The sequence below is a fragment of the Carcharodon carcharias genome, chromosome 4 (genome assembly GCF_017639515.1).
Source record: "Carcharodon carcharias isolate sCarCar2 chromosome 4, sCarCar2.pri, whole genome shotgun sequence".
Taxonomy (NCBI): Eukaryota; Metazoa; Chordata; class Chondrichthyes; order Lamniformes; family Lamnidae; genus Carcharodon; species Carcharodon carcharias.
In genome coordinates this window covers 15,486,066-15,774,423 of record NC_054470.1, presented here as the reverse complement: position 1 = coordinate 15,774,423, position 288,358 = coordinate 15,486,066, and the positions used below count along the sequence as shown (strand labels likewise).

General features: G+C 44.4%; 1 protein-coding gene across 1 annotated transcript; it reads left to right on the top strand.

Annotated features, from left to right (window-relative positions):
* Positions 1-161,855: 161,855 nt before the first annotated feature.
* On the top strand, positions 161,856-288,087 carry LOC121277359 (centrosomal protein of 120 kDa). Its single transcript, XM_041186736.1, has 21 exons — positions 161,856-162,044; positions 168,321-168,477; positions 171,276-171,390; positions 173,482-173,623; positions 189,530-189,690; positions 190,273-190,470; positions 194,718-194,942; positions 197,059-197,281; positions 197,717-197,824; positions 203,754-203,928; positions 222,998-223,147; positions 225,597-225,779; positions 236,618-236,714; positions 242,378-242,539; positions 242,923-243,012; positions 248,621-248,713; positions 255,492-255,653; positions 260,291-260,413; positions 264,359-264,457; positions 282,535-282,680; positions 286,998-288,087. Exons 1-21 carry the CDS (start codon positions 161,993-161,995, stop codon positions 287,233-287,235), a joined length of 3,099 nt encoding a protein of 1,032 aa, XP_041042670.1. The 5' UTR covers positions 161,856-161,992; the 3' UTR covers positions 287,236-288,087.
* Positions 288,088-288,358: the final 271 nt, after the last annotated feature.

Sequence of the window (288,358 nt, the reverse complement as noted above, 5' to 3'; positions counted from 1 at the left end):
GAATGGACAGATCTGCAGAGAGAGGAGAGATTGAGAGAATGGACAGATCTGCAGGGAGGAGAGAATGAGGGAATGCACAGATCTGTAGAGAGAGAGAGAGTGAGGGAATGGACAGATCTGAGAAGAGGAGAGAGTAAGGGAATGGACAGATCTGCAGAGAGAGAGAGTGAGGGAATGGACAGTTCTGCAGAGAGTAGAGAATGAGGGAATGGACAGATCTGCAAAGAGACAGAGTGAGGGAATGGACTGATCTGCGGTGAGAGAGATTGAGGGAATGGACTGATCTGCAGAGAGGAGAGAGTGAGGGAATAGACAGATCTGCAGATAGATATAGTGAGGGAATGGACAGATCTGCAGAGAGAGAGAGTGAGGGAATGGACAGATCTGCAGAGAGAGGAGAGAGTGAGGGAATGGACAGATCTGAGGAGAGGAGAGAGTGAGGGAATGGACTGATCTGCAGAGAGAGGAGAGAGTGAGGGAATGGACAGATCTGCAGAGAGAGAGAGTGAGGGAATGGACAGATCTGCAGAGAGAGGAGAGAGTGAGGGAATGGACAGATCTGCAGGGAGGAGAGAGTGAGGGAATGGACAGATCTGTGGAGAGGGAGAGTGAGGGAATGGACAGATCTGCAGAGAGGAGAGAACGAGGGAATGGACAGATCTGCAAAGAGAGAGAGTGAGGGAATGGACAGATCTGCGGAGAGAGAGAGTGAGGGAATGGACTGATCTGCAGAGAGGAGAGAATGAGGGAATGGACAGATTTGCAGAGAGAGAGTGAGGTAACGGACAGATCTGCAAAGAGTAGAGAATGAGGGAATGGACAGATCTGCAGAGAGAGATAGTGAGGGAATGGACAGATCTGAGGAGAGGAGAGAACGAGGGAATGGACAGATCTGCAGAGAGAGAGAGTGAGGGAATGGACAGATCTGCAGAGAGTAGAGAATGAGGGAATGGACAGATCTGCAGAGAGAGATCGTGAGGGAATGGACAGATCTGAGGAGAGGAGAGAACGAGGGAATGGACAGATCTGCAGAGAGAGAGAGTGAGGGAATGGACAGATCTGCAGAGAGTAGAGAATGAGGGAATGGACAGATCTGCAGAGAGAGACAGTGAGGGAATGGACAGATCTGCAGAGAGAGAGAGTGAGGGAATGGACAGATCTGCAGAGAGAGATAGTGAGCGAATGGACAGTTCTGCAGAGAGAGAGAGTGAGGGAATGGACAGATCTGCAGAGAGAGATAGTAAGGGAATGGACAGATCTGAGGAGAGAGAGAGTGAGGGAATGGACTGATCTGCAGAGGGAGGAGAGATTGAGGGAATGGACAGATCTGCAGAGAGGAGAGAACAAGGGAATGGACAGATCTGCAGAGAGAGAGAGAGTGAGGGAATGGACTGATCTGCAGAGAGAGAGAGTGAGGGAATGGACAGATCTGCAGAGAGAGAGAGAGTGAGGGAATGGACTGATCTGCAGAGAGGAGAGAGAGTGAGGGAATGGACAGATCTGAGGAGCGGAGAGAGTGTCAAAATGGACTGATCTGCAGAGAGTAGAGAATACGGTAATGGACAGATCTACAAAGAGAGAGAGTTAGGGAATTGACTGATCTGCGGAGAGAAAGAGTGAGGGAATGGACTGATCTGCAGAGAGGAGAGAGTGAGGGAATGGACAGATCTTCAGAGAGAGATAGTGAAGGAATGGACTGATCTGCAGAGAGAGAGAGTGAGGGAATGGACAGATCTGAGGAGAGGAGAGAGTGAGGGAATGGACTGATCTGCAGAGAGAGAGAGTGAGGGAATGGACAGATCTGCAGAGAGAGGAGAGAGTGAGAGAATGGACAGATCTGCAGGGAGGAGAGAATGAGGGAATGGACAGATCTGCAGAGAGAGAGTGAGGGAATGGACAGATCTGAGAAGAGGAGAGATTAAGGGAATGGACAGATCTGCAGAGAGAGAGAGTGAGGGAATGGACAGTTCTGCAGAGAGTAGAGAATGAGGGAATGGACAGATCTGCAAAGAGACAGAGTGAGGGAATGGACTGATCTGCGGTGAGAGAGATTGAGGGAATGGACTGATCTGCAGAGAGGAGAGAGTGAGGGAATAGACAGATCTGCAGAGAGATATAGTGAGGGAATGGACAGATCTGCAGAGAGAGAGAGTGAGGGAATGGACAGATCTGCAGAGAGAGGAGAGAGTGAGGGAATGGACAGATCTGAGGAGAGGAGAGAGTGAGGGAATGGACTGATCTGCAGAGAGAGGAGAGAGTGAGGGAATGGACAGATCTGCAGAGAGAGAGAGTGAGGGAATGGACAGATCTGCAGAGAGAGGAGAGAGTGAGGGAATGGACAGATCTGCAGGGAGGAGAGAGTGAGGGAATGGACAGATCTGTGGAGAGGGAGAGTGAGGGAATGGACAGATCTGCAGAGAGGAGAGAACGAGGGAATGGACAGATCTGCAAAGAGAGAGAGTGAGGGAATGGACAGATCTGCGGAGAGAGAGAGTGAGGGAATGGACTGATCTGCAGAGAGGAGAGAATGAGGGAATGGACAGATTTGCAGAGAGAGAGTGAGGTAACGGACAGATCTGCAAAGAGTAGAGAATGAGGGAATGGACAGATCTGCAGAGAGAGATAGTGAGGGAATGGACAGATCTGAGGAGAGGAGAGAACGAGGGAATGGACAGATCTGCAGAGAGAGAGAGTGAGGGAATGGACAGTTCTGCAGAGAGTAGAGAATGAGGGAATGGACAGATCTGCAAAGAGAGATAGTGAGGGAATAGAGAGATCTGCAGAGAGAGGAGAGAATGAGGGAATGGACTGATCTGCAGAGAGGAGAGAGTGAGGGAATAGGCAGATCTGCAGAGAGATATAGTGAGGGAATGGACAGATCTGCAGAGAGAGAGAGTGAGGGAATGGACAGATCTGCAGAGAGAGGAGAGAGTGAGGGAATGGACAAATCTGAGGAGAGGAGAGAGTGAGGGAATGGACTGATATGCAGAGAGAGGAGAGAGTGAGTGAATGGACAGATCTGCAGAGAGAGAGAGTGAGGGAATGGACAGATCTGCAGAGAGAGGAGAGAGTGAGGGAATGGACAGATCTGCAGGGAGGAAAGAGTGAGGGAATGGACAGATCTGTGGAGAGGGAGAGTGAGGGAATGGACAGATCTGCAGAGAGGAGAGAACGAGGGAATGGACAGATCTGCAAAGAGAGAGAGTGAGGGAATGGACAGATCTGCGGAGAGAGAGAGTGAGGGAATGGACTGATCTGCAGAGAGGATAGAATGAGGGAATGGACAGATCTGCAGAGAGAGAGTGAGGGAACGGACAGATCTGCAAAGAGTAGAGAATGAGGGAATGGACCGATCTGCAGAGAGAGATAGTGAGGGAATGGACAGATCTGAGGAGAGGAGAGAACGAGGGAATGGACAGGTCTGCAGAGAGAGAGAGTGAGGGAATGGACTGATCTGCAAAGAGGAGAGAGTGAGGGAATGGACAGATCTGAGAGAGAGAGAGTGAGGGAATGGACAGATCTGCAGAGAGTAGAGAATGAGGGAATGGACAGATCTGCAGAGAGAGACAGTGAGGGAATGGACAGATCTGCAGAGAGAGAGAGTGAGGGAATGGACAGATCTGCAGAGAGAGATAGTGAGGGAATGGACAGATCTGCAGAGAGAGATAGTGAGGGAATGGACAGATCTGCATAGAGAGAGAGTGACGGAATTGGCAGATCTGCAGAGAGAGGGAGTGAGGGAATGGACTGATCTGCAGAGGGAGGAGAGATTGAGGGAATGGACAGATCTGCTGAGAGAGAGAGAGTGAGGGAATGGACTGATCTGCAGAGAGAGAGAGTGAGGGAATGGACAGATCTGCAGAGAGAGAGAGAGAGTGAGGGAATGGACTGATCTGCAGAGAGGAGAGAACGAGGGAATGGACAGATCTGAGGAGTGGAGAGAGTGTCGAAATGGACTGATCTCCAGAGAGGAGAGATAGTGAGGGAATGGGCAGATCTGCAGAGAGGAGAGAGTGAGGGAATGGACAGATCTGCAGAGAGGAGAGAACGAGGGAATGGACAGATCTGCAGAGAGAGTGAGTGAGGGAATGGACAGATCTGAGGAGAGGAGAGAGTGAGGGAAAGGACAGATCTGCAGAGAGTAGAGAACAAGGGAATGGACAGATCTGCAGAGAGTGAGAGATTGAGGGAATGGACAGATCTGAGGAGAGGAGAGAGTGAGGGAATGGACAGATCTGCATAGAGTAGAGAATGAGGGAATGGACAGATCTGCAGAGAGATAGTGAGGGAATGGACTGACCTGCAGAGTGGAGAGAATAGGGAATGGACAGATCTGCAAGGAGAGAGAGTTAGGGAATTGACTGATCTGCGGAGAGAAAGAGTGAGGGAATGGACTGATCTGCAGAGAGGAGAGAGTGAGGGAATGGACAGATCTTCAGAGAGAGATAGTGAAGGAATGGACTGATCTGTAGAGAGAGAGATGAGGGAATGGACAGATCTGAGGAGAGGAGAGAGTGAGGGAATGGACTGACCTGCAGAGAGAGAGAGTGAGGGAATGGACAGATCTGCAGAGAGAGGAGAGAGTGAGAGAATGGACAGATCTGCAGGGAGGAGAGAATGAGGGAATGGACAGATCTGAGAAGAGGAGAGAGTAAGGGAATGGACTGATCTGCGGTGAGAGAGATTGAGGGAATGGACTGATCTGCAGAGAGGAGAGAGTGAGGGAATAGACAGATCTGCAGAAAGATATGGTGAGGGAATGGACAGAACTGCAGAGAGAGAGAGTGAGGGAATGGACAGATCTGCAGAGAGAGGAGAGAGTGAGGGAATGGACACATCTGAGGAGAGGAGAGAGTGAGGGAATGGACTGATCTGCAGAGAGAGGAGAGAGTGAGGGAATGGACAGATCTGCAGAGAGAGAGAGTGAGGGAATGGACAGATCTGCAGAGAGAGGAGAGAGTGAGGGAATGGACAGATCTGCAGGGAGGAGAGAGTGAGGGAATGGACAGATCTGTGGAGAGGGAGAGTGAGGGAATGGACAGATCTGCAGAGAGGAGAGAACGAGGGAATGGACAGATCTGCAAAGAGAGAGAGTGAGGGAATGGACAGATCTGCGGAGAGAGAGAGTGAGGGAATGGACTGATCTGCAGAGAGGAGAGAATGAGGGAATGGACAGATCTGCAGAGAGAGAGAGTGAGGGAATGGACTGATCTGCAGAGAGGAGAGAATGAGGGAATGGACAGATTTGCAGAGAGAGAGTGAGGGAACGGACAGATCTGCAAAGAGTAGAGAATGAGGGAATGGACAGATCTGCAGAGAGAGATAGTGAGGGAATGGACAGATCTGAGGAGAGGAGAGAACGAGGGAATGGACAGATCTTTAGAGAGAGATAGTGAGGGAATGGACTGATCTGCAGAGAGAGAGAGTGAGGGAATGGACAGATCTGCAGAGAGAGGAGAGAGTGAGGGAATGGACAGACCTGAGGAGAGGAGAGAGTGATGGAATGGACTGATCTGCAGAGAGAGGAGAGAGTGAGGGAATAGACAGATCTGTGGAGAGGGAGAGTGGGAGAATGGACCGATCTGCAGAGAGGAGAGAGCGGGGGAATGGACAGATCTGCAAAGAGAGAGAGTGAGGGAATGGACTGATCTGCGGTGAGAGAGATTGAGGGAATGGACTGATCTGCAGAGAGGAGAGAGTGAGGGAATAGACAGATCTGCAGAGAGATATAGTGAGGGAATGGACAGATCTGCAGAGAGAGGAGAGAGTGAGGGAATGGACACATCTGAGGAGAGGAGAGAGTGAGGGAATGGACAGATCTGCAGAGAGAGGAGAGAGTGAGGGAATGGACAGATCTGCAGAGAGAGGAGAGAGTGAGGGAATGGACAGATCTGCAGGGAGGAGAGAGTGAGGGAATGGACAGATCTGTGGAGAGGGAGAGTGAGGGAATGGACAGATCTGCAGAGTGGAGAGAATGAGGGAATGGACAGATCTGCAGAGAGAGGAGAGTGTGAGGGAATGGACAGATCTGCAAAGAGAGAGAGTGAGGGAATGGACAGATCTGCAGAGAGAGAGTGAGGGAATGGACAGATCTGTGGAGAGGGAGAGTGAGGGAATGGACAGATCTGCAGAGAGGAGAGAACGAGGGAATGGACAGATCTGCAAAGCGAGAGAGTGAGGGAATGGACAGATCTGCGGAGAGAGAGAGTGAGGGAATGGATTGATCTGCAGAGAGGAGAGAATGAGGGAATGGACAGATCTGCAGAGAGAGAGAGTGAGGGAATGGACAGATCTGCAGAGAGAGGAGAGAGTGTGGGAATGGACAGATCTTCAGAGAGAGATAGTGAGGGAATGGACTGATCTGCAGAGAGAGAGAGTGAGGGAATGGACAGATCTGCAGAGAGAGGAGAGAGTGAGGGAATGGACAGACCTGAGGAGAGGAGAGAGTGATGGAATGGACTGATCTGCAGAGAGAGGAGAGAGTGAGGGAATAGACAGATCTGTGGAGAGGGAGAGTGGGAGAATGGACCGATCTGCAGAGAGGAGAGAGCGGGGGAATGGACAGATCTGCAAAGAGAGAGAGTGAGGGAATGGACAGATCTGCGGAGAGAGAGAGTGACGGAATGGACTGATCTGCAGAGAGGAGAGAATGAGGGAATGGACAGATCTGCAGAGCGAGAGAGTGAGGGAATGGACAGATCTGCAGAGAGAGGAGAGATTGAGGGAATGGACACATCTGAGGAGAGGAGAGAGTGAGGGAATGGACAGATCTGCAGAGAGAGGAGAGAGTGAGGGAATGGACAGATCTGCAGGGAGGAGAGAGTGAGGGAATGGACAGATCTGTGGAGAGGGAGAGTGAGGGAATGGACAGATCTGCAGAGTGGAGAGAATGAGCGAATGGACAGATCTGCAGAGAGAGAGAGTGAGGGAATGGACAGATCTGCAGAGAGAGGAGAGAGTGAGGGAATGGACAGATCTGCAAAGAGAGAGAGTGAGGGAATGGACAGATCTGCAGAGAGAGAGTGAGGGAATGGACAGATCTGTGGAGAGGGAGAGTGAGGGAATGGACAGATCTGCAGAGAGGAGAGAACGAGGGAATGGACAGATCTGCGGAGAGAGAGAGTGAGGGAATGGACTGATCTGCGGACAGAGAGATTGTGGGAATGGACTGATCTGCAGAGAGGAGAGAGTGAGGGAATGGACAGATCTGCAGAGAGAGATAGTGAGGGAATGGACTGATCTGCAGAGAGAGAGTGACAGAATGGACAGATCTGCAGAGAGAGGAGAGAGTGAGGGGATGGACAGACCTGAGGAGCGGAGAGAGTGAGGGAATGGACTGATCTGCAGAGAGAGGAGAGAGTGAGGGAATGGACAGATCTGTAGAGAGGAGAGAGTGAGTGAGTGGATAGATCTGCAGAGAGGAGAGAGTGAGGGAATGGACAGATCTGCAGAGAGGAGAGAACGAGGGAATGGACAGATATGCAAAGAGAGAGAGTGAGGGAATGGACTGATCTGCAAAGAGAGAGAGTGTGAGGGAATACACTGATCTGCAGAGAGTAGAGAGTGAGGGAATGGACAGATCTTCAGAGAGAGATAGTGAGGGAATGGACTGATCTGCAGAGAGAGAGAGTGAGGGAATGGACAGATCTGCAGAGAGAGGAGAGAGTGAGGTAATGGACAGACCTGAGGAGAGGAGAGAGTGATGGAATGGACTGATCTGCAGAGAGAGGAGAGAGTGAGGGAATAGACAGATCTGTGGAGAGGGAGAGTTTGAGAATGGACCGATCTGCTGAGAGGAGAGAGCGGGGGAATGGACAGATCTGCAAAGAGAGAGAGTGAGGGAATGGGCAGATCTGCAAAGAGGAGAGAATGAGGGAATGGACTGATCTGCAAAGAGAGAGAGTGAGGGAATGGACTGATCTGCGGAGAGAGAGAGTGAGGGAATGGACTGATCTGCGGACAGAGAGATTGTGGGAATGGACTGATCTGCAGAGAGGAGAGAGTGAGGGAATGGACAGATCTGCAGAGAGAGATAGTGAGGGAATGGACAGTTCTGCAGAGAGAGAGTGACGGAATGGACAGATCTGCAGAGAGAGGAGTGAGTGAGGAAATGGACAGACCTGAGGAGCGGAGAGAGTGAGGGAATGGACTGATCTGCAGAGAGAGGAGAGAGTGAGGGAATGGACAGATCTGCAGAGAGAGAGAGTGAGGGAATGGACAGATCAGCAAAGAGAGAGAGTGAGGGAATGGACAGATCTGCAGGGAGGAGAGAATGAGGGAATGGACAGATCTGTAGAGAGAGAGAGTAAGGGAATGGACAGATCTGAGAAGAGGTGAGAGTAAGTGAATGGACAGATCTGCAGAGAGAGAGAGTGAGGGAATGGACAGTTCTGCAGAGAGTAGAGAATGAGGGAATGGACAGATCTGCAAAGAGAGAGAGTGAGGGAATGGACTGATCTGTGGTGAGAGAGATTGAGGGAATGGACTGATCTGCAGAGAGGAGAGAGTGAGGGAATAGACAGATCTGCAGAGAGATATAGAGAGGGAATGGACAGATCTGCAGAGAGAGAGAGTGAGGGAATGGACAGATCTGCAGAGAGAGGAGAGAGTGAGGGAATGGACAGATCTGAGGAGAGGAGAGAGTGAGGGAACGGACTGATCTGCAGAGAGAGGAGAGAGTGAGGGAATGGACAGATCTGCAGAGAGAGAGAGTGAGGGAATGGACAGATCTGCAGAGAGAGGAGAGAGTGAGGGAATGACAGATCTGCAGGGAGGAGAGAGTGAGGGAATGGACAGATCTGTGGAGAGGAGAGAACGAGGGAATGGACAGATCTGCAAAGAGAGAGAGTGAGGGAATGGACAGATCTGCGGAGAGAGAGAGTGAGGGAATGGACTGATCTGCAGAGAGGAGAGAATGAGGGAATGGACAGATTTGCAGAGAGAGAGTGAGGGAACGGACAGATCTGCAAAGAGTAGAGAATGAGGGAATGGACAGATCTGCAGAGAGAGATAGTGAGGGAATGGACAGATCTGAGGAGAGGAGTGAACGAGGGAATGGACAGATCTGCAGAGAGAGAGAGTGAGGGAATGGACAGAACTGCAGAGAGTAGAGAACGAGGGAATGGACAGATCTGCAGAGAGAGAGTGACAGAATGGACAGATCTGCAGAGAGAGGAGAGAGTGAGGGGATGGACAGACCTGAGGAGCGGAGAGAGTGAGGGAATGGACTGATCTGCAGAGAGAGGAGAGAGTGAGGGAATGGACAGATCTGTAGAGAGGAGAGAGTGAGTGAGTGGATAGATCTGCAGAGAGGAGAGAGTGAGGGAATGGACAGATCTGCAGAGAGGAGAGAACGAGGGAATGGACAGATATGCAAAGAGAGAGAGTGAGGGAATGGACTGATCTGCAAAGAGAGAGAGTGTGAGGGAATACACTGATCTGCAGAGAGTAGAGAGTGAGGGAATGGACAGATCTTCAGAGAGAGATAGTGAGGGAATGGACTGATCTGCAGAGAGAGAGAGTGAGGGAATGGACAGATCTGCAGAGAGAGGAGAGAGTGAGGTAATGGACAGACCTGAGGAGAGGAGAGAGTGATGGAATGGACTGATCTGCAGAGAGAGGAGAGAGTGAGGGAATAGACAGATCTGTGGAGAGGGAGAGTTTGAGAATGGACCGATCTGCTGAGAGGAGAGAGCGGGGGAATGGACAGATCTGCAAAGAGAGAGAGTGAGGGAATGGGCAGATCTGCAAAGAGGAGAGAATGAGGGAATGGACTGATCTGCAAAGAGAGAGAGTGAGGGAATGGACTGATCTGCGGAGAGAGAGAGTGAGGGAATGGACTGATCTGCGGACAGAGAGATTGTGGGAATGGACTGATCTGCAGAGAGGAGAGAGTGAGGGAATGGACAGATCTGCAGAGAGAGATAGTGAGGGAATGGACAGTTCTGCAGAGAGAGAGTGACGGAATGGACAGATCTGCAGAGAGAGGAGTGAGTGAGGAAATGGACAGACCTGAGGAGCGGAGAGAGTGAGGGAATGGACTGATCTGCAGAGAGAGGAGAGAGTGAGGGAATGGACAGATCTGCAGAGAGAGAGAGTGAGGGAATGGACAGATCAGCAAAGAGAGAGAGTGAGGGAATGGACAGATCTGCAGGGAGGAGAGAATGAGGGAATGGACAGATCTGTAGAGAGAGAGAGTAAGGGAATGGACAGATCTGAGAAGAGGTGAGAGTAAGTGAATGGACAGATCTGCAGAGAGAGAGAGTGAGGGAATGGACAGTTCTGCAGAGAGTAGAGAATGAGGGAATGGACAGATCTGCAAAGAGAGAGAGTGAGGGAATGGACTGATCTGTGGTGAGAGAGATTGAGGGAATGGACTGATCTGCAGAGAGGAGAGAGTGAGGGAATAGACAGATCTGCAGAGAGATATAGTGAGGGAATGGACAGATCTGCAGAGAGAGAGAGTGAGGGAATGGACAGATCTGCAGAGAGAGGAGAGAGTGAGGGAATGGACAGATCTGAGGAGAGGAGAGAGTGAGGGAACGGACTGATCTGCAGAGAGAGGAGAGAGTGAGGGAATGGACAGATCTGCAGAGAGAGAGAGTGAGGGAATGGACAGATCTGCAGAGAGAGGAGAGAGTGAGGGAATGACAGATCTGCAGGGAGGAGAGAGTGAGGGAATGGACAGATCTGAGGAGAGGAGAGAACGAGGGAATGGACAGATCTGCAAAGAGAGAGAGTGAGGGAATGGACAGATCTGCGGAGAGAGAGAGTGAGGGAATGGACAGATCTGCAGAGAGGAGAGAATGAGGGAATGGACAGATTTGCAGAGAGAGAGTGAGGGAACGGACAGATCTGCAAAGAGTAGAGAATGAGGGAATGGACAGATCTGCAGAGAGAGATAGTGAGGGAATGGACAGATCTGAGGAGAGGAGTGAACGAGGGAATGGACAGATCTGCAGAGAGAGAGAGTGAGGGAATGGACAGAACTGCAGAGAGTAGAGAACGAGGGAATGGACAGATCTGCAGAGAGAGACAGTGAGGGAATGGACAGATCTGCAGAGAGAGAGAGTGAGGGAATGGACAGATCTGCAGAGAGAGATAGTGAGGGAATGGACAGTTCTGCAGAGAGAGATAGTGAGGGAATGGACAGATCTGCATAGAGAGAGAGTGACGGAATGGACAGATCTGCAGAGAGAGAGAGTGAGGGTATGGACAGATCTGCAGAGAGAGATAGTGAGGGAATGGACAGATCTGAGGAGAGAGAGAGTGAGGGAATGGACTGATCTGCAGAGGGAGGAGAGATTGAGGGAATGGACAGATCTGCAGAGAGGAGAGAACAAGGGATTGGACAGATCTGCAGAGAGAGAGAGATTGAGCGAATGGACTGATCTGCAGAGAGAGAGAGTGAGGGAATGGACAGATCTGAGGAGAGGAGAGAGTGAGGGAAATGACAGATCTGCAGAGAGGAGAGAGTGAGGGAATGGACAGATCTGCAGAGAGTAGAGAACGAGGGAATGGACAGATCTGCAGAGAATGAGAGAGTGAGGGAATGGACAGATCTGAGGAGAGGAGAGAGTGAGGAAATGGACAGATCTGCAGAGAGTAGAGAATGAGGGAATGGACAGATCTGCAGAGAGAGAGAGGGTGAGGGAATGGACTGATCTGCAGAGAGGAGAGAACGAGGGAATGGACAGATCTGCAGAGAGGAGAGAGAGTGAGGGAATGGACAGATCTGAGGAGTGGAGAGAGTGTCGAAATGGTCTGATCTGCAGAGAGGAGAGATAGTGAGGGAATGGACAGATCTGTAGAGAGGAGAGAGTGAGGGAATGGACAGATCTGCAGAGAGGAGAGAGTGAGGGAATGGACAGATCTGCAGAGAGGAGAGAACGAGGGAATGGACAGATCTGCAGAGAGAGTGAGTGAGGGAATGGACAGATCTGAGGAGAGGAGAGAGTGAGGGAATGGACAGATCTGCAGAGAGGAGAGAGTGAGGGAATGGACAGATCTGCAGAGAGTAGAGGACGAGGGAATGGACAGATCTGCAGAGAATGAGAGAGTGAGGGAATGGACAGATCTGAGGAGAGGAGAGAGTGAGGAAATGGACAGATCTGCAGAGAGTAGAGAATGAGGGAATGGACAGATCTGCAGAGAGATAGTGAGGGAATGGACTGACCTGCAGAGAGAGAGAGTGAGGGAATGGACTGATCTGCAGAGAGTGAGAGAATGAGGGAATGGACAGATCTGCAGAGAGAGAGAGAGAGTGAGGGAATGGACTGATCTGCAGAGAGGAGAGAACGAGGGAATGGACAGATCTGCAGAGAGGAGAGAGAGTGAGGGAATGGACAGATCTGCAGAGAGGAGAGATAGTGAGGGAATGGACAGATCTGAGGAGCAGAGAGAGTGCCGAAATGGACTGATCTGCAGAGAGGAGAGATAGTGAGGGAATGGACAGATCTGTAGAGAGGAGAGAGTGAGTGAGTGGACAGATCTGCAGAGAGGAGAAAGTGAGGGAATGGACAGATCTGCAGAGAGGAGAGAACGAGGGAATGGACAGATCTGCAAAGAGAGAGAGTGAGGGAATGGACTGATCTGCAAAGAGAGAGAGTTTGAGGGAATGGACTGATCTGCAGAGAGGAGAGAATGAGGGAATGGACAGATCTGCAAAGAGAGAGAGTGAGGGAATGGACTGATCTGCAGAGAGGAGAAAGTGAGGGAATGGACAGATCTGCAGAGAGGAGAGAACGAGGGAATGGACAGATCTGCAAAGAGAGAGAGTGAGGGAATGGACTGATCTGCAAAGAGAGAGAGTTTGAGGGAATGGACTGATCTGCAGAGAGGAGAGAATGAGGGAATGGACAGATCTGCAGAGAGAGGAGAGAGTGAGGGAATGGACAGATCTGCAAAGAGAGAGAGTGAGGGAATGGACAGATCTGCAGAGAGAGAGTGAGGGAATGGACAGATCTGTGGAGAGGGAGAGTGAGGGAATGGACAGATCTGCAGAGAGGAGAGAACGAGGGAATGGACAGATCTGCAAAGCGAGAGAGTGAGGGAATGGACAGATCTGCGGAGAGAGAGAGTGAGGGAATGGATTGATCTGCAGAGAGGAGAGAATGAGGGAATGGACAGATCTGCAGAGAGAGAGAGTGAGGGAATGGACAGATCTGCAGAGAGAGGAGAGAGTGAGGGAATGGACAGATCTGCAGGGAGGAGAGAGTTAGGGAATGGACAGATCTGTGGAGAGGGAGAGTGAGGGAATGGACAGATCTGCAGAGAGAGAGTGAGGGAATGGACAGAACTGAGGAGAGGAGAGAGTGAGGGAATGGATAGATCTGCAGAGAGGAGAGAACGAGGGAATGGACAGATCTGCAGAGAGAGAGAGTGAGGGAATGGACAGATCTGTAGAGAGAGAGAGTGAGGGAATGGACAGATCTGCAGAGAGAGAGAGTGAGGGAATGGACAGATCTGCAAAGAGGTGAGAATGAGGGAATGGACAGATCTGCAAAGAGAGATTGTGAGGGAATGGACTGATCTGCGGAGAGAGAGAGTGAGGGAATGGACCTATCTGCGGAGAGAGAGATTGAGGGAATGGACTGATCTGCAGTGAGGAGAGAGTGAGGGAATGGACAGATCTGCAGAGAGAGATAGTGAGGGAATGGACAGATCTGCAGAGAGAGAGTGAGGGAATGGACAGATCTGCAGAGAGAGGAGAGAGTGAGGGATTGGACAGACCTGAGGAGTGGAGAGAGTGAGGGAATGGACTGATCTGCAGAGAGAGGAGAGAGTGAGGGAATGGACAGATCTGCGGAGAGAGAGAGTGAGGGAATGGACTCATCTGCAGAGAGGAGAGAATGAGGGAATGGACAGATCTGCAGAGAGAGAGAGTGAGGGAATGGACAGATCTGCAGAGAGAGGAGAGATTGAGGGAATGGACAGATCTGAGGAGAGGAGAGAGTGAGGGAATGGACAGATCTGCAGAGAGAGGAGAGAGTGAGGGAATGGACAGATCTGCAGAGAGAGGAGAGAGTGAGGGAATGGACAGATCTGCAGGGAGGAGAGAGTGAGGGAATGGACAGATCTGTGGAGAGGGAGAATGAGGGAATGGACAGATCTGCAGAGAGGAGAGAATGAGGGAATGGACAGATCTGCAGAGAGAGAGAGTGAGGGAATGGACAGATCTGCAGAGAGAGGAGAGAGTGAGGGAATGAACAGATCTGCAGAGAGGGGAGAGAGTGAGGGAATGGACAGATCTGCAGGGAGGAGAGAGTGAGCGAATGGACAGATCTGTGGAGAGGGAGAGTGAGGGAATGGACAGATCTGCAGAGAGGAGAGAGTGAGGGAATGGACAGATCTGCAAAGAGAGATAGTGAGGGAATGGACAGATCTGCGGAGAGAGAGATTGAGGGAATGGACTGATCTGCAGAGAGGAGAGAATGAGGGAATGGACAGATCTGCAGAGAGAGAGTGAGGGAACGGACAGATCTGCAGAGAGAGATAGTGAGGGAATGGACAGATCTGCAGAGAGAGAGAGTGAGACAATGGACAGATCTGAGGAGAGGAGAGAGTGAGGGAATGGACACATCTGAAGAGAGAGAGAGTGAGGGAATGGACAGATCTGAGGAGAGGAGAGAGTGAGGGAATGGACTGATCTGCGGAGAGAAAGAGTGAGGGAATGGACTGATCTGCAGAGAGGAGAGAGTGAGGGAATGGACAGATCTTCAGAGAGAGATAGTGATGGAATGGACTCATCTGCTGAGAGAGAGAGTGAGGGAATGGACAGATCTGAGGAGAGGAGAGAGTGAGGGAATGGACAGATCTGCAGAGAGAGATAGTGAGGGAATGGAGAGATCTGAGGAGAGAGAGAGTGAGGGAATGGACTGATCTGCAGAGGGAGGAGAGAGTGAGGGAATGGACAGATCTGCAGAGAGGAGAGAACAAGGGAATGGACAGATCTGCAGAGAGAGAGAGAGTGAGGGAATGGACTGATCTGCAGAGAGAGAGAGAGTGAGGGAATGGACAGATCTGCAGAGAGAAGAGAACGAGGGAATGGACAGATCTGCAGAGAGGAGAGAGAGTGAGGGAATGGACAGATCTGAGGAGCGGTGAGAGTGTCAAAATGGACTGATCTGCAGAGAGTAGAGAATACGGGAATGGACAGATCTGCAAAAAGAGACAGTTAGGGAATTGACTGATCTGCGGAGAGAAAGAGTGAGGGAATGGACTGATCTGCAGAGAGGAGAGAGTGAGGGAATGGACAGATCTTCAGAGAGAGATAGTGAAGGAATGGACTGATCTGCAGAGAAAGAGAGTGAGGGAATGGACAGATCTGAGGAGAGGAGAGAGTGAGGGAATGGACTGATCTGCAGAGAGAGATAGTGAGGGAATGGACAGACCTGAGGAGAGGAAAGAGTGATGGAATGGACTGATCGGCAGAGAGAGGAGAGAGTGAGGGAATAGACAGATCTGTGGAGAGGGAGAGTTTGAGAATGGACCGATCTGCAGAGAGGAGAGAGCGGGGGAATGGACAGATCTGCAAAGAGAGAGAGTGAGGGAATGGACAGATTTGCAAAGAGGAGAGAATGAGGGAATGGACTGATCTGCAAAGAGAGAGAGTGAGGGAATGGACTGATCTGCGGAGAGAGAGAGTGAGGGAATGGACTATCTGCGGACAGAGAGATTGTGGGAATGGACTGATCTGCAGAGAGGAGAGAGTGAGGGAATGGACAGATCTGCAGAGAGAGAGTGACGGAATGGACAGATCTGCAGAGAGAGGAGAGAGTGAGGGAATGGACAGACCTGAGGAGCGGAGAGAGTGAGGGAATGGACTGATCTGCAGAGAGAGGAAAGAGTGAGGGAATGGACAGATCTGCAGAGAGAGAGCGTAAGGGAATGGACAGATCTGCAGAGAGAGAGAGTGAGGGAATGGACAGTTCTGCAGAGAGTAGAGAATGAGGGAATGGACAGATCTGCAAAGAGAGAGAGTGAGGGAATGGACTGATATGTGGTGAGAGAGATTGAGGGAATGGACTGATCTGCAGAGAGGAGAGAGTGAGGGAATAGACAGATCTGCAGAGAGATATAGTGAGGGAATGGACAGATCTGCAGAGAGAGAGAGTGAGGGAATGGACAGATCTGCAGAGAGAGGAGAGAGTGAGGGAATGGACAGATCTGAGGAGAGGAGAGCTTGAGGGAACGGACTGATCTGCAGAGAGAGGAGAGAGTGAGGGAATGGACAGATCTGCAGAGAGAGAGAGTGAGGGAATTGACAGATCTGCAGAGAGAGGAGAGAGTGAGGGAATGGACAGATCTGCAGGGAGGAGAGAGTGAGGGAATGGACAGATCTGTGGAGAGGGAGAGTGAGGGAATGGACAGATCTGCAGAGAGGAGAGAACGAGGGAAAGGACAGATCTGCAAAGAGAGAGAGTGAGGGAATGGACAGATCTGCGGAGAGAGAGAGTGAGGGAATGGACTGATCTGCAAAGAGTAGAGAATGAGGGAATGGACAGATCTGCAGAGAGAGATAGTGAGGGAATGGACAGATCTGAGGAGAGGAGTGAACGAGGGAATGGACAGATCTGCAGAGAGAGAGAGTGAGGTAATGGACAGATCTGCAGAGAGTAGAGAACGAGGGAATGGACAGATCTGCAGAGAGAGACAGTGAGGGAATGGACAGATCTGCAGAGAGAGAGAGTGAGGGAATGGACAGATCTGCAGAGAGAGATAGTGAGGGAATGGACAGTTCTGCAGAGAGAGATAGTGAGGGAATGGACAGATCTGCATAGAGAGAGAGTGACAGAATGGACAGATCTGCAGAGAGAGAGAGTGAAGGAATGGACAGATCTGCAGAGAGAGATAGTGAGGGAATGGACAGATCTGAGGAGAGAGAGAGTGAGGGAATGGACTGATCTGCAGAGGGAGGAGAGATTGAGGGAATGGACAGATCTGCAGAGAGGAGAGAACAAGGGAATGGACAGATCTGCAGAGAGAGAGAGAATGAGCGAATGGACGGATCTGCAGAGAGAGAGAGAGAGTGAGGGAATGGACTGATCTGCAGAGAGGAGAGAACGAGGGAATGGAGAGATCTGCAGAGAGGAGAGAGAGTGAGGGAATGGACAAATCTGTAGAGAGGAGAGAGTGAGGGAATGGACAGATCTGCAGAGAGGAGAGAGTGAGGGAATGGACAGATCTGCAGAGAGAGTGAGTGAGGGAATGGACAGATCTGAGGAGAGGAGAGAGTGAGGGAATGGTCAGATCTGCAGAGAGGAGAGAGTGAGGGAATGGACAGATCTGCAGAGAGTAGAGAACGAGGGAATGGACAGATCTGCAGAGAATGAGAGAGTGAGGGAATGGACTGATCTGCGGAGAGAGAGAGTGAGGGAATGGACTATCTGCGGACAGAGAGATTGTGGGAATGGACTGATCTGCAGAGAGGAGAGAGTGAGGGAATGGACAGATCTGCAGAGAGAGAGTGACGGAATGGACAGATCTGCAGAGAGAGGAGAGAGTGAGGGAATGGACAGACCTGAGGAGCGGAGAGAGTGAGGGAATGGACTGATCTGCAGAGAGAGGAAAGAGTGAGGGAATGGACAGATCTGCAGAGAGAGAGAGTAAGGGAATGGACAGATCTGCAGAGAGAGAGAGTGAGGGAATGGACAGTTCTGCAGAGAGTAGAGAATGAGGGAATGGACAGATCTGCAAAGAGAGAGAGTGAGGGAATGGACTGATCTGCGGTGAGAGAGATTGAGGGAATGGACTGATCTGCAGAGAGGAGAGAGTGAGGGAATAGACAGATCTGCAGAGAGATATAGTGAGGGAATGGACAGATCTGCAGAGAGAGAGAGTGAGGGAATGGACAGATCTGCAGAGAGAGGAGAGAGTGAGGGAATGGACAGATCTGAGGAGAGGAGAGAGTGAGGGAACGGACTGATCTGCAGAGAGAGGAGAGAGTGAGGGAATGGACAGATCTGCAGAGAGAGAGAGTGAGGGAATGGACAGATCTGCAGGGAGGAGAGAGTGAGGGAATGGACAGATCTGTGGAGAGGGAGAGTGATGGAATGGACAGATCTGCAGAGAGAGGAGAGAGTGAGGGAATGGACAGATCTGCAGGGAGGAGAGAGTGAGGGAATGGACAGATCTGTGGAGAGGGAGAGTGAGGGAATGGACAGATCTGCAGAGAGGAGAGAACGAGGGAATGGACAGATCTGCAAAGAGAGAGAGTGAGGGAATGGACAGATCTGCGGAGAGAGAGAGTGAGGGAATGGACTGATCTGCAGAGAGGAGAGAATGAGGGAATGGACAGATTTGCAGAGAGAGAGTGAGGGAACGGACAGATCTGCAAAGAGTAGAGAATGAGGGAATGGACAGATCTGCAGAGAGAGATAGTGAGGGAATGGACAGATCTGAGGAGAGGAGTGAACGAGGGAATGGACAGATCTGCAGAGAGAGAGAGTGAGGGAATGGACAGATCTGCAGAGAGTAGAGAACGAGGGAATGGACAGATCTGCAGAGAGAGACAGTGAGGGAATGGACAGATCTGCAGAGAGAGAGAGTGAGGGAATGGACAGATCTGCAGAGAGAGATAGTGAGGGAATTGACAGTTCTGCAGAGAGAGATAGTGAGGGAATGGACAGATCTGCATAGAGAGAGAGTGACAAATGGACAGATCTGCAGAGAGAGAGAGTGAGGGAATGGACAGATCTGCAGAGAGAGATAGTGAGGGAATGGACAGATCTGAGGAGAGAGAGAGTGAGGGAATGGACTGATCTGCAGACGGAGGAGAGATTGAGGGAATGGACAGATCTGCAGAGAGGAGAGAACAAGGGAATGGACAGATCTGCAGAGAGAGAGAGAGTGAGCGAATGGACTGATCTGCAGAGAGAGAGAGAGTGAGGGAATGGACAGATCTGCAGAGAGAGAGAGAGTGAGGGAATGGACTGATCTGCAGAGAGGAGGGAACGAGGGAATGGACAGATCTGCAGAGAGGAGAGAGAGTGAGGGAATGGACAGATCTGAGGAGTGGAGAGAGTCTCGAAATGGACTGATCTGCAGAGAGGAGAGATAGTGAGGGAATGGACAGATCTGTAGAGAGGAGAGAGTGAGGGAATGGACAGATCTGCAGAGAGGAGAGAGTGAGGGAATGGACAGATCTGCAGAGAGGAGAGAACGAGGGAATGGACAGATCTGCAGAGAGAGTGAGTGAGGGAATGGACAGATCTGAGGAGAGGAGAGAGTGAGGGAATGGACAGATCTGCAGAGAGGAGAGAGTGAGGGAATGGACAGATCTGCAGAGAGTAGAGAACGAGGGAATGGACAGATCTGCAGAGAATGAGAGAGTGAGGGAATGGACAGATCTGAGGAGAGGAGAGAGTGAGGAAATGGACAGATCTGCAGAGAGTAGAGAATGAGGGAATGGACAGATCTGCAGAGAGATAGTGAGGGAATGGACTGACCTGCAGAGAGAGAGAGTGAGGGAATGGACTGATCTGCAGAGAGTGAGAGAATGAGGGAATGGACAGATCTGCAGAGAGGAGAGAACGAGGGAATGGACAGATCTGCAGAGAGGAGAGAGAGTGAGGGAATGGACAGATCTGCAGAGAGGAGAGATAGTGAGGGAATGGACAGATCTGAGGAGCAGAGAGAGTGCCGAAATGGACTGATCTGCAGAGAGGAGAGAGTGAGGGAATGGACAGATCTGCAGAGAGGAGAGAACGAGGGAATGGACAGATCTGCAAAGAGAGAGAGTGAGGGAATGGACTGATCTGCAAAGAGAGAGAGTGTGAGGGAATGGACTGATCTGCAGAGAGGAGAGAGTGAGGGAATGGACAGATCTTCAGAGAGAGATAGTGAGGGAATGGACTGATCTGCAGAGAGAGAGAGTGAGGGAATGGACAGATCTGCAGAGAGAGGAGAGAGTGAGGGAATGGACAGACCTGAGGAGAGGAGAGAGTGATGGAATGGACTGATCTGCAGAGAGAGGGGAGAGTGAGGGAATAGACAGATCTGTGGAGAGGGAGAGTGGGAGAATGGACCTATCTGCAGAGAGGAGAGAGCGGGGGAATGGACAGATCTGCAAAGAGAGAGAGTGAGGGAATGGACAGATCTGTGGAGAGAGAGAGTGACGGAATGGACTGATCTGCAGAGAGGAGAGAATGAGGGAATGGACAGATCTGCAGAGCGAGAGAGTGAGGGAATAGACAGATCTGCAGAGAGAGGAGAGAGTGAGGGAATGGACACATCTGAGGAGAGGAGAGAGTGAGGGAATGGACAGATCTGCAGAGAGAGGAGAGAGTGAGGGAATGGACAGATCTGCAGAGAGAGGAGAGAGTGAGGGAATGGACAGATCTGCAGGGAGGAGAGAGTGAGGGAATGGACAGATCTGTGGAGAGGGAGAGTGAGGGAATGGACAGATCTGCAGAGAGGAGAGAATGAGGGAATGGACAGATCTGCAGAGAGAGAGAGTGAGGGAATGGACAGATCTGCAGAGAGAGGAGAGAGTGAGGGAATGGACAGATCTGCAAAGAGAGAGAGTGAGGGAATGGACAGATCTGCAGAGAGAGAGTGAGGGAATGGACAGATCTGTGGAGAGGGAGAGTGAGGGAATGGACAGATCTGCAGAGAGGAGAGAACGAGGGAATGGACAGATCTGCAGGGAGGAGAGAGTGAGGGAATGGACAGATCTGTGGAGAGGGAGAGTGAGGGAATGGACAGATCTGCAGAGAGGAGAGAATGAGGGAATGGACAGATCTGCAGAGAGAGTGAGTGAGGGAATGGACAGATCTGAGGAGAGGAGAGAGTGAGGGAATGGACAGATCTGCAGAGAGGAGAGAGTGAGGGAATGGACAGATCTGCAGAGAGTAGAGAACGAGGGAATGGACAGATCTGCAGAGAATGAGAGAGTGAGGGAATGGACAGATCTGAGGAGAGGAGAGAGTGAGGAAATGGACAGATCTGCAGAGAGTAGAGAATGAGGGAATGGACAGATCTGCAGAGAGATAGTGAGGGAATGGACTGACCTGCAGAGAGAGAGAGTGAGGGAATGGACTGATCTGCAGAGAGTGAGAGAACGAGGGAATGGACAGATCTGCAGAGAGAGAGAGTGAGGGAATGGACAGATCTGTAGAGAGAGAGAGTGAGGGAATGGACAGATCTGAGAAGTGGAGAGAGTGAGCGAATGGACAGATCTGCAGAGAGAGAGAGTGAGGGAATGGACAGATCTGCAAAGAGGTGAGAATGAGGGAATGGACAGATCTGCAAAGAGAGAGAGTGAGGGAATGGACTGATCTGCGGAGAGAGAGAGTGAGGGAATGGACCTATCTGCGGAGAGAGAGATTGAGGGAATGGACTGATCTGCAGTGAGGAGAGAGTGAGGGAATGGACCGATCTGCAGAGAGAGATAGTGAGGGAATGGACAGATCTGCAGAGAGAGAGTGTGGGAATGGACAGATCTGCAGAGAGAGGAGAGAGTGAGGGAATGGACAGACCTGAGGAGCGGAGAGAGTGAGGGAATGGACTGATCTGCAGAGAGAGGAGAGAGTGAGGGAATGGACAGATCTGCAGAGAGAGAGAGTGAGGGAATGGACAGATCTGTAAAGAGAGAGAGTGAGGGAATGGACAGATCTGCGGAGAGAGAGAGTGAGGGAATGGACTCATCTGCAGAGAGGAGAGAATGAGCGAATGGACAGATCTGCAGAGAGAGAGAGAGTGAGGGAATGGACAGATCTGCAGAGAGAGGAGAGAGTGAGGGAATGGACAGATCTGCAGGGAGGAGAGAGTGAGGGAATGGACAGATCTGTGGAGAGGGAGAGTGAGGGAATGGACAGATCTGCAGAGAGGAGAGAATGAGGGAATGGACAGATCTGCAGAGAGAGTGAGTGAGGGAATGGACAGATCTGAGGAGAGGAGAGAGTGAGGGAATGGACAGATCTGCAGAGAGGAGACAGTGAGGGAATGGACAGATCTGCAGAGAGTAGAGAACGAGGGAATGGACAGATCTGCAGAGAATGAGAGAGTGAGGGAATGGACAGATCTGAGGAGAGGAGAGAGTGAGGAAATGGACAGATCTGCAGAGAGTAGAGAATGAGGGAATGGACAGATCTGCAGAGAGATAGTGAGGGAATGGACTGACCTGCAGAGAGAGAGAGTGAGGGAATGGACTGATCTGCAGAGAGTGAGAGAATGAGGGAATAGACAGATCTGCAGAGAGAGAGAGAGAGTGAGGAAATGGACTGATCTGCAGAGAGGAGAGAACGAGGGAATGGACAGATCTGCAGAGAGGAGAGAGAGTGAGGGAATGGACAGATCTGCAGAGAGGAGAGATAGTGAGGGAATGGACAGATCTGAGGAGCAGAGAGAGTGCCGAAATGGACTGATCTGCAGAGAGGAGAGATAGTGAGGGAATGGACAGATCTGTAGAGAGGAGAGAGTGAGTGAGTGGACAGATCTGCAGAGAGGAGAGATTGAGGGAATGGACAGATCTGCAGAGAGGAGAGAACGAGGGAATGGACAGATCTGCAAAGAGAGAGAGTGAGGGAATGGACTGATCTGCAAAGAGAGAGAGTGTGAGGGAATGGACTGATCTGCAGAGAGGAGAGAGTGAGGGAATGGACAGATCTTCAGAGAGAGATAGTGAGGGAATGGACTGATCTGCAGAGAGAGAGAGTGAGGGAATGGACAGATCTGCAGAGAGAGGAGAGAGTGAGGGAATGGACAGACCTGAGGAGAGGAGAGAGTGATGGAATGGACTGATCTGCAGAGAGAGGAGAGAGTGAGGGAATAGACAGATCTGTGGAGAGGGAGAGTGGGAGAATGCACCTATCTGCAGAGAGGAGGGAGCGGGGGAATGGACAGATCTGCAAAGAGAGAGAGTGAGGGAATGGACAGATCTGCGGAGAGAGAGAGTGACGGAATGGACTGATCTGCAGAGAGGAGAGAATGAGGGAATGGACAGATCTGCAGAGCGAGAGAGTGAGGGAATGGACAGATCTGCAGAGAGAGGAGAGAGTGAGGGAATGGACACATCTGAGGAGAGGAGAGAGTGAGGGAATGGACAGATCTGCAGAGAGAGGAGAGAGTGAGGGAATGGACAGATCTGCAGAGAGAGGAGAGAGTGAGGGAATGGACAGATCTGCAGGGAGGAGAGAGTGAGGGAATGGACAGATCTGTGGAGAGGGAGAGTGAGGGACTGGACAGATCTGCAGAGAGGAGAGAATGAGGGAATGGACAGATCTGCAGAGAGAGAGAGTGAGGGAATGGACAGATCTGCAGAGAGAGGAGAGAGTGAGGGAATGGACAGATCTGCAAAGAGAGAGAGTGAGGGAATGGACAGATCTGCAGAGAGAGAGTGAGGGAATGGACAGATCTGTGGAGAGGGAGAGTGAGGGAATGGACAGATCTGCAGAGAGGAGAGAACGAGGGAATGGACAGATCTGCAAAGAGAGAGAGTGAGGGAATGGACAGATCTGCGGAGAGAGAGAGTGAGGGAATGGACTGATCTGCAGAGAGGAGAGAATGAGGGAATGGACAGATCTGCAGAGAGAGAGAGTGAGGGAATGGACAGATCTGCAGAGAGAGGAGAGAGTGAGGGAATGGACAGATCTGCAGGGAGGAGAGAGTGAGCGAATGGACAGATCTGTGGAGAGGGAGAGTGAGGGAATGGACAGATCTGCAGAGGGAGAGAGTGAGGGAATGGACAGATCTGAGGAGAGGAGAGAGTGAGGGAATGGATAGATCTGCAGAGAGGAGAGAACGAGGGAATGGACAGATCTGCAGAGAGAGAGAGTGAGGGAATGGACAGATCTGTAGAGAGAGAGAGTGAGGGAATGGACAGATCTGCAGAGAGAGGAGAGATTGAGGGAATGGACAGATCTGAGGAGAGGAGAGAGTGAGGGAATGGACAGATCTGCAGAGAGAGGAGAGAGTGAGGGAATGGACAGATCTGCAGAGAGAGGAGAGAGTGAGGGAATGGACAGATCTGCAGGGAGGAGAGAGTGAGGGAATGGACAGATCTGTGGAGAGGGAGAGTGAGGGAATGGACAGATCTGCAGAGAGGAGAGAATGAGGGAATGGACAGATCTGCAGAGAGAGAGTGAGAGAATGGACAGATCTGCAGAGAGAGGAGAGAGTGAGGGAATGGACAGATCTGCAGAGAGGGGAGAGAGTGAGGGAATGGACAGATCTGCAGGGAGGAGAGAGTGAGTGAATGGACAGATCTGTGGAGAGGGAGAGTGAGGGAATGGACAGATCTGCAGAGAGGAGAGAATGAGGGAATGGAGAGATCTGAGGGGAGAGAGAGTGAGGGAATGGACTGATCTGCAGAGGGAGGAGAGAGTGAGGGAATGGACAGATCTGCAGAGAGGAGAGAACAAGGGAATGGACAGATCTGCAGAGAGAGAGAGAGTGAGGGAATGGACTGATCTGCAGAGAGAGAGAGAGTGAGGGAATGGACAGATCTGCAGAGAGGAGAGAACGAGGGAATGGACTGATCTGCAGAGAGCAGAGAGAGTGAGGGAATGGACAGATCTGAGGAGCGGTGAGAGTGTCAAAATGGACTGATCTGCAGAGAGTAGAGAATACGGGAATGGACAGATCTGCAAAAAGAGACAGTTAGGGAATTGACTGATCTGCGGAGAGAAAGAGTGAGGGAATGGACTGATCTGCAGAGAGGAGAGAGTGAGGGAATGGACAGATCTTCAGAGAGAGATAGTGAAGGAATGGACTGATCTGCAGAGAGAGAGAGTGAGGGAATGGACAGATCTTAGGAGAGGAGAGAGTGAGGGAATGGACTGATCTGCACAGAGAGATAGTGAGGGAATGGACAGATCTGCTGAGAGAGGAGAGAGTGAGAGAATGGACAGATCTGCAGGGAGGAGAGAATGAGGGAATGGACAGATCTGTAGAGAGAGAGAGTGAGGGAATGGACAGATCTGAGAAGAGGAGAGAGTAAGGGAATGGACAGATCTGCAGAGAAAGAGAGTGAGGGAATGGACAGTTCTGCAGAGAGTAGAGAATGAGGGAATGGACAGATCTGCAAAGAGAGAGAGTGAGGGAATGGACTGATCTGCGGTGAGAGAGATTGAGGGAATGGACTGATCTGCAGAGAGGAGAGAGTGAGGGAATAGACAGATCTGCAGAGAGATATAGTGAGGGAATGGACAGATCTGCAGAGTGAGAGAGTGAGGGAATGGACAGATCTGCAGAGAGAGGTGAGAGTGAGGGAATGGACAGATCTGAGGAGGGGAGAGAGTGAGGGAATGGACAGATCTGCAGGGAGGAGAGAGTGAGCAAATGGACAGATCTGTGGAGAGGGAGAGTGAGGGAATGGACAGATCTGCAGAGAGGAGAGAATGAGGGAATGGACAGATCTGCAAAGAGAGATAGTGAGGGAATGGACAGATCTGCGGAGAGAGAGAGTGAGGGAATGGACTGATCTGCAGAGAGGAGAGAATGAGGGAATGGACAGATCTGCAGAGAGAGAGTGAGGGAACGGACAGATCTGCAGAGAGAGATAGTGAGGGAATGGACAGATCTGCAGAGAGAGAGAGTGAGACAATGGACAGATCTGAGGAGAGGAGAGAGTGAGGGAATGGACACATCTGAAGAGAGAGAGAGTGAGGGAATGGATAGATCTGAGGGGAGGAGAGAATGAGGGAATGGACAGATCTGCAAAGAGAGAGAGTGACGGAATGGACTGATCTGCGGAGAGAAAGAGTGAGGGAATGGACTGATCTGCAGAGAGGAGAGAGTGAGGGAATGGACAGATCTTCAGAGAGAGATAGTGATGGAATGGACTGATCTGCTGAGAGAGAGAGTGAGGGAATGGACAGATCTGAGGAGAGGAGAGAGTGAGGGAATGGACAGATCTGCAGAGAGAGATAGTGAGGCAATGGAGAGATCTGAGGAGAGAGAGAGTGAGGGAATGGACTGATCTGCAGAGGGAGGAGAGAGTGAGTGAATGGACAGATCTGCAGAGAGGAGAGAACAAGGGAATGGAGAGATCTGCAGAGAGAGTGAGAGTGAGAGAATGGACTGATCTGCAGAGAGAGAGAGAGTGAGGGAATGGACAGATCTGTAGATTGAGAGAGTGAGGGAATGGACAGTTCTGCAGAGAGTAGAGAATGAGGGAATGGACAGATCTGCAAAGAGAGAGAGTGAGGGAATGGACTGATCTGCGGTGAGAGAGATTGAGGGAATGGACTGATCTGCAGAGAGGAGAGAGTGAGGGAATAGACAGATCTGCAGAGAGATATAGTGAGGGAATGGACAGATCTGCAGAGAGAGAGAGTGAGGGAATGGACAGATCTGCAGAGAGAGGAGAGAGTGAGGGAATGGACAGATCTGAGGAGAGGAGAGAGTGAGGGAATGGACTGATCTGCAGAGAGAGGAGAGAGTGAGGGAATGGACAGATCTGCAGAGGGAGAGAGTGAGGGAATGGACAGATCTGCAGAGAGAGGAGAGAGTGAGGGAATGGACAGATCTGCAGAGAGGGGAGAATGAGGGAATGGAGAGATCTGAGGAGAGAGAGAGTGAGGGAATGGACTGATCTGCAGAGGGAGGAGAGAGTGAGGGAATGGACAGATCTGCAGAGAGGAGAGAACAAGGGAATGGACAGATCTGCAGAGAGGGAGAGAGTGAGGGAATGGACTGATCTGCAGAGAGGAGAGAACGAGGGAATGGACTGATCTGCAGAGAGCAGAGAGAGTGAGGGAATGGACAGATCTGAGGAGCGGTGAGAGTGTCAAAATGGACTGATCTGCAGAGAGTAGAGAATACGGGAATGGACAGATCTGCAAAAAGAGACAGTTAGGGAATTGACTGATCTGCGGAGAGAAAGAGTGAGGGAATGGACTGATCTGCAGAGAGGAGAGAGTGAGGGAATGGACAGATCTTCAGAGAGAGATAGTGAAGGAATGGACTGATCTGCAGAGAGAGAGAGTGAGGGAATGGACAGATCTTAGGAGAGGAGAGAGTGAGGGAATGGACTGATCTGCACAGAGAGATAGTGAGGGAATGGACAGATCTGCAGAGAGAGGAGAGAGTGAGAGAATGGACAGATCTGCAGGGAGGAGAGAATGAGGGAATGGACAGATCTGTAGAGAGAGAGAGTGAGGGAATGGACAGATCTGAGAAGAGGAGAGAGTAAGGGAATGGACAGATCTGCAGAGAAAGAGAGTGAGGGAATGGACAGTTCTGCAGAGAGTAGAGAATGAGGGAATGGACAGATCTGCAAAGAGAGAGAGTGAGGGAATGGACTGATCTGCGGTGAGAGAGATTGAGGGAATGGACTGATCTGCAGAGAGGAGAGAGTGAGGGAATAGACAGATCTGCAGAGAGATATAGTGAGGGAATGGACAGATCTGCAGAGTGAGAGAGTGAGGGAATGGACAGATCTGCAGAGAGAGGTGAGAGTGAGGGAATGGACAGATCTGAGGAGGGGAGAGAGTGAGGGAATGGACAGATCTGCAGGGAGGAGAGAGTGAGCAAATGGACAGATCTGTGGAGAGGGAGAGTGAGGGAATGGACAGATCTGCAGAGAGGAGAGAATGAGGGAATGGACAGATCTGCAAAGAGAGATAGTGAGGGAATGGACAGATCTGCGGAGAGAGAGAGTGAGGGAATGGACTGATCTGCAGAGAGGAGAGAATGAGGGAATGGACAGATCTGCAGAGAGAGAGTGAGGGAACGGACAGATCTGCAGAGAGAGATAGTGAGGGAATGGACAGAACTGCAGAGAGAGAGACTGAGACAATGGACAGATCTGAGGAGAGGAGAGAGTGAGGGAATGGACACATCTGAAGAGAGAGAGAGTGAGGGAATGGATAGATCTGAGGGGAGGAGAGAATGAGGGAATGGACAGATCTGCAAAGAGAGAGAGTGACGGAATGGACTGATCTGCGGAGAGAAAGAGTGAGGGAATGGACTGATCTGCAGAGAGGAGAGAGTGAGGGAATGGACAGATCTTCAGAGAGAGATAGTGATGGAATGGACTGATCTGCTGAGAGATAGAGTGAGGGAATGGACAGATCTGAGGAGAGGAGAGAGTGAGGGAATGGACAGATCTGCAGAGAGAGATAGTGAGGCAATGGAGAGATCTGAGGAGAGAGAGAGTGAGGGAATGGACTGATCTGCAGAGGGAGGAGAGAGTGAGTGAATGGACAGATCTGCAGAGAGGAGAGAACAAGGGAATGGAGAGATCTGCAGAGAGAGTGAGAGTGAGGGAATGGACTGATCTGCAGAGAGAGAGAGAGTGAGGGAATGGACAGATCTGTAGATTGAGAGAGTGAGGGAATGGACAGTTCTGCAGAGAGTAGAGAATGAGGGAATGGACAGATCTGCAAAGAGAGAGAGTGAGGGAATGGACTGATCTGCGGTGAGAGAGATTGAGGGAATGGACTGATCTGCAGAGAGGAGAGAGTGAGGGAATAGACAGATCTGCAGAGAGATATAGTGAGGGAATGGACAGATCTGCAGAGAGAGAGAGTGAGGGAATGGACAGATCTGCAGAGAGAGGAGAGAGTGAGGGAATGGACAGATCTGAGGAGAGGAGAGAGTGAGGGAATGGACTGATCTGCAGAGAGAGGAGAGAGTGAGGGAATGGACAGATCTGCAGAGGGAGAGAGTGAGGGAATGGACAGATCTGCAGAGAGAGGAGAGAGTGAGGGAATGGACAGATCTGCAGGGAGGAGAGAGTGAGGGAATGGACAGATCTGCAAAGAGAGGAGAGAGTGAGGGAATGGACAGATCTGTGGAGAGGGAGAGTGAGGGAATGGACAGATCTGCAGAGAGGAGAGAACGAGGGAACGGACAGATCTGCAAAGAGAGAGAGTGAGGGAATGGACAGATCTGCGGAGAGAGAGAGTGAGGGAATGGACTGATCTGCAGAGAGGAGAGAATGAGGGAATGGACAGATCTGCAGAGAGAGAGTGAGGGAACGGACAGATCTGCAAAGAGTAGAGAATGAGGGAATGGACAGATCTGCAGAGAGAGATAGTGAGGGAATGGACAGATCTGAGGAGAGGAGAGAACGAGGGAATGGACAGATCTGCAGAGAGAGAGAGTGAGGGAATGGACAGATCTGCAAAGAGGAGAGAGTGAGGGAATGGACAGATCTGCAGAGAGAGAGAGTGAGGGAATGGACAGATCTGCAGAGAGTACAGAATGAGGGAATGGACAGATGTGCAGAGAGAGACATTGAGGGAATGGACAGATCTGTAGAGAGAGAGAGTGAGGGAATCGACAGATCTGCAGAGAGAGATAGTGAGGGAATGGACAGATCTGCAGAGAGAGCTGGTGAGGGAATGGACAGATCTGCATAGAGAGAGAGTGACGGAATGGACAGATCTGCAGAGAGAGAGAGTGAGGGAATGGACAGATCTGCAGAGAGAGATAGTGAGGGAATGGACAGATCTGAGGAGAGAGAGAGTGAGGGAATGGACTGATCTGCAGAGGGAGGAGAGATTGAGGGAATGGACAGATCTGCAGAGAGGAGAGAACAAGGGAATGGACAGATCTGCAGAGAGAGAGAGAGTGAGGGAATGGACTGATCTGCAGAGAGAGAGTGAGGGAATGGACAGATCTGCAGAGAGAGAGAGAGAGAGTGAGGGAATGGACTGATCTGCAGAGAGGAGAGAACGAGGGAATGGACAGATCTGAGGAGTGGAGAGAGTGAGGGAATGGACAGATCTGCAGAGAGGAGAGAGTGAGGGAATGGACACATCTGCAGAGAGGAGAGAACGAGGGAATGGACAGATCTGCAGAGAGAGTGAGTGAGGGAATGGACAGATCTGAGGAGAGGAGAGAGTGAGGGAAAGGACAGATCTGCAGAGAGTAGAGAACGAGGGAATGGACAGATCTGCAGAGAGTGAGAGAGTGAGGGAATGGACAGATCTGAGGAGAGGAGAGAGTGAGGGAATGGACCGATCTGCAGAGAGTAGAGAATGAGGGAATGGACAGATCTGCAGAGAGATAGTTAGGGAATGGACTGACCTGCAGAGAGAGAGAGTGAGGGAATGGACTGATCTGCAGAGAGTGAGAGAATGAGGGAATGGACAGATCTGCAGAGAGAGAGCGAGAGAGAGGGAATGGACTGATCTGCAGAGAGGAGAGAACGAGGGAATGGACAGATCTGCGGAGAGGAGAGAGAGTGAGGGAATGGACAGATCTGCAGAGAGGAGAGATAGTGAGGGAATGGACAGATCTGAGGAGCAGAGAGAGTGCCGAAATGGACTGATCTGCAGAGAGGAGAGATAGTGAGGGAATGGACAGATCTGTAGAGAGGAGAGAGTGAGTGAGTGGACAGATCTGCAGAGAGGAGAGAGTGAGGGAATGGACAGATCTGCAGAGAGGAGAGAACGAGGGAATGGACAGATCTGCAAAGAGAGAGTGTGAGGGAATGGACTGATCTGCAGAGAGGAGAGAGTGAGGGAATGGACAGATCTTCAGAGAGAGATAGTGAGGGAATGGACTGATCTGCAGAGAGAGAGAGTGAGGGAATGGACAGATCTGAGGAGAGGAGAGAGTGAGGGAATGGACTGACCTGCAGAGAGAGAGAGTGAGGGAACGGACAGATCTGCAGAGAGAGGAGAGAGTGAGGGAATGGACAGATCTGCAGGGAGTAGAGAGTGAGGGAATGGACAGATCTGTGGAGAGAGAGAGTGAGGGAATGGACAGATCTGCAGAGAGGAGAGAACGAGGGAATGGACAGATCTGCAAAGAGAGAGTGAGGGAATGGACAGATCTGCGGAGAGAGGGAGTGAGGGAATGGACTGATCTGCAGAGAGGAGAGAATGAGGGAATGGTCAGATCTGCAGAGAGAGAGTGAGAGAATGGACAGATCTGCAAAGAGTAGAGAATGAGGGAATGGACAGATCTGCAGAGAGTGATAGTGAGGGAATGGACAGACCTACAGAGAGAGAGAGTGAGAGAATTGACAGATCTGAGGAGAGGAGAGAGTGATGGAATGGACAGGTCTGCAGAGAGAGAGAGACTGAGGGAATGGACAGATCTGAGGAGAGGAGAGACTGAGGGAATGGACAGATCTGCAGAGAGAGAGAGTGAGGGATTGGACAGATCTGAGGAGGGGAGAGAGTGAGGGAATGGACAGATCTGCAGAGAGAGATAGTGAGGGAATGGACAGATCTGCAGAGAGTAGAGAATGAGGGAATGGACAGATCTGCAGAGAGAGATAGTGAGGGAATGGACTGATCTGCGGAGAGATTGAGGGAATGGACTGATCTGCAGAGAGAAGAGAATGAGGGAATGGACAGAACTGCAGAGAGAGAGTGAGGGAATGGACAGGTCTGCAAAGAGTAGAGAATGAACGAATGGACAGATCTGCAGCAAGAGATAGTGAGGAAATGGACAGATCTGCAGAGAGAGGAGAGAGTGAGAGAATGGACAGATCTGCGGAGAGGAGAGAGTGAGGGACTGGACAGATCTGCAGAGAGAGAGAGTGAGGGAATGGACAGATCTGAGGAGAGGAGAGAGTGAGGGAATGGACAGATCTGCAGAGAGAGAGAGTGAGGGAATGGACAGATCTGCAGACAGAGAGAGTGAGGGAATGGACAGATCTGCAGAGAGCAGAGAACGAGGGAATGGACAGATCTGCAGAGAGAAGAGAGAGTGAGTGAATGGACCGATCTGAGAAGCGGAGAGAGTGTCGAAATGGACTGATCTGCAGAGAGGAGAGATAGTGAGGGAATGGACAGATCTGTAGAGAGGAGAGAGTGAGGGAATGGACAGATCTGCAGAAAGGAGAGAACGAGGGAATGGACTGATCTGCAGAGAGGAGAGAACGATAGAATGAACAGATCTGAGGAGAGGAGAGAGTGAGGGAATGGACAGATCTGCAGAGAGGAAAGGCAGTGAGGGAATGGACTGATCAGTTGATGAAGACAAGAACTTCAAAATTTCTGCATAGTATAGAGAGCCAAAGCAATTTGGCAAACACTGGAGTGATAAGGGAACTAGATTTAAAGTGAAGTAGGATATGTGTGGCAGAGCTTTGGATAAATTACAATTTGTGATGGACAGCAGCTGGGAGTTTGCCAAGGAGAATGTTGCATTACTCAAATCAGGAAGTGACAAAGGTATGGATAAACATTACACCAGCTTAGTAGTGAACTAAGAATGGATGCAAGCAATATTGTAAAGTGGAAATTGGTATCCTTGGGGTGGCTAGGATCTTGGCCTTAAGCTTAACAAGGCTTGTCAAACATGACACTGAGATTACTCACCATCAGGCTTAGCTTGAGAGTTGCCAGAGAGAGTTGAGTGCCAAGCTGTGAGTTTTTTGTGGAAAACTGAACCAGATGACTTCAGTCTTGCTGATGTGAAGTTCTTGTTCACCCACAGATTGATTTTGATTAAGCATTTGGAAAGCAACAATGGTGACCAAGAAGTGGTGGCAGAGAGGCAGTACTAGGCATCAACAAAGAATATCACGGTATCAGTGGATCTTTACAGTGCAGAAGGAGGCCATTCAACCTAATGAGTCTGCACTGGCTATCTGAAAGAGCATTCCAAATGGTCCCACTCCCCTGCCTTATCCCTGTAACCTTGCACATTGTCTCTTTTCAGGTAGCTATCCAATTCCCTTTTGAATATCTCAATCGAACCTGCCTCCACCACCCTTTCAGGAAGTTTATTCCAGGCTCCAACCACCCTCTTAGTGAAAAAAATTTCCTCACATCACATTTACTCCTTTTGCCAATTATTTTGAATCTGTGCCCTCTAGTTCTTGATGTTCTCTTTAGTGGGAACAGTTTCTCACTATTTACCCTGTCCATGCCCCTCAGGATCTTGACTGGCTCTATCAAGTCTCCTCTCAGCCTTCTTTTCTCCAAGGAAAACAGTCCTGACCTCTCCAATCTATCCTCACAGCTACCGCTCTTCATCTCGGGAATCATTCCTGTGAATCTCCTCTGTATTGTCTTCAATGCCTTCACATCCTTCCTCAAGTATGGCACCCAGAAGTGGAAGCAGTACTCCAGACGAGGCCTCACCAGTGTCTTATACAGGTACAACATGGCCTCCTTACTCTTGTACTCAATGCCCCTATTAATAAAGCCTAAGATACTATATGCTTTATTAACTGCTCTCTCAACATGCCCTGCTGTCTGCAATGACTATGTACATATACACCAAGATCACTCTGTTCCTGCACCTCCTTTAGAGGCTCTTTCTTTATTTTTCCTGCTAAAATGAATCACCTCACATTTTTCTGCATTGAACTTCATGTACCATTTGTCTGCCCAATCCACCAACATGTCTATGTCCTCTTGATGTTCAAGAGTATCCCCATCACTGTTGATAACATTTCCAATCTTCATATCTTCTGCAAATTTTGAAATCATGCCCTGCACACCACAGGCCAATATACAACAGGTAGAGCAAGGGTCCCAACACTGACCCCTGCGGAACTCCATTGCAAACATTCCTCCAATCTGAAAAACAACCATTTATCATTACTCTCCGTTTCCTATCACTCAGCCAATTTCTTACCCAAGTGCCTACTTTCCCTTTTATTCTATGACTTAGAATTTTGCTCACAAGTCTGTTGTGTGGCATTGTATCAAATGATGAAAATCCATATACACCACACCAACAGCATTTCCTTTATCACACTTCTTTGTTACCTCCTCAAAAAACTCCAGCAAGCAGATTAAACATGCTTTTCCCTTGATGAATCCATGCTGGCTTTTCTTAATTATCCTGCACTTGTCTAAGTGACTATTGATTTTATCCCATCCTATAATTTCCAGAAGTTTCCCTACCACTGAGGTCAAACTAACTGGCCTGTAGTTGGCAGCTTTATCCTTAAGCCCCTTTTCGAATAAGAGTGTAACATTCACAGTGCTCCAGTCCTCTGGCACCTTCCCTGTGTCCAAGGAAGACTGAAAGATTATCACTAGTGCCTATGCAATTTCCACTCTCACATCCCTCAGTACCCTTGGATGCATCTCATCTGGTCCTGGTATCCTATCTATTTTAAGTAAAGAAGGTCTTTCCAAGAACTCTTTCCTCTCAATTGCAAGTTCTTCCAGTTTACCAGTTACCTCCTCTCTCACCTCAGCCTGGGTAGCAAGTTCTTCCTTTGTAAAGACATTCAACACCTCTGCTATTTCTCCAGCCTCCACATGCAAGTCCCCTTCTTTGTCCCTAATTGGACCTACTCTTTCTTGTACCACCTTTTTATTATTTACATGCTTATAGAAGACCTTGGGATTCCCTTTACTGTTCACTGCCAGCCTCTTTTCATGCTCTCTCCATGCTTTTCTTATTAGTTGCTTCACTTCTGTCTGGTCCTTCTTTATTCAGTCTGATCCTCCATTGTACTTTTACCTGACATTTGTCGTATGTGCACTTATTCCTTTTCATCTTTACCTCTGTCTCTCTCATCATCCTGGGCGCTCTGGATTTACTTCTCCTACCTTTCCCCTTCAAGGGAATGTATCTTGACATTGCGGCAATATTTTTTCTTTGAAGGTGGCCCATTGTTCAGCCACTGTCTTTTCTGCCAACATTTGATCCCAACTCATTTGACTCAGCTGCATTCTCATCCCATACAAGTTGGCTTTCCCCCAATTAATTATCACTGCTCTGGGTTGTTCTCTGTCCTTTTCTATGATAAACTTAAACCTTATGATACAATGGTCAATACCCCCTAGAGGGTCTCCCACTGATATTTGGTCTCCCAAATATAAAAACAAAAAACTGCGGATGCTGGAAATCCAAAACAAAAACAGAATTACCTGGAAAAACTCAGCAGGTCTGGCAGCATCGGCGGAGAAGAAAAGAGTTGATGTTTCGAGTCCTCATGACCCTTCAACAGAACTAGGTGAATCCAAGGAAAGGGGTGAAATATTTCACCTCTTTCTTTGGATTCACCTAGTTCTGTTGAAGGATATTTGATCCACTTGGGCCAATTCATTCCCCAGAACCAGGTCCAAAAGTGCATGCCCTCTTGTTGAACTGAAAACATACTGCTGCAGAAAATTATCCTGAACACATTCCAGGAACTCTTGCCCCTCTTGCCCTCTTGTACTAATCTGATCCCAGTCTATATTTGGATAATTGAAGTCCCCCTTTATGATTATTCTATAACTCTTGCACCTCTACGTAATTTCTTTGCAAGTTTGTTTCTCCACATCCCTTCTACTAATTGGTGGTCTTCATAATCAATGTTATTGCACTTTTCCCATTCCTCACTATATGTGAAAGTTAAGAAGAAAACAAAACAAAAGACTTGCATTTATATTGTGTCTTTCATGACCTCAGGATGTCCCAAAGCACTTCACAGCCAATCAAGTAGTTCTGAAATGTAGTCACTGTTGTAATGTTGGAAATGTGAGACAAGTTAAACCAGTGTCTATGCATATCATCATCAGGAACAAATTGGAGACAAAGAAGATAATGAGAGCAAAGATAGATTGTGTACATAGACTGTATATTTCAATGTGTGGTATCTTTACATATTTTGGTTGGCCACGTAGTGTCTAATGAGCAGCCTGTATGATATTTTCACAATTGCTGCCCATTTGTGCAGCTTAGAGGGAACATTAAATGGATGCTTGGGGCATTCCAATTATAGAAATTACAGCATAGAAGGGAGTCATTAGTTAGGGAGTGCTGTACTGTCAGATGTGGAATAATTTAAATGAGACATTAAACCAAAGCCTATTGGCTGTCTCAGGTGAAAGTGAAAGATCCTATGGTACTATTTGAAGAGTCAGAGCATTCCCAGTGTCCTGGTCAATGTTTATCCCTCAGCCAACGTGGCAAAAACTGACAACTTGGCTATTTATTTCATTGTAAATTGTAGAATCTTGCTGGCATGTTTCTCTGCATTACAACAGTGATTGAACTTCCAAAGTACCTCATTGGCTGTAAAACAACTTTGGAATGCTTTGAAGTTGCGAAAGACTCTATATAGATGTAAGTTCTTGTTATTCAATTCATCATGCCTAAACAGAGCACCTCTACTGGACCTATCTGCTCTAATCTTATTTCCTTGCTCTTTTCCATAGACGGTTATATTCTTCATTTTCCAATACTCATTCATAAACTCCCTGTGGTACCACATTCAATCAGAGTGAAAAACTGTCTTTTAACTTCCCCCAAAGTTCTACTAATGATCATCCAGAATCTGTCCTCTTGTTGCTGATTTGTCAACCAGTGAAAACAATATTAGTCCTCCCAAGATCTTCCATCATTTTGAAAACCTTCTATTAGATTAGCCTTCATTTCCTATATTCCAATAAAAAATCTTGACTGTTCCTTCATTTCTATACCCGTGCATTCCTGATATTGTGCTTCTGAAACTTCATTGTACTCTTTCCATGGCTCTAATATCTTCCTAAAAACTGCACACAAGACTTCAACTGTGGCATAAACAACTAATGTACAAATTCAGCATCATTTCCTTGCCTAAAATAATCAATGACCTTATGGATAAAAACCCAGAACCCCATTTGTTTCTTCTGGGCCTTTTCTATGTGTGCCCATGCCTTTAAAGATCTGTACCTCTTCATCTCTTTGTTTCTCCAGCAAAAAAGGGACAAACAAAAACTATCACACTGAAGAATGAACAAGAACTCTTCCAGGCTAGAATGCCTGGAAGATAATTTGCAATTAATCAAAGCATAGAAATAAAAATAAATTTAAAGAAATACTGTAAACACTGAAAACCTGGAATTAAAACAGGAATGCTGGAAATTTTCAGCTGGTTTGTCAGTATCTGAAAAAAGAAGGCAGATTTTTGTTTAGGGAAGATATCTTTGTCAGAATTACATCAATAGCAAGGATAAGGACATCATTCTGACTGCAATATTATCATATTATATTATATATTTTGTACTAATCTTGAAATTAAATGCTATAAAATGCAACAGTCCAAACTGCGCTTATTTCATCGATACAATCACTGATTTAAGTTGTCCCTTTATGAAGCAAATGGTAAATTGAAATGGGGTGCAATTTGTTGCTCTTGATACTTAGCAGTAAGAATTTAGATTTCTGTTAAATATTCATTTGCTTTTGTAATGTGTATAATGGTGATGAACCGAGAGCATACAGAAGTTACTAGTAGCTCCATCACAAATGATTAATGTATTGCTATTGTTCAGAACTTTGAATTAATTAAGGAACGAGGGAGGCATGGATAGTTTTAGTTCCTGCAGCTGATCCATTATAAAATGAGAAAGTATTGTCCAAATAAAAATTGCTTCAGTGTACTCCCAACATACGGCACACAAACACAGACATCAACAGACACAACTATTATGAAGTACAATTAACTTCAGCATAATGGAAGCTTTATAGTGTGCAACATGGTTCAATTTACTAAATTATTTAAAATAACATAAATTATTTACAATTAATGTAACTCAATTATATTACTCTACATTAAATTCTTATATGTATGCTTTGTGCAGCTGCACTTAAAAATACTTCTCTGAGTAAGGGTTGCAATGTATAATACTAACTTTAATTGTTATAAGCTATTTGCAAATGCTATTGAATGTTTGTAGAATGTTGTTCATCCTGGCTATTGATCAAAGTGAATAAGAAGTAACAACTTATTTTGATCAAATTTGAACCTTCTCTGAAGAACATTGATAGCAGCAGGAAAGTCAACTAAGAAATCACAAAGTGCGTAATATAACATACAGTAAAAGGGCTAAAGCAGTTTCTGCTTTCTACATATGAAATGTAATCAGAATAAACAAATAAATCAGTAATATTTTTCAGTGTTTGGGATTTGTACTGTATGTAACAGCACTAAGATCTCATTATATTTTTATGAGATATGGATACATATATATATATATCATCATGGCTACTTCCTAAATTTTAAAACTGGACAATGACTTTTAAAATGACTGAAGCCTTGTCTGGTTGTGACCTTCGAGCAATAGGAGCTAATCTAGCAGTAACGAAGAAATTTATGCCTCGTTATCTCTGAAGAGAAGCTAATGACTCTGTGGACTGCAGAGACCAAATTGAGAGTGAATTATACAACAGCCATCTGCATTTCATAAGCCAGGCCAGGCCACCAAAGTTGCTTAGTCTGCTAGGACAAAGGATCTGCAACCTCTTTCAAATTCCTAATGGTTGGAACATTGACAACCCCCAGGAACACAGACAAAGGAATGTACACCCTTTGTCAAAGCCAAAGTAGAGAGGTGGGACTTATGTGTCATGCTCCACTAGCCGGAGGAACCTGTAATATTGCCTTGTGGAGCTGCAAAACAGTCTGCCATATTCCATCTACCAAGCAGCAGCACAGAAAAAGGGCTCTGTACAGGCTTGAATGCCTGTTCCCCCACCCCTCCTGTCACCGACCCCGCACCCCCCACCACCGCCCTGCATCTACACTGTTTCTACTGTGATTTTTGAACTTCTATACCATTGCCTACAAGACTAATTCATCACAGCACGCCTATCTCATCATGGAAATCATCTCTACTGGAAAAATGAATTAGTATCAGTTCAGCCTGCCAATGTCTGTGAAAGAATTCACCATTGGACTTTTGGTTCTGGACTTTGGACTCAATTATTCTTTGTTCTGTGGTCTTTGTCCTTTAAATTTTCTTGCTCTATCCTTCTTTTATTGTATGAATGCACTGGGGGCTACGCTGCGACACTCCCCTCCTGGGTTTTGAGTGTGTGCAAATAAAGTACCCTCTGAGTTTACCCTACCTCAAGTTTTTTGCGTGGTTATTAATAAAAATTGGATCACACCAAAATTGAGGGGTTGGCAAATACGCCACTGCTTATAAAGAGAGAAATCAAAATCAAAACACCTTTCTGTTTACGGATGGCGAGAAGAGAAATTGGGGCTGTTTAAATTAAAGCCCCTCCTGTCTGTGATGTGTATTACTGGATTATTTTGAGTTGCATGTCTAAGTATCATCACAAGTGCTTCTGGTGTTAGAACATGGAACAGTATACACTTTGTATCTTTTAACATTTTACTCTAAATAACTGTTCTCTGCTTCTGGAGTTACATAGAGCACACATATAATAATTTAATGTACAGTAATATAATAGAGTTACATTAATTGTAAGTAATTGATATTATCTCAAATAACTTCAGAATTTCAACAGTCAAAACACTCTAAAGGACACCACTATTATTATTTTCTGCCAAAAATAACATATTCAATTGTCTCAGGGTAATTGTACCAGCAATCTCAATGACATTTGGTTATTATGGAACTCCCTTTTGAATGAACAGTTTCAAACAATCCACTTAGTTGCAATCACTCAGATTGCTCAATACATAATATATTAAAATCTAAAATATAATAACGTCAGCCTAAAATTTCAACGTTCTTCAGGTTCCAATTTGAGTACAAAATAAATCTTAACCAAAAGCAGAAAATACTGATAACACTCAACAGTTCAAGCTGCACCTGTGGTGAGATGAGAAAAGTTAATGTTTCAGGAGTAACCCTTCATCAGAGCTGACAAACTGAGAAATGAACAGCATTTAAATAGAGTCAGAACAAAGCCAAGAGGGAAAGATGAATAGCATATGTGTGAGGGGGAAAATATGGGTGGAATAACCTGCAATGCACTTCAAAGAGAAACAGATGGGTACATGAATGAGATTACATAACAAAAGATGTATGTCATAAGGCAATGTGAAAACAAAACGTAATAAAGGAAATCAGCAGACACAGAACATGTGAATAGCTGAGGCAGTGATAAATAAGTTTGATATGAAAACTAAAATATGCAAAAACAGGGCAGGATCCAGCAATGCTTAGGGCAGAAAACAGATCAACATAAGGGCAAGGATTCTTACCAGTGTTCCAATGGGAACTTCCAATCCAAGTGCTAACCTGCCTTCCCCTGCTACCGAGCAGCCCCCTACCAGCAACCCCCTCCCCTCCATCGTCCACACAACAATTCCACAATGCCAGCATCTCCTGCAGTTAAAAAAAGGAGAGGCTGTAGTTAAGGCTGAATGTTCTTAATCAGTGGCCAAGTAATTGTATCTATTTTAATAGGGATAAAACAGTGCACAAAGCCGAATGTAGCAGGAGGTGATGCAACTCATCCTGAGCCAGATGTTCGCAAACCACTTGTTGGTTAAGACTGCTTGACAGACATCCAGGGCTGATGTCTGAAACTGTTGTTAGCTGCATTTGTATGCAAATTGTTTCAAGCTCCTTCGGCACATTGGCCTGTAAATGGACTGCAGCATCCATTGTGCAAGCTGCAGTCAGTTTCTTCAGATGCTCAGCAGCCAAAACCAGCTGTCCTTGAAGAGTTTTAACTGACATTAATTACCTTAGATCCTCCTTTTTTATTCTTTGATGGGATGTGGATGTCACCAGCAAGGCCAGCATTTGTTGCCCATCCCTAGTTGCCCTTGAGCTGAGTGTCTTGCTAGGCTTTGTCCGAAGGCAGTTAGGACTCAACACATTGCTGCAGATCTGGAGTCACATGTAGGCCAGACCAGATAAAGGTGGCAGATTTCCTTCTTTAAAGGGCATTAGTGAAGCAGATGGGTTTTAATGACAATCGACGATAGTTTCATGGTACCATTTCTGAGATGAGCTTTCAGTTTGTTTTTATTAATTAAATTTAAATTCCACCAGCTGCCATAAACCTGACTCCACAGAGCATTGGTCTTCTGGAATACTAGTTCAGCGTCATTACTGCCACATCTCCATCACTCCCGGCTCCACATTAAAACTGCAACCTGCTGTCTGTGTACTTGCCATTACCTCCACTCACCCACTCACTCAGCCCCGTTCCCAGGTCACTTGATTGAGCTCAACCTCTGACTCTATTGATGCCAGCCAGCTAATCTTGCTTCTCCCATCTATAACCGGTGAGCTGCCTTTGGGTTGTAAATGGTACAACTTTCCCTTAATCACAACTTCATTACTTCTAGACTAGAGTATTCCAATGCACTCTTGACAGATATCCCACATTCTACCCTCTGTAAATTTGAGGTCATCCAAAACTCTGCTGCCCACGTCTTAACTTGCAGCAAGTCCCACTCACCCATTACCCCTGTACTGTATGACCTACACCAGCTCCTGTTTAAGCAACACATCAATTTTAAAATTCTCATCCTCGTGTATAAATCTCTCCATGGTTGTGCCTCTCCATGTCTCAAGGTCATGGACGTATGCTCCATACAGCCCAACCTTAATTACTGATGCCTCAATATGAAGTCCCTGAGGCGAAAGGCCCAACAAGCACTAAGAGGATCAGCAAGAGATCAATATCCTGAAGGTGATGCGGAAGACACCCTTAGCTGGCTACAAGATACATTCATGGCACTTTCATATGGCTAATGTAACCACTTTACATCTTCCGCTCTTCGTGTGTGTGTGTGTGTGTGTGTGTGTGTGTGTGTGTGTGTGTGTGTGTGTGTGTGTGTGTGTGTGTGTGTGTGTGCTTTTTTCAACTATCTGATTGTGCGTTCTTTAATCCTGTGCTTCTCTTTGATTCTATCTGATTGGCAAGAATAGCAGGAAGGATGGTTGCTGGGATCCAATACAAGTTCCTTTAGATGAGGATGGCCATTGTCTCACAGCAGCTGAGTTTTGAACTGCATCTAGAATACACACCTCTTATGGTTCTATATGGGCTTACATCCTTTCAGTCACATATGCAGAGATCTAAGAAGTTTGGTGAGAGGGCCTAGATGTGCAGCTATCTTCAGACACATCATTACTCTCCACGCTGATTCATGTCATACTACTAAGACAGGACTCTGGTATATTGTGGTTGCTGAGGTACAGCAAAACAGATGTAATGGTAACAATGAGATTCATTAAGCCCTGTTGCATGGTTCTAACTGTTTATCGAATTTGTTGAAGACAATAGAGATAGCCCTCTCTGATCCAGAAAGCCAAACGAAAATGGCAACATTCTCAGTTTCCATAGAGGCACAGACTGGCCTTTTCTGCAAATGCTTTTGGAGCACCCACAATCTCCCTTTTGGGCTGCAGCTCTGTTAGATTGTTCACTAATGTACTGAAAATGCTGTTGGTGGACTCCTCCACCACTTCCTGCAGCACACTGCCTGATACAGACCCAACACTTGATGCTCTGCTAGCATCGTTCTTTTAAGATTAGGAACAGTGAGCTGTAGACCCACAGGCATGTCTGCTAAGAGGTGACCCATCCTGATCTCTTAACCATCAAAGCTCCTCATATGCTGCACCAGCTGCTTCTGCTCATTCATGCTCCATGTTTCACTCAAAACACTCCCTTCTGATTCAATCCGTAATTCATACCTCTGAGTCAGTGTTTAGAATGGAGGGATTAAGCGATGGTACATGTTGTTGGTGCTGGCAGGTTCGAGGCAGGAAAACCTGAGTCCTCTTTCTATAGCACATCTACAGATGGAAGAGAGGTTAGAATGGTTTCCTGTGGAGCAAAGCTCATATACCACTTTCAACAACAGCAACAACAGCTTCCATTTATATGGCACCTTTAACGTAGTAAAAGATCTGAAGGCACTTCACAGGACAAATTATCAGACAAGATCCACCAACAACCCACATAAGTAATTTTAGAACTGGTGCCATGGTAATTTTTAAGTAGCCTGTTTCAAAAGGAGAGAGAGGCCTAGAGATTATTAATCAGTTCCAGAGCCAGGATATAGAGAGTTGAACGGATTCTAGGCTGAACCTGCCGCACAAAACACTGCAATTTTATTTTACCCAGAGCTGGTGGTGGGGCAAAGGAAATTAGAGATGCTCAATGGATCAAAATTGGAGGAGTTCTTAGATGCTTGTAAGGCCAGAGGAGGTTGCAGTAATAGGAAGTGGTTAGGCCATGGAGGAATTTGAACACAAAGATGAGAATTTTAGTGAGCCAAAGTACATCAGCAAGCAGGGCAGGTAGTGAATGAAGCTTTGTGTGAGTTAGGGTATGGGCAACAGAGTTTTAGATTAGCTTAAGTTCAGGGAGCATGGAAGATGAAAATCTGGCCAGGAAAATATTAGAATAGTCAAGTCTGGAGCTAACAACGACATGGATAAAGTTTTTAGCAGTGGAAGGATGGGAGATGGATGTGAAAGTTGAGGGTTTTGGTGGCGGAGAGAATTTGGTTTGGAAACTCAGCTCAGGGTCAAATAAGGTGGCAGTGTTGCATACGGTGTAGTTCAACCTCAGACAGTAGCCAAGGAGGGTGATGAAATTGGTGCTTAGAGAATGGAGCTTTTGGCAGAGGCCGAAGATAATGTTTTCAGTCCTCCCAATGTTTAATCACATAAAATGTTTACTTATCCAATATTTGGGTTTCTGACAAACAACGTGGCAAATCAGGTGCAGTGGAAGGGTTGATAGAAGTGGTGTTGAGGAATAGGGTTGGGTGTCATCAGTGTCTTGTGGAGTGTAATGTATTTTCAGACAGTATTGTTGAAAGGCAGCATGTGGATGAGAAATAAGAGGGGCAGGATAGAGTCCCTGGGAGTAGCAAGGGAATGCCATGCTTTTGTTCAGTGACAGTTAATGTGGGGGACAGTAGAAAGAAAAGAAACAGAAATGAACATCATCACAATCCCACAGCTGCCACATACCCTCCTATTCCATCATTTCTGACATCTTCTTTGACCTTCCTTCCATGCTTCCTCTTTGTGGAGGGTGAGAGGGCAGAGGTTTACCATCATCACCTCTTGCTGGTCTTTCCCCTTTGAGAAAGAAAGAAGAAAGGATCAAATTACTTTTAATAAGCAGTTCCTTGCATGCAGCTATAATGGGTGTGGTGACATATGTCTGCAACAGGAAATTATATATTATGACCTCATTGGATGATGCCTCTCTCACACTGTCTTTATGTGGGCTGAAAACATGTGAGGAGACGAGTGAAGGAAAATTGGAAATGAAGGGCTAGGGGTGTTTAAGGTACCCTGCCACTTTATGGGTATTGATGGTAAGTATTTGAAGGTGAGTGTTACTTATAAGTTATTCTTAAAAATAATAGATTTCTCAGCATTATTGTCAGCCATTCACAGGTTTATTAAGCATATAATTATTATTGACAGTTATTAAATACAACATATAATATTTATGACCAGAACTTGTAAGTTTTACTTGGGAAATTGAAAACGTGTTACATTTCCTAGGTTGGTGTACTTGATGAGCCAGACCTTCAAATTTCAAAGTATATGACCCTTTTTTACAACTTGCACATGACGATTCACACGTTTCATAGTGTTACCTAATTCGCAGCTATATTTTTAACACTGGTTTGCTTGTCCTTGCAACTATAGATCTACACCCTAAATTGATTCGCACAGCCTGACTTACCAAATCTGCGGTCTTTTTTCAGGCTGATGCTTCTTCAGAGCCATCTTAACAAAAGGAGCTTTTCTGTCCACTTTAGAATTTATCAGCTGAAGCTCTCCATCTCTGCTACTAATTAGATTTTACTCTCAAAGCTGAAAATAAAGTGACCTTGTTTTATGACTATATTTTAATTCTAACAAAAACTCAATTAAAGCTAAAAGTTGATATTACTGCAATATAAATATTAACCCTTTCCATGCATTAAGTAGCTGAAGAACTTTAACAAATTGTGACGGGGTGACACACCTCTGCCTGACCTTGCGCAATAGCACCATGGCTGCATTGAGAAGCAGAAAGGCATCTTACTCTCTGGCTGAAATCAAAGATTTCTTTTGCAAAGAATTTTGTCTGGATGCAGGATAAAAAAATCAGAAACTGTGTGAAACTGCTCCAAGTCTTTAAATCCTTAAGCAACCAAGACACAATTTCCTGCAGCGCTTGGTTTATACTCCAGAACAATTAATGAGGTTTGTAATGAGGTAGATAAAGCATTAATCATAATTTACTAAAGCTCACTGGAAGTGACAATTTTACTAAAGGTGTAGTGGTACTAGACTAGTAATCCAAAGGCTTGGGCTAGCTCTCTGGGGACATGGGTGTAAATCCTACCATTGCAGCTGGTGGAATTTAAATTCAATTATTTAATACATCTGTAGTTAAAGCTAGTCTTAGTAATGACAACCATGAAACTATATGATAGTCCAGGTAAGGGACGGGTAAGGAACAAGGGCTCTTAATTACCCTCTGAAATGGCTTAGCAAGCCATTCTTTGTACCAAGAAATGACAGAAAAATCACAAAGGGGTGAAACCGGATGGACCATCTGACATAGGCCTAGGCGCCGGAAACAACAACGGCAAACCCTGGCCTGTCGATCCTGCAAAGTCCTCCTTACTAACATCTGGGAGTTTGTGCCAAAATTGGGAGACCGGTCCTAGAGACCAGTCAAGTAACAGCCAGAAAGAGTCATACTCAATGAAACATACCTTAGAGCTAATGTCCCAGACAGCTCCATTACCATTCCTGAGTATGTCCTGTCCCACCAGCAGGCCAGACCCAGTAGATGCAGTGGCACAGATGTATACAGTGAGAGTTGCCCTGGTATCCTCAACATTGACTCTGGACCCCAGGTCAAACATTGGCAAGGAAACTTCCTGTTGATTATATCATACAGTGACCCCCCCCCCCCCCCACCCCCCCCCCACTTCCCCCCTTCCCCCCACCCCCCCCACCTCCCATCTCCCTCCCACACCTCTCAGCTGATGAATAAGTACTCATTCATATTTAACACTATTTGGAAGAAGTACTGAGGGTTACAATGGCACCGAATGTATTCTCGTAAGAGAACTTCAATGCCTGTCGCCAAGACTGACTCGGTAGAACCACTACTGATCCAGCTGGCTGAAGTCTGTATGACATATCCGCCAGACTTGGCCTGCGACAAGTTGTGAGGGATCCAACAAGAGGGAAAAACCTACTGACCTTGTTATCACCAATCTACCTGTCACAAGTGCATTTGTCTTTAATGGTATTGATAGGAGTGACTACTGCACAGTCCCAGTGAAGACAAATACCTGTCAGCAAACTGAAGATACCATGCATCGTGTTGTGTGGCACTGCCACTGTGCTAAATGGGATAGATTCAGAACACAACTAGCAGTTTAAAACTTGGCACCCATGAGGCACTGTGGGCCATTGGCAGCAGCAAAATTGTAATCAACCTCAATCTGTAACCTCATGGTCTGGGATATCTCCCACTCTACCATTACCATTGAACCAGGGATAAACCCTTGTTCAATGAAGAGTGTAGGAGGCCATGCCAGGAGCAGCACCAAGCATACTTGAAATCAAATTGCCAATATGGTGAAGCTACATCACAGGACTACATGCATGCCAAACAACGGAAACAACCTGCAATAGATAGAGCTAAGCAATTTCACTATCAACAAATTAGTTCAAAGCTCCGTAGTCCTGCCACATCCAGTCATGAATGGTGGTGTACAATTAAACAAGCAACTGGAGGAGGAGGCTCCACAAATACCCCCATCCTTATTGATGGGGGAGTCCAGTAAAAGATAGGGCTGAAGCATTCACAACCATCTTCAGCCAGAATTGCCAAGTGGATATTCCATCTTGGACTCCTCCAGAGGTCCAACATCACAGATGCCAGTCTTCAGCCAATTTGATTCACTCCACATGATATAAGAAAATGGCTGAAGGCACTGGATACTGCAAAGGCTATGGGCCCTGACAACATCCTGGCTATAGTGCTAAAGACTTATGCTCCAGAACTAGCTACGCCTCTAGCCAAGCTATTCTAGTACTGCTCTAACACTGACATCTCCCTGACAATGTGGAAAATTGACCAGGCATATTCTGTCCACAAAAAACAGGACAAATCCAATCCAGCCAAATACTGTCCTATCCCTCTCCTCTCAATTATCAGCAAAAAGTTGGAAGATGTTGACAGTGCTGTCAAGGGGCACTTACACGGCAATAACCTACTCACTGATGCTTAGTTTGGGTTTTGCATGATTGCCCGGCTCCAAACCTCTGTGGTAATCTGATGTCTGATATACCTTTAGGAAGAAAGATATCATGAAAAATCACATGATCTTGGTATCCAATAGAAGAGTAGCGTGAGCTACCTTAGAAGTCAGTAGCCTATAGTTAGAGCCCGGAGTGTGGATACAGGTTTGAGTTGAAAGCACACAAGTGTAGCTGCTGAATACCTTTGTAAATAAACAGAATGTGTTCCACCTAAGTGTCTACTAACCTACTCTGTCTATTGTACGAACTCGGCCATCCCAAAACAGGTGTGCAAACTTTTCTATATACTAACAAACTGGTGACCTGGATCCAACAAACTGGCGACGAGGAAAAAGCAAGAGAAAAAGCGAGGAAAACAATGAAAATACAATAAACTGGCCTTGAGAACAAAACAAGTTAGCGAAAGAAATCAAGAGAAACAAAAACGGGCTGTACCTCGCACAGTAATTGTAAGTAGAATTTCTGTCCTAATCGTCAAAGCAATCCCGCTACAGAATGCTGCAATTTGGAAGAATTGATCCTTTTGATCCAGCTGCGGATGATTGATCTCATTATATTGAACGTCTCGTGTTCTTTTTCCAAGCAAATGATATTGTTATGGAAGAGAAGAGGCGAGCGATCCTCATATCCATGTGTGGGAGTAAAACCTATGGATTGATTCAAAGTCTGATGGCACCCGGTGCCCCTGATTTAAAAAGTTTTGAGGAACTGGTGGACCTCATAAAAGGTCATTACCAGCCAAAGCCCTTGGTAATGATGCAACGGTTCAAATTTAACTCAAGCAATAGAGCCTTGGGGGGAGACAATTGCTTGTCATGTGGCAAGTTTGAGTCAGTTAACAGAACATTGCGAGGTTTGGTACATCTTTAAATGGCATGCTCAGAGATCGTTTAGTGTATGGTATAAATGAGGACATCATTCAGAAGAGATTACCGTCTGAAACAAATTTTGATTTTAAGAAGGTGCTAGAGATAAAACTGTCCATGGAAAGCACAATAAGGGATTCAAAAGCCAGACAGGGAGCACAAAATGGTGTCATCATCCATGTTGGGCTGGAAACCCCAGCCAAAAAGGGCACAGAAATGCAAGACTCTGCCCAGAAGCAGGAAACAGTCCCTATTAGCAAACAAATAAAAAGAAATGACTTTTCAGTGAAAACGCGGAATAACTGTAACAGAGGTGGAAACAGACAACCTTATAATGATTGGCAGTTTAAAAAAAATCGAATGTTTTTATTGTCACCAACACATACACCTAGTGAGACAGTGCAAGGAAAGAATCAGGCAGACTTCCAAACAAAAGAAAAAAGCCCTGAGATCTACAATGTAGAAGAGCCTGAAGGAACAGGTTCAGATATTTATTTGTTGTATAACTTGAAGGTTGGGAAAACAGAACCAATATATGTAACAATGAAGGTAAATGACAGACCTATTAGAACGCAAGTGGACACAGGAGCTTCCACTACAGTGATTGGCGAACACACCTTCAAATATCTGAATTATGGTGAACATAAATTAGTTTTGGAAGAAACAGATGCCAAATTAAAAACCTACATGAAAGACATCGAAGTCAAAGGCATAAAACAGAGTTACTGATCATTATGGAAGCCAATCGGTAAAACTACCCTTGATGGTGGTAGCAGGCAAGGGGCCAAGTCTTCTTGGATGAAACTAGCCAAAGGAGATTATGTTAGAATAGGCTGAAATTTTCCAACTGAGAGCAAGTGGGTTGCCAGAACTACTTCAAAAATACGCCTCAGTCTTCAAGGACGAACTTGGGAAGATCCAGGGGCTGCCAGCAAACATTCATGTGGACCCAGAGGCAACCCTCTGGTTCGTGAAGGAAAGACCAGTGCCTTATACATTGCAGGGAAAAGTTGATACTGAACTGGACAGATTAGAGAAACTGGGAGCTAGACAACCTGTGCACTTCTCAGAATGGGTAGCACCATTGGTTCTTGTTCTTAAACCCGACCAAAGCATTCGAATTTATAGTGATTACAAATTGACCATTAATAAAGTGGCTAAGTTAGACAGACACCCTATACCAGAAATTGAAGACCTTTATGCTAAGCTGGCAGGTGGAACTGCCTACACGAAGCTTGATATTAATCATGCTTAACAACAATTATAGTTAGAGAAGGCTTTCAGGAAATTTGTCACAATTAAAACACACAAAGGATTGTACCAATATACCCGTTTGCCTTTCAGTGTCTCCTCAGCTTGCGCCATATTCCAGTGAACAATAGAAAGTTTACTGCAGGAACTGCCTCATGTAGCTTATTTAGATGATGTTCTGGTGACAGGGCTCACTGAAAAGGAACATTTGACAAAAAGTCTTAAAATGTTTCTTGCAGGTTGAAGTGCATTTTAAAAAAGAAAAACGCACACTCCAAGCGAAGGAGGTAATTTGTTTGGGTCACAGGGTAGATTCACAGGGTCTCCATCAGGTTGAAGAAAAAATGAGAGCCATTAGAGAGGTACCTGTGCCAAAGGATACCTCCAAGCTCAAATTATTCTTAGAGATGATCAATTACTATGAGGTTTCTTACCTAATTTGTCTACAGAACTGGCCCCTCCGTATTACCTACTCAAGAGAAACCAATGTTGGTCTTGGCAAACACCACAGAAAGAAGCTTTCAGAAGGATATAAAAATTGTTGCACTTGTCCAATCTGTTAGGACATTGTAACCAGAGGAAAGGATTGGTGTTGAAATGTGACGCATCTCCCTATGGAGTGGGAGCAGTACTCTCCCATCAAATGGAAGATGGCATGGAAAGGCCTATAGGATATGTATCAAGAATGCTCACCACAATGGAAAGGGATACTCACAGATAGAAAAAGAGGGCAAGTCATTCATCTTTGGTGTCAAGAAATTTCACCAGTACGTACATGGTTATCATTTTACTATCATTTCAGACCACAAGCAATTGCTAGGGGATTGTTCAGCGAGGACAAGGCTATACCACCCATAGCCTCAGCAAGAATACAAAGATGGGCATTGATCCTGGCAGCTTATGAGTATACTTTCATCCACAGGTCTGGAAATCAGATTGCAAATGCTGACGCATTTAGTTGTTTGTCCTTACAAGAAAAAGATGAGGATGTCCCAATTCCTCAAGAACTCATTTTATTATTGAACTTCTTAGATTCATCGCCAGTATGTGCTAGACTGGACAAGTCGTGACCCAGTCTTATCCAAAGTATGAGAGCATGGTTGGTCACAAGAGCAGGTATCTGACAAAATAAAACCATATTTTAACAGAAGGTACGAAATAAGCATCCAGATGGTATCTTACTGTGTGGAACTCGAGTGATTGTTCCTCCAAAAGGAAGAAAGCCATTGTTAATTGAACTACATAGTGTACATCTAGGCATTTCCTGAATGAAAACCATAATACGCTGCTATCTGTGGTGGCCTGGGATGGATGGAGAAATAGAGAGCTTAGTGAAGAATTGCATGCAGTGTCAGCAAGTGCAATAGTTACCTTCAACGGCTCCGTTACACCCTTGGGAGTGGCCAGGAAGGCCATAGGTATGACTACATATTGATTATATGGGACCTTTCATGGGAACAATGTTTTTGCTTATTGTTGATGTCCACTCAAAATGGATGGCCATATATGAGGTGAAGTCATCAATGTCTTCTGCTACAATTGAGAAGCTACGTCAAAGTTTTGCCATTCATGGACTACCAGAAGTGGTTATATCCAATAATGACATGGCATTTATGAGTGCTGAGTTTCAATGGTTTATCAGCCTCAATGGTATCACTCATGTAAAGACTTCGCTGTACCACCCTTCCTCAAATGGACTGGCTGAAAGGGCGGTTCAAACATTCAAGTCTGGCATGAAGAAATTAACTGGAGGTTTCACAGCAACCAAGCTTAGTTGCTTTCTTTTCTATTATAGGCCAATCCCTCACACAACAGTAGGTGTCACTCCTGCAGAATTATTGATGAAACACCGTCACAGGATGAAATTAAGCTTAATAATGCCGAATTTAGAGGAGAAGGTGGAAAGGATTCAGGGAAGTCAGAAAACTAGACATGACTGGCATAGTCGTGACAGGAAGTTTAACATAAGCAAGACAATATATGTGAAGAATTTTGGAGAAGGACCAAAGTGGTTATCGGCTGAAATAAGTGCAGTGACTGGACCTCTTTCTTACCACATGAAATTGGAAGATAAAGTCAAATGGAGACATGTGGATCATAAAAGAAGGCGAGAAACCATTCACCAAGAAGTGATTCCACTAGTGAACAGGACCGAGTCAACGTTTTCTACTGAGTACAGATGTGTCTGAAGTATCGGCTGTACCTGCAAGAGTTGAGGAAACAGATTTTCAGGTGACTGCTGAAGAACCTGATGTTCAGAAAACTCTAGAAAAGGAGGCTCCTGACAAAGTATCTGAAGCTGTAGAGCTGAGACATTCTACACATATAAGGAAACCCCCAGAAAGACTGAATTTGTAAATTACTTATCTTTGTAAATAATTTGATATTTGGAGAAAATTGTAATTTTAACTGTAAAATGTATTTCTGAATAAAGGGGGAGGGATGTGGAAATCAGATGTGTAATATACCTTTAAGAAGAATGTTATGATGGAAGATCACATGATCTTAGTATCCAATAGAGGAGTAGCGCAGGCTACCTCAGTAGTCAGTAGTCTATAGTTAGAGCCTGTAGTATGGAGACAGGGTTTGAGTTGAAAGCACACAATGTAGCTGCTGAATACCTTTGTAAATAAACAGAATGTGTTCCACCTAAGCAGTGTCTACTGACCTACTCTGTCTATTGTACGAACTCAGCCATCCCAATATAAGCAAACCCATAAGTCCCAACAAACTGATGACCAGGATCCAACAACCTCGTTACAGACTTGGTTCAAATATGGACAAAAGAGCAGAATTCCTGAGATGAGTTGGCAGTGACTACCCTTGACATCAAGGCAGCATTTATTTGAGTGTGGCATCAAAGATCCCAAGCAAAACTAAAATCAATAGAAATGAGGGGGAAAACTCTCCACTGGTTGGAGTCATACCCAGCATGAAGCAAGATGGTAGTGGTTTTTGGAGGCCAATCATCTCAGCCCCAAGACATTGCTGCAGGGTTTGTCAGGGTAGTGTCCTAGGCCCAACTATCTAGCTGCCTCTTCAATGACCTTCCCTCCATCATAAGGTCAGAGTGGAGATGTTCCCTGATGATTACAAAGTGTTCCATTCCATTCACAGCTCCTCTGATATTGAAGCAGTCTGTGTCCATACACAGCAAGACCTAGACAACATTCAGACTTGGGCTGATAAGTGGCAAGTAACATTCATGCGACACTAGTGCTAGGCAATGACCACCTCCAACAATATAGAATCTAACCATCTCCTCTTGATGTTGAACTGCATTACCATCCCTGAATCCCCCAACATCAACATCATGAGGATTATCGCTGACCAGAAACTTAACTGGACCAGCTATGGCTACAAGAGTAAGTCAGAGGCTCAGAATTCTGCATCGAGTACCTCACTTCCTGGCTCCCAAAAGCCTGTTCATCATCAACAAGGCACAAGTCAGGAATGTGATGGAATATTCTCCACTTGCCTGGATGAGTGCAGTTCCAACAACACTCAAGAAACTTGACACCATCCAGAACAGAGCAGTCATTTGACTGGCACCCCATGCACAACCTTAAACATTCACTCCCTCCACCACCGACACACAGTGGCAGCGTTATGTACTATTTACAAGATGCACTGCAGCAATTCACCAAGGCTCCTTTGACAGCACCTTCCAAGCCAGCGACTTCCACCACTTAGTAGGACAAGGGCAGCAGATACATGAGAAATCACCACCTGCAAGTTCCCCTCCAAGCCAGACACCTTTCTGACTCAGAACTATCTCTTCACTGTCACTAGGCCAACATCCTAGAGCTCCCTTCCTAAGGATTGTGGATATACCTATATCACATGGTTCAAGAAGATGCCTCAGCACCACCTTCTCAAGGGCAATTAGGGATGAGCAACAAATGCTGGCCTTGCCATCCATGAAAAGGATAATAAAAAGGACTGGAGAGTGTCAAATGTTGGGTCCGTTTTTAAAAGAGGTGAGAGGGCTAAGGCAAGTAACTACTGACTGATTAACCTCATGCTATAATAGGGAAACTGATAGACAGCATGATAATAAATAAATTAATGAACACTTAGAACAGAATGGACAAATCTGAAACAGTGAACCTGGATTTATAAAGAGAAGGCCTTGCGTAACTAATCAAATTCTTTAAGGAAATCATTTAATGTATAGACTAAGGGAATTCAGTGAATGTAGTACATTTGGGCTTTCAAACACATTTTAACAAAGTCCCAGTGATAGGCTTGTTGTGAAGATTAAAGCCCATGTTATTGGTGCTGAAGTGGTAGCTCCATGTAAAGAGATTTGGCTGGAGAGTTGGAGATGGTAAGAACAGAGGGTGTTTCTTGGATTGGTAAAATGTGTCTGATGGCATGCTCAGGAAATTTGTTGGGGCCTTTTTTGTTCTTCCAATGCAAAAATGATTTGGAAAAGAGCAGAGAAGGATTAGTATCAAAATTAGCTGACCATACCAAAGTTTGGGATGTGGCAAACTTAAACAAGAATTCAATAGACGGTTGGTGGGTATGGGCAGGCTGAAAAGGGAGTAAGTGACAATTGCAGTTCAGTGTAGATAAATGCAATAGTGTACATATAGGGAAAGTGAACAGAAAATATAAATACAACATAATTAGTAAAATTGTCAATGAACTAGAGGAACACAGAGATCTTGTGTGGAAATGCAGATATTTAAAAGCATGAATGCAGATGGAAAAGCCGTAAATGGACAAATGCTATTGAATACAAAGAAAGAAGGTCTGGCACGAGGAGGAGCAGGACAAGGAAGGAGTAAACAGAGCTACAGGAAGAGCAACCAGAAGGAGCTGTGCTCATAAAAATCCTTAACCTTACAAGAGGTTTTAAAGGCCTGGACAACATACTTGCAGCCCTCTGAGGAATAGTGCAGAAGTAGGTTGCCGTTCTCTATGTGACAAACTTAGATCAACTCCTACAAGTCTGACAACCAGCTGGCACAGCATTGCCTGTTGCAGTGAAGGACATGGCAGCTCTGAACCATTTTGCTTATGGCTCCTTCCAGGCTGCATAGGTTATATAAGTAACATCAGTCAACATGCAATTCATGCTTCCATTAAGCAGGTGACTTTTGGAATCAGTAGTGATAATGTTCCCCATGAAAAACTGGAAAAGTAGCAAGATAGGGATCTGGGGTTCACATGGATTACAGAATTCCCCAAGTGCAGGGCATCATTGACTGCACCCATTTTACCTCATGGCCTCCATCGGACAACCCCACTGCATTCCTGAATGGTAAGGGCTTCTGCTCCATTAATGTGTGACTGGTGCATGATCACCAGCGGCACATCAGGCAGGTTAGTCCTGCTTTTCTGAAAGTTACCATAAGACAGTTCAACAAACCCCAGCGCAATAAATGACTGCTTGGCGACAAGGATGACTTAGATCATGGCTCCTCCCTGTAAGCCATGCCGGGTAACCGAAAGGTACTATAATCAGATCAATGGGTCAAGTAGAGCCATCACTGAGCAGACCGCTGGAGACCCTAAAGAATGATTCCAATGCATTGACAGGTCTGGTGACTTCACATGGATTTCAAAAGGCTTAATAATTTTATGTTATTGTACAAATAATTAACACTAATTGTCACGCTATAATTATCACCCTAAAGCCTGTAGTAAGTGATTACTTACAAGTCCAGTGCTTCTATGGCATGCTGTCTCAGTGGTTGCAACATGGAAGATCGAAGGCTGTCGTTGCTTGGTTATCAACTTTTGAAATAATTGTGGTCAGCACCCTTTTGGGTCGTGGGCATAAGAGCAACTCAACAATTGTTGGGCTGGCTGCATTTATGGCACCAGTGCAGGCCTCGGTTGAGCAGATGGCAAGAATCCAGACATGTCATTCTGAGAGATGGCAACCTGTTAATAAAATTAATAAGCAGAACCTTAAAGGTAGTTAATTCCAGATTAATTGCGATGCTAGTGAGTATAGAGATAGGATGATTAATCAGATGAATATGTGGCTGTAGAGATGGTGCAGAAGGGAGAGCCAGGGCCTTAGATTCCTGGGACATTGGATTAGTTCTGGGGAGGTGGGATTTGTACAGGCTGGACAGGTTGCATCTCAATGGGACCAATGCCCTTGCAGGGTGGTTCATTGGTGCTACGGGAGAGGGTTTAAACTAATTTGGCAGGGGGTTGGGAACCAAGATGTAACATTGGAAAGGAGAAACAAGATGCACAAAGGATTGGGAATACATAAAGCTCTAGGGTAAGAAATAATAAGGTATTGCATGGGGTGCAGTGCATGCATGTAAACACAGAGAGCATTGTAAATAGGTTTGATGAACTGCAGGTGCAGATAGCTCCCTGGGAATGTAATGTGTGATAATGGAGGCCTGGCTCAAAAAATGGTGCATCTGAGTACTAAATAATCTTGGATACAGGTGTTCTGGAAAGATAGGGAAGGGAAGAAAGGAGGTAGAGAGTCAGTATTGATTAAGGAGAATATTTCTGTACTGGAGTGAGAAAGAGGATGTCCTAGAGGGGTCAAAGACAGTGTCTAGTTGGTTGGAGTCCAGAAATAATAGAATGCCATTAAACTACTGGATGTATTCTATAAGCCTGCAATGAGTGGGAAAGATACAGAGGAGCAAATTTGCAGGGAAATTAAAGAGATGTGCAAGGACAATAGGGTAGTGATAATGGGTGACTTAAACTATCCTAATAAAGATTGAGATGGTAATAGTGCTTTGGGCAGAGAGAGAAACAGATTCTGAAATTTGTCAGGTGAATTTATTTTGAGCAGTGTATTTCCAGCCAAATGAGGAAAGATGCATTGCTGGATCTGGTTTGAGGGTATGACTGGGTCAAGTGGATAAATTGGATGAAGTGTCAATAGTGGAACATTGAGGGAACAATGACCATTGTATCATATGGTTTAGATTAGCTTTGGATAAAGATAAGGAGCAACCTTGGATAAAAATACTTAATTGGAGGAGTGCCAATTTCAGTGGGTTGAGAATGGTTCTGTCCTGGGTAAGTTGGAATCAAAGATTGCCGGACAAAGTGATAATTGAATATGGGCACTGAAGGGGAACATGGTACGGGTACGGTTGAGGTACATTTCCTTTGGTGGGGGGGGCGGGGGTGGGGGGGTGTTGGGGGGAGTGGTGAGGGGGTCATGGAAAGACAGGGTAAACAAAGCCAGAGCTCCCTGGATGAAAAAGATAGAAAGTAAATGAAGCAGAAAAGAGAGCATGTGGCAGATGTCGAGTTGTTAATACAAGTGAGAATCAGGCTAGATATAGAAAGTTCAGAGGGGAAGTGAAAAAAGGAAATAACTGGGTCAAAGAAAGAGTTCTGAGAAGCTACTGGCAGCTGATGTAAATAGGAATCCATTAGATCTCTATAGGCATATAATTAGTAAAAGGTAGTAAGTGAAGGTGGGGGTGTAGGTATAATTAGGGACCAAAAAATAGGCCTTCACCTGGAAGCGGAGGGCACGTCTGAGGTACGATATAATCACTTTGCATCTGTTGTTACTGAGGAACTCAATGCTGCCAAAGCCATTGTTAAAGAGGAGGTGGTTGAGATACTAGATGAGCTGAAAATTGATAAAGAAGAGGTATGAGGTAGACTGGCTGAACTTAAAATTGATAAGTCACTGGGATGCATTTGAGCATATTTGAGGGAGTAAAGGTGGAAGTTGCAGATGTACTGGCCACAAACTTCCAATTCTCTTTAGATATTGGGGTGGTTCCAGAGGACTGGAGAATTGCAAATGTTGCATCCTTATTCAAAAAAGGGTGTAAGGAAATTCCCAACAGTTACAGCCCAGACATTTTAAACTTGGTGGTGGCAAAGCTTTTAGAAACAATAATCCGGGGCAAAATTAACAAACACTTAGGCAAGTATGGATTAATGACGGAAAGTCATGGTGGATTTGTTAACGGTTTAACTAACTAGATTGATCTTTTTTTGATAAGGTAACAGAAAGGTTGATGAAGGTGATGTGGTTCATGTGGTTTCTATGGACATCCAAAAGGTGTTTGATAAAGTGCCACATAATAGAATTTTCAGTAAAGTTGAAGCCCATGGAATAAAAGGGAGAGTGGCAGCATAAATCTGAAGTTGGCCAAGTGACATGAATCAGACTAATGGATTGGAGGGAGACATACAGTGGGGTTTTGCAGAGATCAGTACTAGGGCCATTGCTTTTATTGATCTGTGTCAATGACATAGACTTGGGTATACAGGGCAAACTTGGTGCTATTGTGAATTGTGAGAAGGATAGTGATAGACTTCAAGAAGATAGGCTGATGTAATAGGTAGACACATGGTAAATGCAATTTAAAGAAGAGAAGTGTTTTTTTAAATCATTCATGGGATGTGGGTGTTGCTGGCTAGGCCAACGTTTATTGCCCATCCTTATTGCTCTTGGGAAGGTGGTGGTGAGCTGCTTTCTTGAACTGCTGCAGTTCATGTGATGTAGGTACACCCACAGTGCTGTTAGGAAGGGAATTCCAGGATTTTGATGCAGTCACAGTGAAGGAACGGCGATATATTCCCAAGTCAGGATGATGAGTGGTTTGGAGGGGAACTTGCAGGTGGTGATGTGTCTTTTGCCCTTGTCCTTCTAGATGGGAATGGTCATGGGTTTGGAAGGTGCTGTCTAAGGTGCCTTGGTGAATTCCTGCAGTGCATCTTGTAGATGGTACACACTGCTGCTACTGTGCTGTCGATGGTGGAGGGAGTGAATGTTTGTGGATGAGGTGCCAATCAAGTGGGCTGCTTTGTCCTGCATGGTGTCAAGCTTCTTGTGTGTTGTTGGAGCCGCACCCATCCAGGCAAGCGTACAGTATTCATCACATGCCTGACCTGTGGATGATGCACAGGCTTTGGGGAGTCAGGAGATGAATTACTCACCACAGGATTCCTAGCCTCTGACCTGCTCTTGTAGCCACAGTATTTATATGGCTAGTTCAGTTCAGCTTCTGGTCAATGGTAACCCCCAGAATGTTGATAGTGAGGGTTTCAGCGACGGTAATGCCATTGAATGTCAAGGAACGATGATTAGATTCTGTCTTGTTGGAGATGGTCATTGCCTGATGCTTGTGTGCATGACTGTTAATTGTCAATTGTCAGTCCAAGCCTGGATATTGTCCAAATGTTGCTGCATTTGTACATGGACTGTTTCAGTATCTGAGGAGTCGCGAATGGTCCTGAGCATTGTGCAATCATCAGCGAACATCCCCACTTCTGACCTTATGATGGAAGGAAGGTCATGGATGAAGCGGCTGAAGATGGTTGGGCCAAGGACACTACCCTGAGGAACTCCTGCAGTGATGTTCTGGAACTGAGATGATTGACTTCCAACAACCTCAACCATCTTCCTTTGTGCTATGCATGACTCTAACCAGTGGAGAGTTTTCCTCTGATTCTGACTGAATCCAGTTTTTCTAGGGCGGAGGGATTGATACATTTTGGTACAAAGAATGAAAGGATACAATGCAAACTAAAGTGTACAAAACTAGAGGGTGCAGGAACAGAGCAATCTTGGGGTATATGTTCAGAAATTGTTGAAGGTGGCAGGGCAGTTTGAGAAAGTCATTAAACAGGCATTTGGGATCTTGTTTTGCAAATAGAGGCATAGAGTATAAAAGCAAGGTAGCTATAATGACCGTTTATAAAACACTGGTTCAGCCTCACCTGGAATATCATGTCCGATTCTAGGCACCACACTTTAGGAAGGTTTTAGAGAAGATGCAGAAAAGATTTACATGAATGATTCCAGGAATGAGGACTTCAGTTATGTGGATAGATTGGGGAAGCTGGAATTGGTCTCCTTAGAGAAGACAAGGTTGAGAAGAGATTTGATAGAGGTTTTCAAAATTATGAAGGGTCTAGACAATGTAGGTGGAGAGAATGGCTCCCATTTGGTGGAAGGGTTGAGAACCAGAGGACACAGATTTAAAGCGACTGGCAAAAGAACCAAAGGTTTAATGAAGAAAAAATGTTTTTGAGCAATGAGTGGTTAGGACCTGGAATGCACTGCCTGAGTGTGTGATGGAGGCAGATTCAATTGTGGCTTTCAAAAGAGAATTGGATAAGAAACTGAAGGGAAAATAATTACAGCGCTTTGGAAAAGGGCGAGTAAGTGGGACTAGCTACATTTCTTTTTCAGAGAGCTGGCATAGACTGAACAGGCTGAATGTCCTTTTGCGCTGTTAACCATTCTATGATTCTGTTCCATTCCTGTTATGTGGCTGCCCCTGCTATAAGACTGCAGTTCAGCACTCCCACTCATCTACGGAAGAGCGGATACTAGGAGGTCCACTGATTAAATACCTTGTCTATTCAGCCTGCCTGCAGTGGTCATGGGTTTGGAAGGTGCTGTCTAAGGCGCCTTGGTGAATTTCTACAGTGCATCTTGTAGATGGTACACACTGCTGCTACTGTGCGTTGATGGTGGAGGGAGTGAATGTTTGTGGATGTGAAGCCAATCAAGCGAGCTGCTTTGTCCTGCATGGCGTCAAGCTTCTTGAGTGTTGTGAGAGCTGTGCTCGTCCAGGCAAGTGGGGAGTATTCCATCACACTCTTGTAGATGGTGGACAGGCTTTGGGGAGTCAGGTTGTGAGCTACTCGTTGCACGATTCCAAGCCTCTGACCTGCTCTTGTAGCCACAGTATTTATTTGGCTAGTCCAGTTCAGTTTCTGGTCAATGGTAACCCCCAGGATGTTGATAGTGGGGAACTCAATGAGGGTAACAACATTGAACATCAAGGGGTGATGGTTGGATTCTCTCTTGTTGGAGATGGTCATTGCCTGACACTTGTATGACTCGAATGTTACTTGCCACTTGTCAGCCCAAGCCTGGATATTGTCCACTTCAAGCTGCATTTAGACATGGACTGCTTCATGCTAGATATACTATAGCAGAGTGTGTGAATTTCTATGCAGGTGCTTGGGAAGGTTCTTCCCTCAGCCTGTTGAATGCAAGGCCTCAGATGTCTAATAGTTCAGGAGGTAGGTTAGCATGCACATGGTCGCAAGATAAGCAGTGGCAAATGGTTGGCAATCATCTGTTGTAAATGGGCTCCAGCCTGGCCATCTCCAGTTGTGCATGCCTTCGCACTAGCTGTGTTGTTGAATTCCTCAATGGCAGAACAGGCAAAGGAAGACCATGCTTCTCACTGGCTGTGAAGCTGGAAGAAGGCTGCAGTGGCAAGGTATCCTGGTCATTGTGGTTTGACAATCACTAAAATCTGACCACCAACCCATCAAAATTGTGTGGGCAATGATGGTGCCCCTAGGTTCCCATGTTAAATGAGGTCACGTGAAGGCTTCTACCAGGATTCACCGGCCAAGTCCAATGGCAATGGAGGATTGGCAATGGACACAGGGCTGTTAACCTGCAATCCCCGTCAAGAATCTGCATACAGGTGACTGATACATGAAGGTCATTGGACACCCGTTTTGGGCAGCAGCATCGGTGACTGAGCAGTCCTCTTCAGGATACCTTCTCCTCACCCCAAATGGGGAGCAGGCTAGCATAGATGCCCTAAAAGTAAGTTGTCCCACTTTCTTCTGCCTGGGGAACCACATCCTGAGGAATCACCATCTTCGTGGTCAAAGAAAGAATATGATAAAATTTGCAACTTGGATTGTTAGAACACTCATGGATAATCTCAGGAGTGACCGTCCAGAAAGATGAACTATAATTTATCATATGAGCTAGCAAGACTCCAAGTTGACGTTGCTAGCCTCTGAGACCCACCTTCCGGGAAGGGGCAGCTGAAAGAACAAATAGGGGGATACAAACCATCGGGATACTGAAAATCAGGATCTGGTGCCTGGACCGGTCTGGTGGAGCCCTGGAATATAGTCCACAGAGGGTGTCACACATCATCGTCGTCTGCTGCACCCTTTACAATCTGGCGCTGCAATGGGGAGAGGAACTGGCTGAGGTGGAGATGGAGGAGCTGCATGTCTCCTCTGATGAGGAGGAGGTCAATGGGGATAAGGATGAGGAGGTCCTCAAAGGCGATGATGACGGGGATGAGGCCCTTCCATTGGCCAGACGAGGCAGGCATGCTTGGGAGGCCCTCATAGCTGCTAGATTTGTGGAGGATGATGACGACATGCAGTGACTTGTCCCCACAGATCCTCACATTGCATCCATGAACATTTGACTCCAGTCTGGCTTATTGCAATGCACATACCCTCTGTGATAATGCTGCTGTCATTGAGACACACTGGAGGCTCTAATCGTTACTTGATTGCAGGAGGATGATGACGATATGCAGTGAGGACCCTCCATAGATCCTCACATAACCTCTGAGAGTGTCTGGCTCCTGTCTGGCCGAGGGCAGCTCACTTGCGCTCTGTGATCAGGGTCATATCATAGAGATGCAGCCATGAAACTTTAAAAACATCTGATTCTTTGTCCACCTTAAGCACTTCAGGAGCACAATGCCACTGGTCACAGATGCTGAAGAGATGGGGGCCAGTCCCACCTTAAAAGTGCTGAGAGCACACAGAGAGAATGTCGGAACTCTGTGACACCTACCCACGACATTCTGGCAGCAAGGACAAGCACCATCGAGGTGCAGGCATCACTGTGTCCAGTGAGTGTGAGGCCGGACCATCACTGTGGTTTGAAGGCTGCACAGAGCACAGGGAAGAGGCCCTGGACTGAGACACCTGCTTTTATCTTGAGCAGAAAGGTTTCACACCAAGTGACATGACCGCTGCTCATCAGAACAAGGAGCTATAGCCAGGGAGACATTCTTGGGAGTTTATTGACAATAGTGAACAAAAGGTACAAGTGATTAACACCCGTGTCCAGGCTGTGCAAGTAATTCTTCTTAACTTTCCTGAGCCTGCTGCTACATCTTGATGCTCCTGGGACATCCACAGCAGATATGGAGGCAGCCTGCTGACTGCTATGCACAGTCTGTGATGAACTTGGGGGGCATCCTTTGGAGGGCTGAGACCTGGAGGGCCCCGGCCTGCTTTCATGGTCCTGATATATGGCAGTGGCACCCTCCTCAGCCTGTGGAGTTGGAGTTACTGAGGTCACGGGAAGAGGGGATTCGGATGGTCCAGATACTCCTGGAGTCACCTGAATGGATGGCCCCGGGAGATACACCTGCTGATCCTCCTCCCTATGAGGGCCCGGGGGCCCCTGGGTTATTCCTTGAGGAGAAGGGGTAGCTGGAGTGAGATCGAGCTGCCTGGCACTCCTCTCGCGTACACACTGTGGGAGACCAACTGTGACATTAGCGGTGGAGTTAAGCCCGTGGAGCAGTGCAGGAGCAATGTCCTGGACCAAGGTCTCCATGGCAGCTGCCATCTTGCCAGCGTTGACCTCGATGCATTGGCATGCTGGCGCTATCACCTCAGACAGAAGGTGGACAGACTCCTCCATCTTTGTCTACAACCTGAGGAGTGCAGTTGACATCCCTTCCTGATGTTCCCGAGCTTGCCTTTGCAGTTCCAGCAACTGTGCCATGACCAAGTCCAGAAGCTCATCATCTGACATGGAATCAGAAAATATCTGGCCTCCGGCATTTTACTCGTCCACTACCGCACTTAGTTCAAATCTTCTGCCCCTTTGAGTATGTTGAGCACTTCCCATACCTTGGTAGCCACCTCCCTCTCAAGGCCACTATTGGCAAGGGGATCAAACACTGCACCATCTGGTAAGTCCCTGCCGCTGCCTACTATGGATCAGAAAGTGTGTTGTGGTCACCAGATTGTGATCCCAAGGCTATTGTAATGCCAGGTCCTACCAAGGCGTGTGTCTTTCTCTGGTGGAAGGTGAGGCCTTGTGCTGTGGTGGGACTTCAGGGAGGGTGCCTCCGGATTCCTCTTCAGAGGTTTCTTTGGGACTTGATTGGAAGTCCTGGGTCATGGACTCCGTCGGCTGTTTCCCAGATGTGCCTGCGAAAGCAAGAAGAGATAATTAGTAACAAAAACAGAATTACCTGGAAAAACTCAGCAGGTCTGGCAGCATCGGCGGAGAAGAAAAGAGTTGACGTTTCGAGTCCTCATGACCCTTTGACAGAACTTGAGTTCGAGTCCAAGAAAGAGTTGAAATAGGATAATTAGTGCATGGCAGTGGCCTGTGAAACAGGACACATCACTCACAGCATGGTTGTCTGATGGATGTTGCACTGCCGGGCCTCACTTGGTAGAGCAGCGCTGACCTCACCGTCATCACATGACTTGTCCAAATTGTAGCCGGCCATCTGGATAGACTTGTTTTCAAAAGTCCGTGAGGACCGTGATGTTAGGCATTCCTTCACATGTCTGCGACCTCTCCCTCTTGTTCCAGCTTGTCCTGCATGAATAGAGATGGAGAAAGTGTAAGCAGGACACCTGCCAGGCCAGATGACAAGTATGCCTGGCCTCTGTGGGTGGTGAGTGGTCCCATGGACAGGATGAGGACAATGAAGGTGTGTGTGAGAGAGCGAATGGTGATGTTCCTTGAACCAGCAGTGAGTGAGGGCCCTGTGGATGTGTAATGGGTTTGTGAGTGTGCATTGAGGGTGCTGAAAAGAGTGAATTAACTTGGTGGAACAGATGATACCATTCATCCTGTAGTGGCACTGAGTGGCTGTCCTCTTTTGCAGGGCGTTGGTGCTGATCACTGCTGCCACTGCCTCCCGAGCTGGATTAGTGAGTTTGCTGCCTATCCTGCGGCCAGAGCGGGGTTAGAGGTCATCATGGTGGGCCTCCACTGCATCCAAAAGGTGCTCAAGGGACGCGTCATGGAACCTAGGGGCTGCAGTCTTTTTGCCTTTCAGGGCCATTGCAGCAGTTGTGGGCTGGAAGCACCGAGAGACATGCACGCAGCTGCAATTTAAATATGGCACCCAACATACTGAAGCGGTGAGATGATGGTGTGGCAGGCGAATGAGAGCCCACACGCAATGGAAACCTGGGAATGCATAATTATTGCGGCGGGTTTGGGATGAAATGTCGTGAAAAGCCACCAATGTGGCCGGTGGATAAAACATCATTTTACTCGTCCACTACCGCACTTAGTTCAAATCTTCTGCCCCTTGGAGTATGTTGAGCACTTCCCATACCTTGGTAGCCACCTCCCTCTCAAGGCCGCTATTGGCAAGGGGATCAAACACTGCACCAGCTATGCCAATGCAGCCTTCTCCAAACTACAGCAGTGAATGTTTGACAACAAAGATTTCTGTAAGTCAACAAAAGTCCGAGCATCTAGAGCAGCTCTGTCACCACACTCCCATACTGCACTGGCCATGAGTCTGAATTCTCATCCTCGAGGCAGGTAATGGGAACTCTGGAAAATTCCCAGTTTCGTGTGCCCGCCTTGGGAAAAGGTGGCTCTGCAGGCCAACAGCTGGGCTAGCCCGATCCCGGAAACACGCTGGAGGCAGAGGTGGGACCAATTTTGTAGGCACACTTTCCACAACTCAGTCTCTTTATATTGGGCCAAACCTGGAAGTTGCTCGGTGACAGGAAGGAAGTTGTGAAGGGGTCATAAGTTTGAGTGGGCGGAGACTTCATTGCGTTGTCTTGTGAATATAACTTTTCAACAAAGGTCAAAATGTTATTTCTACTTTAAGAGATGCCCCATTAACAGCCTTCTGTAGGAAACTTCAGTTGTGATAGTCTGCAAGGTCCTATAAGCACCAGACCACACCATGACAATCTGGGGAGCTCGCACACAAGCATAGTACACAGCCTACAAATGGACCCCCCAACAACCTAAGTATGTGCACTACACCAGCAGGTGTTTGCACATGGGTGTTGAACACTGTGGCTTTTTAAAAATATATTCAGTCATGAGATGTGGACAGCACTGGCTAGGCCAGCATTTATTGCCCCATCCCCAATTGCCCTTGTTCAGAGGGTATTTAAGAGCAAATCACATTGCCGTGGACCTGGAGTCACATGTAGGCCAGACCGGGTAAGGATGACAGATTTCCTTCCCTAAAGGATATTAGTGAACCAGATGTGTTTCTACAACAATCGATAATTGTTTCATGGTCATCATCAGACTTTTAATTCCAGAGTTTTATTGAATTCAAATTACACCAACTGTTGTGGTGGGGTTTGGACCCGAGTTCCTCAGAGCATTATCCTGGGTCTCTGGATTACTAGTCCAGCGACACTACCAATATGCCAAGAGTGGATCATGACGTTTCTATGTGCTTTATTCATTGTAATTGCAGAATGTCCCAGAGGAGCATGGATTAAACACAACTAGGTGCTGCGACTGGGACCTGGAGATCCTGGTGCAGGAGGTCAAAGGCCGGAGGATACCCTGTATCCAACAGGTCCAAGAAACCCTCCTGCAGTCACGAAGAAAGTGTGGTGGGCTATTGCTGCAGTGGCGACTGCATCAGGAGCATATGGTCGAACATGGATTCAGTGACACTTTTGCTTCCACAACCTGTTGCGCTTAAGCAAGTGTGCTTTTTGAGTGAAGCATACATTTGCCTCTGGTTTGAGTATCAGATGACAGAGACATCAGATGGGACACGGTTGTCACATATGTCACCATCAACAAGGATGTCCGAATGAAAATGAATCTTTTGTATATCCAAGAATAAATGGAGTGGCATCTGAATGTCCACTTTTATACCCAGCCACATAGATTATGTTCGTACATGGATGATCGATTCAATGTCCCTAAGCTTGTCTATATTGTTCACTCGCAGGAGAAGAGAGCACTAAATGCTAAGGTGATGGTCCGGACAGAGGGTGGGTGTGTGAACCTGAGGATGATTCATCTAGTGGAGGAAAGTGCCTTGCAGTTTGCCCATGTACCTTCCCAGGCCCACATGGGAGATGGCAAACTGCCTGCAGCAGAGCAAAGGAGTGTTAACGGTAGTTTCCAGCTTGGCTTTACTCATGGTAGTGCTGGTTGTTCAGCACGGGGAAGATAGATCAGGCATAATGGGCATTTGGCACATAGGAGAGCATGAAGTGGGCCAAGGCTTCAACGCATACGGTTGTTGAGAATGGTGTGTAACTGCACATGGGCCTACTGTGACCAAAACTTACACTATTTATCCGCAGTTGTATTTCACACTGATTCCATTGCCACACACCCACTCCCCAGAGCCAGATCATCTCTCTGACATCAGGAGGAGGGGGAAGAGATGTCCGAGGAAGCACCCTCCTATCTGACCAGCTCACACTCCACCAACATAGATACGAGCACTGTGGAGGGGTTTAGTGCGTGTTTGGAATCAGTTGCACATGGTGAAGGTCACCGCACCAGAGTGCAGGAGGAGATGCCAGGATCAGAGGCTGAGATTTTCCAGCCTCAACACTGCAGGTCCTGCCGTGGCGAATGTGGAGAACCAGCCAAAAGCCCATTGACTTCGCCAGCACTAGCGGGCAGGACAGGAAAATTCTGCCGAGAGACATCCCCGCACAGCCCCCCTCAGAGGAGGGGAAGGCAGCGATGAAGCTCCAGCTGGCACAGTGGTAGGGTCTCAGGAATTACCTTATGACGCACAGAACTTAAATGATCAGCAGCAGATGTGCGGACATCTGGCGGAATTCCCTGAGGCAACGCGAATTCATGCATTGCAAGTGAAGGGGTCCATCACACAATGAGCTCGACCTTGTCTTGGGGGCTTGACTGCAGGAGTTCCAACCATGAGAGACTACTCAGACTCATGGAGTCACATGCACATCACTCCCAGTGGATGCAAGGGCATCTTAATTCCTTTAATGGGAACAAGGTTCACTCAGCAGCTTGGAGCAGTCTGTCCAGAATAATGAATGCTGGCCTCCATGTAATGCATGAGGAGCTGCGTACCATAACAGGATGTCCTCATTGGTGGCACTACTGATGCTGAAAAGAATGACCTGGTGCCACCAGTGGATTTTAGTATCAGGCAGGATCATGACTGGAAGGGGCATGGCTAAGCTAGTGCTCCTCACTGCCCCACAATGAAACCTTGGGCCTACCTTGCTCAGGCTTCCATCCTCCCTAACTGTAATGCCTCTAAGTCCCTCTTTTTAACACTTGCCTTTGTATTGAAAACCATTGCCTCAAGTTCTTGGGTGCAGTTTTCTGCTTTGCCTGCCCAACTAATCCCTTCCTCTTTCCCACCAATTTCAGGTGGGAGTCGGTGTTCAAACATTTAAATAAAGCCTGGGAATTAAAATAGCCAAGGCTTCATGTTGGAATTAGCATGAGTGGTTCCTACTCAGCCTGCTCGGTATGCCACACTTATGTCTTGATTTTAGGGGCTTTACCTATTTTTCAGATAGCGTTTATAGGGTTAATATATTTTTTCAAATTGAACAGTAATAGCAGATTGTAAGGATTGTTACTCCATCTCTGATATCTTTTGAGATGGAGGCAAACACCAATCACCTTTCCTAATGTCCAGGAAGTGACCTGATAGCACAGTCTGACCACTTTCTTCTGCATCTGTGCGATCCAGGGAATTATGGGGCTTAGCATTGAGTCTAAGGCTGTTATGGGAATTGCTGTGAAAAGACAGTCATACAATGAGTACACAACAGTAGATTATTCCCAGTCATGACAGCAAATTACAGCACTTAGTCATTTCAGAAATTATGCATATGCCACATGACTAAAGCAAAATGGATCCTGTCTGCTTTCTGCATTCATCACTGTCACTGGGTCAAAATTATGGAACTCCATTACTACCTGCACCAGAAATATTGCAGCAGTTCATGAAGGTGACTCCCCACCACCTTCTCAAGGGCAATAAGGGATGGGCAGCAAATGCTGGCCTAGTCAGCAACGCCCACCATTCATGAAAGAATAAAAGAGAAAGGTAACAGAGGGGAATTGTACTTATTGTATACTCTGAGTTCAGAAAATAAAATGAGAAAATGGCAGAAATGTCCTAAACCTTTTTATTGTTGCAAATTTAGCATTTTGTTGATACTATCAGAGCAGTAATAAAGCCTGGCAGCATGGATGCTGTCACATAAGGCAAAGGAGAGGGCTGGCAGTATCAATTCAGCAAAGTCTTACAGTGCTAGAGAGAGAGGATGTCCTGGAGGGGTCAAGGACAGAATCTATTTGGTTAGAGTAAAGAAACAATAGAGGTGCCATTAAAATACTAGGCCATGAATTTTCAGCTCGGTGGTTAGGCCACCGACAGCGATCAGCCCCGACCACAATTTCACACTGGCTGGCCAATTAATGGCCAGCCAGCGTGAAACCTGCGCCGATATGATCAGCGCTGCCTGGGTTGGGGGCAGGAGGAGGCGAGCGCTGAAGTCAGCGCAGGCACAGGGGAGCGCTCATAGGAAGCTGCCTCAGGGAGATGAAGACTGCAAAAGTATCAAAGAAAGATTTTTTTTAAATGCCCACGTAACACAAGCAGTCGCGTGTGGATAGACATCATAAAAATTCAGTGCGTAGATTTTTATTTTTTTTAAATTTAATGACATAACCTCATCCCACCCCAGCTGAGGTTTCTTGAAAAATGCAAAGGCCGCCTGGTTGATTCGTCCACCTGCCAACCGTAATGTTGGCAAAAAATCCCAGTTAATTGCGCCGTTAACGGGCTTAATAGCCCTCTTACTTGTCGGTGGGCATGCTTCCAAGTTTAGCGCACGCCTGCCAACTGAAATATTGCACCAACGCGAGATGATATTGGGGTGCGCACCTGATATCATGGCACGCTATTTTACACTCGAACGTGTCTGGCATGCACCCGCACACCGTGTGAAAAGTTCTGCCCTGGGTGTATTCTATAGTCCACCGACTAGTGGAAAAGATGTAGAGGAGCAAATTCGCAAGGAAATTACAGGGAGCTGCAAGAAATATAAATGAGTGATAATGGGGTCTTCAAATATTCAGATTTAGAGTGGGATAACAATAGTTTAAAGGGCAGAGGAGGAAAATAATTTCTGAAGGGGTTAAGGAGAATTTACTTGACCATTATGTTTCTGATGAAAAGACCAAGGAGGGGTTGTGGCTGATCACTTCCCAACCTAAAAACCCATACTTACCTCACTCCAGTCTCCATTGCTTTTCTTTGTGGAGGTGTTTGTAGTCCCAGCAGCAACCACAACTGAGTTCTGGCACTGCTGGGACTGCTAGAGCTGCTGGCCAATCAGATTGGCTGGCAGCTGTCAAGGGTGGGACCTCTGCCACCCCCAGCATGTTATCACTGTGGACCAGGATTTTTAAAAGTCGGTTTGTTTGTTGTGGAAGGGGTGGTGGCGGAGGGGTGGGGGGGTGGGGGGGGGGATGTTGTTGAGCAATATGCCCACCCCTCACCCCGTAAAATCCAGCCTTATGACAATGGTTCCATTGATGAGAGACTTCAGTTAGGTGGATAGATGGAGATGCTGGGGTTGTTCCCCTTGGCAAAGAGGAGGTTGAGAGGTGACTTGATAGAGGTGCTCAGGATCGTGAGAGGTCTAGACAGTGTAGAAAGAGAGAATTATTCCCATTGGCAGAAGGATTAAGAACCAGAGACCACAAATTTGAGGTGATCTGCAAAAGAATCAAAGGTGGCATGAAGAAAAGCCATTTTACACAGGGAGTGGTTAGAGTCTGGAATGCAGTGCCTGAGAGTGTGGTGGAGGCAAATTAAATCGTGACTTTCAGAAGGGAATTAGATAAACACCTGAAGGGAAAAACCTTGCAGAGAGTTTTGGGGAAATGGCTTGGGAGAGGGGCAAGCTAAGTTGTTCTTGCAAAGAGCTAGCATGTATCGATAACCATTCTATGATCAATTCATTGTAGATATGTCAGAAGTGTTTATATTCTGAATGTATGCCTTTCACTTCATTCACAAAGTGTCACATGGTTCTGAAATATATTTCTAAAACAAACAATCAGCAGCTGTGCAAACAGACAGGTGAGTCAGCCTGGAGCATATTATATTTATATTTAAGTATGGGCACATGTTCTCTGACCGCTTGTCTTTTTAATTCTTGATAAATATACCGTTGGAGTGAATGCCACCAGACAAGAACATAGATTATCTATGTTAGCAGACAATTGTCTTTTACTTCTCTCCAAATTGTTTGTTGGCTTGTCTATCGTACCAAAAAAGACCAAACAAATGTAGCTTCTCTGATTGCTGACTGGGTAAATGTATCATGTCAAGTTGTACTGGCTAATCCAGTTCAAAATTACCCAGATTTAATCCTTGATACGTGCTGATTTAACTGAGGGCAGCAAGGAGAATACTGCCTCTGACTTCAATGCCCATGCGTTGGGACAGGAGGAAAAGCAGCCAGGGTAATTGCTATGCAGTGACGGCTGCTGGAGAGTGTGCCAGTGTGAAGATGCGAATGCTCTGTGAGGACACGATCAGACCAGTCTGGGATGTCCTGAACATCAAATCACCAATTGATAGTCAAACCTGGATTTTCAGTTCAAGTAGAACCCAAGCAGAGTAACGGTGGAGCAAAATTCATGTTTGCTAAACTCAAGTGGACTGACCCCACTGCAATTTTGAGGATCAGCTGAATATTATTTATACTGGCAAGTAACTCCATTGGGCGTACAAAGTTATATGTTCCTACAGGGTTTAAATGCATGCAGTGGCTTAAGAGGCCAGCACAGTAAAAATCCTCGTGGTAACATCGCTCCAACTGTTGACACCCAGGGATATAAGTGAAATCTGCAAAAGGATAAAAAGGCTGTCAGTTCGACAAGGAAGCAGTGTAAGTACTTTCCTATAAGGTTAGACTGAAGAGTGCTTCATTGTTTGGGTGGCAAGCTGCAAGAACCAAAGAGCAGCAGCAAAGTGACAACAGATGGCCTGAGCAGTGAGCGCTTTTGACTTCCTCAGGACATTTCAGGGAACTTCATAGCCATTGCACTTCTCTCTTCTTGTGAATTCATTATTGATCTGTACGCAGTGGCCAATTTTGCATGCTGCCAGGTCTCAAAGCAACATATCAGATAAATTACCAAATAATCTGTTTTGGGCTTGTTGGGGAAATATTGGACAATACAGCGGGATAAATTCAGGTCCTGTTGAATAATGCTATGGTATCTTTCACAGTCAGAGGAGTTATCTTGAGCAATGCTTCACCTCTCAGTACTACACTGAGGTGTTAGTCTGCATCGTGTGTTTGCATTCTAGAATCGGGATTGAAACCAAAGAATTTTGACCTGGAAGGAAGAGAGCTCACCTCTGTTCTGTTAAGGCAAACCACTCGGCAGGTCAGGCAGCCTCAAAGAAAAACAGAAGTAATGTTTTGGGTCCATGACCTTTGATCAGGATTGGAGCTTGATGATTAATGAGTTGCATAGGTTTGGTGCTATTTCTTTGCTACTGTACACTATTCAATATTCGTACAAACCATGATTCCAGACTGTACAATATTTTTTACAGTTTTGTCACCTTGTACGTTCACTTTTAAATATTTGTGTGTCTGAACCTTTAAGTCTCTCTGCTCTTTATTCCTTTTAAAAGTATGCCATTTAGTGCATGAGCTGGATTTCCCTCTTCTCTACAGGGTAGAAATCAGGTGTGATTTTCATCCACCCCTCTAACCCCACTCTTACACTGACCCATGTTTCTGGGTGAAGGGTTGTTTCTAATAAAGGGCCGGCTTCCAGCAGGATTCTTTTCCCAAGAAGGGAGCCCACTCCATGTTTCTATCTGTTTCAGATGAAGTTAAATTGTTTCATAGTTTGCCATTGTGAGATTTGAACTCTTGATCTTGGGGTTACAAACCCAGTACCATAACCACTTGGCTATTTAGGCCAAGCCAAAGAATTATTGCTGGGATTTTCAGTTTCAGGTCTGCAGCAACTTCCTGTAACTCTTTCAAGTACAAACCCATTTCCATCTGTTTCAGATGAAGTTACATTGTTTTCATAGTTTGCCATTGTGAGATTTGAACTCTTGAGCTTGGGGTTACAAACCCAGTACCATAACCACTTGGCTATTTAGGCCAAGCTTGGGAGCCCACTCCATAACTGACAGAACTCAGCACTGCCACAACGAGCATCCAAATTATGAGTCAGTGGGAATAATTGACATAATAAGTAATAGATGTTCAAAGCCAGTTCAGTTTTGTCACAGTAATGCAGCATTAACTGGCATCTGATTATACATTTACTGTTGAGGTCAGAGTCTGAGATTCATATAATTTGGTGAGATTAGTTTATTATTCCATTGATGGCTGACAAGTTAACCGCATAAAGGGCCTGTATTTTGAGTAGATTAATAGCTATGGGTTAAACATTAGTCCACAGCTGAAAAAAAAGAGGTCCACGGATGGTGAGATCCTAGAAGAAGATTGCTAATCAGGGGAGGGACAGCAACAGGAGGTAAAAGTGGAGGAGGAATTGGGGGCAAAGGGAGGTGATGCTACACAGAGAGGAGCCCTGGCTGCATGATGATGTAGGTGGTCTCCTCATGCCAGCCTCTGAGAAGAGGGCTTCCCTCCTCTCCCCCATGGGTGCCAGTTGTCCAACTCCTCTGTGACGTCTCACTTTCCTGTTGTGCATTGGCAGTCTTTGACACAAACTCTCTCCTTGAGGCCAATCTGCAGCCTCAGTGATAGCTGCCGCGAGTGTCTGAATGAGACCCACGCTTCATCTGAGCCGCCTCCATTCCTGCTCCCACTAGCTTTAATAGGAGAGGAAACCAGTCTCCACATCAATTAAGGGTTCACCATCAGGAAAATCTGAACTTTAGGCAGTTTCTTTTCAGAGATGGATTTCTGACACAAAAACCAGACCCGGTTCCTGTTTCCTGCTTCCACTGCTAAAAACTGCCTTCACATCTTCATCCGGGTTATTAGCTCAGTTTATAAGCTCAGGATACAGTCAGAACAAGTGTTAGCGAGGGCCTCTCAAAACCATGGGGTCCAAGCATAGGGTGGAATCGTCCGCTCCCATTGGCAGCAGGCTTCATGGCAGGCATGAGAGGACAATATGTCTGGGCCCTCTCCCTGACATGTTGGGTTTTTTTTCTGCCTGAAAGGATAAAAGAGAAAGAGATAAGGCACTGTTGTCCTCTGTGACAAATATCATCTTCCCCTATCCATTAGGAACTGCATGATTCAGTGTTGACAGGTCCTTAGCAGCATGATGGCTCTGAGCTATTCTGAGGGGACAGTAAGTGCCCTGGGACACCTCACCCATGTTCAGGAGCAGCATGCGCTCTGAGGCTCCTCAGCTGGTGTGTTTATTTTTATTCTTTGGCTGTGGGCATTGCTGACAAGGTCAGCGTTAGTTTCCCATCTCCAATTGCCCTTGAACTGAGTGGCTTTCTAGGCCATTCTGGAGGGCATTTAAGAGTCAACCACATTGCTGTAGTTCTGGAGTCACATGTCGGCCAGATGAGTTAAGGATGGCAGATTTCCTTCCCTGAAGGAAGTAGTGAACCAGATGCGTTTTTATAATAATCAACGAAAGTTTCATGGTCACCATTACTGTGACTAGCTTTTAATTCCAGATTTTATCAATCAAATTTAAATTCCACTAGTTTCCACGATGGGATTGTCCCCAGAACATTAGCCTGGGCTTCTGGATTACTAGCTCAGTGACATTACTTCTATGCCACTATCGCCACCCCCCCCTCCCTCCAGCATTCTGCTGGAGAGTGCAAGCCCTGAGACCTGTCCAGAGGGTTTGGGGTTGCATTCACCTTGCTTGAACATTTGAGGTTGTTGAAGTTTTTACAGCACTAGATTTAGATTCTTCTAGTTGTGCCTCTGTTGCTGACGGCAACAGCTATCTGCATCCAGGAATCTTTAATTTTCAGTTAGTGACCTCCTCCTACCACCCTTCAGGAAAAAAAACCTCCCTCCTCTTCCTCACGGCCTACAACATTGTATTATGAGTGACATTGATGAAGCAACGGTAGCGCTGCCTGGGTGCCTGACCTCTCATCCTGTTACATCTCACCTCCCTCAGGTGATGTGGAAAGGTTTTGGCTCAATAAGCAGATTTCTCCCCGAAGACAACAAGCAGCCTCAGTGATGGCTGCCATGGTAAGTCTAAATCGCTCCCCCATTTCATCTGACCTGCCTCCATTCTTGTTCCCAAAAGTACTAATTGGACAGGGAACCCATCTCCAAATCAATTAAGTGCTCACTCCTGTGAACATTTGTGATTTTAATCAGTTTCCCACTGGAGACCAGTTTGGGACTCAGAACAATCCCAACTCCTGTTTCACTCTTCCATGGGGAAAATTCAGCTCTGCTTGATTGATTCATAGCCCTCATGGACAATTGGGGACAAATAATAAATACTGCCCTTCTAATGTTGCTCTGAAATGCTGCTGGATTCTAATTCTGTGTTAATATTGTGTGAGGTAGTATTGTGCTTATGATACTGGATTTATAACCCAGAGACCTGGATGGATAACCCAATAAATGAAAATTCAAACCCATGCTGTAGCAATTTGAGAATTTGAATTAAATGATCGATGTGACTCCAGAACCACACTAGTGTGACTGACTATTAACTACCCTCAGTTGTATCAACTTATTGCGGAGAATACCAAACAGATTGCAATATGGCTCAAAAAGACATCCCGCCACAACCATCTTAGGAAAATTAGGGATGAATAATAAACGACAGGCTTGCCTATGGCACATACATCTTGAGAATAAATGAAAAATAAACTATTTTGCAGCTTCTCTTTGTTCATCAATATTTCTACAACAGACAATTTGGATACTGTAAATCTCATGTTTAAGTACTATATTTAAATTTTTTATACAACCCTCTCTAACCCTAACTAGTCTGATTTATTTCCTTGAAGTTAACTCTTGCTTTGCTGTTCTTGTTTCTGTGCTCTCTTTTGGTTACACATGAATAAAGGATTTCACCGCTCAGTCACTCGAAAAATAAGGGAAAAATTAAGTTTCATTTGTCATGCCCAGAAAGTTTACTACAGTTTCAAATCATTTTAAAGATGTCTGATGCTACCTTCTTAGAAGATAGCTATTCCTTTTACCAGAGAAGCATTAGAAACTGATTGTAGTCTTTCTAATATTATAGAAAAAAATTCTCTCTGTCTGACTCCTGAAAGCATTCAAGCAAAATTTCACAATATCCCCCAGCCTTATAACCCATGCAGTTCAACTCCACCCACTTGCATCCCTCAAATGTCAATTCCATGTCCTAGCAGCACTTGAACTCTTGTGTTCTATTTGTCTTTTCTTAATTGGTTCAGGGCTAATTGCTTCTGCTGGGAGTTTATTCTACATATTCTAGTTCTCTGAATCCCTATTCTCACTTGGAATGTGTTGGTTATGTAACCTAAGTAACCTACCTGCATCCACAATATTGATGCTTCTCAGCATCTCAAGTTTCTTGATTAAGTCCCCTCTCAACCTTCTGTCTCAAGTAAGAACAAGAGGGATGAGTAAGGTGACACAGGCTCAAATGAACACACAGTTTGACTTCCCTCCTTTCAAACTTCTTTATTGAAAACTAGACAAAATCACAAGGGGGCCAGGACAGGGTAGATACGGAAACACTGTTCCCATTGGTGGAAGGATCAAAAACAAAAGGATTTAAAGGTACTTGGCAAAAGAAGCAGCAGAGACATGAGCCAAAATGTTTTCACACAGTGAGTGGTTGGGATCTGGAATGTGCTGTCTGAGAGTGTGGTGGAGGCAGGTTCAATTGAGGTATTTAAGAGGAAATTGGAGTATTATCTGAAGAGAAGGAATAAGCAGGAGTGCGGGGAGAAGGCCGCGGAACAGGACTAGGTAAATTGCTCCTTCGGAGAGCCGGCACAGACACGGCGGAATGGATGGCCTCCTTCTGTGCTGTAACAATTCTGCGAAATAATCCTCTTTCTGTGAATTATAGAGGGCAGGACAAAAATTGGTTTCACACTGTCATGGAACACGTGTGCAACTGTCCACTCTGCCTATCAATGGTGGGCCCCATTTCTCTCCGCCAGATATTGGGAACTTTGTTGTAATACGTCTACCTGTCATTACAAGCCCTGCTTACTGGAATCATCCCCCCACACAGGCTCGTCCGAGCACGATGACACATTTCACAACAGAATTTATAAGGCGTGCAGTTATCGAGCAGCGCTGCAGTGGGAACTCGGAGGTGAGTGCACGGTAACATTGCACAGTACTCATGTGTGTCACCTGTTGGGCCTCAAGATTGAGGCACTGCGCATTCAGGCGAGGGTACAGGAAGTCACATTTTCCCGTTTGGCTGACAGTGAGGTGCCGAGCCAAGGGCTGCCCTGCGGTTGAGGTGAATTGGTGGGGTGGAGGGAGAAAGGGCAGCACTCTGGTTGATGGTAGTGCACAAACGCTTGCCGGTGGGGGGGGGGCAGTGTGAGGGTGGGCGAGGGAAGCAGCCACACATTAGGGAAGCCTTGTATAAAGTGACCATTCCTCTGCAACTGAGACGGTTCAGGCGCAGCCACATTGACATGCTTGGAGTCGGGCCTCTAGCTTATCTGCCCACACAAGTAACGCAGAGACCTGAAAGTGCCACCAAGTGCTCCAGAGCTTTTCACCCCATGGACACAGACTGCAAATTAATGAGCATTTTAGTGGACTGCAGAACAATTGGACGACTGGGTGCATCATACAATCTCCTTGTTAAATCTGGCCATGGAGCAGTCACTGGGGGAGGTGCTCTCAGCCCCTTGCAAAGTCATCATCTTGGTTTGGACCAGTCTCCCCCATGGTTCAAGCTAACAGGGCAGCCTTGCAGTGCGGGTTAGGAGAATGCCTGTGCCTGAGCTGAGAGCACAGCCTGCAGTCCAATGGGCAAAGCTGCTGTCAATCGGTCAGGTAGAGTGGGGCGGAGGAGGGTGGGGTTTCGGGCAGCCATGCAGCGCACTAAACTCTGGCCATCCAAGTAGCGGCCAGCACTCTCTGGGGTGTGTTAACGGGCCTTCAGATTTAACCAAGAGATGTCCTTAGTACACCCAGTTGTACTAGATTGTAATCCACATGTCTCTCTCTTTCATCCTGCAGAAGGAGTACATCAGGAGCGTGGAGCCTGATGACCTAGCTGTATGCCTCATGGCTTATAGAGAGCGGAGATGAGGGAAAACTGAACGACGGAGGTGCCTGGCTGGTCAGAGGGAGGAGCAGCACCCTTAGGAAGAAGGGGAGGCTGGGGCTCCTGCACACTCCGCTGAAGAGCCACAGCAAGCTGTTGTTGGTCGGCACCTAACTAGACCCAGGGTCTATAGACACCGCCTTTCATTTCTGCAGTTGACAGAGAACCAGTGTCACTGAAGACTGCCCATGCCCAGGGAACTGATTAGTCACATCTGCTTGCTGCTGCAGGATTTGCTGCCATGGGGACGTGGAGGGCATCCACTGCCAGTGGCTGTGAAAGTGACTGTGATGCTCAATTGTTATGCCAGTGGCTCCTTTCAGGGCTCCACAGGTGACCTCTATGGGCTATCGCAAGCCTCCATGCATAAATGCATCCAGGAGGTCATGGATGGCATCTTCGAGAAGGCACACAACTTCATGCATTTCGCTCAGGACCAGGAAAGCCTGGAAGCAAGAGCACTGGGATTTGCCCAGATCTCAGGTTCTCCGCAGTTGCAGGATGACATCAACTGCACTCACGTGACACTCAGATCTCCATGGCAACAAGCGGTCAACTATGTCAACCGCAAGGGCTTCCACTTGCTGAATGTTCAGCTGGTGTGTGACCACCACAAACACATCCTGCACGGTTCCCAGGGAATGTCCACAACTCCTACGTCCTTAGCCGGTCTCAGTTTCCTGATGTCGCCCAGGGTCCACAGAGGCAGCAGGATTGGCTTCTCGGGGACAAGGGCTACCCACAGAGTCTGTGGCTGATGACACCCGTGCGGCGACCTCAGGCTGCAGCAGAGAGAAGGGATAATGAGGCTCATGCTACAACTCGCAACTTGGCGGAGCAGACCATCGGGATACTGAAAATCAGGTTTTGGTGCCTGGACCGGTCTGGTGGAGCCCTGCAATACAGTCCGCAGAGGGTGTCACACATCGTCGTCGTCTGCTACACCCTTTACAACCTGATGCTGTAATGGGGAAAGGAGCTGGCTGAATAGGAGATGGAGGAACTGGACGTCTCCTCCGATGAGGAGGAAGTCAAGCGGGGTGAGGGTGAGGAGGTCCTTAAAGGGGAGGATGTTGGCGATGAGGCCATTGCACTGGCCAGACGATGCAAGCGCGTTCAGGAGGCCCTCATAGCTGCTGGATTCATGGAGGATGATGGTGACATGCAGTGAGGTGTCCCCATAAATCCTTGCATTTCATCTGTGAACGTTTGACTCCAGTCTGGCTGATGGCAGCATGAATACCCTCTGTGCTAATGCTCCTGTCATGGAGATGCAGCTGAGGCCCTAATAGTTGATAGATTCCAGGAGGATGATGACGACATGCAGTTAGGACACTCCATAGATCTTCACATAGCCTCTGTGAATGTCTGACTCCTGTCTGGCTGACGGCAGCTCGCTTGCACTCTGTGATCAGGATCATATCTTAGAGATACAGCCATGAAACTTTAAGTGCACCTGATCCTTTGTCAGCGCTCAGCACTTGTCCCCTTCAGGAGCACAGCGTCACCGGTCACAGATGCTGAAGAGATGGGGTCCAACCACACCTCAAAGATGCTGAGAGCACACAGAGAGAATGACGGAACTCTGTGATGCCTTCCCACAACATTCTGGCCGCAATGACAAGCACCATTGGGGTACAGGCATCAGTAATGTTTCCAGCGAGTGTGAAGTTGGATCATCACTATGGTCTGAAGGTTACACACTGCAAAGGGATGAGGCCCTGGACTGAGACACCTGTCTTTATCTTGTGCAGGAACCAAGGTTTCACATCTGAGTGACACGAATACTGCTCATCAGAACAAGGAGCCATAGGGAGGGAGACAGTCTTGGGCATTTATTTACAATAGTGAACATTATGCGCATATGATTGACACCTGCATCCAGGTTGTGCAATTATGTCTTCTTAACCTTCCTAACACTGAAGCTACGTCTTGGTGTTCCCCTGGCATCCACAGCAGAGGTGGAGGCAGCCTGTGACTGCTATGCCCTGTCTGTGATGACCTTGACGGGTGTTCCTTGGAGGGCTGAGACCTGGAAGACCCCAGCCTGCTGTTGAGATCCTGTTGTGTGGCGATGGCACCCTCCTCAGCCTGCCAAGCTGGGGCTGTTGGGGTCACAGGAAGAGGGGATTTGGATGGGCTGGACACTCCTGGGGTCACCTGAGTGGATGGCCCTGGGGTGTTGAGCTGCTGGTCCTCCTCCCTATGGGTACCAAATGGCCCATGGCTGACTCCTTCAGGAGAAGGGGAAGCTGGATTGAGATCAACCTGCCCCACACCCATTTTGTGTTGACACTGTTGGATGCCAACTATGTGTCAGTGATGGAGTTCAGTTCGCACAGCAGTACAGGACCAATGTCCTCGACCAAGGTCTCCATGGTGGCTGCCATCCTACCAGTGTTGACCTTGGTGCACTGGCATGCCGGCACTATCATCTCAGACTGAAGGAAGATGGACTCCTCAATTATGCCTTGCAATCTGAGGAGTGCAGCAGGCATCCCTTCCTGATGTTCGTGACCTTGTTTTTGCAGCTTCAGCAATGGAGGTATGACCGAATCCAGGGGCTCATCATCTGGCCCACACTCAGCAGTTTTATGGCCCCCAGCAGTTCTCTGAGTGCTGGAAATCTGAGACGATCTTGCCGTCGCCTCCTGTGGATCAGACAGTGTGATGTTCTCACTTTGGCTACTCTAGAACTAGGTCCCACTGAGGTGTGTGTCTATGCGCTGGTGGAGGGTTGTGGGTGAGTTCTGTGATGGGTCTTCAATTGGGGTTTCAGCAGATTCCTCTTCCTAGGTTTCTTTGGGGCTTGAGTCGAGGACCTGGGGTCATGGACTCTGTTGGCTGTTTCCCAGATGTGCCTGCGAAACCAAGGAGAAATAATTAGTACATGGCAGTGGCCTGTGAAACTGGAAACGTCACTCATAGGATGGTTGTTGGATGGAAGCTGCACTGCTGGATCCTCAGGGCGGAGTTTTCCATGCCCGCTGTTGTCGGGCATCATGGCGGGTGTGAACGGATGATACGTTGGGCAGGCCAAAAATCGGTTTCACGATGTCGTGAAACCAGTTTGCTCCGCCTGTCAATGGCAGATCGCATTTCCCACCACCACACCTCAGGAACTTCATTGTGTTACATCTGCATATCACTATAAGCCAACATCTCTGGAATCGTCTCCCCATGCTAGATCATCCAGGCAGGTCAGTATGATTACATGCCAACGTGTCTCACAACCAAACATAAACGACGTGCACTTGGCGAGATGCACTTTGCTTGGGTCTTTGAGGCTTGTTTGCCTACCTTGCTTCAGGCAGCACTCATGTTTATCAGTGCTAGGCTTCGCTGACTGCACCACATCACTTTTAGGGGTTGCTCACAGGCAGATCCCTACCTACCAGGCCAGCCATAAGGCGAGGGTGGCTTTTCAATGCCTGCAGGGCTAGGGTTTGCCTGGGGAAGGGGGAGAAGGTGCCTCAGGCAAGGGAAGAAGCTGCAGGGCGAGGCCATTGCTGGGGAGGGGATGACCCAGGGTGTAGTGGGGGCACATGTTAATCTGTGCAAGTGGCCTCAAGAGGGTGAGGGCTGAGGAGACAGTCTCCAGAGGAGATGAGTCCAGATGGAGATGTGAGGGTGTGTGAGAGAGAATGAGTGGTGATGTCCTTTGGGCTGGCAGTGAATGTGTGATGAGCTTGTGAGTGTATGAGTTTAGAGTGATGAGATGGTTGCCTTACCCTGTTTGCATGGATGAGATTGTTCATCCTCTTTCTGCACTGGATGGCCAACCTCTTCTGTGCAGTGTTGGCACTGACCACCACTGCCACTGCCTCCAAAGCCAGAATGGTGCCACTGAAGGGCCTCCTGCAGCCAGAGCGGGGGTAGAGGACATCACAGCGGGCCCCAACAGTGTCCAAAGGCGTCCCAGGGATGCATCACTGAACCGGGAGGTTGCAGTTTTCTTGCTTTTCGGGATCATGTCTTCTGTGCAGCAGTCCAAGGCTAGAAGCATTGAGGGGTGTGCACGCAGCTGCACTTTAAATACGGTACCCAGCATGAGGAAGTGGCAAGGTGATGATGTGGCGGGTGAATCGGAGGCCACCTGCCAGCAAAATGGCGTGTTTCCCAGGAATGCATGATTAATGAGGTGGGATTGGGATGATACAGTTCAAAACCCGCAATTGCAACCAGCGGGTAAAAAGTCCTTTCTCCTGCCTGCTACTGCACTTAGTGCAAATCTGGGAGGATTCCTCCCTCACTTGGTAGACCACCGCCGACCTCACCATCAGCACAGGAATGGTCCAGATCTTCACTGGCCAGCTAGATGACTCTGTTAGAACTTTGATGTTGGGCATTCCTCCACCAGTCTGTGATCACTCCCGCTTGTTGTGTGCCAGCTTGTCCTCCATGAATATAGATAGAGCGTAAGCAGTACACCTGCCAGGCCAGATGATAAGTATGCCTGGCATGTGTGGGTGGTGAGTGGTCCCATGGATGGGGTGAGGACAATTAAGGTGTGTGTGAGAAGGTGAATGCTGATCACCCCTTGAACTAGCAGTGAGTGAGATCCCTGTGGATGTGTGATGGGTTTGTGAGTGTGTGAGTTGAGAGTGACTAGAAGAGTGACTTACCCTGGCGGAACGGAGGAGATCATTCATCTTCTTGTGGCACTGGGTGGCTGTCCTCTTTTGCAGAGTGTTGGCGCTGACCACAGCTGCCACTGCCTCCCAAGCTGGATTGGTGATGTTGCTGCCCCTCCTGCAGCTAGACATCACAGCGGGCCTCCACAGCATACAAAAGTCATTCCAGAGGTGCATCACTGAATCAGGGAGCTGAAGTCTTCTTACATTTCGGGATTATGTCTTCTGTGCAGCAGTCCTGGGCTGGAAGCACCGAGAGGTGTGCATGCGACTGCACATTAAATATGGCATCCGACGTGAGGAAGTGGCAAGCTGACGGCTTGGTGGTTGAATGAGAGCCTGCTCGCCATTGAAACATCTTTTTTCCCAGGAATGTGTAATTAATAAGGGATGATACAGTGTGAAAAGCTGCCACTATGGCTGGTGGGTAAAATGTCCCTTTTTCAACTCTGGATCAGCTTGTTGAGCCTCAAATAGAGAAGATTTATTAAACATCTCTTTCGGATTATCTAAGTCTGTAAAGAAAGTTTCAGCTAGCCAAATATCTGTCTGTGATATCACTTTGATCTTTGATAATGGACTGCTTAGCCATTGCTCAGGTCATCACATATGTAGGAAAAATTACTGGAGCCTTTTTCTGTAACTGCTCCATCTCTTTAACCTCACTTTGGCTTCCTGTAATTATGGGAGAAGCTACTATTTCACTCCTGCTAAATCATTTTCCTGGAGTAAATCAACTCCATCTATGAGTAACTGCTGAACAACCCCTACTGTCACTGTCCCAGACAATGGGTCACATTCCAAGTGTACCCAGTACAAAGGTACGGGTATATACACCCCACTAATATCGTTACTAAAACTTTGGCTTTTAATGTGCTCTTTGGTGGAAAAATTATGCTTTTCTCCAGAAAAAGTGCTTGAGTGGCTCCTGTATCTCTAAGTATGATTATAGGTTTAACTATCTCATTGGAGGAATGGGGGGTTACTTTCCCCTCAACAAAAATTCTTTATAACTGTCATGTATTTCATTCCCCTCTCCTGAACTCACAGCAGTGTCCACACTCGGTTTCACAGTGGCAGTTGATGCTACAGCTTGATCTGTTGTGCTTTTAATCAGGGCTCCTTTTCCTGAATCACCCTTGTGTACCCCAATAAGTCCCATGGATTTCCCACGCAACTTCCAGCAATCAGCACAAACATGTCCCACCTTGTTACAATGGAAACAAGTAGGCCTTTAGATATCACTTCCACCCTCAGCACCTTCCTTTCTGGCCTGAGGAGGATTTCAGGGGTATTCTCAGTTGTCCCTTCTCTTCCCTGGCTACTTGCTTCTCTATCACCTTCCAAGCTCCTATCCTTCCTGGGTTTGTGGGGATGATGGAAAAGGGGTTTAGATTTATGCACTAGCTCATAATCATGACCCATCTCCTCTGCCTGTTGAGCTGTTTTAACCCTCTGGTCTTCAACATGGGTTATAACTTCTGGAGGAAATGAATTTTAAAATTCTTCCAAGAGAATTATTTCTCTAAGAGCTTCATACGTTGTCTCTACATTTAATGCCTGTATCCAACGATCAAAACTACTTTGCTTTACCATCTCAAACTCAATATAGGTCTGCCTAGGCTGTTTCTTTATATTCTGAAATTTCTGCCTGTAAGCCTCAGGGACTAAATCATATGCACTCAGACTAGCCTTTGTTACTGTATTATAATCCACTTACACCTCTTCTGAAAGAGAAGCATAAACCTCATGAGTTCTATCCACTAACCTACTCTGTAAGAGCAATGTCCAGATTTATTTTGCCCAATTCATTTGCTGAGCTACCTTTTCAAATGAAAAAGAATGCCTCTACATCCATTTCCTCACACTTTGGGACAGCTTGCACAAATTTTAAACATCTCCCAGCAAAGCTTTAGGTTGAAGGCTTTTTCATCATCAGAATCTTCCTCAGCATCTGAGGCCTCTTTTTAAAGTCCAGCCTTTTAAGCTGGTATTCCCTTTCTCATTCCTTCTCTCTTTCCTTTGTCTTTCTTTCTTTACCCTTCTCCCTTGCCTGAAATTCCTGTTCCAGCTTCCTAAATGCTCTTTCTCTTTCCTTTTCTACCTTTTCTCTTTCCTTCTCTGTTCCTTTTGTCGCTAGCCTTTTCAATTCCTATTATCTTTCTCTTTCCTTTTCTTTCATCTCCAATTCAAGCTTTTTCATTTGCAACTCAATTTTAGCTAATTCAATTGACTCACCCCCTAGAGAATGCGACCTCTCTAGTATCCCTTCCAGCTTCAAATGCTGAGCTATTATCTCAACTATGTCTGCTTTCCTCGCCCCTTTGGGTAATTATAAGTCCAGCTTATCCACCAATTCCATTAGCTTACTCTTGGTTAATTTCTGTCCCCAAGTTTTTCTTTATTTAGATAAATATTTTGAATGAAAAGCCTGTGGACAATAGTTCCCTAGTGCATTCGCCATGGCAACATCTCGATAAATCAGAGCTGGTTTGCTAAACAATCCCCTTTTCTCATGCTGTATAAATTGTCGTTTCCTTTGAAATTTGGAAGTCTTGTGTCGGTCCTGGTGAGTACAAGATAAAAAGCTTCAACAGCATGTCTCCTTTATCAACGATACTCAAGTTTTGTACTACTAAGTGACTATAGGTACAAAGCAATTAATGATAGGTTCAAGCTATAAGATCATTCTTGACGAATCTTGCTAATAGATATTTGTTGCTCAGCAAAATCTTCCATCTAGTAATCAGGCATATCTCATTTCTCTGGTTGCTGCTGACTTCCTCCTTCTCTCCGTTTCTTGCTATAATCTCTATTGGGGACAACAGTACAGGACACAGCAAGCTACAATAATCTTAAAACCTGCGCAGGGTCGAACATTAACACTTTTTTGTCCAGGTATTTGAATCACTGCTTGGGGATGCTATGCATGACCATGGTAGAAATGATGCTACATCATATCTCATTTCAGATTTTATCCTTGGTTTACTCGTGGTGCAAACACCATGACTGCAAATCATGTCATATGAGCTTACAAATATATGAATTAGGAGCAGAAGTAGGCTGTTTGGTCCGCTCGAGCCTGCTCCTCCATTCAATAAGATCGCGGCTGATCTGTTTGTGTTTTGAATTCTACGTTCCCATCTACTCCCGATAACCTTTGATTCCCTTGCCTAATAAGAATCTATCCACCTCTGCCTTAAAAATATTTAATGACTCCGCCTCTACCGCCTTCTGAGGCAGCGAGTTCCAAAGATGCAAACCCTTTGAAAGGAAAAATATTTCCTCGCCTCTGTCCTAAAGGACAAACCCTAATTTTAAAAAAAAGGTGCCCCTTTGTCCTGGACTCACCCACAGGATGAAACATCATTTCCATGTCCATCTTGTCAATACCATTCAGGATCTTATATACTTCAATCAAGTCACCGCTCACTTTTTTAAACTCCAGTGGTCTAAACTCCTTGATCTTAATAGCTTACTTAAGGTTGAAATAGGTGCAGATCCTGCGTAGATGCCTTAGTTTGTTTTTCATTCTTGGCTGAAATTGGTGTGTACTCAGGATTGTTCACGACTTTGGACGCAACTTGAACTGGCAGATGAAAGGCTACAGTCATGGAAATTTACTTACCTCCCATTCCACTACAAAATCAACTATCACAATTGTAACTGGGCCTGACTTATGTGTGAAAGATGCCCACCAGACAGGTATTAAATTGCAGATAGGGATCCCATGATGTGAATGTAAACCTGACACGAGTGACCACCTGCTTAAACGTTATGGGATTTTCCTCAGGAACTAACTGACCTAAATGGAAGGACAATTTAAAGGGTCACATACATGAAGGCGTTTGGATTATTGGATCCATGTGCTTTGTGGTCTGTGGATTGCCAAGGCATTTCAAGGCATGAAGATGGCTTGTTTATGACTTGTTTGCATTAAGTCTTTTCAGCATGGGTATTGGATGAAGCTGGGAGAAGAGGAGCAGCAACCTCAGCGACCAGGAGAACCTGTTAGAGTACAAGTAGAAAGCCATACCCCGCAAACAACATCTGTAGCCCAAGTGTCACTTTCCAGCAAGGCTGGAAAGCAACAAATTGTGAATTTGTGCATGAACATTCATTACCCTGTGTATACCAGTCAAATAACCTTAATAATTACACGTAGAATCTAGAATGATTACAGCACAAAAGGAAGCCATTCCACTGTGTTTGTCTTGGGTCTCAGGAACAGTAACTTCCACTCCCTTGCCTTTTCCTTGCAACACTTCAGTTATTTTTTCTCTTCAGGTAATCATCCAATTATTTTTTGAAAGCAATGATTGAATCTGCCTCCATCACAATTGCAGGCAGTGGACTCTTGATCATCACTCACTAGGTAAAGCAGTTTTGCCTCCTATTGCCTTTGGAATGATTCTGCCACTTGCTTATTTTCTGAACGTGATTTGCTTTGATCATAAATGCATTTTAGCCAAGTTAAAGGTGCTACATAAATGCAAGTTGTTGTTGTATTGATACTATAGCATGTGCACTGAAAAGGATTTGCTATTAAGTTCACATTGACTCCCCCAAAATCTGATCTTACTTCCTGAGTTTAAATGGCATGAAGTCTTTTATTGCATCATGACATGTGTGTGATGATGTCACAATGTATGTGCACAGTAATTCAGTCTTTACAGCTAAATTTACCTCCATAATTTCTTCATCCCACATTTACTTACTTCATATGTCCTTCTCCAAATTAATTATGTAATAGTCAGGAGGGAACCTGGCACCAACCACTGCCATGGCCCATATTGTGAATCAATCCCATTATTTACAATCTCATAGCAAACTTCTTATCTACCCATCTTGTCATATTGCCTTCTGTACCATGGCACTTAATCTTCATACACACTTTATCAAAAACCAAATAGATTATGTCCACTGGATCTCCATGATCCAGCAAATTGGATCAAGTCTGCTAACAACTTGCATTTATATAGTTTGCATTTAATTTAGTAAAGTTCCTGAAGACATTTTACAGGAGCATTTTTGACAATGTGTCACATAATGTTATATGAGCAGCGGTGACCAAAAGCTTGGTCAACTGGTTGGCTTGTGCGAGAAGGGGTAGAGAGGCAGAAAGCTTTACGGGGGAAATTCCAGAAACCTAGGCTCAGGCAGCTGAAGGCACAGCCACCAATGGTAGAGTGAAGAAAATCTGGGATGTGCAAGAAGCCAGAATTGGAGGAGTACAGGGTTTTTGGATGGCTATACAAATGAAGGAGGTTACAGGGGTAGGAGGGGATGCGGATGATAGTTTAAAATTCAAGTAAATTCAAAACAAATCTCACTTTTTCAAAGGCTTATCCCTGGTTGGTCAAGATTCTCAGGCCTCGAGGGAGGTGAAGAGAACTTCAGTTGGAAGGCAAGTACCTTTCAGAATTGCTTGTGGGTCAGGAGAAGCAGGAGTGCTAACTTCTTCCCTTCAGACCCTCTCCCACGGGCATAGGATTCCCCGATCCAAAGATTCTCTTCCCAGATTAGTGAATGGTCACAACCACCCCAACCAATTGTGGATCTGCTCCCCACTACAAAATCCAATGCCCTCCTGGGATCAGGGATGGAATCCCCCATAGAACATACCCCCATGCTCTCACTAACACACTATGCAGGTCCAGAGTTTCTTGATCTCAGAAATGTTACCATGGTACTTTTCATCATACTTCAGCAATGTGGAAATTGCCCAAGTATATCCTGTCTACAAAATTCAGGACAAATCCAATCTGGCCAACTGCCACTCCATCAGCCTAATCTCAATCATCAGCAAAGTGTTGGAGTATGTCACTGACAGAGCTACCAAGCAACACTTACACAGCAATGACCAGCTGTCTAATGCTCAGTTTGGGTTCTGCCAGGGCCACTAAGCTGCAGATCTCTTCACAGCCTTTGTTCAAACATGGATAAAAGAGCTGAACTCAAGGGATGAGGCGAGAGTGACAGATTTGGCAGCAAGGTAGCATTTGACTGTGTTTCTCAAGAAGCCCTTGCAAAACTGATGTCAATTGGAATTGGGGAAATCTCCCCACTAGTTGGAGTCATACCTAACACAAAGGAAAATGGTTATGGTTGTTGGAGGTCAATCATCTCAGTTCCAGAACATTCCTGAACGATTGTTTCAGCGCAGTGTCTTAATCCCATCTGCTTCATCAATGACCTTCCTTCCATCATAAGGCCAGAAGTAGGATGCTCGTTGATGACTGCACAGTGTTCATTACCATTTGTGACACCTCAGATGCTGAAGTAGTCTGTGTCCATATGCATCAAGATCTGGACAACATTCAGGCTTAGGCTGATAACTGGCAAGTAATACTCGTGACACACAAGTGCCAAGCAAAGCTGATCTTCAGCAAGAGATAATCTAACTATCTCCGCTTGACATTCAATGGCATTATTATCACTGAGTCCACCACCATCAACATCCTGAGGGTTATCAATGGACCAGCTTTATAAATACTGGGGCTACAAAAACATGTCAGAGGTTGGGAATTCTGTGGCGAATAACTCACCTCCTGACTCTTCAAAGACTGCCCACCATCTACAAAGCACAAGTCAAGAGTGTGATGGAATACTCTCCACTTGACTGGATAAGTGTAGCTCCAGCAATGCCCAAGAAGCTCAACACCATCTAAAAAACAGACTGTTTGATTTAAGCATTCAGCCCCTCCATCACTGATGCACAGTGGCAGCAGTGTGCATTGTATGCAAGAAGCACTGCAGCAACTCACCAAGATTCCTTTGACAGCACCTTCCAAACACTTGGGTCTGAATTTTACCCAATTAACGGGCAGCCAGCGTGAAACGTGCACTGAAAAGCTCAGCGCTGCTGGGGTGGGGGTGGGAAGAGGGCAGATGATGATGTCACCGTGGATGTGGGTGAGCGCTGCGAGAGAGTTCCCTGAAGTTAGACAGCTGCCTCGGGGAGCTGTAGACCTGCACATGGTGAAATAAAGGTTTAAAAAGCTGCAAAAAAACAATGTCCATGCATCACAATCAAGTACCTGAAAGCATACCTCGTAAAAATGCTGTCCATTAGATATTTATTTCATAATGGAGATTTGCCCCTGGATGAGGTGTGATGAAAAATGTAAAGGCTGCCTGGCCGATTCGCCCGTCCACCAACCGTAAGGTTGGAAAGCCACATAAAATCAGAGACAACTGCGCCGTTAATGGGCTTAATTGCCCGCTTAATTGTTGGTCATACTTCTGACTTTTGCGCGTGCCCGCTGAGCGAAATATCACACGAGGGCGTGATGACTTGGGACGCTCACCTGACATCATCCCGCACGACTTTACACGCGATCGGGTCGGGCGTGCTCCCACCTGCAGGATGTAAAATTCTGCCCTTGACATCTACCACCTAGAAAATTAAGGGCAGCAGACACATGAGAATACCACCACCTGCAAGTTCCTCTCCAAGTCACACACCCTCCTGACCTGGAATTATATCGCCGCTCCTTCACTGTTGCTGGGTTAAAATCCTGGAACTCCCTTCCTAACAGCACTGCGGGTGTACCTACACCAGATGAACTGCCACGGTTCAAGAAGGCAGCTCACCACCACCTTCTAAAGGGCAATTATGGACGGACAACAAATTCAGTCTTGCCAGTGGTGCTCGCATCCCATGAAAGAACAGAAAAAAATTGCTTCATTTTACACTGTTGCTTTACAACGTACATTAACAGCACTTCACTGTAAGCTCAGCAGAGAATTCCAGAGGGAAAATACACAACACAATGTCAATTATTTGCAAAGCTTCCAAATGCACATGCATATCCATGTTTTACTATGGCAATGGTAGTTATTAAATGTGTTAAACAAGAAACACCAGGCTCATGAGGACATTAGATGTTTGCTGCACAATAATAGGTTTCTATACTCATGAAAGTAAGTTGAGTACTGGGCTGGATAATTGAATGACAGATATTTTCTCTGAATTTTTTCATTCCAAGATATGTACTTTTTCCATCTACTTAAAGAAAAATGCTGCAAATAATAGTTGATGGCACATACAGACCACACATTAAATACTCATTGTGAGAAGAAGAAACTGGATATTCTGGGCTTAGAAGAACAAAGGGAATGGCTAATGGTGAAGTGATCATGGTACATATCATTCTTTGTTTTTCATTTTCTTCTTCTTACTGATTCATTCATCACCTTATGCGTAGGCGTACCATGCAGCACTGCAACATAACACACAAGAACATCTTGCCTTTCAGTTCTCTTTCAATGCTACCACAGTGAGTAGTTGAGAACAGCATAGGTGCATTTAGGTGGAAGCTAGTTAAGTTAAATGAGGATGAAAGGATGAATTGAAGAATATGCCGTAATTGAAATCAGATGTGAGGAGATATATGTGGAGCATATACACAAATATAGGCCATTTGGGTCAAATGGTTCGTTTCTGTGCTGTAAATTCTATGTAGCTCTACACAAAGGTCTCTTACTACTACTATACCAAAATATGTTTCTGATACTCGAACCAAATAGGAGAAGGCAGCAAAATACAGTGCCCAGCATCAATTTAGCCTCACAGCACCTTGTACCCACCCAGTAAGTGAATTGCTGGAGGAGGAACTTGAGGCACAAAGGACAAGTGAGAAGGAGCAAGGAAAATTGGAATTAGTGAAGCTGCTTGAAGACTCCTTCAGTTGTTGAGTCATGGCTTTGGACCACATATGGCTTGATTTCAAACACGGTTTTGCATAATTTGCATTACCTTTGATAACGTTGGGCCGAACTTTAAGAAGGTGTGCATTGTTCTATGAGTAAATGACACAGAAAACTTTCAAAATACACGTATTTGGTACTATTACAAATGAGAGATAGTTTAGGTAAGTTATATCTGTATGTCTGGGTGTTAGGAATGATTTATAGCTTTAAGTTTCAGTTTAATTTGTGATTCTGTATTGGTGTGTTAAGAATTTGAGTTTTGGTCTCATTTCAAAAGTTGCTACAAGTTTATGGGTTTGTTTGTATACCTGCTTTTTAATGAGGGTTTATGACTCTTGAAGTAGGAAAAACTATGTTGATGCTTAACAACAGGAAGCCCACACAGAAAGACAAGGGCCAGGATTTTCCCCTCGGCGATTTGGGGATGGGGCCTGCTCGCCGAGAGGAAAATGATGCAGGATGATGTCGGGAGGAATCCCCAATGTCATCCGGGCCATTTAAATGTTTAGGAAGGCTGGTGGACAGCGAAATCAGCTGTCCGCCCGCCGACCTGTCAATGGCCAATTGAGGTCATTGACAGAATAATTAAAGTAATTAAAGACCTGCCCGGCCAACCTTAAGGCTGGCGGGTAGGCCAGGAGCCCCAGTGGGCTGCAGATTATTCATGAAACTTCATCCACTGGCGGGATGAAGTTTCATGTCCGTTTTGTAAAAAAGTTATAAAGTTTATGTGTTTTTTATTAACATGTCCCATCTCGTGTGACATTGTCACAGGAGAGGGACATGTTAATAATTTTTTAATGTTTCAATTTTTACACTTAACTTATCTGTCATGGATCTCCCTGAGGCAGCACTTTGCCTCAGGGAGAAGTGCGTTCTTTCACGCGCATGCGCATAGCCCTTCCTGTTGGGAATGCCGCTGGGTAGGCCTTAATTGGCCCGCCCACTTAAAATGGCGGTGGGCCCCATTTCAGTGGCGGGGGTCGGCTGGCCACCTGCCGTCAAGGGGGTGGGGCCCGCACGCCATCCAAGGGCAAAATTCTGCCCAAGGAGAAACCGGCAGCAGTTTCTTTTAGTTCAGTTGAAGCCAGGAGCCAGGAGAGGATGGACACAGCAGAGGAAAGTGCAGAAAGACCAGGTTTCCCATAAGAACAGGAGAAGGTCCCAGAAACCAGGCAGCAGGTCCGAAAAGGGAAAAAAATGTCCCAAGAAGGTCTTCTAGTCAAAGGAACAACAGCAGTCTAGAATAGGTCCTGTTCAGTGGAAGTGAAAGTGAGGAGCAGAGAGGGAAGGCTCCAAGCTTAAAGGGAGAAAGCTGCAGGACGTAGACTTAACGCAAAATCAGCTTATGAGAAGCCAAAGGCCTGTAACTCTTTACTATGGGCATGTGAAGCAGTGGTGTCCTGTTGGCATGGTTGAGTATCTGAGAGAGAGTGCATGGAAGGTAAACTTGGATGCATGTGGCAGTCCAGGGGAGAGAGACGTCAGAAGGAGAGCTCAAAATCCTGGAAGTGGATCCATGTAGAAGGCATCTGAGAGAAAGTGTTGTTTGGGAGAAGATTCCAAAGCAGGTTCTTTGAGAATGGAGATTGGAAACCCTCGGGGGAAAGATGGAATTCAGTGACACCGGTTGGCTCACGGTGTGACAAGCGGCTGGGGGAAGTTGAGGGAGATCCATAGCATCTGTTTGGGATGGTATCTGTCACTTCATTGCAGAGTGTGGTGTGCCTGACCACAGGTCACCTATTGATTTACATTGACTGTGTACTTACTGTAAACATGAGAGTATAAGATAGCTTTTGTAACTTGAGATAAAAACAAAAAAACTGCGGATGCTGGAAATCCAAAACAAAAACAGAATTACCTGGAAAAACTCAGCAGGTCTGGCAGCATCGGCGGAGAAGAAAAGAGTTGATGTTTCGAGTCCTCATGACCCTTCGACAGAACTCCAAGTTCTGTCGAAGGGTCATGAGGACTCGAAACGTCAACTCTTTTCTTCTCCGCCGATGCTGCCAGACCTGCTGAGTTTTTCCAGGTAATTCTGTTTTTGTTTTGTAACTTGAGTTATCCTTACAAAAATGTATACATCTGTAAAGGTATAGTTGTGGGTAAAGGTGCATTGTAATATAATTAATCTTTTCTTGTTTCATAAGTGTTTTATTCTTTTGTCAAAAGTTCATCAGCTGACTCTTGTGACTCTGTTCAGTGGCCACTCTCCATGTTTCTAAACAAAAAATATAAGTTAGGATCTATCAAGCTGGGTTCCACTCTGGGATCTGGCTTGTCCTGTAGTAACATCAACTGGGACCATAACAGTACAACAACCAAGCAAACCCCTCTTCAAGAAACTGAATGCAACGTGGATGACTTTGGGACGCCTGTTCAATATGTGTACGGAATGAATGCAGCACTATGCAGGTGCAGAGGATGCACTATGCTCCTAAAGCCTCATAAAGTCCGATTTTAGACTTTAATGAGCAGCGTGCATGTCTGGTGCACAGGCTGATCACTAACCCATCACTACTGCATTATCTGCATTATGCACAACAGGCACACAACAGACCTTAGGCCTCAGCACCTGATAATATGGGCCTCCATACTTTCTGAATAGAATTAAAATTTGGGTCTCCAAGGTTGATCTGTGGCGGTTGAGATGAATTTGATTATCAATTCATCAACACCCTGGGGTGTTGGCATTGACCCAGAAACTGGACCAGTCATATAAATACTGTGGTTACAAGAGCTGGTCAGAGGATAGGAATCCTGCAACAAGTAACTCACCTCCTGACCCTCCAAAGCCTGTCCACATTCTACAGGGCACAAGTCAGGAGTGTGATGGAATACTCTCCCCTTTCCTGGATGAGTGCAGCTCCAACAACACTCAAGAAGCTGGACAACATCCAGGACAAAGCAGCCCGATGATTGGCACCCATCCACAAACATTCAACCCCTCCACCACCAATGCACAGTAGCAGCTGTGTGTACCGTCTACAAGATGCACTGCAGAAACTCACCAAGGCTCCTTAGACAGCACCTTCCAAACCCACGACCGCTACCATCTAGAAGGACAAGGGCTCCAGATATATGGGAACACCACCAACTGGAAGTTCCCCTCCAAGCCACTCACTATCCTGACTTGGAAATATATCTCCGTTCCTTCACTGTCACTGGGTCAAAATCTTGGAACTCCCTCCATAACATCATTGTGGGTGCACCTACACCACATGGACTGCAGCAATTCAAGAAGGCACCTCACCACTACCTTCTCAAGCGCAATTAGGGATGGGCAATAAATGCTGGCCTAGCCACCGAAGCCCACATCCATTGAATGAATAAAAATAAAATTCTTCTATGATTAAAAATTTGCTGGCCTAGAAATTCAATCGTGTTGTGTGCATTTTCTAGGTGTAAAACGGACACCTGAAGGATCCAATATATCAGTTGATGGTTCATCCTCTTAGGTTTAATTTCTGGGTAATAAGTTATGGGACTGCAGGTTGGACATGTATAGGGACAGAGTAACTTACCTCAACTTTCCAAGTTGAGGTAAGAAGTAAGATTCTTAAACTGATAACGCTGTTAAGGTTAGACATCTTTTTGGCATTGCAGTCAAACCCTTGGAGCTAAGCTCTTTACTTTGACTTCTCAGCAGCCTTCTCTCACTGGTGACGGAGATTGTTCCAAAAGGAGCAAGATCTCGCCCCTCCTGTCCACCACCTGAATCAGGGCCTCCATAGTGGTATTGGAGAACCTCGGGGCCTGATCTACAGTTCTTGTAGCATTTTCCTGTTCATGAGCATTCCCTGCTGTCGGTAGCTGGACTGCACCTTCCCTCTCAGAGCTGTTGGCTGCCTTTAAGTGGTGTCAGTGATGTGCGATTATTTGGCTCCCCAAATAAACATGCAGTCAATAAGCAGAACCGATAATGCTGGCTACACGCCTGACACATGATAATGAGTTGCCAGCAGGAATTTCCCATAGTCTCTACACCCATGTGAACAGGTGCATGTAAAGGGTGCCCCACCCGCTGTGTGCAAGTTTTTGGAGTATGAACAAATCTCTCGACCGCTATCTCTGTATCCTACATTATTTGGTTTTCAAGGATTTCCAATCTGTTCTAACATTCATTCAGATTTATACCTCCTCCTTTACAATCACTCATCATGAAGTCAGCTTCAGTTTCATGACCGCTGGCTCACCTCAGCCAAGCAAATAATCAATTACATTTCAGCACATATCTGGGAAAATTTGAATACATTTGGAAGAACACCACAACAGTAGACAATTTTCTTACAATGCAATCATTATTGATTCTGTGCAAGCCATGTGTTCCCATTTATCCAAGAATTAATAATAATTCTTCAGTTACTATATTAATTTACAGGCAAGTGTACTTATTACTATTTAAGTGTTTATAAAATTACTATAAACCAATAGACAGGATGGAAATGTACAGTGAAATTATGTGCACATTATACCTTCCAAGTTTATGAGGCAATAAATGACTTCCACACACTGAATAAACAAGGCATGGGCTGCCATTTATGGGCGTGCTCGAGCCATTTTCAATGCATACTTTCACTGCTTCAATGTGTATAGTTATTATACTAAATAATGATTTTGTTGTGTGCTACTCTGCGGTTTGTAGTATAAATTAGAAGTTAGCTTGACAAAAAAACAATATTTACCTCAGTCCCTTGATGATATTGAGTTTCCAAGTACAAGGGCTTATATTTCAGTGAGAGGACGATTGGAAGAACAATGATTAAATTATTACATCATGTGGTTGCATGGCAATTAGAACAGAAAGTTCTTTTTGAAAGGAAAATCTTTCTTTTATTCTTCTCCAAAGCAAGGATATGTATTTGGCAATCATGCACACTATTGCTTTCTTGTGCTTACCTAATGAACCCCAGACAGATAAGAGTTACTTTGTTTTTAATTGCTTTATATGTATTAGGTAATTTTATGTTTCCAGTTATCATTTAGTTTTCAAGCTTACGGTGCTAGAATATGGTTTTGATAAAATTATTGCTATGGTAAAATCAGTGCCATTCTAACATTCAGTGCTGTGGATTTCCACTCCTGGCTGTTATTCAGTGTGAATACTGAGTAAGGACAGGATTTGACTTAACTGTATTTTCCCTTGTGGTCAACCAGTTTGCTTAGGCTCACTGTTCAGGCTCACATGTGAAGAATAGATTTTGGTCAATGCAGAAGCAGGCTACTGCAACTTTGTACAATACACAAATTAGTCACTTCCACAAGGAGGAGTATTAGGAGAAAAATATCTTTATATACAATTTCTTGGGCTAAAAATTGCTCTGCACAGTTCTTCAGGCGCAGGGTTGCTCACGAACTGTCTGTGCCTGTTTCTGCGAAAGTAGGCGGCACTCAAATTTCACACTGCCTCTTGACTTAAATGATTGGAGGATACAGCCTAGCACGACCCACAGTGCAGGCTAGTTGCATGCATAACGGGATGGGGAACATGAGTGGGGTGAGGTTAGCATGTGATGCAACTAGCCTCCAGCTCTTAAAGGCAGTCTGTCCCACTTAGAGGGAAGCTGCACTGGATAAGAAAAGGCTGTTGCTGATTGACATTGGTGCAAATCTGAACAAGAAGTGTGGAACACCTGGACAGTGAGAGGGCTCCAAGGTTCACAAGTGCTCAGGACTCAAGCCTAACATTCAGATAAAGGCAAAATACTGCGGATGCTGGAAATCTGAAACAAAAACAAGAAGTGCTGGAAAAACTCAGCAGGTCTGACAGCATCTGTGGAGAGAAAGACAGAGTTAACATTTCGAGTCCCGTATGACTCTTCTTCTGCTCTGTTTTATACAATTCCAACATTATATCCTTACTTTTATATTCTATACCTCTGCCAATGAAGGAGAGCATTCCATATGCCTTCTTTACAACCTTGTCTAGTTGAACTGCTGCCTTCAGGGACCTGTATACTTGTACACCAAGATCTCTCACTTCATCTAACCCTCTTAGTATATTCCCATTTATCGTGTAATCCCTGTAACTGTTTGACCTCCCTAAATGTATGACCTCACACTTCTCTGTGTTAAAATCCATCTGCCACTTTACCGCCCACTCCACCAACCCATCTATATAGTTTTGGAGATCATGGCTATCCTCTCCAGCATTTACTGTAGAGCACTCCCCAAACAGTTGAGACAGCAGAGCCTTTGTTTCCAGAGGTTGAATGCCTGCTCGATGATGGTTGATAGCGCTTCGTGACTTTTATTGTACCTGTACTGTCTTTGACTAGTGGGATGGAAAGGAGAGGTTGCTCATCAGCCACTTGTAAAGGGATAGCTCTTGTCCCTGAACAGCCAACCTCTGGTTCATCACGGATGGATGAAGAGGGTGGGTAAGGTTTGACTGATGCAGGATGAATACATCGTGGTTACTGCCAGGAAACCAGGCGTTCACTGATACGATGTTCTTGCCATAGTCATTCATCAACTGCAATGTTTATGGAATGGAACCCTTTGTGGTTCCTGTACCTCTCCCTGTTGTCATGGGGGGCCCACAAAGCCACATGCATGCAGGTAATGCCACCTTGCGCCCTTGTTAATCCTGCTACTCAGGCAAAGGCAGCTGCCCAAATTTCACACTCATTTTCTCTCTATGTTGCAACTATTATCAGCACCTGTGATAACAGAGTCAAGTCTGTTGTCTGTATTGGTTCATTTTCTAATTTCTCATTGTTTCAGTTTTTAAGTCATAGTATTTTACTAATTCTGGCTATCTTCTTTTCTCATTGTGCTTTTAATAGTCACCAATCTATTAATACATTACTTTTCTCACCACTTCAACTTTCTCCCCACAATTCACTGAAAGGAAACCAACACAATCTTGGTATCCTAACTCACTCCACCATAGACTCCTAAAGCTAACAGTTGTCAAATCACAAATGCCCAAAAGGTTCAGAAAAGTTCTTACACTTAGCCAGAAACTTAGTTCCTACTATTTTTCCCATTCTTTCCAGCATGCCTCTGAATATCCTCGATGCTGGTTTCCCTCTCTCTTCCTGTACTTTGTGATCCACACCTGCCCACGTTTGGAGGCCTTGCGATGTGTCTTGATGCATCCTCTCAATAAGACTACATTTCCAGGAGCCACTGTGTGGCCAGAGCTCCAGTATTTACACAAAACAACCAAATGACTTGCTGTCCAATTATTACTTTGTTGGAATCGTTGCTGACATTATAAGAAATTATTCCTTCAAATGTCACCAACTTTTACCCACCTTGGCAAATTACTTACTTCATTTTGTGTTTCATAGTTGCTTGAAAATTGCAACAGGAAATTTATTTGTAGCAATGAGTCAGTTATGTGGATGGAAATTGCTTACCAAATGAAGTAATTATGGCAAAGTAGGTGTTCCATTCCTAGCCCACAGCGGACAAGTGAAGTGAATGACTGCACTGAATGCTGCAGAGTGAATAAAGCACAAAGATCACAGCCGCACAGGATATTTTGAGTACCTGTCCCGAGGGCAGTCTTGGCACTGCAAACAGGGCGAAAACAAGGCAGAAGGGATTCAAACAGGGAGTTGTCGGAGAGGTGAGCATACAGCTGCGAGGCAAAGACACACTCATGGAGAAGAAGGGAAGATTGCACATTGAAGGTTGAAAATACTTGGCCAAATTCTACACTTGTAGACCAAGTGGAGTGCAAGAGTCCTGGCATTGGCAGAATCTATTGTGAGGCCTCGGAATGATGGAAACATATGAATGTACCAGAGAGACGGGTCAGAATTTTATGCCTCTGCTCCAACCCAAGCCGAGGAGTGAGCTGGCAGGCAGAGAAAATAAAATAAGATGATGGTGGTTCTGTACCTGTGGCCTATCTGCCTCCACTGTGATTTTACCAGTCGAAGGGAGAGATGTTGAGCTGCCTACCCATGTTTAGGCCAATCAATGCACTTAAGTGGCCAATTAATGGGGTGAGCTTGCCAGTTGAATCCTGGCAGTCTGGCTACAGGCTGAGGGGTTGTAGGGAATCCCTGTACCCAATGGAGGCCCCCCCAATGGTGCACACTGCCCCTGCTTGTTCCCACACCAAACCACCCCCCCCAACTCCCGCCCATCACTGGGGCCTGCCTGACTGGCCCCTGTGAAACCACCCCACTCACCCTGGGAGCCGCTCCAGTGATGCTTCTCATGGTAGACTGGCTGCAGTCGCAGCAGTAGCCACCACTCTCATTCTTCTACCTGCATCTCTTGCTCAAAATGTTAAATCTGTATTCCCTAGTCCTTGGGCCAAACAGCGTTCCTTGTTCACCTTATTCAAACCTGTCATAATCTCCACTCAATCTCCTTTGCTCCAAGAAGAACAACCCCAGCTTCTCCAATCTAAACTTGTCACCAAATTTCTTATCCCTGCACCCTCGCGGTCCTCTGCACCATCTTGAGGAGCTTTATATCCTTCCTAAAGTGTGGTGACCTAAACTGGGCACAATACCCTAGTTGTGACCTAACAAGTGCTTTATAAAGGTCCAGCATAACTCCCATATGCACTCCATATCTCTATTAATGAAGCCGAAGGTCCCATATACTTGGCTAATTACTCTAATTATGTCCTGCCACCTTCAAAGATCAATGCACATGAAGCCCCCAGGTCCGTCTCTGTAACTGCACACCCCTTGGAACTATGCCACAAGAAATAAGGGCAGGTGTAGGCCTTTTGGCCACTCGCCTACTCCTCCATTCAATGAGATCATGGCTGATCTGACTGTGGCCTTAACTCCACTTTCTTTCTTTCCTGCACCACACCCACCCCCCCCACCCCCCCCCCCCCCCCCCCCCCCCCCCCCCCCCCCCCGCCGCAGCCCAGACTTCCTTGTAGGTCTATATTATCCCTCCCTTCTAAGTATGTCACCCTTAAACTTCACTGCATTAAATTCCATCTCTCACCTGACTGTCCACTCTGCTTGCCTATCTATGCCCTGTTGCAGTTGATTGATATCATTATGAATGTTTGCCATGCCTCCAATCGGCAAAGTTTGAAATTTTACTCTGTATGCCAACATGTAAGTTATTTACATATATCGAGAAACGCAATGGTCCTTGCACTGACCCTTAAGGAACAGTGCGGTCTACTGTCCTCCAATCTGAAAAACAACCAGTTACTGCAACTCGCTGTTTTCTGTCCTTAAGCCAATTTTTTATAAACCAAACTGACATTTACCCTCCTATTCCATGAGCTTCAATTTTGTTAACTGGCCTTTTATGTGGTACATTGTCAAATGTTTTCATATGATTCAGATAGACAACATCCATTGCATTCCCTTTATCAATCTTCTCTGTTACTTCATCAAAAAAAATCAATTAGAGTAGTTGAGCACAATTTGGCTTTTACAAATCCGTGCTGGCTCTCCTGGATTAACTCAAACTCCTCAGAGTGCCAGATGATTTTTTCCCTGACTATTTTTTTTCTAATACCTTACCAGCATTGTTGCTAAACTGATCAGCCTGTAGTTATGAGGAATGTCCTAACACCTGGGCAAGGGTGTCATATTTGCCACTCTCCAATCTTCTGGCATCTCCCTCATGTCTAGGGAAAATTGGAAGATTATGGCAAGTCCTTCCACTATCTCTATTCCCTCTTCCCTGAGCAACCTGGCATGCAAACCATCCAGACCAGGCGACTTATCCATTCTAAGCGTAGCAAACCTTTCCAGTACCTCTTGCCTATCGATTTTCACCCCATCTATTACTTCTACTGATATTCAGCAGCATCCTCTTCACTAAGTAACCACTGATATAAAGTCCTCATTAATTATTCTAGCCTTATACAACACATTGATCACAAATGAAATCTGACTGGTTTTGTTTTGCCATTTCTTATTTTTTTTTCTTTGTCTGGCAGATAGAATCCATTAATTTATTTCTCATACTTTGGCTTCTTGCCACTCAACACCCCTGCAGCTGCAATATTTTTTCTCTCTTATTTGTGTCTATGCTCAGTCTCTCCTCCCCATATATGCACTCAGTTTAGTTTTTCTCTTTTTTTAACCTCCTTCAAGCCTTCCCTATTATCTTCTTCATCTGATATTCTTCCTGCCTTTTTTCACCGGAAATCTCAGTTTTTCCTCAGGTTCACTATCTGAAATGACCTCCAGATTCTCAATGTCTGCCCTGAATGTCACTCCAGAATCTGAACCAACTACATTGATGCGGTACCTTTCTGATCCTTTGCTCCCTACCTCCTCCCGACACAGCAACACAGTATCCTTTAATTTGTCTCTCTTTCACCTATTAGCTCGCTTTATTCATTTTCCTCAGGAACCATAAGTTTGTATGTCAGTTGAATTTACAAATCTCTGAATGTTAGGCTCAGGGCCTAACCTATGTCAATGAAGACTGTTATGGTTTCCCAACAGATTGACAACAGCAACCTTATGGATTGATGCTCAGCCTTGAGAAAGTACAGGGAAAATTCACTGAACTGCTGAGAATGATGAAGTGAGTGGCCTGTCCATTGCTATCAAGAGGTGGCTCCCAGAGCCACACTGAGGACAACAAGCAGAGAACAGGTTTCTTTCACAAATATTTTGACCTCTCCCACCAAGACTCTGCACAGCCCATTCAATGGAACAACAGCAACCTTGCTTTTGGAGACATATCTATTTATTATCTCTCAAATGCCCATTTTCTCTGGGTGAGTGGTGTATAGGAATCTTACGGACGTTCATGAATTGCATTGTGGGGACAGTTTTAAAAGAATTACCCTCAAATGTAAATATGGGTCATAATTGGGGAGGTGATGGTGTCGTGGCATTGTCACTGGGCTAGTAATCCAGAGACCCATGGTAATGCTCTGGGGACCCAGGCTTAATCCCGCAACGGCAGATAGTGGAATTTGAATTCAATAAGAACTGTGATTATAATTAAAGAAAGTAGCATAGAAAGGGAGGAGGTTCTAAATTGTCTGGCAGGCTTAAAAGTAGATAAATCCCCAGGCCCAGATGAAATGTATCCCAGGTTTTGAGTGAGGCAAGGGAGGAGTTAGCAGGGGTGCTGGCAATAATTTTCAATACCCATCTGGCCACCAGAGAGGTGCCAGAGGACTGGAGGACAGCCAATGTGGTACCGTTATTCAAGAAGGGAGGAAGGGATAAACCAGGGAGCAACAAGCCAGTCTGTCTATCCTCAGTGGTGGGGAAGATGTTGGCAGCAATTCTGAGGGACAGAATGAATCTACACTTGGAGAGGCAGGGATTAATCAAGGACAGTCAGCGTGGTTTTGTTAAGGGGAGATCATGCCTGACCAATTTGATTGAATTTTTCGAAGTGGTGACCAGGTGTGTAGATGAGGGCAATGCATTTAACGTAGTCTACTTGGACTTCAGCAGGGCGTTTGATAAGGCCCCACATGAGAGACTGGTAACGAAGGTAGGAACCCATGGGAGCAAAGGCAATTTGGCAAATTGGATCCAGAATTGGCTGAGTGGCAGGAAGCAAAGGGTGATGGTTGAGGGGTGTTTTTGTGACTGGATGTCTGTATCCACTGGGGTTCCACAGGGATTGGTGTTGGGTCCCTTGCTGTTTGTGGTATATATAAATGATTTAGATTTGAATGTAGGAGGGTTGATCAGTAAGTTCGCGAATGACACAAAAATTGGTGGGGTGGTAAATAGTGAGGAGGATAGCCTTAGATTAGATGAGGATATAGACGGGCTGATCAGAGGCAAATAGAATTTAATCCAGATAAATGTGAGGTGATGCACTTGGGCAGAAGAAACAAGACACAAACAAGAATGAATGGTAGGATCCTGGGAAGTACCGAGGATCAGAAGGACCTTGGTGTGCATGCCCACTGGTCCCTTAAGGTACCGGGACAGGTAGATAAGGTGATTAAGAAGGTATATGGGACACTTGCCTTTATTAGCCAAGGCATAGAATATAACAGCAGGGAGGTTATGCTGGAAATGTATAAAACACTGGTTAGGCCACAGCTAGAGTATTGCATGCAGTTCTGGAATCTGCATTATAGGAAGGATGTGAATGCACTAGAGAGAGTGCAGAGGAGGTTTACCAGGATGTTGCCTGGGCTGGAGAGTTTTAGTTATGAGGAGAGATTGGATAGACTGGGGTTATTTTTCCTGGAGCAGAGGAGATTGAGGGAGGAATGATTGAGGTGCATAAAATTATGAGGGGCATGGATAGAGTATACAGGAAGGAACTTTTCCCTTTGGTGGAGGGATCAATAACCAGGGGGCATAGATTTAGGGTAAGGGGCAAGAGGTTTAGAGGGGATGTGAGGGAGAATTTTTTCACCCAGAGGGTGGTGGGAATCTGGAACTCACTGCCTGAAAGGGTGGTAGAGGTAGAAACCCTCATAACATTTAAGAAGTATTTGGATGTGCACTTGTGATGCCTTGGCAAACAAGGCTATGGGCCTAGTGCTGGAAAATGGGATTAGAATAGTTAGGTACTTGTTTGACCGGTGGGCCGAAGGGACTTTTTCTGTGATATAGACCTCTATGACTCTAAAAAAAATCTGCAATTTAAAAGTCAAATGATGACCATGGAATGATTGTTGTAAAAACCCAGCTGGTTCACCAATGTCCTTTAGGGAAGGAAATCTGACACCCTTACCTGGTCTGGCCTTCATATGACTCCAGACCCACAGCAATATGGTTGACTCTTAAATGCCCTCTGAACTGGCCTAACCAGCCACTCAGTTGTAACAAACTGCTACAAAGTAACAGAAAAGGAATGAAACCGGATGGACCACCTGGCATCGATTAAGGCAACAGAAATAACAACTGCAAACTCAGCGCTGGCGACCCTGCAAAGTCCTCCTAACTAATATCTGGAGCCTAATAGCAAAATTGTGAGAGCTATCTCTCACACACTAGTCAAGCAACAACCTGACATAGTCATCCTCATGGAATCATACCTTACGGATAATGTCCCAGACACCACCATCACCATCCCTGGGTATGTCCTGTTCCATCGGCAGGACAGGCCCAGCAGAGGGGGCAGCACAGTGGTGTAGAGTCAGGAGGGAGTTGCCCTGGGAGTCCTCAACATCGGCTCTGGACCCCATGAAGTCTCATGGCATCAGGTCAAACCTGGGCAAGGAAACCTCCTGCTGATTGCCACTTACTGCCCTCCCTCAGCTGATGAATCAGTGCTCTTCCATGTTGAACATCACTTGGAGGAGGCACTGAGGGTGGCAAGGGCACAGAATGTACTCTGGCTGGGGGACTTCAATATCTATCACCAAGAGTGACTCAGTAGCACCACTACTGACTGAGCTGTCCGAGTCCTCAATGACATAACTGCTAAACTGGGTCCACGGCAGCTGGTGAGGGAACCAACAAGAGAGAAAAACATACTTGACCTCATCCTCACCAATTTTTCTGCCGCAGATGCATCTGTCCATGACAGTATTGGCAGGAGTGACCACCGCACAGTCATTGTGGAGACGAAGTCCCTCTTTCACATTGAGGATACCCTCCATCTTGTTGTGTGGTACTACCACTGAGCTAAATGGGATATATTTCAAACAGCTCTAGCAACTCAAGACTGGGCTTCCATGAGGAGCTGTTGTCCATCAGCAGCAGCAGAATTGTACTCGAACACAATCTGTAACCGCATGGTCCAACATATCTCCAACTCTACCATTACCATCAAGCCATGGGATTAACCCTGGTTCAATGAAGAGTGCAGGAGGGCATGCCAGGAGCAGCACCAGGCATACCTGAAAATGAGATGTCAACCTGGTGAAGCTATAAGACAGGACTACTTGTGTGCCAAGCAGCATAAACAGCAAGTGATAGACAGGGCTAAGAGATCCCACAACCAACGGATCAGGTCTAAGCTCTGCAGTCCTGCCAAATCCAGTCATGAATGGTGGTGGACAGTTAAATAACAGTTGGAAGATGCTCCACAAATATCCCCATCCTCAATGATGGAGGAGCCCAGCACAGCAGTGCAAAATATAAGACTGAAATATTCGCAACAATCTTCAGCCAGAAGTGCCGAGTGGATGATCCATCTCGGCCTCCTCTAGAAGTCCCCAGCATTGTAGATGCCAATCTTTGGTCAATTTGATTCACTCCACGTGATATCAAGAAACAGTTGAAGGCACTGGGTAGTGCAAAGGCTATGGGGCCTGACAATATTCCGGCAATAGTACTGAAGACTTGTGCTCCAGAACTTGCCATGCACCTAGCCAAGCTGTTCCAGTACAGCTACAACACTGGCACCGACTCGGCTATGTGGAAAATTGCCCAGGAATGTCCTGTATATAAAAAGCAGGACGAATCCAACCCGGGCATTTACTGCCCCGTCAGTCTTCTCTTGATCATCAGTAAAGTAATGGAAGGGGTCATCAGCAGTGCTATCAAGCGGCACTTGCTTGGCAATAACCTGCTCACTGATGCCCTGTTTGGGTTACGCCAGGGCCACTCAGCTCCTCCCCTCATTATAGACTTGGTTCAAATATGGACAAAAGAGCTGAGCTCCCGAGGTGAGGTGAGAGTGACTGCCCTTGACATCAAGGCAGCATTTGACCCAGTGTGGCATCAAGGAGCCCTAGCAAAACAGGAGTCAATGGGAATCAGGGGGAAAACTCTCCACTGGTTGGAGTCATGCCGAGCACAAAGGAAGATGGTTGTGGTTGTTGGAGGTCAGTCATCTCATCTCCAGGACATCACTGCAGGAGTTCCTCAGGGTAATGTCCTAGGCCCAGCCATCTTCAGCTGCTTCATCAATGACCTTTTTTCCATCATAAGGTCAGAAATGACAATGTTCTCTGATGATTGCACAATGTTCAGCATCATTCATGACTCCTTAGATACTGAAGCAGTCCATGTCCAAATGTAGCAAGACCTGGACAATATCCAGGCTTGGGCTGATAAGTGGCAAGTAACATTCGCACCACACAAGTGTCAGGCAATGACAATCTCCAACAAGAGAGAATCCAATCATCTCCCCTTGATGTTAAATGGCATTACCATCACTGAGTCCCCCACTACCAACATCCTGGGGGTTACCATTGACCAGAAACTGAACTGGACTACCATATAAGTACAAGAGCAGGTCAGAGGCTAAGAATCCTGACGAATAACTCACCTCTTGATTCCCCAAATCACCATCTACAAGGCACAATTCAGGAACGTGCTGGAATGCTGCTCACTTGCCTGGATGAGTGCAGCTCCTCCACCACTGAAGAAGCCGGACACAGTCCAGGACAAAACAGCCCACTTGACTGGCACCACATCCATAAACATTCATTCCCTCCATCACCGATGCACAGTAGCAGCAGTGTGTACCATCTACAAGATGCACTGCAGGAACTCACCAAGGTTCCTTAGACAGCACTTTCCCCATGACCACTACCACCTGGAAAGACAAGGGCAGCAAATAGATGGGAACACCATCAATGAAAGTTCCCTCCAAGTCACTCACCATCCTGACTTGGAAATATATCGCCGTTTCTTCACTTCGCTGGGTCAAAATCCTGGAGCTCACTTCCTAAGAGCATTGTGGGTGTACCTACACCACACGGACTGCGGTAGTTGAAGAAGGCAGCTCACCACCACCTGCTCAAGGGCAACTATGGATGGGTAATAAATGCTGGCCCAGCCAACAAAGCCCACATCCTGTGAATGAATTAAATTAGATGCATCTGTCCATGACAGTATTGGTAGGAGTGACCACTGCACTGTGGAATGTGGAGACGAAGTCCTGCCTTCACATTGAGGATACCCTCCACCGTGTTTTGTGTCACTTCCACCATGCTAAATGGGATAGATTTTGAACAGATCTAGCAATTCAAGGCTGGGTATCCACGGGGCACTGTGGGCCATCAGCAGCAGCAGAACTGTATTCAAACACAATCTGTAACCCCATGGCCCTACATTTCTCCCAATCTATCTTTGCCATCAAGCCTTGGGATCAACATTGGTTCAATGAAAAGTGCAGGAAGGCTTGCCAGGAGCAGCACCAGGCACACCTAAAAATAAGATGTCAACCTGGTGAAGTTATAACACAGGGCTACTTGCATGCCAAACAGCATAAACAGCAAGTGATAGACAGAGCTAAGCAATCCCACAACCAATGGGTCAGATCTAAGCTGTGCAGTCCTGCCACATCCAGTCGTGAATGGTGGTGGACAGTTAAACAACTCAGTGGAGGAAGAGGCTCTACAAATATCCCCATCCTCAATGATGGAGGAGCCCAGCACAGCAGTGCAAAAGATAAGGCTGAAGCATTTGTAACAATCTTCACCCAGAAGTGCCGAGTGGATGATCCATCTTGGCCTCCTCCAGAGGTCCCCAGCACCGCAAATGCCAGTCTTCAGCCAATTCGATTCACTCCATGTGATATCAAGAAACGACTGAAGGCACTGGATACTGCAAAGGCTATGGCCCTGACAATATTCCAGCAATAGTTCTGAAGACTTGTGCCCCAGAACTTGCTGCACCCCTAGCCAAACTGTTCCAGTATGGCTACAACACTGGCATCTACCTGGCAATGTGGAAAATTGTCCAAGTGTATGCTGTACACAAAAAGCAGGACATCAGTCTACTCTCAATCATCAGTAAAGTAATGGGAGGGGTCATTAACAGTGCTAACAAATGGCTAACAAGTGCCCTCAGCCCAACCATCTTCAGCTGCTTCATCAATGACCTTCTTCCATCATAAGGTCAGAAGTGGGGATGTTCGCTGATAATTGGACAATATTCAGCACCATTCATGCTCCTCAGATGCTGAAGCAGTCCATGTCCAAATGCAGCAAGAACTGGACAATATCCACCTTGGGCTGACAAGTAACATTCACGCCACACAAGTGACAGGCAATGACCATCTCCAACAAGTGAGAATCCAACCATCGCCCCTTGTTGTTCAATGGCATTACCATCGCTGAATCCCTGTCCACCATCTAAAGGCACAAGTCAGGAGTGTGATGAATACTCCACAATTGCCTACCTAAGCGCAGCCCCCACAATATTCAAGAAGCTTGACACCATCCAGGACAAAGCAGCCTGCTTGATTGGCACCACATCCACAAACATTCAGTCCTTCCACCACCAATGCACAGTAGCAGCAGTGTGTCATCTATAAGATGTACTGCAGGAATTCACCAAATCTCCTTCAAAGGCATCTTCCAAACCCACAACTGCTACCACCTAGAAGGACAAAGGCAGCAGATACATGGGAACACAACTACCTGGAAGATCCCCTCCAAACCACACACCATCCTGATTTGGAAATATATCGCTGTTCCTTCACTGTCACTGGGTCAAAATCCTGGAACTCCCTTCCTAAGAGCACTGTGGGTGTACCTACACCACAGGGACTGCAGCGGTTCAAAAATGCAACTCACCACCACCTTCTCAAGGGCAACTAGGGATGGGCAATAAATACTGGCCCAGCCAGCGAAGCCACACCCCATGAATGAATTAAAAAAAAAAGTCTAATTTATGTTCAGTACCACCTGATTGAAAATTCCACACATCACACATCAGGTTTGCAGGGAGAATTGGAATACAGAGTACAGTCATTTGTCACAATTGCTGCCCCCCCATTGTAGACTATGGTTCTTAACTGCATCAGTGCTCTCGGTAGCAGTCTTATCTTGAGTCAAAAATCAAAACCTTTTCCAAGATTTAAGTGCATAATCTAAGCTTACTGATTGATGACTGCGCAAGGGAAATGACCAGAAATCTTCATAATGGAAGCAATTTCTAGCACTAATTAAAAGGCTCTTGCAATCAGGGGAAGTAAATCTGAAAGTCCTTTATTCTGCAATTTTTTGTGTGTTATGAACCTCAGAGGCTTCTGCTATTTCATTTCTTTCCAGATATGGATGCTTTAATTTTGTTCCTGCTGCTGAAAATTGCTGCTCTGTTTCACTTGCACTTTATTGTTTAAGATGTTGCTGCGGACCCACGATACTTGGTTGTCTTACTGGATATTCTACCATCCCAAAGGGCAAACTGCCTCCAAGCAGCACAACTAGTCGTGGCTGCTCATCTAGTCAATGCAAAGAAGGGCTGACCATAGAAACTGATTCGGCTTCTTGCCAACATTACTGGCAGAATGAAACGAAGTCCGTACCCGCCTGCTTTGCCATAAATGAAAATCAGACCCCCTTCAATCGAGAAAATAAATGTGGGTTCAGATGAATTAGAATTAATATATTTTGCAATTTGTCTTCTCTTGAAATTCATTGGAATTGTTGGTGGAGCAACTTAAATAAATGTGACCTGGATTTGGGAAACGGTGAGAAATAATCATCTGATACTTCGTAAACATGGCTACAAAAATTAACACCAACATATTCAGTGCAAAGTTACATGACGCTGCCTGAAATAGGTTTCTTGTCATTTCCTGTCATAACATGCTGATGATTATGATCTTAAAATATAACTTGAGAAAACAACTATGCAGGTTTGTCTCCTTTAAAATTCCTATTTCTTTCAATTATACTTTTTATCAGAAAATTTGAACAGAACATATAGTCTTTCATTTAATTATTTAAACATTTTAAATTTCTGAATGACAACATGTTTTTCCTGATTTGGCCGGAATCTTGTGAAGCTCCCGGGAGCAGGGGAGAGGCAGGTGAGGGCACTTATTGAATCGGAGGCAAATGACGGGGTGAAACTAGGGTATTCAGTTGGTGGTGGAGCAACTTAAATAAATGTGACCTGGGGCACATCAAGCTTCCCGACGACACACATCGGGAACCTCTTTTTAATAAATTAGCATCCATGCATGTTCATTAAAATGCAACCTCGCCTGAATTAAGTGTACCTTTTGAATTAAGTAAGCAGCAAATGAGAAACCTATGCCTTCAGATTCACAGCTGGTTAAAGGTGGCATGGAGCAGGTGAGGTAGTCTTCCTGGTTTTGAACAGGGTAGGAGCGGTTTTTTCTTGTGTCGGGGTTTGTTGAATTGGGGGTTTGTTGAATTGTGGAGAGGAAGCATTGATGCATTGAGATGGGGTGGCAATTGTGAAAGTGGAACAGGGCATGGCTGACCGAGAGAGGGACGGAGGGAGGTGACAGCCCTATGAACTCTTGTGGGATCAGAAGGAGGAAGCTGGACTATACAGGGAAGGTCAAAGTATAAAGACTGTAGGTCAAGCATTATTGTGGGGTGATCAAGGGTTATACATGTAAGGTTAATGGTGATGTCCTGAGAGTCAAGGATAACAGAGGGTAAAGATCAAGGATGATAGAGGTAGGGTTGAGGATGATGGATGGCTGGTTGAGGGTGAGTGGGGGTCAGTTGCAGTGTGCTGGTGAGGCTGAGCAATGACAACAGGGGGGAGAACTCGATGATCAATGATGGGGTGGGTCGAAGGCCACTGAAGCCAGGGTAAGGGCGATGAAGTGAGGGTTGAGGGTGATGGAGTGAAGGTCAAAGGTGAATGGGGGAAAGTGTAGGGTGATGGCTTCCAGTTCCAGGGTCACTGTGCAAGTGTCCACCAGAGACCTGAGAGCCTGGCAATCAGAGCTATGGGATTCTCTGCCATCGCCAGAGATAAGACAGGTATAAGGGACAAATGATGGCATACATTAGTGCTGAGAGCTACATGGGAATAGGCAGCAGGGCTTTCAAACTCTCAATGTGTGGCTAGTTTGTGATCTCCACAAATGAACCCTTCAAGTATGTACTTGCTTCCCCGGGATCTCTCATGACTTTTACATCTTCGGTCACTCTCAGGTACCACAGCTGTTCATTCCCCTTCAGCAACTGCAGGGATGACTCCTGGGTGACAGGACAATTCGAGAGGAGACCTGGCTCATGACACTTGAGAAGAACCCACAAAACCCAGAAGAGAAGAAATATAATGCCGCCCATGCCTCAACAAGAGCTACAATAGAACAAACCATCTTACTGCTAAAGATGAAGTTCCACTGTCTGGACTGCTCAGGTGGAGCAATGCCATATGTACCACAACCAGCCTCCAAGAATATTGTGGCCTGCTGCGCCCTGCACAGCCTCGTGCAGTAAAGGGATGAGGAATTTGCAGATGGGGAGATGGAGGGGCCAGATGTCTCCTCGGATGAGGAACAAGAGGAAGAAGCTGATGTTCATGAAGGAGTGGACAGTGCAGCCGGAGCTGCAGAGTGAAGGAGCGATGTATCAGACAGGCCTGTGACACCCTCATTGCATCCAGATTCCAGCCAGAATGAAGCCTCTGCAAGATCCCCTGACCTTCTCCTTCATAAAAGTTGCAGTTGAACTGCCAGCATAACTGGAACACTTCTTCCAGACCAACCAGCATTGCTGCAACCTCTGACACCTGGAAGGAAAAATGCTGCAGGCCATTGGCATGAGCAAGCCCAAATGCATCTTTTTTGTGGAAACCACATACACTTGTGATTAGGAAGAAAATCACACAGGGTGACAGACCCTCCAAAGGCTGGCAATGCCTTGCTAAGAGCTCCATGCATTCACCTGTACTATATGGAATGCAACAGCTTCTGATGAATGATAAGTGGGTGAGCACTACCTGCTAACTTGCCAGCAAGGCTTCAAACCACTGACCTTACAAAGGTTGCCCAAGATAAACACCTGCACATGTCAAGATGCTCAGAGATATCTTAACTGCCCTCTGCAATGGCCTAGCAAGCCACTTAGTTCAAATAGGGATGGGCAACAAATGCTGGCCTTGCCAGCAACGCCTACATCCTGTGAAAGAATAAAACTACTTCTGAGGTCACATGATAACTGGTGTTTTTATAGGCTCTCATTACCCATCATTATTCGCCCATGAAGTGCAAGGCCCTTAAAATGTACCCATCGGTTGGTGCAACTCCCAACAAAATAACCATTGAACATGCATGAGTAAAGTGCTCCAAAATATATATTTACACGAGTTATATCAATATAATGAAGAGACACCCACGACACCTTTGTGCCATTACAATTTTTAATCTTACGTGCTCTAACGCCTTGGTGCAACACCGACATCCACAGTGGAGGTGGAGGCAGCCTGCTGAATGCTATGCCTTGTTGGGTGAGATGACCTTGGCTGCTGTCTTCTGATGGTCCAAGGTCTGCCCTGAGGGATCTGACCTGCTGAGGGTCCCCTACACAAGTGCACATGCACCCTGTTTGGCCTCACCTGCTGGGGACGATGAGGTCACTGGCAGAGGAAAGGAGGAGTGGCAGCCCTTCCTTGGGGCACCTGGAGATGATGCCCCAGGGCAGCTTGCTGGCGCTCTTCCTGCTGGTGCATGATGGCATCTCCCTTACTCCAGGAGGACAAGGGCACCTGGAGAGAGAGCGAGGTGCCTTGTCCCTCTCTTGCATAGCCACCATGGAATAGAGCCCATTGCCAGAGTGACAGAATGCAGGTCCGAGCGCAAATCCAGCAGCCGCTGAGTGTTCTGCTGGATCTGGCTCACCATGGCCGTCAATAACCTTTCCATGGAGGAAGACAAGTGCTCACATGCCAGAGGCATGACAGAACCCAGAACTCAGACGGACTCCTCCAGCCTTCGGTCCAGTCTGTGCAGGGCCTCTGGCATCTCTGCTTGATGTTCCCCTGCCTGTCTTTGCATCTCTCTCAGGTTTCTTATGGTCGATTCCAGAGGCTTGTTATCAGCGTGAAGCTCAGCAATCCTCCGACTGTCAGGGGACCTCACCAGATTGTGACCCCGAGCCTAATCGCAAACATATATCCACTGAGGTAAATGTCTCTGTGCTGGTGGAGGGTGTGGGGGGAATGACGTGATGGTGCATCCTCTGAGTCTTCTATCGAATCATCCTTAAGGATTAGGTGGAGGTAGGGCTTGGGAAAGGCTACCTCTTTTTTTTTCGTCTAGCTGTGAGGATCTGCGGTGAGTACACCAAGAATTAGCTCACAGTTATGCACGGTCCCTTCTCCCATCCAAGTTTCAGGAATTACTCCTGTATGCTCAGTTGTCGAAACCAGACTGCAGGCATCTTCAGTCAAATGCTGTGAAATTCCAGCCTCTCCATTTACACGCAATCAACCTCATTCCTTCGCTGCCAGTTCCTCTTCTGCAGGGTCAAGGGTCTCAGATCGGGGGCACCTCTATCCGTTCTGGAGAATTACTTGAGGTTGTGAGTTCTTTTTTCCTGCAGGCGGGCAGATGGATTGTGTCATCCCAGTGGGTGTATAACTGCTTTGTGAGCATGCATACCCACGACAGTTCCTGTGCCCTCTATGTAAGTGCGCATGCATTGTCCTGGTACTGAAACTGGTACAACTTTCAGAGCATGAAGTGGCTTCCAGACATTCAGCCCATATGTTCCATCTGATGCTGAGGCCTGCATCCCAAACTCCTGTCTGGCATCCCTCTCCACTTACACATTTACGTACACATCGCAGTGACTACACTGTACCACTTGCTCTTGTGGAGCTCAGGAGATCATTCACCCTTTTCCTGTACCCGATCCAGTTTCTGTTGTGGACCCCACAGCTGCTAATCTCTGCTGCCACCTCTGTTTAGGCCGCCTTGGTCAGGCAGGAAGGCCTCCTGCTGCCATCCCTGGGAAACAGGGCCTTCTGCTGTTCCCAGGCAGCTTGGAGGAGAACCTGCAGGGAGGCATTGGTGAACCGTCGGGCCACTCGGTGTCTGTGCCCAGACATTTGCCTGCTTTTGTATGAGGTGACAGCAGGTGATTGGGATCAACAGGTGGAGATGGGCTGGCAGCAGCTCCAGGGATCCAAGAATGGCAGTTGGAGAGGGTATAGCAGCTGGTTCAGTTCACAAACCTTCTCTCAGGCCGTGAGGTTGATGCTCCTAGCTTGCAGGGAATGAATGCCTTTCCAGGAGCCCTTTAACTATAGCACCCAGATCCTCGATCAGGTATGGTAATGGGGGATGTCGACTTCCTGCCTATCCCCAACATATGATTGGCTGGGCTCATCATTTATGAATAGCTCATTGGCGGCCGCAGCATGGCCAGCTTACCACCTGTGAGTGGAAGTGCCATATATCTCTGGTCACCGCCATTGACACCCTCTCTGCTAAGGGAAGATTTTGTCCATTAGGACTGGAAATCCAACACAGATAAGGCAGCAGGTAACAACTTGCATCTGTGATGCTGATCCTGCTGGACTTGCAGGGAATCAGTGGGTGTCTGTCAGTGCATCTTGGGTGCATGTGGGAGTGAGGTGAGAATGCAGTACTGGTCAGCTACTTGCCAGAAGAACAGGGGGCTCCAACTGTATCTTCAGCAAAAAAGTGCAAAAGTGCTTGTATAAAAAGGCCTAATTTTAAGGGCTGAATTGGACTCTTCAAGGCCTTGATACTGGTCTGGCATATTCCTGTGAGTCCACCCCCTCTGATTTCACTGACACACTCCATTCCCTAGCTAAGAAGGCAAGTAGGCATTCTCTCCTTGAACCTGCAGCTGCCGACAAGTGGGATTGTGAAAAATTCTCACTCTGTAGAAGTAGTCTAATGTGTGTTCCTCTGATGGACAACTATGATCAGAATGTATGGAAAATTCAGGGTGTAAATCCATATGCTGCAGTTCCATGGCACAAAGCATTGAGGCACTAATGTACTGCATGGTTGTATTGTACAGCCTTAAAATTACAACAAAAACAATGAAATATTTCAGATGAAAAGATACTGTTGGTGTCAGTTCATGAAACAGCCAGTTTTTCTTCTTCTCCTCAATCCCTTGCACAAATTGGCCAGAAATTGCTGGCTGGTACTTGGTAGCATCCCATTGTGGAAGCTATTCTCATAGTTTAGAGAGAAATCTGCAATTTGCTGAAGGTAACTCAGATGATACCCACTTTGCTCTTCATCTGGTGTAACAACTAACCGCCAGAAGCTGCATTTTCAAGTGCATCAAGTGCACAAGACTTTGCCAATTGTGATATATAGAAGAATGAGACCTGTAAAAGAAAGGGACTTGTCATGCAAAACATATTCCATTGCTATACACGGCTCTTAGCCAAAAGCTGCTTAATTCATGTTATCTGTTAAGTCAAATTGTGCTGTTTTATTCAAATTGCTTAATTTATACAACTGGATAATGCAAATCACAGAATCATTGAATTGTTGCAGAACAGGAGGCCTCCGAGCTCAGGTATGCAGGTGACCTGAATGCACGTAAACTTGCGCAAAAAGACAGCGGGCATGCATCCCAACTTCATCGTGCATGAGTGCAGTGTTGAGGCCGCCACGTGCAGGAGTAGGAGCAGCGCCCACTGACAATTAAAGTGCCAATTAAGGATATTCAACAGCTTATTGACCACAATTTTATGTTGCCCTGGCGATTTTTAGTTCGTCTCGTTTTCATCGTTTCCTCATCCAAGAGCGGGACGAAATCTCCATTCGGACATAAAATAAAAAGAAATGTTTGGGGACAGCATTTTTTTATGAGGCACGCTTTCAGGTGCTTGATTGTGCTGCATGGACAATTTTTGCAACATGTTTGTGCTTTCTTTTATTATCTGGAGGTCTGCAGCTCCCTGAGGAATCAGTCTGCCTTCAGGGAGCTCAGTGGAAATGCTCACCAGCACCCGCGGTGACGTAGGCGCCTGCCCTCTTCCCACCCCCACCGCCAATGCTGAGTCTTTCTCAGGGCGCTTTATATGGCCAGCTGGCATGAAATTACGTTCGGGGGCCGATTGGGGGCGGGGTCCCCCTTCCCTTCCACTCCTGGGCCTGCCGATCGCATGTGCCTGATTAGCGCAAAATCCAGGCCCAAGTCTTCACCAGCTCTCCGAATGAGCAATTCATCCAGTGCCACTCCCCTGCCTTCTCCCCGTAACCCTGAACATTCTTCCTCTTCAGATAATAATCCAATTACCTCTTGAAAGCCTCCGTTGAGCTTGTCTCTACCACACTCGTTTCCAGTCCTAACCACTCACTGCGTGAGAAAGTTTCTCCTCATGTCAATGTTTTCGAGCAAAGGACAGCTCCAATTTCAAATGGTCATTAAGGGGAGCTGCCCATTGCAGCTCATCTATCCAGTAGACAGAAACATACCTTCACTGCAGTATCCAATTAACTCTAAGGTTTTAGCTGCTACTAATTTTCGTGGGGGAATTTTCTTTGTGGTTCGCATTCTTTGTGACTTTAATCTGCGATCATGCAGATTTTGGCTATTTGTATGCAGATCTCGACTGATGAAATTGAGAAATACATGGAAGGGCTGGGGGAGTAACCTGACAATTTCCCATCTGTTATATAAGTTTCTGTGAACTTAGCAACTAACAAAAGAATGGTGCATTCGAGCGTTTCTGAGGATGGTGAGGGGGAAATGCAATGTTGATCAGCACTTGGGTTTAGTCGCAAGTGAAGAGTTACATTTGCTGAAAATGTTAGCACATCCAGAAGGTGGTTTCAATCCACTGTCTTCTAAGTTTAACATGTGCTTAACTTGGGCTGGCTGCAACTAAGCCCCCTTGTGAGATCAAGTGTATAATCTGTTCTGACGGGGAAAGGTCACTGTCTAAGGCCTTTCTGCCATAGTGCACTGAGGGGCTGGGAATTGTTGAGAGCCCCTTGGGCTGTACAGCTCACAATGAATGTATGCACTGAATACTAATTGTATTATATTTGTGCTGAAGCACCTCAGAGTGCGACATGGTGTATGCTGATAGCTCCAATACCATTGCATTGTCTGAGTGTCTGTAATGACCATATTGAAATGATTGAAATATTTATTGATTGTACTGAAGCACCTCGTGATCCATGTGTAAAAGTTGAATCTGAGTGCACTTCTTGTGATGGCCATTCAGAAATGTTTTGTAATGTTCTTCCAGATATTTTATGAATAAAGTATATTTTTCAAAAAAAAAAGAATAATCTGTTTTGACAGTGTCCGCAGGGACGCGATGTACAAGCCTCTAGATAAAGGGGGGAAAAACATGTCCAACGTCGCCCTCATCCTGATGGCCACCTTTGTGTGCGGCTGCATCAAGCTGTGAGTAGATCCTCGGTACACAAGCACCAAGTGTCACTACGTATTGAGGTTCTACCTGTCCCCTGTGTTGTGAAGGATGGGTCTGGCCACGCTGCCGCGGAACGCTCCAAGTAGTTGGACCGTGCCGTACCACCTGTCCCTCGTGGAAAAATTTATGCAGAGAAACACCTTTGAGCACAATTCCATCAGGCAGAGGTTGGCATGTAATGTCTTAGAGGCCCTGCGGGGAAAGGAGATGGTGGATCCTGTCAGATTGTTCCCCGAGCAGACTGTCAAAGTCATTTGTCAGAATGCCTCATCGCCAGAACTTTCCAACAAGCACCAAGATGTAGCTTGGCTGGTGGTGAGAAAAGCCCCCCCCCCGTCAGATCCTTCCAACACGCCAGGAGTCTCACCACCTCTGAACGTTGCCCTTGAGGTGGCTGTGGTGGGGATGAGACCATTGTTCACCTCCTTGTGGATTGTGCCTTTGCAAAGAAGGTCTGGAGAGAGATGCAATGGTTTCTGTTGAGGTTCATCCCGAGCAGTTCAGTGACACAGGACTCTGTGCTCTACGGGCTGTTCCCAGGGACACACTGAGACAAACATTAACTGCAGCTGGAGGATCATCGGCTCAGTGAAAGACACTCTTGGGTCTGCCCGCAACTTGTTGGTCTTCCAGTGCAAAGAGTTGTCCCCGACCGAATGTTGCAGGCTGGCACATTCCAAGGTCCAGGACTATGTGCTGAGGGATGTGCTAAAGCTTGGGGCAGCCACCGCAAAGGTGCAATGGGGAAGGGTCACTGTCTAAGTCCTTTCAGGCATAGGGCACCGAGGGGCTGGGAAAGGTATAGACCCCTCGGGCTGTACGACTCACAATAAATGTATATAGTGAATACTAAATGTATTATAATTGTATTGAAGCACTTCAGAGTGCAACATGATGTATTTTGATAACTCCAATACCATTGCACTGTCTGACTGCCTGTGATGACCATATTGAAATGATTGTAATATTCATTGATTGTATTGAAGCACCTCGTGATCCATATGTAAAAGTTGAATCTGAGTGCACTTTTTGTGATGGCAATTTAGAAATGTTTTGTAATGTTCTTCCAGATATTTTATGAATAAAGTATTTTTTCAAGAAAAAGTATTATCTGTTCAGATGGTGGTCTGCACGCAATGTTCTAGAGGCCCTGAGGGAAAAGGGATGGTGGATCCTGTCAGATTGTTCCCCGAGCAGACTGTCAAAGTCATTTGGCAGAATGCCTCATCACCAGAACTTCCCAACATGCACCAAGATGTAGCTCGGCTGGTGGTGAGAAAGGCCCTCCCCGTCAGATCCTTCCTACACGCCAGGAGTGTCACCCCCTCTGCACGTTGCCCTCGAGGTGTCTGTGGTGGGGAAGAGACTTGTTCACCTCCTTGTGGAATGTGCCTTTGCAAGGAAGGTCGGGAGAGAGATGCAGTGGTTTCTGTTGAGGTTCACCCCGAGCCGTGCTGTGACACAGGACTCTATGCTCTACGGGCTGTTCCCAGGGACACACACCGAGACAAACATCAACTGCAAGTTGATGGAGGATCATCAGCTCAGTGAGAGACGCTCTTTGGTCTGCCCGAAACTTGTTGGGCTTCCAGTGCAAAGAGTTGTCCCCGACCGAGTGTTGCAGACTGGCACATTCCAAGGTCCAGGACTATGTGCTGAGGGACGCAGTAAAGCTTGGGGCAGCCACCGCAAAGGTGCAATGGGGAAGGGTCTCTGTCTAAGACCTTTCAGGCATAGGGCACCGAGGGGCTGGAAATTGTATAGACCCCTCGGCTGTATGACTCACACTGAATGTATACAGTGAATACTACATGTATCACAATTGTATTGAAGCACCTCATAGTGCAACATAATCTATGTAGACAACTTAAATACCATTGCACTGTCTGACTGACTGTAATGACCATGTTGAGTTGTCTGTAATATTCATTGATTGTATTGAATCATCTCATGATCTATGTGGAAAAGGTGAATCTGATTGCACTTTTTATAATGGCCATTTGGAAATGTTTTGTAATGTTCTTTCAGATACTTTATGAAAAAAATATAATTTTTGCAAAAAAAGCATACGCTAATTGTTCAATTGGGATATTTCTGCTCACTTTCATTTTGGCAGCTTATCCACAGGTTTTTTACGCTTTCTGAAACTTGTCAATAAAGCAAGGTGAGAACACAAAAACAAATCATGGGGTTGATGAAAAGTCATGCACATGTTCCATCAAAATCTCAATGCTCACAGTTGCCTCCTTACCTCGCTGTGGAGAAATATTTGTTCATGATACTTTTGCTAAGGGTTTACTTTCTACACTTTGGGGGTTTCAATGTCAGATCAGGATGATGCCACCTTGGCTGCCTTAGTTTGAACATCGGATGGTGAGCACCATCACCATCTGTAGCAGCAACAGGCTGCCACAGATATACCAGCAGCTGGACAAAACAGAAGGGACAGCAGCAGCATTAGACTGCTATTAATAGACCTACAGCTGCACTACAGTGAGGGAATGGCAGAGGGGGGAGAAGCAGGATGGTGTAGTTGCAGGAGGCACTAGCTATGAAACAACGTGTGCAGGACCTTGGCTTAGCTTCCTTGATGCTTCGAAACAGCTGTGCTTCCACTGCCTTAGATTGTTGCATCAGGTAATGGCAGACATTAGCAGACTCCGAGAAGAAACCTACTGGCTGCTTGATCTACCACTGCCCTTTCTGCCTCTGGATCGTTCCAGAACTCTGCTGTCGACGAATCCAGGATCTCCCAGTCGGTGGCGCAAAAATGCTTAAATCTGATGGGTTGTCAGGGCTGCCAATCATGCGAACTTTGTCTGGAATTAGAAGGCGCTTGGATCTGCATCTCTGCCTGCTTTCCCACAGGTGAGGATGTCAGTGACTGCAAAACATGGCAGTCCACGCAACTAGAATAACAAGGAGCAATCGTGAACCCGACTTCCACTCCATCAGTGTGCAGCTGGTGTGTAACTGCAAAAAGATATTTATCCAGATATGTGCAAGGTTCATGGAGAGCTGCTTTCATCCCTGTGGTATTCCAAACATTCTAATGTCTTTGGAAGCAGATTTAAAGGATGACTGCTAGAAAACAAGGGATACCCCTGTCAAACTTGGTTAATGACTCCCGTGTAAAAACTCGATCAATGCCTATGATTGCTACGATGAAAGCCAGATGACTACCAGATGAGTCATTTTGCAAGTGATTGACATGCTAGGGATATGCTTCAGCTCCCTGGAAAGATCTGGAGGCACACTTCAGTGCACACCAGAGTCTCCAGATTGATGGTGCAATATTGCGTAGCTGCAAGGCTTAGAGCTGCAGAGAGCACAGATTGTCCACAGCCAAATCCGAGGAGGAGGAAGAGTAGGAAGTTGAGAGGGAGGAAGGTGATGACGTCAGCGCAGCACCAGCTGCTCACATTGCTGCCCACATTGCCAGAGGTGCCCTTAGTTATTAGTTCATTTAGTTTGTTTTCACCATTGAATCAATATCAGAACCACATGCAATAACCACTCTTCCCTCACCCCAGCCCCTAATGCCACTGACTTAAAGCAGTCCTGCAAGCCATCAACCACTCCTTGCACACCCCTCCATTGGTCTATGTCAAGTCATGCCTTCCCATTCATCATCAAACAAGTGAAAAGACAAGTAGTCAGCCAGTAACCAACAATGCGCATCACAGGAAACTGGTGCAAAGTCACAGAAGTTAAGTGATTCTATTCAAGAACCAAAGACTCACAAAACAACATTTTCTCAATCACACATGTGCATATCCTTGGTGAACTACTCTTTACTGCTCCTGTGTAGAGCAACCCCTGTGGTTTCAGCAGAGTTAGGGGAAGGGCGCTCTGATCCCTGCTGTGATTGCTAATATACTCTTGGCTGACAACCTGTGGATTTTGGAGTTCATGAGGGTTTTGGCAAAGAGTACTGTACTTGCATACGTGCAGGGACAGACTTGGTAATCAGGAAAGGAGGTACTGGACTCAACATTGAGTTCAACAGCTTCAGACCATGAACTCTGTCCTCCATTTTGTATTCTTTATCCCCCAGGTGCCAGTCTGTAACTTGTTCTCATGTTTTGCTTTCAGATAGCGCGGGCCTTTATTTTGCTGCTACGGACAGGGGAGACAGGCGAACCTGAATTCCTTTATTTTCTCACCATCTATCTGTATACAGAGATGTTTTTAATTTCTGAATTAGGCTGTGGCATGTTTCCTCAGTTCGTACGGTCAAATTTTAAAGTGACTCGCAGCAAACGCTCCTTGGGGTTAAATTAGTCGTATAGTTTATTGGCATATGCAACCCTGGGGAATGGTTGCAACTCCGTACACACACGTAGGGCAGGATTGTCCTTTCCTCAGCTGTGGCCGGTGTGCCCAGGAGCGGCCTGTGAAATGGACCGCTGCCCGTGATTGGGCCCGACTGCAATTTCACACCGACTGGCCAATTGACGGGCGGCCAGCATGAACCACGTGCTGAGAACCTCAGCGCTGCGGAGGTGGAGGCAGGAAGAGCGCGAGCGCTAAAGTCTGCGCACGTGCGAGCGAGCACTGGAAGTCCCCCGAAGGCACAGAGCTGCCTCAAGGAGCTGAAGAACTTTACAATGAAAAATAAAGATTTCAGAACTAAGGGAAATATGTCTCAGTCACAAACAGGGACATATTGAAAATGATGTTTAAAATCTTTTATTTTTTTTAAACTTACTGTCGGAAACCTCATCCCGTCGGTGAATGAGGTTTCCTAAAAATTGCAAAGGCTGCCTGGCCTATTCGCCTGACCTATTCGCCTGACAACAAAGGTAAGGTTGGACAGGCAACAAAAAATTCAAATCAATTGCTAGTTTCATGGCCTTAACAGGCCTCTTAATTGTTGGCAGGCGCGCTGCTCACTCTCGTGTGCGTGCACCCGCCAACCAAAATATTGTGCAAGTCTGAAATGACGTCCGGATGCTCGCCCAACATCATCACACGCTAATTTACTCCCAATCGGGTCGGGTGCTCGCCCGTCCATGGGAGGTAAAATTCTGTCCACAAGCACACAGTAAGAAGATAGGAAAGAGGAGCTTTCACAACTATGGGTATCTTAAAAGAGAAAAGCACCACAGATATGGATATCAGTTCACATGATTGCCAGAGTACAGAAAGTCAGATCCCAGTGAGGCTTCATTTAAAGAGGAGCTACAGTTAGTTGAAACAGGTTTTGCAGAATTCCTTTAAAGTTGATGGGGACATAGCAAGATGAGGTTGGCATACAGAGACTTGTTCTGCTTGGCTGGTGATGGCAGGACTCTTCCAGAGAAACCAGCTTTGAGGAGGCTGTTCATCAGCCTGGAGTTCCACTTCGAGGTTTGCAGGCTGGAGTTTAAACAACTGACTCAGTTTTGAGTCTAGAAAGGTAATATTCTAACATTGCAAAGGCCAGGAACTTAGGTAATGTGATATGGACCATTAATGAGTCAGTTGCAAGTTAACAAGCAGTTTCTATGCCTCTGGTCAAAATCCATTGTTCACCTTAGGAGATGCAGGGTGGCTTTTGGCACCTCTGCAGGTATAATGAGCTTCACTGGCCCCCCCTTCGTTATACTCAAGGCTAGGGAGTCAGATTGTCTGCTGGTCCCTGGTTTTGTTCATTGTAATATGTCCTCATGATGAGAGGTGTAAGCTTCCACAGGGATGAGGGTTGAGCTTTTGTCCAGTAGCTGCTGTTGGAAATTCCCAGAAACTGTTGCCAGCTTATGAACTATGTGACCTGCAGCATCCATCTTTTGATTTAGCAAAGTTCATTTTTTAAATAAGCAAAAAGGTAAGGTTTGATTTAAACAGTTTATGATCTCTTTCATGTCTTAGGAACATGACATTGCTATTAACACCTACTGTGGATCAATGCTTTGTTCTTTTATCACTACCATTCCCATACTCTTTGTCTTTTGTTCCATGACATCTTTGTATTTCAATCTTTCCCAACCTCCAACCTAACTCCGACTTTCCCTTTTTGGTCCACATGACACTCTCCCAGTTTTCAACAGCATAAAACCCATCACAGTTCAGCCACTCTTCAGTTCAGACCAGAAACTGAACTGGACTAGCCATATAAATACTGTGGCTACAAGAGCAGGTCAGAGGCTAGGAATCCTGCAACGAGTAACTTACCTCCTGACTCCCCAAAGCCTGTCCACCATCTACAAGGCACAAGTCAGGAATGTGATGGAATACTCACCACTTGCTTAGATGAGTACAGCTCCCACAACACTCAAGGAGCTTGGCACCGTCCAGGACAAAGCAGCCCACATGATTGGCATCGCATCCACAAACATTCACTCCCTCCACCACTGATCCGCAGTAGCAGCTGTGTATGTGTCATCAGGAATTCACCAAAGTTCCTTAGACAGCACCTTCCAAACCCATGACCACTTCCATCTAGAAGGGCAAGGGCAGCAGATAGATGGGAACACCACCACCTGGAAGTTCCCCTCCAAGTCACTCACCATCCTGACTTGGAAATACATCAGTGTTCCTTCACTGTCGCTAGGTCAAAACCCTGGAACTCCCTTCCTAACAGCACTGTGGGTGTACCTACACCACATGGACTGCAGCAGTTCAAGAAGGCAGCTCACCACCACCTTCTCAAGGGATGGGCAATAAATGCTGGCCCAACCAGCGAAGCCCACATCCCATGAATGAATATATTAAAAAAAGTCATATTGGACTCAAAACGTTACGACGCTGCGAGATCTGCTGAGTGTTTCCAGCACTTTGTATTTTTATTTCGGGGGCAGCATGTGGGTACTGAGTGAGGGGTGGAAATGGGTGAGAAGCAAAAGTGCTTTGAGGGGAGTCCCAATTCCACATCCCTGTTCATCATCATCCATCTCAAGGGCTAGTCACACTTCACTGCTACCAATTAAATGGAGAAAGCTCTATTGCACCTCTGTAAGCGCAAGGCCAAGGTACTTGTCATCCTATATAAGGTACTATACATATTGTCATCCATAGTATGCACAGGCATGGTCAACGTGTGCATGGATTAATTTGATTGTCTCAGTTGATGTTCCATGGTCCTGGCCAACCTATGCAAGAAGGCACTGAGTGCCCTGCAGTATCAACCCATTCATGCTTGAAGTGGTCTCCTCCAATCTCTCTGCAATCCTGAAAATGTAAGGTTTATCAGCATAGAAACAGTGAACCATAGAATGCTTGGAGCATGGATCATTGGGTCATTGGGCGAAATCATCCCAGATTTGCGGTGGCAGTGTCAATTTACCTGTCAGTTGCAATGGTGGCTTTTCACGCTGTATCATGCTAAACCCGCCACATTAATTATGCATTCCTGGGAAACACGCTGTTTCCATGGCAGGCAGCTCTCATTTGCTTGCCACGCCATCACCTCAACACTTCATCCGGCCGGGCGCCATATTTAAAGTTCAGCCATATGCACACGTCTCAGTGCTTCCAGCCCAGGACTGTTGCAGGGAAGCTGTCCATGAAAGGCAAAAAGACTGCAGCCCCTAGGTTTAAAGACACATCACTGGAACACCTTTTGAACGCTGTGGAGGGCCGTTACCATGTCCTCTGGCCGCAGGATGGGCAGCGGCTTGACCGACCAGGCTTGGGAGGCGGTGGAGCAGTGATCAGCGCCAATGCCCTGCAAAAGAGGACAGCTACAGTGCCGCTACAGTGTGAATGGTCTCACCTGTTCTGCCAAGGTAGTTCACTCTTCTCATCATTCTCAACTCACACACTCACAAACCCATTACACATCCACAGAGATCTCACACCTCAAGGAACAACATCACCAACTCTCACACACACTCTCACATTTCCATTGGGCTCATGTCCTCACCCTCTCCGTGACTCCGCTCACCACAGAAACATTCCATACAGTGCCAAGTGCCCTGCTCACACTCTACCCATCTGTTTTCTTGCAGGGGAAGCCTGCTCACATCAGCAGGAAGAGGTCCCAGACATGGGGTGAAGTGGCCATTGCATTGACTGGTGAGGACATGGACCGTGCCTGCAGTGATGGCGAGATCAGTGGCAAACACCCTCGTGAGGACCCTGCACCACACCACTCTCAACGCAAATGTGAGTGCTCTTTCTCCTGCTTTTGACTCTGCTGCCATGCATTAGTTATCTCTACTTTGGCCCAGAGGGAGCTCTGCCAAGCGACCGACACCCTCAGCCAGCCTATCCCTCAGCTCCATCCACATCCTCACCTCTAGCCAGGATGTCACCTCCACCATTGAAGAGCTGGAATACCCGTCACAGTGCTTACCCACACCCTGCACCAGCACAGAGACACACACCTCAGTGGGACCTAGATCTAGAGCAGGTTCAGGTTCACAATCTGGTGGTCATCGCATGACGGCAGCAGGAGGCAGGTTTGTGCAAGCTCCCCGGCACTCAGAGGACTGCTGGGGTTCAGGCATCTGTGAGGCCTGAGTCTGATGACGAACGTTTAGATTTGGCCTTCCAACTCATTCTGGAGAGTCGGCAAAAGGTGTGGGAACATCCGCAGAGCTTTGGAAGCCCTCAACAGTGACATGCGAGTCGGAAGAGTGCATCTGTCTGCTCTTTGATGAAGTGCTGCCCACATGTGTGCATATGGAGGTCTCCATGGGGGGAGGGGGAATGGTCCAGCAGAACGCAGAGAGGTGTGCAGACCTGCGCTCCATCAAGGGAGCCATGGGTGAGTTCCTGCAGTGACAATATGAGAGGGAAATGGGGCACCTCAACATCCCTCCAGGTGCTCCTTCCCCTCAAGGAGTTAGGCCGGGGCCCCTGGGCACCTAAAGGGAGGAGGATCTCAGAGGTTGTCCTTTCCTTCTGAGTCTCCTTTGCCTGTGAGCCCCTTAACCTCATCCTCTTTCTCTGCAGAGGGAACAGCTGGCCAACAAGTGATTCTGGAGGGAGAAGTGTGTGTGGGACAGGGCCTTTCGGAGACTCGTGCAAGCTCTCTCCCACACACCCAGATCCTTCATGTCTCACAATCCTTTCAATGTCCTGAGCATTTTCAGTGCTGCCTGCTGGGGTTCACTTTCAGTTGTCCATCTGAGCTGACCTCCATCTCCGCCCACCCACTGATCACACTCCCATGCAGCACCTGATCTCGCCCACCACGACTCTTGTTTCACTTTCGATTTGGACAGCATGGTCTAGATTCAGTTTTTCGTCACCTCCCCTGTCTTTTCCCCTCCCCCAGTCACCCATTTCCTTTCCCCCATCACAATTTACCCCCCGGCATTCCATCTCCCCTCCATGAATTACTACCCACAACCCTATTCTTTCAAGGATCTTCAGGTTAATGTGCACGTTCCCTTCCTTCCTGAAAAGATGACCCCCATCCACATTAACCTCCCCAACCTCCTCCTTCCCACCCCCAAGGGATCACATCTGCCTCCAGTTCCCCACCAACCACCCCTGCCGTCCCTTCTACTGCTACCGTTGAACCCTCACTCTCCTACCCTACTGCCTCACTCTGCCCTCGGTCATTCTCACCATTCCCTCATACCACGCCCACCCTCAGTTTGCTCCCCAAGAGGCAGTCATGGACCCATCAGACCCCTTCCTTGCATGTTCCCCTGGACATCCCTCCCTCCAGACCACTTCCCCCCTTAGAATCCCCTCCCCCCTCCAGACCCCTTCCCCCCCAGAACTCCTCCCCCCCCATCCCTTTCCCCCACCTTAGTCCACCAACCCCCCAGACTCCCCCCTGCTTAGTCCCTCCCCTTTTCTGACTCCCTCAGGGACCCTTACTTCTTCCATAACCCTTAGTCCTTCTCCCCTTCCGACTCCTTCCTCCACCCTCACTTCTTCCTCCAGCTTTCCTCCTTCCCCTTTCCTGACTCCTTCCTGTACCCTCAATTCTTCTTCCGCCCATACCCCTCCCCTCTTCACCCTCCTTCCTCCCCGAGACTCCCTGCACTCCTTCCTCCCCCTGGACTCCTTCCCCTCTCTGCACTCCTTCCCCCCTCCAAACTCCTTCCCTTACACCTTCTGCCCCCCCTTACACCCACCTCCCAGTTGCCATCCTCTTCCCTGAAATCCCCACCTCCCCGTGTACTCCCTCCCCTCCCAACCTCACCCCTGACACCTTCATTCCCCCTCCCAACCTCACCCCATTGACATCTTCATTTCCCCCCACCTCACCTCACCCGCATGACACCTCATCCTCTCCCAGCCAATCCTAGACCTTCCTCTCCCACCTCCTCAACCACCATCCATTATGAGCATCAATGGTGACTTTCCAACCTTACAGCAGAGCCATGTCCATGAGAATCCACCTATCATGCCAGGTACATTTCATCACATCCCATTGCTGTCGAGCTCCAGCATCTTCTGCTCCTCAGATGTCTGCGATGTGAGCAAGGCCCTGGCAATGAGCCCCGCTTCTGCATGTCACAGTTCTCAAGACGTGTTCTGCCCCAGTGTGTTTTCCTGTCAATGTGGGTGGACAGGAAGGGATAAGGATGGCGGTCTGGCCTTATAATGATATGCTGATCTATTACGATGCTCCTGATGTCCCATGTCAGTTAACACAGCCTGCCATTGATGGGTTGAGCAGGCGATTGCAGACTGGTTTTCACGATGGCGTGAAACCGATTTTTGGCCTCGACAAATTGCCCACTCACACCACTGAACACATCCGACACCAGCGGGCACGGAAAATTCCAGCCATTGTGACTGTGTCAGCTCTCTGCCGGACCATCTCAGCTTGTCCACCTCCCCCACCTTTTCCCTGTAGCCTTGCTAATATCTTTTCTTCAGATAATTATCCAATTTATTTTTGAAATTTAACGATTAAATCAACCTGGAACACAATCTCAGCTGTGCATTCCAGAGTCTAACCACTTGCTTTGTAAAAATCTTCCTCAAGTTGCCTCCGGTTCTTTTGCCAATCACCTTAAATCGATGTCCTCTGGTTCTCGACACCTCTGTTGATGGGAACAGTTTCTCCCTATCAACTCTGTCCAGACCCCTCATGATTTTGAACATCTCTATCTCTCAACATTCTCCTCTCTAAGGAGTAATTTTTTTCTACACAGTCCTTAATATCTTCACTACCTTCCTAAAGTGTGATGTCAGAATTGGACATACTAATCCAGTTGAGGCTTAACTGTTTTATAAAGGTTCACCATATCTTCCTTACTTTTGTATTCTATGTATAAAGCCCAACACCAACCTGCTCTGCCACATTCAACAATTTATGCACATGTAGCCCCGAGTCCCTCTGCTCCTGCATCCCCTTTATCTTACATTGCCTTTGCTCATTGTTCCAACCAAAATGTATTATTTCACTTCTCTGCATTAAATTTCACCTGCCACAAGTCTGCCCATTACACCAACCTGTCTATGTTCTCTTGAAGTCTATCACCCTCCTCCCCACAGTTCACAATAAGTTTTGTGTCATCTGCAAATTTTGAAACTATGCCTGCATGCCAAAGTCTGGGTCATTAATATAGATCAAGAAAAGCAATGGTCCTAATAGCAATCTATGGAGGACCCCGTTAAATACTATTCTCTAGTCCGAAAAAAATATTGTTCATTCTGCTTCCTATCACTTACCCAACTTTATATCGATGCTGATATTGTCTCTTTTATTCCATGGGCTTCAACTTCACTGACAAACTTGTTATGTGGCACTTTATTAAAATGCTTTCTGGAAGTTCATGTACATCACATCAACTGCATTACCCTCATCAATCCTCTCTGTTACCTCATCAAAAAACTCAATCAAATTTGTGAAACATGATTAGCCCTTAAAAATCCACGCTGGCTTCCCTTGATGAATCCATATATCCAAGTGATAGCTAATTTTATCCCAGATTATCAATTTTAATAGCTTCCCCATCAGAGAGGTTAAATTAACTGGCCTGTCAGGCTTATCACTCATCCTTTCTGAACAAAGGTACAACATTTGCAATTCTCTAGTCCTCTGACATCGCCCCAGTAAATAAGGGTTGGAAGATAATGCCTAGTGCCTCAGCAATTTCCATTAGCATCCTCAGATGCATTTGATCTACTCCTGGTGACTTACTTTAAATACCATCCAAACTTTCCTATTTATCAATTGCACATTTTCTGGTAATCCTCAACAATTCTCCTTTTCATTTAGGGCCTCGAAGGTATAGCACCTGAGCCCAGCTGAGTAGAGTTTGGAGAGGGTTGCATTCTCCGACACAGTCTCTCCACTGCTGTCCCTGCCACCACCATTTTCTTTTGCTCAATTGTGAAGTGTGAGTTACCAAGTGAAATCTACCTGACAGATGCCACCAAGGGGCAAGTATCGGAGCTGCTGCAGAAGAAACATGAGTCCTGTGATGGTGAACCCTCAGAAGGAGGGTTCCTCTGAGGATTTATTGTTGACAAGGTCCATGGATTCCTGTTGCAAACATGAAGGACCTGGTGGAGAGAAAACTAGTACTGGTGAGGTAAGAATATTGCAACATGTCAATATGGAGATAGTCATGTTGAATTTGCTGCTAACATCATGTCAACATGACTGTGTTATATGACATGTGCATGTATTGTATTTGATTCTGACACCAGAGCCCCTCATTTCCAAGACATCAAGAAATCATTGATCACTGGCACTTACTCCTTGCCAGTTGTGAGACCTGTGGAAACCCACCTTTGATACTGTCCCTCTTCCTAACTTTCTGTGTTTTCTTTTGCAACGGAGGAAGGAGTAGACCTAGGAATCAGGATATGTGTTCACCCAATGAATGCAGTACATTTGCTTGGAGTAATTATCAGGGAATGACATCAAATTGTATAGGGCTGAACATGAGTGGCAGTGATGGATGGACAGATGGGGATGTGAGGAACTGTATAGGAAGAGAAAGATTGGTGTGTTTGCAATGTAAGTGAGTGCGAAGATTGATGTGATGAAGCAGGCATAACAAAGCGGAATGAAGGTATGTCCTGGCGCACACACCAGGATGTATGTGAATGTGCAACTGTATTCATTTTTCCTGACCTAGTTAGCTCATTAAAGTACTTCCTTCACAATCTAGGAGTGTGGCATAATGCTCTTGCTGCTGACCTACTGTGCCATGTTCAGCACACCTTCTTGGTAGCAGCCACAGGTTTCTTACTCCCTGGGGAAGAGTACTTCTCTGCACCTCCTCACTGAACTCAGCAGTACATTAAGAGGGAAGCAGCCTTTGAACATCCTGCATCCACTGTCAAAGTTCTTCCTCTTGTGCTTCCAACTCTCAGCTCCTCGAAATTCTTTCTTTGGATTCATCCTTTAAATCCCAAAGTTGGGATTGCATCATATAGGGTTGCACCACATCTGCTACCACACAACTGATGCTAAACCCAGACATAAAATGGTAATGCGCTGATTGGATTAAAGTGCCACAGACAGATGCACTGATTTGAAACGTCAACTGTATCCCTCTCCGCAGATGCTGTCAGACCTGCTGAGTTTTTCCAGGTATCCTTGGTTTTTGTTCTAGATACACTGAGGTTACTTGGAGGTTTCTCCCATGTGGCATCAGATCCCTACTCTCAACACACCTCGGAGTTAATATAGGGACCTACGTGTCAATCCTGAGGGAAATAAGCCAATCTTACTTTGCCCAATAGTAAAGCCTCTTTTTGAACAGCAACCATTATATTAAACAAGTTATTTGTACTTTTGGAAAAAGCATAAAGAAATACTTTTGCTGTGTTACACCTCATTCTTAAAAGTTTATATTTTGTTTTACTTTATTAAATCCATTCCTATTTTCCTGTCAGATATCATTTATTTTTAAAATAATATGATTTATTTTTAATTACCCCTTATTTTAGTTATTTTCTCACTCCGTTGTGTGAAAGAATGTGAAGAATTTTCCTTTGCCTAGAGGTAATAAACTGATACAGAGTGAAATGACTCACTGGATGGAGACTTCTGTTTAAGAATGCAGAAAGGACAAGGGAATTATACCATCCTTGTGGGTATCAGCTTCTTATAAATATTCATTGCTTTGTTCTCTGGTTCTTTAACTGGTGACTTCCATAATCAGTAACACATTTTAAAATCCAAATTAAGTGCTTGGAAGTTGTAGCACCAATTCATTTTTCAGCAATGGATTACCTAATGCTGCCAGTTCCTTCTTCCTTCCTTTTTAGATCTTAGTCATTATATTTCCTGTCACTGAGTGTCCCTTTGTTCCCAATAGCTACATCTCAGTCTCCTTCAAAGTTCATTGATACTAATTCAGTTCCAGTCATTCACTTCTTTAATGTTAATAAAATAATCAAAGCAGTCTAGTGGTTTCTACAAGCTGTATTTCCATAAGTTAACACAATGTTTCCAGAATACAATATTTCCATAAGCAAATACATTTATGATTAAGGAAATACTGTAGGATCTCAACTAATTCTAGCTTCTTTGGCCTTTTCACAGCATTTTTCTTGCCTGCTAAGATTTGCATTTCCTAATACATGATAATGTTTTCACTGTTTATTCAGGGTGGGTAGTATCATAAAGGAGCAATGTGGTAGTGGTGTCTTACAGATCATTCAGGGGGTCTGAGTTGCTGTGGCAACATGCACCTTTACATGTTGGCATCTGGAGTTATGGATTGTAATGGTAGAGGTTCCAACTTTCTTTCCACCACATGGCTGACCAGGAATCTCTTCCACCCTTACTACCTGCGATCAGTATATGTTGGAAGAATTTGCAGGTTGAATATCGGACTGTTTGGACATGTTATGAATGTACCTTCCTTGGGTTTCAAGTCCTGGGGTGGGACTCGAACCTGGAACCTCTCGCTCAGAGGCAGGGACCCTACCAAATGTGGAGTAAAGGGTTAATGTCAGAAGCACATGATGCTGATGTAATGATGATGCAACTACACATGATCAACAGAGATCTGGAGGGAAGGGAAGTTCCAACCTGGTGCAGATGTCCTAATATGAACATAGTAGCTATAAATAAAGAGTAATGGTTTTAACAAACTATAGTCTCAAGCAGCTTACTTTGGGAGAATAGACAAGCCTGAAAGAACCCCGTGCAGACCTCGAACACACAGCAAAACACCCACTGCACCAAAAGATCTTTCTAAGAAGCAATGTACAAGGTGACAAATCACTCCAACTCCAAACGAAGTTCAAGAGCACACAGATGTCACTGACTTGAGTTCATTACCTTGTTAAATCCTGCAGCCTGTTGCCTGTTAGCCAATCTTGCTCGATTTTAACTAGTAGATTAGAATATGGCTGGTACCTCTGCTTTTTGTTGTTAAGCTTGCATTGGAGTCCTACTGCCATTCATGAGACAGGTGTCTGCCTCTATCCGGAACCTTGGCCAGCTGGAAAGCGTGCATTGTTATTATACACTTGGTGCAAAGTGGCACCAGGCTGGTAATGGACCTGTCCTGTTGGGGGCAGGCATTTAAAATTTCCCTGTAGTCTCTATTGGTAAATACATAGGTAAATACACACCATCCAGTATCAATCAGCAATAGAAATTGAAGAATGACTGCAAGACCTGACATTTAAGCTTTTGGTCTCTTTGATATAGAAACAGTTTCTTTGAAGATCGTCTCTAACACACTACAGGATGCCTTTTAATTTTTTTCAGTAGTTTTTCCACCCACAGGCAGCCTGATTAACAGGTTGGAAACCTATTGAGCAGGGGAGCTGGAGCACAAGGTTGTGACTGAGCTAAGTGCAGGTAGATCTAGTGGGAGAATATCACAAAATGCTGGAAATACTCAGCAGGTTTGGCATCCATCTGTGGAGAAAGGAACAGAGTTAAGTGGCAGAATTTTCTGTTCTGGAGACTAAGTATGAGGTGGGTGGGTTAAGTGGCAGGTTTCCCACTGGGCAGTGGGGCGGGTTCTCGTGCCAGGTTGTACGCTTGGAATCCCACCCATTATGTGTGCATCGGCGAGCCGCTCTCCGAATCATATGACAGGGCAGACACTGACTTGTCCACCCTGCTATTACCTCATGGGGCCGAAGGTCCTGGCGCCATATTTAAATCCACCTGAACACACATTCACTCAATGCAGCCCATCTGTGCAGTGTGCACGTTCTGAGATGGCGCCCAGGATAAGAAGTCTTGTGTCCCAAGGTTTAGCCATGATTCCCTGATGTCTCTCCTCAATGCTGTGAAGTCTTTTGCTTGAGGCATGGAACCAGGAGGTCCACCAACCTCACCTTGCTGGCTTGGGAGTAAGTTGCCATGGAGGTCAATGCCATTGGGAAGCAAAACAGAAATGCCCTGCAATGCAGGAAGAGGATAAATGATCTAATCCATTCTGCCAGGGTAAGTCAACCTTTTGCTCACTCTAAACTCACACTTTCATAATGGCATCTGGCACTCAAAGGGTTACACTCCTCAGGGATCTCACACACTATTGGCAGAGGAGCCATCAGTATTGAATGTCTCACACACGCTTTAACATCACCACAATCTCATCTATCATCCTGCACAAACAACATCTTTAGCCCTTAGTGGGGAGAGCTCGGCATACATGCACGCTTCCCAGTCTCTGCTCCATTTCTTCTCATCACATTCCACCCATTTGACTCCATGCAGGCCCAGCTAGCCCACAACAGGAGGGAGTGATTCCAGACAGGAGGAGGATCAGTGGACACCGAGGATCTCACTCCCTTTGAGGGAGATGCTGCCGAGTTGGTAGAGGGGAACAGGGATCATTCCTGTGGTGAAGGCACGATTGGCCTCCCCCAGCAATCCTGTATGGATGAGCCCTCTGAGTTGATCACATCCTGACATTCACAGTGAGAGACATGCAATAGGATGACACCATCTGGAGAGACCACTAGTAAAATGTGACAGCCTCCACCCGGGCTTGGTGGGGGAGCAGAATGGGTGGGGGGGAGGGTGCTCCTGATCGGCAACCTATGGCCCACAGAGGATGCTTCCAATGGCAAGGGCTAGCCCCGCTGAAAGAAATCCCCTTGCACCGCTGGGACAGAGGAGCTGCCTGGCCTCGAACTAGCCAGCAGCTCTTGGAGGCAGAACATCCTGCCTGGAGGGGGAAGGAGTCACAATTCAGGAAACTAACTGCCTGAACAACATAAAATTAAGTGGTAGCTCCTAGGGCCAGCTTGGAAGGAAGAGGGCTTGCCCTGATTTTGCAGCTTGTTAGCACACCACCACCTCCACATAAAATCCCAGCCCCTGTGTCGAGCATTTGCTTCAACTTATTTCCATGCTTAGATGTTACGCTTGAAGCAATGCCTGTTTATGATTAGTAAGACATATATAATATAACATGTAACTTTCAGTTGTCTCAGTGCTAGGCGGCACTACTGCCCGACCAAACTCTATCTTCAATCTCCATTTTTCTTACTGTTAGATGGTGCTACTGCTTTTCACCTAGTCATTTCTGAACCTCCAGGTTTCAGTCAGTGTTTTAGTTTTTTCTAACATTTTCTATGCCAGTATTCTGTGCCAGGTGGCTCACCTCCTGATTCCACTAAGGTTTTTATGCCACCTGCAAAATTCAAGTCAGAAGTCTGATGGAATACTCTTCACAAGCCCCAGCGTAGGTGCAACCACACTATCCAATACAAAAGAGTCCTGCTTGATTGGCAACCCATTCACCAACCTAAACATTTACTTCCTCCATCGGTGTACCATGGCTACAGAGTGTACCACCTACAGGATACTTTGCTATAACTCAGCAAGGAGCTCTTCAGCAGCACCTCCCAAACTTGCAACCTTCATCTCCAAGAGGAACAAGGGCAGGAAGTGTCTGGAAATAACAGAATATCAAAAAAAAATAGACTTGCATTTCTATAATGACTTTCATGACCACAGGTCATCCCAAAGCACTTTACAGCCAATTAAATACTTTTCTTATGTGTTGTAATGTAGGAAACATGGCAAACTATTTTCACATAGCATGCTCCCACAAACAGCAATGTGATTATGTCACAATAAGGGGGAGCTGGTGATACAGTGGTCATGTCTTTGGCCTGGTAATCCAGAGGCCCAGGCTAATGGTCTGGGGACACCGGTTCAAGTCCCACCATGACAGCTGGTGGAATTTAAATTCAATTAGTAAATCAGGAATATAAAGCTAGTCTCTGTAATGGTGACCATCTGGTTCACTAATGTCCTTTAAGGAAGAAAACCTGCTGTCCTTGCCTGGTCTGGCCTATATATGACTCTAGACCCACAGCAATGTGGTTCACTCTTTACTGCCCCCTAGCAAGCCACTCAGTTCAAGGGCAATCGGGGTGGACAACAAATGCTGGTCTTGCCAGTGATGTTCACATCCCATGAAAGAATAAATAAATAATCTGTTCTTAATGATGTTAATTGAGAGATTCATATTGGCCAGGACACCAGGGGTAACTGCCCTGTTCCCCTTCAAAATAGTGCCACAGGATCTTTTACATCCACTTGGGAGAGCAGACAGAGCCTTGGGTTAACATCTCATCTGAAAGATGGAACCTCTGACAGTGCCGCACTCCAACAGCATTGCACTGGAATGTCAGCCTTGGTTTTGGTGCTCAAGTTCTGGAGCAGGACCTGGGCCTACAACCTACAGATTTAGAGTGCTATCAAAAGAGCTGCAGCTGCCGTTCTAGCTCCTCTCCAAGTCACGCCCTGTCCCAATTTGGACATATATCCACTCCTTTATCATTACTGGTCAAAATCCTTCATCATGCAAATACAGCAGATGAAGGAGAAGGTCCATCACCACCTTCTCAAGGGCAACTTGGAATGGTCAATAAATGTTGGCCTTGCCAACAATGGCTGTAATCCAATAACTTATTTAAAAATTCTTATTCCCACCCTCTACCTTTTTCTCATTGCTCTAGTTGTGCCTGACAACATGCCTGCATCCTCTCCTGCTTGTGGTCCATAAGCAGTCTCAGGTATATAACTGTGTTCCTCTTTGCCACACCTCCATCTATTTGTTTGTGGCAGTAATTGATTTCAAGTCACTGGCAAAATATCATTTCTAGATTTGCTCCTTGTAATGCTGCTGAACATGAAATGCATGCCTTCTGGTTTTGTTTGAGGAGGGTTGGGCATGATTAGAATTACCTATCCCTTGCATTGTTGCATCCATTTACAGAATATAATGCATCCCTAAATAATTCTGTAATTTTATTTGTGTAACACTGATTTGCTGGTAAATGTATCTCATGAAGAAATTTACATCTATACACACCTGCTGACTACAAAACCTTACCTTCTATTGTCATTCCTTTAATCATACATTTTTGTTAACTTTTGCTCCATTTTAAATGACTACATCCACATTTACAATGGACATTGTCTCTTTAAACTCATCACACTGTGATTGCACAATCTAGCTAAAACATGCTGCAGTATTATCTCAGTTCCATAAGTTGCTCTAAATGTTCCCTGAAATGTTTTAAATTGCAAATTTTTGACCATTTTTTTCTCTGTAACTGAAATTCCAAATTTCCACAATAGTCACTTAAACGATTTTTACAAAAATATTCAATGATGTAGTTCACAAAAGCATGTTTCTATTAAAGGTTGTCTTTTAGATCATAGGGGAGGTAGTGGTATAGTAGTATTGTCACTGGGCTGGTATTCTAGATACCCCAGGATAATGCTCTGGATACCCAGGTTTGAATCCCACTACAGCAGATGGCGAAATTTGAATTCAATAAAAATTATGGAATTAAAAGCCTGATGATGACCATGGAGTGGTTGTTCTAAAAACCCATCTGGCTCACTAATGTCTGCTGTCCTTGCCTGGTGTGACTCACAGTAATGCGGCTGACTTTTAACTGCCCTCTGAAATGGCCTAGCAAGGGCAATTAGGGATGGGCAATAAATGCTGGCCAGGCCAGCAATGCCCACATCCCATGTACAAATATATTTTAAAAATTGTCGTGAGGAAATGAAAGAAGAAAAAGACAGTGTGGAAAAGTTAGATAGGGTGAAACAGGAGAGAAGGATAGTAAACCAAAAGCAGAAAAGTAAGAGAAAAACAGTAATGCAGAAACAGATAGGGGAGACTATATTCTCTGTGTAACTATAACAAAATAAGCCATCTGACGAGTAGTACCGCCAGCAGAAATCACTGGTTCAAAATAAAGCAACTAAAATAACCCACTTGACCACTTAACATCTCCGGGTAAATAGAACTGTGACGGCAACTTGAAATTTTATCCAGTAAAATGCTTCACATGACTAACTGCTCACTGGGACTCCAGCTTTTCCTAATTAATATTATTCAGCTGTTTCATTACAATTCAAATTTTTCAGCAATCAACTTATTAAATTAGATTACTCCCTGCTTATTTATTAACTAGAAGACAAATAAATTAAATGCTATATTAAACTGAATGTAACGTACAAGCTTTAATCTACCTGACAAACAGAAACAGTCAGCTCATGGTAAAAAAAAAATTACTGGAGAGACAGTTAGAAAATGGGACACATGCAGTTTTAGATGGCTCTCTGTGGCCAGCTCCATGAGAAGTCAACTAGTGGAAATTACACAAGGCAATATCAGTGTATAAATGCTAAACACATTCCTATGAAATGATCTTTTTCACTATTTTGATTGAGGAATTAATTCATTTATACATTGTAAGCATATTAATACCTTCGTTAAAATTGTAGACAATCTAATTTCATACCAGCAGTCCAAGGGGTAATTTTGACCTTGTGCAAAAACATAAAACAGACAATCTCTCTCAAACCTTATTTCCGTTGCAGTATGAATTGAAATTCCTTCTACAATTACAGATAAGCTACAACTGTTGGAATGCTGACTCCAAGAGGCACCAACAGAACTTGCAGAAGCTAGACTAAGAACTCAGTTATATCATAGAAATGATCCGACCTTGTTAAATAGCATGAGACCAAGCTTTGAATTGTGCAGAGAACAGTTTGGCTGCATCTTTCTGGTCCAGGTTTCATCTGTGCTGGATTGGAAAACCTACTCTTTGTTATATAGGCTTATGTATATGAAGAATCGGCACTTGAGCCAGATGCTGGAGAGCAATATTTGACGATGGAATTATACGTTATCGACACCTTCAGGAGAGAAAGAAAGAAAAGACAGGAAATAAAAGGAAGAAACATTGGAAACAAAATGGGCTGGGTTTTCCCCTTTAGGTAGTATTTCTTAGACTCGTTCCATTGAGTTCATCATAGCTCATATCAATTTTTCTAGATTGGGGCTCATCAGAGCTGCCTGACATGCTCCCATTGGAGCTCCCGCTGTCAGAACTTCACCATTTCCAATGAGGAAACTCCTTCGCAGCTGCATCAGAATCACCGCAGCAACACCAGAAATTTCAATGAGGAAGGTCAGTTGAGACCTCCCACAGCAGAACAAGGGCCTGTGCTTCTATTTGAAATTTAACGTCATTCCCCAGCACCTATATCTACCTTCCACATGGCTGTTCTAGAAAGCACTAGTACGTGTGGTGGAGTACAGGGAAATCTGACAGCTCCCCATGGTGAGATGGTGCAGGGGCAATTAAACCCAATTCATGCAGCAAACATTACCACCTGGAATCAGGGTGGATCTTGGAGAATTCCCACTAACAGTCTAAAAGAAAAATGATCAATGACAAGGTGAAATGGCAAAACTTGTTGGAACATAAATAGAAGGAGTGGGGAATGCACGTTTAATATTCCCTGTACTTAGTTTCCAAAAGGAAAGTCAAAAGGAATATTATGTTGGAGCTGTAGCCTTGCACCTCCTAGTGTGTGACACAGGAATAACTTAAGGAGAAAGCAGAGGTCATCCACCTAACCTCTCAACTGCACATTGAGAACCAGGAGATTTGGTAGGAAAATATTTATACCTTTTAAAAACAATGCCAAAAAGTACAAGGACTCTGTATTGATTTCTTTAACCCTTAATTTGCATCTTGGAAAACCTGCTTGACTGACGCTCCAACATGTATTGGAAAATTATAGAGATAGAATAATAAGAGCTCAGTATGACTGCATAAGCGAAATATTACTGTGCTGTGTAGCTGGTACCCCTCTATGTCCCTTTAGTAAGTACCTGAGTTTAATGGATAATAGTGTTAGAAGGTAGTAATGTATGTTGTTCCAGGAACTGGTACACAAGTTCCAAATATAAATTCTTCCAGGAAAAGAAAATAATTTAAAACTTTTAAGCAAAATAACCCCATCCCTTTCTACATTTATCATACATTGTAAACAATAATGATTTTAGCATCTTAGAAATTATACATGCATTATAATTCAAAGTAGGAAAATGATTTTAAAAAGTATACTGCTGAAATTGTGCAGTAAATTGTTAAAATGTGGTTTTTAAATTCATTCACGACATGTGGGCTTTGCTGGCTGGGCCAACATTTATTGCCCATCCCTAGTTGCCCTTGAAAAGATGGTGGTGAGCTGCCTTCTTGTACCACTGCAGTGGTGTAGGTACACCCACAGTGCTGTTAGGGAATTCCAGGATTTTGACTCAATGACAGTTAAGGAACGAGGATATATTTCAAAGTCAGAATGGTGAGAGACTTGGAGGGGAACTTGCAGGTGGTGGTGTTCCCATCTATCTGCTGCCTGTCCTTCTAGGTGGTGGTGGTCGTGGGTTTGGAAGGTGCTGTCAAAGCAGCCTTGGTGAATTTCTGAAGTGCATCTTGGAGATGGTACACACTGCTGCCACTGTGCATCGGTGGTGGAGAGAGTGAATGTTTGTGGGTGTGGTGTCAATCAAGTGAGCTGCTTTGTCCTAGACGGTGTCAAGCTTCTTGAGTGTTGTGGGAGCTGCACTCATTCAAGCAAGTGGTGAGTAACCCATCACACTCCTGACTTGTGCCTTGTAGATGGACAGTTTTTGAGGAGCTTTTTTTATTATTAATTCACGGGATGTGGGCTTTGCTGGCTGGGCCAACATTTATTGCCCATCCCTAGTTGCCCTTGAGAAGGTGGTGGTGAGCCTCCTTTTTGAATCGCTGCAGGTACACCCACAGTGCTGTTAGGGAGGGAGTTCCAGGATTTTGAGCAGCTCACGGAAGACACATCTATGTTTGATACAGCGGTAAGTGCTCTTGAAAAGTAATTTGGGCCAAAGAAAAATGCGATGGTTGAATGATATACATTCCACCAGAGATGCCAGGGAAATAGCGAGTCTGTAAAATAATATGTAGCAGTCTTGTGGCAATTGACTTCTACATGAAAATTTGGCATACTAACTGACAAGCTAATTCACGAATAACCTTCAATTCCATGAATTAGAGAATATCTCCTCATGGTGGCTGATGATTTAACCTTGGAAAAAGTCACAACCTTGGCAGTCCAACTCGACTCAACCATGTTAGATTCAAAGAGGTTACACAGAAATGCAACTTCAGACTCAGGATTGCAGATACAGCTTGCCCAACCATCTCAAGTGCAAGGATACAGAGAAAGAGACCTCAGCATTCTCAACAACACCTGCCTTTATCACAGTCAGCTAACTTCCAAACTGTGTCTAAATTGTGAAACTGCTCATCAATACACAACGCCATGTTCAGCTGGAGGGGAAAAGTGTAACTTCTACTTAAAGTGGAACCACTTCGCAAAGGTGTGTAGATCAAAGAAGAGAACTCCATCGGTTTGACACTTGGAGGAGTCTCTTCCTGAGTATGGAGTACAGCTTGCATATACCATCATGAGCAGTAAAGCACTGGGTCATTTTAAAGATTGTTCAGTCAAAACCGTGGGCATCTCAGTGTTGATTTTCATCAATGTTGATGTGAAAGTATCTACGTGACAAACTCTACCATTGATATTTTTCACAACTTTCTCTCACTCTTGTGTCAGACACCCATCAAGCTTATGATGACTCAATTATTCCCATTTTGAGAAAGAACACAGTTTCAATACGCTACAAAAATGTCATCATAGACAGGTTCACTTTCTACATAGCTAAAGGCAGGAGCCTTATGGGGGTAAACCTTTTCAATAGGCTTGGATTCAAACTTGAAGACCCCACCTGAAGACATATTAATGTGTGATAATGCAGATTATACATGCCTGTATCCTTATTTACTGTATTTGGGGACATCAACTTTTTATAAATTTATATAAATGACTTAGATGAAGGGACCAAGGGGATGGTTGCTAAATTTGTTGACGGCACAAAGATAGGTAGGAAAGTAATTTGTGAAGAGGACATAAGGAAGTTAAAAAGTGACATGGATAGGTTGAATGAGTGGGCAAAGATCTGATAAATGGAATATAATGTGAGCAAATGTGAAGTTGTCCATTTTGGCAGGAAGAATTAAAAATAAGCATGTTATCAAAATGGTGAGAGGTTGCAGAGCTTGGAGATTCAGAGGGATCTGGGTGTCCTAGTGCATGAATCACAAAAGGCTAGTATGCAGGTACATCAAGTAATTAGGAAAGCTAACAGAATGTTATTGTTTATTGTGAGAGCAATTGATTACAAAATTAGGGAGATTATGCTTCAGTTATACGGGGCACTGGTGAGACCACATCTGGAGGACTCTGTACAGTATTGGTCTCCTTATTTAAGGAAGGATGTAAATGCATTAGAAACAATTCAGAGAAGGTTTACTGGACTAATACCTGGAATGGGTGGGTTGTCTTATGAGGAAAGCTTGGACAAGTAAGGCTTGTATCTGCTGGACTTTAGAAGACTAAGAGGTGACTTGATTGAAACCTTTAAGATCCTGAGAGGTCTTGATAGGTTGGATGTGGAGAGGCTGTTCCTACTTGAGGGAGAATCTAGAACTAGGGGTCACTGTTTAACAATAAGGGGTTGCTCATTTAAGACAGAGATGAGGAGAATTATTTTCTCTCGAGAGTCATGAGTCTTTGGAACTCTCTTCCTCAAAAGAAGCAGTCTTCGAATATTTTTAAGGCAGAGCTGGAAAGATTCTTGATTAGCAAGGGGTTATTGGGGGTAGGCAGGAAGGTGGATTGGAGGCTACAATCAGATCAGCCATGATCTTATTGAATGGGGGAGAAGGCTTGAGGGGCCAAGAAGCCTACTCCTCCTCCTAATGTGTAGACGGTCAACTAAGTTATTATTTCAGACAACTATCCACTTCCTGGAATGCAAGTACTATCTGTATCATTTCATGACTCCACAGACTTCATGAAGCTCAAAATATATTGGAACTCCTTTCAGATACCATGTGCAGAGCAAAGCTGATATCCTACCCCTTTTCTTACTCATTAAGGTGTGTTTGAGTACCGCAAAATGTCCAAAGGACTAAATTCAACACATAGCGCATTCCAGAAGATTGTTTTATTAGTCTTGTCAGACGTTGAGGGGATGCTTAAAATACTTGGTGATTGTAGTATAAGGGTCAGGCACATGTAGGGTTAATGTGAGACTGAGTACAGTATCATCCACACAGTGATGTAAGAGAACACATAACTCGCACCTAGGGGTCAGTCTATTGTTGGACAGAGCAGTGAGCACAAGCAGGCATGGAGATAGCTCTGAGTTTGAACCTTTTACCGTATATATGTACATAGTTCCTGTAGCTAATAAATAATACAGTCCAACCTACTTAAGACATCAAAGACTTCATGAAGAACTACCAAACAGTATCCAAAAACTCCACAACAATGATGTTGTTATCCATGGAAAAGACAAGGCAGAGCATGATCAGCAGTTATCAGCAGTGCTCACTCGACTTGCACAACACAATTTGACACTCAACAAAGACAAATGAACATTTACGGCATCTGAGATTGACTTTCTAGGGTACGGAGTGACAGCTGCTGGAGAGAAGCCTGCTCACAACGTCAAAGCCATTCATGTGCTTCCAACCCCACCTAATGTGAAAGAATTGCCAGCGTTCCTCGGTGCCACTAAAATTGATCACAAATGCATCCCTAAGTATGCAGAGGTCACAGGCCCTGTTCAGAAGCTATTGCTCAAAGATGCACAATGGAAATGGACAATTACACAGCAAACAGCATTTGATACATTAAAGATGAAGATAGCATTTCTGCCTGTCCTTGCACATTTCAAACCACATGCAGAAACGAAAGTCACAACAGATGTGTCAGGAAATGCAATTGGAGCTGGACTCTCACAGTACATTGAAGGAAGTGAATGACCAACTACTTATGCATCACCCCTGTTGTCTGAAACTGAACACAAATACTTTACTGGAGAGCGGGAAACAATTACCTGCATCTATGCTTGTAGACATTAGCAGATGTGTCTCTATGGCAGAAAGTTCACTCTCTGCACTTATCACTGATTACACTGTTCGCCACGTCAGGATCTCATCATCAATCTCCATCCATCTACAGATGGTTAGATTGCCTTCATCAGTATAACTTTGAGGTTGAGTTTCTTGTAGGTTCATGCAACTGAGTAGTTCACATGCTTGGGTGTACTAATATCACAGACTGTGTTAGCCATGGTGAAGCAACTTGCATGTTGAAGACTACATGATCACAGTGATTTTGCACATGAATGTGAATCTTGTTATGCAAGAGGAGTTGAATGCAGAATCGGCGACACACAGCATACTGCAGAGAGTGAGCCAGTTCCTAAAAATTGAGAGGTCTTGTGAATTAGAGGAAGAATTGATCCTGTACTGCAGAGTACACAATGAACTTGCATTGCCTGATGACTGTATTGCACTCAGAACTTGAGCAGTTAGCCCAAAAGCACTGCAGCAACACGAATTGCATCTTGCCCATGAAGGATGTCTGGGATCGTTCTTAAGATGAACCAGTGATCCCGTGAAGAAATCTGGTGGCCAGCAATAGGTCGCTGTATCGAAGAATTCATTAGAAACTGCGTAGATTGTACACTCAGTGAAAAATCTGTTAAACCATACATGGAATCATCCCAGGTTTGCACTAAGTGCGGTAGCAGGTGGCTAAAATGACATTTCATCCTCCGACCACGATGATGGGTTTTCATGTTGTATCATTCCAAGCCCGCCACATTATTTATGCATTCCTGGGAAACATGCAGTTTTGATGGCTTTGATCACCTCGCTGTTTCATCACGCCGTCCACACCACATTTCAGTGCTTCCAGCCCACGACTGCTGCAGGGAAGATGTCCATGAAAGGCAAAAGGTCTGCCGCCTCCAGATTTAATGACACGTCACTGGAACACCTTTTTCATCATGGAGGCTTGCCGGGATGTCCTCTACCACCGCTTTGGCCACAGGATGGGCAGCGGCATGACCAACCAAGCTTGGGAGGCGATGGCGATAGTGGTCAGTGCCAACACCCTTCAAAAGATGACAGCCACCCACTGCTGCAAGAAGATGAATGAGCTCCTCCATTCAGCCAGGGTAAGTCGCTTTTCTTATCACTCTCAATTCACATACTCACAAACCCATCACACATCCACAGGGATCTCACTTGCTGCCAGTTCAAGGGACATCACCATTCACTCTCTCACACTCACCGTCATTGTGCTCCTCCAGTCCATGGGACCACTCACCACCCATAGAGGCCAGGCATACTTATCTGGCCTGGCAGACATCCCGTTCACACTCTCTCCATCTCTTTCATGCAGGACAAGCTGGCACACAACAAGAGGGAGACACACCAGTCTAGTGATGGAATGCCTGAAATCAAGGTCCTCATGGATTTTGAAAACAGAGCCATCCAGCTGGCCAGTGAGGATCTGGACCGGTCCTGTGCTGACAGTGAGGTCAGCGCTGCTCTACCAAGTGAGGGTCCAGCATTGCAACATACATCAGACAACCATGCTGTGAGTGATGTGTCCTGTTTCACAGGCCACTGCCATGCATTAATTATCTTCCCTTGCTTCTGCAGGCACATCTGGGAAACAGCCGACGGAGTCCATGACCCAGGGCCTCCAATCAAGCCCCAAAGAAACCCGAAGGAATCTGAAGGCACCCTCCTTGAAGTCCCATCATAGCGCTCATCCACACCCTCCATCTGTGCAGAGACACACACCTTGGTGGGACCTAGCTTTAGAATAGCCTTGGGATCACAATCTAATGAGCATATCGCATTGTCTGATCCAGAGCAGGCGGAGGCAGGGACTTCCCTGGGTGTCTGGCACTCAGAGGGCTATTGAAGGCCAGAAATTTACTGAGTCTGAGTCAGATGATGAGCGTCTGGACTTGGTCGGGTTACAGTTGCCTGAGCTGCAAAGGCAAGCTGGGGAACATCAGGAAGGGATGTCCACTGTACTCCTCAGATTGTAAGGCACAATGGAGGAGTCCATCTGCCTTCAATCTGAGGTGATAGCACCAGCATGCCAATGCACCAAGGTCAACACTGGTTGGGTGGCAGCTGCCATGGAGACCTTGGTCCAGGATGTTGCTCCTGCACTGCAGCGCAGGTGCAACTCCATCGCTAATGCCATTGTTGGCCTCCAACAGTGTATATGTGAGAGGGGTGCCGGGCAGCTTGATCTCAATCCAGCTACCCCTTCTCCTCAAGGAGTCAGCCTGGGACCCTCAGACACCCATAGGGAGGAGGATCAGCAGATACACACCCTGGGGCCATCCATTCAATTGACTCAGGGAGTGTCTGGTCCATCCATCTCCCCTCTTCCTGTGACCTCAGCAGCTCCAACTCCAAAGGCCAAGAAGGATGCTCCTGCCACACAACAGAACCCTGAAAGCAGGCCGGAGCCCTCCAGTCTAGGCGCTCCAGAGGATGCCTGCCAAGTTCATCACAGACAAGGTGCTTCAGTCAGCAGGCTGCCTCCACCTCCGCTGTGGATGTCCAGGGAGCACCAAGACATAGCAGCAGGGTTAGGAAAGTTAAGAAGAATTGGTTGCACAACCTAGGCATGAGTGTTAATCACTTGTACATAATATTCACTCTTGTCAATAAACTCCCAAGAATGTCTCCCTGACTATGGCTCCTTGTTCTGATGAGCAGTGTTCATGTCACTCAGTTGTGAAACCTTTCTGCACAAGATAAAGGCGGGTGTCTCAGCCCATGGCCGGTTCCCTGTGCTCTGTGCAGCCTTCAGACCAAAGTGATGGTCCAGCCTCACACTCACTGGACACATTACTGACGTCTGCACCTCGATGGTGCTTGTCATTGCTGCCAGAATGTAGTGTGCAGGTGTCACAGAGTTCCATCATTCTCTCTGTGTGCTCTCAGCACCTTTAAGCAGAGGCTGGCCCTCATCTCTTCAACATTTGTGACCAGTGACGCTATGCTCCTGAAGGGGTCAGGTGCTGAAGGCAGACAAAGAATCAGATATTTCTAAACTTTCGTAGCTGCATCTCCATGATATGATTCTGATCACAGAGCACAAGCGAGTTGGCCTCAGCCAGACAGGAGTCAGACATTTTAGAGGCTTTGTGAAGATCTATGGAGTGTCCACGCTGCATGTCATCATCATCCTCCTGAAATTGAGCAACTATTAAGGCCTCCACTGTGTCTCCATGACAGGAGCCTTATCGCAGAGACTGTGCGCCCTGCCATAAGCCAGATTACAGTCGAACATTCACAGATGCAATGTGAGGATCTATGGGGTCTCCTCACTGCATGTCGTCTTCATCCTGTACAAATCTTGCAGCTATCAGGGCCTCCTGAGGTGCCTGCCTCATCTAGCCAGTGTGAGGCCCTCATCTCCGTCATCGTCGCCTTCAAGGACCTCTTCACCCTCATCCCCATCAGCGTCCTCCTCATCGGAGGAGGCCTCCAGCTCCGCCATCTCCTCCTCAGCCAGCTCCTCTCCCCATTGCAGCGCCAGGTTGTAAAGGGCGTAGCAGGCGATGAAGATGTGTGACACCCTCTGTGGACTGTATTGCAGGACTCCACCAGACTGGTCCAGGCGCCAGAGCCTCATCTTCAGCATTCTGATGGTTTGCTCCACCAAGGTGCGAGTTGCCGCATGAGCCTCATTATACTGTCACTCTGCTGCAGTCTGAGGCCACCGCATGGGTGTCATCAGCCACGGCCTCTGTGGGCAGCCCTTGTACCTGAGGAGCCAACCCTGCAGCTTCTGTGGGCCCTGGAATACGTCAGCGATCTGTTGCCAACTGAGGATGTAGGCATCGTGTACACTCCCTGGAAACTGTGAGCACACCTGCAGGATGTGTTTCTGGTGGTTGCACATCAGCTGCACATTCAGCAAATGGAATCCCTTGAGGTTGACATAGTTGACCATGTGTTGTGACGGAGTTCGGGCACTACATGAGTAGTGCAGTCGATGGCACCCTGCACCTGTGAGAAAACCGAGATCTGGGCAAATCCAATCACTCTTGCATCCTGGTTCAGGGCGAAATGCACCAAGTTGTGTGCCCTCGCAAAGATGGCATCTGTGACCTCATGGATGCATTTGTGGGTGGAGATTTGTGAGATCACCTGTGGAGCCGTGAAAGGAGCCACTGGCATAGAAATTGAGCGCTGCTATCACTTTCATGGCCACTGGCAGTGGATGCCCTCCATGTCCACGTGGCACCAATCCTGCAGCAGATGGCAAATGTGAGCAACCAGTTCCCTAAACATGTGCAGTCTTCAGCAACACTGGTTCTCAGTCATCTGCAGGAATGAAAGGCAATGTATATAGGCCTGGGTGTCATGAGGTGCCAACCAGTGATGGCTCGCTGTGGCACTTTGGCAGTGTGTGTGGGAGCCCCAGGTGCCCCTTCTTCCAGAGGGTGCTGCTCCTCCCTTTGCGTAGCCAGGAGACTCAGTCAATCTCTCCTCTGTCATCTTCGCTCTCTGTAGGCCATCAGGCATATAGCTAGTTCACCAGGCTTCATGCTCCTGATGTTCTCCTCCTGCAGGATGGAAGAGAGAGACATGTGGCTAGCATGCGTGTACTAGAAACCTGTCCTGGTTAAGTGTGAAGGCCTCTTAACACATCCCAGAGAGTGCTGGCCACCACTTAGATGGCCAGAGTTTAGTGCTCTGCATGGTTGCCCAAAACCCCATCCAGCTCCACCCCACTCCACCTGACCAATTGGCTGTAGCTTTGCCCACTGGACTGCAGGCTGTGCTCTCAGCTCAGGCGCAGGCATTCTCTTAACCCGCACTGCAAGGCTGCACTGTTAGCTTGAACCATGTGGGAGACTGGTCCAGACCGGAATGCTGACATTGCTAAGAGCTGTGAGCACCTCCACCAGTGACTGCTCCATGGCCAGATTTAGCAACATGATTGTACAACATGTGCACTCGTACAGCTGTTCTGCAGTCCTCAAAAATGCTCATGGCTTTGTAGTCTGTGCTGGGGTGGGATGAAAAGCTCTGGAGCACTGGGTGGCACTTTGATGCCTTTGCGTTGCTTGAGTGGATGGGCAGATAAGCTAGAGGCCCGACTCCAATCATATCAATGTGGCTGCATTTGAACTGTCTCAGCTGCAGAGGAATGGTCACCTTATACAGGTTTCCCTAATGTGTGGCTGCTTCCCTCACCCACCCTACCCACCACCCCAAATGCTTGTGCACTATATTCAACCGCGAGGCAGCCATTGAGCACCCCCCCAACAAGTCTCTTCAATTGCAGGGATGCCCTTGCCTGCAGCAACCCCCCCCCAACCCCACAAGTCACCGCAGCCCTTGACCCCTCCCTGCAAAGAGCCTCAAGGTTGAAGTCCAATAGGCAACCCTCGCGAGCGCTGCGCATCATTGCTGTGCACTCACCTCCAAGTTCCCCTTAAAGCACATCTCGCCAAGTACATGCCTTTTATATGCTGTTGTGAAACATATGGACATATGATACAGCTGTGGGGACTAGGCGGGTTGGGGGGGGGTGTTGGGTGGGGGGCAGAATGATTCCAGTGAGCTGGCCTAACAATGATGTATTACAATAAGGTTTCCGACATCCGATGCCAGGAAACATGGCCTGCTGTTGGAGGGCTGAGCAGATGATTGCAAACTGGTTTCACGCTGTTGTGAAACCGATCACACCATATTGTCCACTCACGCCACAGAACACACCTGACGGTGGCAGGCATGGAAACTCCCAGCCCACATCCTACACCTCTACAATCGACCCATGGCCAACAAACCATGCAAACAACTCCAAGCTAATATTTTTGGAGAAGTGCAAGTAGCCCAAAGGAATCAACATTTTTTTGTTTGTTGTTCATGATCTACATAACAAATGGCCAGAAATTGCTACAGCAAATTTTATAACCACCACTTTGATCATTGACATTCTGGAAAAGTTGCTTACAGAATGGAGTTTGCTGGAGACTATCGCCACAGAGCATGGATCACAATTTGTTTCCAGTCAGTTCACGGAGTTCCTAGCAAGCTACAGAATTCATCACCATCTGACATCGTGATATAACCCGCACTCGACTTTTGGCGTCAAATCATTCAACCGGGTGATAAAGGACAGCCTGAGAGCTAGCATGTCAGAGGGGGAAACAGTTGAACAATCCACTCAGATTCTACTTCGCACTTATCGATCCACCCCACACTCTCTGACCAGAAAGACACTGGCCAAGTTTATGACTGCATAACATTCACATGCCACTGACCATTCTTAAGCCATCACCACCATTCAACAAGAATGTTTGAGCGAGGGCAGAAGAAATTGCCTAGAGACAAGGTAAAGCAAGAGCATACTTCAACAAGCAAACAGCGCAAGGGAACCACAATTTGAAGTTGGGGATTGGGTTCACATCAAACAGCCAAATTGCAACAACAAACTCACACCATCCCTATCTGGACCAAAGCAGGCCAAGCTGTTGCTCCGTACCAAGATGACAACAAAAAGTGGAACATGAGATGTTTGATAACAAGCAGACTGGGATATTTCAAGGACAGTGATTCTGAAGATACATTTCCTTTGCTGATGAGTGACTCTGATGTTGATCATCTGCTTCATCAAGTTGATAATGTAGAACCACAACCTCAAGTTCATAGGCCCCAGCACAGTCATCAGGGACCTTTGTATCTCAAAGGTTATTTCTGTACTTAGAGAACACAGAAAAGTTGAACTTTAAGAAATTACTCAATGTATATATGTTTGTTGTTCAGGATGGTTTAATTTAAAATAAGGTCTTTAGTTTTACAAGAGGGAAAAGATGTAGTGTTCAATTGTTTTGTGTTTGATTATGTGAATCTGTTTACTATTGATGCTCAGTGTGCTTGATTGATTAAGCATGCGTGTGGTCTCAGGAAAAAGTGAACAAACTGTAGACGTTGCTAGAAGCTAGAACTGTAAGCATGGAGCAGACATTTTAAAGCACTGTGAAAAAATTCCTGTTCCACAGATAGAAACTGGTGTGTCATCTCTGCATAGCTCTGAGATATAAAATATAGAATAAGTATGCATTTGTTAAGGGCTAAACATGGCTAACTAACTTGCTTGAGTTTTTTGATGAGGAAACAGAGATGATTGTTGAGGGTAATGCAGTGAATATAGTGTGCATGGCCTTCTTCTAAAGACATTTGATAAAATGCTACATAATAGAAACGCCAACAAATTTGAAACCCATAAAATAAAAGAGAAATTGGAAGCATGGATACAAATTTGGCTGAGTGACAAGAAACAGAGAACAGTGGTGAAGGTTTTTTTTGGACTGGAGGAAGGTATACAGTGGGCTTCCTCAACAGTTGGTACTAAGACCACTCCTTTTCCTGATGTATACTAATGACCTAGACTTGGGTATACAGGGCACAATCTTAAAATTTGAAAATGACACACAAAAAAGGGGATGCAGGAGCAGAGGGACCTGTGTGTATGTGTACATAAATCAATGTAGGTGTCACGACAGGTTGAGAGATTTGTTAATAAAGCATACGGCATTCTGACCTTTAACAATATGGGCATAGAGTACAGTAGCAAGGAAGTTATATTAAACCTGTGTAAAACACTCGTTCGGCCTCAACAGAAGTATTGTGTCCAGTTTTGGGCACCAGACTTTAGGAAGGTTCAAAGGTGTTAGAGAAGTTGAAGAAAAGATCAAGAGACTGGTCCCAGGGATGAAGAATTTCAGTTACGTAGAAAGATTGGAGAGGTTGGGCCCATTCTCCTTGGAGAAGAGAACGTTGAGAGGAGATTTAATAGAGATATTCAAAATCATGAGGGGGTCGGGATAAAACCGATTGGGAGAAATTGTTGTCATTGGTGGAAGGATTGAAAACCAGAGGTCACAGATTTAAGATAATCGGCAGCAGAAGCAGTGGCAACATGAGGGAAATCTTTTTCACACAGCAAGTGGCTGGGATCTGGAAAACACTGCCTGAGAGTCTGGTGGAGGCAGGTTCATTTGGGGCAGGATTTTCCTGTCGGCGAGAAGGGGGTGGGGCCCGCTCGCCGATGCGTAAAATGACGCGCGGTGACGTTGGGAGGAACTCCTGATGTCACCGCGTCCCATTTAAATTTTCCAGTAGGCGGGGGCACAGCAGAATCAGCTGTGCGCCCACCAACCTGTCAATGGCCAATTGAGGCCATTGACAGAGTCATTTAACTAATTAAAGGACCTGCCCGTCCAACCTTAAGGTTGGTGGGCAGGCCAGGAGCCCGGCGGGAATTATAAAAAGCATCAAACCTCATCCTCGGGCGGGATGAGGTTTCATGTAGGTTTTAAGAAATTTCATTCAAGTTTTAAAAAAAATTACGGACATGTCCCAACTCATGTCACATGAGGGAACATGTCAGGATTTTTTTTTTCTCTATTTTTAATATTTGTGACAGAACAGCCAATCTCCCTGAGGCAGCACTTAGCCTCAGGGAGATGAGTGCACAGGGAGCGCATAGTGCTTCCATGTGGACATCACGCTGGGCGGACCTTAATTGGCCCGCTGATGTAAAATGGCACCGCACCCCCAATCGGGGGTGCCGATCGGAGGTGTGCCTGTGCATGCCCGCAATTCAACTTCACCCCCAACAGGGGGAAAATCCTGCCCTTGAGGTTCTTTTAAAAGGGAATTGGGTTATTATCTGAAAAGGAAAATTTGTAAGGCTACTGGGAAAAGGCAGGGGATGGAACTTGGTAAACTGTTCCTTCAGAGGGCCAGCACAGACACAAGGAGATGGTTGGGGGCGGTGTCCAGGTCTATCTCAAAAAAGGACTCTTGCAAGGAAGGCATTGAAAATGCGAAGTGCTGAACTTTAATCACTGTAATTCTGTCAAGACAGTGGGGAACTTTTAGCTAGCCAGGATACACCCAAAAAACTTCACTCTGGAGGACCAAATAACCCCATTTTCTGCTTGTTTTTACTATCCTGAAACATGTCAAAAGTTTTTGAGATGAAAGATCAAAAATATGATTACTTGTTCTACAACAATGACTTCAAGACATGCGAATCAAATTCCTTTCTTGGAATATACAGACAGGAGGTTTTTAAGGACTGGCTTTGTCAAGCCAGACACAGAGAGAAGTCATCTAAAAAACTGATGAAGGAGGAAATAAGGAATCTCTCTCTCTCTCTCTCTCTCTGAAGCTAAGAAAAACACTATCTCTTAACAGTCTAAAAATTATTCACAGAAATGGCGTGCTTCAATCGGAAAGAACATCAGGAGAAACCCATCGACTTCTGGAAAATGGATCATGGAATTAAAAGGAAGGGAATTGTCTCTAGCAAAGTGCAGCTACCTGGACTCCAATTCAACCCCAGGATTTTAAAGGGCAGCAGCTAACTTCTAATGGCAGCAAAGTTCAACAATCTATGCCTCAAAGACAAGCCAAGGACTTAATCATACATTCTTTTAACTTTTATCTGGATTCTAACTTTTCTTACTTCTGATATGTGTGTGTGTTGTCACAACATTTATTATTTTTTTCTTGGGTTTAGTATCTAATAAACTTGCTCTTTCTTTGACTCACAATAACCTTGTTTGATTGGTTGGTTATTAAAAAGTAAATACATTTGGATTCGAAAAGGCATCTGCAGGGAAAAAAAATTCTAAAAAAAAACTTTGTTGTGACAAACCAAGGAGGCTGAATAAAGCTTTGAGTGAAACATGCATTACATCAATTGCTCCTTACACCTGTGATCTGCACTCAGTTGGCAGAACTGGGTTGTCCTCTATCTTTCCTGTTCTGGGAAAGGATTTGAATTGCACAGTCCTCATGCAAAAAGCATTGGTAACCTTCTTCATAAATAGTGAGCAGTTGCTGGTCCTAGTGTCTCAGTATCAAATTTTGTTAGATAACTTTCCTGTGAAGTGCTTGGGAATGTTAAAGATATTATGTAAATATACATCATTGTTGCAACATGGCAAAGGTCACCTAATGGTGTTTGGAAGGATGCAAATGCAAATAAGTTCAAGACTGTGATGATCTTAACAGGTACAGATAATGCTGGTCTCTTGGGAGAAATGGGCTGCAGGTCTTCAATCTGTAATTGGCATATTTCCCCAATAACCTCCAGCTGGTTACGGAGGGAGGATACTGACAGTCTAAGTATCTAAGTAAGGTCTTCTTGTTCTGCAGCCTCAAGCTGAGTGGTTATGAATACACAGGGAAGGAGCACCTTAGTGAAGCCGGATTCTAAGTGCTTCTAATCTGGCCTTTCTGTGTCTTCTTCCTCTTCAGAGTATAAGTATACAGGTATCTTCATTGGGAAATCCATATGCCAGAGCAATTGAGTACTTTGAGAAGAGAGAACTGAGTGAAACCAGCATCTAAAGTCTTAACTGAACATCCAGAGTACTAAAAAGATCAATGTACAGGTAAAATAACACCAACCTTCTGGAGCGCACTCAAGTGGTCTCCTTAGTGTGTTATCTTTCTCGGGGATACCTTATTGTAGCTCCCACTGTCATTGATAAAGTGGCAATAGCTACCTGGGATGGGTTTGGAACAGGAATTGGGGAAAATATGTTGGAGCAGTTAGATGCAGTTAGATGGGGGAGGTGGTGGCATAGTGGTAATATCACTAGACTGGTAATCCAAAGACCCAGGATAATGCACTGGGGGCCTGGGTTTGAATCCCACTAATAAATTCAATAAAAATCTGGAATTAAGTCTAATAATGACCATGAAACCAATGTCATAAAAACCCATCTGATTCACTAATGTCAGTTGGGGCAGGAAATCTGCTGTCCTTCCTGGTCTGGCCTACTTGTAACTCCAGATTCACAATAATGTGGTTGACTCTTAAATGTCCTCTGAACAAGGGCAATTAGGGATGGGCAATAGATGCTGGCCTAGTCAGTATTGCCCACACCCTGTGAACGAGTAAAAAAAAATGCTTCCACCAACTGCATTTCCAGGAGGTTCCCAATGGCTCTTAAATGGAATCAATGTTTTTTTGAGAGACTATTTCAGTTTCAATTTTTTGGAATGGAATCTATTTTGTTACAGTTATCACAGTTATCACTCCAAAATCAGGCAGTGAGTCTCATCTTCATAACCTTCCATGGTGCAACTTGGATTGCTGCAGATTTATGCCACTTTAAATATAAGTGCAACACAGCAAAAGTAATGGTTATGTAAAGAGGTAGCCACAGGGAACAATTAGATGCTTTGCAAAAGAGCTGCGATCAACGGGTCATGTAATCCCCATGGATTTCACACTCGGCACACCTCGGATTAGTACACAACCTTCAACATGCAATCCAAACAACTAAAACAAGCTTTAAGTGGCAAAGCATGTTGGAAGGCCGAAGCTGCAAATTGATTCATCAATTACCAAGCGTGCAGCTCTGAAAATCGCAAGTCTAATCAAATGGAAAGAATTAAATATCCACGTGCAACATATAATTTCATGTATAAAACATTCAAATTTGTGACTGAATAATATTAAAAAATACAGGTTACTTATTTAATGGATGCTCATGAAAAAAAGCTTTAATTATTATTTTTTTAAAAAATGGCAGTGTTCTTATCAACAGGATTTGAAGGCTCAACAGAATGTAAATTACAATAATTAGCATAATTTATTAATATGTCTTACTAATAGCTTTATAATTACATTAAGTTTCATATTGTTGGAAGTTAAACCCAGTGAATTATAGGGGAAAGTCTATTTTGTAATTAACCTAATTTGCATTTGTACATTAGTTCTAATTAGTTTACTACATTTGGGTAATAATGGATGGCTGCTTGTCCTGTATTGGGGAATTCAGGATAGGCAGGTCACCTGAAGGGCAATTGTGGATGCAAACCTTTAAACTGTCTGCTGTTGCTCATGCAGCATTCTGTTTATTTCATTGTGATGTTCAACATCTTGTGAAAGAAAATATGCTGGTAACAACTGTGATCTTGAGTTCATGTGAAAGCTCTCTGTGACAATAAACTGAATGCCTGTAATTCTTTAATATAATAATTTTCTTGGTATATATACAATACAATCTTTTTGGAATACAATGTGTAAAATATTGCAATATGTTATTCTTTCCAAGTTCGAAAGCATTACTTGTCTGTATAAGATTTCAGGGTTCAGGGACCACTGACTAGTCAGAAGTAATTTTAAGATGGTTTATTAAGTTTATTAAGAAACAACAGTTTAGGTATCATAAAGTTATTAATTAGATAGAAAAAGTATACAACCCACAACAGCTTGTGACAACAGCAATCCGCCTCTAATCGAAACTCTTCCCTTGGTCTCTTGATCTCCCTCCTCTTCCTCTGGTCCATCTTCCATCTCAAGAAGGCAGCTGCCCAACGAGCACTGCCACCTCACCAGCACCTCAGCTGACACCACCAGAATGACACCAATACATATACCCTTTTTGGGGGGCTGATAGTTTACCCAGTGTCAATCGTCTACCTAACTATTCTGGCAAATTGACACAGCATAGGTACTCAAAACATCAGGGTGGCTACCACCTCCCCTGTGCTCGAGGTCAACTTTTTAGTTTACGTCTTGCTGAGGGCCATATCCTGGCCCTTTCTAAACACTTGCATTGAGAAGGGGGTGCACAAGATGCCATTCTACCAGCTTAGGCCTGTCAGCACAGCAGTCTGAACAAAGGCTGTTTAGAGGTCGAAGTGTTTAAAAATCCTCTTTCCAGAGAGAGGATAAATGCTGCTTAGCTAATCCCAAAAAATGCAGAAAATACCCACTTATTAAAGACGCCAATTTCTTACATTTGGCAGTCTTGAGTGATACAGAGGTGATGATAAAATGCTGTCAAGTTGATTGGGAAAAGCTCAAGTTACAGATGTGCAGTACTACTGTCTACAACTAGCTTTTCACTTCTCTGCTCAGTACCACATTCATAAATAGAACTTATATCTGGCAATATCTTGGCTTCAACTCAAAATTTAAGTTATCTTTACTGATCTTCCAAAACTATCATTAGTATATTTCATTTTACCAAAAAAAGATTGTTAGACTTCCCACAAACGTTTTTTTAATGTAGGTATTGGATTAATTTTCCTGCTTTTTTGCATTTTATGAATGTCCAATGATTTGGCTTGATACTTACAGCTGACAGGGTAGGCACACAGTCTGCTATGAAATGGCTGCAAATACCTCCTCTAGTACCAAGGGTGGTCCAGACAAAAGTTTTTATTCTGATTTTTTGCACTGAGTTCACTTTTGGTACCTCCCCACCTGATTGTCAAATTTGATTTTGTGTCTGTCCTCATTCCATGGCACTGGGCATTATCACAATAATATTCATTTGAATGAGGTACGAGATGGTCTCAGCACATGCCAACAGTTCTGCACCCAGCTACCCTTGGTCAATTGTATTTACACATTATTAGCTTCTTCAACATTCCATATTGGGGTAGGAGGAAAAAAGGGGAGAAAAATCAGTAAAGGTAAATAAACAAATTAGGTATACTGGTGAAAAGGAAAATAAGCAAAAGGAAAGATAGAAGTAACATTAAATCAATTTAAGTACATTTCACAGCTGAAGAATGCAAACAACATCTATTGCTTGGGGATCCATGTTGTAATTCTGCTATATGAGAAGGGCATGAAATGACAAAGGACAAAGGAGATGAACCGAAGGTAATTCAGGCAGATTGGGCAGAAAGGAAGCATGTGGTTTTCTGTAGGATCAAGGAAACAAATCCAGCCGCTAGTACGTTCAAAGGAGTAATATAGAAACTGCAACAATTAACTAGAATAAACAGAAGTAAATATGGTGGATAAATACAAAGAAAATATTGGAATGAAAATTAAGCTAGTGATTGCTTGGTATTTATAACTTGAGTGTTACTGAGAAAAGAGACATGCTGCCAAAGCTTTTCACCTTGCACTCATCAGGATAGATTCACAAGAATACCAAATCTCAAAGGGAAAAACAATTTATTTTTTTATTTGTTCATGGGATGTGGGCATCGCTGGCTGGACCAGCATTTCCCATCACTAATTGTCCTTGAAGACTGAATGGCTTGCTCAGCCATTTCAGAGGTCAGTTAAGAGTCAACCACATTGCTGTGGGTCTGGAGTCACATGTAGGCCAGACCAGGTGAGGATGGCAGGTTTCCTTCCCTAAAGGACATTAGTGAACCAGATGGATTTTATGACAATCAACTGCATGAGAAGAGACTGCTGTTTGGTTGACAAGTGGACTCTGGTAGAAGCAATGCCATGGAGAATGCATCAGGGAACAGTTAACTGCCAAGCTTTTTTTTAAAATCAAACCAGGCAAATTGAGCTGATTGGTCAAGACATTGCCATGGGGAATCAACCAGACTGTTGGGGGCTGTTCCCCCTAGTTTTTGTGTAGTTGAAAAAGGCGCAATGCGTGAAATGTTTTATCTGTTAAGAAAGGACAGGGCCCTGTCTGTGAATATAAGATGCTTCTAGCACATGTAAGTGAGCCAGATTGCCAGCCCAACTGATAATCTTAAATTGGTTGTTAGTGTACTTCTTACCACAATTGGGATTGTTTAGTAAGTGTTGTCCAATCAGAGAGTCACATCTAATGTTGGACACTATTGTTGTGGGATGTTGGTTACATCTCAGTTGGTTTGATGAAGTCTTTGTAATCTTTAGCAGGTTAACTGTAAGTCTTTATTAACTACTAGAACTATTTACAAATATACAGTTAAGGGCATAAGCTTGGAGCTGTCTCCATGCTTAGGTCTGCACGCACTTCTGTCCAACACCACATTGACCCTGGGTGTGGGTCATGTGCTCTCTTACATCACTGTGAATGGTACTGTACTCAGTCTCACACAAACCCTATATATATCAGCCCCTATATGAAAAGTATGTTCTGAGCTTTCAAGCTTGTGCTGCTTGAGTACAGTCAGTATTTGAACTGCTGCGAACAGCTGAAGGGACATGGTATTTGATACGATCCACCAGTCATTGGGTCATACAGCCTATATACCTGGCATCACACTGGCACTGAAATTTGTATGCCACGTTACTCATTTGTGTGGTAGACAGAATGTCTTTTTGGCTCACTGATAAACGTCTGTACTGGTAAATGTTTACCACCCATTTTGCAGAACTTGCTCATTCCAGCAAGCCTTTGTCTTGGCTAAATTAACTATCATGCCCCTCTCCATGCCCATACTACACAGTTCTTAGATATTTTCAGTCTAGGGCTCTTCTTTCACCCCAATGCTCCATCTTGTATCACCTGACAAATTCCGTACACAGGGCCACACCACAACCGGTCTACATACATTATTAAAAAAGAAATAAAGAAGCAGTTAGATAGTTAAAAAGAGATAGCACGTTAAAAGGTAAATAATACATTTGCTTACACAGAAAACTACCATAAGTAAAAATTTAATAGTATTGAGGATCTGAGACACCAGAATTAACATAGAAGCAAATATATAATGTAAGTTGGGAGATAGATTTGTAAATATATGAAAGTTTTAAAAATACAGTAGCTAATCAGAAATACTTATTGAACAAATTTCTCATTGCTTGCCTATTAATGATCATACATTTTGATTATAAAACCTGAAATGGGCTTTGAGTAATTAAAAAAAAATACAAGCTCTGAAATAACTGGAGCCAAAAGTCAGATTATTGCTGCAGTTGGAAGGGTGAGGACACAATAATGCTGGAATTCAGCCATCTTTACAGTCAGTAAATTGAACCATGGTGGATCTTCAATGCCAAGGAAGTGTGCGTGGGGTGTTCTCAGGCTAACCCAGGAATTCCAACCTTCGCATCTTTAAAAGGCATCAGCAGAACAAGCAGAGCAAGGGGAATGGAGTATAAAGTTAGGGAGGTCTTGCTACAGCTGCAAAGGGCATTGGTGAGGGCTCAACTAAGTACCGTGTACAGTTTTGGTCTCCAAACTTAAGGAAACACTTGCATTGGAAGCAATTCAGAGAAGGTTCACTAGTCTGATTCCTGGGGTGAAGGGTTTGTCTTCTGATGAAAGGCTGAGCAGGTTGGGCCTATACTCATTGGAGTTTGGAAGGATGAGAGGTGACCTTATTGAAATATATTAGATTCTGAGGGGGCTTGACAGGGCTAATGCTGAGAGGATGTTTCCACTCATGGGGGAATCGAGAACTGGCGGGCACAGTTTAAAAGTAAAGGGTGTTCCATTTAAGACGGAGATGAAAAGGAATTTGTTTTCTCAGAGGGTTGTTAGTCTTTGGAATTCTCTTCCACAGCCAGCATTGGAGGCTGGGTCATTTAATACATCCAAGGCTGAATTAGACAGATTTTTGATTGACAAGGGAGTTAAGGATTATGGGGCGCAGGCAGAAAAGTCGAGTTAAGGCCACAATCAGAAAGACCATGATCTTATTGAATGGCACAACAGGCTCGATAGGCTGCTTGGCCTACTCCTGCTACTTCTTATGATCCTGCCTGTTATGAGTTGATGTGTCCACCTGGGGGTCTTGAGGGGTGTAAAACCTTTACTAGGGTAAGGTATTCAATACCAAAGGGAATCAATTACCTTCCCACAAAAATGGCTTGCTCCATTGAAAGCAGGTAATATGAAGAATACGATTTTCGTTGGGTTCTTACTGGGTGTCTTCTTCATCATTGGATCATGGTGCCGCTCTGAAATTCCATCTGCTATGTTTGGGCGGATGCTGCTAAAGCACCCTTGCAGACACATCCGAGTCTATCTCTGGGATTTGTGATAGAGTCTTCCACTACCAGCATGGGTGGATGTGTTTTACTTGCTGAAGCGCCTTGACCTCTCGGAATTTTGGAGACATAGTTGTTTTTAACATAAGAAAATCAGTTGTTAGTGCTTGAGTTGGATCCATGTTTTGTGTTTGTTACCCGCAATTGGTTTCAGTGCTCCGGGGCTAGGAAAGGAAAAGTTAGTTTGGGTTCCCATTCCTGATCAGTATCCTGGATACCTTTTGGAAAAGGGGCCCTCATGGGCATCTACTGAGAGCAGGACCTTGCTTGGTCCATAGTCACAAAACAACCTGCCACCACTCCTTGACTGGGTGCAAACATTAAGAATTGTAGCTTGAATTAGGTCTGGAAGGTGGCTAGCACCCCTGTTGCAGTATTCCAGCAGGAAACACAAGACTTTTATTCAGGGATGTTTTGAGGACATGCATAAAGCATTTCTAATGTCTTCCTGGGGGTCTTTTGCCGTGATTAAGTTCCAAAGCTCCAAGGACTGTGTATTCCTTTAACTGCATCATCTTGTCCATCCCTGACTTCTTTTGCTCCACCATTGCTAGCTGGGCCTTCAGCCTTAACCTCTGGACTTCCCTCCCTACATCATATACTAAGACCCTCCTTAAAAACCGACCTTTTTGACCAAACTTTTGTCAACTGTCCTGATGTCTCCTTCATTGCTCAGGGTAACTTTTTTGCCTTGGGAGGTTTGACTATGTTAAAGGTTCTATATTATAACACTCGTACATTACAATGGTGACAAAACTTCAAAAGCACGTCACTGATTCTAAAGTGCTTTGTAATATCTGTGCCCTTTTGAGGTCAGGAGTGAGGCAAGGGAACTTGCTGCTGACCTGGAATAAATCTGTCCACAATGATCTAGTGATCTCGGGTGGGAATCTTCCCGTTCACCGCAGCAGTTTAAATCTGGCACCGAATCAAGGGGATGTCTTCACGTGCAGCAGCAATAATGACAGCAGATAGGCAACCATTCAAATTGACTTCACAGAATTCACACACAGCAAACAATGAAGTTAAAGAGCTTAATTTTCTTCACTCCTAATTTAAATGTTCAGATAAAATAAATTGTATTAAGATAGAAGCTAAAATTGACCTTTTAAGAAAGAATTTTTTAAAATATGTGGGATTTTTAGTCATTGTGGTCAAATTTTATGTTCCACAGATATAAAATTAGCTTTTCAGGGCCTGTGAGTGTGTAATTATAAACTTAGTACACCATTACACTTCATTGAACAAGGTGTAGCTTTTTCCAGGGATTTTTACGGCTGGGTTAACCAGGTTAGAATGCAAATCTTGGTCAATCCATGATTGCAGTGGAGATTGCAAACTGTGGGAACCTCACAGAACGTCATCTCAGCTCCAGGACATTACTGCAGGAGTGCCTCAGGCTAATGTCCTAGGTTCCACCAGCTCAGCTGCTTCATCAGTGACCTCCCCTCGATCATAAGGTCAGAGTGGGGATGTTTGTTGATGATTGAACAATGTTTGGTATGATTCATGACTCATCAGATACTGAAGCAATCCATGTCCATTTGCAGCAAGTCCTCGATAACAGTTAGGTTTGGGCTGATAAATGGCAAGTTACATTTGTGCCACACAAGTGCCAGGCAATGACTATCACCAACAAAAGAGAATCTAACCATCTCCCCTTGACATTCAATGATGTTATCATCGCTGAATCTGCCAACATCAATATCCTGGCTGGGGGTTTCGATGGTGGTGGTGGTTATCATTGAACAGAAACTGAACTGGGGCAGCCGTATAAATACTCCTGATCTAAGAGCAGGCTGGGAAATCTGCAGCATGTAACTCACCTCATGACTCCCCAAAGCCGGTCCACCATTCATAAGGCACAAGTCAGGAATGTGATGGAATACTCTCCACTTGCCTGGATGAGTGCAGCTCCGACAGCACCCAAGAAGCTTGACACCATCCAAGACAAAGCAACCCCCTTGATTGGCATTCCATCCACATTCATTCCCTCCACCACTGACACACAATGGCAGCAGCGTGTACCATCCACCAGATGTACTGCAGCAAGTTACTGAGCCTTCTTCGACAGCACCTTCCAAATCTGCAAACTATCACCTAGAAGAACAAGGGCAACAAATCTATGGGAACACCGCTACCTGCAATTTCTGACTTGGAACTATATTCCCACTGTCGCTGGTTCAAAATGTTGGAACTCCCTTCCTAACAGCACTCTGGGTGTACCTTCATCACATGGACAGCAGAGGTACAGGAAAGTGGCACACAACCACCTTTTCAAGGACAATTAGTGATGAGAAACAAATACTGGCCCTGCCAGGAAAATCCCACATTCCACATGAATGAATAAAAAAAAAATCCTGTGAGCGGCATAGAGCCAGAGAAAACAACTCCTGGATTGCTGCGCAAGTTAGCCCTATTTTAACCCAACACAAACAGGTGGGTTTTGAATGAGTTAAAATTATTTTCTGTGCATGTGCAGTCTCCTGAAGTTGCTGTTAGTTTTAGTGGAGTAAGAATGGTGAACAGAGGCTCAGATTTTCACTTTGGTTTACCCAATGGAGTGAGGATGGGAGTTGCGCTCTGGTGATCACAGTGGAGCGAGGAGGGGAGTTGCGCTCTGGTGATCACGTTGCGATGTGGACCTGGCCTCTTGTTGTTCCCTGGCGGTCCTGCAGGTGACGCTGTCGGGAACCTGTTGCTTCCGGTCCGCTGGCGGCGGCCGTTGCAACCGGAAGTTGATTTCTTTGAACGGGGCGGCGGTAAAAGATGATGGAGAAGCGGGGAGAAGCCGTTCAAAGAGCGGGGCTGAGGGGCAGGAGCAGGAGGAGGAGAGCGCGGAGCCGGGCCTGAGACACTCACTCAACCGCTAACATGGGCTCCAGGGCGGAGCAGCAGCTGCTGATTGTAGTTTCCGTCCTGGAAGGTAAACCCGACCCGAGAGAGAGAGAGGCAGAGACCCGGGCCCGGGACCTCCCCCACCCTCCCCTCCCCCATGATCAACCCGGGGGCCCCCCTCTCCCGCTGTCACCCCCGGGAACCCCCCCACCCCCCCCCCCCCATGATCAACCCGAACCCGGGGGCCCCCCCCTCTCCCGCTGTCACCCCCGGGAACCCCCTCCCCCTCCCCCATGATCAACCCGAACCCGGGGGCCCCCCCCTCTCCCGCTGTCACCCCCGGGACCCCCCCCACCCCCCCCCCCCATGATCAACCCGGGGGCCCCCCCTCTCCCGCTGTCACCCCCGGGACCCCCCCACCCCCCCCCCCATGATCAACCCGGGGGCCCCCCCTCTCCTGCTGTCACCCCCGGGACCCCCCCACCCCCCCCCCCCATGATCAACCCGGGGGCCCCCCTCTCCCGCTGTCACCCCCGGGACCCCCCCACCCCCCCCCCCCATGATCAACCCGGGGGCCCCCCTCTCCCGCTGTCACCCCCGGGACCCCCCCACCCCCCCCCCCCATGATCAACCCGGGGGCCCCCCCTCTCCCGCTGTCACCCCCGGGACCCCCCCACCCCCCCCCCCATGATCAACCCGGGGGCCCCCCCTCTCCCGCTGTCACCCCCGGGAACCCCCTCCCCCTCCCCCATGATCAACCCGGGGGCCCCCCTCTCCCGCTGTCACCCCCGGGACCCCCCCCCCCTCTCCCCCATGATCAACCCGGGGGCCCCCCCTCTCCCGCTGTCACCCCCGGGAGCCCCCTCCCCCTCCCCCTCCCCCATGATCAACCCGGGGGCCCCCCCTCTCCCGCTGTCACCCCCGGGACCCCCCCCCCCCCCCGCGCGATCACCCCGGGACCTCCCCCTCCCCCATGATCATCCCGGGACCAGGATCATTTCCCCCTCACCCCCCAGGAACTCTCCCACCCCTCCAATGATCACCCCGGGACCCCCCCTCCCCCCGGGACCAGGATCATTCCCCCCCCCCCCCCCCCCAAGATCACCCCGGGACTCCCCCCTCTCCCGCTGTCACCCCCGGGAGCCCCCCCCCCCCCCCCCCCCGCGATCACCCCCAGGATCTCCCCCCTCCCTCCCCCCGGGACCAGGATTCCCCTCCTCCCCCTCCCCCCCATGATCACCCCGGGATCTCCCCCCCCCCCCCCCCGGGACCAGGATCATCCCCCCCTCCCCCCGGGACCAGGATCATCCCCCCCTCCCCCCGGGACCAGGATCATCCCCCCCTCCCCCCCCCCCCCCGGGACCAGGATCATCCCCCCCTCCCCCCCCCCCCCGGGACCAGGATCAACCCCCCCCCCTCCCCCATGATCACCCCCCCCCTCCCCCATGATCACCCCGGGACCCACCCCCTCCTCCCGGGACCAGGATCATTCCCCCCCCCCCCCCCCCCCCCAAGATCACCCCGGGACTCCCCCCTCTCCCGCTGTCACCCCCGGGAGCCCCCCGGCCCCCCCCCCCCCCTGCGATCACCCCCAGGATCTCTCCGCCCCCCCCCCCCCCCCCCCTTCCCTCCCCCCGGGACCAGGATTCCCCTCCTCCCCCTCCCCCCCAAGATCACCCCGGGACTCCCCCCTCTCCCGCTGTCACCCCCGGGAGCCCCCCGGCCCCCCCCCCCCCCTGCGATCACCCCCAGGATCTCTCCCCCACCCCCCCCCCCCCCCCCTTCCCTCCCCCCGGGACCAGGATTCCCCTCCTCCCCCTCCCCCCCATGATCACCCCGGGACCTCCCCCCCTCCCCCATGATCACCCCGGGACCCACCCCCTCCTCCCGCGATCACCCCCGAGAACTCTCCCAACGCGATCACCCCCGGGATCCCTCTCCCCACCCGGGATCACCGCAACGCCCAGGCCCGGGATCGCCTGATCCCCGGGATCATTGTATCCCAGGACATGGGTCCACGCTGTGCGCAGCTACCCTGTGTGATCAGCCGAGTCTTGTAATGCGGTATTTCTTCAATCGGCCTCCCATGTATCCTCTCCCTGTCTGTCAGATGTAAATTATGGGAAGGTTTCTGCTTCTGTGCCATAGGACTTGGTTTGCAAGTGGACCTGCGACTCTTAACTTTGGCAGTGTTGACCGGTGATTAAAGACCTGAAGGGATTGCTTGTGAGAGAACAACGTGCTGTTAGTTTTCACTTTAGGTCAACAGGGCTTCGTGTTGAATTTGTGGATGTCGTGTACAGTACAGCCACATATTTGTGTCATTTTTTTAATTCCTTAGAATTCTGAAAATGTACTTCAGAGTAACGATCATTGCCATCTTCATGTGTGGTCCAGCAGTTTGGACTAAAAGCAAATTTTGAGAAACAGTAATGTTTTATTTCAATTTCCTACGAAAAGAACCAAGTAACACTGGGGTACAGTTGACAAAAATGATTGCGAGCATCCTTCCTTTAAATTCTATTCTGTACCTAAAATTACACTGACCTGTTGTGGTATATGACTGCCTCTCTCAAAATAACAAGCATTCTTAAAATATATTCTTTAATTTTCTGCTACTTTACCAGTTACACAATTAGTAGTAAACATTTTGAATGCTACCAGTGTTCCTCATCAAGTGGAGGTTTGAATGGGTACCTCAGCTGTGCAGTGATTGTTGTACATTGTGTTGGCCTATAAAATGGTAGGAGGTTATGTTACTTGTCGCGTGTTTTTTTTTGGTGTTTGGGGACAGGGTGTTGAGGAGGTTCAAGGGAAAGTTAAATCAGAATGTAAAGGAGAATATCGAGTGGCCCTACACTGTAAAGCCTGAAGTGGATTTGTGGGCTGGGTTGGAGGGGGGATGACTGAAGGAATTTGGAATCTTTCAGGTAGCTTTGCTGAATTAGACTGAATTTGACTGAAGCATTTCTGATCTTTGTGATGTAAGGTTACTGTTGCAAAATTGAGTGTTAATGATGCAGTAAACCAGTAAACGGGTATCTTTAAGGTGATACTTGTGCAGCACAAAAACATTTACTTTCATTTGAGGCAGCTTTAGGGGTTCGTCGTTGGCATAGTTACTTACAGACGATACAAACCATATTTATTTTTTACAAAGGCAACTATATGAGTTTCTTTGTTTAGCCACTTCATGTATTTGCTTCAACTTTGTGGGAGTTCTGTGGCTATAGACAAAGTTGAGCAATCCCACAACCAACGGATTAGATCGAAGCTCTGCAGTCCTACCACAACCAGTCCTGAATGGTGGTGGACAACTAGACAACTACTTTTAAATGGAGGCTCCACAAACATTCCCATCCTCATTGATTGGGGAGCCCAGCACATCAGTGTAAAAGATAACGTTGAAGCATTTGCACCAATTTTCAGCCAGAATTGCTGAGTCTTCTCCTGAGGTCCCCAGCATCACAGATGCCAGTCTTCAGCCAATTTGATTCACTCCATGTGCTATCAAGAAACAGTTGAAGGCACTAGATACTGCAAAGGCTATGAGTGCTGAAACATCCTGGCAATTATACTGAAGACTTGTTCTCCAGAACTAGCTGCGCTCATAGCCAAGCTGTTCCAGTATAGCTACAACACTGGCATCTATCCGACAGTGTGGAAAATTGCCCAGGTATGTCCTATCCACAAAAGCAGGACAAGTCCAATCCGCTTAATTAGCACTTGATCAGTCTACTCTCAATTATCAGCAAAGTGATGGAAGGCAGCACTGATATTGCTGTTAAGCGGCACTTTCGCAGCAATAGCCTGCTTACTGCTGCTCAGCTTGGGATCTACTGGAGCCACTCAGCTCCAGACCTCATTACAGCCTTGGTCCAAACATGGACAGAAGAACTGAATTCAAGCTGTGAGGTGGGAGTGACTGCCCTTGGCAGCAAGGCAGTATTTGACTGAGTGTGGCATCAAGGAGCCCGAACAAAATGGAAGTCAATGGGAATCAGGGAGAAAGCTGTCCACTGGTCAGAGTCACACCTTGCACAAAGGAAGATGGTTGTGATTGTTGGAAGCCAATCATCTCAGTCCTAGCACCCTGCTACAAGAGTTACGCCAAGACCTGTTGTGTCCTCAGCTCAACCAACTTTGGCTGCTTCACCTCCCCTCTATCATAATTTCAGAAGTGGAGATCTTCACAGATGATTGCATAGTGTCATTTGCATCTCCTTAGATACTGTAGCAGTCTGTGTCCACAGCAACAAGACCTGGATAATGTTCAGGCTTGGGCTGATTAGCAGCAAGTAACATTCACCCACAAAAGTAGCAGGCAATGACCATATCCAATAAGAGAAAATCTAATCATCTCCCTTTGACATTTCAGCATTGTTGAATCCTCTATAGTCAATATTCTGGAGTTACCATTGACCGGAAACTGAATTGGAAAAGCCACATAAGTACTGTCGTTACAAGAACAGGTCCGAGACTGGGAATTATTCATTTGGTAACTTTCCTTCTGACACTCCAAAGCTTGCCCACCATGTACAAGGCATAAGAAAAGGGTGGGATGGAATGTTCTCCACTTGCCTGGATGGTTGCAGATCCAACAGCAGCTACTTGACAACATCCAGGAAAAAACAACCTGCTTGACTGGCACCCCATTCACCACCTTAAACATTCACTCCCTCCAGCACTGGTGAACAGTGGCAGCAGTGTGTAGTATCTACAAGCTGCACTGCAGCAACTCACTAAGGCTCCTTCGACAGCACCTTCCAAACTTGTGACCTTTACCCCTAGAAGGACAAGGGCAGCAGATATATGGGAACACCGCCACCTGTAAGTTCCTGTCCAAGCCACACACCATCCTGACTTGGAAATATATTGTTCCTTCACAGTCATGGGACCAAAAGATCTGGAACACCCTCTCTCCCGAATAGCATTGTGGGTATACCCACACCAGATGGACTGCAGCTGTCCAAGAAGGTAGCTCATCACCACCTTGAGGGAAATTAGGGAATACGAACAAATGAATTAGGAGCAGGAGTAGGCCACTCAGCCCCTTGAGCCTGCGCCACCATTCAGTAAGATCCTGACTGTAACCTCAACTCCACATTTCCTCATACCTCCCATAACTTTTAACCCTCTTGCTTATCAAGAATCTATCTACCTTTGCCTTAAGAATATTCAAAGACTCTGCTTCCACTGCCTTTTCAGGATGAGAGCTCCAAAGACTCATGACCCTCCAAGAGAATGGCAATAAATACTGGCCTAGCCAGCGATGCTCACTTCCTGTGAACAAAAAAAATCTTCCCCCAGTTTTGATGTCAGATACAAGTCTATATGCAATGACAATGTTTCAATACTTTGCAAAAGTAGCTGATTCCCATTTGGGTCTGAACAGCAAATGTTGTTAGGTCATTACAGTCCAATCTAATCTTGTCATCAGATGTCCACACACACACTCCGCTGCACTGATAGCAATCAGAAGTGGGAAACTTTGTTGCTTTCCACACTTTGCTCCTTTTTTAGGCTGTGATATTATGAAGTTTCCTCCATCACTAATTGAGATATTGCCATGCCAAAATAAACCGGGAAATTAACCTATGATCTTCCTGTTTTGTAAGGCTCAGTAATATATTGCATTGTGCACTTGTCTAATGAGTACTTTTTCCTCTTGATGGAGACTATTTTTATTTGTTTGAAACTGGTGACTGCTGAAAAAGTCATTGAGAACTGATCTGCAGAAGTTACTGATACCAACATTGTCATAAAATCTAATAACGTGATAATGCAGTATTCCTGGCATTCCAGTGATACTGTTAATTTAGTTACAGTAACTTCAAACCAGTTCCCAGATGTTTTTGCGGACACTTCAAATGTTTTAAAAATCCAGAAGAAATGGGTTTAAAGGGTCATGGTTATAATTGTTTTGAGCTTGATGTGTGCACATCTATGTCATATAACTTCTTTAAATACAGTGGTAGGATTGGATTTTGCAGTGAGTTAGACAGACTTTTTCCTCTGGGACCTGGGCTCAAGTTGCTTGTCAGATAAGTCTCTTTGCTCTGCTGTTAGTCAAGACCTATTGAGGGATGAGTTTGGTCAGTTTAATCAGTTCCAAGTGAATATGGGTAGGCAGCTTAAAGTTGTTTCTAAATAGCACCTACAGCCGACAATAAATTGCAAATTGGGCATGGTGTTTAATCATTGCAATGCGTGACTCCGAAGAGATTCAATCATATGCGATCAAATTGCTAATTATATATTGAGTCCTCTGCTCCAAAAGGTTGAACACTGCTGCATTTGGTCTCTGAGTTAATTGTAAATCTAAAAATCTTTTAACGTTGGTCTTGTTGGCTGTCTGCATTAGGGCGACATTTTCCAAAACGTCATCGGCACAAAATTGTGGTAGAAGCTCGGTTTGATGGAGAGTTGCTGGCCACAGACCCAGTTGACCACAAAAGTCAGCCTGATTTTGTTACAGAACTTGCCTGGGAACTTGACAGAAGATCATTATATCAGCACAGGTATGGTATTAATAATTTGCTTTTATCTTAGTGTTAAATTGACTGCCACTTCTCTTCCAAGAATGCCTACCTTGAAGAAGTACTGCTCTTCTCTCTGACAGGATTTCCGTTTGTCCCTTTTGACCTGTTCACCTTCAATGCTTTCCATTTCTCTCCTGGTGTTTGGCAAGGCGTTTACTAAAACTCGCTTTTAGAGTCATATTTCCTTCCTCAGTGACTGTCTCTATCTCCAATTTACCCCACGTGGATTTCAACTGAAGTTCCATCCCTCATGTTTTGAACCCACCCAGGATTACAGGTATCTCCGGGACATACAACGCTCCCTGGTCTGCTGTTCTCCGCGCATCCTGAGATCCACACTCAGTGCCATGCGCCGCCATATGAACACATTCGAGCTGTCCTCCCAGCAGCACCGACTCACCCTATCTCTAAGCTGTCCTTGCCCCCAGTTTCATTTTATTCTTCGTCTCATTTGATGCCTTAACAAGAAACTTTGTCTCTTTCTTTCAGGTGCAAAGGAACGCAAGCTCCAACAACTCATCGACACCAACCCCCATCCAGGACCCTCCACCCCTGCTCGTCCCTCTGACCCCATCCCATCTTCTAATCCCAGCCCTTGCCGTGTATTCACCATATCCCCTGACCTTCCCCTCTCTGATGGTGAACGTTCAGTACTCAGCAAAGGACTCAGTTTCATACCCTGACACCCTCACCTCAATGATTTTCGGGTCGGCACAATGCTGAACTCTTCTTCCGCCGCCTTTGTCTGCATGCTCACTTCTTTAGGCAGGAGTCCTCCCCCTGTTCAACGGATCCTTTTACTTGCCTCCAATATTCTCCCTCCACCTGGACCCCTCCCTCTGGATTCTTACCTGCTCTTGATCTTTTCATTGAGAACTGTCGGCGTGACATCAGTCATCTCAATTTCTCTGCTCCTCTTACCCACCCTAACCTATCTCTTTTGAATTTGCCACACTCCGTTCTCTTAGGTCCAATCCTGACTTTGTCATTAAACCTGCTGACAAGGGTGGTGCTGTTGTTGCCTGGCGCACTGATCTCTACCTTGCAGAGGCTGAGCGTCAGCTCACAGACACTTTTTCCTACCTCCCTCTGGATCACGACCTCACCACTGAACATCAAGCCATTGTTTCCAGGACTGTCACTGACCTCCTCTCCTCTGGAGATCTCCAGAGCATCCAACCTTATAGTCTCCCAACCTCAGTCGGCCTGCTTCTACCTCCAACCCATGTCTTCCTTCTTCCTTAACCGAGGTTTTCCACCCACCGTGGTTGACAGGGCCCTCAACCATGTCTGGCCCATCTCCCGCGCATCCGCCCTCACACCTTCCTCTCCCTCTCAGAACCATGATAGGGTCCCCCTTGTCCTCACTTATCACCCCACCAGTCTCAGCATTCAAAGGATCATCCTCTGCCATTTCCGCCAACTCCAGCATGATGCCGCCACCAAACACATCTTCCCTTCACCCCCCCGTCGGCATTCTGTAGGGGCTCTTCCCTCCAGAACACCGTGGTCCACTCCTCCATCACCCCCTACACCTCAATCCCCTCCCACGGCACCTTCCCATGCAACTGCAGAAAGTGCAACACCTGCCCCTTTACTTCCCTACTCCTCACCGTCCAAGGGCCCAAACACTCCTTTCAAGTGAAGCAGCACTTCACTTGCACTCCCCTCAATTTAGTCTACTGCATTCGCTGCTGCCAATGCGGTCTCCTCTACATTGGAGAGACCAAACGCAAACTGGGTGACCGCTTTGTGGAACACCTTCGGCCTGTCTGCAAGCATGACCCAGATCTCCCTGTCGCTTGCCATTTTAACACACCACCCTGTTCTCATGCCCACATGTCCATCCTTGGCCTGTTACAATGTTCCAGTGAAGCTCAATGCAAACTGGAGGAACAGCACCTCATCTTCCGATTAAGCACTTTACAGCCTTCTGGACTTAATCTGAAGTTGTTGAACTCAATGTTATGAACTCTGTCCTCCATCCCCACCCCTTTTTTCTAATAATTTATATATTTTTTAAATATATTTTTCTTTTCCCACCTATTTCTATTATTATTTAAAAATTTATTTCCATCCATTGTTTTATCTTCACCTTTTAGCTTATTTCGATCCCTTCCCCCTACCCCACCCCAACTAAGGGCACCTGTCACTTGCTCGTCCTGCTTTCTACCCTTAATGTCACCATTAGCACATCCTTTAGCTAATATCACCACCGTCTACACCCCTTTGTCCTTTTGTCTATGACATCTTTGGCAATCTTCTTTGCCTCCACCTATCACTGGCCCTCTATCCAGCTACACCTGTCCCACCCCCCTCAAACGGCTTATATTTCACCTCATTTCTGTTTTTGTTTAGTTCTGATGAAGAGTCATACGGACTCGAAACGTTAACTCTGTCTTCCTCTCCACAGGTGCTGTCAGACCTGCTGAGTTTTTCCAGCCATTTTTGTTTTTGTTATAGTATTAATAAAATTGTTTTGGTAAGGGATGTTTAATAAAACAAACTCTTTAATTGAAATGAAAGTTAGGTTTCTCCATTGTTAGGCCTGTATTACTTTTATTTGAACTGTGCGAGATGAAAGAAGGTGATTGAACACACAATTCTTCCCATTGCTGAACGTTTATGCATTTCAGGGACTTTGGATGGTTTAGGTAGTATTCTATGTACTGATGAAAATGTATATGTATTAAACTGTGATACTGTCTATATTTCATTTATTTTAGCTTAAACAAACCATGAAGCTTGTCTAATAAAGGTGTATGTTTCCTTTGTAGATTACAACGCACACCCATCAAGCTATATTGTTATGCAATAGATTCTCTGTCATTAGCAAAGGAGTCTGTGGGCTATATAATTTTGGATTTGAGATCTGTTCAAGAGACTAAACAGGTGTGTTGGCTTGTGTTCTCTCAGTATTCAAGATGCAGAAGAAATGGTTCAAAGTGTGCTAAACATTTTAAATCACATGGGCTTTGTCATCTGGCATTTTTACTTGTTAATAGCAAAATACTGTGGACGCTGGAAATATGAAAAACTCAGCAGGTCTGGCAGCATCTGTGGAAAGGGAAACAGTTAGGTTTTTGAGCCCATATGACTGAAGAAGAGTCATAAGGACTCGAAACGATAACTGTTTCTCTCTCTACGGATGCTGCCAGACCTGGTGAGTTTTTCCAGCATTTTCTGCTTTTACTTGTTAACAATGGTGTTTTCCTCCAAATAAGTCATGAGGACAAAACTAAATATGTTGTACAAGAGGCATAAGAATATCGCTCACATTTTTTGCTTGTGAATGTAGAGTTGAAGTTCCAGTCTAGATTTTTTTTTAAATCAGTGGTGCCTGTCTTGAAGTAATATGGCCATGCCTCAGTTCAAGCACTAAATTAATTTCAGCTCTGGAATAATTAGAAAGCAACCTGTCAAATATTCATTCTGGAGACTGATATAATTGCACAAAAGGATAGGTTACAGAAATTTGGAAACGAACATACATTATGTGGATTGCCTAGAGAAGCTGGAATTGTTGTCCTTGGGGCAGAGAAAATTAATTGGAGATTTAATAGAGGTGTTCAAAATTACATGGAGTGCTGATAGTGTGAGCAGGAAGAAATTGTTTTGACTGACAGGAGGTACGGTAACCAGTGGGCACAGGTTTAAGTAATCAGTAAAAAGACCAGAGGGGGTATGTGGAGAATTTATTTTATGCAGTGTATTGTTATGATATAGAGTGCACTATCTGAGAGTGTGGTGGAAGGATATCCAATAGTAATTTTCAAAAGGGAATTGCTAAGTACTTGAAGAGGATAAATTGCAGAGTTGTGGTCAAAGAGCAGGGATGTGGGACTATTGGATAGCTCTTTGAAAGAGCTGGCATAGAGAGACAAGTGATTTTCTGTGCTGCATGATTCTACAAAAGACAAAAAGAGAACAAAGGGCAAGTAATTCTATTTTAAAAAAACAAACTATTTGCTACTCTATTTATAGAACTGACAAAAAGAGGTAACATTAAATATCAAATGCTTGTAATTGGAGTTAGCTGAGCGATGAGGTAAAGATTTTCATTTACTTGTAATTGATGACAGTATACATTTACCACTATTTAGCAGATTGTGTCTAGTTTTTATGTTGTCACTTCTAAAAATGCCTCCAAGAATTGAAATGTTTTAATGTTTTTATTCTGCAACTGCTTGTGTGCAACCAGGTTTTAAATTCCTATTTTTGATACCAGATTTATTGGGCTATGATTTCACCTTAAATTGTGGCTCTATCCATCATGCAGTACCCTACAAATATGACACTTCCATTAATCAAGTTCAAGCTTCAATTACATTTTTGAAATGCAGTGATTCTTTTCATCTAACCTTTGAATCTATAATAATGGTTAGGAGATTGGAAATGATAGTTTAGGAACATGCCCACTTGTGTCATGCCAATGATGTGTGTTTAGAAGAGTGTTCCAGCATAAAATGTTGCAAGTACTTTCCTTTAAAAATAATTACAACTGAGGGTACCTTCTTAAATTGGAAACTTTTTAAAAAGCTCACCATGGAGTAGCTGCCCTTGTTAATGGCAGTGCGATCTTTGTATTTCTATGCCAGATGTGGAAAAATATTTTATTACTACCTGTATCAAGACTGCTATTGTGTGATGGAATCTCATCTTTAATTACCTAACTTTGGATATGTAAGGATGATAGCAACTGTAGGAAGCCACTATTTTGAATTTTGAATTTTTTCATTTAAGTTGGTTACTAGATTTCTTCAGGTAAGCTTATCCTTAATTATTTTTGAAGCAGATGAGGCACCCATTTATTCTAATTAATAAATTAGGGCTTTTGTTTTTCTGGAAGTGGTGTTAGTATAAGTGATGAGATTTAAATGCAGCACTTAGTACTTTCATTGCCAGCAGCATCACTTGTTAAATGAGAAATGTTGCTCGCTTTTGCTGTTGCAAATTGTGATTGATTTGAAATTTTTATTATAGACACCCAAATGGTATCCCTTGCTCAGCAGCAAATACACAAAAAGTAAACCTGAGATCAGGATTGGCATTGTATTGGAGACCGATGTTAAACCGCAGGTGGAAAGTTTTAAAGCCAGGGAAGCACCACCAAGAGATGGAAGAAGTAAGTATATTTCTTACTACTGCATAATGTTATTCAACTGAACTTTCCTGTAACTATTTCAAAAAATAAGCATCATGTTAAGACTGTATAAAGAGTGAAACCATCCACAGAGCTCCAAAGCTTTTAATACACAAACCTTTGATCTGATTCCAGAGGGGAGTGCTCTGAGCTTTGACTTAATAAGCTAGATTCCTCACCCTGGAAAGATTAATCTAGCAACCAACCAAAGGAATATGAAACATAATGACATAAGCAAAGTAACTCACAATGTTACTATGAGGTGCATTGAGGGTTGAGAATGTAAATTTAAGACAGAAGCCAGGAAACATTTCTTTATGTGGAAGATTAGATGACAGATTATTGTGCTCTGGACATTAAAGGTGGAAAATGTACAGTGTCAGTTCACCAGGATAATACTAGGGAACGAGAGTCTACGGTTGTGAAAAACGATTTGAGCGAGTGGAGCTATTTCCGTTAAAACAGAAGGCTATGAGGAGATTTCATGGAGGTTTTTAAAATGATGAAGGTTTTATTGAAATTAATAGGAAAAACTTTCCTATGGTTGAGAAGTCAGTGATGAGGGCCAACTATTTAAAGTTGTCTGAATCCAAAAAGAAGATAGGAGGAATGGATACAAAATTGGCTGTGACAGGAAACGAGCAGAGGACTGGAGGAAGGTTTATAATGGGGTAACTTCGCCAAGCCAGTGAAGCATTATGAATTGTGAGGAGGATAGTGTTAAATTTCAGAAGAACCTAGACAGGCTGGTGGAATGAGCAGACAAATGACAGATGAAATTTAATGCAGAGAAATGTGAATTGATTCATTTTGGTTGGGAGAATGAGGAGAAACAACATAAAATAAAGGGTACAATTCTAAAGGGAGTGCAGGAGTAGAGGGACCTAGGTGTATATATGCACAAATCATGGAAGATGGCAGTACAGATTCAGAGAGCAGTTAAAGCATATAGGCTTTATAATTGGGGCATAGAATACAAAAACAAGGAGGTTATGATTATAAAAAAAAACTCGGTCGCAGCTGGAGTATTGTGCCAGTTCTGGGCATCATTCTTTAGGAAGGATGTGAGCGCATTAGAGTGGGTGCAGAAAAGATACATGAGAATGTTTCCAGGGATAGGGAACTTCAGTTACATAGATAGATTGGAAAAGCTGGGTGTTCTTGCAGAACAGAAGATTAAGAGAAGATTTGATAGAGTTGTTCAAAATCATGAGGGATCTGGACAGAATAGGTAGGGAGAAACTGTTACCATTGTTGGAAGGATCAAGGACTGAAGGACACCGATTTGAGATGGTGGGCAAAAGAAGCAACAGCGACACGAGGAAAAATGTTTTTCACCTAGCGAGTGGTTAGGATCTGGAATGCACTGCCTGAGAGTATGGTGGAGGCAGATTCAGTCGTGGATTTCAAAAGAGAATTGGATCATTATCTGAAAAGAAAACAATTTCAGAGCTATGGGGAAAAGGCAGGGTAGTGGGACTTGAACGGATGCTCTTGCAGAGAACCGGCACAGGCACAATGGGCCAAATGGCTTCTTCCTGTGTTGTAACCATTCAGTAGCAGAGGAAGGCAGGGCCATGGGGATAGAATTTGACAATGGGATGTGGTTTGGATTGGTCTGGCAAAGAGCCAGTGCAGGCATGATGCGTTGAATGGCTGCCTTTTGTGCTTCAAACTCTGATGGTTCTAATTCGATCAATACGTGAAACAAATTTTGAGGAATGATTGCAATCAGGATATTGGACTTAATTTGAAAAACAACTAGATTCAGTACTTGATCTTGGTAGAGTTGTTATTGTACAAAGATGGGATCAAACAGGCTGAAGAATTGTTTTAATTTGAATTAATATTGTGAAAAATATGGATAAAGAATTCTAACGTGGTTTGTCATGATTCTAAATTGGCACTTTTTGGCGTATTTCATTAAGTATAAATACAACTTTTGGGAGAGATATTTGTTCGCAGATGTTTTAAAACTAGGAGCTGCAAACCTTAGCTAAAATCAGAAGATAAATTTTAAACTTTTGTTGAGATATTATTTGGACATTTTTTTTGTATTTTTTCCATGTTTCAATGTTTTTATTGGTAAAGCTGTTGTCAAGTACCTTGGAACATTTTACTACGTTAAACTAAATGCAAGTTGTTTTAGTGTAAATCATTGGCATGAACTTATTAAGCTAGGTAGTACCAGAGAAATTTGTACTTATTCATTGCAGGTTTTCATTTTGAAATCAATTGTTTATGTATGAAAATGTTAATTTTTCCCATTCCATGTTTTTAAAACCCATTTTCAACTTGTTGGTGCATGTCCTTTCAAGTTGCAGGCATTTAATGGATTGTCAGCCCAAAGCTGCCAGACCTTCTGGTGAAGGGCTATACATCCAGCCTGAATGTTGGACTGCAGGGAGAGGCAATGGTGTATTGGTATTGTTGCTGGACTAGTAATCCAGAGACCCAGGGTAAATGCTCTGGGGACCCAGGTTCGAACCCCAGGTGGTGGAATTTGAATTCAATAAAAATCTGGAACCACAATGATGACTGTAAAAGCCCAGTAATGTCATCCTTACCTGGTCTTGCCTACATAGAAACATAGAAAGCAGGAGTAGGCCATTCAGCTCTTTGAGACATTCATTATGATCATGGCTGATCATCCAACTCAGTAGGCTGCTCCCGCTTTCTCCCCATATCTCTTTGATCCCTTTCATCCCAAGAGCTAGCTCTAACTCCTTCTTGAAAACATACAATGTTTTGGCCTCAACTACTTTCTGTGGTGGCGAATTCCACAGGCTCACCACTCTCTGGGTGAAGAAATTTCTCCTCATCTGAGTCCTAAATAGTCTACCCTGTATCCTCAGACTGTGACCCCTGGTTCTGGACTCCACCACCATCGGGAACATCCTTTCTGCATCTGCCCTGTCGAGTCCTGTTAGAATTTTATGTGTTTCTATGAGATTCCCCCCTCATTCTTCTGAACTCCAGCGAAAACAATCCTAACCGACTCAATCTCTCCTCATATATCAGTCCCGCCATCCCAGGAATCAATCTGGTAACCCTTCGCTGCACTCCCTCTATTGCAAGAACATCCTTCCTCAGATAAGGAGACCAAAACTGCGCACCATATTTCAGGTGTGGTCTCACCAAGGCCCTGTATAATTGCAGCAAGACATCTCTGCTCCTGTACTCGAACTCTCTGGCTATGAAGGCCAACATTCCATTTGCCTTCTTTACCGCCTGCTGCACCTGCATGCTTACCTTCAGCGACTGGTGTACGAGGATACCCAGGTCCCGTTGCACATTTCCCTCAATTTATAGCCGTTCAGATAATAATCTGCCTTCTTGTTTTTGCTATCAAAGTGTATAATCTCACATTTATCCACATTATACTGCACCTGCCATGCATTTGCCCACTCACACAGTTTGTTCAAATCACACTGAGGCATCTCTGCATCCTCCTCCCACCCAGCTTTGTGTCATCTGCAAATTTGGAGATATTACATTTAGTTCCCTCATCCAGTTATCGTGTTGGAGACATTACATTTAGTTCCCTCATACAGTTATCGTGTTGTGTGGTACTACCACCATGCTAAATGGGATAGAGGTGCTGCAGCAGCAGGATTATACTCAAACACAATCTGTAACCTCATGACTCTGCCATTATGATCAAGCCAGGAGATCAACTGAATGTGATGTGAAGAGTGCAGGAGGGCATGCAACAGCAGCACCAAGCATATCTAAAAATAAGGTGAAGCTAAAACACAGGACTACTTGCGTGCCAAACTGAATAAACAGCAAGTGATAGATAGAGCTAAATGATCCCACAATCAATGGATCAGATCTAAGTTCTGCAGTCCTGCCACATCGAGTCATGAATGTTGGTGGACAATTAAACAACGTACTGGAGGAGGAGGCTCCACAAATATCCCCATCCTTAATGATGGGGGAACCCAGCCCACCAGTGCAAAATTAGAAGCATTTACCACAAATCTTCATCCAGAAGTGCTGAGTTGGTGATCCATCTCTGCCTCCTCCTCTGGAGGTCCCCAGCACCACAGGTACCAGTCTTCAGCCAATTCGCTTCACTCCACGTAATATCAAGAAATGGCTGAAGGCATTGGATCGTGCAAAGGCTATGGGCGCTGATAATATTCTGGCATTAGTACTGAAGACTTGTGCTCGAGAACTTGCCGTGCCCCTAGCCAAGCTGTTCCAGTACAGCTACAACACTGGCATCTTCCCAGCTATGTGGAAAATTTCCCAGGTACGCCTTGTACACAAAAAGCAGGACAAATCCAACCCGGCCAATTACTGCCCCATCAGTCTACTCTCGATCATCAGAAAAGTAATGGAAGGGGCCATCAATAGTGCCATAAAGCGGCACTTGTTTATTAATAACCTGCTCACTGACGCCTAGTTTGTATTCCGCCATGGCCACTCAGCTCCTGACCTCATTACAGCCTTGGCTCAAACATGGATAAAATAGCTGAACTCCATATTTGAACCACGGCTGTAATGAGGTCAGGAGCTGAGTGGCACAGGTCAGGACTGTGATGGAATTTCCCACTTGCCTGGATGAGTGCAGCTCCCACACACTGAAGAAACTGAACACTGTCCAGGACAATGCAGTCCCCTTGATTGGCACCATATCTACAAACATTCACTCCCTCCACCACCGATGCACAGTAGCAGCAGTGCGTAACATCTACAAGATGCACTGCAGGAACTCACCGAGGCTCCTTGGACAGCATCTTCCAAACCCACGACCATCTAGAAGGACAAGGGCAGCAGATAGATGGGAACGCCACCGCCTGGAAGTACCCCTCCAAGTCACTCACCACCTGACTTGGAAATATATCGCCATTCCTTCACTATCACTGGGTCAAAATCCTGGAGCTCCCATCCTAATAGCACTGTGGGTGTACCTACACCACTTGGACTGCAGCAGTTCAAGAAGGCAGCTCACCATCACCTTCTCAAGGGCAACTAGGAATGGGCAATAAATACTGGCCCAGCCAGCATGAATAAAAACAAAGACTCATTAAGTTACTCCAACGTGGAGAGCATCCTGGATATGTCACACACACTTGTATTTACCAGTGTGTGTTCTGATTTGTTATTAACAGTTGGAATCATGGCTACTCTGTTTGCTCGGCCCATGCCTGCTAGAGCTCTGAGGCCAGTTGGTGTCTCAGTGCTAAATCTCGGCTGAGATTAGTTTACTTGGCAAGAGTGGGAATCTGATCGGAGACCTTCTGGTCATGTAATCTCATTCCACATCGTGATTTACCTGCTATTTTGGGGGAGATGGATGGAAACATTTGTGGCACATGAGGAGGCCATTTGGCCTATCACGTCCATATTGGCTGAAAAAATTATCCAGTCTAGCCTCTTCTTCCAGCCTTGGCCCATAACCCTATACATTTTGACACCTCAAGTATATATCTAAGTGTTTTTTAAATATTATGAGGGTTTCTGCAGCACATTTGGGTAGTGAGTTTCAGACTCCTGCCACCCTCTGAATGAAAATAGTTACTCCACTCCCCTCTCATCCTTCCACCAATTTCTTTAAATTTATGCCCCCTCCTTGACCTCTCTGATAATGGAAATCAGTCCTTCCTTTCCCACCCGATCTGAGCCCCTCAATTTTGTATACCTCACTTAGACCTCCCTTCAGCCTCCTTTATTTCAAAGAAAACAAACCCAGCCTATCCAATCTTTCTTCATAGCTAAAATTCTCTATTCCTGAAACCATTCTGTTGTATATCTTTTATACTCTCTGGTGTGATCACTTCCTTTCTGTAATTCAGTGACCAGAAACGTATGCAGTACTCTTGCTGTTGCTAGTGTTTTATACAGTTCTTGCATAACTTACCTGCTCTTATTGTCTTTGCCCTGTACAATAAAGAGAAGTATCTCATGTGTCTTATTAACTACCTTATCTACCTCTCCTGTTACCTTCCGGGATCTGTGAACATGCAATCTGAGCTCCCTTTTGTTCCTCTATACTTGTCAGAATCTGACTATTTATTGTGCATTCCTTTGTCTTCCCTGAATGCATTATCTTACATTTCTCTGGAATGAATTCCATTTGTCACTTAACAGCACCCCATTAACTACAACCCCACTCATCCATTGAAATTTTTGTGCCGTCAACAGTTTTCTTCCTCACTATCATTCACGTGGCCAATTTCCATTTCAGCTGCAAACTTTCTTATTCATACCCGCTATATTTAAATTTAAATCATTGCTATATCCCATGAATAGTAAGGGACCCAATACTAAGCCCCGTGGGACTCCACAGTAAACAGCCTTTCAGTCACAAAAGCACCCATTGACCATTGTCCTTTGCTTCCTGGCACTGAGCCAATTCTAGATCTAACTTGCCATTTTTCCTTGGATCTAATGAGCTTTTAATCATCTGACCAACCTGACATGTGGAGTCTTGTCAAAAGCCTTGCTAAACTCAATATAGGCTACATCAAACATGCTACCCTCATTGACTCTCCTTGTTATGTTACCTCTTCAAAGAATTCACTCAAGTTAGTCAGACACGACCTTCCCTTAACAAATCCATGCTGGCTGAACTTCATTAATCCATGCCTCTCTAAATGACGATTTGTACTGTCTCAGAATTTTTTCCACTAATTTTCCCAACACCGAGGTTAACTGACTGACCTGTAATTGGACTATCCTTTCCTCTCCTTTAAACAGTGGTACAACATTAACAGTCCTTCAACTTCATGCCTGTAGCCAGAGAGGATTGGAAAATAATTGTCAGAGCCTCTGCTATTTCTTCTCTGAGCAATCTGGGTTATATTTCATCTGAGCCTTGTGATTTATCCACTTTCAAGGATGTTAAACCCTCAATATTTCCTCTCTTACAATGTTTATCCCTTCCAATCATTCACACTCCTCCTTAACTGCAATGTCTGCTTCACCCTCCTTTGTGGAAGCAGATGCAATGCGTCCTTTAAGAACCATGCCCACACCATGTACCGCAGCACATAAGCTATCTTCTAATCAGCCCTACACTTGCCTTGGTTATTTTCTTGCTCTTCATGTATTTATGAAACATCTTTGTGTTTTCCTAGATTTTATGTGTCAACAGTTTTTCATACCCTCTCTTTGCTTTCATAATTTGCTTCTTAATTTCACTCCCAAACATCTGTGCTCCTTTAGATTTCAGCAGTATTGAGCTCTTAGCACCTGACACAAGCACTTCCTTTTTTTTTTAAACCTTATCCTACTTAATGCTTTTTGACATCCAGTGGGATCTTGATTTGGGAGTCCCACCCTTATCTTAGTGGGAACATATTTGTTCTGAACTCTGTCTCCTTGTTGAATGCCTCCCACTGCTCTGACACTGATTTACCTGTTACCAGTCCACTTGTGCTAAATCACATCTTACCTTTCTCTAATTTAACACTTTTAGTCTTGATCTACCTTCTTTTCTAGTACTATGCTAAATCTAACTGAATTATGATTATGACCACCAAAATGATCACACTGCCCAGCTTCATTTCCTAAAATTAAGTCCAGAACTGCCCCTTCTCTTGTTTGCCTTGCTATGTACTGGCTGAAACATGCTCTTCTGAAAGCATTTTAAAGATCTGTGCCTTCTACAGCTTTTATTTTGAATTTATCCCAGTTCATGTTAGGGTAGATGAAATCTATTATTGCCCTGTTGTTTCTGCACTGCTCTGCAATTTGCCTACTTTTTGCTTTTTTATCTCCTTTCTTCCCAAGGAACTGCTGTCCTCCTCAGCAGTGTTTAGAACAGAATACTGGTTAGAGAGTGAGATGCTTGCCTTGACTGTATGACAATCATCCATTTCCTCTCTGCACAGCTGCAGGAGTGACTATTTCCAGAATTGCGCTATTCACATAACTCTCAGCCTTATGGATGCACCGCAGTGTCGCCAGCTGCTGCTCAAGTTCTAAAACCTGGAGCCTGAACTCCTCAAGCTGGTGGCACTTCCTTCACACATAGTGATACAGGACATGGAAGTGTCCTGGAGTTTCCATATGGCGTAGAAACTGCATCCACCGGAACTGAGATCCCTTGCCATGCCACTATTTATTGGACTACTATCTAAACTTAACACAAATAAAACTCAGCCTGCTTAAAATTTACCAAAGTTAAAACTTGCCAAATTTAAAATCTTTTATTATACACTAACTACATTTTTATAGTTTAACCCACTCTCCTGACTTGGAGCAAAACAGATAATGGTAATACTCACCAAGCAATCATATATCTGTTTCCCGTTGGCATCATTTCTTGATTTTTTTCGCTGCCAAATATATGCTGCCACTGCTCCTTCTTAGGCTGCTGCTCAGGTCTGCACTCAGCAGAGAGTCTTGTCTCCCATTCTATCTATTGTTGCAGCCACCCCTTCTCATGTTGCTGCTTGTGTCTGGGCTCTGTGTTCCTTTCTAAAATATAACTTGTAAGTCGCAATAATTTTAAATGTATCCTTCTCAGGAAGAAAAGGTAATATTTTAAAAATGTAGCTTATCTCTCCTTCAGGTTTATTCAGTGTTCAAAGCCTTTTAGCATATTTAAAATAAATGTTTGCATAGAGATTGCCTTCACTGGTATGCTTAAATCAGAAAGGGACATTGTCTGTTTTGTTCAAATCCAAGCCAGCTCAGCTCACCGTCTATTATTTTTCTTACCTCTTGCTTCCTCTTCTTTTAAATCTTTCATGTTTATTAAAAAATGTTGCATTTATACTATATTCGAAGTTAAAGCGCAAATTTCTTATTAGGAACTCCTTAATGCACACCTGTATGATCCAAACGTTTGAAAGGTGGATTACCTGCATTCCATTTCATTGGAAAGAAGGCATTAGTTGGTCAGGATGCAGAGCTTTCATTAGGTGGTAGGGTCTGGAGGAATTTGTTTCTGTTTTTCACAGTCAAAACAAGTACCAAGTAAATTTATTATAACAAGCAGGAGAGATAAAGGGGAACCAGTAGATGTAATATTTCTGGATTTCCAAAAGGCATTTGATAAGGTACTGCACATAAGGCTACTTAATAAGATAAAAGCCTATGGTGTTAGGGGTAGTATATTAGCATCGATAGAGGATTAGCTAACTAATAGAAGACAGAGAGTTGGGATAAGGAGGGCATTTTCAGGATGGCAAGTAACTAGTGGAGTGTCACAGGGATCAGTGCTGGGCCCACAATTATTTACAATATATATTAATGACTTGGATAAGGGAAATGAATGTACTATCGCCAAGTTTGCAGATGACACAAAAATAGGTGGGAAGACAAGCAGTGAGGATGACGCAAAGAGTTTACAGAGGGATATAGACAGGTTAAATGAGTGGGCAAAAACTTGGCAGATGGAGTATAACATGGGAAAATGTGAGGTTATGCACTTTGGCAGGAATAATAGAGGAGCTGAATATTATTTAAATGGAGAAAGACTGCAGAAGGCTGCAGCACAGAGTGACTTGGGAGTCCTTGTGTGTGAATCCCAAAAAGCTAACATACACGTTCAGCAGGTAATAGGGAAGGCAAATGGAATGTTGGCCTTTATTTCAAAAGGAATGGAGTATAAAAATAGGGAAGTCTTGCTAAAACTATACAAGGCACTAGCAAGACCACACTTAGAATACTGTGAACAATTTTGGTCCCCTTATCTAAGGTTGTCTCCCTTTGTGGGAGAGTCTAGGGCCAGAGGGCATAACCTCAGAGCAAAGACACAGATGAGGAGGAATTTCTTCACTTGGAGTGTAGTGAATCTGTGGAATTTTTTTACCACAGAGGTCTACAGAGGATGGGTTGTTAAGTATAGTCAAGGCTGAGGTAGACAGATTTTTAATTAGTAAGGGAATCAAGGGTTATGGGGACAAAGCAGGAAAGTGGAGTTGAGGATTATCAGATCAGCCATGATATCATTGAATGGCGGAGCAGACTCGAAGGGCCAAATGTCCTGCTTCTGCTCCTATGTCCTTTGGGAGAGGAGAGATCCCTTTTTGTTGCATTTTTTGTAAGTTTTTTTTTTGTGGTCAGGGTGATAGGAATGCTTTATTTTAACAGATGGAAAAAGACTATTGACTTCAGTTGCCTGAAATGATTGATTATCCACAGCAGCTTTCCATATTAAATAGATTTAGATGCTAATCTTAGAAATCTTATTCTAATTCAATGGCTTTGGTGTTTTTCTGAGAATTTTATTTGTCTGTATGTAGGCTATAGGTGTAACAGTATAGGACAATAAATAGTTTGAGTTTAATAGTTGAAGTTTTTAAAATTTGTAGGGGAGGGGTTGGGTGCAAAATCATAAGTTATTACTTAGTTAATTAGTTATTTGTTGTATTGGAAGAATTAAATTGAAATTTCCACAAATCTATCTATCATTTAATGTCACTGGTTTTGAATGCAATGTTGTTTTGACTGGGAGCAGAGTTGAGAGCTCCACATCAACCAACTTGAAAGAAATATTCAGTCAGTAGTTATGACAAGTATAACATAATATTCCAAAGATAATTAATTTTACCATACTTGGAAGACCTCAAGGACATGGCACAAAAGTTGATGTATTATACTTCTCAGTGTCAGTGGATCACCTTCAAAATAACTGATAGCATCAACAGGATCTGATTTATCCTAACACTAATCAGATCCAGATTTCAGATTAAACATCCAGCAAGTATTTTTATTTACAAAAAGTATGATGTGTTCTGTTTTAAAGGATTAGCTAGAGTACTGAATATTTCACTTAGAGCTGGATTTTACGGCCCCCCCGTGGTGGGGAGGGCACATGAAATATGATGGGTGGCCAGCCCACCACCTTCCTGCCCACTCCCCAACGTGGTCCCCATAAGACAGTAGGCAGGCTGGTGCCAAAATCAGCAACCTGGCCACCGTTTAAATCAAAAATAATTAACGGGCAATTGAGTTTGTTAACAAGCCAATTGACCTGAATATTATGCTGCCCATGCCATAGTAGGCAGGTGAGCGGGAGTGGGAAGGCTGTTTATTTAACACGACGTGTTAAATGGTGAGGGGGTGGGGTACATCCTTCGGGGGTGCCTTATGCGCATCAGAGGCACCCCTTCAACAAGATAATCCTGCTCCCTTTTGTGCCTCCCTGCATGGCTTCCAAAACCAGTTGCTGCAACCATCTTGTCCCCTCACTAGGATGCCCAATATCTTCCCACCCTAAAAACCTGAGACTTGCCTTAGCCTGGGATCCATTGCTTTTCTTCCCAGAGTCTGCAGGGGAAGTGCCCACTAATGAATTCTGGTGCTGCGGCGACTGCTAGAGCTGCCAGCCAGTCAGATGTGTTAGCGGCTCTTGTGGGCAGAACTATCTCCCATTGAGAGGTGGAAGTCCCGCACTTTGCTTGTTTAGCCTGTCCCGGCATGTTTTTTAAAAATTCATTCACAGGATGTGGGCTTCGCTGGCTGGGCCAGCATTTATTGCACACCACTAATTGCCCTTGAAAAGGTGGTGGTGAGCTGTCTTCTTGAACCGCTGCAGTCCATGTGATGTAGGTACATCCACAGTGCTGTTAGGAAGAGATTCCCAGGATTTTGATCCAGCAACAGTGAAGCAATGGCGATATATTTCCAAGTCAGGATGGTGAGTGACTTGGAGGAGAACTTCCAGGTAGTCGTGTTCCCATCTGTCTGCTGCCCTTGTCCTTCTAGGTGGTAGTGGTCATGGGTTTGGAAGGTGCTGTCTAAGGAGTCTTGGTGAATTCCTGCAGTGCATCTTGTCGATAGTACACACTGCTGCTCCTATGTGTCGGTGGTGGAGGGAGTGAATATTTGTTTATGTGGTGCCAATCAAGTGGACTGCTTTGTCCTCAACGGTGTCCAGCTGTTTCATTGTTGTAGGAGCTGCACTCATCCAGACAAGTGGGGTGTATTCCATCACATTCCTGACTTGTGCCTTGTAGATGCTGGGCAGGCTTTGGGGAGTCAGGAGGTGAGTTATTCGTCGCAAGATTCCTAGCCTCTGACCTGCTTTTGTACCCACAGTATTTATATGGTGAGATCAGTTCAGTTTCTGGTCAAGGGTAGCCCCCAGGATGTTGATTGTGGGGGATTCGGTGATGGTAATGCCATCAAGGGGTGATGGTTGGATTCTCTCTTGTTGGAGATAGTCATTGCCTGACACTTGTGTGGCGTGAATGTTACTTGCCACTTGTCAGCAGAAGCATGGATATTGTCCAGGTCTTGCTGCATTTGGGCATAGACGGCTTCAGTATCTGAGGAGTCGTGAATGGTGTTCAACATTGCGCAATCGTCAGTGAACATCCCCACTTCCGACCTTATTTTGGAAGGAAGATCATTGATGAAGCAGCTGCAGATGGTTGGGCCTAGGACACTACCCTGAGGAACTCCTGCAGTGATGTCCTGGAGCTGAGATGACTGACCTCCAACAACCACAATCACCTTCCTTTGTGCTAGGTATGACTCCAACCAGTGGAGAGTTTCCCCTGATTTCCGTTGACTCCAGTTTTGCTAGGGCTCCTTGATGCCACACTCGGTCAAATGCCGCCTTGATGTCAAGGGCAGTCACTCCCACCTCACCTCCAGAGTTCAGTTCTTTTGTCCATTTTTGAACCAAGGCTGTAATGAGGTCAGGAGCTGAGCGGCTTTGAAGGAACCCAACCTGGACATCAATGAGCAGGTTATTGCCAAGCAAGTGCCACTTGATAGCACTATTGATGACCCGTTCCATTACTGATGATCGAGAGTACACTGATGGGGTAGTAATTGGCTGGGTTGGATTTGTCCTACTTCTTGTGTACAGGGCATAAGTGGGCAATTTACCGCAAAGCCGTGTAGATGCCAGTGTTGTAGCTGTACTGGAACATCTTGGCTAGGGGCCCGACGAGTTCTGGAGCACAAGTCTTCAGCACTATTGCCGGAATATTGTCAGGGCCCATAGCCTTTGTAGTATCCAGTGCCTTTAGCCGTTGCTTGATATCACATGGAGTGAATCAAATTGACTGAATATTGGCATCTGTGATGCTGGGGACCTCCGGTGGAGGCCGAGATGGATCATCCACTCAGCACTTCTGGCTGAACATTATTGCGAATGCGTCAGCCTTATCTTTTGCACTGCTGTGCTGGCTCCTCCATCATTGAGCATGGGGATATTTGTGGAGCCTCCTTCTCCAGTGAGTTGTTTAATTGTCCACCACCATTCGCGACTGGATGTGGCAGGACTGCAGAACTTATCTGATCTGATCCATTGGTTGTGGGATCGCTTAGCTCTATCACTTGCTGCTTATGCTGTTTGGCACGCAAGCTTCACCAGGTTGACACCCTCATTTTTAGGTATACCTGGTGCTGCTCCTGGCATGCCCTCCTGTACTCTTCATTGATCCCCTGGCTTGATTGTAATGGCAGAGTGGGGGATATGCCGGGCCATGAGGTTACAGATTGTGTTTGAGTACAATTCTGCTGCTGCTGATGGCCCACAGCTCCTCATGGATGCCCAATCTTCAGTTGATAGAACTGTTCGATATCTATCCCATTTAGCATGGCGGTAGTGCCAAACAACACAATGGAGGGTATCCTCAATGTGAAGGCAGGACTTCGTCTCCACAATGACCGTGTGATGGTCACTCCTACTGATACTGTCATGGACAGATGCATGTGTGTCAGACAGGTTGACGAGGATGAGGTCAAGTATGTTTTTCCCTCTTGTTGGTTCCCTCACCGCCTGCCCCAGACCCAGTCTCACAGCTGTGTTATTTAGGACTCGGCCAGCTCGATCAGTAGTGGTGCTACCTAGCCATTCTTGGTGATGGACAATGAAGTCCACCCAGAGAACATTCTGTGCCCTTGCCAAGTGATGTTCAACATGGAAGAGCACTGATTCATCAGCTGAGGGAGGATGGTAGGTGGTAATCAGCTGGAGGTTTCCTTGCCCATGTTTGACCTGATGCCATGAGACTTCATGGAGTCCGGAGTCGATGTTGAGGACTCCCAGGGCAACTCTCTGCCGACTGTATACCACTGTGCTGCTACCTCTGCTGGGTCTGTCTTGTTGGTGGTTCAGGACCTACCCAGGGATGGTGATGGTGGGGTCTGGGATATTATCTGTAAGGTATGATTCCGTGAGGATGACCATGTCAGGCTTTGCTTGACTAGTCTGTGAGACAGCTCTCCCAATTTTTGCACTAGCCCCCAGATGTTAGTGAGGAGGAATTTTTGGGTCGATACGGCTGCGATTGCTGTTGTCGTTTCCGGTCGATGGGTCGATGCTGGGTGGTCCATCCGGTTTTGTTCCTTTTTTGCCTCTTTGTAGAGGTTTGCTACAGCAGAGGGGCTTTAAGAGTCAACCACATTGCTATGGGTCTGGGGTCACATGTAGGTCAGACCAGGTAAGGACGACAGATTAGTGAACGAGATGGGTTTTTACAACAATCGACAATGGTCATCATTGGACTTTTAATTCCAGATTTTTATTGAATTCAAACTTCACCATCTGTCATGGCGGGATTCGAACCCAGGTCCCCAGAGCATTACCCTGGGTCTCTGGATTACTAATCCAGCGACTTCCACTATGCCATCACCTCCCCTTATTGCTGTGGAATGGCCTTTTTTTAAGTCACTTGGTTTGAAAGCGACTTTTGTAATGGCGGTGGGGGGAGGGGGGCGAGTGATAAGCACTTCCCTGCCCCCAGTAAAATTCAGCTCTTGGTTTTCTTTACTGCCTCTCTCATCGTCTTGCTTCATATACTTATTCTTTCTCTTCAAAACCAACAAAAGTATTCCCATAGCATTCTTCACCTTGGGTAAATGATGTTCAACATTAAGTATTATAAAATTCTTTCAAAAACTTCGACCAATCACAGCAAACAAATCACTTTATTTCAGTCATTTTAAAAGCTGTTTCAGCCAGAATAGTTTGAAATTATAGATGATGAATGAATCAGCCTAATATTTTAAGGAACTTTCTGAAGCTAACAACTTACAGTACTAGAGATAAATTTCTTTTGTTGAGCTAGAGAAATCGTAAGTTGTATGTTTCACATTTTTAACAATACATAAACTTGAATTTTGCTGACAACTATTTTAGAGGGAATAAATTCATTCTTGTTTGATTTTCATTGAACTGGGCAAATATACGAGAAGGGTTTATGTATCAAATTTACTTGTAACTTCTAACCTTTCATGTTAGTATGGTAGATAAAACATGATTAAATCTGTCTTTTTTTAGTAAGATAGCTAAGTTCTGAAAAATCAGCCATGAAATTAGCCTCAACTACACGGTCCTGTATAGAAAGACGAAAACTCTTTTTTGTGAATGTTGCTTGTTTACTTCACAGATTTTGATGAAATTGTAGTTAACTGAAATAATTAACCCTGTGATTAACCTATCAATTGTACTTCTCCTGTTTCTATTAAATTTGTAGTGATTTTTCTTACAAATCTTACTTTAGATTTTTGAGACTCCTAGTCAAAAAAAATTACAGCCTTCATTGCACTTACATCCCAAAAGACAATTCCATGTTCAATTTGAATTCTCCCCTGTCTAAGAGAAAAACACAAATTCTTGTACATGGTATCTACATGTCTCTGTAAAAATGCTGGAAATATAGAGCTGATTAATCTGTTTGTGTAGAAAGGACCAATTGTGAAGTTTTGGTTGTATTTCCTTAAGATTTTTTTAATCTTCAGAACTCAGTAACTTAAAGTATTCTAGATATAATATGAATAATGTAATTGTACTTGTAAAGGAACCACTTCTAACAATGTGAGGGCTTTCCTTCAAAACAAGAATAAAATGTTCATTTTATTTTCTTCAAAACCGATTTTGAACAAACCCAGTAGATTCAGAGTCATAACGCTGTAGCTGAAATGCAACAATTGAAATGCCTTCTAAACTATTCTCATAATTTATAGTGATAGAAACTTCGCCACATCCCTTTCTGGATCTGAACCCCAAGACTCTGACAGCAATTCTGAATGAGGAAGAAAGCTATTATCAAATTGGGCCTGCAGAATACTGCACTGACTTCTTTATGCTTTCTGTGACCATTGCATTTGCAACGCAGTTAGAACAGGTTGGTGAAATCACTAGTCTCAAGTTATAAGTTGTAATGTTAATCATGTAGCCATACTGTTGAAATATGTGCTTCATACTGCCTTTTACAGAATCTAAATAAGCTTCTTCGCATAAAAGTCTTGAGAATAGTTTAATTAAATCTCCCATCGCCTAGAACTTCACTCACTGCTGATATTTATATTTTTTTGATGCAAGTCAAATTTGTCATTCTGTTTAAAGACAACCAGAAAACTAGAGTGCCAAATAGAGTGAGTTGAGCCAGTTTGTCCTGTAATGTGAAAAAACTCCCAACTTATTCATTTTCTAAATGAATTGGGCTGGCTAACCACCAAACTGAAAGGAATTTCTTAATGAAGCTCACAGTGGAACCGTAAATGGGTTTTAAAATGATACTGTCCAGTGATGGATGTATTTGAAGGAGTTGCTGCTTATATCTGATTTTTACAGTTAAAATTTTGGTCTTGTCATTACTAAATGTTGCACCAAAGGTTTATTTGTAATTTTTCTCTTAATAATGTGGATAGTTGTATATATAAAAATTTTGACATTAATATGGAGTATAACTTTGTACTTTTCCCAGTTGATTCCTAGTGCAGTTAAGCTTCCAGAGGACAGACCTGAATTTTTCTTTTACTACACTTTGCTGGGAAACGATGTCACCAATGATCCTTTCAGTGACCTGATGAATCCTAATTTTGCACCTGAACGAGCTTCAGTGAGGATTCGTAGTAGACTAGAAATTCTCCGGCTATTCTTATCTTCGCAACCAAGTCTCCATGTAGGTTTAATATTATAGGATACACGTGTGTAGTTTGAAGTAACATAGGGAGCGGTAAGATGGCCACTCCAGAGCACAGTATTTCCCACTTCTGAGCAGACTGCTCCATTATCTATAAGATAAAAACAAAAAAACTGCGGATGCTGGAAATCCAAAACAAAAACAGAATTACCTGGAAAAACTCAGCAGGTCTGGCAGCATCGGCGGAGAAGAAAAGAGTTGACGTTTCGAGTCCTCATGACCAGTCAAGTTCTGTCGAAGGGTCATGAGGACTCGAAACGTCAACTCTTTTCTTCTCCGCCGATGCTGCCAGACCTGCTGAGTTTTTCCAGGTAATTCTGTTTTTGTTCTGCTCCATTATCTGTTTGGGGGCGTGTTGTTGTGATTGGTTCATTGTCTCTGTGGGGGTGTTTTGTTGTGAATTGACCTCGAAGGGCAAAAGCTAACAGAAGGTATATTTGCATCTAATCACATTAAACACAATGTTGAAAAAGTAAAATGATATTTAAAAAAGGGGGTGATTTCTTGGGGGTCTCAAACAATGTTTTTAAATAGTAATACTTTGTAGTTTATTAATCCTGCTATCTGGGTAAATTAATTTCATGTCCAGAGTAATGGGACTGACTTAAAAACATTGTCAAGTAAATTATTTACATCTCCATTGCAATGTGTTTATCTCCATCGTCTCAAGCTACTTTATCTGAACCTCTGGCCTTGTACTTACCAAGCCTACCACCTGAAAACACTATTTTTCTGATTGGTCTTTTGTGCAATTCCCCTACTTGTCATCAACCATTGATGGCAGAGACTTTAATTGAGACTAGCTCACCAGAATTCCCCCAATAAATCTCTGACATGGTATCTCCCACTCCCACTTCATTTTTAAAAGATCTGAAGACCTATCACCTATCAGTCATGCATATCTATCTTTCTGCCTATCTGTGAAGTGCTTTAGAACATCCATTGTTTTAACAAAGTTGTATAATTGTATGTTACTGCTGCTCATAATCTTGCCGTTCAACATACCAATGATTTAATTAATAAATCAGGAAGCACTACCTTGTGTTACAAAGAATTACCTTAAATTTATAGCATAGAAACAGGCCACTCGGCCTAACTCGACTGTGCCGGTGTGTAAGCTCCACATTAGTCTCCTCTCACTTTACTTTATGCAATTCCAACTGCTTATTCTATTCCTTTTTCATTCATGTAACTTCCCTTTAAAAGCATCTATGTTATTTGTTTCAACTATTCCTTGTGGCAGAAAAATTCACATTCTAACCACTCTTTGGGTAAAGCATTTTCTCTTGAATTTATACTGGGTTTATTAGTTTCTACCTTATATTGGTGACCCCTAGTTTTAACCACAGCCCCCTCCAACCCTGCACCACCCACAATAATTGGAAACATCTGCTCTATGTCTACCTCATCAAGCTGCTTCGTAATTTTAAAGACCCCTCTATCCTCTTTTTTAGAGAAATGAGTCCCAGCTGTTCAGTCTTTGCTGATGGCTATAATGTCTTAATTTTGGGGTTGTCTTTTTAAATCCCTTTCACAACTTCTCTAACGCTTTATATTGTTTTATGATAGTTGGAGATGAGAACTGTGCAGTTAAGTATAATCTAACCAAGTATTTATGTTCTACACAAGTTTAGAGTTTCTTGCTTTTCAATTCTATTCCCCTAGAAATGAACCTCAGTGCTTTATTTGCATTTTTATGCCCATGTTAACTTGCATTGCTACTTTTACTGAATTGTGAATGCGTGCCCTTAGACCTCTTTTCCCCTCCACCCCACTTTGGCTCTTATTTTTCAAGAATTCTGTGGCTTCCTTATTCATCCTACCAAAATGCAGCACCTTACATTTATCTATGTTGAAACTCATTAGCATATTCTACAAGTTCAGTGGTGTCATCTTGTATTGTTGAAATCACAAGTAAGTTGTAACTGGTTTTAAGAAAATGAGATGTTGCCTTAAACCACTGCTGTCCCTGTGGCAAAAGAGCTCCCATTGTGCTGTTAGCTAGGGTGTTCAGCAAAAATGAAGGAACAATGACATATTTCTTTTATATTTTGATGTATTTCTGGATGGTATCGTGCTTGAGAGTTTTTGGAGCTGCGCTAATCCAAGCAAGTGGAGAGGATTCCATCACGCTCCTGACTTGTGCTTTGTAGATGATGGACAGGCTTTGAGGAGTCAGAAGATGAGACATTTGCCTCAGAATATCCAGTGTCTGACACGCTCTTATAGCCTCGGTACATTATATGTTATTTTTATATGGCTGGTTCAGTTTAATTTCTGGTAATGGTAAGCCCCCAGGATGTTGATGGTGAGGGATTCAACGAAGACAATGCTGTTGAATGTCAAGGGAAGGTGTTTAGACACTCTTGTTGGACATTGTCACTCTTGGCACTTGTGTAGCATGAATATTACTTGCCACTTATGAGATAAAGCCTGAAGATCTTATCGCATAAGGTCACAGATTGCCTTATTATCTGAATAGAATGTGCCTATGCTTCCTGAAGTTCAGAAGAATGAGAATTGATCTCTTTGAAACACAAGATTCTGAAAGGGCTTAACAGGATAAATGCTGAGAGACTATTTCCCTTGGCTGGAGAAACTAGACCTAGGGGGCGCAGCCTCAGGTTAAGGGATCAGTCATTTGGGGCTGAGATGAGGAGAAATTCTTTACTGAGATAGTTGTGAACCTTTCAGACTTTTCTATCCCAGAGAACTGTGAATGTCCAGTTGTTGAGTATATTCGAGGCTTAGGTTGAAAGACTCTTGGAAACTAAAGGAATCAAGGGACATGGGGTGAAAAAATGGAATTAAGGTTGAAGGTAAGCGATGATCTTATTATGATGGGGGGACCTTGGGAGAAGGCCAAGATGGATCCTTCACTCAACACTTCTGATTGAAGATGGTTTCAAATACTTCGGCCTTGTCTTTTGCACTCGTGCTGGGCGGTACCATCATTGAGGATGGAGATGTTCAAAGTATCTCCTCTTACTGTTGGTTAAATTTCCATCAGGACAAGGACTGGATGTGATAGGTTACAGATCGTGTTGGAATGCATTTATACTGTTCTTGATGGTCCTGAGTGCTTCATTTTTGAGCTGTGCAATCAGTTCTATTCCATTTAGCACATTGGCATTGCCACACAGGTCGCTAGAGGGAGTCCACAGAATGAAGACTGGGCTACATGTATACAAGAGCTTTGCAGTTTGTTCCTCCTGCTGTCATTGACAGGTGCCCTCTGGGACAAGTAGTTTGGTGAAGATATGGTCAAGGACACATTTCTCTCACCACCTGCCAAGGGCCCAGCCGATAGCTTCGTCTTCAGGACTCAGCCAGCTTGATCAATAGGGGTACTACTGAACCAACCTTGGTGATGGACAGTCCCCCACCTCAAATACATTCTGTGCCCTTGTTGCCCTCAGTGGTTCTTACAAGTGGCTTTGAGCATGCAACTGAGGTAGGACTATAGGTGGTAATCAACAGCAGTTTCCTCGCACATAGTTCACTTGCTGCTATGAGACATCATGGGATCCAGGGTCACTCCTTCCTGGTTGTATACCCTTTGCCACCACTGTTTGGTGTTTCCTGTCAGTGGGACAAGGTATAGCCAGGTATGGAAATGGAGAAGTCCTGGAACATTTGTTGTAAGGTATGATTCAGTGAGTTTGACTATGACAGGCTGTTGCTTGACTCGTCTCTGGGACAGCTCTCTCAATTTTGGCACAAGGCCTCAGGTGATAGTGGAGAAGATTGACTGGGCTGAGTGTGCCTTTGTTGTGTCCAAACCTGATGCCTTTTTCAAAACTGTGGTCTGTCTGGTTTTATTATTTTTTGTGGTAGTTTGGTACAACTGAGTAGCTTGATGGGCCATTTCTGTGGGCAGCTAAGAATCAGGCACATTGCTGTGGTTCTGGCATGATATAGAAGAGAGACCTGGGGCAGGATTTTACACTGGTGGGATTTTACGCTCCTGTCAAAGTCAATGGACTTTTGAATGGCTTGCTGCATTTTACGGCCCCATCTCTGGTAAGGGTGGCAGCTTTTTTTCCCTTAAGGGCATTAGTGAACTTGATGGGTCTAAGCTGAAATATTAATATTTTAAACATGGAATTTTAAAATGTGTAATGTCCAGTAATGCTTATGTCTCTAGTTGCACCTAGACTTCTCTTAGTTGCATTTAGATCCACCATCCATTGACATTGGACTTTGTCTTTTCTTTTAAACTTCAGATTCATTTGTGCTGTGGAGATAGGTCACTGGGCAGTACAGAGATCTCATTTGCAGGATTATTAAAAGGAGACCAAGAAATAGATCAGCATCCCGTAGCAATTGAAGGAGCATTTCCTTTGGTGGCACCTAACAAAGCAAAGCAAAAGGTGCCTCCTCTGCCACTTGAGTTGTGCCCTACTGTGGGAGTGTCAGTAACTCTAAGGAAAGAAGGAATACATTCTCAGGTAATTATTGTCTGTTTTATTTCAGTGTAATTTATGATGCAATTTTCTCTCTTGTGTTTGTTTCCGGTCAAGTTTTAATTTTCTGTAAACCTGTAGGAATAGCAATAATTCTTTCTTTATGAATAATTGTGTGGGGAGAATTGGAGATATGGTTTGTAATTATATTTTTTAAAAAATGGTAGTCGGGATGAATAAAATTGTTACCAATGCACCCATCCATCTTTCTTAAAATATCAAAAGTCTTGCAGCTGCACACCCATTCTTTCAAGTTTTCTATTATAAATTCCTAATTCTACATTTACAATGAAAATTATCTTTGAAAACTCATCACAATGTAATTGTGCCCTCCTACCAATGGAGGTGCGGTAGTGCCACCACTAGCAGGAATGCATAATTACAGCGTGGCAGATTCACATCTTCAGTTTCCATTTTAAACATGTAACTGTGCGAATAGGAGTTTAGAATTGAAACACAAGAATAACAATACATTGTGCGACATTAACATTGAGACTGCAGTACACCTACACACTCCAGTCTGTTTATTTTACATCCTTGAATCCTGCTTCCTCTGAAGACTATGCTGGACTTGACTGAATGCCATTGGAGATAAATGAGTACCACATAAAAGGATTATTTCTAAATTATTTTGTATCACACTTCTTGCTTAAATATTTAGCTTTGCTCGTGTGATGAAACTCAGCTAATTGCCTTAACCTGAAGTTGGAGATCGGGAACTCCAACAAGCCTCAGGCCGTTTGTGCATGTGCTGGCCAGGAAATGGCTGCACCTGCATAGTTCGTTTATTTTACCGTCTTCAGGCCGGGAACCGGTCCTGTGAGCTTGTGCAGAAGCAAGGATGGTCAAGAGCTGCGAAAAGCAGATCAGATGACCTGAACCGGAGTACCATCACCAAGCCTGTCTCCCAGGGAGCAAGACATGGGAGGGGGATAGGGAGAGGTCTCAGAAGCAAGTCCCAGGTAAGGGACAAAGACAGTTATTGTGAATGGGCCCCATTAAGGTAAGCTAAAAGAAAGAAGCAGAGAAATAGGCTCCAAGTTAAAGAAAGAGCTGCAGTGAGCAGACTTGAAGCAAAGTGGGCTTGAGAGAAGCCCTGAAGGTCTGAGAAAGCAGCCAAAGTTGGTGACTCTGTACTGCAGGCCACAGGGGCAAAGATATCCCTTTGGAGCAGTGGTGTTCTGCTTGGCATGGCTGAAGGTCTGAAATTGTGCTTGGAAGGTGAAGCTTGAGTGTGGTTGGAGATCCACGGAAATGGAATCTAGAAAGGTGAGATTGAAACCCTGCAAGGTGGCCGTCTTTGAAGCCATCCAATTGGAAACGACTTTTGAAGATCTCACCTTGGAATTCTCTCCAAATGTGGAGATTGGAAACCCTTGTGAGAAAGATAAAGTTTTAGTGAGATTGGTTGGCTCACAATGTGACAAACGTCTGGGTGGATCATTGAGAAATCTGTGGAGTCTGTTTTGGCCGCATCTGTTCTGTTGTGTTGTGTGTCTGAGCACAGTTTGCCTGTTAATTCTCATGTACCTCATACTTACCCTGAAAGTTAGAGTATAAAATAGATATTGTCAATTGTTTTATCTTTCTTAACTTGTGTAGTTGAGTGCTTTCTCGTTTGTTCCAAACCCATGGAATCTTGTGGCTTTATTCACTTAGTAAGTGTCTTGACTCTCAACCTTTATCTTCTTTAAAAAAACGTTATTGGTTCCTAACTGCATCTCTCCCACATCCCGGGGTCTGGCCAAGGATCATAACACTAGAATTATCCAAAATATGGTTTGTTCAAAGCAATTGAATGCAGGGTAGATATTTGATGACTAGACAGTAATTGGGACTTGTTTTGAAGTTTAAAAAAGTTTGCCATGTAAATCCTTTGATGTGCTAAATAACTGATCAAAAATTGACACTCTTTGGAGGTGATGTTATTATAACTGTTATCTAATTAGCTAAATATTGAAGATGAATGTACTTTTACATGCTGAACCTTGAATCCTTATTTTATGTCTTAAGAGATTTTGTACATTATGATTATGAATCTATATGATTTTGATACTTGGAATTTGGCCTTTCTGCTGTTGACCAAACAACATTTTTAAAGCCATCTAGTCCAATTAAAATGGAACTTGACCCCAAGTCTCCAGTGAAGCAGAGAATAGTTTCTCCTCAAACTGTTAAGCCATCCATTCCTGAACAAAGGCCCAGGACTGTTGATGTCGAAAGCACGTCTCCTGAACGCAGCGATTCCCCTCCCAGCAAAGACCAGGCAACAGAAAATGAGATGAATAGCCTGCAGGAAGATGAGAATAAAAAGATCCAAAATGGTGAGTGAAACTTTGCACATCTTTTGGCGTATGGTGTATTTGTAATCCAAGATCTCCTTTGTTCCTCTACCCCACCTAGACTTGTACCTTCCAAGCAATAAGTGACCTCCCTATTCTTACTAAAATGGAGTGCTCATAGTTATCTATGCTGAACTTTGCCAATTATTTGTCCATTCTACAAGTTCATTAATATCCTCCTGTAATTTGTGGCATTGTCCTCAGTATTGACTAAACCTCCCCAAATTTGGTGTCATCTGTAAAGGTAGAATTTTTATTTTTGATTCCAAAGTCCAAATCATTGATGTTAAATCACCAAAGTTGGTAACTTGGCCTGTCCCAGTGTCCTAATTCGAGTTAATTATAGCTTGTCAGAAATTGCTAGTGCTATTTAGGGGGCAATTGAATTGATAATTGTTACATTTTTCTTTCTTGCAGTGATGCCTGATTCTGTTGAAGAAATAGGCAAACAACACTTAGAACAACAAGCTGGATCAACATTATATTCCAAGGCACATTCTTCTCAACCAGCTAAACCTTCCCAAGGTGAGGTTCACTTCATTTCTCTGATTTTTTTATACAAAGTTGCTCAAAAGATCTTGTTATTATAATGGCCTGGATTTTGTGGTAATAATGACCAAGATGTTGTCAGCATTCACAGACATTACTTCTTTCTGGAGTCTGCACAAGTGCAGTTAAAGTTGGAAATGCAGAATTTGTTAGTGATTTTCCACTTCCCCATAGGGTGCGCTGATGCAGCCCTCATGAAGCAATGAAGTAGAAATCACTGAACTAAAAGCCTTTTATGCTGTTAGTCTGTCTGTAAAAACACTTGAAAAAGGTTAATACTTGTTTAATAGGTGGAACTAAGTTTTTAACAGCGTTTTAAATTCATAATTATTGATAAATGGCCTCTGTCCCTGAAAAACTAATTTATATTTTTAGAAATGTCAAATTTCTCCATTATGATTTAAAAGAAATAATATTTTTAAGATAGGTTTTCTTCAGGAGTTTTATATTTCAGCTCCTTCCTTAGTCTCATAAGTATGCCTCAATCATTTATTTTGCGCTATGTCGAATTTTTAATTGAAAATGAAGAATCAGTGCATCTTACTCCTGTGAAAACACTTCATCGTGATTGGTTGCTTGTCCTGTTTCATGAGGTTACAGTTGCTGGATGCTTGAAGATCCCCTTGGCGCGGTGCCAGATGCAAACTAATACCTGGAAAGGTTAAATCCATGCCACAAAGATCACTAGATCTTTGTGGACAGCTTTTGAAAGGTTAAGGCTAAGCGTTGTCACTTTGCCGCTGACAACAAAATCTGGGCCAAAGTCACCATATATTAGCTTTGTGATAATGAAATTTGATGTGTATCAAAATCATTCAGGGCTCTTGCATCTGATTTGTCCTTGCTGGAAAATGTGGTTGTACTTCAGCATGTGTCTTGTCTTCTAATCTCCGATTTCTAATCTCAGTAACTATCTATCGCTGACAGCAGTCTTTTTCAAAAAGGAAGGCAAGTAATTGCTCTTGCTGACAGTGCATTTGGAAGAGGCATTGGAACAGAGAGGGCCACTTCCCTCTTAGGAATAGTGCAATAATGCATAATATAGGCTAAAAGGAGCAATTCTTTAAAAAAAAATTGTACTCTAGTACAATGAAAATGTTCATTGGTATCTGTATATGGCATAAGGCTATCTTTTTTTCTAATTTTCAAGTATTAGAAGTGTGAGGTGATTCGGTTTGGCAGTAAAGATATGGCGGGACAGTATAAAATAAAGAGAGAGCCTCTAAACGAGGTGCAGAAACAGAGGGATCTTGGTATATACGTACATAGGTCATTGAAGATGGCAGGGCATGTTGAGAGAGCAGTTAATAAAGCATATAGTATCTTAGGCTTTGTTAATAGGGGCATTAGATGCAAGAGTAAGGAGGTCATGTTGAACTTGAATAAGATACTAGTTAGGCCTCATCTGGAGTACTGCGTCCAATTCTGGGCGCCACACTTGAGGAAAGATGTGAAGGCGTTGGAGAGAGTACAGAGGAGATTCTCAAGAATGATTCCTGGGATGAAGAACTGTAGCTGTGAGGATAGATTGGAAAGATTGGGACTTTTTCCTAGGAGAAAAGAAGACTGAGAGGAGATTTGATAGAGGTATTCAAGATCCTGAGAGGTATGGACCGAGTAAATAGTGAGAAATTGATCCCACTCAAGACATCAAGAACTAGAGGGCGCAGATTCAAAATAATTCGCAAAAGGAGTAAGTGTAATGTGAGGAAAAAATTTTGCACCAGAGGGTGGTTGGAGTCTGGAACAAACTTCCTGAAAGGGTGGTGGAAGCAGGTTCGATTGAGGTATTGAAAAGGGAATTGGATTGCCACCTGAAAAGAGAGAATGTACAAGGTTATGGGATAAGGCAGGGGAATGCTCTTTCAGAGAACCAGTGTAGACCTGATGGGCCGAATGGCCTCCTACACTAAAGGTACTGTGATACTGTAATAACGATGTATAGCAGTTATTTTTCATTACTTGGTGCCAAGTTCTGTGTTTTCTTGAATAATTATTGTATCTAAACCTGCTTTGTGACGAACAAATTTTCTTTCATTTTTGTTGTATATACATAGTGTTATATATTTCTATATATATATACATATATATAAAAAATATAACACTAAATGTTCGATTTCATTCCAGTTCCAAGGTGTACAAGTAAGTTTAGTTGTATTACAACACACCTGCTAAATTTTGAACTGTAAACCCACATTGCCATGCCTTGCTGCAAATATATTTCTGGACAGTGAAACACAGAATAGGCCTTTCAGCAGTTGGAGAAAAGTCTGCTCATTGCCCTCTTGGCTGAAATGGAACTCTTTTGAGAAGGCAGCACTATATAATGCATTTTTTTAAAGACAGAATTATGTGACTCCTGTTTACAGTCTTATTTACTTGCCAAATACGTAATGAAATCTCAAATTACTCTGCTGAACATTCTTGGTGCATTATAATGTGAATAGCAGCAACATAAAACTAGGAAAATGAGCCTCTAGTCCCTAATTTTTCCTAGATTGAGCAATTATAGTCATGAAAATCTAATGGATTACTTGTCCATTATCCTCAAGATGTTGTATAAATCTAGTATGTGTCAAGCAATACTTTTGCAAGAACATGAGAAATAAGAGCATGAATAGACCATATGGCCCTTCGAGCTTCTCTGCCATTCAATACGATCATGCCTAATCTTGGCTTTCATCTCCACTTGTCTGCCTGTTCCTCATTTCCTTTGATTCCCTGAGAGATCAAAAATCTGTCTATCCCAGCTTCAAATGTGATGCAGCAGACACAATCTTCTGGGGCAGCGAGTTCCAAAGATTCACAACGCTTTGAGTGAATTAATTTCCCCTCATCTCAGCCCTAAATAATTGATCCCTTATCTGTGCCCCCGAGTTTTAGATTCCTCGATCAGCAGAAACAATCTCTGTGTCTACCCTATTATGTCCCTTCAGAATTTTGTAGGTTTCAATGAGATCGCCCGTCTTCTAAATCATTCTAAACTCCAGAGAAAATGGGCCCAATTTGCTCAGACTCTTGACCATAGGACAACCCCCTCATTCCAGAGACCGATTTAATGAACCTTCACTGTACTGCCTCCAATGCAAGCATATCTTAAACATGGAGACCAGAACAGCACACAGTACTCCAGATGTGGTCTCACTAAAACCCTGTTCAACGCTAGCAAGACTTCTTTATCCCTGTACTCCAGTCCCCTTGCAATAAAGACCAGCATGCCACCTTCCTTCCTAATTGCTTGCTGTAGCTGTATGTTAACTTTCTGTGTTCCATGTATGAGCACACCCAAATCTCTTTGAACGTTCACATTTACCAATTTCTTGCCTTTTAAAAAAAATAGCCCTTCTATTCGACCAAAGTGAACAACTTCACGCTTCCCCACATTATAATCCATCTACCATCTTGTCGCACACTCACTTAACCCCCCGTATCACTTTGCAGCCTCTGTGCCTTCTCCACAGCTTACCTTTTCACCTAGCTTTGTATTATCATTAAACCGACTTGTGTGAGTGTCATTTTGAATTAAGTGTTTTTAATTTTATTTCAATTATCAAATAAGATTTTAAATGCCATGTTCTTGAGTGAGGCTGTGTAAGGGGACAGGCATTTCCATGTATTCAATGTTTATGTCTTTTAAGTTAAAAAGGAAAGCTGACCCCCACTTAAACTGTTTTCAGTTGTGATGAACTTTAACTCTTTCATTGGCTTGTTAAGTTACCAGGTATTTGATTTAAGGATTTTCATGGATTCTTTTGTAATACACTAACAACTACTTGAATTTATATATCTCATTTCATGTTAAAAATTGTCCCAAAGTGCTTCATATGAGTGTTATAAAGCAAAATTTGACATTAAGCCACATAAGGCAGTATTAGGGCAGGTGGCCAAAAGCTTGGCCAAAGAGGGAGGTTTTAAGGAGCATCTTAAAGGAAGAAAGAGAAACAGAGTCTGAGAAGGTTAGGGCAGGGGTCCCAGAGCTCAGGAAAGAGATATCTGAAGACACAGTCAACAATGGTGGAACAATTAAAATCAGAGATGCTTGGTCCGAATTAGAGGAATGCAGCTATGTTGGACGGTTGTGAGGCTGGAGGAGATTACAGAAAAGGGAGGGGTGCAGCAATAGAGCCAAGGATGTGAAATTTAAAATTGAGGCATTTTGGCTCCCTCAATTCAATGTAGGTCAATGAACAAATGGGTGATGGATGAACAGATTTGGTGTGAGTAAGGACACCGAAAGCGGAGTTTTGGTTGTCCAAGTTTATGAGGGTAGAATCTGTGCGGCCAGGCACCAGTGTGTTTGAATTGTCAAGTCTAGAGGTAACAAAGGCATGAATGAGAGTTTCAGCAGCAGTTAAGCTGAGGTAGTGGGTTTTGAGGGAATAGGGGTGGGTGAATTGCACTGTTACATATGTGAAAGTGGTATTTGTAGTGATGGCATGGATATGTGATCATTAGCTCATCTCAGGGCCAAATATGACACCATGGTTGTGAAGTTGGTATCTCGGGAATGGAGTTTGTAGCAGGTACCAAAGACAATGGCTTTGGTCTTCCCAGTATTTAACAGGAGGAAATTTTTGCACATCTAGAAGTGTATGCCAGATAAGTTGCATGACAATTTAACAACATTGGTGGAGTCAGGAGAGGTGGTGGTGAGAAAGAGCTGAGTGTCGTCAGTATACATGTAGTAACTGACATGTTTTTTGGATATTGCGGCTGAGGGACAGCATGAAGATGAAAAATAGAGGAACAAGGATAGATTCCTGGTGAACACCGGAGGTAACAGAGCGGGAAGAGAAACCATTGCAAGTGATATTCTAGCTACGATTAGATAGATAAGAATGGAATCAAGTGAGTGCAGCCCCACTCAGCTGGACAGCAGTGGAGAGGCATTGAAGAAGGATTGTGTGGTCAGCTGTGTCAAAGGCTAAACACAGATTGAGAAGGACGAGATGGGATAGTTTACTGTTGTCACGATCACGTTGGATGTAATTTGTGATTTTGGTAAGAATTGTTTTGGCACTGTGACAGGAATGCAAATATGGAGTTCCAGGAAAGATGGGCACAGATTTGGAAGGTGGCAACACAGTCAAGGTCTTGGGAGAAGAAAGGGACTTTGAAGATGGGGCCACAGTTTCTACTCTGAAGAAGAGTCATGCTGACTCGAAACATTAACTTTGTTTCTCTCTTCACAGATGCTGTCAGACCTGCTGAGTTTTTCCAGCATTTTCTGTTTTTATTTAATGTTTTAAGTGATCCAGCTAAATCTTGTGGTGAATGGCGAAACCAGTTGCGTACCATATCCCTTCAAATCTGTGCCCTTGTACTGAAAGAGATGAGGGCCAGGGTGAGAGTGTGCAATGGTTTTATTGGGAACTCGGGTATCAAGGTGGAGGTGAGGGTGCGGTTGAGCAAATCAATAGCTGAATATATGTTGTGATGAGCAGAGTCTCAAAGGTAAGACAGTAATGGACAATATGTCGAATGTTAGCTGTAAAGCGTTGTATTGAAAGAAACTTGAAGCTGTCCATATAATGTCTCATGCCAAACCAAACAATTTTGAATGCATTTTACAGTGAAAGAAGTAGCATATCTAACTTGAATTTTCTGAAGCCAGGGTTGAGAAACCGTCTCCATCAGTTAACATACAGCTTGGACTTTGCACCCTGTAATGTTGCAACCTAGTTAAAAAGTGCCATTGATTCTACAAAGAACTTCATAAACTTTTAAGTTGCACTATGGTATTCAGCAAGCTTTACAGCGGTCATGTTGTGCCTGACACAAGTGTTTTGTTTGATCACGATGCTTTAATATAAGTTTTTAAAATATTGCATGTTACTGACAATTTTCACTGTACCAAGTGCAAACATTGAATGTTACAATTGTTGCATTTTTTGACTTCTCATAGTGCCGGCTTCTTCAATGGAATCACAATATGGTCCAGCTCCAGTTTCCAAATTATCTGATTCTGCATCAGCACCAAAGATCTCCATTCCGGCATCAGCACACCATTTCTGCTTTGCCCTGGACATAAGAAGTATTAGACAACTGACTGTCAGTTTTGCCATAAACTGCCTAGTACGGTAAGCATCTTTCTATTTATATTTGCGACTCATTGGCCTGAATTTTTTGCTTGTCAGGTACGTGCGATTGGCGGGCCCGGAAGCAGACGGAAATGGGCCCCCGATTGCGATCGGCCCCTGACCACGACTTCACGCCAGTTAGCAGCCAACCAGTGTGAAACGCACGCTGAGCTCAGCACTGCTGGTGGGGGCAGGAAGAAGATGGGCACTGATGTCACAGTGGATGCTGGTGAGCACATCCACTGAGTTCCCTGAAGGCAGACAGCTGCTTCAGGGAGCTGTAGACCACCACAGAATAAACAAAAACAACAAAAATGCTGCAAAATATGTCCATGCAGCAGAATCGAGCACCTGAAAGCATACCTTATTAAAAAACAGTCCCCAGATATCTCTTTGTATTGTATTTCCCCACGAAGATTTCATCCCGCCCTGAATTAAGGTTTGAGCAAGAATGTAAAGTCTGCCTGGCCGCTTGGCCTATCTGCCAACCGTAAAAGTGGACAGGCCATGAAAAATTGCTTTCAATTGCCTCCTTAATGGGTTTAACTGCCCATTTAATTGTCGGCGGGCGCGCACTGCTGTTAGAAGCCCACCCGCCGGCCTGAAGATTGCTTGTGTGTGGGATGATGTCGGGACACTCGCCTGATGTTATTTCGCACTATTTCACATCTATTCAGGTTGGCCACATGCCCGCAATGCGTAAACTTCTGCCCGTTATCTGTAATCTGTAAAGTGCAGAAACCCCAGTCATGGCAATGTAGATAACAATATTGTAACGTTGATTTGATTGCTGATTTACATCTGTTAACTTTGAATCTTTAACACAAATCACCTTTATTATCCACTTTGCTCATTATACTGTTGGCATATAGGCCTTCGTAGGTAGGTCTCAATATCGACATAAAAACTCTGTTTGATGCCCTCCACATTCAAAAGATTAGAAGCTGTCCAAAAAGGACTGGAAGTTGGAGAGATGAGAGGGTCATGTTACACTACTGCAAAGATCCATATCTGGGATGCAATAATAATTGTGGCCACTCAACTTTCTGATGAAGCTGTAGTTAATGTGCTTTATGAAAATGAATGTGACTGGCTTGGAGTATGATTTTTTATTATTCGTTCATGGGATGTGGGCATGACTGGCTCGGCCAGCATTTATTGCCCAACCCTAATTACCCTTGTTCAGAGAGCAATTAAGAGTCATCCACATTGCTGTGGGTCTGGAGTCACATGTAGGCCAGACCAGGTTAGGACAGCAGATTTCCTTCCCTAAAGGACATTAGTGAACCAAATGGGTATTTACCAACATTTGACAATAGTTTCATGGCCATCATCAGACTTTTAATTCCTGATTTTTATTGAATTCAAATTTCACCATCTGCCGTGGTGAATGTCCCCAGGTCCCCAGAGCATTATCCTGGGTCTCTGGAATACCAGTCCAATGACAATACCACTATGCCACCGCCTCCCTTATTGGTAGTTGCCAGGTCTCATACTGTTCCAGCCAACCCCGCCCACAAAAGGAGCCAAAAATATTTTTGTTAAATTTTTATCTATAAATAAATAATAACCTCCATGGATGCAGACATTAATTTCTGTATTCTAAATTATCAAATTCATCAAAAACAAAAGCCATTTATACAAATTTGTACAATTTTACTCAGCCTTTTCACAGTATGAAATGAAAACTACTTACCTGCAGAGCATGCACTGAACGTGTAATAAGATCCATAAATATCACCCTCCTCCTCATCCTCAGAACCAAATAGCATGTTTCAATCTGCTTCTTGAATGGCATCATCACATGGATCATCAACATCATCTTCATCAGAAATCACGTTGTTATTGACCGTATCATTCCACAAAAAATCATTTTCTGTGCCATCAATTGTTTTGAATATCCCACATGTCTTGAATGATTTGAGGCAGTCTCCGTTCTGATTTCATCCTAGGTCCCTACAACCCATTCACACAAGATTGCTAATGTTGGAGCCTCTATGCTGTCTCCCTTGGGGAATATCTGCTCTCTTCTGACCATCCAGTTATTCTATTTTTTTTTTCATGCTATCCTTGAAGGGCCTATTTAGAGAGAAATCCAATGGAAGAACAAGGCTGATTAGACCACTGGGAATCACTGCTGTTACGATCCCAGCTGATGTTAATACTGGACAAGTTAGATCCAAGAATGAAACTGGCTTAATAGATCCGAATTTCTACTATTTTTTAGAAACGTGATGGTAAGTTACTGAACAAATTCACAGGAGTCTGCTGATGAACTTTTAGCACACAAAAAAACATTTATTAAACAAGAAAAATGCACTATATTACACCAGACAGAAAGGTTGGAAAGATCTCAATACAAACATAAGAAAATGATTCAAATATACACTCTTCTTTCACCCTAGCTATATATTTACAGCCATATACAAATTAGGAAAGATAAAACAACTTAATGTATCTATCTTATTCTCTAATATTCAGAGCAGGAATGCGGTACATGTGCACCAAATGGCGAACTGTGGTCAGACACACCATACTCCAAAGTAAATGACAGATGTAACCAAAACAGATTCTATGGATTTCTCAACAACCTACCCAGACGCAAATCACACCATGAGCCAACCGATCTCTCAAACTCTGTATTTCTCACAAAAATTTCCAACCTCCACTTTCGAAGAACTGACCTTGGGATTCTCTCCAAAAGCCACTCCCATTCGGACAGCTTCATCAAGAATCCACCTCCAGGGCTTCAATCTTGACTTTTGAGATTCCTTTCCCCTGGATCTCCGAGTACACTCAAGGTTCATCTTCCAAGAACAATTTCAGATCTTCGGCTGTCCCAAGCAGAACACAACTGCTCCAAAGAGTACCTTTGTCCTTACAACCCGCAGCATGGAGTCACCAACCTTTGGCTGCCCTCTTGGATCTTCAGGGTTTCTATTGAGCCCACTTTATTTCAGGTCTGCTTCCAGCAGCTCTCTCTTTAATTTGGAGCCGATTGCTTTGCTCCTTTCTCTCAACTTTACTTAACAGGATCTGTTTCTGATTTCTGTCCTTGTTTCTACCTGGGATTGTCTTCTGGGACCCCTTTCAGTCCCCCATGTCCTCCCTGGGACACTTTCTCTGCAATGGCATGCCTCTTCAGGTCACCTGACCTGCAGTCTTGCACTGTTTTACTTTTCTTCATCTTTTTCTTCTGCGTATGTGCGCAGGGCCTGTTCCTGGTTGAAGAAGGTAAAAATGGATGAGCTGTGCATGTGCAGCTCTTTCTTGACTGGTGCATGCGGAGGAGACATAAAAACGGAAAAAGACTCTGACTGCGCATGTGCAGCTAGTTCCCTGCCAGCGCATGCGCAGAAGTCTTGACGCCCTCTGGAAACTGGAGTTCCCGAACTCTGGTTTTGATTTAAACTTAAGGTTAGCTTTTTTTTAACCTTCATCGCACTGCACTATCACTGTTTTGCAATCTAACTTGAGCAATGATATCATCATATCATCGACAAGATGTGATCTGAACATCACCCAAATAAGAAGACTTTTTTTTCTTTATGTAATCTTCCTGGTCAGAAACTCCAAACTTTCCCCAGGCATAATTTCAAGCCACCTTCATCCATTCATCCTTTATCGTGAACGTGGATGACTACTTCTTGTGAGAATTACAGTTTTGGGAGGTTTTTCTCTTGAATATCACCATTGGCTTAGAGTCTCGTCAAACATACACAATAGCATAACTGAATCTGTTCTCTTCATGGCCAGTTGGCTTCACTAACGCTATTTTTTTCTCCAACTTTGCTAACTGTTTGACTGGCTGGCGTGTCAATATTCATGAGCGTCTCATCCACACATTCCCAATACAGGCCAATCCATATCCATTCTTTTGTCAATGTTTGATTATAAGCCATTGAAATGTGATAAGCCTGTCATCAAGTTCTGCTGGGAGACGTTGTGAACTCTTGGTCTTTTGTTGCAGTACAAAATTGTTTCCCTTCATAAAATTGGTATGCCATCCAGGGCTGGCTTTGAAATCTGCAATGCATAAATTTCCTGCTTGTTTCAGGGTGAACATTCGGATAGATCTTTGAAAAACTGGGAGTTCATTCTGGCGATTTTCATTGTCGCATTTTGCAACTTCATCTTCCAGCTGTGATCACATGCTAGGTTTTTCTCTTTTTGCACATTTATTCTTAGTTATCTGGCTAAGCTCTGTTGAGAGTTTCCTCTAGTTTCCAATGGTCTTCTCCAAAATCTTAAATTCTCTAGCTGCTGCACAATTATTTGTCTGCTCTGCAATCTTAACAAATTTAACCTTGAACTGTGCTGTGCATCTACCATTCCTTCTTGATACCATGTTGCCATGTTAGAGGACAGGATTGGCAAGAATGCAACACGCACCAGTGAGTGGTAGCCTTGACATCATGTGTTGATGTGTTCAGACATAAGGAGCTGAACAGCCGGCTTCAATGCTGTGCTATTCCAGTAATTTTGCACCTGGGTGAGTTTGACTTCAGCGGTAAGCATGTATTAAGTACAAAGAGTTTGCATTTTTTGGCTAAGAGTTGGGAGTTGACTTATGTATGAGGTATATTGAAAAATGAATGTTTTTTTGACCAAAAATCAGAGACTCAACTTTTACGTGAGATCGACCATTACTCGAGTAGATACGGTAACAGTCACTTGAAATGTGGATTAATTAAAGAAAGCCAACACGGATTTGTTAAGGGTAAATTGTGTTTGACTAACTTGCTTGAGTTTTTTGATGAGATAATAGAGAAGGTAGATGCGGGTAATGCTGTTGATGTGATATACATAGACTTCCAAAAGGCATTTCATAAAGTGCCACAAAACAGACTTGAGCAAAGTTAGAACAGTGGCAACATGGATACTAAATTGGCTGAGTTTCAGAAAGCAGAGTAGCGGTGAACAGTTGTCTTTTTGGACTGGAGGAAGGCTTGTTGTGGAGTTCCCTGAGGCGGTTTTGGGATCCTTGCTTTCCCTGAAATATATTAATGACCTCGACCTTGATGTACAGGGCACAATTTTAAAATTTGCTGATGATATAAAACTTGGAAGCATTGTGAACGGTCGGTGAATGGCTTAGAACTTTGAAAGGACGCAGACAAGTTGGTGGAATGAACAGACAAATGGATGAAATTCAGTGCAGAGAAAAAAAGAACAGAAGAGTGGAATTAATTGGGACACTCTTTCAAAGACCTATCACCTGCCGATGGGCTGAATGTCCTTCCCCCTGTGCTGCATGATTCTAAGTTTCTGAGAAGCGTGAAATGATTCATTTTGGTAGGAAGAACGCAGAGACACAATATAAAATTAGGGAATAAACTCTAAAGGGGTTGCAGAAGCAGAAGGATCTGGGTGTATATGTGTATAAGTCATTGAAGGTGGTAGGACAGGTTGAGAGAGCGGTTAATAATGCATACAGCATCCTAGGTTTTATTATAGTGGCATAGAGTAAAAGAGCAAGGAAGTTATATTAAACTTGTATAAAACGCTAGTTTGGTCTCATTGCATCCAGTCCTTGAAAGATGTGAAGGCATTAGAGAGATTGCAGAAAAGATTCACAGGAGCGGTTCCAGGGATGAGGAATTTCAGTTATGGAGATAGATTGGAGAATTTGGAGAACTGTTTTCTTTGGTGGGGAGAAGGTTGAGAGGAGATTTGATAGAAGTATTCAAAATCATGAGGGGTCTGGACAAGTAGATTGGGAGAAACTGTTCTGACTGGTGGAAGGATCGAGAATGAGAGGGCACAGGTTGGAGGTAATTGGCAAAAGAAGCAATAGGGACATGCAGCGAGTGGTTAAGATCTGGAATGCACGGCCCGAGAGTATGGTGGAGTCATGTTCATTTGAGGCTTTCAAGAGGGATTTGGATTATTATCTGAAAAGGAAGAATGTGCAGGGTTATGGAAAAAGGCAGGGGAATGGCACTAAGTGCATTGCTCATTCAGAGAGTTGTCTCAGACATGACGGGCTGAATAGCCTCCTGTGATGTAACAATTCTGTGTAAAGTTCTAGAGTTGAGTAACTTCAGCTACGTGGATAGATCGGAGAAGCTGGGGCTGTTCTCCTTGAAGAAGAGAAGGTTAAGAGGAGATTTGATAGAGGTGTTCAAAATCACGAACTGGCTAGAGAGAGTAGAAGCTGTTCTCATTGGTGGAATGATTGAGAACCAAAGGATACCGATTAAGATAATTGGCAAAAAAAATAGTGGTGCTATGTGGAAAAACCTCTTCACGCAACAAGTAGTTAGGATCTGGAATGCACTGCCTAAGACGCAGGTTCAATCGTGCCTTTAAAAAGACAATTGGATCATTACCTGAAGAGAAAAAAAGTTGCAGGGCTATTGGGAAAAGGCAAGAGAGTGGCATTAGGTGAATTTCTCTTGCAAAGAGCTGGCACAGATAGGATAGACTGAATGGACTCATTCTGCACTGTGACCATCCTATGTTTCTATGTATCAAGGTGGGGAAAATTCTAAGTGTGGTCCTCAGTGATCAGATGACTATTTCTAACTTACATCAGAATTTAGACTCAGGCTTGATGTAAATTGGTCAAATTTGCATATGATACAATACTAGCATGCAGTGGAATTGAAGAAGGCAGATCAGGAATTGTCAATGACTTGGACAAATAAATGTAAGTGGGCAATATTGTAGGTAAAAATTAATACATATATGATGTCGTGCTCAAAGAAAGGAAAATGAGCAACCCGCATGGTCTACAAATGGCATTGTGAAAGCTGAGGTTGAGATAGACCTCAGAGTCTTTGACTTAACATGCCCATCCAATTAACAGCACGAAGAGAATGTTAACTGCATAGTCAAAACAGTAGAGTCCAATCAGAGAACGTTGAACAGAACTGTATACTGCACTGGTCAGTTCACACCTTGTCTGTGTCCCCTTCCTCCTCGACATGTTTGCAGCCTTTGACATGGTTGATCAGATCATCTTCCTCCAATGCTTTTCCACTGTCGTTCAGCTGATTGCATTCACCTGCTTCCATTCTTATCTATCTAATTGTAGCCAGAATATCACTTGCGATGGTTTCTTTTCTCACTCCTGCACTGTTACCCCTGGTGTCCTCAAAGGATCTATCCTTGGCCACCTCCTATTTCTCATCTACCTTGGCAATATTATCCAAATACACAGTGTTAGCTTTCACATGTACACTGATGATGCCTGGTTGTACCTCACTACCTCCCTCGATTCCCCCACTTGTTACCTGACACTCAGTACCAGATGAGCAGAGGTTTCTTCCAATTATAGATTGGGAAGACATTTTCTTTGGTGCCTGTTCCAAACTCCGTTCACTAGTTACTGACATCATTCCTCTTCCAGGCATTTGTCTGAGACAAAACCAGATAGCCTTTACCTACCTTTAACATTGCTGGACTTCACACCTGTCTTAGCTGATCTGCTGCTGAAACCCTCTTCCATGCCTTTGTTACTTCTGGACTTGATTATTCAAATATGCTCCTGGCTGGCCTCCTACTTTCTACCCTCTGTAAATTTAAGGCCATCCAAAACTTCGCAACCTGCACCCTTACCGCACCTAGTCCTCAACCCACACCCCTGTACTATCTGACCTACATTGGTTCCCCGTCAAGCAAAACCTTGATTTTAAAATGATCAAATTTGATTTCAAATCCTTCCAACGACTCCCCACTCCCAATCTCTGTTATCAACTCCAGCCCTACAACCTTCCAAGATATCTGTGCTCATCTAATTCTGGCCTCTTGAGCATCCCCAGTTTTAATTATTCCACTATTGGTGGCCATGCCTTTGGTTGTCTAGGCCCTAAGCCAGGGTAGGAAAACTATTCGGCTGGAGGGCCACATCTGGGTATGGAAATTGTATAGGGAGACTGGCCGTAAATGATTGAGAAAAGGACAATTATAATAAAAATAAAATTTGGTATAAGTAGCAAAAAACCTTTTATTATGATAATTATACCATCTTAAAATGCATTAAATATAAAATGAAACCAAACCTACCCCCTTTCCTTTCTCTTGCCCTCTTTGCTTAACATGAACAATGTAGTTTGTTACCCCTTTTCATAGCTTTACAATGGCATCAGAATCTGTTGTCATACTTTTTTCTCTCTCACCGATGTTGCCTGATCTGCTGTTTTACTTCAGATTTTCAGTATCTGCAGTATTTTGCTTTTGTCTTGCTAATTTAAATACTGCTTTTTTGTGATTCACAATATGGTATTGCAAGAACCACCAAGGGAAAAACAGTAAAGAAAGGAGAAAGAAAATATGGAGAAACCAAAAGGGATCTCAGAAAGTCGCCACATCTTGTGGGAAGTACAGTGATCTGTATCCTCTCTCGACCTCATTCCTAGAGCTGGGATTTAATAACCTGATGAAACACGTTCCTAATTTTCAATTTTCTTAATACACAAAACCCCAACCTAAAATCACAGAATCTTGACTTTGTATTACAATTGTCATCTTTCTAAAAATCTAAAATTTAGCTGCATCTCTGGCAGGAACAGAAAATACTGTCTCAACACTAATCTTTGGAAGTGCACAAATAACTAATATCTGAAATGCCCATTTCAAAATGTTAAATCAAGATTGCATGTGGACACCTTCAATCATACATATCTTGGGATTCATTGTAGGTAGCGGCATTTATGTTTAAATATTTCAATCCCATGACCATCAGAATTGTAGATGAGGTTTTTGCTGGTCTACAAATCTGCTACCCTCTAATTTTTTTTGCCAAATTACCATAAATTTGTGTCCTCTGTTTGCCAACCTTTCTGCCACCAGAAACAGCTTAACTTTATTTATCTAATCAATAGCATTCATAATTTTGAACAGCTTTGTGAAATATACCCTTAACTTTCTCTGCTCTAAGGAGAACAGCCCCAGATTTTCTCATCTCTATATTTAACCGAAGTTCCACTGTGGAACTTCATTATAAATGTCGCTAAACAAACTTATAATGTAAAACGCTGACAGGACGTACACACACATGCATGATTTTTTAATTGATTAGAGATTCTAGTGTGCAAAGACCCACTTCAGTGTAATACTATGCCAGTGGAGGTCCCAGGTTCAAATCCTAGTCTGCCAGCATCCGTGGCATTAGATCTCAACAAGAATAAACACCTTCAGTGAGGGAATGAGAAAAAATGGGGAAACAAAACTGTGATGAAACTGAAAAACTTACCTGAATCTGAAGTCAGAGGTCAAGAACTCTAGTTCCCGATGAGTCTTGGACCTTCTGCACATGCGCCAGCCGGGAAATGGCTGCACATGTGCAGTTCGTGCCTTTTACATTCTTCAGGCCGGGAACAAGCCCTGCATATCTATGCAGAAGAAAAGAAACAAAAAAATGAAACAGTGTTAAAACTGCAGGTCAGGTGACCTGAACCGGAGCCCCATTCCAGCAAAGTAATGCGAGCAGGACATGAGGAGGGGGACAGGGAGAGGTCCCAGAAGAAAGTCCCAGGCAGGGACAAAGACAGTTATCAGAAGCAGGTCTTGGAAGAAAGTTCCAGATAAGCTACAGATAAGTAAAGTTGAAGGAGAAGGGCGGACAGCTAGCTTCCTAGTTAAAGGAAGAGCTACAGGGAGACCTGAAGCAAAGTCGGCACGATTGAAGCCCTGAAGATCCGAGGAGGCAGCCGAAGGTTGGTGGCTCCTTGCTGCGGACTTTTTGGAGCAGTGGTGTTCTGCTTGCACGGCCGAGGATCTGAAATTGTGCTTGGAAGGTGAAGTTTGAGTGTAGTCGGGGATCCAAGGGAAAGGAATCTTGCAAGATGATTGAAACCCTGTGAGGTGGGCTGTTGTTGTAGCTGTCCATGTGGGAGCAGCGTTTGAAGGGAATTCCAAGATAAGTTCTTCAAATGTGGAGATTGAAAACCTTCATGAAAAGAGCAAAGTTTCAGTGAGACTGGATGGCTCACAATGTGACAAACATCTGGGTGGATTGTTGAGACACCCATGAAATCTGCTTTGGTCACATCTTTCATTTATTTTGGAGTGTGGTGTGTTTGACCACAGTTTGCCTGTTAATTCACATGTACCTCATACATATCCTGAATGTCAGAGTATAAGATAGTTATTGTAAATTGTTCATCTGTCTGTATTTTATGTGTCTAAAGATATTGCTGGGGTGAACGAACAGTGAATATTTGAATCATCTTCTAGTGTTCGTATTGAGATCTTTCCACCTTTTTGACTGGTGTAATATAGTTCATTTTTATTGTTTTAATAAATATTTTATTCTTTATGCCACAAGTTCAAGAGCAAACTCCTGTGAATTTGTTCAGTAACTTTTCTCCACGGTTTCGAAAAAAAATTTGGGATCTATTAAACCAGTTTCACTTTGGGATCTGTCTCGTCCAGTATTAACATCAGCTGGTATCGTAACAAAACCTATATTAGAATTGGCTTGACTTTTCATAAAAAGCATTAAAATCCAAGTATTAAATATGTTGAAATTTTGAAATTACATTGTATATACTTGCAAAATCAAAGTGCAAATAAAGACTGCACAAATCTAATAAATAACCTTAAATGTACACATGCCTTGTGCTGTTTTCACTGCTGCTCCACATGAGCTCACCCTTTTAACATGTCGGGAACATAGGAACAGGAGAAGGCCATTCAGCCCGTTGAGCCTGCTCCACCATTCAATACGATCATGGCTGATCGAACACTTCAATGTCTTTTACCTACACTATCCCCATAACCATTTACATTATTGTTAATCAGAAATCTATCAATCTGCACTTTAAGCACACTCAGTGACTGAGTTTCCACGGCCCTTTGGGGTTGAGAATTCCAAAGATTCACAATTCTCTGAGTAAAGAGATTTCTCCTCATCTCGGTTCTACATGGCTTCCCCCTTATTTTGAAATTGTGTCCCCTGGTTCTAGACTCCCCAGCCAGGGGAAACATCTGCATCTACCCTCTCTATTCCTTTAAGTATTTTGTAGGTTTTGATGAGATCATTCTCCCTGAGAAAAGCTCACCTCCAGACTCTGATCATTGGCCAGCTCCATCTTGCCTGAAAGTACTTGCCTCGGTCTTGAAGTGCATCATTGAAGCTCTCCATGATCTGCATTTAACCCTCTCAGCTCCTGATGCCAATCAACCAGGAGCAGTTCCACATGTGCACATTTGCCAATGCTGCAGCCATGCACTGGATTGGTAGCTCCCTGCCCTTATAGGCTGTCATTTATCTAGTTTTCTTATCTATTTTTATCTCCCTAAACTTCTCTGACTCTATCTCGCTTTCCTCTTTTAACACATTCCTTAAAAGCCACCTCTTTGACCAAGCTTTTGATCCTCAGCCCTCATATTGTTTTACCTGGCTCGATGTCTAATTTCATACACTCCTGTGGAACACCTTGAGAAGTTTTATTATGTCACGGGTGCTGTATAAATATAAGTTGTCACTTTTTTCAAATTGCATGGAAAGGACAAGGGGCAAATTTAGGACTAATCAATTAATGGTAGAGACCCATGGACAGAGAGGCTAAAAATCCAGGAACTGTTAAGAACCAATGAAATATTGTTTTTGTTAAGATCTGGTTAGGGACCAATAATGTTTAAAGTAGGCAAAGTTTAAGATTCAAGACATGTGCTAAGTGAATAAAGCCACAAGATTCCATGGGTTTTGAACAAACAAAAATAAATGCACAACAAATAAAAGGGCCAACCAAGACAGAGTCCAGGCATTTCTGAACAACTCACCCAGACGTCAGTAAACACCGAGTCAACCAATCTCACTGAAACTCTGTCTCTCTCACAAAGGAATCCAGTCTTCACCTCTGCAAGTTCTCTCTAAAAGTCGCTCCAAATTGGATGGCCTCATCAACGGCTCAATGGCAGCCCGCCTGGCAGGATTCAATCTTGTCTCCCGTGACAAGACTCCGTTACCCAGGATTCCTGAACCTGCATTCAGCACCAACTCAGAAACACAACTTCAACTGTTTGGCCACGACAAGCAGAACACTACTGTTCCACTACTACTACTACTACCTAACGGCCCGCAGCACAGAATCACCAAACTTCTGTTGCCTTTTTCGATTGCCAGTGCTTCTTCTGAACCCTTTCCACTTAAAGTCTGCTAATTGCAGCCATTTTTCTGCTTGAAGCCTCTTTCTCTGCACCTCTCTTTTTAACTGAACTGGGAGCTCTTCCTGTCCCTGTCCCTTGTCTGAGACACTTCTTTTGGGACCTCATCCTGCCCCCTCTCCCTGCCCCTGACCTGAGGCTTTGCCCTCAATGGAGTTCTGCTCCTGTCACATGACCCAGGTTTCCATGCCATTTTTCCTTATGCACAGGTGCACTGGACCCAAAGAACTTACACTGCAGAATTGCGCATGTGCAGCCTGCTCCTGGTCTGCGCATGCATGGAAACTCTGAGTTCTATCGGGACTTGGGAGTTTCCAACCTCTGCTCTCGACGGGAAGGTAAGTTGACTTTTGTAACAATAATTCAGTGGGTCCCTGGGATTAGAGGGCTGTCCTATGATGAGAGGCTGAGAAAATTATCTGGAGTTTAGAGGAATGAGAGGTGATCTCATTCAAACATTCAAGATTATGAAGGAACTTGACAGGGTAGATATTGTGAGATTGTTTCCCTTAGCTGAGGAAGCTAGGACAAAGGAACACAGTTTAAGGATAAGGGGCTGGTCATTTAGGACTGACATGAGGACAAATACCTTTGCTCAAAGCCTTGTGAAACTTTGGAATTCTCTATCCCATAGGGTTGTGGATACTCCATTGTTGACTATATTTAAGGCTGGGATAGACAATATTTTGATGTCTCAGGGAGTCAGAGGATATGGGGAGCGGCTAGGAAAGTGGAGTTGAAATTTAAAATCAGCCAGGGTCATATTGATTGGTGGAGCAGGCTCAATGGGGGCCATATGGTCTTCTCCTGGCCCTATTTCTTATTATTTTATGTTCTTATCTTCAGGACCATTCTGGATAGATGAACTAAGATCAGCCAAAAGCCCTTTATCATACTTAATTATTTTGTGAAAATGATGGAAATGGTCAGTGGATCAGGCAATCTAGATGAAGAGAACAAACAAAGTTTTGGGCTAGATGTGACCTTAAGTATTGCTCCTCTGTTCTCCCAACAATACTGGCTCGTCCACTATAGGGTATCCAGAGTTTGTAGCATTTGTATGCTTAGACTGTTGGTGGAATGCATGTGATTATAAGTGGCTGGAATGTACAACATTGGCAAGGGCCTTCTGTTTGATCCAAAAGTTTAGAAGCACTTGACTTAATTACTTCTTTCCTAAAACCAAAAACTTGAATTCCCTCTTGAAATTGAGTAAGACTCAATTTTGGGAGTAGTTCTTAATGTCAAGCTGATAACTATTTGGGATGACAATTACTGTTCTGTAAAACAATCTATTAATATTCAATTTATCTCCAACCTTTAGAATCTTGGTTTCCCCCCCCCCTCAGCTGCCTTTTTCTCCAGTACAAACTTTCCAATTATCTTTGTTACTCCTTTTAATTTAGGTGTCTCTATGTTTAATCGTCCTTCATGCTTTCCATCCAAAATCAACAGTGTCTGCACTGAATTGTAGTGACCAGAACATAGTTTTCCAGATGAAGCTAAACTCCAAAAAAGCTCAGATTAAAATCATAAACTGTTTTATTTATGTCTCTGGCTAAAGACCATTTGCCACCTTCACCGCTTTCACAATGAGCTGATGGTTGTTAAATTCCAGTTACATTCTTGATCTAATTTTTTTCATTCCACTCTACTTGGTTAAATGCTTAAACAGCTGATGGCTAAATTGCTTTACACCATACAGTATGCATATTTTAAGATTAAGTAACATGCTGGTCCAGATCTAAAACTGTTCTAGCACAAAAGCAAAATTCTGTGGATGTTGGCAATCTCAAATAAAAACAGAAAATGTTGGGAAAATTCAGCAGGCGAGGCAGCATCTGTGGCGAGAGTTAATGTTTGAGGTCAATAACCCATCATCAGAACTGGGAGAAGATGGAGATGTAATAGGTTTTCAGCACGTTCAGAGGTAGGAAAAGGGAAGAGGCAGGCAAGAACAGAAGGGAAGATCTGTGATAGCAGAGAAGGCAATAAATGTTAAGTGACAAAAGGGATGATGTTGAAAGTTAGGAGGAGATGGTTTTGGACAAGTACAGAGGCAAACCATAGGTCTAGAGGAGGCCTACATTGCGATAACAGAATCATTACCAACAGAAATATAAAAGTCACTGCAGATGTTGGAAATCTGAAGTTAAAACACAAAATTTTGGAATTACTCACGATTTCTTAACTGCTGAGTATTTCCAGCATTTTCAGTTTTTATTTCATTACCAACTGCTGCTGTTGACAAAAAATGGGAACTGTGGTTACCATCCAAAATTGTTGAACTCCATTAGTCCAGAAGGATGTAAATGCTTAATTAAAAGATGAGGGCAGAGAGGTCAGAGTGGGAGTATAGCATAAAATAAAATGACAGGCAACCAGGAAGTCTCATGTGTGGACTGAATGATGGAATTCCGCAAAGTAATCACCTAGTTTGCAATTGGTCTCCCCAGTGTTAAGACCTCATTGTGATCAGTGGCTGCAGTATACTAACTTGAAAAAAGCTACAAATAATTTGCTGTTTTTTTTATCAGAAAGGAGTATTTGGGGTCCAGAACAGTGGAAAGGGAAAAGGTTAAAAGGTAGGTGTTGTATTTCCAGTGTGCTGTGGGAAGGAGGCTGGGACGACTCTTTCCTGGAGTGAAAGGTTGAATAGTTAGGCCTATACCCATGAGAGATGATCTTATTGAAACATATAAGATCTTGAGGGGACTGGAGAAGGTGAATGCTGGGAGGGTGTTCCCACTTGTTGGGGAAACTAGAACTCGGGGACATAGTTTAAGAGTAAGAGGTTTCTCTTTTAAGACAAAGTTGGGAAATTTTTTTCTCTCGGAGGATTATTAGAGAATGGAAATCTCTTCCCCAGAAGGTAGCGGAGGCTGGGTCTTTAAATTTATTCAAGGCTGAGTTAGATAGATTTTTGTTAGACAAGTGAGTCAAGGGTTACGGAGTGCAGACAGGAAAGTGGAACTGAGACCACAACCAGATTAGCCATGATCTTATTGAATGGTGGAACAGACCTGAAGGGCCGAATGGCCTACACCTGCTCCTCTGTCCTTTCTTCCTATGGCTGTTGGAGGTGATTGAAGTTCACCATCCTGGAGGTTATGATTGACCAGAAACTGAACTGGACCAACTAGAGAACTACTGTGGCTATCACAGCAAGTCAGAGACTGGGAATTCTGAAGTGAGTATGTCACCTCCTGACTGCCCAAAGACTGTTCACCATCTGCAAGACTCGAGTCAGGGGAGTGATGGAATAACCTCCACTTGCCTGGATGAGTACAGCTCCAACATCACTCAAGAAGCTTGACATCATTCAGGACAAAGCAGCCTGCTTGATTGGCACCCTAAACATTCACCCTCTCCACCACTGATGCACAGTGGCAGCAGGGTGTACCATTTACAAGATGCACTGCAGCAGCTGACCAAGGCTCCACGACAGCACCTTCCAAACCCACGACCTCTACCACCTGGAAGGACAAGGGCAGCAGGGGCATAGGAATACCACCACCTTCAGGTTCCCCTCCAAGCCACACTCCATCCTAACTTGGAATTATCCTTCACTGCCACTGGGTCAAAATTCTGGAACATCCTTCCTAACAGCACTATGCGAGCACCCCCACCAGATGAATTGCAGTGATTCAAGAAAGCAGCTTACTACCACATTCCTAAAGACAGTTAAGGTTGGGCAACAAATGCTGGGCTTGCCAGTGACGCCCACACCTTTGGAAAATATTAAAAAAGAATGGATAAGGGTGCAGAGGGAATGGTCCCTTTGGAATGCTGAGAGGTTAAGATGTGTTTGAAGGTTTCAGGAATGGCAGAGGATGATCTACTGACTGGAGGCTGGTGGGTGAAAGGTGAAGACCAGGCAAACCCCCATCATGGTTCTGGGAGGGAGAAGGGGTAAGATCCCAAATGTGAGAAATGGAACAGACTGACTCGAGGGGCCCTGTTAACCAGGGGAGGGGGGTGGGGGGGGATTCCTCTTGAGGGCAAAAGAAAACATGTTGGAAGTGCTGGTATAGAATTCTGCATCATTAGAACATCTGCAATGGACAAACTGTGAGAAAGCAAGAAGTTCTTACAGGAAGAAAGGTGAAAGAAAATGTAGTCAAATAGCTGTAGGAATGGGTAGGATTATGGTTGAACAAAACCAAAGTACTGCAGATGCTGGAAATCTAAAATAAAAATAGAAAATGCGGAAAATCTCTGTTGGTCAGACTCCTGTGGAGTGAGAAACTATTAACATTTCAACTTAATGACCTTTTATCAGAACAGGAAAAAGTTAGATTTATAACAGGTTTTAAGCAAGTACAGAGGCAGAGAAGGGGGCAGGGGAAGAAAAAAATTGAAAGATTTTTGATAGGGGTGAAGGCAGGAGAGATTAAATGACAGAAGGGATGACACTGCAAGTTAAAAGGAGATGATAATGGGGCAAGTTCAAATACAAAAGATGGGTCTCGAGGATGGGTAAATGGAAAAAGCAGAATCATCACCAAGTGCTGTCGAAAAACAAAAAAAAAGGAGCAGAATTATAATCAGATGCAGTTGAGGTAAAAAGGTATGTGTTGTATTTTCTGTGCTTGCATAGGAAGAAGAGAGGATGTTGGGGGTGATTGAAGAGTGGATGAGGATTTTGCAGAAGGAACAGCCCTTTCGGAATGCTGAAAAAGTATATGTCAGGTGATGGCATTACTCTGCAGATAGCAGAAATGGCAGTGGATGATCTGTTGAATGTGGAGGCTGGTGAGGTGGATGGTGAGAACAGGAGAAACCAGATGGTGGTTCTGGGAAGGAGGGATAGGAGGGAGAACAGCACCGTAGGGAAATAGAACTGATGCGGTCGAGGGCCTGCCAACCTTGAGGAGAGGAATCATCAATTGAGGAAAAGAGTAGACATGTCGGAAGCACTGGTGAGGAATTCTGCGTCATCAGAATAGATGAGACTGGAATAGAATCCTGACAGGAAACAGGAAAAGAGAAAAAGTAGTCAAGGAAGCCGTGGGAGCCAGTAAACTTATGATGGGTATTAGTTGATAGTCTGTTTCCTGAAACAGAGGCAGAGGTTGAGGATGGGAAAAGAAATATTGGACTTGGAGTATGTGAAGACGAGGAAAAGTGTGGAATTAGAAGCAAAGTTGATGAAATATAACAGTCCAGGGCAGGAGCAGGAAGTGCACCATTACAGTCATCAATGTATCGGAAAGAGGTAAGGGTGAGGACCTGATGCTATGAAGAATGTTCCATACATTAAACAGAAAGGCAGACACTGATAGGATCAGTACAGATTATAGGGAACACCTTTTACTTTGGAGGGAGTTAGTGAAGTCAAAGGAGATGCTTTTCAATGAGCGAACAATTTCAGCCAGGTGGAAGAGGGGGTCATGAATGAGAACAGGTTGGGGCTTCATTCAAGGAAGAGGCAGAGACCTCTTAGATGGCTCTTAGTGGGGGATGGAGGTGTGGAGGGATTTGATGGTTAGGACCAGGAAACTTGGAACAGTTAACTGCTAGAGGGCATCGGAAGAGTCACAAATGTAGGTGAGATGAGACCGGCAAGGGGAGAAAATGTATTCAAGATAGGAAATCAGTTTTTTGGGGCAAGAAAAGGTTGGTAAGGAGGTAGCAGTAGGCTACCAACCATCTCTGAAGAAGAGTCATCTGGATTTGAAGCGTTAACTCTGTCTTTCTCTCCACATATGTTGTTAGACCTGCTCAGTTTCTTCAGCATTTCCTGTTTTTGTTGTAGCAGTAGGCTATATTGCATTGAGGGAGCATGAGGCTGGACCCCATGGTAGGCTGAGTTCCAGAGGAAACGTGATCAGTGACAGCCTCTAAAATGGCGGCTGGATGTTCAGTAGTGTGGCTGTGCACTCGAGGATGGTAGAAGGAGGTGTCAGCATTGGTGTTCAGCCTCCGCTTGGTAGAAATCAGTTCCCTTGAGCTGAGTGACCCTGAGCTTGTCATTTAATTCGCTGTCTCACTCTCACTCTGATCTCATTGTCCTCCTCTTTCAGTTAGGGACCTTTCGTCCTTCCAGATTTCATATTGAATTCAACAACTTCAGATCATGGCCACCTTTCTCACTTCTTTTTCAGACAGGAATGACTGCCTTTTACACCTTCCTTTTGTCCCTTTACTTGTCATAGTAACATATAAACTAGAAGCAACAGTAGGCCATTTGGCCCTTCAAGCCTGCTGCGCCATTCAATATGATCATGGCTGATCCTCTATCTCAACGCCATATTCCTGCTTTCTCTCCATACCCCTTGATGCCCCTAATATCCAAAAAATTATCAGTTTCTTTCTTGAATATATTCAGTGACCTGGTCTCCACAGCCTTCTGTGGTAGAGAATTCCACAGGTTGATCACCATCTGAGTGAAGAATTTTTTTCCTAATCTCATTCCTAAATCGCCTGCCCCGTATCCTGAGACTATGGCCCCTGGTTCTAGACTCCCCAAACAAGGGAAATATCCTTTCTGCATCTAGTCTCTCCAGCCTTGTTAGAATTTTATACGTTGTGATCAGATCCCCTCTCACCCTTCTAAACTCTAGTGAATATAGGCCCAGTCAAACTAATACCCCATCTCCTTTTGTCTTGCGGCATGAACCTTTTTGTCATTTAATTTCTCCTGCCTTCCATCCGGTCACAGACCTTCCCTTTTGTTCTCCCCATTCCTCTGTTTCACTGCCTCAGTATTTGCTTAAAACCTGTTCATTTCTCATGGTTTTCGGTTTTGACAAAAGGTCATTGAGCTGAAATGTAACTTGGTCTCTCTCTTCACAGATGCTCCCTGACCTGTTGAATTTTTCCAGCATTTTATGTTTTTGTATTAAACATGCTCGAGTTCAATTGAGAAATTTCTAATGCAAGACTGCTTATTTTCTAGTATGGTATCCTAACTAAATTGGACACTTTTTTGCTTTAACTTACCAATCAGGTACTCCTACCCATTTTTTGGTACTGCAGCCCCAATCATGACGAATCCTCCAGTGGAAGTGAAGAGAAACATGGAAGTGATCTTTCCTCAATCATATTGTGCCTTTGATTTTGCAGCACTACCTCATCAACTGCAAGATACCTTTTTCAGGTACCATTATCCAATAATATATTTTAATGTGTTTTATTGTACCTGCATAACAACAGCTGCAAATTATGTTCCCTTTACCAAATCAAAATATCTATTTCTTTTGAGTTTCCCGGCACACCTTTTTGTACTGGTTTAAAAAAAAGTTCAGATGAACAAAGCAGAAAAATTTAATAAACATCAATGACTGGATATGATTTTAGTTTTGAAAAATATTATTTACATCAAATAGTTTTGTTGGAATCCTGGAATGAAATGGTGTAGAATGAGGCTTTTTGGCTCTTTATGCCTTTGCTGGCTTTTTCAAAGAGCTACCCAATTACCCAATACATTCCCCATAGCTGATTTTTCCCCTTCAAGTATTTATATCACTTCACTTTTGAATGTTATTATTTAACCTTCCCTCATTTTCAGGCTGTACGTTTCAGATCATGAAAATTCACTACATATAGTTTCTCCATCTTGCCTCTGGTTATTTTGCCAATCGCCTGAAATCTTTGTCCTCAGGTTGTTAACCCTTATGTCGCTGGAAACAGTTTCCCCTTATTTACCCCTTCAAAACTTCTCATGATTTTGAACACCTCCTATGCTTGAAATAAAATAACTCCTGTTTCTTTAGTCTTTCCACTTAACTGAAGCCCCGAATCTTTGGCGCTATTTTAGTAAATCTCGGCACCTTCGCTAAGGCCTTGACATTCTTCATAAACTGTGCTTCCCAGAATTGGATACAGTGCTCCAGCTGGGCCTAAGTAGTGATATATAAAAGTTTAGGATAACTTCCTTGCTTTTATTCTCAATATCTTTATTTAGAAAGCCATTTCCAACGAGAGAGAATCTAACCATCGCACCTTGACATTCAATGGCATTATCATCACTGAAACACCCACTATCAACATCCTGGGGGGTTTACCATTGACTAGAAACTGAACAAGACTAGCCATATAAATACTATGTCTACAAGAGCAGGTCAGAGGCTAGGAATCCTGCAACAAGTAACTCACCTGAATCCCCAAAGCCTGTCCACCATCTGCAAGGCACAAGTCAGGAGTGTGATGGAATACTCCACACTTGCCTGGATGAGTGCAGCTCCGCCAACACTCAAAAAGCTTGACACTGTCCAAGACAAAGCAGCCCGCTTGATTGGTGCCACAAACATTCACTCCCTCCACCATCGATGCACTGTAGCTACAGTGTGTACCCTCTACAAGGTGCACTGCAGGAACTCTCCAAGGCTCCTTAGACAGGACCTTCCACCCACGACTACTACCATCTAGAAGGACAAGGGCAGCAGATAGATGGGAACACCATCACCTGTAAGTTCCCCTCCAAGTCATTTACCATCCTGACTTGGAAATATATCACCCTTCCTTCACTGTTGCTGGGTTCAAATCCCTTCCTAACAGCACTGTGGGTGTACCTACACCACATGAACTGCAGCGGTTCAAGAAGGCAATTCACCACGGCCTTCTCAAGGTCAACTAGAGATGGGCAATAAAATGCTGGCCCAACCAGTGAAGCCCACATCCCTTGAATGAATTTAAAAAACATGCCAAGAATACCATATGCCTTTTCCATTCTTCTCAACTTGTCTGGTCACCTTCTAAGATTTGTGAATGTACAGCCCTAGGTTTCTGTTCTTGTCTCTTTAAAATTATACCATTTAGTTGACAGTGCCTCTCCTGAATCTTCCTACAAAAATCATACCTCTCTACATTAAGTTTCATCTGCCATGTGACTGCCCATTTCAGCAGTCTTTGTCCTACTGATATCTGTTCCTATTCTCCTCACTAAGTTTTGTGTTGTTTGCAGACTTTGAAATTATGCCCTGCATACCCAAATCTAGCACATTAAAACATATCAAAGAGGGCAAAGACCCTGGGAGCACCACTATTTCTATTCTTCAGATATCAATTTTTAAAAAATATTAATTTCCTTTCCTCTCCTGTAGGTGTTAGCCCCTTATTGGGGCAGTTACATGTTTGCCACTGATCTTCTCATGCCAAGTGATCATTATGCATGAATCTTGACAGCGTTACTGGGCTGTTCACCTTTTGGGGCCATACCTGGTGCACTCCTGTTACTTCCCCACGCTTTCTGGCTTTCAGTCTTTTTCTGTCTCTAAAATAAGTAATTGAGTAGCAATCAGAAAAGAGAACACCGGGCACTATTTTAAGACAGTTGCTGAGGCCACTTCTGCTAGCACTATCCAAGATTGATTAACTCAGCAAATATCAAGGAGTGTACCTGACATTTCCTTTGCCTATGTAGCTTAGATACAAATTTGAGATTTATTTTTGTTGTCTTAAGACAAATTAATTTCAGATTCTAACTTTGTAATGTCAACTTTTGAACTCAGCCTTAAAGGAAGTGAGAAAATAAATAGAATAAAATGTAACAGTAAAATGTTGCATGTTATAGTTGCTGTATACTCAGATATGTTCATTTTTCTTAGGTTACCTTTGTTGGTTGAAGTATGGCACAAAGATAAAATGACCAAAGACTTGCTTTTGGGAGTAGCAAGATTGAAATTGTCAAATGTTCTGACAGCAGAAAAATCTCGCTTTTTGGGCCCATCAGGAGATCAGTGCTGGCGTCAGACCTACAGTGAGAGGATTCCAGTTGTAGCGGCACAAGGGCAAGTCTGATTATTAGCATAATATTCAAAATGAGTAACCCAAGTCATGATGCCTCATTCCCAAATCCTATATGCATGTAATATTGTATCTTAAGTTTTGAGTTAAATGTTATTTGCTTTGTGTGCTTGTTTTTCATGGATAAATGTAGTAATGTGAGTGTTTTTTTTAAACTGCTAAGATTCTCCAGCGTAATCTTGGCTGTGTACCAGGATGTGTACTATGATTTTTGTGCCATATTACTGAATGACACTGGACCACTACTTCGTTCTCCTATTAGCTACCAGAATATGTCTTCCATAAAGTGTACTATTTCATTTTTTAAATAGCTTTAATCTTCAACATAATTTGATTTTTGAATCTTGGTGCATTATTATTTGTCTTCCAGTAAACTCTTTTGAATTTTTCACGCCTTAGTATAGCTCTTAGTTTCCACTCTCTTGCATGGATTTACTTGCATGGGTTTACTTTTATCATATCTCCAGATCTTACTTCATTGACTCCCAGGAGACATAACTTGATGCATCATAAAGTTTTAAGAAGTGCACAATGCAAATGATTTATGGACTTTTAACAAATACTCTTCGCAATCTTAGGTTAAACTCCCAATTTGGACCTAAAAAGTAGAATAAAGACTTCATGTCACACAGGGAAGAGTTAAGTCTAAAAAGCATTTTAATTAGGAATTGAACAAATTCTGGTGTCTTATCCTATGCACTTTCTTAATAAATATTTAGCAAGCTGAGAAGTCTTTGGAGATAAAAGTATCAAAGTCATCGGCCCCTTAATCCTTAATGAAAGTATTTAATTTTAACTCATTCAGATTTTATGTTTAACTGTCCTAAGTCGTACTGATGTAGATTGATGGACTGGACTTACCAGTGCTGATACAATTTATGGCTGGATACAGATCCCATAGATGTTATTTTATTTCACTTTGTGCACTCACTTTCTGCATACCTTGTACTGTCAAATATCAAGGACCTACTCCTTGCCAGGTTGTTTGTTTTTGCCATATCAGTGCTGTAGAATTGATTATGTTCAAGCCATTACTAGAAAAGTATCATGCAAGAATCTCTGTCACTCACTGTGATTTAATGGGCAGGATTTTACCAGCCCATTACCGGTAGGAATGGAGGCGGGGCCCAGTAAAAAGGTAGAGAACTGCTTCAGGACGGCTCCTTGCTGCCGTCCTGCTGCTGGGGAAGTTTCCCAGCAGCAGGCAGGACTGTGGATCGGCTGGCCGCTCCACGCTTGGGGTCAGATGATTTGCCTAATTAAGGCCCTAATTATGAGTCAATATTGGGCTACCAAGCTGATCCTGCTGCCCTAAGTGCAGTCTCAGGACTCCCATTTGGTTCAGATGTCAGGTCCCAAAGCCCAGAGTTTTTTGTTTCTATTAGCATTGCATAAGGAGGCAGTGCTTTCCAATGATGCAGCTACAGTAGTCTGCAAATATCCTCAATACTGGTTGTAGCTTGCTGGCTTTTCAGAAAATCCCAATAGTAAAGGAAATGTATAATCACTTAACACTATTACAAAAATTGTACTAAGATAGCTTATTCTAAAATAGGAGGGAGTAAGCAGAAGACTTGGGCCTTCACAATCCTGACTGGGGAGCAGAGAAATTGGCCAAAGTTCCCACTTCTTTAAGGGGCTTTGTGGACACCAGACCAGGTCTGGGTGGCCTCTGTGGTCAAACATCCTACTGAAATTTGTATTTAACATATGCAGCATGGTTACTTGGCTGATGAGATGGAGGGTTGTTACAATCAGTGAAATAGGGTATCCCACTATTGGTTGTGTGCTGGTTAGAGGTAAGTCAAGGGAATAGATGAATGGATGGAAGAGAGAGAAACTTCACTTATCCTCATTATATGCTAACCATAAATACTGTGTTGTTAATTGGGCTAACTGCACAAAACCATCTTTAAGAGGTCCTTCTCTGAGGGAGTCACTGATTAAGTAACCTTTCCTACTTGGCTGTATTGTGACCGTGCCATAACCATAGTCTAATGTAAAAAAAACAGAGTTAACATTTCAGGTCACATTAGCTCTGTTTCTGTCTCCACAGATGCTGCCAGACCTGAGTATTTTCAGCATTTACTTCAGATTTCAAGCAGCCACAGTATTTTGCTTTTGACAGTCTAATTCAGTTCTGTTTTTTGTACCTGTCAGCAGTGTTTGAAAAAATTAATTTAGTCTGTTTAATGAATTTGGAAAAATTTGTATTTTACCTGATCTTCTGCTTGCTGAGGCAGGGATTGGGAGATGTAAAAGTATTTTAGGAGGGCAAGTTGGGCTGTAGTATTTTACACAGATGAAGAAAATCTGCTTTGCCATGAAATAAAAATAATCCCTTTGGACTGGGAATTTTGCTATGTAAACTTCAAGAGGGGAGAAATTTTAACCTGTTCTGGACTTAAGCACATTGATCTATTTACAAGCATACAAATTTAGGAGCAGGAGTAGGCCTTCGGCCCCTCGAGCTTGCTCCACCATTTGATAAGATCATGGCTGATCTGATTGTGGCCTTAACTCTACTTTCCTGACTCTCTCCATACCCTTTGACTCTTTTGTCAGTCAAGATTATATCTAACTCAGCTTTAAAAATATTCAATAACCCAGCCTCCATTGCTCTCTGGAGATGAGAATTCCACAGACGAACAACCCTCTGAGAGAAATTGTTTCTCCTCGTCTCTGTCTTAAATGGGAGACCCCTATTTCTAAACAGTGTCCCCTAATTCTGGTCTCTCTCATAAAGGAAAACATCCTTTCAGCATCCACCCTGTCAAGTCCCCTCAGGATCTTATATGTTTCAAAAGATCACCTCTCGTTCTTCTAAACTCCAAAGGATACAGGCTCAATCTGTACACCCTTTCCTCGTAAGATAACCCCTTCATCTGAGGAATAAATTGAGTGAACATTCTCCGAACTGCTTCTAATGCAATTATGTCCTTTGTTAAGTAAGGAGACCGAAGCTGTACATAGTACTCCATGATGCAATCTCAACAATGGCCTGTACAACTATAGCAAAAACTTCCCTACTTTTATAATCCATTGCCCTTGCGTTAAACAACAACATTCCATATGCCTTCCTAATCACTTGCTGCACCTGCATACTAGCATTTTGTGATTTATGTACGAGGCCCAACCATCTTCAGCTGCTTCATCAGTGACCTTCCCTCCATCGTAAGGTCAGACATGGGGATGTTCGCTGATGATTGCACAATGTTCAGCACCATTCGCGACTCCTCAGATACTGAAGCAGTCCATGCCCAAATGCAGCAAGACCTGGACGACATCCAGGCTTGGGCTGACAAGTGGCAAGTAACATTTGTGCCACACAAGTGTCAGGCAATGGCCATCTCTAACGAGAGAGAATCTATCCATCACCCCATGCCATTCAATGGCATTACCAACACTGAATCCTCCACTACCAACATCCTGGGGGTGTGGGGGTGTTTTGGGGGGGGTGGGGGGGTGGTGGTTTGGTGTGGTTTACCGTTGACAGAAACTGAAGTGGATGAGCCATATAAATACTGTGGCTACAAAAGCAGGTCAGAAGCTATGAATCCTGTGGTGAGTAACTCACCTCCTGACTCCCCAAAGTCTGTCCACAATCTACAAGGCACAAGTCAGGAGTGTGATGGAATACTCGCCACTTGCCTGGATGAGTGCAGCTCCAACAACACTCAAGAAGCTTGACAACATCCAGGATAAAGCAGCCTACTTGATTGGCACCCCATCCACAAACATTCACTCCTTCCACCCCACAACCAATGCACAGCAGCAATAGTGTGCACCATCTAGAAGATGCACTGCAGAAATCCACCAATGCTCCTTAGACAGCATTTTCCAAACCCACGACCACTACCATCTAGAAGGACAAGGGCAGCAAATATATGAGAACACCATTACCTGGGAGCTACCCTCCAAGGCACTCCCATCCTGACTTGGAACTATGTTGCCGTTCCTTAACTGTCGCTGGGTCAAAGTCCTGGAACTCCCTCCCTAACAGCACTGTGGGGGTAATTACACCACATGGATTGCAGCGGTTCGTAAAGGCAGCTCACCACCACCTTCTCAAGGGCAATTAGGGATGGGCAGTAAATGTTGGCCTAGCCAGCAAAGCCCACATCACTTGAATGAATAAAAAAAACCCCAAAACATCCAGAACCCTCTGTACTGCTTTTTTATTCTTTCTGCCAAACTGGACAAGTTCACATTTTCCTACATTATACTCCATCTGCCAATTTTTTGCCCACTCACGTAACCTTTCTAATCCCTTTGTAGACTCTCCATGTCTTCTTCACAATTTACTTTCCTACCTATCTCTGTGTCATCAACAAATTTAGCAACCATACATTCGGTCCCTTCATCCAAGTTATTGTTATAAATTGTAAATAGTTGAGGCCCCAGCACTGATCCCTGTGGCACCCTACCTGAAAATGACCCAGTGCTTCCTGTTAGCTAATTCTCTCCATGATATTATGTTACCCCCTCCTCTACATGAGCTCTTATTTTGTGTAGTGACTTTTGATATGGCATCTTATCATTTGATTCTGAAATGGAGTTGAAAATGGTGATGTCCAATTTGAAAAGTTAGCTTAATGTTAACTTTGAGGATGGTACGTGTATTTTGGGATTCCAGAATGAACTTGTGATTCAACATAATGGAATCAAGTACTTGCAAAAGGAGACAACTGCTGGCTTCATTCTGAGACAAATTTATTGCGTTTGATATGAATATATTTTCTCTTGGTATGCTGCCGAAGCCATGCATGCGTGACTTGCAAACTTAACCACAAACTTTTTGAAATACAAAAAGACTTGCAGAAGGACTTCTACTTTCCTGTGCACGGATAAGGTCCACAGTAAAGTGGAAAGAATTTGGTTAAACAGCATTATGAGAGAGGGATTTTTAAAAAAACTGGTGCGGTGAGACTTATCTCTATTGATATGCAATGTGGCATTCATGTTGTCAATACCTTTGCCCTTTCTGAAGGATACTCACAGGTACAGGATATCTGAGCAATGATATTCCCCTCATGTATAATTCAATAATAGGCATTCACCCTTGGGATCAAGATGGTTGTGTTACGACATGGCAGATGATTTGCACCAGGCAGATCAAATCCAAAAGGGAAACTTGGTCACGTTATCACATTGGTTTTGCAATTTGTGTTTATTACAAGAAAATGTGTGCACTGAATTCAGAAGTAATGAGTCCACCAAGACCTTTAGAGATTTTCTTTACAAAATTAAATGAAAATATTTATTAGCAAAACAGATTTCAAACACATACATAAGACTACAATTACTTGCTACTATAACAAATCCTAAAATTCCTAATTAACCTGACTGCCAGTTGCACTCCCTTTAAGGCAACCGTCCAAAATAGATTTTAGATTTAAAACGAAATCGGCAACACAGTACCCTACTTGACAGTAGAATTCCAAATAGCTTCCCCGCCTTCCGTTACTTTACATATCAGACTTGTGCACAAATGGAAGGCTGTTTCACACACTCCTGTTATATCTAATATGATCTTCCCCCTACATAGCCTTTGATTCTCTTTTATACATGTTTCTCTCTCCTTAATATGTAAATTCTATTGTTCCTTATGCCTTTGAAACTGTATCTTCCTCATACAATGAAAACTTTCATGTTGACAATATTGTCAGTAACCTTTGAGAAAAATAACATGCTCCTTAACCTTGCTTATCTGGCTAGTTGCAATAGACTAAGATCCCTTTGAAATCCAAATCTCCCTTCATTTATCTAAAAATGCAAATTCTCTTCACACCTTACATGCTCAGCCAGCATCCATGTTTACTCATTAGCATTTCTATACATAGCTTCTTTTGATGATTTTAAATTTGCAGTCTAGTTGACTCCAAATGTAATTAATTCACACAGACAGAACCACCTATACTTACATTCATAAACCTACTTTGCAATAACCCAAAAAAAATTATGGGTGGGATTTTCCCAGAATTGCACTAAGTGTGGTAGCAGACAGGTAAAATGGAGCCCTAGCCGCTGCCGAACATGGTGCGTTTTCACGTAGTATCGTCCTGAGCACGCCTCATTATTTATTCACTCCTGCGAAACATACCGTTTCCATAGAGAGCGGGCTCTTGCCCTCTATCACTCTACTGTTGCATCATGCTGGCTGCCATCTTTAAAAAGCAGCAAAGCACTCATTGCCACCAGCTCACCACCGCTGCCCGGGAGACATGGCCAGCAAAGGGAAAAAAGGCTGCAGCCCCCCGCTTCAACAACGGGTCCCTCGAGCGACTGCTGGAAGCCGTGGAAGCCTGCCGGGATGGGCTCTACCCCAGCTCTGGTCACAGGATAGGCAGCAAAGTCACCAACCTGGCTTGGGAGGTGCTGGCAATAGAGATCAGTGCAAATGCCCTACAGAGGAGGACAGGCACCCAGTGCCGCAAAAGGATGAATGATCACCTCCGTTCCACCAGGGTAAGTCACTCTTTTCATCACTCCCAACTCACACATTCACAAACCCATCACATATCCACAGGGCCCTCACTCACTGCCAGAGCAAGGGACATCACCATTCACTCTTTCACGCACATCGTCATTGTCCTCACCCTGTCCATGCGGCCACTCACCACCCACACGGGCCAGGTATACTTATCATCTGGCCCATCAAGTGTCCTGATATACTCTCCCCATCTCTATGCATGCAGGAGAAACTGGCACATAACAGGAGGGAAGGAGCAGACAGCTGGAGGGATGCCGGAGATCAAAGTTCTGATAGAATTTGAAAACAGAGCCATCTGGTTGGCCAACGATGACCGGGACTGGTCCTGTGCTGACGGTGATGTCGGTGCTGCTGTATCAAATGAGGATCCAGCAGTGCAACATTCATCAGGCAACCATACCGTGAGTGATGTGTCCTCTTTCACAGGCCACTGCCATGCACTGATTATCTCCCCTTGCTTTTGCAGGCGCATCTGCCAAACAGCCAACAGAGTCCATGACCCAGGGGCTCCAATCAAGCCCTGAAGAAACCTCTGAAGAGGAATCTGAAGGCACCCTCTCTGAAGGTCCGTCACAGCGCTCAACCAAGCCCTCCACCAGTGCAGAGACACACACCTCGGTGAGACCTAGCTTTAGAGTACCCTCAGGATCACAATCTGGTGAGCACATTGCACTTTCTGATCCGCAGCAGTCGGAGGCAGGGACTTCCCAGGCCCACGGCACTCAGGATTGCTGGAGGCCAGAACATTGCTGAATGCAAGTGAGATGACCTGCCTTTGGACTTGGTCATGTCACAGTTGCTGGAGCTGCAAAGGCAAGCGAGGGAACAATAGGAAGGGACATTGCAGCAGGGTTAGGAAAGTTAAGGAAAATTAGTTGCACAACCTGGGCACGGGTGTTAATCACTTGTACTTAAGGTTCACTGTTGCCAATAAACTCCCAAGAATGTCTCCCTGCCTGTGGCTCCTTGCTCTGATGAGCAGTGTTCTTGTCACTCAGATGTGAAACCTTTCTATACAAGATAAAAGGCAGATGTCTCAGCCTAGGACCTCTTCCGTGTGCTCTGTGTAACCTTCAGACTACAGTGACGGTCTAGCCTCACACTCCCTGGAAACATTACTGATGCCTGCACCTCAGCAGTGCAGGTCATTGCTACCAGAATATAGTGGGCAGGTGCTACAGAGTTCTCCCATTCTTTCTGTGTGCTCTTAGCACCTCTAAGGTGGGGCTGGCCCCCATCACACCAACATCTGTGACCAGCGATGCTGTGCACCAGCTCCTGAAGGGCTGAGGTGCTGAAGGCGGACCTAGCAGCAGATGCGTCTCAAGTTTTATGGCTGCATCTCTGAAATGGCCCTGACCACGGAGCGCAAGCAAACTGCCCTCGGCCAGACGAGAGTCAGACATTTTCAGAGGCTATGTGAAGATCTATGGAGTGCCCTCACTGCATGTTGTCGTCATCCTCCTGCGATCGAGCGACTATTAGGGCCTCCACTACCTCTCCATGACAAGAGCATTCTCACGTAGGGTATTGGCGCTGCCATAAGCCAGACTGGAGTCAAAAGTTCACAACTGTGATGTGAGGTCCTATGGGGACACCTCACTGCATGTTGTCAACATCCTCCACAAATCTGGCAGCTTTGAGAACGTCCCAAGCACGCCCACCTCATCTAGCCAGTGCGAGAGCCTCATCCCCGTCAGCGTCGTCCTCATTGGAGAAGATGTGTAGCTCCTCCATCTCCTCAATCAGCTCCACTCCCTGTTGCAGTGTCAGTTCATAATGGGTGTAGCAGACAACGATAAGGCATGACACCCTCTGCGAACTATATTGCAGGGCTCTATCAGACCGGTCAAGGCACCGGAACGGCATCTTCAGCATCCAGATGTTCTGCTCCACCAAGTTGTGAGCTGCTGCACGGGCTTCATTATAGGGTCGCTCTGCTGCAGCCTGAGGCCACCGCACGGGGGTCATCAGCCATGGCCTCTGTGGTCCTTGTCCCCAAAGAGCCAACCCTGCAGCCTCTGTGGACCCTGGAAGACTGCAGGGATCTGAGAGCAACTGAGGATGTCGGTGTTGTGCACACTCCCTGGAAACTGTGCGCATATCTGCAGGATGCATTTCTGATGGTCGCATAGCAGCAGCACATTCAGTGAGTAGAAGCCCTTACAGTTGATGAAGTCCACCAAGCGTAGCGAAGGAGACCTGAGCACCACATGAGTGCATTCGCACCCCGCACCTATGGGAATCCTGAGATCAGGGCGAATCCAATGGCCCTTGTATCCTGGCTGTCCCCGTCCCGGGTGAAATGCACAAAGTTGTGTGCCATGGAGAAGATGGCATCTGTGACCTCATGGATACATTTGTGGTGACGGATTGTGAAATCCCACAGAGGTCACCTGTGGAGCCCTGAAAGGAGCCACTGGCATAGAAATTGAGCACTGTGGTCACTTTCACAGCCACCAGCAGTGAATGCCCTCCTTGTCCCATTGGTGCGAAGTCCTGCAGTAAGTGACAGATGTGAGCCACCAGGTCCCTAGACATGCGCAGTCATCTGCGACACTGGTTCTCAGTCATCTGCAGGATTGGCAGGTGGTGTCTATCGGCCCTGGATGTTGCTTGGTGCCGACTAGCCATGGCTCGCTGTCGCTCCTGGACAGTGTGTGCCAGAGCCCCTGCTGCCTCTTCATGAGGTTGCTGCTCTTGCCTTTGCGCGGCCATGTGCCTCAGTCGCTCTCTCCTCCATCTTCTATAGCCTCTGTAGGCCATTGGGCATACCGCTAGGTCACCAGGATCCATGATCCTGATGTGGGCCTCCTGCAGCATTAAAGAGAGAGAGAGAGAGAGATGTGGTTATCATGGCTGCACTTAGCACCTTTCCTGGCCCTGTGTGACTGTCCCTTAACGCTTCCTGCGGAGTGCTGGTCACCCCTCGGATGGCCAGAGATGAGCGCGCTGCATGGCTGCCCTGTCAACCTGCAACATGGGGGACACTGGTCCAAACCAGGATGCTGAGATTGCAAGGGACTGTGAGTGCATCTATTAGTGACTGCTACATGGCCAGCATTGGTGAGGAGATTGTACGACATGTGCAGCCCAACTGCTCCGTGGTCCAATAAAGTGGTGGCGGACTTGAAATCTGTGCCGGGCGGGCGGGGATGCGGTGGGGTAAGGTATGGAGTGTTTGGTGGCTCTTTGATGCCATTGCGTTGCTTGCATGGGTGGGCAGTCCAGGAGCACAACCCCAATCGCATCACTGTGGCTGTGCCTGATCTGTCTCAGTTGCAGAGGCATGGTCAGTTTATACAGGTGTCCTTAATGCGTGGCCACTTCCCTCACTTACCCTGCCCCCCACCTCAATTGCCTGTGCGCGGAATGCAGCACCAGGGCAGGATTTGACACCCCCCTCAGCCCCCCATGACAACGGTTGTCTCTGAGGCTGGCCAGCACTTGCCCCGGACACCCTGCCAATGTGGACGGACAATACGGCCGGGTTCCAAGGCCCTGGCAGGATGGCCATTTAATTATATGCTGATGTATTACAATTAGTTCGCCATTGACCGATGGCCGGCTGTTGGCAGGCTGAGCGGACGATCGTGACCTGCCTTCACACCACCAGCGGGCTCAGAAAATTCTGCCATATGAAAATTATTATACTTTCATCGCAGTTGGGAAAAGCTTTTTACATATTCATCTTGTACGAGAAATAAATAGAAAAATATTGCTCTGTGCCTACTATTGGGAGAGCGGGGAGAAAGGAAACAATAGAGAAATAGTAGTTAAAATCTGGATATTGCTGACAAAGAAGAGTTTCATTGTGACAGGAGTGTTAATAACATTTTCACTGGATTAAAGGTTTAATTACATTATAAAGAGGGAGTTGATGCCGTTTGTGTAAACTTTGGGAATAATAGACGGAAACCAAAGTGGTAAAAATAGACTTCGGCAAGCAAAGAGGGTCAATTTTGGAGTATTTTGTTCTCCATTTATAATATCCTTTTAGTAATTAATTATCTTTTTCCTTTTCTTCTTGCTGAAGTTCTCTGCCTGAAGGCCGGTCCTTTGCAATTATTTGCCAACCATGGCAAAATGCCATGATTTTTTGCTACACTCAGTGCGAGGAGGCAAGCCCTGAGTCTACCTCAACCAGAATGGGGACTGAACCCTGTACTGTTGGCATTAGTCTGATCCACACATTAACCACTTAGTCAACTGAGCTAAGCGGCCCCCATCTCATTAATCATAACATTTTTGAATTTGACACTTGTGTACCCTGAAATTTTATTTTGCGAGGGTGGTTGCTTAATTAAAATTATTCCACTATTTTAACAGGCCAAACAACAAAATTGCTGAACTGTACTATTCCATGACTCTGGAGGATTATAATTTTGTAAAAACTCAACATGTCACAGTGTCTGATTCATCTCAGGTAAGTACATGGTATCCTTGCATAAATTCAAGCTTGGATTTTGTGATACTGATTGAGAAATGAATGTTGTGTTGTAAGTTTTGATCTGTGTTTACTTAAATACTGCTGTGTGCATATGATCAACTTAGCACATAAAGTGTAAAAATGTTTGACTGAAGTCTTAACTAAAATACTACTTAGACATTGTTAATGTCTGCAAGCTACACAAAACAAATTCAGTGTGGTCACTGCCTATGCATCTACCTTGCATTAAAAATATCCATTAAATTTGCAGGAGATGCAGTGTCAGGCCTTGGGAGTTCTCAGTATCTGTTTTCTAAACTGTTGCAAATTGCTGCATGCACACAAAGAGTGATAGGACATTTGAAAGGAGGTAAATGAGAGAAAGCTATTAAAGGAATCAAACTAGATTGCCTAAGTCGTGCACTAAAGATGTCTGACTCAAATATGGCAGCTAACTCATTGTAGAACTCTTTCACATTACTGCAGTATGATGCATATACATGCAAGGTTACTTCATATATGCAAGTATGAACTAGAATCTAAATTTGTGCATTTGTGGACTTGCTTTCCTGTAACAGCCAGTTCCATCTGAACTGCTGGGTAGTTTCACAAATTACAAAATGGGACTGGATTTTTTTATTTAAAAAAGGCTGATTCTCGTCGCTCACATTTTCACTAGTGAAAAAAAAACTAATATTTATGTTATGCTTTATCATGTCCTCAAGCTGTCCCAAATCATGGTCAATTAATTACTTTTCAAAAGCGTCGTTGGTCCTAAAGGCATACACACTAGGAGCTATTGTCAGTTTTAACTGTATCAGCAAAGCTTCTCTTACCATACTTATTTTGTTGCTGTAAAGCACATGGAAAACTGAACTAATATTAGGCTCTTGTAGTTCTACATTAGATTTTTTGCAAAACGTGTTGAAAAGAGGAAGCAGGGAAAGTTTTGGGAGATAGGCAGGGTGAGATAGACTCCCAACTACCAAATTTAAAAAGAAATCAAAAAGGCTAATGGAATTTTTAACCCTTATCTCAAAGAGGCTGGATTATAAAGGGAAGGAAGTTATGCCTCAATTGTATTTTATTTTATTCATTCATGTGATGTGGGCTTTGCTGGCTGGGCCAGCATTTATTGCCCATCTCTAGTTGCCTTTGAGAAGGTGGTGGTGAGCTGCCTTCTTGAATCGTTGCAGTCCATGTGGTGTCGGTACACCCACAGCGCTGTTAGGGAGGGAGTTCCAGGAGTTTGACCGAGTGAGTGAAGGCATGGCAATATAGTTCCAAGTCAGGATGGTGACTGACTTGAAGGGGAACTTGCAGGTGGTGGTGTTCTCATCTATCTGCTGTCCTTCTAGATGGTAGAGGTTGTGGGTTTGGAAGGTGCTGTCTAAGGAGCCTTGGTGAACTCCTGCAGTGCATCTTGTAGATGGTACACACTGCTGCTACTGTGCGTCGATGGTGGAGGGAGTGAATGATTGTGGATGTGGTGCCAATCAAGTGGGCTGCTTTGTCCTGGATGGTGTAAAGCTTCCTGAGTTTTGTTGGAGCTGCACTCATCCAAACAATTGGGGAGTATTCCATCCCATTCCTGACTTGTGCCTTGAAGATGGTGGACAGGCACTGGGGAGACAAGAGGTGAGTCACTCATCACAGGATTCCTAACCCCTAACCTGCTCTTGTAACCACAGTATTTATATGGCTAGTCCATTCAGTTCCTGGTCAATGGTAACCTCTAGGATGTTGATAGTGAGGAATTCGGTAATGGTAATGCCACTGAACGTCAAGGGGCAATGGTTAGATTCTCTCTGGTTGGAGATGGTTATTGCCTGACACTTGTGCGGCATGAATGTTACTTGCCACTTGTCAGCCCAAACCTGGATATTGTCCAGTTCTTGCCGCATGTGGACATGGACTACTTAAGTATCTGAGGAGTCACAAATGGTGCTGAACATTGTGCGATCATCAGCAAAATCACCACTTCTGACCTTATGATGGAAGGAAGGTCATTGATGAAGCAGCTGAAGATGGTTGGGCCGAGGACACTACCCTGAGGAACTCCTGCAGTCGAGTCCTGGAGCTGAGATGACTGACCTCCAACAACCACAACCATCTTCCTTTGTGCTAGGTATGACTCCAACTAGTGGAGAGTTTTCCCTCTGATTTCCATTGATTCCAGTTTTGCTAGGGCTCCTTGACGCCACACTTGGTCAAACGCGCCTTGATGTCAAGGGCAGACTCTCTCACCTCACCTCGGGATTTCAGCTCTTTTGTCCATGTTTGAACCAAGGCTGTGATGAGGTCAGGAGCTGAGTGGCCCTGGTGAACCTAAACTGGGTATCAGTGAGCAGGTGATTGTAAAGTAAGTGCCAGTTGATGACCCCTTCCATTACTTTACTGATGATCAAGAGTACACTGATAGGTTGGTAATTGGCTGAGTTTCTATGTGTCCTGCTTTTTGTGCACAGGACGTACCTGGGCAATTTTCCACATAGTCGGGTAGATGTCAGTGCTGTAGCTGTACTGGAGCAGCTTGGCTCAGGGTTCTGGAGTACAAGTCTTCAGCACTATTGCTGGAATATTGTCAGGGCTCACAGCCTTTGCACTACCCAGTGTCTTCAGCCATTTCTTGATATCATGTGGAGTGAATTAAATTGGTTGAAGACTGGCATCTGTGATGCGGGAGACCTCCAGAGGAGGCCCAGATGGATCATCCACGTGGCACTTGTGGCTGAAGATTGTACCAAATGCGTCAGCATTATCTTTTGCACTGGATTTGCTGTGCTCCCCCATCATTGAGCAGTGTGTTGTTTAATTGTTCACCACCTTTCACGACTGGATGTGGCAGGACGGCAGAGCTTAGATCTGGTCCGTTGGTTGTGGGGTCGCTTTGCTCTGTCTGTCACTTGCTGCTTATGCTGTTTAGCATGCAAGTAATCCTGTGTTGTAGCTTCACCAGGTTGACACCTCATTTTTAGGTATGCCTGATGTTGCTCCTGCTCCTGGCATGCCCTCCTGTGCCATTCATTGAACCAGGGTTGATCCCCTGGCTTGATGGTAATGATAGAGTGGGGGGTATGCTAGGAGATGAGGTTACAGATTGTGCTCGAGTATAATTCTGCTGTTGCTGATATCCCATAGCGCTCATGGATGCCCAGTCTTCAGTTGCTAGATCTGTTCGTAACCTCTCCCATTTGGCACGGTGGTCGTGCCACACAACATGATGGAGGGTATCCTCGATGTGAATGTGGGATTTTGTCTGCACAATGACTTGTGGTGGTCAATCCTACCAATACTGTCATGGACAGATGCATCTGTGGCAGGCAGGTTGGTGAGGATGAAGCCAAGTATGTTTTTCCCTCTTGTTGGTTCCCTCACTACCTGCCGCAGACCCGGTCTAGCAGCTGTGTCATTTAAGACTCGGCCAGCTCAGTCAGTAGTGGTGCTACCAAGCTACTCTTGGTAATGGACATTGAAGTCCCCCACCCAGAGTACATTCGGCACCCTTGGCAGCCTCAGTGCTTCCTCCAAGTGGTGCTGAACACAGAGGAGTACTAATTCATCAGCTGAGAGAGGTCAGTACGTGGTAATCAGCACCTTGCCCATGTTTGACCTGATGCCATGAGACTTCATTTGGTCCGTAGTCAATGTTGTGGTCTCACAGGGCAACTCTGTCATGACTGTATACTGCTGTGCCACCACCACTGCCGGCTCTGTCCTGCAGGTGGGACAAGACATATCCAGGGATGGTGATGGTGGTGTCTGGGACATTATCAGTAAGATATGATTCTTTGAGGATAATGATGTCAGGCTTGCTTGACTGGTCTATGAAACAGCTCTCCCAATTTTGACACTAGCCCCCAGATTTTAGTAAGGAGGACTTTGTAGGGCCGACAGGACTGAAGTTGTCATTTCCGGTGCCTAGGTTGATGCTGGGTGGTCTGTACAGTTTCATTTTTTGAGATATTGTAGCAGTTTGATACAACTGAGTTCCTTGCTAGGGCATTTAAGAGTGAACCACTGACAATTGCTGTGGGTGTGCAGTCACATGTAGGCCAGACCAGGTAAGGACGACAGATTTCCTTCCCTAAGGACATTAGTGAACCAGATGGGTTCTTAGAACAATCGACAATGGTCATGGTCATTATTAGACTTTTAATTCCAGATTTTTATTGAATTCAATTTCCACCACCTGCTGTGGCCGGATTCAAACTCAGGTCCCGAGAGCATTACCCTGGGTCTCTGGATTACCAGTCCAGCGACAATATCACTATGCTATCGCCTCCCCTCTAACCTCAGTTGTATAGCACCTTGGTCAGGCCCTATCTGGAGTACTATATTCATGTTTTGGCACAACGGCTCATGATAGATATTTTGACTCTGGAGAGGATGCAGCAAAGATTTTGCAGAATGATGTCTGGGCTTAGAGGGTTAAATTATGAGGTCAGGCTGCATAAACTAGGCTGGTATTCCCTTGAATTTCAATGACTGATGATGGTCTGATTGAAGTTTAAAATGTTCCAAGGTTTGATAGGCTAGATACAGCAAAACTCTTAACTGCTGAAATAAAAGCAAAATACTGTGGATGTTGAAGATCTGAAATAAAAATAAATGCTGGAAGAGCTCAGCAAGTCTGGCAGCAACTGTGAAGAAAGAAACAGAGTTAATGGTTTGAGTCCAATGTGACTCTTCTTCAGAACTAAATTGAAGTTCTGAAGAATTATTATATTGGACTTGAAATGTTAACTCTGTTTCTCCCTTCACAGGTGATGCTATACCTGATGAATTCTTCAGCACTTCCTGTTTTTAAAACTTTTAGCTGATTGGACATCAGGAAATCATGGGCCTAATCTTAAGATTAGAGCTTGGCCATTTAGGAGGGAAATCAGAAAGCACTTTCTTTTGTAGAAAGTGTAGCAGAAATCTGGACTGCTCTTCCTCAACAGGCTGTGACAATTTGATCTTTCAACACTCAGATCAATAGTTTTTTTGCTAATTAAGCTCATTCAAAATAATTTATCATCTCCGTTATATTAGAAACAATAATGATAATAATTGTAAAACCTGTTCTTTGAATCAAAGGGATTATCTATAACCATGGTGTAGCTATACCACTTGAACAGGTTTATTTGGAGCACAATGATGTTTTTCAGTTAAAATAACCATCTGAAACCTTAAAGTATAACACAATGATTAGCCATTTATCCCCACATCAAAAACACGACTCTTATTTTTCTTGATTTTTTTAGGTTTTTTTTCAGATTAAATGGATCCAACTGGGAAATATTGGGAGTTGCAAATAGGTGTTAAGAGCCACATGCAGCTCTGGAGCTGCAGATTGCAGACCCTTGCCCTAATTGAATGGTTGAACAGGTTGAACAGGCTGAATAGGCTGACTGGCCTACTGCTTCTACATTCACCAGCATTTGCTTAGAGTACAAATGTAAATAAATTCATAACAAAAAAAGAAACAAATACCTGGAAAAACTCAGCAGGTCTGGCAGCATCGGCGGAGAGGAGCTCTTCTCCGCCGATGCTGCCAGACCTGCTGAGTTTTTCCAGGTATTTCTGTTTCTGTTTTTGTTTTGGATTTCCAGCATCTGCGATTTTTGTTTTTATTAAATAAATTCATAAATGGTAAATATCTGTTTTTACTTTAGAATTCAAATATTGGACAGCAACAACAACCTGATCTTTCAGCTAAGCCTGTTCAGGCTTCAGGGCCGGGCCCTGATCCTGTGCCTCGTGAGACAATGGAATATAAAGCTGCATTAGAGCTGGAAATGTGGAAAGAAGTGCAAGAAGATTTGTTCCAGGACCAGGTACACCCTTTTTTACCTCAGCAACAAGAGACAAATGCAAATTTAAAGAGTAACTTGTTGCTAAAATAACATCTGTTGGCACATAGTATGGAAAAGCATATTTGGATCATTGACATAATTGGAGCCTACCTAATAGTACAGTATTGAAAGCAACTTCAATATACTTGAGCTTTGTATATTTTTAGTTACAACTTAAATATTATGTAACTCTAGGAGAGTTAAGCATTTCCCCATTTTTCTTTTTATTTTATTTCTCTCTCAGCAGGCTCCAAAGCAAACCTCCTGAATTAATTGTCTGAATAAATCTTGTGTTCCATGTGAATGCATATTTCATTGTGGTTTGTGTGTGAATGGCCAATGTGTTATTTATTTCTTGCCAATAGTTGAAGCAAAAAGAGCTGGCTCACATGCAGGCCCTTGCTGAGGAGTGGAAGAAGAGAGACAGAGAAAGGGAAGCACTTGTGAAGAAAAAGGTGAGGGGGAAGGAGAGAGAAATTGTATAATGCCAAGTAGCTGTAAGTGTTTTCAAGAACTTAAGGCTGGTTCCTTGGTCAATAACTGCTTTCCCTGCAGTGAGCATAATTCAGATAGCATAGTGCATTTTTACTCTCTGTGCCTCATATAATTCAAGTATTCTATATTTTACACAGTGCTTCAATTGTCAGCTCAGTGGCAAATGACTATTACAAAGCTTCCTTGGGGTTGGGAGTTTAAAGAAAGCTTTATAACCTTTTTTTACCCACCTTCCTTTTCATTCATTCAATAGTCCCAAACCTTAAAACTGTTCTCAATCTCCTGGCCACTCCTGACCATATTTCTTCTACACTACATGATGGAAAAAGATGTGAAACAAGACCTCTCTGTCTACTTTATACCATGACTCTATTTGAAAAAGAGGAGAGAAGTCTGTCAGTGCCCTGACCAATATTCCCTCTTCAACTAGCACCACAAAAAAAAATTACTTAATTTATCTCATCCTTTCAGTTTTTTATATGGTAGTTCAGGGTTGAAGGAAGGGGCAAATTGTCCAGGATGAATATGTGGTGCAGATGTTAAATATTTGCATTGTTGTTTATAAATTATGGCATCTTGGAAGTGAGAATATACGTCTTGAGAAGAATATGGAACAATTGGTAGAGATAACTGTCGAAACAGAATTGTTTCTCCAAAGAAAGCAACTCCAGCGAGATTCTGATTGTATGCTGTTTAAAGAAACCAGGGAAGACCTAGCATGCTCTAGCCATAATTTTCCACCATTCTTTAACATGCCAATTGCACAATGGAACTGAAGAGTAGGAAATGTAGCACCTTTGTTCAAGAAGGGAATAAAGAATAAGCCTGGTATTTATAGATTACGTTGTTCGAACGTTAGTTGTGGACAAACTCTCAGAATCCATAATTCAAGATAAATTTAGTGAGCATTTAAAAATGGAGTGGTTCACCAAGAACTGCCAGCACAGATTTATTGAAGGCAAGTTGTGCTTGACAAAATTGATAGATTTTTTGAAGAAGTGATTACTTGGATACAGGGGATAAACCTAGTGTTCATGGACCATTTTCAATGAGCAGTCTACTGCAGAGAAAATGACTGTAAGGATATGTGGTGAGAAGCTCATCTCGGGTTTAAATACACCATCAAGGTTGCAAACAGTCTGGCTCAGCTTCAGACAGAAGTGAGGGAGAAGGATGTTGTTGGTGTCTAGGGAATGGAATTTCTTGGCAGAGACCATGTGGTAGAGAGAGTGGGTTGCCACATAGATTGAGCTTTACTTGCCAGTCTGCCTTCATTACTCCTCTCCTCAAAAAAAAACTATCTTTGACCCCTCAGTCCTTGCAAACTACCAACCCATCTCCAATCTCCCTTTCCTCTCATGTCTTTGAACTATTATCATTTCCCAAATCTGTGCCCATCTTTCCCAGAACTCCATGTTTGGATCCCTCAAATCAGGTTTCTTATCAAATTCACAAATTACTTCCTATGTGGCTTTGCTAATGGTAAACAATCCCTCCTCATCATTCTTGACCTATCTGCAGCCTTTGACGTGGTAGATCACCCATATTTCTCCAGTGCCTCTTTATTGTCATCCAGTTGGGTGAGACTACACTCCCCTAGTTCCATTCTTATTTATCCAGTTGTAGCCAGAGAATCAGCTGCAATGACTTATGTTTCTGCTCTGGCCCAGTTACCTCTGGTGTCCCCCAAAATTTATCCTTGACTCCTTCCACTTTTCATCTGCATTCTGCCCCTGGCGACACGGTTTGAAAACACAATCAGTTCCCACATGTATGTCGCTGACACCCAGCTCCACCTCTGCACCATTTCCCTTGATCCCTCCACCGTCTCTAAATCACAAGACTGCTTGTCCATCATCTAATACTGGATGAGCAGAAATACCCTTCAGCAAAATATTGGGAATATCACTAAAGTCATTGTCTTTGGTCTCTGCCAAAAAACTCCGTTCCCTAGACACCAGCTTCATCCTTCTCCCTCACTACTGTCTGAAGCTGAGCCAGACTGTTTGCAACCTTGGTGTTGTATTTAAACTTGAGATGAGCTTCTCACCACATATCCTTACAATCATTAAGACCACCTATTTCCACCTCCCTAGCATTGGCTGACTCCACATTTGGCACATCTGCTGTTTAAAATCTCATCTAAGCCTTTATTACCTCTAGGCTTGACTATTCCAATACTCTCCTGTTCGGCCTCTCATCCCACCCTCTAAGCTTCAGCTCATCCAAAACTCTGCTGCCAATGCCATAAATTGTGCAAAGTCCCATTCAATCACGACCCTTACTCCCATTCAAGCACGACCCTTACTCCATTGTTCCTGGTTAAACAACATCTCAATTTCAAAATTCTTATCCTTGTTTTCGTATTCTTCCAACATCTTCCCTCTCCCTCACTGTTACCTCCTTCAGCACTACAGTCCTCAAATATCTGTGCTCCTTCAATTCAGGCCTCATAAGCATCCATGATTTTTATACTTTACCATAGGTGGCTTCAGCTATCTTCAGCTACCAAAGCCCTAAGGTCTGGAATTCCTTCCCTAAGCCTCTCTGTGCCTCTACTTCTCTTTCCTCCTTTAAGATACTCCTTAAAAACTTTCTTTTTGAGTAAACTTTTGTTCATCTACCCTAATATCTCCTTATGTGACAGAGTGCAGCGCCCCTGTGAAGTGCCTTGGGATGTTTTACTATGTTAAATGTGCTATATAAACAACATTGATGCTGTTGATGATAATGATGAAATTAGAGGAAATGATGTGTGCACAAGATGTGTTAGAAGTAGTATATCGCAGGGACAGGTGCCTGCTTTACTTTAGTGGTTGGTGTATTTAATTAATTTGGACTTGCATAAAGGAAACATCAGGTGGAATCGTCCCAGAATTGCACTAAGTGCGGTAGTGGGCGTGAGAAACGACGTTTTACCCGTGTGCCGCCATGGCAGGTTTTCATTCTGTATTGCCCACTTCCCTCCTCATTAATTATGCAGCCACAGGAAACAGGCTGCCTCACTGGTGGGTGGCCTCTGAATCACTCTCTATGCCGTTACCTCACTGTTTCCTGACTCCGGGTACCATATCTAAACTGCAGCCCCGCACACAGTTCTCAGTGCTTGCAGCCCAGGACTACAGTGAAGACATGACCCTGAAAGCTTAGCAGAGTTCAGTGACTTGTCGCTGGAATGCCTTTCGGAAGCCCTCCATGACGTCCTCCACCCCTGCTCTGGCCACAGGAGGTAAAGCAATCTCACCACTCTGGCTTGGGAGGTGGTGGCAGTGGTGGTCAATGCCAATGCTCCACAGAAGAGGTTGGCCATCCAGTGCAGAAAGAGAATGAATGATCTCATCCGTGCCGCCAACTAAGGCAACCATTTCATCACTCTAAACTCACACTCACAAGGCTATCACACATCCACTGGCATCTTGCTCACTGCCAGCTCAAGGAGCATCACCACTTATTCTCTCATACACACCCTCACATCTCCATCTGCCTCCTCAGCTCTCACCATCTTGAGGTCACTTGCACAGTTCAACATGTGCACCTACACATCCCCTGGTATACCAGCCTTCCCCAGTACAGCCCTTGCCCAGCAGCCTCTTCCCTTGCCTGAGGCCACTTCTTCCCCTTCCCCAAGCAAGCCCTAGCCCTGCAGCCATTGAAAAGCCACCCCGGCCTTATGGCTGGCCTGGCAGGTACAGACCTGCCGTGAGCCCCTCTAAAAGCAATGTGGTGCTGTCTGTGAAGCCTGGCATTAATGACCGAAAACAAGATGCTGCCTGAAACAAGGTAGGCAAACAAATCTCAAAATCGCAAGTGAAGTGCAGTTCATCAGATGCATGCAGCTTATGTACAGTTGTGAAACACATTGGTCTGATGTGCTTATAATGAGATGCTTAAGTATTGAAATTAGGTTCCTGATGTGCGGCGGCAAGAAACGCAACCCGCCATTGACAGGTTGAGCGGATGATTGCAAACTAGTTTTACGATGACATGAAACTGATTTTTGCGATCCCCGATAATTTCCATTCCTGTCTGCTATGATGCCCGCTGCAAACTGGAGTGGACAATTCCGCCCATAGTCTTTGAAATTTGTTGACAACAGAAAAAAGATTTCACCAATAATATAAAACCGGGAAGAGATGCGCAGTTTTGAAAAATGAACAAACAAATAGCAGTTGCAGTCTAATGTCAGCAAGTGTGAGGTTGTACATTTTGGGGAATAAGTCAGAAATGGGAGTCTAACCTCATGGAAAAAACACTAATAATGTGCAGGACCAGGGACAAAGGAGTTCAAATTCGTCAATCCCTGAAAGTTTTAACTGGAAAAAGTTTCAGTAAACAGTTGGAGCCCAGTGTTGTACATGAGTACTAGTTTGCACATGTTGCTGTCATCATCTCATATCAATGTGAGGTAAATTTTGCATTTCAATGCAGTGATACTAATGTTGGATTGACCAAGGGCTTTGCAACTAAATCAAAGTATCCATTTTTCCTCCACACTCAACTGAGCTGTGTTTCCATGATTTCCAATGCAGAAGAAACTCTGGCTGCTATTTGGAAGAATCTGACTAAGAGGGAATGCATAGTAGTGTCCTTAAAGGAAGACTGATGCTTTGAACTTCAGTGCAGTTTAGGCAGCAAAATACTTGGAATAATACATTTTAAGTTAATTCAACTCAGTGGTGTCCATTGTTTATCTCTCTGGCTTCATAATATGCTAAACACCTTAAACCTATTTAATATTGGTGTTTGGTCAGTTGAAGCAAAGCTGCCTTCCATTTTGTCTCTATTTGATTAGTTATATGACCTGCAATAACAATCATTTTAACTGGTTATCTCGGCTTGCGTGAGTAAAGTAGAAATAAAAACTACAAATGTTCAAAGTCTAAAATTCAAAACAAAATACTCTGGAAAAGCACTTAAGGCTGGGCAACATTTAAGACATGCTTACAATATTTATGTTTATGCTGGTGTTGACCTGAGCAGAGATCATTATTAATTATAGACAGAGATGTGGAGTTTTATGTGAGTCCAGAGCTCAGCTTTGGCCAGTACATTATAAATTTATTGAAATCCTCGACAGGGTGCACTTACACTTTAATTATTTTTAAATTGATCTTGCTGACCTTTATAAGATGCTTAGAAAGTATAATGGACCTTTTTAAAATATTCTAGACTCCTGAAATTTCTATCCAGCATTACAGGGAGATGGCATAAGTACATAATTATTGTAATTCAAATGCCTTGTAGCAAAAGGTGGTAAACAGGCTACAAGTCCTACTGATGAGAAAGCTAAAAGTACGAAGAAGTATTAAGATCAAACCTGTCCCTTTGTAACAGATCTCAACACACTCACTCACCTTTGTTTTGTTTGGATTATGACAAAGTATATTGCTTTCATAAAAAAAAAAGGTAGAATGAGGCTTTTATCATTTTTTCAGGATGGGATTCAAAGATGGAGAGCCACTTGTCCAGATATGCCTGACAGGATTTCATTAGTGTATTTTGTAAATTGCCTATACTATACTGGAAAGAAACTTCATGTTTTTGCATTTTTTTTGTCCTTGATGACAGGTGCTTGAATATGCTGTGCTTGAGGAACGACTACAAAAAACATTGGCAGATTTGGAAAAAAGAGAGCGGCAACTTGCTAATGGTGAAACAGAGGTAATTGTGTTTATTTTTTTATAATACTGGAGATGCAAAAAAATTTAACCTTTGTTTTAGTTGAAACCTTTTTGGCTGAACATTGGATGACCTTTTTACTTTAGATGCAATGTAAATTTGATGCTTCAAAAGAATTGAAAGAAAGCTTTTGTCCTTGGCAATTAGGCACTGCTGTCAAGATAGCTGTTATTGTACATTTCCTGTTCTCCTGTAGGTGGTGGTGGTGGGCCTTTTTGAATCACTGTAGTCCTTGCTGGTGTTGGGTAGCGAATTCCAGGATACTGAAGCAACAGTGAAGAAATAGCTTCTGTGCCCAAGTCAGGATAGTGCATGACTCACAGAAGGTCTTTGAGATTCCTACGATCGTGTGATTTTGCCCTTCTCCATAGGTAAGGGCATGGGATTGGGAGGTGTTGATGAAGTGAGCTTGATGAGGTGTTGCTACACATGCTGCAGATAGAGTATATTGCAGCCACAGTGTACTGATGATGAAAGAGATAATTACTGAGTTTAGTGATGGGGCACATCAAATGAGCTGCTCTATTCTGGGTGATATTGAACTTCCTGAGTTGTTACACCCAGGCCATACAGACAGTTGAGTGTTCCATCACATCCTTGGCTTGAGCCTGTTAGCTGGTGGTGGCTTTCATGGGTGAGGAGGTCAATCAATTGTCTCAGCCTTTGAACTCCTTGCATTGGTTGATCCAATCAAGCTCCTGGTCAGTGATGAGAAGATGTTGATGATGAAGGCTTGACGATAGTGGTGTCACATTACCAAATTTATATAATGCCTTTCATGTTCTCAATGTTCCAAAATGCTTCACAGCCAATGAATTATTTTTAAAGTCTGTCATTGTTATTTAGGCAGAAGTGGAAGCCAATTTGCACACAGCAAGTTGCCCAAATCTGCAATGAAATAATGACCTGTTAATGTTTTTGGTGTAGTTGATTTCGGCATAAATGTAGGCCAGGTGGGATACTGGGAACTCCCCTCCTCTTCAAATTTTGCTTAGGATATTTTGTGTCTCCTCGAATAGCAAACAAAATTTCCATTTAACATCTCTTATAGTTAAAAGCAAATCCTAATTAAGTTGAGCAGGTCTGTGCTATAATTAAAGATTATTTAGAATAAGATTGCTTTACTTTTCACATTCTCGTGCTACAGTTATTTAGTAAATCACTAGGTTTGGTTATGTGTTTGTGAGTCAATCCTGTATACTAGTAGTAAATGAATTTTTGAGGCGTGGCAAACTAATTTTGCACACAAGTGCATTGTGCAAAGTTTAAGACAGTTTTATTTTATTCATAGAAAATAGGAGTAGGAGTAGATCATTTGGCCCTTCGAGCCTTTTCTGCCATTCAGTATGATCACGGCTGATCTTCTATCTCAATGCCATACTCTCGCGCTCTCTCTATACCCCTTGGTGTCTTTAGAGTCTAGAAATCCAGTTATTTCCTTCTTAAATATATTCAGTGACTTGGCCTCCACAGCGTTCTGTGGTAGAGAATTCCACAGGTTCACCATCCTCTGAGTGACAACGTTTTTCCTCACCTTATTCCTAAGTGGCCTATCCCTGAGACTGCGACCCCTTGTTCTAGACCAGGGGTAATGTCACCCCTGCATCCAGTCTATCTAGCCCTGTTAGAATTTTATACGTTTCATTGAGATCCCCTCTCATCCTTCTAAACTCCAGTGAATACAGGCCTGGTCGACCCACTCTCTCCTCCTACGACAACCTTGCTATCCCAGGATTCGGTCTGGTGTTCCTTCGCTGCACTCCCTCTATGGCAAGTATATCCTTTCTTAGGTATGGAGACCAAAACTGTACGCACAACTCCAAGTGCCATCACACCAAGTACAGCTGCAGTAAGACATCCTTGCTCCTGTACTTCCTGTACTGAAGTCCTCTCGAAATGAAGGCCAACATACCTTTTGCCTTCTTAACTGCTTGCTGCACCTACATGCTTGCTTTCAGTGACTGGTGTTCAAGGACATCAGGTCCTTTTGTACAGCAACGTATCCCAATCCATCACCATTTAAATAATACTCTGCCATTCTGTTTTTCACACCAAAGTGAATAACTTCACATGTATCCACATTATACTGCATCTGCCATGTATTTGCCCACTCACTCAATTTGTCTAAATCACCTTGTAGCCTCTTAACATCCTCCTTACCACTCACATTCCCACCAAGTTTCATGTTGTCAGCTAACTTGGAAATATTACATTTCATCATCCAAATCATTGATATATATTGTGAATAGTTGGGGCCCAAGCACTGATCCCTGCGGTTCCCCACTAGTCACCACCTGCCACTCCAAAAAAGATCCATTTATTCCTATCCTGTCTTTCCTATCCACAAACCAATTCTCAATCCATGCCAATGTATTACCCCCAATCTAATATGCTTTAATTTTGTACACTAACCTCTTATATGGGACTTTATCAAGAGCTTTCTGAAAATCCAAATACACCACATTCACTGGTTCTCTCTTATCTATTCTGCTAGTTATGTCCTCAAAAAACTCCAGTGGGTTTGTCAAACATGATTTCCCTTTCATAAGCCCATGTTGACTTTGTCTGATCGCATTGATATTTTCTAAGTGTCCTGTTATCACACCCTTTATAATAGATTCGAGCATTTTCCCTACTACTGATGTTAGCCAACCGGACTGCAATTCACTGTTTTCTCCATCCCTCCTTTTTTGAATAGTGGGGGTTATGTTTGGCACCCTCCAATCTCCTGGGACTGTTCCAGAATCTACAGAATTTTGGACGATGACAACCAACGCATACACTATTTCCATGGCCACCTCCTCAGTACCCTGGGATGTAGATTATCAGGCCCTTGGAATTTATTGGCTTTCAGTCCCATTAATTTCTCCAGCACTATTTTTTTTACTAATACTAATTTCCTTCAATTCCTTCTTGCACTAGACACTTGGTTTCCTCACATTTCTGGGAAGTTAATTGTGTCTTTCTTCATGAAGACAGAACTAAAATAGTTGTTTAACTGCTCTGCCGTTTCTTCGTTGTCTATTATAAATTCTCCCGTTTCGGACTGTAAGGGACCTACATTTGTCTTCACTAATCTTTTTCTTTTTATATACTCACAGAAGCTTTTACAGTCTGCTTTTATGCTCCTTGCAAGTTTACTCATTCTCCCCTCCTATCAATCATTTGGTCCTCCTTTGCTGAATTCTAAACTACTTCCAATCCTCAGGCTTGCTACTTTTTCTAGCAACTTTATATGACTCCTCTTTAGATCTAATACTGTCCTTAATTTCTTTTGTTTGCCATGGTTGCACTGCTTTTCCTCTTGTGTTTTTGCACCAGAAAGGAATGTATAACTGTTGCAATGCATACACCTGTTCCTTAAATATTATCCATTGCCTATCCACCAACATGCCTTTTAATGAAGTTCCCCATCTATCTTAGCCAACTCATGCCTCATACCTTTGTAGTTTCCTTTGTTTAGATTTAGGACCCTAGTTTTGGATCTGACTACTTCAATTTCCATCCTAATGAAGAATTCTACCATGTTATGGTCACTGAACACTAAAGGACCCCGCAGAACAAGATTATTAATTAACCCTTCTCATTGCACAATACCAAATCTAGGATAGTCTATTCCATAGTTGGCTCCTCGATGTACTGGTCCAACAAAACCATCGCGTACTCACTCCAGGAATTCATTCACCACAGTATTATTGCTAATTTGGTTTGCCCAGTTTATATGTAGATTTAAGTCACCCATGATTACTGTAGCATCCTTGTTACATGCACCTGTAATTTCCTGTTTAATTCATCCAAAACGTAAAATAAGTAAAACGTAGAATCGGATATTCACATCACTGAACATACAAGTTCCTGCATTATGATTTAAATGATGGATGGGAATGCACAACAGGCCAGAATTAAGCGTGCAGATATTTTGGAGGGTTATGGGGTTGGAGAAGATAGGGAGGGGCAAGGCTGTGGAGGGATGAGAATTTTAAAATCAAGGCGTGGCTTGACCTGGAGCCAGTATAGGTCAGCAAACGTGGAGTGCTAAGGAAACGGGATTTACTATGAGTCAAGACACGGGCAGCAGAGTAGAATGTGGGAGTCCAGCCAGGAGTGCATTAGAATAGTCAAGTCTAGAGATCATAAAGGAATGGATGAGGATTTCAGCAGCATGCACTGAGATGGGAGTGAAGTTGAGCAATGTATGCAGGTTGAAAAGGAGCTCTTCGAGATGAATGTGAGGTTGGAAGCTCATCTCAGGATCACATGTGACACCAAGGTTGCGAACAGACTAGCTTAATCTCAGACTGCCAGACTTTGACCTTGGCAAGAACCAGTCTGGGATTTACCATCAAATCTATGCCTAAGAGATACTGATGCTCAAAATTGTCTTGGCGAATTGTCTCATAATAACCAATTCAGATTACGGTAATTTTCAAAATATAATAGACACCCAGATATAATATGCACTCCAATTTTCATGAATGAAGAGTCGAATTTGCCTCATCACCATTTATAATACGCGCCTAGACTTTTGCAATACTACATTCAAAATGAACCTTCATTGACGAATGTAGTGAGCAAATCCGACTAAGCTAAATGGCTCGATTTTAAAATTTCCATCCTTGTTGGTAAACCCCTGCATGGCCTCCCTATACCTAAACTCCTTCAGCCCTGCAACCCCCAGCTTCTCTGTAAGTCTCTAATTCTGGCCTTTTGCACATCCCAATTTCATTGCTTCACCGTTGACAGCTTTGCCTTCAGTTACGCAGGTCTTGAGATGTGGAATTCCTTCCTTAAACCTCCATTTTTCTCCTTCTTTAAGACTGTCCTTAAAACCAACCTCTTTGACCAAGCTTTTGATCCCAGTAGTAACACCCTCTTACATGACTCCATGTCAGATTTTTAAGGTGATGCTTTACTTGGGTAAAGACACTTTATAAATGCAAGATGTTGCATTTATACTCCCAAACTCCCATCAGCATACACAAAAACTACTGAGTGAATTAATTAATCTTTACTTCATAATTATTGAATAAATCAGGCAAGAAGATCACAAACTAACCAGGAATGTTTTGTTGGATTGAACCTTTATGAATTAATTAGCATTAGTTCTTTACTCGCCCACCATTCAGTTTAACTACTATTCCATTCTGTGGGCCCATTTAGAGCAATTTTAAAGCCATTTCTCCTACATGACATTGTTTTGTTTGGGAAGAAGAGAATAGAAACCAATAAATTTACAACATTTAGAATCGGGGATTGTAGGTTGAATCCCTTTGTGGTTTGTGGAGCCAGCTTACCGAACCAGCAGAATGATGCATGAATAAGTGGAAAATTGCCCAGATCTATGCTGCTCAGAAAATGCAGGACAAATCCAGTCCGGCCAATTGTCACTCATCAACCTACTCTCAATCTTCAAACTGATCGAAGGGATCATTGACTGTGATATCAGGCAGCACCAACTCACCAATAACCTCACTGATGCTCAGTTTGGGTACAGTACCACTCTGCTCCAGAGCGCTTTACAGCCTTGGCCCAAACAGGGACTAAGGAACTGAACTCCAGACATGAGAGTGACAGTCCGTGACATCAAGTAGCCCTAATAAAATTGAGTCAGTGGGAATCAGGAGGAAACTCTCCACTGGCTGGAGTCTCATCTCGTACAAAGGAAGATGGTTATGGCTGGTGGAGGTCAGTCATTTCAGCTTCAGGACATCACTGCAGGAGTTCCTCAAGGTGGTGCTCTTGGCCTAACCACCTTCAACTGCTTCATCAATGACCTTCCCTCCATCATAAGGTCATAAGTTGGGATGTATGATTGTACAATATTCAGCACCATTCGTGACTCTTCGGATACCGAAGCAGCGTATATAGCAAGACCTGGGCAACGTTTAGGCTTGGGATGATATGTGATAAACAACATTTAGATCACAGAAGTGCCAGGCAATGTCCAGCTCCTATAAGGTATGAACCACTTGCCATTAAGGTTGAACAGCATTACCATTATCAGATCCCCCACTGTCAACATCAGAGGGATCACTTGACTAGAAACTTAACTGGCCTCGCCTCATAAATACTATGTGTACAAAAGCCAATCAGGGTATTCTGTGGCAAGTTACTTATCTCCTGGATCCCTAAAATCTTTCCACCATCTACAAAACACAGGTCAGGACTATGATGGGATGCTGACTACTTGCTTGAATTGGTGCAGATGCAACAATACTCAAGCTCAACAACATCCAGTACAAAGCAGCCCACTTGATCAGCACCCCATCCACCTTAAACTTTTACTTCCTTCAACACCGATACATCATGGCTGGACTGTATACTATCTGCAAGATGAATTGCAGCAACTTGCCATGGCCTCTTCAACAGCACCTCCCAAACTCCTGACCTCTACCTCTGAGAAGGACGAGGGCAGCAGCAACAACAACACTTTTAAGTTCCCCTCCAAGTCATGTATCATGCTGACTTGGAAATATATTGCACTTCCTTCATCATCACTGGGTCAAAGTTCTGTCACTCTCTGCCTGACAGCGCTGTGGGAAGTACCTTGATTACAAGGACTGCAGCAGTTCAAGAAGATGACTTACCACCACCTTTTCAGGAACAGTTGAAATGGACAATAAATGCTGGCCTTTCAGTGTGCACATCCTGTAAATTAACAAAAATAGTTATTGTATCGTAAATCATTTATTGTTCAGTTTATCATCTCATATTTATCTGAGAGTTTTCAAAAAATTTTAAGAAGTTAACCTGTGTAAAGCTCCAGAGGCTGAGGAAAGAGCTACAAGAGGATCATGATCGGAGCTTGCGAGAAATGCAAGAGACCACAAGACGCTGTACTGAAGACTCTGTCCGTCAGGTGGAATTGGAAAAGTTAAAGTTTAACCAGTTGGAACAAGATAAGTTACACTTACAGCAGCAGGTAAGAAAAATGATTGATAATCAAAGAAAAAAGTACTTTTTGAAGGCGATGGTAGTTCTTTGTAATTGATTCATTCTTATTGTGCTTGTCCATCTTGTCAATTGAGCATACAATTTGAGTTTATCATATTTATAGGCATTACTTTTAGCAATGGTACCAAGATAAATATTCTTTCTGGCCTTTTGCACTTTTAAACTGAATCCACTATTACTCTTGTCTTCATTTATCCAGATCTCTCGAAAGGTTTCAGTTGCATATCAGCTGGTCTTGCAGCTTGATGTCAACAACATGGCGCCAGATGCCCAATGTCTGATCTTCCCTTGGCTTTTCCCATCTTCAATGCCCATTCAATGATGCATTAAAGTTTAGTATACAAGAGGGCATTCAGCATTCCCCCCAGATTGTAGGCTTATAGATGCATTCAAAAATATTGAGATTATTTTTATGTCAGTATCTGGCTTCAGTCAGTTTTACCCAATGTGGACATTAACAACTTTCATCCAATATAACAATGTTCTGGAAGCTCCATATCATCTTGGCTTAGAGGTATCACTGTTGACAGTTAGAAGGTCATGGATTCAACTCTCATTTCATGATTTGAACACACAACCCAAGCTCCTAGTTCATTGCAGTACTGAAGAAGTGTGAAATTGTCATGGTGCCAGCTTTCAGAATTTGCTTGAGACTCTGTGTGCCTGCTCAGGTGGAAATTTAAGATCTTATGTCACAATTACAAGAGCAAAGATGTTTTGATGTCCGAGTGTAGGATGAAAATTCTCTTCACCTTCATCTGAAGTTCTTAGAGCACTGTACAGACTCCATCCTGACCCAAGAGCTCTTTTTTAGTTCTTTTAGAGCATATGGGTGTCACTGGCTGGGCCAGCGTTTTCTGCCCATCCCTAATTCACCAAGGCTCCTTAGACAGCGCCTTCCAAACCCACAACCACTATCATCTGGAAGGACAGGGGCAGCAGATGGATGGGAACACCACCTGGAAGTTCCTCTCCAATTCACTCACCATCCTGACTTGGAAATATATCGCCATTCCTTCACTGTCACTGGGTCAAAATCCTGGAACTCCCTTCCTGACAGCATTGTGCATGACCACATGGCCTGCAGCAGTTCAAGGAGGGAGCTCACTACCGCCTTCACAAGGGCACCTAGGGGTGGGGAATAAATGCTGGCCTAGCCAGCGAATCCCACATCCCGTGAATGAATTGGGAAAAAATTGCCCCTCAGAAGGTGGTGGTGAGCTGCCTTCTTGAACCGCTGCAGTCCATGTGGTGTAGGTACACCCACAATGCTGTTAGGAAGGGAGTTCCAGGATTTTGACCCAGTGACAGTGAAGGAACAGCAATTTGGTTCCAAGTCAGGATGGTGTGTGGCTTGGAGAGGAAGTTGCAGACGGTGGTGTTCCCATGCACCTGCAACCCTTGTTCTTCTAGGCGGTAGAGGTTGCGGGTTTGGAAGGTGCTGATGAAGGAGCCTTGGTGAGTTGCTGCAGTGAATCTTGTTGATGGTACATACTGCTGCCACTGTACGTCAGTGGTGGAGGGAGTAAATGCTTAAGGTGGTGGATAGGGTGCCAGTCAAGCAGATGACTATGTCCTGGATAGGGTTGGGTTCTGAGTATTGTTGGAGCTGCACTCATCCAGGCAAGTGGAGGGTATTCCATCACACTCCTGACTTGTGCCTTGCAGATGGTGGACAGACTTTGGGGAGTCAGGAGGTGAGTTACTCACCATAGCATTTCCAGCCTCTGACCTGCACTTGTAGCCACAGTATTCATATGGCTGGTCCAGTTTGATTTCTGGACAATGATAACCCCCAGGATGTTGATAGTGGGGGATTCAGTGATGGTAATGCCATTGAATGTGAAGAGGAGATGGATAGATTCTCCCTTGTTGGAGATGGTCATTGCCTGGCACTGTATAGTGTGAATGTTACTTGCCACAGTACCATCTGGTTCACTAATGTCCTTTCGGAAAGGAAAGTTGCTGCCCTTAACTGTTCTGGCCTACATGTGACCTACAGGAAAGTGTTGATTCTTAAATGCACTCTGAAATGGCCTAGCAAGCCCCTCAGTTGTATTAAACCACTAGAAAGTCAAAAAGGAATGAAGTCAGATGGACCACTGGAGGAGGAGGCTGGATAAATATCCCAATCTTCAATGATGGTGGAGCCCAACACATCAGTGCAAAATACAAGCTGAAGCATTTAGCCAAGGTGGAAGATCCATTTGGTCTTCTCTGGAGCTCCCCAGCATCTCAGATCCCAATCTTCATCCAATTTGATTCACTCCATGTGACATCAAGAAACAGCTGAAGAGACTGGATGCTGCAAAGTCTGTGGGCTATGACAACATTCCGGCAGTGGTACAGAAGACTTGTGCTCCAGAACCAGCTGCACCTCAAGCCAAGCTGTTCCAGTACAGCTACAACACTGGCATCTACATGACAATGAGGAAAATTCCCCAAGTATGTTCTGTCCACAAAAAAACAGCTGTCCACAAAAAAACAGGACAAATCCAACTTGGCCAATTACCGCCCCTTGAGTCTACTCTCAATTATCAGCGAAGTGATGGAAAGTTTATTAACAGCACTATCAAGTGGCACTAACACAGCAATAATCTGCTCACTGATGCTCAGTTTGGGTTCTGCCATGGCCACTCAGCTCCTGACCACATATAGCCTTGGTCCAAACATGGACAAAAGAGCTGAACTCAAGAGGTGAGGTGGGAGGGACTGCCCTCTCAAGGGTCAGGGTATATTTAACAGAGTGTGGCATGAAGGAGCCCCAGCAAAATTGAAGTCAATGGGAATTAAGGGATGAACTTTCCATTGTTGGAATGATACCTAGCACAAAGGAAGATGGATGTGGTTGTTGGAGGTCAATCATCTCAGCCCTTGGACGTTGTTTCAGGAGTTCCTTAGGGTAGTGCCCTAGGCCCAACCATCTTCAGCTGCTTCATCAATGACCTCCCTGCATCATTAAATCAGAAGTGTGGATGTTTGCTGATGATTACATAATGTTCAGTACCACTCACAACTCCTGAGAAACTGAAGCAGTCGTGTCCATATGCAGCAAGACCTGGACAACATTCATGCTTGGGCTAATAAGTGACAATTAACATATGTGCTGCATAAGTGCCAGGCAATGACCGTCTCCAACAAGAGAGTCTAACCACCTCTCGATACTCAAAGGCATTACCATTGCTGAATCCCCCAGTAGCAACATCTTGGAGGTTATCATTGACCAGAAACTGAACTGGACCAGCCACATAAACACTGTGGCTATAAAGGCAGGTAAGAGGCTGGGAATTTTGCTGCAAGTAACTTACCTCCTGACCCTCTAAAGACAGTCAGATACAGGTCAGGAGTGTGATGGAATACTCTCCGCTTATCCGGATGAGTGGAGTTCCAACAACACTCAAGAAGCTCAATATCATCAAGCAGTCCACTTGATTGGCATCCCATCCACCACCTTAAACATTCACTCCCTCCACCGCTGATGCACAGTGGCAGCTGTGTGAACCATCTACAAGGCACACTCACACTCACCAAATCTCCCTTGACAGCACCTTCCAAAATCGGGACCTTTATCACCTAGAAGGACAAGGACTGCAGATGCATAGGAACACCATCAACCACAGTTCCCCTGCAAGTCCCCCAGCATTTTGATTTGGAACCATTTTGCTGTGGCCAAAATCCTGTATCTCCCTCCCAAACAGCACAGTGGGTGTACCTACACCACGTGGACTGCAGCAGTTGCAGAAGATGGCTGTCCACCACCTTCTCAAGGGCAATTAGGGATGGGCAACAATAGGCCAGTAATGCTCACCTCCTGTAAAAATATATTTAAAAAATTAAATAGAATCCTGCTGCATATATTTGGTTAACATGCTAACCATGAAACACTTTCAGAAGATCTATTGTTTAGGATTGTATTCAGATCCATTTCAATTGTGGCTTAATTTCTGATAGTTTTTTCAGCAGCTTAGATTTTTACCTCTCGACACCGTGCATTAATTTCAACTTCATTTTTATCTGCCATCAAGAGTTCAAAAACAGGTTATTTTTCTGGAATTGATTATGTATGTTATAAAGTCAGTGTTCAACGTTAAGTCATTAATCAATAAAATCCTCATGCTTTTCTTAAATTATTGTTCAACTGTTGGCTGAAGAATAGTAATAGTTTTTCATTTTCCTAGAAGAGTAACGTTTTAAATTCTGTGTTCACAGTATGTCAGCTAGTTCATTTGATTAAGCTGCACTTGGATATTGTACAGTATAAATGTTAAAAAAGGATGGTAATATTGTGTAAACTGACAAAGTGTTAACTGAATAGATGGATAAATAATGATCTGCTGTAGAAGAATTAGCCAGTTATGTGTTGCTGCTTTGTATCCTCGCGGGCACTGTCAGCAGGATGTAAACAATGAAATTATTCATCCAATTTTAAACCAGAGCTTGATCGGTTTTCAGATGACTTGCTGTTAGTCTGCATGTACTTCAGTTGTGTTAAAAGTCCATTTATTTTGAATGTGAATTTTTAGAGTGTCTGTTTAGTGTCTAAAGGATAAGCTGACTTCCTTTAGTTTCTTGAAAGTTTTTTTTCCTTTCATGAATTCTATCTAGCTTCATGAAGCAGAACAGAAATATAAACTACTTGAAAAAGAGTTCCATCAGTACAAGGAGCAGCAGAGCAGCAAACCTGAAATTCGCCTTCAGTCAGAGATCAATCTTTTAACTCTTGAAAAGGTAGAATGCATTTGGATGTCTACAGTATGTTATAGTTTTGTTCACAGACAGAAATGGGGAAATCTGTATAGCAAGCCCATATTTTTGTGCCTTTTTTAATGGGAGTGAATAACTTAAACTTCAAAAATGCCTCTTTTGGATGTTCTATTATACAAAATTGCTCCTGCAAAACGCCATTTTTGGTGAGACAAGCTGGATAGAAAAAATAACTGAAGCAGAAGCAAATGATTAGACATTTTTGTGGTTTCATTCGTAGTCATTAAATTTTATCTCCCTGGAGAATAAAATCCAGAAAAATTGATGTAAATTTTTGATAAAGAAAATCCTGTAGTGGGGGTAAATGTAAGGATGCTGATTTCACACTACTTTCAATACAATCTGTAGTGACCACTTTTAAGTAGCTATTTAATTACTTGAAGCTGGAGTCATGAAACTTTTTCTTTCTTTGAAATTATTACATTTCCATTCAGGTGGAGGTTATTCACAAGTGTCAGATTTGCAAAGCTGATTATGAAAGCAAACTGGTGTAGGCGTTTTCTTCCAAGTAGCATGCAATTTAATAGCGACTTAATGTGGTGTGTCAGATTTCTGTTTAAATTTAAACAATTTCCAGAATATATTTTTCTCTTGCACAACAGATCAGACCATTTTGTTGGTATCTCAGTGAGCTTTACAAAACATATTTTGCATCTACCTTTTGCTTGACGTATCTGTGGAGTAAGGCATCTTACTTGTTCATAATGAAATGAAGCAGCTGATTGTTCACTTATTAAAAAGTGTGAAATTCAAAAATGTAGTGTATTTCACTTAAAAAAAAATTCACATTCATATAGAAACATATCAGAATAGTTTCCATTCCACCACATCCTCTCCTACCATTTTAAGGATTTATAGCATGGACATGTCAATTTCCCAATCTGCCCTGTATCCTGCTCTCCTGTTTCTTCAGAAGAGACATCATTGATCCTTCTCCAGAGGTAATAACCTTTCTTCTCTCCAGCCTAGCTTTGCTCTCAGCCAATAGCTACAGTTGACTCAATCTTTTTGGGATGTTACTCATGTGAAATTCTTCTCCAATGCTGTTTGTTGTTTTGTCCCTCAATGTGATCATACTTCTGATAGCGAGAAGGCTGTACATTTTCTGCCACCTTCAGAGTGATGCAAAGTAGTCTCATACATATTGATGAAAATGTTCCGGTATGACTCTGGAAACAGATCCTGTTCCGACTGGGAAGCATATTAAGCCCAAGATGAAAGCTCACTCTAGCACCTTAGTTTACTTCCTCATTAGTTAAGACTCTCTGATCTACTCGAGGAAATGTTAGCACAATTCACATTTTGACTAGAATGGGCATGATAATTTAGAAAGAGAACAGCAATTCAGTGTAGCTGTAATAAAAACTGAAGACTGAACTCCAGGCTCCAAACTACCTATGAGAAATAGTGAGGGAAATCTGAGCAAATCGCAAGTATTTCCCTTCATGCTCTCCTTTAATTATGCACTGTATAGACTTACTGAAAACATGTTAATTTCTGCCAGTTATAAAATTTTGACCAAGGAATGAAAATTCCTTAGTTTTAGAAGGATATATTAAACTTCAATTTGTTAGATTTTGCTTTAGTATTTATATTTTGCTTTCTGAGACATCAGGTGGAATTTCCCATCCCCATTGGCGTCAGGCATCATAGCGGGTCTGAGCGGACAATATGGCAAGCAGGCCAAAAATCAGTTTTGCACCATCATAAGAACAGTTTGCAATCGTCCACTTCGCCCGTCAATGGCGGGCTGCATTTCCAGCCACCAGACATCGAAAACTCCCTTTAATACATTTGCATCTAATTGTAAGTCCTGCTCGCTGGAATCATCCCCCCCATGCTGGGATCACCCGGGCACATCAGCGTAACTGCACACTGATGTGTTTCACAACTGTAGATGAGCGACGTGCACCTGGCGGGCTGCACTTCGCTCGGGACTTCAAGGTTTGTTTGCCAACTTTCTTCGGGCAGCATTCATGATCATTAGCACCAGGCTTCGCAGGAGCACCACATCACTTTTAGGGGAACTCATGGGAAGGTTTCCACCTACCAGACCATCCATAAGGCAGGGGTGGCTTTTCAAAGGCTACTAGGCTAAGGTTTGCTTGTGGAAGGGAGAAAAGTGGCCCCAGGCAAGGGAAGAGGCTACAGGGTGTGGTCTGCACTGGGGAAAAGAGTATCCCAGGGCATATGTTGATGTGTATAAGTGGCCTCAAGATGGTGAGGGTTGAGCAGGCAGTCTCCAGAGGAGATGAGGCCAGATGGATATGTGAGAGTGTGTGTGAAAGAGTGAGTGGTGGTGCTCCTTGAGCTGGCAGTGAGTGAGATGTCAGTGAATGTGTGATAGCCATGTGAGTGTGTGAGTTTAGAGTGATGAGATGTTTGCCTTACCCTGGCAGCACAGATGAGATCATTCATCCTCTTTCTGCACTGGATGGCCAATCCCTTCTGTGCAGCATTGGCACTGACCACCTCTGGCACTGCCTCCCAAGCCAGAGTATTGAGACTGATGGCTCTCCTGTGGCCAGGGCGAGGGTAGAGGACATTGCGGTGGGCCTCTATGGTGTCCAGTAAGCGCCTCAGGAATGCATCACTGAATCAGGGGGCTGCACATTTCTTGGCTTTCGGAGCCATGTCTTCATTGATGCCATCCTGGGCTGCAAGTATGCTTGCAGCTGCAGTTTAAATATGGCGATCTGCATGAGGAAGCGGCAAGGTAACGGCGAGGTGGGCAAATCTGAGGCCGCCCGCCAGTAGACGGCATGTTTCCTGTGGCTGCATAATTAATGAGGCGGGAATGGGTCGATAAGGCACGAAAAGCCACCATTGCGGCTGGTGGGTGTAACGTCCTTTTTCCCGCCCGCTACCATACTTAATGCAAACCTGAGATGATTCCGCCCATAGCGTAATTGTGCTTCACATTATCCCAAGCGATATTATGATACTTCATCTTAAAGTTGACCACCACGCCTCCATTTTCAAGTTCCATGCATTCCCACAAAATGTTGCTATCCGTTATAACATAGAGATGAAGAAAACTAAGCGAATTTTTGCTTCATCAGAGCTCAACTTCTTTTATTCAATTTACTCCAGCAATCAATATCAGCCACGATAAATTTATGGCGGTGGGGAAGAGAAGGGTTGTTCAAACCTCCGAGGAGATATCTGAATTGTTTTCTATCTGCACATTTTAAATAACCTTGTATTTTGTAGGAAGGAATTGAATTGTTTTCTGATCTGATCTTTTATTGCTTCCATATTGTACCTATGATTGTGATTCTGATGACTTCCAATTAGTAGTGTCATATGCCAACTTTGTAACATGTAGTGTGTTAATACTTTGATATGCATTAAGCAATATATTTGTAAGTTTGATTTTATTCAATTTCAGAGCAAACTAATGAAAAGGAAGATAATCAGCCGCCTTTTGGCTTGAAAAAAAGGCTGTTCCCTGGATCTTAACCACATTTGCCCATCATTGATTTGTCCCACCTAACTTGATTTAAGTCCAGGAACTTGAGCCTTGATAAATTCAAAATTTTGCAATCCCCTTCCACTTTTTGCTGAAATTCCCACTTTAGCAGAAGCTCTTGAAATAAACTGTTACTCGCATAGAATGTTAACAGTTGGACCTTCTAAGTATAAACGCACCTGATTATATTATAGTTGCTTTACTGACTAAAATGTTTATTTCAGCTGTTTGAAGTTAACCAGAAATGAATTACTTCTGAAGTGGATGCTATGCAAAATAAGTTTAAAAAATATATTCACCTCACTTATGCCAGAATTCTGATTCTCCCAAAATATTTATGTGGAATATTAAGATCTCCTTCCTGAAGACTGAAATAGTTTTTGTAGTGCTATCATAGCATCAGCTTTATGATTCCAACCTTTAACCTTTTTTACTAGGTGGAATTCGAGAGGAAATTAGAATCAGCCATAAAATCCAAGCTGCATTATAAGCAGCAGTGGGGGCGAGCCTTGAAAGAGTTAGCACGACTAAAACAGGTAAAGTTACCTCTTTGTCCTTTCAAAGGTGACAAATGTAAATTGTAGCTTGAGCAATCACTTCAAAAATCCATGCTTCGAAGCACAAAGGATCTGTATGAATTGGGAAAATTGCTACCAAAATTGTTCTAATTGCTTTTGTAGCAGTATCATCCTAATTGATGCAATGATAACTTTTTAAAAATCTTTCTCTGTCTGTGTCTTTCTCTGTCACATACGCTATTTCTCTCGCGTGCACCCTCAACCTCCCTATTATGCTTATGCCCTCTCGTGGGCTGTGTCTCTCCATGCCCTTCATGCGCCTCCTCTCTCTTATGCCCTCTCACCCCTGTGCCTGCAAACAGTTGTACAAACAGTTCAGGTAAGTCGCTTTTCTTGATTGACATCTGCACTATTTTGAACTTTCGAACAAAGTAACATAATCTGTTTTTCTGTACCTAACAATTACATTGTAAAATGGCCAATCTATGTAGTTGAGAAATGCACCTTGTATAAGATTTAATTTTGAATTACTGCTGTAGGAAGTCATTGATGATGGCCATGAGGGTTTTGCCTTCACCTGGAGTATTCTTAATGTTAACAGAGCAGTGAGTAAGTATTCTGTAAAGACTGAAATGGATAAAAATGATTTACATTAACAACTTTTAGAAAAGTGGTGTTCATTTGTTATTTTAATGAAAGTTATAGATTTTAACCGCCAGCAAGACAGGGACCAATATCCCCTCAGGGGTATTGCTAGTACTCTGGGGGAGGATTCAAACTAGACTGGCAGGGGGATAGGAACCTGAGCGGGGAGACATGAAAGGGAAACAAAGATAGAAATGAAAGACAGAAAAGTAGAAAGCAAAAGTGGAAGGCAGAGGAAACAAGGGTGTGCAGCAAATAGGGCTGTAGTACAAAGAAATGTAAAAATGTTAAAAAGACAAGTCTATAGGCACTGTATCTGACTGTACAGAGCATTCACAATAAAGTAGACAAATGAACAGCGCAAAAAGAAGTAAACGGGTACAATATGATTGCGATTGTAGAGACCAAGCCTGAGAACTGAATATCCAAGAGTACTTGATATTTAGGAAGGACAGGCAAGAAGGAAAAGCAGGTGGGGTGGTGTTAAGGATGAAATCAGTACAATAGTGAGAGAGGATATTAGCTCAGAAAATCCGGATGTGGAGTTAGTCTGGGTGCAGCTAAGAATCAACAAGGGGTGGAAAACATTAGTGGGAGTTGTCTATAGGTCTCCAAATAGTGGTAAGGTAGGAGACGGCATTAAACAAGAAATTTGAGATACATGTTACAAGGGTGCTACATCATGGGTGACTTTAATCTACATACAGACTGGGCAGTGGCGTAGTGGTATTGTCGCTGGACTAGTAATCCACAGACCCAGGGTAATGCCCTGGGGACCCAGGTTTGAATCCCACCTTGGCAGATGGTGGAATTTAAATTCAATAAAAATCTGGAATTAAATGCCTATGATGACCATTGTCAATTGTTGTAAAATCCCATCTGCTTCACTTATGTCCTTTAGGGAAGGAAATCTGTCATCCTTACCTGGTTTGGCCGACATGTGACTCCAGACCCACAGCAGTGTGATTGACTCTTAAATGCCCTCTTAAATGGCCTAGCAAGCCACTCAGTGTAACAAACTGCTAGAAAGCCACAGAAAAGGAATGAAATTGGACGGACCACCCGGCATTGACCGAGGCACCGGAAACGACAACGGCAATCTCAGCACTGTCGACCCTACACATCCTCCTTACTAACATCTGGGGGCTAGTGCCAAAATTGGGAGAGCTGTCTCACTAATCAAACAACAGCCTAATTCTGACAGTCATTCTCATGGAATCATACCTTACATATAATGTCCTAGACTTCACCATCACCATCCTTGAGTATGTCCTGTCCCACTGGCAGACCCAGTAGCGGTGGCGGCACAGTAGTGTATAGTCAGGAGGGAGTTGCCCTGAAAGTCCCCAACATCGACTCTGGACTCCATGAAGTCTCTTGGCATCAGGTCAAACATGGGCAAGGAAACCTCCTGCTGATTACCATGTATTGTCCTCCCTCAGCTGATGAATCAGTGCTCCTCCATGTTGAACACCACTTGGAGGAAGCACTGAGGGTGGCAAGGACGCAGAATGTCCTCTGGGTGGGGGCCTTCAATGTCCATCACCAAGAGTGGCTGGGTAGCACTACTACTGACTGAGCTGTCCGAGTCCTAAATGACATGGCTGCTAGATTGGGTCTGCGGCTGGTGGTGAGGGAACCAAGAAGAGGGAGAAACACACTTGAACTCATCCTCACCAACCTGCCTGCTGCAGATGCATCTGTCCACGACAGTATTGGTAGCAGTGACCACTGCACAGATACCCTCCATCATGTTGTGTGGCACTACCACCGTACTAAATGGGATAGATTTCAAACAGATCTAGCAACTGAAGACTGGGCATCCATGAGGTGCTGTGAGCCATCAGCAGCAGCAGAATTGTACTCGAACACAATCTGTAACCTCATGGCCCGGCATATCCCCCACTCTACCATTATGATCAAGCCAGGGGATCCACCCTGGTTCAATGAAGAGTGCAGGAGGGCATGCCAGGAGCAGCACCAGGTATACCTAAAAATGAGGTGTCAATCTGGTGAAGCTATAAAATAGGACGACTTGCATGCTAAACAGCTTAAGCAGTAAGTGATAGACAGAGCTAAGCAATCCCACAACCAGAGGATCAGATCATATAAGCTCTGCAGTCTTGCCACATCCAGTTGCGAATGGTGGTGGGCAATTAAACAACTCAGTGGAGAAGGAGGCTCCACAAATATCCCCATGCTCAATGATGGAGGAGCTCAGCACAGCAGTGCAAAAGATAAGGCTGAAGCATTCACAACAATGTTCAGCCAGAAGTGCCGAGTGGATGATCCATCTCGGCCTCCACAGGAAGACCCCAGCATCATAGATGCCAGTCTTCAGCCAGTTTGATTCACTCCATGTGAAATCAAACAACGGCTAAAGGCACTGGATACTGCAAAGGCTTTGGGCCCTGGTAATAGTGCTCAAGACTTGTGCTCCAGAATTTGCCGTGCCCCTAGCCAAGATATTCCAGTACAGCTACAACACTGGCATCTACCTGGGTTTGTGGTAAATTGCCCACTTATGCCCTGTACACAAAAAGTAGGACAAATCCAACCCAGCCAATTACCACCCCATCAGCGTACTCTCGATCATCAGTAATGGAACGGGTCATCAATAGTGCTATCAAGTGGCACTTGCTTGGCAATAACCTGCTCATTGATGTTCCTTCAGAGCCACTCAGATCCTGACCTCATTACAGCCTTAGTTCAAACATGGACAAAAGAGCTGAACTTCGGAGGTGAGGTGGGAGTGACTGCCCTTGACATCAAGGTGACATTTGACCGAGTGTGGCATCAAGGAGCCCTAGCAAAACTGGAGTCAACGGAAATCAGGGGGAAACTCTCCACTGGTTGGAGTCATACCTAGCACAAAGGAAGGTGATTGCTGTTGTTGGAGGTCGGTCATCTCAGCTCCAGGACATCACTGCAGGAGTTCCTCCTGTAACCAGCCAACCATCTTCAGCTGCTTTATCAATGACCTTCCTTCCAACATAATGTCAGAAGTGAGGATGTTCGCTGATGATTGCACAATGTTGAACACCATTCGTGACGACTCAGACACGAAGCAGTCCATGTTCAAATGCAACAAGACCTGGACAATATCCAGGCTTGGGCTGACAAGTGGCATGTAATACTCACGCCACACAAGTGTCAGGCAATGACCATCTCCAACAAGAGAGAATTTAACCATCACCCCTTGATGTTCAATGGCATTACCATCACTGAATCCCCTACTATCAACATCCTGGGGGTTACCATTGACCAGAAACTGGACTGGACTAGCCATACAAATACTATGGCTACAAGAGCAGGTCAGACGCTATGAACTATGCGATGAATAACTCATCTCCTGACTCCCCAAAGCCTGTCCACCATCTATAAGGCACAAATCAGGAGTGTGATGGAATCCTCACCACTTGCCTGGATGGGTGCAGCTCCCACAACACTCAAGAAACTGGACATCATCCTGGGCAAAGCAGTCAGGTTGATTGGCACTACATCCACAAACATTTAGTCCCTCCACCACCGACGCACAGTAGTAGCAGGTGCACTGCAGGAATTCACCAAGGCTCCTTAGACAGCACCTTCTAAACCCATGACCACTACCACCCAGGAGGACAAGGGCAGCAGATAGATGGGAACACCACCACCTGGAGGTTCCCCTCCAAGTCATTCACCATGCTGAATTGGAAATATATTGCCTTTCCTTCACTGTCACTGGGTCAAAATCCTGGAGCTCCCTTCCTAACAGCACTGTGGGTGTACCTACATCACATGGACTGCAGCGGTTCAGGAAGGCAGCTCACTACCTCCTCCTCGAGGGCAACTGGGGATGGACAATAAATGTGGCTCAGCCAGCGAAGCCCAAATCCTGTGAATGAATAAAAAGAAGTAATAATACTGGTGGATGAATTCCTGGAGTGTGTACAAGAATTTTTTTAGACCAGTACATTGAGGAAGACACAAGTAACTTCCCAGTAATGCTAGGGAGCCAAAGGTCTAGTGAGAAGGAGGAATTGAAGGAAACTGGTGTAACTGAAAAAATAGTGCTTGAGAAATTAATGGAACTGAAAGCCGATGAATCCCCAGGGCCTGATAATCTACACCCCAGGGTACTAAACGATATGTCCATGGAAATGGTGGTTGCATTGGTTGTCGTCTTCCAAAATTCTGTAGATTCTGGAACAGTCCCGGCAGATTGGAGGGTGGCAGATGTAACCCCACTATTTAAAAAAGGAGGGTGGGAGAAAACAGGGAATGACAGTCCAGTTAGCTAACATCAGTAGTAATGAGTCAGTTAAAGCACGTGGGATTGGGGATAATATATTGGCATGGATTGAGAATTGATTAGCAGGCAGGAAACAGAGTAGGATAAATAAGTCTTTTTTAGAGTGGCAGGCGGTGACTAGTGGGGTACCGCAGGAATCAATCATGGGCTCCAGCTATTCACAATATATATATCAATGATTTGGTTGAGGGAATCAAATGTAATTTTTTCAAGTCTGCTGATGACACAAAACTTGGTGGGAGTGTGACTGGTGAGGGGGATGTTAAGAGGCTTCAAGGCAATTTAGACAAGTTGAGTGAGTAGGCAAATACATGGCAGATGCAGTATAACATGGATTAGTGTGAAATTATCCACTTTGGTGCGAATAACAGAATGACAGAGTATTATTTAAATGGCAAATGTTGATGTGCAAAGGGACCTGGGTGTCTTTATATACCAATCACTGAAAGCAAGCATGCAGGTACAGCAGGCAATTAAGAAGGCAAACGATATGTTGGCCTTCATTGCGAGAGGACTTGAGTACAGGAGTAAGGATGTCCTTCTGCAGCTGTACAGAGCCTTGGTGAGACCACACTTGGAATATTGTGTGAAGCTTTGGTCTCCTTACCTGAGTAAGGATATACTTGCCATAGAGGGATTGCAACGAAAGAACACCAGACTGATTCCTGGGATGGCAAAATTGTCATATGAGGAGAGAGTGGATCGACCAGGCCTGTATTCACTGGAGTTTAGAAGAATGAGAGGGATCTCATAGAAAGGTGTAAAATTTTGTCAGGGCAGGACAGACTGGAAGGAGGGATGATGTTTCCTCAGGCTAGGGGGTGGTACTAGAACAAGGGGTCATAGTCTCAGGATACAGGGTAGGCCATTTAGGACTGAGATGAGGTGGTGAACCTGTGGAATCCTCTACCACAGAAGGCTGTGGAGGCTAAGTCACTGAAAGTACTTAAGAAGGAAATAAATTTCTGGATTCTGAAGGCGTCAAAGGATATGGGGAGAGAACAGGAGTATGGCGTTACAATAGAGGACCCGCCATGATATTGAATGGCGGAACAGGCTTGAAGGGCCGAATGACCTACTCCTGCTCCTATTTTCTATCTTTCTATGCTTCTATGTAAGTGGCAACAGAAAGCATTTTTTTTGGTGAACTAATATATTGTGAGATCGTAGTTTTTTTCTTTAGCATATGTTTAGAACATATAGCTGGTGAGATATTCAAGAATGAGCAAGAATGGATGCCAATACATTTTGATGTTAAGAACAGTGAAGATATTTGAACATTTCAGTACAAGATAGAACTTATGTTTTCCTTTTTAAGTAAAAGATGTACTACTCTTATGGGTCAGTAGATTTACACTGCATAGCTGGTTTGAAGTGAGTTAGCCACCTCAGCTAAGGCGACAGTAGGCAAGTTACATTTTGCTTCACCACATGAGCATTAGGGGGTGAGAAATCATCTTAAATTTATCACTCCTTATAGTTGCATAGCGAGACCTATGGGTTGTCCATGCATGCGAGCATCAAAAGATGATCACATTGGTTCGGTTGTGATTTAAGTTCCCTCTTGGCTGAGTGGGCACCAACTTTAAGAGTCAAGCCTCTTGCATGTGCAACAAACTTGAACAAAGTACTAAAGGCTATGTGATAAATGCATGTCTTCAGTAAAGGAAGGGGGCAGGGGACAAAAGTTTGGCATGACAGGGTTACTGTTATGACTTGGCAGATGATGTGTGCCAGGCAGAACAAATCCACAAGGGAAACTTGGTCACACGGCTTTGCAATTTGTATTTATTACGAGAAGAAGTGTGCATTGAATTCAGAAGTAATGAATCCACTAAGACCTTTAGCGATTTAAAAAAATAAACAAAAATATTAATTATCAAAATAAAAGATTTCAAGCACATACATGAGACTACAATTACTTAATACTAAAACTCCTAAAATTCCTAATTAACCTGACCCTCAATTACACAACCCCTTTAAGGCAACAGGCCAAAATAGATTTTGGATTAAAAAAAAACAAGTTAACACAGTACCCATTTGACAGTGGAATTCCAAATGGCTTTCTCCAACATCAGGTACTGGACACAACAGACTTATGCACAAATGGCTGGAGGCTTCCTCAAGGCTGCCTCAGATACTCCTGTTAGATCTAACATGGCCTCACCCAATCTGGCCTTTCATTCTCTTTTATATCTGTTTCTCTCCTTAATATGTAAATTCCATTGTTCCGTATGTCTTTGAAAATGTACTTTCCCATAATATAAAAACTTTCATGTGGTCAATATTGTCAGTAACCTTTGGGAAAAACAAACACACTGTTTAGCCTTGCTTATCTGGCTAGTTGTAAACAGCCTAACATCCCTTTGAAATCCAAACAATCCCTTCACTTATCTAAAAATGCAAATTCCCATCACACCTTGCATGCTAAGACCCCATCCGTGTTTATTCATTAGCATTTCAAGTAAATTCTACACCTAGCTTCTTTTGATAAATTCAAGCTTGCAGTCTACCTGACTCCAAATGTAATTAAATCAAACAGGCAGAACCATCTACACTCACACCCATAAACCTACTTTACAACAAATCAGAAAATATTATGAAAATTATTATACTTTGGTAGCAGTCAGATGATAGTATGATGATAAGTGGGAATCCTTTAGTTTAAGTCAATAAATCTAAAAATCTAATGTGGCACACATTTGGTCCCCAAATAGTTTTTGTTGTCACTATTTCATCATGCTGTTCTGTCAACATTTACCATTATAAATAACGGTGACAGCATTTCCCCTTCAGTTTTGCTATTTCATTTGTTACTGTATTGTGGCCACTAGATGGCTCTGCAGAGCAAGATTCTGAAGTGTCTTTCCCAACATTGTCACCATCGTGTTCATAAAAAAAGAATTAACCACCCATGGTAACACTGCAGACAGTACATTAGTATACATTATATGAGCAGGTGTTTGACATTTTCTGGATAAAGATCCACAAACCCTGCATTTGTTTCCTCAGTTTCTTTGAATAAGTGGATTTATTCAGCTGCAGGCATCTCACTTGGCTCGTGCTCTCAAGAGTTTTATTGATCATATTTTAATATTTTAGAAAAACAGTGTCAAAACATGACTAGCCTTTTTGTCTCCCTACAAACCATTATGTTCTTACTGAATCATGGTAGGTCCGAAATCTCAGCCTGTGTCTTAGCTCCCAAATCTTTGTGGCATTCTGTCAAAATATTTCCATAAACTATTGCACGCAGAAGGAAATATCAAACTCCCTAATAAAATGTTAATGACAATATCCAGCTGCAGCCTACTTGAGATTGAATATGATTATCTTTGAGGTTTTTTGTACCAGACCATCAATGTGAAGGCATACTTGTTCTAGCTGCAAGTTTGAAATAACAGTTTGGACCACAAGTTACATTTTGTACTGGTTAAGTGGTCTGTGTCTGTTTTGTGTGTTAATATTGTTATTCCTGGAATGCATTTTAAAAAACGTTCACAAACAGCGATTTCTGAAAGGTAAAGATATTCCTCCCTGGCAACTGGAATACCTTGTCTGTCCTTAAGCGCCCCCCACTCCTCCCCAGCCCTTCAGCTTTTTCCACTCTAAATAATTAAACTGATTAATCTCTGAGAAATTTGGCCAAAGATCTGTTATAAATTTCACTAAAAATTACTTTCAGGCCTAGCTTTATGTAAAAACATTGTCTTGAAGTCATCCAGGCTGTCCTACCCGCTTGACAACTCTGGGTTATTTTCAGAAAACTACTCTTGAGTTTTTCAGTTTCTGCCAAAGGTTCTTGCTACAGCTTAGCAATTAGAATGCAGTGGCCAGTGTTTGACCATTGTTTAGTCTAATGGCCGCGTGTTTACGACTCCTCTTCAAATTTATGGGCAGCTTTTCCAAGTAAAGATGTTTATTTCCTTGCTAGAGAGACCTCTTAACATTGGCACCTGCGGGGGAGAATTTTATTTTTTGAATCTAGTGATATTTCTCTATTTTAAATGTTAATATTACTTAATTAAGTTAATGCATTCAATAACTTCAAAGCTTGGTGGTGGAACATTTCAATATTTAATTGATATCACTAAACAGATGCCTTCTAACATCAGTTACATAGCATTTTCATCACATTTTTGAAATGAAATAAATTTTGATTATAAAATTTGACCGTGCCTGTTGTTTCAAACGTCTTGGCTGTTTCCACATTGAGACCATGTGGTGGTCTTGAAGGAGTGTGAAATATGGTGCATATTCATGGTGATGCGTTTTGGTTGTAACCATATGTAAATAATTAATGGTATGGTTAACAACATTCTACTTAGGGTTTGCCACTATATGAAATTATTAAATCCACAATATTGAAAACTGTAGCCTAATAGTGTTTTTTTTAGTTGGAATCTTAGAAATGACAGCACAGAAATTACATCTTACTCATTTTGATAGGGAGCTGAACTCTAATGCCTCATTGCAAAGAAGAGCAGCATAAATGCTAACTGGAACCCCACTATAACACGGTCTGCAGGATCCTCATCATGAGTCCGCATTATAATGCTATCCTTTCAAAAGTGCCAAGCTAGAACTCCCAAGTAATCAAAGAAACAAAATTAAGACAATAAATTCGATAAATTAAATATTATATTTCTTCTGATAGGAGAAATGTGAATATACGTGTATAATCGGTCTTATTGAATGGAAGGATGTGCGCTGAAGAAATCAGTAATTTTTAACTCTTCCTATTTACCCCTCGCCTCTGTCTTTGCTAATGTAGGATGATCTGAAGTTCTGTCACACTTGCAGAGTTGATTTTTTGTTGGCTTTCAACCATCTTGGCGATCTGCAATTATTCTTGGTAGTGGGTGACAGTGTGTGATGATGGCAGTGGCGTGGTCTCTGTGTTGTCATCATCATTTTCAGCATGCTGGATGTCTTGACGGTTTGGACCTGTTAACCATCCAACATTTCAACATCTGACATTGTCTCATTGGTAGCTACTTGACGTTGATATTCAGCCATGCATTGATTTCTTGGCTTCAATGTTAATTGAGTATTGGCATAGTAATAATTTTAGGTTTAGACAATGGAAGCAGCATGGTTTTGGGGAATTTTCCCAGGATGAGTGGAGTGAGCTGATTATAGATCAGCTGTGTTGCAACAAATGAGGAATAGTCAATCTTGTCTTTATCTGTTTAAATCCAGATGCTACTTCTGGATTTCTTGTTGCCAGTATCTATTCTGGTAACATTTTGTAGCGCAGGGCTGGCTTGACCCAGTTAGAGATTTGTTCATCGATATATCCTTCTTCACGCAAAATCGCCTTTAATTCAGTGGAAAATTATTTTGCAGATGGCTTGTCCATGGACCGTTGTTCTCCTCCTTTAGTAATTTGCTGGTTCTTGAATCTTGCTAACCATTCTTTGCTGACTCCAAACTGTACTTTGGTGTTTGTATTTTCATTCATTTAGTGGCAGAACTTCTTAGCCTGAGCTTGAAAAGCAGTATTGGATGCAGTCCATGTTTAAAGTTATGAATATGGCATGCCTCAACTGGATACAGGTGTGCCATAAGCTCTCTGCTGGGTGAACCAAGTGCATGTGGCCTTGTCGAGAGATATGTTGTTGGCATTTCGGGCTTGCTTTCTTGCTTGGGCACCTTCATCCATCTCTATCGACACCCTACTTCCCTTCATCTAGAAAGCACCCATGAAGCATTGATTCAGCAATCCCCATTCTTTGTAAAACGGACGCTTGCGTAGCACCTCTTTATCTGGGCAATGATTTTCAGCTCAGTGATGACATAAGATTTCCACTTTCATGATTCAGTACACATGATTTTACATTGATCATTGTATGGGTATCAGTGCAGGTTTGACCCATATTTATACAGAAAAAAATGATGCTTTAATTAGTCATAAAGCTACCATTTCATTAGCTGGCTCTAAGTCATTTGTGGAGCATTTATACGTCAACGTTCTGAAATATATTCTGACATGATAAATTTACAGGAAAATTTTGGGGCCCATGATAGATCCCCATTACATAGAGTTCCGTACTTACATGATTACATTATAATGGAATCCCTATGCCTTTTCACAAAGCTTTGCGAATTTGCTATTGATCACCATTCTGATTCTGTTATTAACCAGTATCCTGAATGCTTACGGATACTAAACAGGCAGTTGGTGTTTCAGATTTCTTGGTTGAGTCATTAAATGTCTCCCTGCAAAAATAGTGATAGAAATATTAATACATGACATGGGAGCATTGGAAACAAGAAAGCCTTCAAATAAAGGAATAGATTTGTCTGGTCTTAGTCCTGAAAATATATTAGGATTCTTACTGAGCATCTTTTTAATGTAAAAACTAATGAACTATTGAAATATTGTCACAGTAATGAAGTAGTAAAATATTGTCACAGTAATGAAACATTGAAATATTGTCACATAAAGAACTGTAGTGATTTAAGTGTCAATGTTAAGTGAATGAATCTGGGGAAAGAGTAAGAAATGATGCATATGCAAGTGAATGATGTGAACTGGAAAATGAACTGGAAAAGGTACCAATATTCTTGTCATCATATATGGTTCTCTGACTTTGCTGTTAAGTAATTCTTTTTCGTTGGATCTCTACTCTAGTAATTGAAGTATTACCACTGCTATGGACAAGGATGAGAGAGGAAACTGAAACCTTATTCCCTTCCCTTACTGTCCTTAATCATTGTTTGTGTGAAAAAGATGTGTGTGTTTCTTAACCTCTGCATGTGTGGTCAATTTAAATAACAGAAGCAAGCTTTTGTGGGTTTAAATAGGATTATTTATTCGCGCCTTCACCATGAAAAGTCCAACGCAACATCACTCACTCGACGTGCACACACATACACACACATGCACAAAGAAATACAATTAAAGAAAATCGTGCATTTTTACAAGCCGTAGTCAAAAGAATAGTTTGTGATGCACGCGTTCGACTCATCTTAGGAAAAAGCATGTGTTGCAGACCCGGTGAAGAGGCATTTTCATTCTTTAAGGATAATCTAGTTGGATTCAGTAGCTGGAGTTGTATATCACGATTATTGTAGGATTCCCTCATTGAGGTAGATTTTCAGCAGTTCACAAACTTAGGGAGGAATTCTCCCATCCCGCCTGTCGTGGGTTTTGTGGTGGGCAGGAGCAGAGAATCGAGCAGGAGGCAAAAAAATTGTAAGCCCGCCATCGTAAAAATAGGCCGCAATTCTCCAGACTGTGTTTTCACGGTGGGTCGGTTATCCCACCGACGAGTGGTGCGAACGCCATTTGCACCATTAGCACGTCGATGCGTGAGAAGACTTGAAATCTTCTCCGCCACCTAATGATGCCAACACTGCTGCGACTAAGATGTGAACATGCACGGGAGGAGGAGATCCCTAGGCATGTCTTCTGCCATTGAGGGGAGACACATGCTGCTAGATTATCAATGCTTATGAATTGCCTTTCTTGGTGTTCTTTGAGGAAGAAGGATGAGAAATGCTTACATCACACACTTCCAATAAAGGTTGAAACACATCTCCCTAACATCACACAAGGGGTGCAGATACTAATTCAACTGAGGTTGACATCACAGGAATGTGAATGTCACAGTGGGACACTGTGACTGAGAGGGAGGAAGGCTAAACCTCGAAATAAGAGGATTCCAAAATACAAAATCCCAATGCCTTCAGTTGACGGGAACATTCACATATCATCAAATGTATTAACAAAAATGCAATTTGGTTACATGTCTAGCCCATCCATGACCCAAAAGTGACATCAGGTTTTCTTAACTTTCCTAACTCTGGCGCTATCCCTGGGTGTAGCCGCAATATCCACTGGTGGAGGCAGTCTGCAGACTGCTACGCCCTGATGTCTGTGATGACCTCGGTGGACGTCCTTTGTGGCCCGTGGCCTGAAGGACCCCAGCCTGATAAAGGTCAGCTGCACAGGGGCAGAAGCGCCCTCGGCGGCCTGGAATGGATGGGGTCACAAGCAGAGGGGGCTTTGAGCGGCTGCACACTCTTGGAGTGTCCTGAGAAGAATCCCCCGCAGTGTCCGGCTGACCCTCATCCTCCCTGGGGGTGCCCGAGGGCCCCGCCCTGACCCCTGCAGGAGATGGAGCACCTAGAGGGGAGTCATGGTGCCTCATCCCCATGTCGCTTACGTCCTGATGGTGCCCATCAGGGTGTGTGGCCATGGAATGCAGGGCCCAATGCAAACCCAGCAAGACCTGCTGGACCAAGGCCTGCATGGTGGTTGCTAGCCTTCCCATGGTGGCCTCGAGGTGTTTGCATGTCAGAGCCATGACATCAGACAGAATGCGGATGGACTCATCCATCGTTCGCTCTAGTCTGCTGAGTGACTGCCAAATCTCTGCCTGATGTTCTGCAGCAGCATTTATATGGACTAACCATATAAATACTGTGGCTGCAAGAGTAGGTCAGAGACCAGGAATCGTGTGACGAGTAACTCACCTCCTGACTCCCCAAAGCCTGTCCATCATCTACAAGGCACAAATCAGGAGTGTGGTGGAATACTCCCCACTTGCCTGAATGAGTGCAACCCCCACAACACTCAAGAAGCTTGACATCGTCCAGGACAAAGTAACTCACTTGATTGGCACCACATCCACAAACATTCACTCCCTCCACCACCTATGCACAGTAGCAACAGTGTGTATCATCTACAAGATGCGCTGTAGGAATTCACCAAGGCACTTTGCGACAACACCTTTCAAAAAGCTCACAACTACTACCATCTTGAAGGACAAGGGCAGCAGATAGATGGGAACACCACTACCTGGAAGTTTCACTCCAAGTCATTCACCATCCTGACTTGGAAATATATCACCATTCCTTCACTGTTGCTGGGTCAAAATCCTGGAACTCCCTTTCCAACAGCATTGAGGGTGTATCTACACCACATGGACTGCAGCGGTTCAAGAAGGAAGCTCACCACCACCTTCTGAAAGGCAACTAGGGATGGGCAATAAATGCTGGCTCAGCCAGCGAAGCCCACATCCCGTGAATAAATTTAAAAAAAAAATTGCATCTCCAGCATAGATTTGGCAGCCGCTTCCAAAGGCTCATCATCTGACTCGGACCGAGCGGGTGGCTGGTCTCCAGCAGCCCTGCGAGTGCCGGACTAAGCTGTCCCTGCCTCTGCCTGCTGCGGGGACATGTCAGTGAGGTGCTCCCCAGAAAGTGAGCCAGAGCCTAATCTACATTTGTGCACCACCAACAGTGTATCTCTGAGCTCTTGGATGGTGTATGAGTGCCGTTGATGGTTCTTCTGGAGCTTCCATCCTCAGATGAGGTCCAGGGGCTCACACTGGTGATGCTGAAATAGCTTCGGGCCCTCCAAGTGCTTGTGCCTAGAAAATAGAAAAGAGAGTTTCAGTGAATGAGCAAGAGCTAGATAAGACTGCACGTGAATCACTGTGAATGTCAGGATTTGATGAAGTGATGGAGCTGTGATCCGTACCAGGTTGGTTGAACAGGCCGACCTCCCCTTCCCCACAGGAGTGATCCTTGTCGAACCCAGCTAGCTCAGCCTCCTTGAATTCACTGAGGGTGAGGATGTCGAACGTGCCTCCCCCGGTCTGCACACTCTCGCGCCTCTGGTGAGCCAACTTCGCCTGTGTGATGAAGAAATGAAGGGACGGAGCAGAAGTTGGGTGAGATGCTTGTCCTCTGTGGGTGGTGAGCCATCCCCAGAAGGGCGAGAGGATGGAGTGTGAGCAATATGATAGATGGGATGGTGGCGATGTAAACATCTCGGTGAAAGAATGAGTGTTGAAATGTATTCCCCATTAATTGTTGCTTGAAACCCCTGAAGAGAATAGCCATTTGAGTGCATGATGCCATGATGAGAGTTTGATATTGGAGGATGGTGAAGGATGGCTTATCCTGCCGGAGTGGATGACATCAGTCATCCCCTTCCTGCACTGGGTGGCAATTCGGGCATGGGTGTCAGCTGCGCTGACCTGCTCTGCTATGGTATCCCAGGTACAAGAGGTGAGGCTGCTGTGCTTCCTGCAGTCATCCATGTGGTAGAGCACATGCTGTTGTCCTTGCACCCCGCTGACCAAGGCCCGAAGGGCCTGGTGGGTGACGAGGTGCAGACTTCATCCTGGGGCTCTTGGCCTTTCTCTTATTGATTGCAGACATCTTTGGTGGGCTGGAGAGATTGAGATTGTGTGTTGGACTGGCGTTTAAATATGGTACCCAGACCTTCGAACCCGCCAGCTGAATCAACTCCCGATTTGAAGAGAAACGTATCCCTTCATAATTAATGAGGCTCCAAGCGCAGAATCGGACGTGAGTTGCTGCCATTACAGATGGCAGGTTGGGTGCTGCTGAAACCACCCGCCACCGCACTTCCCTTCTTTTTGAGAGAATTCCACCCTTAGTTACAAGTAGTTTTCTTACCTGGGGGTGAAGTTTCTGTACTGGTGGACTTGAAAAGGAACTGGTTGGGAGACCTTATGATGTAGTCTCCAGTGTTACGACATAGGTTTTGGTGCCTTTGTTGCTGCCGTCTCTTGCTGTGTGTTTTGCAGACTGACTAGTTTCTCCCTGGTTCCTGGGTAATTAGATTTGGTATCTGAAGATAGGTTTGGTCAGGTGACCACATGATCAATGCTTCTATTGTCCACCCAAAATGATTTAAGGTTAGAAGCCATTGCTATACATTGGAGAAGATGGTGGCCATTTACACCTACTTATGATTTGACTGGTTTCTTTTTGGTCTCATTGTTTTTTCGAGCTTGGAGACAGTAAATCTAGGAACAAATATAAAAATAGTTGGAAAAACTCAGCAGGTCTGACAGCATCTGCGGAGAGGAGTACAGTTAACGTTTTGAGACCGTATGACTCTTCATCAGAAGAGCCTAATGAAGAGTCATACAGACTTGAAACGTTAACAGTATTCTTCTCCGCAGATGCTGTCAGACCTGCTGAGTTTTTCCAGCTATTTTTATTTTTGTTTCAGATTTCCAGCATCCACAGTATTTTGCTTTTATCTTAGTAAGTCTAAGAGTCCATATGTTTTAGTTTTGGCTAAGTCCGCAAGCAGTAGGAGGTGTAAATTCCACAAATGGTTTTGTCTTGGTATGTCCATTCAAGGGATACACGCCACCCATGGTCATTCAATTAGGAACTTTCGGAAGGCTTGAGATACTTTTGAGTCTATACAGAAATTGCAGAAGTCACCTGACCCTCAGCAGCCATCTTAACAGCCTTTTAATGTCCATTTTTAAAATAAAAGGCAGTTCCAGAAAATTCTATACCCAATGCAGTCCATATTTAAAGTTATGAATTTGACATACCTTAACTGGGCATGACACCACTGACTAGCAAGTTAGACGTATCAAGTCAGCCATGCAACTGTTTTTTCATCATTATTGTAATCTGCGGTTGTGAGTGAGAGAAAAATGTTGTTGACCTTATCGTTCCTCTGCCAAAAATAGAAAAGTAAACATGTGAGTCTCGTGATCTAATTTGTTCGGTGTATTCTTTAAGATTGTAGAAAATCTGAGACAGCGTTTAGTTGTGATGCAGACTTGTAAATGAAGCAATGTTAAAGCAAATGCATTAAGTATTTTTGCTGAGTCATCTATTACATAAACCACTATCTCTACTGAGGGTATTGTTAACTGTTGAACCATTTTTCACTTCTTTGATGGAGTTCCTCAGCAAGGATTGACACAAACTTGGTTAATACCTGTTAGAACTTCTGAAAAGTAGAGTCATCTGCCTGAACAAAAACATTGTTGTTGTTGCAAAGTGTGCCTCATTAATGTACAGAGTCAAAAATAATGTGCTCATAGGTAAAAACAGTAGAAAAGTGCAAAAACAGAACTGGCTATTTTCTGCTGTGCCCTTGGTCCAAAGCGTACCTGCCTCAAATGGAGAACTTTTTGAACTTGTGGATCCCTTTATCTGCCTCATTTTGAAACCTGTATTTCATGTTGCCTTAATGATAAAGTTAATAACGTGGTACATTGCCTTTCCACTCTTCCATTTTCTCTCCTTCTTTGAATGATTTTGCTGGTTAATATTCTTGTGCTGGAAGGGCCAGACAGTTTTCCAACAGGAGTATCATTGCTGCTGCTGCTGTTGCCTGATAAGCTGAATCTAAGAGTGAACTGCAGGTCGTCTTCTCCCCTCCATTCTCAATACCAAATCAAACTCGGAAATGAATACCCTGCGGGCTGTTTTCAAAAAGCAATCTGTTGTTTTAACTAGACAAGCATCCTTAATTAAGTTAACAGACTTGCGCCTTCATCTCAATGCCATTTGATCAGTAGGGAACCATGCTACTGAACAGGGTTTCCTTATATTAAAACCAAAAGGACTTTTCTCAATTGTTTTCCATTGTAATTATTGAATAACTCTGGAACCAGACCCACTTATGTTTGGAGTGCACATAGACTTCTATTTAAAATACTAATGAATAGAATCTGCTTAGGGAATATTTTTGGCCAGATTTTGCTGAGTGGCGTTAGGTTTTCTGTGGGCTTTTGCAATGAAAGTTTCTATCATCTGACTAACCAAAATTGCAGCATCCCCCAGAGGGCCTAAGGGACCTGTGTGAACAGGGCAAACAACTCTGTTATTTATTTAACCGATCATCTTGAGGAATTGTTAATGGGTAACAGAGTCTGAATCAGAAAACAAAAACAGAATTACCTGGAAAAACTCAGCAGGTCTGGCAGCATCGGCGGAGAAGAAAAGAGTTGACGTTTCGAGTCCTCATGACCCTTCGACAGAACTGTCGAAGGGTCATGAGGACTCGAAACGTCAACTCTTTTCTTTTCCGCCGATGCTGCCAGACCTGCTGAGTTTTTCCAGGTAATTCTGTTTTTGTTTTGGATTTCCAGCATCTGCAGTTTTTTTGTTTTTATCTCTGAATCAGAAAATGTCAGTTAGAATAATAAATTGAATGTCAAATCCAATGCAGGAACTTCACGCTGTTCAGTATATTTCCAATGGCGAGTCAGTTCTAAATGCAAAGCTCTTGGCCTATCATTGAAAAGCTAGTTAAATAAATTTAAATCCCAGTTGATTATTCATGAGCTGTTAGTAACTGAACCTGTGAAATAATTAGTTAATTGAAATTTTAAAAAATATATTCTTTTTGTTTTAGCGTGAGCAAGAAAATGCAATGGCAAGACTTAAGAAGCAGCAACAAGAACTGGAACATATGAGGCTGCGGTACCTGGCAGCTGAAGAGAAAGAAGTAGTTAAAACAGAACGACAAGAATTAGAGGAAATTAGGAATGAACTGAACAGGTACCAGAAAGTGGAGAAGTGTTATGCAGTGTCCAGTTAGAATTTTGAGTTATATTTTGAACTAAAGATAAAAATCTAAAACATCCAATATAGGTGCATGATATGAAAAGGGAACCATGTTCATCAGAACGTAAGAAATAGGAGCAGGAGTAGACATTCGGCCCCTCAATAAGATCATGGCTGATCTGCCCCTGGCCTCAGCTCCTCTTTCATGCCAGCTCCTCATAGCTCTCAACTCCCCAATATTTCAAAAACTTATTGACCTCCTCTTTAAATACTTTGTGATCTAGCCTCCACAACTCTTTGGGGTAGAGAATTCCAGACATTCACTACTCTCTGAGGGAAGAAATTCCTTCGCATTTAAGTTTTAAATGAGTGCCCCCTTATTCTGTAACTATGTCCCCTAGTTCCAGATTCACCCACAAGTGGAAACAACTTCTCAACATCTACCCTGTCAAGCCCCCTCAGAATCTTGTATATTTCAATAAGATCACCCCTCATTCTTCTAAACTCTAATGAATAAAGGCCTAATCTGTTTAGCCGTTCTTGATAAATCAACCCCTTCATCCCAGGAATCAGCCTAGTGAATCTCTTGAACTGCCTCTAATGCAAGTATATCCTTTCTTAAATACAGGTACCCAAACTATCCACAATAGTCCAGGTGTGGCCTCAACAACCCTTGTACAGTTGTAACAAGACTTCCCTATTTTTAAGCTCCAACCACCTAGTAGCGATACGGGCCACCAGACTATTGTCACCAGACTATTACTCCAGATACCCAGGGTAATGCTTTGGGAACCTGAGTTTGAATCCCACCATGGCAAATGGTGAATTTGAATTAAATTTTTTTTTTTTAATTAATTTAAAAAAGTTTAATGATGACCCTGAAACCACTGTCGATTGTCATAAAAACCCATCTGGTTCACTAATGTCCGTTAGGGAAGGAACTCTTGCCTGCCCTACCTGGCCTGGCCTAGCCTATATGTGACCCCAGACCCACAGCAATGTGGTTGACTCTTAAAAATGCCCTCCAAAATGGCTGAGCAAGCCATTTCAAGCCAAATCAGTTCTCAAGGGCAATTAAGGATGAGCAATAAATGCTGGCCAGCGATGGCCACATCCCATGAATTAATTAAAAAAATCTATTTGCCTTCTTAATTACTTGCGAACGTTTTGTGTTTCATGCACAGGAACACCTAGATCCCTCTGTGCTACACTTTTTGGAGTCTCTCTCCATTTAACTAATAGTCTGCCTTTTGATTCTTCCTACCAAAGTGCTTGACCTCACACTTTCCTTTCATGAACATGTGATCCCCAGCATCACAGATGCCAGTCTTCTGCCAATTTGATTCATTCTCCGTGATATCAAGAAACGGCTGAAGATACTGTAAAGCCTATGGGCCCTGACAACATTCTGGCAATAGTCATAAAGACTTGTGCTCTGGAACATGCTATGCCCCCAAGCCAAGTTGTTCCATTACAGCTACAACACTGGCATCTGCCATGCTATGCCCTGTACACAAAAAGCAGGACAAATCCAACCTTGCCAATTACCACCCCATCAGCCTACTCTTGATCATCAGTAAAGCAATGGAAGGGGTCATCGACAGTGCTATCAAGTGGCACTTGTTTAGCAATAACCTGCTCACTGACACTCATTTGGATTCCGCCCAGGGCCATTCAGCTCTTGAACTCGTTACAGCCTTGGTTCAAACATGGACAAAAGAGCTTAACTCCAGAGGTGAGGTGAGAGTGACTGCCCTTGACATCAAGGCAGCATTTGACCGAGTGTGGCATCAAGGAGCCCTAGCAAAACCAGAGTCAATGGGAATCAGGGGGAAAACTCTCCGATCGCTGGAATCATACCTAGTACAAATGAAGATGATTGTGGTTGTTGGAGGTCAGTCATCCCAGTTCCAGGATATCACTGCAGGAGTTCCTCGGGGTAGTGTCCTAGGCCCTTCAACTGCTTTATCAATGACCTTGGGTCAGAAGTGGGGATGTTCGCTGATGATTGCACAATGTTCAGCACCATTCTTGACCCTTCAGACTCTGAAGCAGTCCATGTCCAAATGCAGCAAGACCTGGAAAATATCCAGGCTTGGGCTGGCAAGTGGCAAGCAACATTTGCACCACACAAGCATCAGGCAATGACCATTTCCAACAAGAGAGAATCTAACCATCGCCCCATGACATTCAATGGCATTACCATCGCTGAATCCCCCACGATCAACATCCTGGGGGTTACTATTGACCAGAAACTGAACTGGACCAGCCATATAAATACTGTGGCTACAGGAGTAGGTCAGAGGCGAGGAATCCTGCAGCAAGTCACTCACCTGACTCCCAAAGCTTGTCCACCGTCTGCTAAGCACAAGTCAGGTATGTGATGAAATAGTCCCCACTTGCCTGGATGAATGCAGCTCCAACGCCGCCCGAAGCTTGACACCATCCAGGACAAAGCAGCCCGCTTGATTTGCACCCCATCCTCAAACATTCACTCCCTCCACCACCAAAGCACAGTGGCAGCAGTGTTTGCCATCTTACAAGATGCAATGCAGGATCTCACCAAGGCTCCTTAGACAGCACCTTCCAAACCAAGGGCCACTACCATCTAGAAGAACAAGGGCAGCAGATAGATGGGAACACCACCACCTGGAAGTTCCCCTCCAAGCCACTCACTATCTTGACTTGGAAATATATCACTGTTCCTTCACTGTTGCTAGGTCAGAATCCTGGAACTCCCTCCCTAGGGTGCACCTACACCACATAGACTGCAGCAGTTCAAGAAGGCAGTACAACACCACCTTCTTAAGGGCAATTAGGGATGGGCAATAAATGCTGTCCTCGCTATCCCATGAATCAATAAAAAAAACATTAGGACTGAGGACAAGTTTTGGGTTGAATTGTTTAGAAAATGAAAAATGGTACCATCTGTCCATGTATCTATTTCATATTTAGTGTCTTATATATATGCATACTCCCTTTTTGTTACATTTTTGCCTAATGCTTTGCTGTTGGCCTAAAGTAAAATAGTAGCAAATCAGAATAATAGCAAATATTCAAATGAAAATCTAAGTGGCTGTAAAACTTCCAATGAGAGACCAGTAAGAAAATGCCAATTCTAATTGGTCAGTGAAGAGAACTTAGCCGCAGCTTTTTAAAATAAAACTGGAATGTATGAAGTAAAGTCATCAACATGATACCATTAACATTACACGTTTCTCAAAGTAATGATTAGACTATATTTAATTGCCTGAATTATAAATATTCTGCAAACTACAAGAAACATTCAAACTCAGGGCTAGATATTGATTTTTTTTCAGAAAACCAAGCTACATTTTAAAACTAACAGAAAACGTCCAGTTATCATCTTGTATTGTTCCTAATAAAATGTTTTATTTTCAAACGAACAGCTCAGGTGTATAATTTAGTTAATAGTGACCTGAAAACTTGTGGGTAAATTGTACAAATAAGCAGCCAGTTTGGTGGCAGGTTAAGATGCTGGCTGTTACCATGAGCAGTGTTGAGCAAAATGTACAAAACTATGTACTATTGTAGATTGCAAGTCACTTATATATCATTTGAGCAGAGAAGATTTGCTTTATATTCTAGCCTGTTTCTGCCAGAGTTCCACATTTTAGGTCCACAGTGAATGCAAAATTGGGATCTTCCATTTTCTTGGAATTGACCTTAATATTATGTTGGCATTAAACTTTGGTGGGATTCCTCAATTTGCGTGTGAAATAATCATTGAAATGTTCCTACTATTTTCCCATAATCTGTATTTTGTCAGAATATTTGGATTAAGGTTTGATTTGCGATTTAAATTAGTAAACCATCATGAGTTTTTATATCACTGTTGGATGAGGGCCCCCCCCCCCCGCCCCCACATCCCTTCCCCTTTCTCAGCCTCATTGCATTCTTGGCTAATGTACCAGTCTTGACCTGACGATACTGTGAAGATGCAAGCTAAGAGCCAAGTAATTTGACAGGTGATGGCTCCTCTCCACCCCCCCAAAGCCATCTCTTTTTATTTGGGAATGCAGCTAATATTTCTCCCAGTGCTGCAGCAATGATCATGAACTGAATGAAAGGCAGGAATAAATCTATATCGCACTGCTGCATGACATTGTACGATGGTATTTTAACCTATGCTGCATCATTGCACCCATCATTCTATTTTACATTCCTTGGTATTTGATATTTTAAGGTAGTTCTTAAATTTTTGGTTGCCTCACAGGAAATACCAGTTGGAACTAAGTTTAGTTTATTACTGTCATGGATTTTTAAAAGTTCTCGGTGCATGTTTTTCAGGTTAAAGCTACAAGAAGATAAAAAAGAATCTTCAGATCAGCAGGCCCCTGCCAGTGGCAGGGAGGCTGGAGATCATGCTCGACATCCAGATGAGGCCTTGGACAATTATCTTGCTCGGCTCATAGAAGAGAGGGACACTTTACTAAGGACAGGAGTATACACTCATGAGGATCGTATCATAAGTGAGCTTGACAGACAAATACGTGAAGCTATGACAAAGAGAGGTAGTCAAAGATGAGAATGACACTTCAATGAAACCTTTGCATAACATATAACAGGACAACCATATAATGGCTAATCATCTACCGTGTTTTACGGATCATCTGTCTTTGATACAAAATTAGTGTATATTTTGTGAATATAACATTCAAACTTTTGATACCGATTGAATTTACACTTTGGCTTTTGTACAACTTTTAATGTGTTTTTGAAAAATCTTGTCTTAGAATGAACTAGAAATTTTGTTTTATTTATACAGTAACTCCTACAGATGTGTGATGTTTTTAAATGGGTCTATAAATAGCTATTTTTGGAAAGTAAACTTCATTCAAATTCATTAAACACAATTAAATTATATGCATTTTTTTCTTTGGAGGCACCACTAGGCTGATAAGATTACACTATAAATTTAGAAAAATCGGCTGTCAAGAAAAACAGATAAGATAAAGGTGCCTCACGGTAAGAACAATAGCTGAATTGGAGAAAACAATCATTTTTGAAGTAATGTCATAGAATATGGAGATAACAGACAGCAGGTTCCTCCCTTTATGCAACAATAAAGTCACAACCAGGGCTTCAAGTACTTGCAAGTATTGCAACTCTGAGGAGCAGACATTTTGATTCTATCTTCAGTTGAGTTATGAGCGCGGAATACTGAAATGATTTGAAGGCCGCAAAGAAATAACCCTTTTTTATCGTTGAACTGAAACTGCACTTGGAACACTAGCTGCCTTGACAATTATATCTAACAGTCCTTTATGTCATGTACGTTGTGGTTAATGTACTCAGCTATTTTGGTTTTAGTTTATTTTCCATTTTAGTGACTTGAAACATAGAATCCTTTAAAATAAAATGTACTTCCAGTGTGAAAGGAAGAACTTGATTATTTAAATGCACTGTCATATGTGAAAATAATTTATATGTTGCAATTAAGCAAATGAGAATATAGTTAAATTGATACGTACTAGATGCCAAATTAATGTCAATGTATTGTGAGAGAGATTTTAAAGGATCCAGCAGTCACAGGCATTGCCTCATGCTCACTATACTTGGTGCATTCTCCTCTGTGAAATACTATCAGTGGTGTTAGGTCAAATATTTCAAAACTATTTCACCATGAAGATCTTAATTGAATGCTTTTG

What these genes read in the sequence shown, in the direction of transcription:
- LOC121277359 (XM_041186736.1), top strand. Translation starts at nt 161,993, where the DNA reads ATGGGCTCCAGGGCGGAGCAGCAGCTGCTGATTGTAGTTTCCGTCCTG. An exon ending in AAGAAGGAATACATTCTCAG is followed by an intron (nt 194,943 to 197,058) that starts GTAATTATTGTC and finishes ACATTTTTAAAG; the next exon opens with CCATCTAGTCCAATTAAAAT. An exon ending in GAATAAAAAGATCCAAAATG is followed by an intron (nt 197,282 to 197,716) that starts GTGAGTGAAACT and finishes TCTTTCTTGCAG; the next exon opens with TGATGCCTGATTCTGTTGAA.